Source organism: Anser cygnoides, chromosome 5, assembly GCF_040182565.1.
Source record: "Anser cygnoides isolate HZ-2024a breed goose chromosome 5, Taihu_goose_T2T_genome, whole genome shotgun sequence".
Lineage (NCBI taxonomy): Eukaryota > Metazoa > Chordata > Aves > Anseriformes > Anatidae > Anser > Anser cygnoides.
The window spans coordinates 63,508,014-63,734,267 of NC_089877.1; the positions used below are offsets into that span (position 1 = coordinate 63,508,014).

General features: G+C 52.7%; 9 protein-coding genes and 2 long non-coding RNA genes across 28 annotated transcripts; 5 read left to right on the forward strand and 6 right to left on the reverse strand.

The window, feature by feature from the left end:
- Positions 1-13,215: 13,215 nt before the first annotated feature.
- On the forward strand, positions 13,216-60,592 carry FERMT2 (FERM domain containing kindlin 2). Of its 4 annotated transcripts, XM_048066132.2 has the most exons (16): positions 13,216-13,495; positions 29,120-29,353; positions 42,623-42,757; positions 46,943-46,975; positions 47,442-47,667; positions 47,841-47,943; positions 48,294-48,401; positions 49,236-49,370; positions 51,262-51,311; positions 52,757-52,881; positions 54,096-54,202; positions 54,502-54,723; positions 56,665-56,685; positions 57,209-57,333; positions 57,717-57,858; positions 59,232-60,592. In XM_048066132.2, exons 1-16 carry the CDS (start codon positions 13,339-13,341, stop codon positions 59,403-59,405), a joined length of 2,097 nt encoding a protein of 698 aa, XP_047922089.2. In that variant the 5' UTR covers positions 13,216-13,338; the 3' UTR covers positions 59,406-60,592. The 4 variants fall into 4 exon arrangements, with proteins under 4 accessions (XP_047922089.2, XP_047922090.2, XP_047922091.2 ...); XM_048066133.2 differs by lacking the exon at positions 56,665-56,685; XM_048066134.2 differs by lacking the exon at positions 46,943-46,975 and having other exon boundaries at positions 13,217-13,495.
- Positions 31,035-36,230, reverse strand: LOC136791010 (uncharacterized). The gene is made up of 2 exons (XR_010832070.1): positions 35,699-36,230; positions 31,035-35,182 (listed from the first exon to the last, which is right to left on the reverse strand). It is a non-coding gene; the product is annotated as an uncharacterized lncRNA (long non-coding RNA).
- Positions 60,593-63,020: 2,428 nt separating the features above from the next.
- On the forward strand, positions 63,021-65,020 carry LOC136791009 (uncharacterized). The gene is made up of 3 exons (XR_010832069.1): positions 63,021-63,169; positions 64,084-64,282; positions 64,886-65,020. It is a non-coding gene; the product is annotated as an uncharacterized lncRNA (long non-coding RNA).
- A 4,928-nt stretch (positions 65,021-69,948) lies between these two features.
- On the forward strand, positions 69,949-77,469 carry GNPNAT1 (glucosamine-phosphate N-acetyltransferase 1). Of its 2 annotated transcripts, none has more exons than XM_066998637.1 (6): positions 69,949-70,065; positions 72,328-72,515; positions 73,207-73,269; positions 73,928-74,055; positions 74,565-74,626; positions 75,955-77,469. In XM_066998637.1, exons 2-6 carry the CDS (start codon positions 72,344-72,346, stop codon positions 76,100-76,102), a joined length of 573 nt encoding a protein of 190 aa, XP_066854738.1. In that variant the 5' UTR covers positions 69,949-70,065; positions 72,328-72,343; the 3' UTR covers positions 76,103-77,469. The 2 variants fall into 2 exon arrangements, with proteins under 2 accessions (XP_066854738.1, XP_013049348.1); XM_013193894.3 differs by lacking the exon at positions 69,949-70,065 and adding an exon at positions 70,566-70,703.
- A 3,598-nt stretch (positions 77,470-81,067) lies between these two features.
- Positions 81,068-98,422, reverse strand: STYX (serine/threonine/tyrosine interacting protein). Of its 2 annotated transcripts, none has more exons than XM_048066136.2 (11): positions 98,172-98,422; positions 88,739-88,771; positions 87,750-87,803; positions 86,550-86,647; positions 85,796-85,856; positions 84,437-84,473; positions 83,864-83,903; positions 83,715-83,765; positions 83,028-83,100; positions 81,980-82,073; positions 81,068-81,575 (listed from the first exon to the last, which is right to left on the reverse strand). In XM_048066136.2, the coding sequence occupies exons 1-11, from the start codon at positions 98,226-98,228 to the stop codon at positions 81,502-81,504; spliced, it is 672 nt and encodes a 223-aa protein (XP_047922093.1). In that variant the 5' UTR covers positions 98,229-98,422; the 3' UTR covers positions 81,068-81,501. The 2 variants fall into 2 exon arrangements, with proteins under 2 accessions (XP_047922093.1, XP_013049337.1); XM_013193883.3 differs by lacking the exon at positions 98,172-98,422 and adding an exon at positions 91,274-96,969.
- Positions 98,423-100,393: 1,971 nt separating this feature from the next.
- Positions 100,394-113,358, reverse strand: PSMC6 (proteasome 26S subunit, ATPase 6). Its single transcript, XM_048066233.2, is given in 15 exon segments — positions 100,394-100,886; positions 101,998-102,069; positions 104,035-104,079; positions 104,082-104,114; positions 104,206-104,326; positions 105,361-105,422; positions 105,775-105,898; positions 105,994-106,055; positions 106,486-106,573; positions 107,506-107,620; positions 108,072-108,139; positions 111,870-111,922; positions 112,127-112,166; positions 112,521-112,600; positions 113,144-113,358. Coding segments are annotated over 15 exon segments (1,209 nt in total). The 5' UTR covers positions 113,271-113,358; the 3' UTR covers positions 100,394-100,767.
- Positions 113,359-113,508: 150 nt separating this feature from the next.
- Positions 113,509-136,092, forward strand: ERO1A (endoplasmic reticulum oxidoreductase 1 alpha). 6 transcript variants are annotated; one of them, XM_066998635.1, is made up of 16 exons: positions 113,509-113,547; positions 121,890-122,009; positions 123,392-123,475; positions 125,391-125,429; positions 125,758-125,834; positions 126,461-126,534; positions 127,020-127,140; positions 127,515-127,552; positions 128,760-128,771; positions 129,592-129,618; positions 129,820-129,912; positions 131,811-132,057; positions 132,795-132,864; positions 133,238-133,324; positions 133,905-134,038; positions 135,738-136,092. In XM_066998635.1, the coding sequence occupies exons 1-16, from the start codon at positions 113,524-113,526 to the stop codon at positions 135,796-135,798; spliced, it is 1,308 nt and encodes a 435-aa protein (XP_066854736.1). In that variant the 5' UTR covers positions 113,509-113,523; the 3' UTR covers positions 135,799-136,092. The 6 variants fall into 6 exon arrangements, with proteins under 6 accessions (XP_066854736.1, XP_047922132.1, XP_066854733.1 ...); XM_048066175.2 differs by lacking the exon at positions 113,509-113,547 and adding an exon at positions 115,830-115,986; XM_066998633.1 differs by lacking the exon at positions 113,509-113,547 and adding an exon at positions 120,526-120,624.
- Positions 136,093-137,914: 1,822 nt separating this feature from the next.
- Positions 137,915-151,316, reverse strand: GPR137C (G protein-coupled receptor 137C). The gene is made up of 7 exons (XM_066998636.1): positions 150,851-151,316; positions 145,036-145,079; positions 144,034-144,262; positions 142,009-142,158; positions 141,361-141,483; positions 141,111-141,226; positions 137,915-140,382 (listed from the first exon to the last, which is right to left on the reverse strand). Exons 1-7 carry the CDS (start codon positions 151,199-151,201, stop codon positions 140,211-140,213), a joined length of 1,185 nt encoding a protein of 394 aa, XP_066854737.1. The 5' UTR covers positions 151,202-151,316; the 3' UTR covers positions 137,915-140,210.
- A 346-nt stretch (positions 151,317-151,662) lies between these two features.
- On the forward strand, positions 151,663-193,930 carry TXNDC16 (thioredoxin domain containing 16). Of its 7 annotated transcripts, none has more exons than XM_066998626.1 (21): positions 151,663-151,685; positions 157,534-157,737; positions 158,518-158,600; positions 159,697-159,770; positions 160,489-160,563; positions 160,903-161,024; positions 161,545-161,635; positions 163,192-163,348; positions 164,591-164,757; positions 165,749-165,809; positions 167,199-167,334; positions 168,255-168,401; positions 168,849-168,908; positions 173,671-173,733; positions 176,958-177,126; positions 177,784-177,920; positions 183,371-183,455; positions 187,988-188,150; positions 188,741-188,901; positions 190,596-190,786; positions 192,187-193,930. In XM_066998626.1, exons 2-21 carry the CDS (start codon positions 157,569-157,571, stop codon positions 192,474-192,476), a joined length of 2,601 nt encoding a protein of 866 aa, XP_066854727.1. In that variant the 5' UTR covers positions 151,663-151,685; positions 157,534-157,568; the 3' UTR covers positions 192,477-193,930. The 7 variants fall into 7 exon arrangements, with proteins under 7 accessions (XP_066854727.1, XP_066854726.1, XP_066854729.1 ...); XM_066998625.1 differs by lacking the exon at positions 151,663-151,685 and adding an exon at positions 151,692-152,074; XM_066998628.1 differs by lacking the exon at positions 151,663-151,685 and adding an exon at positions 151,692-152,074 and having other exon boundaries at positions 188,012-188,150.
- An 11,029-nt stretch (positions 193,931-204,959) lies between these two features.
- On the reverse strand, positions 204,960-209,186 carry LOC106044017 (prostaglandin E2 receptor EP2 subtype). 2 transcript variants are annotated; one of them, XM_048066278.2, is made up of 3 exons: positions 208,276-209,186; positions 207,318-207,561; positions 204,960-206,506 (listed from the first exon to the last, which is right to left on the reverse strand). In XM_048066278.2, exons 1-3 carry the CDS (start codon positions 209,125-209,127, stop codon positions 205,884-205,886), a joined length of 1,719 nt encoding a protein of 572 aa, XP_047922235.2. In that variant the 5' UTR covers positions 209,128-209,186; the 3' UTR covers positions 204,960-205,883. The 2 variants fall into 2 exon arrangements, with proteins under 2 accessions (XP_047922235.2, XP_013049272.2); XM_013193818.3 differs by lacking the exon at positions 207,318-207,561 and having other exon boundaries at positions 206,128-206,506; positions 208,276-209,184.
- A 3,165-nt stretch (positions 209,187-212,351) lies between these two features.
- On the reverse strand, positions 212,352-216,466 carry LOC125183063 (prostaglandin D2 receptor-like). Its single transcript, XM_066998638.1, has 2 exons — positions 215,554-216,466; positions 212,352-214,183 (listed from the first exon to the last, which is right to left on the reverse strand). Exons 1-2 carry the CDS (start codon positions 216,385-216,387, stop codon positions 213,917-213,919), a joined length of 1,101 nt encoding a protein of 366 aa, XP_066854739.1. The 5' UTR covers positions 216,388-216,466; the 3' UTR covers positions 212,352-213,916.
- Between the last annotated feature and the right edge of the window lie 9,788 nt (positions 216,467-226,254).

Sequence of the window (226,254 nt, forward strand, 5' to 3'; positions counted from 1 at the left end):
CCAAGTGTCTTACGAATCCAGATTTCTCCTCTGACACAGCACCAGTAACGTGGCAGACCACCTCAAGCGGCCCGTGTGGTCCTGGCCGTGCTCCATCCCCGCCAGCCAGGTCCCAGCCCTGCTGAAACAAAGAGCTGCCCTCGGGTTTGGTGACGTTGGGATCCTGTTCCGAGTCCCAGTACCTGTTCCTGGGTGAGTGCCTAACATCGCGTTAGGTGGAGCAATAAACATCTCCGGCACGTCGGCTGCCCACGTGGGCGCATTTCCCACTGAGGATCCCTGAAAATGGCAAAAATCTCTGCGAGATGAAGATGAGCCCTCTGAAACACGCGAAAATGTTTTGTCTTTCCACCTTTTATCCCTGGGCTAAAGGGCCAGACGAGGAGCACGCACGTTTCCAGCCTAAAACTGCCAGCGTCCTCTTGTGCTAACTTCCCAGAATATTAAATACTGGGGGACCTATCAGAAATGATTTTCACAACTGCAATTATTTTTAACTGATGCTTGTGTTTAAAAATAACCTTGAAAGTACTTTCAGCCTTGCTAGACGTGCTTTCGGGACGGAAATGGTTAGACCTAGCTGCAAAGGAGGACGGGTCACTTTCAAAACAAACACTGCTCATCTCCCTGCTGCCGTCTTACCGGAGCGCACCGAGGGAAGGAGGGGGGGGGGTTGTTTTGTGGCGGTTGCAGAAAAAAAGAGGGCAGAGATGTTCCCTCTGAAGATGCTTGCTCTGCTGTCACAGAAGAAACCTGCCACCTCCTCGTGCCGGGGACGGACCCGCCTGCAGCCGGCGGTGGGAGGCAGGCGGGAGAAGCAGCAGGCAGGAGCGGCAGCGATGAAATCAAGGCAGGGCTTGGCAGCAGTCTGATGCCTATCAGCCGGCACGTGCTGAACACGTCGCAGCTTGATGCTCCCGGCAGGAGCTGTGGGCGCAAGGCGGAGGGAAGGGAGCTGCTGAGCCACCCGACCAGGGGGGGCTCGGTCCCAGGTCTGGAGCAGGCACCCTGCGGGGTCCCCAGGGACCCTAAGCATCCTTCTCAGCCCCTCCTGATGGTTACGGGTGCACTGCCCCTTCCCAAGGGGAGCAGTGGGGCTGCCATCCTGCCCTAGCAGCACACAAGCGTCTCTTCCTTCACCAGAGCTGCATAAATTGGGACGCTGATGGCTGAAGCAGGGAGGGACCGCTGCGTCCCGCCAGCTTCCCACCCGGCACCGCGGGGCTGCTTTCTAGGGATCGCTTCCCTTCCCTTCCCAAGTCGCTGGGCTGACCGCGAGTCGCGCTTTTGACATCTGCATCCACGAGGGCTTGGGAAAGAAGCGCTGAGGGCTCGCCGCCCCGCGCTGCCCTCCCTGCGGTGAGGTTTGGTTCCGAGCGGCCTGAGCCAAGTGGCAGTGCCTGAAAACATCTGCAGGCGCAGTCCTGTTATTCCCATATTCTGCAGCGCTTCCTATTCTTTTGATTAGCTTCAGGGCAGCATCCAGCTGCCCAAGGAAAAGCAAGAGTGTAAGGATGTTGCAGCGAGCGTTTTGCCAATTTTTTTGCTGCGTGTCGTCATCACGATGGCATCCGCAGCCTTCTTGGATTTACGATTTACAGTGACGCGTTCGTAGCCTTCTGTGGAATACTTCTGGGGGAAGCAGGAGCTCTGGCTGCAAGCTGTGTCTGGGTAAAGCGCTGAGGTCCTCGCGAGTTGAGCCGGCAGTATCTGGAAAAAGCATGTGAGGGTAAACGTAACGCGGGTAAATGTCCTCCGTGCGCTATGTACGCAGGCACAGCGCACTTGTTTCCCCACAGTGGAAGCCGTGTTTTAAAGCAGGGCTTTAAAATGAGCCTGAAAGCGTCTGCAAAATCATTTTACTCCCTCCAAACAATTTAGTTAATGAACCTGCTAAATCGGTTCCCGTCGGCTCTCCCTGCAGATACCCCTCCTGAACGAGATTTTCCTTTAGATTTGGATCAAACCCGATGGTTGAGTCATCATTTTGCTTTCTGGCTCGGCTGCCGGAGCGGGAGTGTTGTTCACAATCTTGGCTGTTGCCATATGCTTTTTTCATCAAGTCAAAGGGTGCAACTCGCTGTTTGCTTCCCCCCCTCCACTGACTCACTCCCCAAATATGCTTCTGGTTTAGGATGCCTTGGGACTTCTTCCTGACATAAGGTTTTGCGTTTTGCAGTTGGATTTGCCTCCGTGAGACCCCAAATCCCCCAACCCTGGCGGGGACGGGGTCGAGGAAGGCAGGGGACATGCTACGGGGTGGCAGGTTGGCCACCTGCACGTCACCTCCCGCTGTGCCTGGCAGCTCTCCTGCTTGCCCAGGAGCTCGTGGTCCCCCCTGATGTCCAGCTGGGCACTTCGCACCCTGCCGGTGGTGAATTTGGCATTTTGCCTGTTCACCTGATCCAGAGGGAAAGCTCCCCGAGGCAGCCTCCTGCTGTCCCAGGAGCTCTCAGTTCTATCCCCTTCACTGCTGACACCAAATTCCCTTGGAGAAGGTGGGTCAGGAGCATGGGGTCGTGTCCGAGCCCCAGAGCCCGGCGCCCTGAGCACTGGGGAGTCCCCAGCGCTGGGATGAGCAGGAGGAAACAGCTCCCCGGAAAGCAAACCGTAAATCACCCAGATGATGCTTCCTGAACCTGACCTCACCAAAATCAGGCTCGTAGCACCTGCGAGCACGGGACGGGGTTTCTGACAGCCGGCCGGGGGCTTTTTTTCCATTACTTGTGTCGCAGCCGTGTCCAGCAGGCCCTGCTCTGGCCACCTCACTGTGTGGGGCTGTAGGTGTACCTCCTGTCCTCACCCCCCCAGAGCCCGAAAATCCCAGGGCTCGAGGGAGAGGCCAGGCAGAACAGCTCGCCTGCTTTTCAGCCGAGGAGCTGAGATGCCAAGAGTTAAGCGGCTGGCCCAAAGCCAGAGCGCTTGGAAACGGGCCCATATCTTCCTTGTATTAGCTGGGACATGACCGTGGAGCATGCCTTGCCCTGCTGGAAATGTCACCCACGTTCTCTGGAACAGCTATTCTGCAGGGAAGCATCTCCCTCTCCTTTTTATTTCCCCCCAAACGGCCCTGCCTGGCAGGACAAGCCCCATCTGTTTGGCTTTCTGGGATGGAGCAGAGCAGCGCCGCGCCAGCCTTTGCGCTGGCCTTTTGAGCATTTCTCCTTTCCTAGAGCTTCGCCTGGAAAGTGAACTCCAGGCTGACCCAGGCAGGGAGCTCTCCCAGCTCCTGTGGCTCTGTGACTCTCTGCCCCCGGGCCGTTTGGGCACAGAAGGTGGCGGTCCTGTGCCAGCTGAGATGCGAGCCCTGCTCCCAGGACCCAGGATCTCACAGGAAGGGATCCTGGGATCCCCCCGTCTCCATTTGACGGGGGGCTCCGTGTCCGTGTTGGGTCCCTTCTGGGGAGGACACCTCATTTATGGCCACCCCTCCGCAGGCTGGTCGTCCACATGGTGCTGGCAACCTGTCCTTTGAAATCCTGCCGTGGCTCCTGCAAGGCACTGCCTCCTTTCCATGGGATTTGCTGAACTTTGGGTTCTTGCTGTGATTTTCCTTTTTCCTTGTTCTTTCCAGTGCTGCTATCACTATTCTTCCTGGCCGGGCGCTGTCATCCTTCCGTGTCATCATTCGGGAGGTGAGGGCAGGCAGCGGTGCTTCCCTGCAGGGAACCGATGTTGCAGCGACCTGCCTGCTCAGCCGGCAGCATCCCCAGCACCCCAAATAAATGGGAATGATGTGAGCAGACCCTGGCTGCACCACAGCCCTGGAGGGAGGCAAGGGGCCTCTGTGCTTGGAAAAAAATCAATCCTCTGGCAGCCAGATCTCCTGGACTCAGCCTTTAAGGAAAAAAAAAAAAAAAATCTCCCAGAGGAGCTGATGGAGCCCGACGCTTGTGTTATTTAAAAATGAGCAGTATAAAGGGCTAGAGGCTGCAAGCCCGGGATAAACAGCATTGGCTTCACAGGACCTCGGTTAAAACCCCTCAGGGAGGAAAAGCACAGCAGACAGCCAAAATAGGTCTCTCCTCCTCTCCATTTCCGTGTTTCTGTGTAGATGGGAAAACAAGCGAGGTCCTGGGAATATCTTGTTGCCCCTGCGCATCCCGGCACGCCGCTGCAGCGCTTCCATCCGGGCACGGGGCAGCGCCACTGCTTCTGCTCGTCCCCTGCCCAGGCTGTGGGGCCGGGTTTGGGACCTGCCCGTCCCTGCCCGAGCAGCCACCAGTGATGGGGATGGGGATGGAGCAGCTGAGCGGGGATTTGGGCTCTTAAATGTAGGTGGCGTTTCCCAACTGCAGCTGGTGCTTGGTGCGGAGAGCCCTGGGGAGCCAGAGGAGGGATAAGTGCTTTCCTGGGCTGTTTTGGGGCACCTCTGTGCCGCAGTCCTACTTGAAACCATGATGTCCATCACAGGGGAACCCCAACCCCGGCCACTTCTCTGCCGGGACACCTCTCACCCGACGGCATTGTGCTCTTCTCCTTCCCGACAGCTTCCCCGCAGCCTGCTGAGCCACCTTCAGAGCCTGACCTGATTTTCTGGTGGCTTTTTTTTTTTTTTTTTTTTTTTTTTTCCTTTTTCCAGGACCCAGCTGGCTTCTGCCCTTTCCTGCAGTGACCACGCTTGACTCTGCACCGAGATCTTCGCCTGCTGTGCGAGAGCTGCAGGTCTCACCGGGCCTCTCCGTTCCCCGGGGGAGCAGCAGATGCATGACACGGCCACCCGCCTGCCCTCACCACCCATCCCATCGGCATCGCCCTGCCACGCCTCGGGGGTGTTTTTTTTTTAGCAGCGCCGTGCTCTCCATCCTGAGGTCACAAGGGTTTGTGCTGCCTCCTCAGCGCTGGATTCAGCACGGAGGTTTGCCTGTGAGGGGCATGGTTTTGAGCTTGTCTTTGGAGAGGACAAAGCTGTTGCTCTTTCGGGAGCTTGGACGGCAGCCCCAGCATCCTCCTATTTCAGCTGGGAGCCACCGGGAGGGTTTACTGGTCTGAAAAGGGGCTGGGGTGGGAGAGCCCCATCAGCACAGAGCTGCTGCCTGGGCCAGGCTAAACGCCTGGTTTCTGGCTTGGCTTTAAAAACCTCTGATGACGGTGATGCCCCCCACCCCCTTCAGTCCTTCACCCCCCATACACGAAACAGACTCCCCTAGGAGCTCACCTGAATCTTTCTCTGGGCGCTTTCCCCTCTCTTTTTGCCTCTCCGTTGTGGAAAAGGGAACCGAGCATCTCCTCCCTCCTTCTTTAGGTAAACCCTCTTTTATCTGCCTGAAGATATTATCGAGGCTCTCTTTCTCTGGGCCAAACAGCCTGAATTCCTCCAACCCTTGGTCCTCTTCCCATCTCAGCACGACCACCGACGAGCCAGCAGCACCGGTCCCCCCGTGTCCCAGATTCACAGAGCTGTGGGGTTGTGCCAGAAACCTCATGGAAGCACAGTCCCTCCACGGCGCCCTAGGTGAAGGAAATGGGGTTTGCCCCTGGACCTCCTCTCCCCACGTCTATGCACCACCGTGCACCTTCTAGGAGCTCGCAGACCGCCGTAATTTCAAGTTTTGGGGTGTTTTGGTGGGTTCCCTGCGACTCCCCCCCATGCCTGGTACCGCTGAGCGCCCCCCGCTGCTCCCTGCGGAGCTGCCGGCGCTTGGGATGCGCTGCCCGGAGGTGAAGTTCATCCCGCCCGGCTGATTCAATAACGCCCACCTTATTAAACCGCCCCGACCTGCTCTGTCTCTATTTTTCCAGCGCTAACTGCAATACCGCCCCGTTCGCTGCTGACCTTTCTGGCGAGGACCGAAGCCAGCAAGCACAAAGCCACCCAGCTGCCTCGGCATCACCCAGCCCTGGAGCTTGCTGCGGCCACACCGGGCACCTGGGGTGGCCAGGAGGCAAGTGGAAGGTCCCCACAATAATCCTCTTTAAAAGGTGTGTTGGTTTTCTATTCGATTCCCTGCGAAAGGAAGCAGTTTGGGGTTACTGTTATCCCGATCTAGCACCTGTGTTATTTTCTACTGTTATTTCTGTTATTCCAAATCCTCCCAGCCCTGGATGCCTCCAGCCGCAGTTTTCCTCTCTGTAAAATGGGAGAAATCCCTGCGGCTTCCTTGCCTGCGGTGTTTGTGCCCAGATTTGCCCAGGGAATTTCGGCACCCCGTGCCCGGGGAGGCTCTTCCCAACCACCCCAAACCCACCAGCATGCGCTCGGTTAAAAACCAGGCAGGAGGGCAGTTTGGGGGACGCTGGGGGTGCCCAAGCGAAGCAGTCGCACGGGACGATGCTGGCTTGCTCCCCCTGCACCCAGAGCGTGGGTCTGGGCGCAAATTTGGGTGATTCCTGCAGGGCGAAGCCGCACGATGGCTCCGTCAGCCGACCCCTCTGCGGCACAAGCGCCCCGGTGCTCGCACGGCGCCTGTGTCTTTGCTCACGCGCCTGTTATCAGCCCCGATTTCGCAGCTCCGTGACGTGCGTGCTGATAAAAGCACTCGGTCGGGAGCTTTTTGTTCTCCAGCAGCGCGGGAGCAAGGGCGGCCAAACCCCGTCGGATCCGTCCTCGGCGCCCTCCTTCCTCCGCCAGCCTTCGCAGCCGGCTTTGCAGAGCTTCCCGGCCAGGGGTGGGATTTATGGGGAGGGTGTGATTTATAGGACGGGTGGGATTTATGGGCCTGCTGCTCTGCTTGTTTGGCCTTTGGGGCTTTGCAGCGCTGGGGAACTCCCTGCTCCCTGCGCCGCTGCGGCACGGCTGGCTCCGAGGCCTTAATTCCTCAGGCTTTGAATGATTTGGGGCTCGGGTGATGGATGTTTGCTCTCAGCATCAGCAGGGGGTCTGGGTTTCCCTACCCGCCTGCCCCAGGCTGCCGCTGTTCCCCCAGGTGATGGGAGAGGAAGCATAAACCCATCTCCAGAGCATCCTTCTGGGGCTGCAGGGTGGGGACCGGGACACTGGCACAAGGCAGGCTGGAGCTGCAGCCAGCACCGAGCATCCCGGTACTGGACAGAGGAGGTGGGTGGCCCAGGCTGCGGTTTCTGCAATGGGAAAATCATCCCCGTGAATCCCCATCCTCGCATCTCTGGAGCACCACCAGACAGCCACTTCCCAGGGCTGGATTTGCTGCCCTAGTTCACGATTTGGGGATTTTCGCAGTGCCACGGGGTCAAACTGTGCCCTGGGAAGCTCATTGCAAAATTTGCACGGGGCTGGGGGGATTCGAGCGAAGAAAAACCAATGTGGTGAAAGCCCAGAATGGGGCAGGAGACGGGGCAGGAGATGGGGCTGCTCTTGCCGGGCTTTGTCCCTGGCTCCCATCGATTCCCACCCGCTCCAGAGCGCATCCGTCCAGGTGGGGACGGTCGGGCACATCTCAGGGATGCCCCGGCTGTGGATCCCCAAACACAGAATAACAGGACAGGGCTTGGCCTCGCTGCTCCCTGCACCCACGGAGGGAAAACCCACGGGCAGAGAGCCAGCCTCCCCGGACCGTTGGGGAGGGGAGAGCCGGGGCCGCAGAGATAAGGGGAAGCGCCGGGGCAGGGCGCACACGGTGCCGCCGGCTGCGGGGCTGCAGCTTGCACACACCGGGCAGGGTGTGGGGTGGCTTTTCCCGCAGCCCCGCTTCCCGTCACAGCAGCTGCCCTGAAAGGCCCCGAAAAGCAGCTGGGAATAATCGGTGGTGTGATTCGGGGATTTTTATTTTTTTTTTTCCCCCGCTGCGTCCCAGTAAATCACGTCCAAGCAGGCGCTTTCCACTCCAAGCTTTCCGCTCTCTGGGCAGCTCTGGAGATGATGGTGTGGGAGCCATCGGATGAATTATTTTGGGATTTTCATTTGTTCTTGACCAGCGGCGAGGACCAGATGCTGGGTGTTTCTGCTGGCACCCCAGAGTCGCCGGCTCCGGGGCTGCTGAGGGAGCCTTGCGTGACATTTGGGTTTGCTCGGAGCCTCAGCTCCCCCAGATAAATTCAGCCTCCCAGCCAGTACTTTGTACAGCCCAATGAATAGGAGGCCTTCTGGAGGTGGAGAAAAGCCAGAACGGGAGTGACAAAGGCTCCAAAAATCTGACGGACAATAGAAAGCGGTTTAATGTGTTATATAGTATGGGAGAGGAGGGGGGGAGAGATGTTTGGACATTTGGGCTGGAGTCACCCCTTCTCTTGGGCAAGTGCAAATCAGTGAAGCACCCCGTGAAGTCACTTTTAGCCAAAATCTCTACAAACTGATTGATTTCGGGGTCTTCCTCATCAAAACACAGGATCTTCCACCAAAAAGTTTCTAACAAAATGATTTACACCGACCACCTGCAAAGTTACAGCACCTTGCAAAGAATCTGGAGGATAACGCCGGCTGAAATTTGGTGCAAATTTCAAATTTTGGCAGGGAAAGGTACGTTTGCTGGAAAAGTTGCAAAATTTGGCAACGGCCAGGCGGGAGGCCTTTCGTCCAGTGGCCCACCTGGTATAGGAGCCCCTAATAAAGAGGTGCAGGCTGGGCTCTGACCACGGGCAAGGCAGAGGAATATCCGTGATGAGAGCGGGGTCCTGGGCATAGCGGTTGCGAGACTGAGGAGCTGGGGGACATTTTTCAGCCCTGGGGTGAATTAACTTCGGGGAGAATTTACCGGGATTTACCCAAATTCTCCACCACGTGGATCCAAGCCGACAGCTCCCTCTGGCTAAGGCAGATGTCCAGGGGTGGCTCCGGGACCTTTCAGGGACACCCGGCATCCGAGGACCCTGATTTGGGGCACGTTGCCTCCTTTCTGGGAACCTCACGCCGTGGGGGCCGCTCCCGGCAGCTGGAACATCGGAAGGACACGGCCGTGTGATAGAAAAAGCCCAGAAGATAAACGGCGGCAGAGGGATTAATGTCAACAGGAAACTAAAGCCTGACACGGGTCGGGGAAGGAGAGCCCGGGGGGTTGTTTGTTGTGCGGAGCTGATTGCGGAGGACGAGGCTGGGAAGAAAAACCTCCCAGGCTGCGGCTTCGGCAGCTTGGGTGTCTCCAGTTCCCAGAAAGAAAGAGAAGATCGAGTGGATGAAGAGCCCTGCAGCGGGTTTTTGGTCCTGCGGTGTGCGTGTAATGGGCTCGGGGGCACGGCGTGATGCTAGGCACACGCAGCACGGAGCGGAGCTGCAGCTTGGTAGCTGCAGGGTGATGAACCCTTGGTTCAGCTTATCAAGGGAGGAGGTGGCTCGCTCGGCGTCTCTTATCGGCGAGTAGCTATCTCTTGCAAGCCAGGATTTATTCCAGCCTCGGGGGGATGGCTTGTAACCTTTGGGCATGAAGGACCGCGCCGGATGGCTGTGACAGTCTCAGCTCTTGCTCCCCAGCTTCGTCCCACGTGTTCTTGGCCACCAGGAGGGCAGCTCTTGCCGTCTGTAGGGATGCCCACCGTGGCACCAGGATCCTTTCCCCAAAATCCCTGGCTGCATTTCCCTTGGAAGAAGAATTGGCCCGTGCTGAAGACATCCGAGGACCTGAGCCTGCAGACCTGCCCGTCCCTCCTGGCCCTCGCGCCCTGGGAAGAGATGCGATGCTGCCTCGTGTGTTCGGCCCTGGGCACCACATCCTCCTTCACCAAGGAGGAGACGAACTCCTGGGGATTTTTCTGACTGCTTTCATTCGGGACCAAACAATTTGGGGCTGAGATGATGAGCCTGGCGGAAGGCTGTGCATGAGCAAAGCAGCAGGATTGCACCAGTGGAGTTGTGTCCTCAGGGATGTAAGGAAATACTGTTGTACTGCTGGTAGCAAGCCATGGGGATGCTTAATTGTCTTTGCAAGGTCACCAGAGGGAATTATTACAGTCTGGAAAGACTGAACCTCCATTCTCAAGTGCTTCTTCCATTCCTTTAAACTCAAAACTTGTCCATCCTTTTATTACAGGGATGCTGAATAACCCGGTGCATGCAGCAGGTGGTTGCACCTCTGCTCCGTTCCTACGAGGCGAAGCCGTGGCACAACTCCATTACTCGGCATGTATTTTTTTCAGAAAAAGGAAAAAGTCACATGGACATTTCCGAAATGTCAGAGTCAGGGAAGAATGAATGTGGCCGGGAATAAACAAGGAAGCGGAGTTACCAGCACATTTCCTCTGCCAGGAGCGTGACCTTCCCTCTGCTAGGAAATGGTCATTTGTGAAAAGCGAACCTTGGCCGTGTCCTGAGGGCGCTGGGAGCCGCAAGGAGATGGAGACACGCGGGGAAAACCGCACAGATGGTTCGGACAGCTCTCGCCAGCAGAGAAACAGGGGCACGAGGAGAGATTTTTGCTGCTCAGCCCTGCCTGCCTGTGGGCCCGTGGCTTGCTCTTGCCTGGGATTTTATTTCTTGTAGCACATCCTTCCAAGCCTTGCTCCAAGCCCACGGCTCTACAAGAAGGTGCTGAGTAAGGGCACGGTGGGCACAGTGCAGCATGGAGCGGCACCAGTGGGGGCACAGCGCCGGGGAGGTGCTGGAGCCGCAGAAAGCACCAGGGAAAATCAGGCTTCTGCATTTCTCCTTTCTGGGGTTTTCTTTTTAAACTTTGCCCCTCGTTCAGGAAGAAGCTGGGGATGGGGAGTACGAGGACCTGGGCAAGCTTTTGGGGTGACGGGGCCGAGTGTCTTCTGCCCGGCCGCGCTGCGCCGCGGGAGGAAATGGGTTTGTCTTCACACTTGGCTTCGGGGAATTTCTCTGCTCCCGTGCCTGGATCCTGCTGCTTTTCCTGCTCCCTACACCCAGCCAAGGCACCCAAATACACGGGGCACATTTCGGTCGCCCTGGAGAAAGCCAGTCTGACCGGCTCACACACAGCCCCGAAGCTGCAAGGTATTAAAGCGAGCCAGCTTCGACACTCGCGCATAGTTAAAAATTAAAATAATCAGTAAAAAAAAAAAAAAGCAAACAAAAACAGAGCAAAAAGGAGCCTAATAAAGGCAGGGAAGGAGCGGCTCGGCTCCACCGCCGGTATCTCGGAGCTGCCCCGCTGTTGAGTCATTTCACGGGAACAGCATCCCGCTTTCGGGGAGCGGAGGCCGAAGGGGCAGCGGGCTGGGAGCCGCGCGCGGGCAGGTCTGGTGGGCATCATCCCTGCCCCGGCGGCGCGGCCGTGCGCTGCGGCACCTTATTTGGCTATTGCTGCTGCTCGTAGGGAGCGCACAGCTCCTGCAAACAGTGGGAAGAGCCCCGGGATGCTTGGCTGCCTCTGACGCAAGAGCCTCCGCGGGTGCATTTTTGACCTTGCTTCGCGGCTCGGCCGAGCATTGGCGACGAGGCCGCCCGCCTCCGCGCACACCCCCGCTGCGGGTGGGAAGGGGAGCCCCGGGGACGGCGTCCCCCTGCCACCGAGGCTGGGGAAATAAACTCCGGGAAGGGTTTTTGGGGGCAGGAGGAACCAGTGCAGTCAGCTGGACCGAAACAATGCGGCTTCACCGGGGCCGTGTTGCATTGCATCAGCTGGGGAGCTCGGCCAAAACGCCGGAGCGGAGAGTAACCCTTTCTATTTATTGCCCTATTGTCTGACAGAGGAGTAACGCCGAGATACGAGCCGGGCTGTTACGGGATGGCTTTGCCCTGCCTTCCCAGGCCGTCCCCGTGCAGAGTGTGCTCAGCTTCCAGGCTCAGGGGGAAGAAATGGGGTTACGCTGGCAGGGACCGAGGCCCTGGGAGGATTTTGGGGGGAGGCCACCGTTACCCAAGTCCCCTCCAGCAGCATCGGCCACGTTAGCCTAAATCCTCCATGCTCTTTGTGCGCGAAACCTGGCCCAGGAAAGCCTTTATTAAGGCTTATAGGAAAGCAGAGGAGCAACCCTTGATAAACACCTCCACGAAAACAGCAGAAGGGGGGAAGCTGGGGAGCCCCCATCCTCCCCGCCACGCCGCTTTCGTGCCCACCACCACGACAAAGCCCCGGCTGCCGTTCGTGGCGTGGGACGCGGGAGCGGCACGCGTGGAAATTGAGGGCAGAGGCCGCAGCGAGGGGCTGGGGCCAGCGGGACGGGGCTGCCCAGCGCCCACCGCGGGACGCATCCTGCCCACCGCGGGCCTCGCGTCCCCGCTCCTCCCGCGCCGCCACCTTCTCAGGAAGCCCGGCTGCCGTGGCGGGACGTACGTATCATTGGGTGGAGAGCCACAGGAAGCGGATAATCACTTTTTTTTTTAATTTTTTTTTCTGCATTCGTGCCGGCTCGGGCTCTCCTTCGCCACCCACAGCTCCCATCCCCGAGGCTCGCTGGGGATGGAGGGAGGCAGCGGGGCAGCGGGCACGGCGCGGGCCGAAGGCTGCGACGCCAAGGTAGGGCTCGGCACGGGGCGAGGCGGTTCGGTGCCGGCCGGCTCTGCTGCGGGGCTGGGGGCTTGGAAAAGCGGGGAAACCCCCGGGGTTGGGCTGGCGGTGGGGTGCGCTTGGAGGGGCCTGCTGAGCAGCCGTGCCGTGCCATGCCGAGCTGTGCCATGCCGTGCCGTGCCATGCCGTGCCATGCTGTGCCATGCTGTGCCATGTCGTGCCGTGCCGTGCCATGCCATGCCATGCCGTGCTGTGCCATGCCGTGCCGTGCTGCCATGCCATGCCGTGCCGTGCCATGCCATGCCGTGCCATGCCATGCCGTGTGCCATGCCATGCCGTGCCATGCCATGCCATGCCGTGCCTGTGCCATGCCATGCCATGCCGTGCTGCCATGCCATGCCATGCCATGCCGTGCCATGCCATGCCGTGCCATGCTGTGCCATGCCATGCCATGCCGTGCCATGCCATGCCATGCCATGTGCCGTGCCATGCCATGCCATGCCTGTGCCATGTGCCGTGCCATGCCATGCCATGCCGTGCCATGCCATGCCATGCCATGCCGTGCTGTGCCATGCCATGCCATGCCGTGCCGTGCCATGCCGTGCCATGCCATGCCATGCCATGCCATGCCGTGCCGTGCCATGCCGAGCTGTGCCGTGCCATGCCGGGCCGTGCTGTGCCATGCCGTGATCCACGCCGTGCCGAGCCGATCCGAGCCGATCCGAGCCGTGCCGAGTCCCGGATGTTGGAGCGGGGCCCCCCCCGCGCTCTGTCCTTCGCTTCCATAAAAGGCCAAGGGGCCCGGCAGCGCGGGGCGCGTTTTTCCTTTAATTATTATCCCCCTCCCCCTCCTCCTCCTCCTCCTCCTCCTCCTCCTCCTCCTCCCGCCCCTCTCCCCCTGCCCGCCCCTTCTCCTCCCGGGCGGCCCCGCGGGCAGAGCGGCTCGGGCGCCCCCCCCCTCCCCGTCCCCCCCCCCCTCCTCCCCGCGCCCCCGGCTCCCTCCCAGCCGAGCCGAGCGGAGCCGAGCGGAGCCGTGCCGGGGGCTGAGCGGGGCTGGCTGGCGGCGCAGGAGGCCGGGGCCATGGCGCTGGACGGGATCCGCATGCCGGACGGCTGCTACGCGGACGGGACGTGGGAGCTGAGCGTCCATGTCACCGACCTGGGCCGCGATGTCACCCTGCGGGTCACCGGCGAGATCCACATCGGCGGCGTCATGCTGCGCCTCGTCGAGAAGCTCGGTGAGTGTCGTGTCCGTCCCCCCCCCCCCCCCGGCCGCCGGCCTCGGGCAGGGCTGGGCGCCGGCACACGGCTGCTTGTAGCCAGCACCCTGCCCCAGCGCCCAGCACCCTGCCCCAGCGCCCAGCACCCTGCCCCAGCTCCTAGGACTCAGCCACGGTGCTGTGCTTCGGCACCCAGCACCCTGCCCATACCCAGCACCCTGCCCGTGTCCGGCACCCAGCGCCCTGCTTGTGTCCAGCACCCCGTGCCCCAGCGCCCCAGCACCCTGCCCCAGCGCCCAGCACCCTGCCCCAGCGCCCAGGACTCTGCCACAGTGCTGTGCCCAGCACCCAGTGCCCAGCACCCAGCCTGTGCCCCAGCACCCAGCACCCAGCTCTACAGTGCTGTGCTTCAGCACCCAGTGCCCAGCACCCTGCCTGTACACCCAGCACCCTGCCCCAGCACCCAGCCTACATCCAGCACCCCAATACCCAGCCTATATCCAGCACCCAGCACCCTGCCTATGCCTAGCACCCAGCCTACATCCAGCACCCCTCCTACATCCAGCACCCAGCACCTAGCCTATATCCAATGCCCAGCACCCTGCCTATACCCGGCACCCTGTCTGTGCCCAGTGCCCAGCACCCTGCCTATGTCCAGCACCCGATACCCTGCCCACACCTAGCATCCTGCCCCAGCACCCTGTCCTAGCATCAGCTTAAGCACCCAGCACCCTGTCCCGGCATACCTTGAGCACCCAGCACCCTGCCCCCTGGTTGAGCACCCAGCACCCCCTGTCCCGGCATAGCCTCTGCTTAAGCACCCAGCACCCTGCCCCACGACTCCGCTTGAGCACCCAGCACCCTGTCCCAGCCCTCCGAGTGCCCCGGGGTGCCCCTCTCCCCAGACACCCCTCTGAGCACCACCCAGCCCCCTGGGGCCCCGAGGGGTGCCCGGCAGCACCCACGCTCTGCACCCACTTCGGGCCAGAAGCAGCCGAACCGTTCCGCCCCCGGGGCCGGTGCTTTGAGCTGCTCTGCAAAGGGGACTTTGCGTGGGGCCGGGAGACATCGTCATTTATGGGTGGGTTTTGTGCGAGTGCGCCTTCTCCGGCTGACAAAAAAAGATTTAATTCGGAAAGCCAGCACAGAGCGGAGCTGGGCAGCGCGTTTGCACGGTCAGCACTGGAAGGGCTGGCCCTGCTCCACGCGCGGTGCCGTTTTTGGGCGAGGAAAGCGCCTTTGAGCTGATTTGGGGCTGCCTGGCTTTTGGGGCCAACAAGGGGGGCCGGGAGCCCCGCGGTGTCCGGTGGCCTTGAGCTCGCACCTGGACAAAGAGCCCGTTTGTCTGGGGCATGTGAAAACCGGCATCTGAAGGCGGTGGGGCCGGCCGGCTGCGAGCTTTTGTGCGCTCTCCGTGGGCGCCTTCGCGGCCCGGCGTCCCCAAAAGCCACTTGGTGCTGTCCCCAACCCGCGGTCCGGGGACGGCCTCGTAGCGGCTCCTCTTTGTATCGGCTCCTTATGGCTTGCCTGTGTTTACCCAGCAGCGTTGTTCGGGCTGATTACCGTAATTGCTCAAATAAAATATTAATTTCGAGTTGCCGGCGCATGCCTGTGGCTGTGGGAGTAGCAGCGCTGTCAGCTGCGCCTGCAGGTCCTGCTTACATGCGAAGCGTTTGCGTGGCTTTAAAAACACCATCTTACACCGTGCTCGGGCTCCGATTTATCAATTATCTGTAGCTAAAGGAAGCAAGAGACAGACATAAGTACGCTCGTTTGAAAAGGAAGCAAACCTTCGCATCAAAGGGTCTTGAGCTCGAGACAGCCTTGACTCAGAAAACTCATTTATTTTTGTTATTTTTATGCCGGAGCTGCAGAAAGATCCGCCGAAGCTGGGCTGAGCACACGGGGAAGCACAAAAAAAAAAAAAAAAAAGTCAATGGCTTTCTAGAAATGGTAAAAATCGGCCCCCGGATGGATAAGCGCTGCCCCCCTGGGCTCTGCTGCTCGGGGCTGACGTCGCACTGAGGGGACGCCTGGCGCGCGGGGGCTCGGCGCGTGCGGGGGGACGAAGCCCAGCGAGGGCTTAAATTAGCTCCTGACGCAAGGCGTCCCCCCGCGAAGAGCTCGCCAGGCTCCTCTCCTCCCGTTAAATTAGGCATTGTATTATGGGGAAGGAATGCTGGCCCTCGGCCCCGCGCGGGAGCTGTGCATTCGGCTGTCGTGGTGCTCGGGGCCCGCGGACGCTCAGGCTGCCCCTTCCCTCTCTCCTCGCCTTCCCTGCATGTGGTCGCCTCCCTTCCCTCCTCGTTATTTGCACTGCCGTGCTTTGAAGGCCAGCCGCTTGATCGGGGTCGTTCCCGGGGAGCAGGATGGACGCTGTCCCCTCGCCCTCCTGCGCCCTTTCGCCTCCAGATGCGTTCACCCTGCATCTTTCCCATGTCAGACCCCTCTCCCTGCGCTTTCAACCCATCCCTCGCTCCCCGCTGCTGCTCTTTTATTTTTTTTTAGCGGCTCCCAGCATTGAAAAAGTTGTTTTCCAAAGGTCCTAGTTTTCACCCTTTGAGTTTTAGGGAAACGTCCTAAAAGCGATGTTTCCCGTAGCTCTGGGATCCCCCCCTGGCAGATGGGTGGGGGATCGGTGCCGTGGGCATGGCTTCGCCTGCTCCGTCCTCTTGCCCAGGTTGTGGGGTAGGGCAAGATGATTTGGGGGAGTTTTGCTGAAATTTAGGGCGTCGCTGGGGATCGTGAGCAGATTGGCCCTGCTGTAGGGTGCTGGCAGAAGTGTAGGGTGGTGGCTTTAAGCGTCGGGTGTCAGTGACTCCTGTGCATTCAGTCCTTGCCAGCACAGAGCCTGCAATTTGGGGAGTTTACAATTAAAACCTATCCCTAATGCAGATTGGAAAAACCCCAAGCAGCAGACAGGGATCTGGTTACTCAAGTGAATTGCAGTGACCTGCTCGCTCCCTGTTATTTATCACCCTGCCGGATTAAGCCACTTGGTTAATTGAGATGTACCATGTGTTTCGCAGAGTCGACCTCTGAAAAATAGGCAAAAACTGCTGAGGCTTTAAGAGCAGTAGGATTTAATTGGTCACCTATAAAGGTACGGGGTAAAATCCCGGTTACGGTGTAGGGAGCGTGCTATTAATCCTGTCCGTGCCATTGTAATGTGCAGTGCATCTCAAGCTGGGCCGGATTATTGTTATTATTATTGTTATTATCATCGTTATTGTTGTTATTATATATTTATACTTAATAAGGTTTTAAGAGCTGGCTTCACTCTAGACTTTTCCAGTTTCGCAGAAGACATTTGGTTAATTGTGAAGTACGAAGCAACCTGTTTCTCCTTGCTTAAAATCACAAGCAAGGCTGCGTCCTGGGGCGCGGGGCCGGCTCCGCGCTGGAAACCCGTGGTGCTCACCCAGGGGTTTTTAGGAATCCTGCCACTATTGACTTACAAACAAAAAACGCGGCTTAAAATCACTGCGAGTGGAGGAAGGAAGGAAGTGAGCAGAGGTTATTGTTGTTGTCAACTCGAGGCTGTTTTAAACATACCCGACCAAAAACTTGCCTTTTTTTTTTTTTTTTTTGGAATGGGCCTGGGAGGAGCTTTCTGGGACGTACTGCAGAAGGGGGATGGCGTTCGGTGGGTGCCGCGGGAGTAAAAGACGAGCTGAAGGAAACAAGGAGGGGGGACAAACAACATCTGGCAGATGAACGGCTGAAGGCAGGTGACCTAAACGTGCACCGATCGGATGCCAAAGCCTAGGGACGAAGCTGCACAGCACCGTGGGGACCTGCAGAGGGGACCGCCTGGGACCCCTCGGCTCGATGCGGGCACAGGACCCATGGCAGAGCAAGCCCCTGCCCCGACAGAGCACCTGACAGCAGCGGTGGCAGCCTCCAAGTCCGTGTTTTTTTGGCAAAGCGGGTCTCTGGTGATGGCCTGGGGATCTGTGCCAGGCTCTCTGCCCCCTCCGGCAGCCCTGCTGTCCCGTTCTCCGGGTGCGTCGCCGCGGAGGGCCGGCTCTCACCTGAACGCGGGGGCTGGCAGAGGAGCTGGCACGTGCGAATTTTGGGTTTTTTTGTTGCTGGCATAGCACACTGAGCTCTTTCTTCCGCTGGCTTCAGCCTGCAGATGTGTCTGGGATCCATCAGGAGCCCAGGGGCTCTGTTCCCAATCGAATGGGCTCTGCCCGAATTACCTCGCCAATGAATTCAGCCCCCGCTCTGTAGGAAGACTGAATGAAAATGTTAGCGCTCGCCACGGAAGGACTCTTCCTTAATGGAACCCTTACGGGGCTATGAATAAAACGCCGAGGAAGTGCAGCATCATCGATTCCGAGTTCCGTGCCTGAGGTTTTGCAGCGCTTACAAACGCGCCGAGCCCTGGTGAGACCTGCTGTGGAAATCGTTTGCCTTGAAATGGGCTCTCTGAAAGAGCTCAAGGCTGTGTAAAAAAAAAAAAAAAAAAAATACAGAGTGCCTGCACCGTGCTGTTCTGCTGTGGACATGAGGCAGGGTGAGCCTGCGGGGCTGTCCTGCAGGTGCCTTGCTCCTTTTGCCTTGCAATCCTCCAAGGAGCCATAGGCGAGGGCTGTAGGTGGGCACGTTCACCCTGCTGCTAAAGGAGGTGAGAGGAGCGGCTGGAGGCCAACGAGAATAAAGGAAAGGGTTTTATTGTAGGCACGCTTTCCAAAAAAAACTGATCTGATCATCCGTGCCTGGTGCCTGCAGCGTGGCCAGGGCGTTTCTCAGCCGTGCCGCGAGGATGAGGGCTGAGCATCTTCATCCGCAAGGGCTGCGGATGGATGCTCGTCTGGCCGTCAGCTGTCGGTCGAGGCGAGGAGGAAGCTCTGCTTCAAAACCAGTGCTCAAATCATCCCTCTCTCGCTTTTCAAGTGCGTGGTGTTTGCAGGGGGCTGTGAGTCCTGGTTAGCACGCCGGGAGGCTTGCGAGGGGGTGATGGTGGTGGTGGTGGTGTGATGGTGGTGGTGGTCACCGCCGAGGGCAGCTCGTGCTGGGCAAGGGTTGCTCCTCGAGTGCCCAGCACCAGCCACCTTCTGGGGAATGTCGTCCCGGGCTTCTCAGCAGCTGGGAGGGGACGTGGTGGGAGGCTGGCGCAGAGCAGCTCCAGCAACGGGCCGTGCCCAGCAGGGATGCTCCCGCTCCAGCAGCATCTTCAAGGAGACCTCTGGAGCTGCTGGCCCTGCTTTTTTCACATCTCTACGTGATTAATATCTTCGCTATCGACCTATGCCGAGTCCTCCTCCCTCGGGTAACACATTTTTCCTGGCATGTAAGTGAGATATGGAAGCGGCCGTTAAGGCAGCCCGTTAATCAGAGGCCACGCGCGTTGCTCCGTGTGGGGCAGGCTCCTTGCTTTGCATCCAGCTTCTGACTCCAGGAAGCTTCTACGTAGGCACACAACAAAATCGCAGGATCGGGGCTCAAATAATGTCCTCTTTGTTAGCGCGAGCGGAATATTCATCTGCGCTGCCAGCGAGCGGAGGAATTCGGGGCGGGGGTAGGTAAAAGCCGCACACAGCTCCGAGCCGCGGTCACGGCGATTAGCGTTTCTGCCCCGAGTGGCGACGGCTCTAGGGATGCCAAAAACAAAAAATCTATTTTTTGCAGTAATTTCCTCTCTCGTGTGTTTGTTCTTCGTCCAAATAGCGGCGCGTAAAAGCAAGCAAGAAGCCCGCGTGGAGAAGCAGCCGTCCTCCACCTGGGGCCGCGGCGGAAAATTCCCGCAGCTCCCCGCTGGCTCGCGCTGTGCCGGTGATGCCGGGGGGGGGCTTTTCCCCTTCCAGACCCCCGCTCGGGCTGGGAAGAGCCCGGCCTTGGGATACGGAGCCCAGTCGGAGGGGGAAGCGGCGGCGGCGTTCCCGCGGTGCCAGGGCTTGTCCGACCACAGACAGGAAATTGTTGGGTTCGCCGCTCAGACCCAGCCCAAATCAGCAGCTTCCTCTCCGTACTTTGTCAGGTTTCGCTTTGACGTAACGCGGGGGGAAGCTGGCGAGGGGAGCTGCTCGAAGCGCTGACGTCGGATGGAGCTGGAATGAGAGCACTGGCACATCCGTGCACTTCCCTTTTAGTTTTGTTTCTTGTTTTGGTTTGTTTTTTTGTTTTTTTTTCTTGCCGCGGCCATCCTTTCCTTTTCCCCACCCTCGTCCATCAGGGCTTATAATGCGGCCTCGCGTTTCGCGTCTGGCCGAGTCTCCCTCAGCTGCATACAAAAAAGAGAATAAATTGCGCTCAGAGCAGTCCAACGTTTCAATCAGAAGCTGACTGCCTCCGTGCATTCCCCCAGCAGGGATTTCTGGATCCGTCCCCCCTTGGAGACATGACAAGAAGCAAACCAGGAACCTCAATTCGCTAAACGTGCGCTTGTCTTCGAAGTGTGCGCCCTGGCAAAGCAGGGCCTCGTGTGGGGCCAGACAAAGGGCAAGGAGTGATGCTGAAGTCGGGGAATGGGCCGGTTTTTAGGGGATGGTGCCTGGCAGAAAGGATTATGGCTGGTGCCTGCGGCCCCAGCACAACGAGGGCAGGGATCCGTGCTCTGAAATGCAGCCTTGCCACCCAGCGCCCCTGCAAGAGCAACTTTCCGCGGCGCGGCGCGTGCCGAAATGCACGTGGGGATTCGCGGCGTAACCTGCGACCGCGGCGGGTTTTAACCCTTGTTCTCTGGGTACGGGAGGGGAGAAGAGGTGTGCGGGCAGCGACGTGAACTCCTGGGTGTGGGGAGTGTTTGCCAAGTTGGGAAAGAGCAGAGGGAGTGTTTGCGCTGCAAACTTCGGCCGTTTCAACACCGCCGATTGCACAGCCGCCGCGAGCCCGTGTTCTGTGCCTTTGGGGGATTTATTTTTTGGTGGTGGCTTTTCTTACAGACGAGGCAAAGGAAGGAGATTTACAGCGCTCGCAGAGCTCTTGGCACACCGAGTTTATCCCAGGTCCAAGCCTGGACGTGCTTTGGGGGAAAAGTCTCGTTCTGCTCGGATGCCCCCCCTCCTGCCGCCCGGGAAGGAGAAGCGTTTCTTGCTCTCCTTCTGAGATGTGGCTGATAGCTCAGGAGGGGCAGAGGAGCAAAACCAAAAGGTCTCAGCCGGCGGGACTCAGTCCTGAGCGTTCTCACTGGCTTTCAGGGTTTTTTGTTTGTTACATTTGGAAAAACACCCCAAATTCCTGCTTGACGGGGAAATGAGGAACGTGAGCCGCGTTGCAGTAACGTCGCTTTCTTGGCCAGGCTTGGTTCTTGCACGTGACCCTGGTTTGGGTTATCCAGGCTGGAGCTTCCATGGGGGAGAACTGCTGGGAAAGGGGGAGAAAGTGCTCGGCAAGCCGGAGGAAAGCTTTTTCGACTTCTTCTTTGTTCCGGAGAACCGTGCCGCTCAGCTTCTCTCGCGTTCGCCCCGTTTGCGGCGCGTTTGCAGCAGGTCCGAGTGCGGGTGGCACCTCGTGGCCCTTCAAATATTAACCCGTGCCTGGGAGCGGTGCGCTGCCGAAAGCGACTTCTCTCCAGATTCAGCTGGCTCCAGCGCCCCGCAGCCCTCCAGGTCCTTGGAAAACAGGGCTGAAAGCGGGCAGCAGGTCCAGAGCAATATTTGGAGGGCTGCAGGCACACGAGCGGTTGCATAAACCTTCATTTTTTTACAGCCTTGGATGGCTTTTAGCTTGCGAAACAGCCAGACGGCAACCTGAACTTCATCTTGCCAATTATTACATTTTAAATCTCCGACCAGCCAATTATCTGGGCTGTCTCGCTGGTTGTTTTCTTTTATTTCCCCCTCCTCCCTGCAGATATATGTGCTTTTGGAAGGCTTAATCGCCGAAGCTCCAAATTCAATTAGAAAGTCTGCGCTTTCCAAAATCGCCTGGGAAGAGCGATGTCGCCGTCTCGCCGAGCTTCCCGTCCTCGCCGGTAACGCGCAGAGCTTTGCTGGGAGCAGCCAGACCCCAGGGCGAGCGACCTGGTGGCTTTTGTGCCTTCCAGGTGGCCAGCAGGAGCCACGGGCTCGAGGGCTGGGAGCCCTTGAGAAGGCTGCAGCGTGGAAATAAAGAAGACATACAGTATTTCCGATTTATTAGATTATCCGTAATATTTCTGCAGAATTTATTACACTCGTTTCTGAACTCCTGTTGATTAGATTATGCATAATATTTCTGCAGATGTTATTACACATACTTCTGCAGAAGTTATTGTGAATAATGGCACAACGACTTCTGCAGAAATAAATAATAATAATAATAATAATAATAATAAATAAAGGTGGGGTTTCTTCCATCGCTCTGCCGCGCACCCCAGGCACGGCAGCGGTTGCACAGCTCGCTTTGCAGACGAAGCTGTTATCACCGAATAACCGGCGCTGAGCATCGTAGCGGGGCTGAGCCTCCAAACACGGCGTAGGGAACTGAGGCTGCCTGCTCAGCCCGCCTTTATCTGCCCCTTGCATGCGTCCCGTGCAACGTCCTCTGGCTCGGGTACCAAGCACGGGTGTCATTCCTGTTTTTCTGGCAGGAATTGCACCTCGGGGGCTGAGTCAGGATTGCGCACCGCTGGCATCGTCGCCCCCCAACCCCGGGCGCTGGTCCCTTTGTGTCCCCGCAGGGAGCTGGAGGCTCCCTGCCGAAGCGGTTTTCCTTCCTTCCGCTGCCGCTCTTGTTTCCGTGCGATGCTTCCTATTTTGTGCTGGGTGAATCATGTAAACCCTAATCGAGTTTGCTCCCATTTCTCGTGGTTCCATCCGCCGCGGAGAGCAGGCGGCGAAAGCCGCCTCTGGTGGCGTGCATGGCGAGGGGGGTGCAACGGAGGGGCTAAATCAGGATGCGAAGACCCTGTTAAAATATATTTTAAAACAAAAATCCGCCCTTGCTTTCCTGCGTTTCCTCCCCGAGAAAAAATGAGCAATCCAAACTGCTGCTGGTGCTGGCGCAGGGGATTTAAGGGAGCCTGCAGGACGCACGTGCGCCCGGTGTGGGGTGCCTGGGGGTGCTGGGGGTCACGCTCAGCTTTCCTGTGGGGGTCTCCTGGCGTTCCCCCGGGGTTAGCATTGCTGCTAAACTAGGGCCAGCAAGTTCAGACTGGGCTGGGTATGGCTGCACAGAGCAGGAGAGAGAAACCCACAGACCTCCCTGCCGCAGCAAACGCTGAGAAATAAAACGGGTTTTATTTTACGTGCCCGTACGCGTAATAAATTTATGCGTAAAAACACAATGGAAGTGTTCGCCTCGGGGGCAGGTGCCGTATGCTGGGCTCAGAGCTTGCGGGGCCGTCAGCCTGGGCTTTATGCGTCTTGTGGGATGGCCCCAAATGCTGCAGAGGTGAGGAGGGCGTCGCTGCCGCCGCTGCAGGTGAGCAGCGAGGGAGATCGCTGCCGCTGGGGCCGGAGGAGGAGGGATCCGGGCGCTAGCAGTGCAAGTGCCGTGGCATCTTAATGAATTAAATTTCCAAGTGCTAGTTGAGTAATCCTATTACCGCTGAAAAGAGCTTCCTTCCTAGAGTTTACTTTAGAGCAGAGGCGACTTTCACGCTCGTCGGCAGTCGTCCTGCTGGCCGGGGCTGCGCGCGGTCGCCTTGGGGTGCTGGCGGGGGCTCAGGGGTGTGCCAGGGACAAGGGCTCAGAGCTTTGGCCCCATGATTTTGCCAAACCACTTGGCAGAGAGCACGCCGCGTGCCCCTTTTTCTTTGTGGGCCACCGAACAGTGCCGAGCACCGAGAAACCTAACATCTCGTGGGTGCTTCACCAGGAGGTGCTGAGCTTTTGGGCAGCAGGAGGATCGACAGCTGCATTTTTTTTTTGTCAACTCGTCGGTGCGTCAGTCAGCATACACCGTGTCGAGGTGTGGGCTTGCCCCTGTAGCCCTGACTTACAAACCCGATGGAAGGACGCTTCTGTTTCCAGCATCAGAGCAAAGCGCTCCCTTATTAGCGGAGTACAGCCAATAATTACTCGGAGCGAGGATGCGTTGAAGGGCTGCGCTCCGCATCGCATCCTCATGTGCTTGTTGTCCTTTGCAGGGTTTTTTTGCACCTTTTTTCAGTGCTTTTGCATAGCTATCTGCAACCGAGCAGTGTGCTCTGACATCTGGATCTTGCACGGCTGTTTTTTTTCCCTTACGTGTTTTTTTTTTTTTTAACAAGTCAGGCTATTTTTCATGCAAGAAATGTTTTCCTTAAATTTAAATTCCAGCACAGGTCTGCGCTGGTTTTGACACCTCCGTGGGTGTGCTCAGGTGATATTTGTGCTCCCGAAGACAGGCAGGATAGCATAGCAGGGGTGGTGGCTGCCCGTGGGGGTAAACGTGGGAGAATTCAAGGTACCGCTTTGCTGCTCTGCCTTCGCCTGCAGGTAAAAGCCCTTTCGCAAGTGGTGGCTGCAGAGTAGCTGATGCACAGTGATTTTTTCATAGCTGGCATCAAATGCACACGGGGCATCTGATTAAAACCCCCATTAAATCTCATGAGTACCAAGAGCATCAGATTGTCTTGTCTGCAGCTTTATTACAGCAGGCTGATAATGATTTTTATAGGCTATTTGTCTCTCTGTGCTTCAAAGTGTAATTTTTCAAGTGTCATGCTCAAAGGGCAGAAGGATTTTTTTTATCCTTTTCCATTTAAAATCCCAGTTTAAATCCCAGCTTACGCTTCCAAAACCCCAAAACACTCAAAACTGTACCAACAAATGGATTGCGCCCGAGACAGTGACCCTGTCACCCAGCAAAAACCATCAGCGCTTCTGTTTGACCCGAGACGAACGGCAGCAGCGCAGTTCGTGCATATTTCTTCCATGATCGTCTCCGAAGGAGTGGCTTTGGCATGCTGGAAGGAATCTGGGTGTTCAGAGGTCAGCGCGAGCAGCGACGCGGCGGTGTCATGTCCCACCCCATAGGGAACGATATGGGTTATATACATATATATATACACATAGCTGTACCCATATATATATATATTTACCAAGAGAGTGTGCATGTAATTATAGATGGGTGAATATGGTGTATGTATATATACACACCTATATAAACATATAATGTATATATGGATAAATATACATGTATGTATGTATACATGGATAAATGTATCTGTATGTATGTGTATATATATATATATGCACAGTGTCTATGCAAGTCTATATACCTGGAATCCTTGCATTTACCCATATATATATATATATTTACCCATATATATATATTTACCCATATAGATATATATATATGCACAGTGTGCATGCCTATATACCTGGAATCTCTGCATTTACCCGTATATATATATATTTACCCATATATATCTATTTACCTATATATATATATATATGAACAGTGTGCATGCCTATATACCTGGAATCTCTGCATTTACCCATATATATATATATATATTTACCCATATATATATATTTACCCATATATGTATATATATGCAGTGTGCATGCCTATATACCTAGAATCTCTGCATTTACCCATATATATATATATGGGTATACATATATATGAGTAAATATATATATATATGGGTGTATATATATTTATATGGGTAAATATATATATATGGGTGTACATATATATATATGGGTAAATAAATAAATAAATAAATAAATGGGTAAATGCAGAGATTCCAGGTGTAGATATGCACAGACACTGAGCAAATAACGTTGTGACCGGGAGAGCTGCCACTGGCTGGAGCTGACCCCTGGTAGTGCTCATGGCTGCAAAACCCTTCTTATTCTTCATCCCCTGCCACCTCTGCCCTGCTCCGTGCACCGGAGCAGCCCATAAAGTGCATAAAGTATGCTCAGACATCGGAGCAGTGCGAGGGCAGGCTTCTTGCCAGCGCCTGCACACCTTGTTGGCACACGTCCTTTGACAGCACATGGAAAACCAACCGAAGCCACCGCAGAAAGCGATTATTTTTCTTCTCCCCTCTTCTACTGTTGTTATTTTTTCACTCACAGTTTTAAATCTCTCCCTTTTTCGCCTGCTTTGGAGCATTTCTGTATTTCCCCCGGCGCAGCAGCCAGGCAGTGCCTTATGCATCCCCTGCAGCCGGCTCACCCGGCAGCCCCGGGCTCCTCTGCAGGAATTCTTCGTCCCCACGGGGGCATGGTCCCAGCCCTGGAGAGCCTCTGGCCGCTCCCTGCCGCTTGCGAGCGCCAGGCTGCCGCCTTATCAGCCGCTGCTCGAGCCCAAAGGTGCTCCAGTCCCCCGGCTGCCTCTCGAGCCGTCTGCTGCCGGCCGCTGGCGTTCCACGGGCGGTGTCCGCATTCGTGGTGTTCTCAATGAGGTGTATAGTGCACGTTAAGCTTAAAAAAAAAAAAAACAACACGAAAAAACTAACTGTCATCTGTCTTCTTGCATCCGTATGAAAGCATTCTTCTCCTTGAAAAGCCTGAAAGTTGTTTTCCGCGGTGGATTACCAAGCACAAAAACCACTTTTGCGAGTGGAAGTGCCCGGGTTGTGATTTGGTTTCAGTCCCCGCACCATATCTTATGTATATAACATTTAATGTATATATACATTCTTATGTATATAACATATATTGTGTATACACACAGCTATATACGTTTTATATGTGTGTGGAGATACGACATCCATATACATGCAGATATGTCTGTGTGTATATATGAAATAAATGTGTCCCTGTATGTTTTATATGCGTAATATGTCAAAATATTGATCATTATATTTATATTGATGTATTTTATATCAGCGTGGATATGCGTACGTACACATATGGATACAGGCAGGATTCGTGCTCAGAGGACTTGAGTCTGTTGCTCTAAAAGTCGTCGCTTATAATTAAAAAATAATTAAAAAATGAGCGGGAGCCTCCGTTTTGGCTGCGGCCACGGCACGCGTGTGTGTGCAAGGCTGGAGCGCGAGGCGGAGTCCTGCGGGCGGACCCACGCGAGCTGCACGGCTTCATTTCCTTCTCGCGTCTGTGAAAGCAAACAAACAAACCCCAAATTGCACCAAACAGGCTGGCAGCCCTTCCCTGCCCACCTCCTCTTTTTAATAATTCCCAACCCAGATCTCAGCCCTGCGGGGCTTGGCCAACTGTAGGGAGGAGGAGGAGAGGAGGAGGCACCTCTCCTCCTCCCGGAGCGTGACGAAGGTCCTGCCCGGGCTCCTGGCTCACAGGAGGAGGGCTCCCTCCTCAACGGGGGATATCCCAAAATAACGAGGCAAAGGCGGTGTTTATGTAACACCGGGGTCTTGTATACTACTGCGAGTAAGTCATAAGCTCGCGGGGAGCCTGCCAAGGAGCGCTCAGGCTTCTGGAGCAGGGAGGTTGGGCTAGGTGATCTTTAAAAGGCCCTTCCAACCCAGACCATGCTATGAAGTCAGGCGTTGGTAAACCTCCCGGCATCCTACCTGCCCAGGGTCCTTCGTTATTTCGCACTACACCAAAATGTGGCTTCGTTACGAAGTGCTTAAATGGTGATTGTGCGTGCATGCACCCGTCTGTGCAACAGCGCCTGCAGAATTAAAAAGGACTTCTCGCGCGTCTCGATGAAGAGTTATTTTCTGCTCCCTGAAGCCTGGATGTGAAATCAGCAGTAGCTTTGGGAATAAAAATCTGCAAATGTAATCGCGCCGGACGAGCAGGTGCGGTGCGACTGTGGCAAGGCGCCGGCGTGAATTTAACACTTGGGATATTGAAGGTTAAAAGCAGGTTGTAGAGCAGCCCTTCCCCTCGTATCGGATGTCTGGTCCTCGCAGAGGTCTCTGCAGCTGTCTGGGTGATTAGGGATGCCTCTCGCACGTGCAGGACGGCCTGAGCTGCTTTTTAGGGTGAGCAGCAAAGATGCCCAGCGCTGGCTCCCAGGGTTTTGCTGCCCGAAACGTCCTCAGCATCCCTCTTGGCACAGCTCTGGGAGGCCAATGTGAAGACGGGCTCTTCTTTCTGCAAGAAAAGACGGGCTCATCATTTCTGCTGCTCTCCCTACCAGCGCTGCCATCGGGCTGGTGCTCTCCAGAGGTCTGCCCAGGCTCTCGGCTCGCTCTTCGCCCATGGGAAGCATCCATCCCGTGGCTGTTGGTGTGCAAGGGCTGAGCCGAAATCCCCAGCCTCGTCATAAAACCCCGACAAATCAGTAACTCATGAGCTGGGGCCCTGCTGAATGCTTGTAAACCTTTGCTCAGGTGGCAGCAGGGGGCTGGCGTTCCCCAGCCCACGGACACTGCTGCTAAACATTCACCAGCTCTTCTGTGCACAACGGCCCCAGGGGCACTCAGCAACCTCCGGGCATAGCCAGCATCTCACTGGTAATTTGTTAATTGCTCTTGGGCCGGAGGAGGATGCTGTGTGTGCTCACGCCATGGCCTGAGAGGTTAACCTGCAGCCTAAACCCAAATCCCCTCCTGTTAGGCACAAGTTAGAGATTCAAAACACTTTTTTTTTTATCCTCCCCCAGGCTTCCCGTGCCAACCTGCTCAGCTTCCAGCAGGGCAGAAGTTGGACTTCATTACCAAAGTCCATTGTAATGATTTCTCGGATTTTTCTGAGAGTAGCCAAAGCTTGTGCAAGTTTGCATGCTTTTCTATATTTGGTTTTGTTTAATTTGATTGTACAAGGCTGTTGAAAAGTCTAGCCGAACATTTCCACTTTCTGGCTCCGTGACCGTGCCATCTTACCAGGATTTACACGGAAAAAGCTTCTGCTTCAAATCCCACGCAGGTTTTTCTCAATGATCTCACAGTCCAGATCCCGTTGTGACTTTATTTTCTGCTCCGTGAGTCCTGGATATGAAATTAGCAGTAGCTTCGGGAATAAAAATCTGCAAATAAAACAAATCCTCTGCGCTTAGTGTGCCCATAACTTTGTCCTTGCAAAATGCAGCTGCCCCCTTCTTGCCTTCCTCCTGCCCCAGCGGGTGCTGATGTGCCTTCTGCCACTGTGCCATGGCATGGGGGAAGATGTCCTTCGTGGGGTGGCATCGCGCACGTGGCTAGCTCCAAAATCCCACTATTGCCTTCGGGCTTTGGCGGAGCGGCGTGGGATGCCTGCGAGGCAGTTCCCATCTGCGGTCAGCACTCGTGCTCCTCCCCACTGGCACGGCACCGTTGGTGCCTGGGCAGTTTTCGGAGATGCTCTGTGGGACAGGCAAGGGGAGAGCGCGGCGCAGGATGGGTGTTAGTGGGAGAGGGGAAAATATCACATAGGGGCTGGGAAAATCCGTCCCGGGGACAGTGCTGGGTTGTTAACGAGCCCCTTGGTGTCCCAGCCACCAGGCTAGGTGATCCATGGATCTGTCGTGCGTTTTTCCTGCTTTTTCCCTCCTCTCTGTCCCATTTCTGGGTTAATGCTGTGGCAGTGCGCAGGGACCCCGTTGCCCGAGCAAGCCCCCGTTGTGCTAAATTCTGCGTGAGCAGAAAGAGCCTCCTTTGTTCAGCAGGGCTGGCAGCAACAGCCAGAGGTGAGGGCTCGCCAAAACGATTCAGACCCCTCGGTACACCCCTTAGAAAAGCGAGGCACTCATCTCCGAGGTGGCTTCTGGGTGCTATTGAGCGCAGCAATTACTTCTGTCTGGTGGCGTTTCGGGTCGATAGGCGCGTCTCGGTTGACGCCTCTGAATTTCTGCTTTGATGTCTTTTGAGGGTTCGTTCTGGTCCCGGTTTTAACTGGCGAAATGGGGTCTTTGTTGCAGATGTCAAGAAGGACTGGTCGGATCACGCGCTGTGGTGGGAAAAGAAGAAGACGTGGCTCCTGAAAACTCACTGGACGCTGGACAAGTACGGGATCCAGGCTGACGCCAAGCTGCAGTTCACGCCGCAGCACAAGCTGCTCCGCCTGCAGCTGCCCAACATGAAGTACGTGAAGGTGAAGGTCAACTTCTCGGACAGGGTCTTCAAGGCGGTTTCCGACATCTGCAAAACCTTCAGTAAGTAACGGGCCGCTTGGTTCAGCTTCCCCCTCTCTTCCCATACACGTGCGTCTCCGTGAGCTCATCGAGTCGCTGCCGATTTCCACCTTCAAGCCCCAAACACCCGGGAATCGACACCTGGGTGTCTGCCCTTCCTGCCTTTCAGATCTCATCTTTCCTGGGTAAATACTTAGGTAAAAAAGCACGCTGCAGACACAGCCGATGGAGAGATGCGGCGCTGAACACTCTTCATAACCAGGCTGTGCTCGGCTTTGCAGGCGGCAGGGCGGCAGCAGCCCCGCTCTGTGTTTAAGCCATTGCTGTTGGGTCCTAATTTTTTTTTTTTTTTCTGCAAATTTATGCGCTAGATGACAAACAAGCCCTGCAATAGGAAATCTTCCAGATGCATGGGTTCTTTTCCAGAGGAAAATCGTATTAGAGGTTAAGTGATGATGCTCCGCTATAAAACTGTCTGGTGGAGGGAAGGGACCGATTCTTCCTCCTTCCTCCCCGACTCCTCCTTCCACTTCTTCCCTCGGTAAATTTCCCTTCAAATGCGCAGTGCTCGCCCAAGGCTGCTGCCTCCGGGCATCTCCTTTTACCCATTTTCCCAGGTTTCTTATACCCCCCAAAACCTGGGCGCAATCTTTCAGCCCGGAGGGACCGAACGATGTTCTCGCTGCCACCCACTTCTCCTCCGCGCGAGGGGCAGCCTCCCCTCCCAAAGGATGCGACGCGAGCCGAGCCCTGCCATAGTAAAATCTATTTCTGCTCTCCAAAAGCGACTCTGGTTACTCTTGGCTGACCCAGTTATTTCACGGAGCAGGAAGCGGCCGGCTGGAAGCGAGCTGTTACGACATGGCCCCCTTGCATCCGCGGCTAAGCCGATATATATAGCCGATGATGGAGCTTGATAGGGCTCTCCGCTGCTCCTTTCCTGTTTTGTTTTTGGGGGTTTCCTTTTGATAAATATTGGGAAAATTCTCCTTAAAATAGAAAAGCCTTAGCCAGCGTGATTTCCGAGTGGATTTAGCGTCCTCCCCCATCTTCCATTGCCATTTTCAGTACCTTGAAGACAGAGGAGTCACAGGCGTCTGCTTTGCCGCTGCTGAATCTTTATAGCAGTGAGTCACGTCAGGAAATTCTGGTAGAGTTAATCACGTAACGAGGGAGCTCGCGCTGCCGCCGCAGAGCAGTCAGAACCTTAAATGGGCCTGCAGCAGCTATTTATTTAACTCCGGGACTCTCAGCGTATTTATGAGCAAACCGACAGGATAATGCTAATATTTAAAGATGTGCAAGGGGGGGGAAAGCTGCTCGGAGGGCTGCAGCTGGGCAGTGATAAGAGCTCTTTGCAGCAGGCAGGAGCGGCACATCTGTCGCAGGCGTTTCTGAGTTTTCTGCGGTGGCATCCAAAGCGCTGGGCTAAACGTGCCTGCTGGGGGGGAAGGAGCAAAAGCAGGATTTGGCTGGAAACCCCCTTCCTCTTTCCATGCCTTACACCAGCCCGAGCCGTTTGACGATGGATGGAGACTACGAGGCTGAATACAGCGATTAAATCTTGTTTAGCCCTTCTCGTGGTGTTTACTGGAAGCCAGATGTTCGGCAGAGCTGCAGGGGAAACGGCCACATTCGGCGTGGGGAAACGGGGCTGGGACTGGAGGCTCTTCCCTGCTCCATGGAGGTACACGGATGCCTCTATATCCATATATAATATAGTTTCATAGCTGGATAGTTCATATATATAACTTTTAACTTATGTATCAGATATATATATATATGTATATATATATATATATATGTTTATATGCGTATAGGAACCAAAATCCTTCCCCCTTTCCTTTTTCTCCAGCACATCCCTCTCTTGGGGTCTTGCAGACCCTGCTATAGCGCCTGTTTTCCTCTCTATTCCCCCCCACTTGTGTTTATTCTGCCCTGTTTCTCTCCATTACCTTTCTCCTGCCCCCCCCAGCATCTGTGCAGGGAGCACCAACACCAACGGTGCTCATTGCCTCCCCAAGGAAAACTGAGCAGATATTTCAAGGTAGAAGGGGAAAGAGGTAATCCCCGCTCTAACAGCACAACTCTTTCCTCTAAAAATCCCTTGATTTCTAAAATTACAGTCCATTGTGGCCTGAACCAGTGTCCAGCAGAGAGAATTGTGTTTGGGAACTGCTCACATTTCAGCTCTGTTTGCTGCCTTTGCCCCCAGAGCATTTAATTACATACTTCAGTAATTTTAACATATGGCATGATTAAGGAGTAATTAATCCTTAAATGTAAGTAATTCCTCATGTCACCAGGGCTCTAGCTGGTTACATCTATAAAATACCCTACAGGCAAGCAGGATCACACTTGGGTGTATTATTTGCATTGCGCCTTTTCTTATATTCACTTTAAATTATAGAATGTGACAAGCTTTAGGGTTAACAACCAGAAAGCTTAGCAATTCCTGGAAGAAGATTCCCCGTGCGGTCCTGTTCGTTGTGCATGTGTTTTCCAGCCGGTGGGCAGCTGTTCTCTTGGGATCCTGAGGGCTGCACGTTGGGATGTAGAGATGTCTGAGCTCTGCGGGGAGAAAGCCTGGGCTGGAGGATGCTGCAGCCGGGGAGCATCCTCTGGCTGGAGCGGGGTGGCCCGAGAAATGATATTTCTTCTGCAGAGGTGTGGCACGTGCAGTGCTGCAGCCCTACGTGAAGGTTTTGCAACAGCATGGGTTCTGCAATTTGTGTAAAATGAGGGAGGGATGGGGAAGGAGGGAGGCTGCCGTCCCCTAAGGCAGCTCAGAGTTTCTGCCTGCTGCGAAAGGCTCTTCGGTCTTGGAAGTGGCTTTTCGCCAAGTGGTGCCTGAGACTTCGTATTTCTGTCAGGGGCTGAATTTCCTGCAGAAGGGGAACGGGGAATTCACGTTAGAGCAATAGCAGATGAGGAATGCTGCTTGAGCTCTGTGGAGGGAAATTGCGAGTCAGAGCATCCTCTGACGGGACCGCATTACCAAACCAGGGCAGCTCTGCTGCCCTCAGACCTGCTGCTTTTTGGACCTGCCGGCGAGGTTGCTGCCGTTCTGCATCTCTCTTAATTAAAACGAGGTGTCATTATTGCAATCCAGCCGTGACAGGTTTCCATCCCCAGCAGGGCTGTAGCAGAGGCTATCGTCTCCTTGAGCACAGCAGCCAGGCATGTCATGTCACCCTTGGGATTTCTTCCTGAAGTCTGTAATCTCGTGCAGATGGAAATTATTGCGGAGAGCAGCCCTCGCCGCTGCTGTGCCGGGGCTCTCCTGGGGCAGCCCAGAGGGGGATGTGGGAAGATGCTGGAGCCTCTCGCACATCCCCCCCCCCGGTGCTTATGGAGGTCGTGTGAAGCTGGAAAAGGCTCCCCCATTCCCAATGGCTGGGCTGCAGCCCCTCGATTCCCACAGCAGCCGGTGGGGAGGGTCAGCCTGCGGGGCGGGGGGCGACGGAGGATGGAGGCAGGAGAAGCGGAGCGGGGCGGAGGATGGAGCGGGCAGCCCTGGCCCGAAGGCTGGCCCTGGCTGCATGCCCGGGCAGCGGGAGGACAAGCTTTGATCTGCTATTAAAGACCACAGAAAGAGAAAGTAAAACTTCCCTTTTTTTTGTTCAGGGACTGCCAGAGGTGCCGCGGGGACGAGCAGGGTGCTGCGGGCTGGGGACGTGGTGCCGCTTACGGGTGTCCCACGTGTCCCCCTCCCGTTTGTCCTGCTTGGGAGATTTTCCTGCCCGGCAGACAGCTTGTCAAATATACAAATACGATTCGACGTGGCCGCAGTTCAGCACTCGATTGGTGTGGGTGGGAATATCTCCACCGGAGGTCTGGGGAGGTGGGGGATGCGGCTGAACGCACAGAGCTGGCTGTGCCAGCGTGTAACGCACAGCCGTGTCACGGCTCCTGCTTGACTGGTCATCCTGCAGAACTACACGCAGAGAAATCCTCCCCTCCTCCCCAGCTTCGTGTGATCGCAGGGCGGAGGATGCTTCGCGTCTGCTCCTGCCATCGCGCCGCTTCCTTGCAGGCTCCCCTTGCTGCTGCTGCAGCTCCCCGTAGGTTTTTTTCCGTGCACACTGGGAGCAGCGATGGACTGCAGGCAGGATACGCTGCTGCTGGCAGGGCACGTGGGAGAGGAAAAGCAAACAGAGCCCGAAGTGTGAAGGTTTTTTTCCCATGCTTTTGCGTTTCCTGCCCCAGCAGTGCTGCTTCTCTCAGGGAAGTAGCGTGTGTCCTGGGAGCCCCAGGACGAGAGAAAGTTGCTGCGTGCCGAGATGGTGGCTGGTGGGAGCGCTGGGAGGAGGACGGGTGCCCGAGCCGGGAGGATGCTGCCCTGGGAGGAAGGGCTGCTCCGTACGGATCTCCAAAACGCGTTACTGCTCCCTCCCTTGTCCCCCCTGAGGCTGTGCAGGACCCAAAGAAGTTCCTCCGGGTCGTCTTTTCCCGCTGAGGCATCTCCCCCAGCTCCTCCGTCCTCATCCTCGGGGAGCTTCGTGAGAATTAATCGCCTGGTTTGGAAACCAAGTCCATGGAGCACCTGTGTTAAGCAGCAGCGGTTCCCCTGCCTGCACCCATTCTGGGTCCGATCCTCAGGGACACCAAAAAGTCGGAAGCCCTCTTGCTCCAGGAAGGGTCACCCAGTCCTGGGGAGCTCATGGGGCCGAGGATGGGGCTGGGGAGTCCCCGCTTCTTCCCCTCGCCTCTCCCTGCCCCAAAATAGCAGAAGAACATGACTGACGGGAAGGCGATAGCTGATCCTCCTCGCTTCTCCTCCAGCCACCGAGTGCAACCCGAGACGAGGTGGCGGTGGCATTTGGGAGCTGCGTGATGCAAGCCCGAGCGAGGCGACACCGTCCGGCAGTCTAGACGCTGAATATGACCCTACCTTTTTTTTTTTTTTTTTTTTTCCCCTCTCTTTATAAATGGTCTCTCCTCCAGTACAGAATGTCCTCTGCCTTCTGAAGTATTTGTAATATTTCCACGCCCTCAGTTGCCAAAAAAACTTCTATAAAAAGCTGCTATTTCTGCAAAACTGAAACCCGCTGGTGCTCCTAGATGCACAGCATTCCCAGGGCTTCGCCCGGCTTCGTTAGCATGCCGAGCAGCAGCCCGGCACGGCTGGGTGCAGCTGGAGTTAAACGCAGAAAGGCCTTGGAGCAGAGCATGGGACATGGGGACAGTCACTCCTCACCCTTGTAAAATTGCCCCCCGTTGCAAATAGTGAGGGTGCAGCCCCGTTCTCCCCCCATGGCAGGACGTGCCCTGCTGCCACCCGCTCTGCCTCCTGCCATTTGCACCCAGAAATATTCCTTTAGGTTCCTCTTTGCTGGTAGAGTGCCTTCAATCTCCTCTTTAAACCTTTTTATCTTCCCTCACGCCCTGCCGCATAACAAAGCAGTGCTTCTCCTAAAATGCTGGGGCTGAAATGGTAAATTCATGGTCCTGGTAAATGCATGTGAGCGTTTGAGGGGTGGCACCGGCTCTCCCCTGGTGCGGTCTGGGGATGCTCAGCAGCACCACGAGGATGCTTGGAGGCATCACGCATGTCCCAGCGCAGAGACAGAGCCGGCCGAGCAGCGAGGCAGGGTTTGCTGCCTTCTGCTACCACGAGCAGAGGTTTGGCAGTAGCGCAGCTATTTCTAAATATGTCTAGGGGATGGGTGTGGAAGGAAATCTTACCATTTAGAGAGTCTGCCAAATTGCAATGTACTCAGCTTTTTAAATTGGGAGGCCCGAGTGTGCCGCTGCCAACTTCTTCATTTCGCTCTTTTCCTCTTTTATTGCTTTCCTATACTCGTCCACAGCTGTTGTGTAGGATCCAGACGAACACCAGAAACTGGACTGTAAGAGAAGTAACGAGATGGAATCGCAAAGTGACTGAAATGGAAAAAAGTATTCCCCTTTCCTCCCCCCCTCGCCGTCCCCATTCTGCCTGTCGAGTAACATCACTTCGTATGTCACTGCGTGAGTCAGTGAATTTTTTCATCCTTACTCTTCTGTTGACAGAGACCCTTTAAATAGCCTTCCATCCTGAAGACATTAGGAGGTGCTGGCAGACCCGGTCCCGCCACCTTCCCTAGGATTATTCTCCCTCTGATGGCTCTTTATGGCCCGATGCAGAGGCTATAAGTGGATTTATTCTCTTGTTTGTGGCACTTAATCTAATGAGTTTAATTCGACTTCAGCTGCAGTTCAGAAACTTCAGGGAAAGGCTCGAAGTGCCGTCTGGGCTCTAAAAGGCATCTGGTTAACTGGAGCCTGGGGATTCCGTCCCACTCGTGGAAAAAAACATCAAAACATTCAGCGTTTGGCTCCTCCTGTCTCTCCGACGGCCCTTTTTATTAGCCTTGTGCTTACGGTTGGCTCCGTCGCTGCTCTCTGCCTCCTCCTCCTCCTCCTCGTGGGTCCCCCCCGCCCGATGCCGCCTGATTTTGGCTCCGGGTACCGCTCACACAGCGTCTGCAAGAAGTGCCCTCAACTCTGCAAACCCCTCTGACAGCTTGAGAGACCATTTTTCGGGTGGCTTTGCAGATCGCTGCCCTGGCAGCGAGTCGCTAATCCAGTGGGCGCTTGGGTTTTCCGCAGGGAATTTGGGAAGGCAAAGCCCGTGCCGGGGTCAGCCCCGGTTTGGACAGTGCCCGTGACACTTGTCGGGCATCTCAGGAGGCTTCGCAGGATGTCCTGACAGAGCTCCTTGCCTGGGGCAGCAGGCGCAGAACTTGGCTTTTACCCAAATAAATATTTAAGCAGCCGGGCAGCTGAAGAACCCATAATAAAATGTTCTGAATGCGCGTGGGTATACAAACCCAGCAAAGTGCTGAGGACCTGCTCCGCCGTCAGCTGGGGTACCGCCTCCGGTACAACTGGGCTCTTATCTCCAGGCGTTCCCAAAGCTATGTGCTTTTTTTTTTTTTTTTTTTTGCCTTAGGTTTGTTTTGCAGACTTTATCTTGAATGAGTTTATGTTAAAGATAAGGCAGTGATACCTAGGTCTGTCAGCTTACGCCTCGAAACAGAATTTGCTGATTCAAAAAAAAAAATCGTAGTCTTAGGTTTGAAATGGGAAAGGAACGGGTTTTGAGGTCTCATTTTTCTAAGAATCATCATGTTGAAGTGCAAAGGCTGTAATTTTTATGAGTCATTGGTTCAAGACATTGGTGATCCAGTGCAGAAATAACCCACTTCAAAACACATTTCCTAGCTGAGGGTAACTGGATGAGCATTAAAGAGAGGATTTCCCCTAAATGCTGTCTGTGCTACCAGTAAAATTATGGAGTTTTCAATGCTTCAAGAGCTAGGCTAACCAGCTTGCCGGCCTTTTAAGGCAGCCAGAAATGGGGTAGAAAAATGAATGGCAACTTCTTCAGAGAGTTATTTTTCGTAAAATATCAAAACTGGATATTGAAAGTAGTGTGCTTTCCCGTACTTTTAAATTTTGGACAAGTCGATACGTCCTCAGACACCGCTTCCAGTGGATGATGCCATGTTGTGGATGTGGTCGGTACAAGAAAACCACAGATCTGATCTCTCATCATGACAAGAACACGTCCCTTAGAGCTCTCACATCGTCACTTGGTGTCCCCTGACCCCTCGGTGTGCTGCTTCGCCGCCTGCGGGACAATCAGGGTGGTTTGAACCTTCAGTGGGGACAAAGCAGCAAAATCCCCCCTTCTTTCATGCCAAAACCCATGGGTTTTGATTCTGTCTCTACATTCCCAACTCCTTTCCCATGGCTGGGGCCAGGGCCAGCCGCGACGCACCTTGGTGTTAAAGATGCAGCAGCCGCGTGATTCAGCCCAAAAGAGCGTAAATTTTGAATTTTACAGCCTGCAGGACAGCTATTTTTCTTCAAAGCCAGTTTTCTGGGCGCAGTCAGTCCAGTGTCCTGTGGAGAAGGAGGATTTCATCCCAGCTCTGCTGCTCGTCTCTGGGTGGGAGATAAATGGGTACAGCTGGGCCGGGTGAGCTGTGCATGGGCTGGAACAGAAATGAGGGATTACACGGGAAGGAAAGGCCAAGGGTTTGTCTGCAGCGAGACACAGCACAGGCACAGACACGCTCTTGCAAGCAAACGGGAAAGGAGATGCTGCAGGGAGCAGAATGCCTTTGTCCAACAGTTGGGGAAATTTATCCTGGAGGCTGAAAAGCCGCCTTCCCCATCACGTTTCTGAGATGCCTGCTATGAAAATCACATGCGTGTGCTCCCCTCACCCGAGGGCATTTCCCTTTCTCGGTAAAACCCAATGGGTTCAACGGGCCCCTTCTGCTGGGGGGGCTGCAGAAATGGTTCCCACTCGGATCTGGCTGAGAAGAGGTTTCTGAAGCAGGTTTTGGTGGCACTGCCCCTCCATACAAGCATCCTGGTGGCTGCCACCAGCCGTGCCGGGGCTCGCGGCAGGAGGAGGAGTAGCTGGGTTTCCACGCGCTTGCACAATAAATAGAAATAAAATGCTAAATGGATCATTTACAGTAATTTCTCGTAGATGTTGCCAATGCCATCTGTCTTGTGTGTACAGACAAGGAGTCTCTCTTTAAACAAACACAGGCCCGGAGGATGACAACAAAAGCATAAATTGAAGAGCGAGCTCACAGCGCATCAGGAGGTTGCTGCTGCAACCCACCCGCTTCTGCTCGGAGGTGACCTTTGGCAGGAGCAGCCTGGTGTCAGCCGAAAAACGGGGAGGAGATGTTAACGGAGGCCTTCGCGTTTGGGTTTGGGGCTGGAACTGAACCTGGGAAGATGTTTTACCCCAGAGGACAGCTCCAGCGAATGGCCATCTCCAGGCGCAGCGTGACTTACCGAACAGCACAAACCTGTATCAAGGACTTGAGATTTCTCACTCCGCTTTTGTACTTTAAAGACGTCTCTCTTGCTTTTATGGCCAGAAGAGAGGGGCTGGGGCTCTGAGCAGCTCCTCGTCCTAGTTTCCAATTAACTGGAGCACTACCATCTGCAAGCCCTTACACCCCGGACAGCCTCTGCTTTAGCTACAGTAACTAAACAGCATGTTTGCCAAGCTCGTCTCTATTCAAAACACGCTTGAAGAGCCTTTGTAAACTTATTAATCATAAGCAGTGTCAAGCATTTTTTTCACCAGTAGTTTACTGAAAGATTGAAAAGCGCAGCCAGAAAATGTGCAAAGTTGCTTTTCACTTTTTCTCTGATTCGGGGGTAGGAACTGGAGACACGCAGACAGTGGTGTTCGCTTGCCTCTTGTGTGCTTGTAGCACGGCAGGGCTCATTTTTATTCCCCCTGCAACCCAAATTTCTGCAGTTGGCTTCAGTGGGGTTCTGAAGGCTCTGAAAGGCCGGTTTGTCCAGCAACCAGCTCTTGGGGTGAAACTTGTGGTTTTTCACTTGAAAAAGTGCTCAGCGGCGGAGGAGCAGCAGTGCTCTTGCATGGCAAGGATGCTGCTGCGCTGTGCCCCGCGGCGATGCACGGCTTTGAAGCAGCTGCCGAAAACTTGCAGCATCCTTTGTAATCCGAAGATAGCGTCATGAACAACTGAGAAACTATAAAAAGTCGCTTTGAAATCAGATGGTCAAGCGTTGGGCCGTCTCCAGCAGATTGCTCTCAGGAGCCGAGCTTGGCCTGGAGCCCTTCTCTTGGCCTCTTTGAATGGTTTCAGCTGAGCGGCAGCATCAGTTGCTAATGCACCATAAATAAACAGCAGAGTATAAACCTTGCTAGCAAAATACCAGGGGAACTCCTCATTTTAGGCTCTGCTGCATGTTGTCCCATGCTCATGATCCTGGTTATCCCAGCAGATTTTTTCTTAATGAGATAAGCTGGAGGCAAGAAGAGTGAATCAGAAGAGCTGTCTGTATTCGCGCTCCGGGTATTTATTGCTAGAAATGGTCAAAAAGTAGTGTTGAGCGGAGGTGAAACTAGCTGTTGTGGGGAGGGAGCTCAGCATGATGGACAGTGTTTGTGTAGTAATAATAAATCAGTGTGCACTTTAATTAATTAAAGCTGTGTCAGAGGGTGGTTTGGGGTGGGAGACCCACAGTATGGAAGATGGGTAAATCCAGAGGTGCTGGATAAGGAGACACCAGGACAGAGGCATCTGTCTTTGCATGTCACCTAAAATCACATCCCCCCGATGTGGCAGGCACAGCCAGGTTGTTAGTTGTGCCCCAGGGGAGAAGCAGAGGTTGTTGTACAAACAGCACCGCAGGCTGGGCGTTGTGGTGCCCTTTGTGGGATGGGATAGCCCATGCTGTGGCCCCATGGAGCTCACGGTGTCTGCAAGCAGGGAAACAAAGTCCAGGGACGGGACACAGCCTGCCAGGGAAGTCGTGCTGTAATAAATTTAAAAAAATAAAGTAATTTTTGGAATGTGCTATTTATAATGGCAGCCGTACCCTGGCAAATGTGGAAACTGCATCATGTCCAGCTGTGTGATTTAGCGGCGCTGCACCTATGTAGGCTGCTGGGTCCTGCTCCATCCCGAGTGCTCCAGCTGGGGATGCTCCAGGGATGTGCCCTGTGCCTGAGCACCCAACGGGAGCGTGGGCTTGGAGAGAAACAGGCTGGGGATTGCTCACAAGAAAAGCCAGATGTGTCTGTCCGCCTGGGGATGGTGGGAATCGTGTCTGATAGAGGCAGATCTGGTTTCTTGGCTCATGGTGTGTCGCTGGGTTGGGGCAGAGCCTGCTCGCAGCCTGGTGTTCTCATCCGTCGTTTCTCACAGGGAAAGAGGCTGGGGTAGGAAACATCTGCTGCATCACGGAGCAGCACAGATGTGTCCTCTTCAGGTCACATGCTGGCCACCGAATTCCAGGTTTAATGGTATCCCTGTGGCTGGGACCAGACAGCAAACACCCACTGCTGCCGGCGTGGTCACCACATGCGTTGGGTAAAATGCTGACTGTGTAATCCCTCATGGTTTGGGTGATTACCGGTTGTCCTGCTCAGCATCCCTTCTGGTGGGGAAGTGCAGCCTGCTCCGACTCTGTGCATCCTCTCCTCCCTGGTGGACGAGCCCTCGCGCCCTCCTGGCCATGCCAAATGAAAGCAGCAAGTTTCTCCCCAGGCAGTCCGATAGGAATCGTAACGTGTACAGCTGCAAGCTTCAGTGTGCAGCTGAGATGGGAATTGTGGTCACTTTCCTTAAAGCGTCAAGGATTCACAGCTTCGCACATTTCTGTGCATTTTGGGGGAAAACAGCTGGAGACCACCAAGGGGCTTGAGCAGGGACAGCCAGCTGCAGGGGCAGCTCCAAAGCTCTTCCTTGCAGGCTCAGGTGTGACCAGAATCTCCTTTTTTTTCTAATTTGAGCAGTACTTCAGAGCTTGCAGATCTTTTTGCAATCTTTCATCATTGCAATGAAAAGGCTTTGTGCCCAAGTGAATGCCAGGACAGTTCCTACCTATCGATCTATGTGGAGCAGAGAGGAGATGGAGCCCTGCTCCCCGCTTGGGGTCCCCGTGCCAGCAGGGACCTCTGGACACCCTCCAGAGGGTTTCTCCTGAGGGTTTCTTTGGTCTCTGCTTTCCCGGAAAGCTGCTTCCCACTTGGAAGTGGATGCATGAAGTGTGACACCCCAAAATACCTTTGCCTGGATATGATCACCCCAAGCCCCCAGAACAGCAAGAGCCCAGTGATGGAAACCAAATGTGTGGCTCTTTAATTGGCCAAGCTGGAGTTTACGTGACAAGAATTGATTCCTGGGGAGGATTTTGTTACCCAGTCACCCAAATCGTGTAATCCCTTTTTCCTACATATTTTTATGTGTTTCTCATTTTCATTAGTCATGCAGATTGTGCGCTTTGTAGAAGCAAACCATGATACTGCCATGGCTTGAAGCACTGATGCACTTCGATGCTCTTCATTTTCAGTTACGTGGTTTTAGAATTATTCCGTCTGGTTTGGGGCAGGGAAGTGGGAGAAGCTGGAGTCCCCCTGGCAGGGCCCCCTGCCCCCAGCCCCATCCAGCCTGGCCTGGGGCACCCCCAGGGATGGGGCAGCCACAGCTCCTCGGGGCAGCCTGCGCCAGGGCCTCACTGCCCTCTGAGGGAAGAATTTCTTCCTCATATCTAATCTAAATCTACCCTCTTTTAGTTTAAAACCATCACTATCACTACATGCCCTTGTAAAAAGTATCCCCCCCAGCTTTCCTGCAGCCCCTTCAGGCCCTGGCAGGCTGCTACGAGGTCTCCCCGGGGCCTTCCCTTCTCCAGGCCGAACACCCCCAGCTCCCTCAGCCTGTCCCCGCAGCAGAGGGGCTCCAGCCTCTGAGCATCCTCGGGGCCTTCTCTGGACTTGCTCTAGTATGTCCGTGTTCTTCTTGTGCTGGGGGCCTAGAGCTGGGTGCAGGGCTCCAGGTGGGGCCTCACGAGAGCAGAGCAGAGGGGGACAGTCCCCTCCCTCGCCCTGCTGCCACGCTGCTGCTGGTGCAGCTCAGGACACGGGCGGCTTTCTGGGCTGCAAGCACACATTGCCGGCTGGTGGCGAGCTTCTCATCAACCAACACGCTCAGGTCCTTCTCCCAAGGGCTGCTCTCAATCCATTCCCTGCCCAGCCTGTGTTTGTGCTTGGGATGGCCCTGGCCCAGCTGCAGGACCTTGCATTTGGCCTTGTTGAACCCCATGAGGTTCGCACAGGCCCACCCCTCAGGCCTGTCCAGGTCCCTCTGGATGGCAGCCCTTCCCTCCAGCACCACACAGCGTGTTGTCATCAATGAACATGCTGAGGGTGCGCTTGATCCTACTGTCCGTGTCATTAAGAAAGACATTAAACAGTACTGGTCCCCATACAGACCTATGAGGGACACCACTTGTCACTGCTCTCCACCTGGACGTCGAGCTGTTTGCTGCGACCTTCTGGATGCGGCCATCCAGCCAATTCCTTGTCCACCAAATAGTCCACCCGTCAAATCCACATCTCTCCAGTTTAGAGACAAGGATGTTGTGCAGGAAAGACAAGGATGTTGTGTGTGACATTTCTAGTCTGATAACTAAGTAATTGGCTTGACTCTTGTGTTGCTGCTGTGGATGGGAGTGAACCTGGCCCGTCACCTAGGTGCCTGAATAGAGGGGTTAAATATGTATAAAGAAAGATAAAAAAATAGATAGTTAAGGTATAAGCTGCTGGTGCAAGGAAAGTGGTTTGTTTTGTACAGACTGGGTCTCAACTTCACTTCTGTCCATTGCAAAGCAGGAAAATCAGCCAAGAGATTGCAAGTCACTGGGTGTTATTCCTAAAGGATTTTCTTTTTCTTTTTTTTTTTTCCCATTTTTCCATCCTGCCTTTGTTAAAGAGGTCTGTTTTTTCCCCAGACATCAGGCATCCAGAAGAGCTCTCCCTTTTGAGGAAACCCAGAGATCCATCAAAGAAAAAAAAGAAGAAGCTGGATGATCAATGTGAAGACGAAGCCTTTGAGCTGGAGGGCCCGCTGATCACGCCGGGGTCGGGTGAGTCTGGGTTTGCTTTGTGGTGATGCGCTTATGGGGAGCAGAGTGGGAGGAAGCAGCCAGGTAATAAAATGGGAGTGCATGCGGGGAAAAAATGTATGGCAGTATTGATCTGACCAAATTCCTTAAGGTCTGTGCAAGAAATGGACCCCGAATTATTTCCATAAGTTATCCAGGGCTGCTGCACGCGGTCGTGACGGCGCAGATGAACGCCTGGGGCTGTGAGGTGTGCAGGGGAGCAGAACAACGCCAGGCTTTATAAAATAATAAAGAAACACATAAAATAAAAAAGAAAGTGTGACCACTTGAGCATGCAGATTGTGTTACTGAAATGTTTTCTTACCCTATTAAGAAAGAAGTTAAATGGAAAACCATTCCTAACTTCAAATTCCAGGTGCGTTTTAGGCAACACCGCTGCTTTAAACCTTATTTATAGCCCACCAGAAATAGTCGTTTTATTAATTGCATTAGTGCTCCCTAATGCTAAGGGCGTGGCTATAGGTGGTAACGCTAAAAGAAAGCTCTCATTGTCGGGGGTTTCTTGCTGCTGCGGGAGTTTGCCAGTGTGGCTCACAGAGCACCGCTAACGAAGCAGCACTGCTAACGGAGCAGCACCGCTTGCCGCAAGCAGCAAATCAATGCCAGGAGTGTTTGCAAGCAGAGAGGTGTTCTGGCTCTGCTCCGCAGAGGCTGGAGGCTGGGGCTGGAAGGATGAAGGCGGTCAAGTGGGAGCACTTTAACCCTAATGGACTCGCGGAGACAGCCGCAGCGATGCGTGCTGGCGGGCGGGCGAGACGCGTCTGGCTGCCAGCGCTCCTGGATTTAAATCCAGCGACAAGAGGGAAGCAGGGCAGCATTAATGTTAAAAAACAAACAACCTTGGGATTCAGTAAATTTGTATTAATTGCTCTTGAATTAACCAAAGTACAAGTGAAGGTCACAGCAGCGTGCTCAGTGGTGCTCTGCAGGCACGGTGCTCACCCCTGCATGCCTGCGGGCAGCTTCGCACGGGGCACGGGCACAGGGGAGGGCTGGCATCTCCCCTTTTCGGCAACCAACTTGGGGGGGCAGCTGTGGGTCTGCATCCCTTGTGGGATGGAGGGGCCCGGGGCTCCTGCACGAGCTTCCCAGCTGCTCAGCACCACCCTGGGCACTTCTGGAGGGTGGGCTGCAGAAGCCCCTTGGGAGCTTTGCAGCAAGAGAAAAATACTCCTTTTCTTCTTCTGTTCTCACTCTTTCTCTTCTAAGTGACTTAATAATACTTCTGGACTAGTCCTCATCCACTCCTGGCTAGAGGAGCTTTCCCTGCATCTTTCAAAGCTCCGGCCAATTTTCATTTTCATTTGGCATTTCCATCAGGAGAGGTAGTCATCAGCCTTTCCGAAAGGCAACGTTCGCAGAGAGCATCTCTGTTAGATTAATAGGAAATACTTGGCTTGCTTTGTGGGAAACGTATGCAAAAGACATTTTTTAATTTAAATTATTTATTACTCTTTCAGTGAGTCACTTTGAACTATCTTACAGTTTTTTCTTTCCTGCACTACTTCTGTGAATGAAAGGACTTTTGCTGCAGGTTTGATTACTGCAGCTACCTGCAACGTTTAGGTCCTGTTAGTTAGACGTCATGTTTTTAATCTGAATTAATTGTTGCTGCTGTTGTTCCAACATCAGTTTGTGCCCTGAATGCTTATGTGAAATGAGTTAACATTTCTGGATCTGCTTGTTTCAGTGCATATAGATTTAATGGGCATTTTTTTGTCACTGAGGACCCCACATCTGGCAATGCAACCAATTTAAACCTCTGTAGGCAGAGCTGTCAGTATACCTGCAGTAAGTATTGCCCAACACTTTCCACTGAAATTCTTGTTTTCACTTGTTTATGAGTTAGCCAAGCTTATAGCTATTTAAGCTGAAACTTTCCGTGACATTGCCTGCCACAGGCAAATTTTTTAAGGAAAACTTCTGAAATGTTTCTGAACGACTTCAGTGGCCTTCTCAGAAGGTGATATGGAGAACATCCACGGGGAAGCTTTGCTCCTCTGTGCTCTGGAGCAGAGACTCGAACAGAGGGGAGCAGGGCTTGCACGTGCATGGATGTCCATGTGAACATCTGCCCGATTTGGGGCAAGAAGTGGGTTTTCCTTTCCTTGCTCCATGTTCAGCCCTGTCCACGTGAGGCTGGCACAATGCAAGGGCTGACGGATGGAGGCAAGGAGAAGCCGCTGCCTTCTCCTTGAAAGCGTGAAGCTCAAAGGGGGATATTCCCATCCTGCCGTGATTCCTGCAGCATTTTTGCTCAGCCTCAGTTTCCAGCTCTGTCCCAGTGGCAGGTTCCCACGCTGCTTCCCAGTCCCCAGGCTTTTGGTCAGAACATGAATCCCAACCAGGGTGCCAGCCGACCCAGCAGCAGCATTAAAAAGCATCCCAAAGGTTTTCTTGTTCGATGGCGCCTGCCAGCTTTCACTTACATTTTCCATCCTACCAGACAGTTAATAACTTAACAAAGGCCAGTTCCGTGTATAACCCCCTCAAAACGGCGTGAAGTTGGTTCACTGACGTCGATTGTGTTATCTTCCAGATGTCGTATCACGTAGCTCGATTCCAGATCGGACCGGATTGCTGGGCCCAGATGTATCCCTCTAATTCAGTTCAGTCCTAAATATTGTGGGAAAACTCTCGATCGAATCCTGCAGCGTTACAAAGTGTTTGGAATACTTTTTTAATATTCTCTGAAGTTTTTTAATATACTTCAGAACAGCTGGGGATGTGGAAGACATTTCATCGTGAGGAGACAGATGAAGCTATCTGGAGCTGGGTTTCCAAAATGCAGAACCACGCATGGAAGAGCTGGGGGGTTGCACATCTTCCCGATAGGATGGATTCAAACCAGTCTTGTGGCTCATCTTTCTGTAATTTCTTGCACATTCAAGGAGCTAGTGCTCTTCTAAGGTATATTTTGGGCGCATTGTATCACACATCTGAGCAAGCTGGAATGGGAAACGTGATTTCGAAAGGACACAATCCTTTCCCAAAGAGCCAAGTATTGGTCTTCCTAAATAGTGGTGCACAGATTTATTCCCGGCAAATGATGTTGAGCTCATTGCCTGATTTTTATACGCAGTGGAATCACTGCCATTAGGATACACTTGTTAAACCTCCTTTACTTTCAAAATTTGGATTTTATACTCTTAGCATAAAAATCAATGCTCCCATGAGATAAGTAGGGACTCATTAGCTGTCAGCTAATATGGGATACGAGATGCCAAGTTAGGTCGGATTTCTTCTCTTCGTAATTTGTAATTTTAAAAGTGATTTTTTTTTACCTGTACAAGCTGTAAAACTTCACCTAGGATTAATGCATGCCTTGTGATCAGTCCTGCACCGAATAGCACCACTCGCTCAGCACATTAATATCAAATAGGCCATCTAAGCAAGCTTTTCTGTCCACAAAAATGCCATGTTTCCGTGCCTGGCCAGTTCTTGTAACATGAGCAAAAGAGCGTGGAGTCACTTGGGTTACTTTGCCTGCCGAGTCAGCTGGCACTGCTGCAAATGCTCAGAAAAATAGTGCTTTTGATGAAAGTTGTGTGCAAAGAGACGGGCGAGCTTCTGGGCAGCTTTGCAAGTGTTTCACGTGTCGGGGAAAAAACAGGTTTACAGTTTGTTGGCTACTGAGGGCGTGCAGCGGGGCAGCAGCGGGAGAGCACGCATCTTGCGGCTGCATCGCTGGAGGAGCCTCCCCGGCAGTAAATCAGGGTGAAAACATGGCAGTTTCGGGTCTGTGTTGAGAAGTGGCAATTGCCAAAACCACAGAATCACCTCGGTTGGAAAAGACCTTCAAGATCATCAAGTCCAACCGTTAACCTGACCGATCGCAGCAGTTTGATGCGTTGCTTGCAGGAAGCTCAGAAAATCCACATCTTGAGTGTCCCGCTCGAAACCATTTGGCAAGAAAGACAATTTTGCAAACTCACCTGAAACGCCTCCCTGATTTTAAGCGAAATCACTTTAACTAGGGGAGTCTCAGCCAGAGGCCGGCTCTGCACTGGGGTTTGGGTGGTTAAACCTCACGTGTGCTATTCAGACCTCTTGCAAACATTTGTATTTTCAGCTCCGCTCCTTCCCAGCCCTCCCGGTGACTTTCTCTCGCCTTCTCACTTCCCTCCTTTCTTTCCCTCTCCATAGGCACCGATATTCTTTACATCGGCCCCGTCAAAGGTGAGCTCCACCTCCTTAGGACTTTTGTGCTCTGCCTCTGGTCTCTCTGGCCGTGCCCTTAGTTTATTTTCCTGCTCCTCTAAAACCTTTGACTTCCAAAATCTTTAAGCGACAGGTAATGCCGGTAAGTGGGGGGCCGCTCGTGTCCCAGCTCAGGGGCAGGCGCCAGCTCCCGAGGCTGGCGGCCTGGGAGACCTGAGGGTTTTCCCATGGATTCAGCCTGGAATGGCTTTTCCATCAGTTTTGCTCTTGGAGAAGAGCTGAGAGAGAGAGAGAGAGTGAGAGATTGGGACAGCTTGTCATGGGAAAACAAGCAGCGCAGTGTTTTCCTACTGCGGAAAAAAATGGTCAAAGAAAAAGGGAAGTTTTCTCATCCGCTGGCTTCGTTTTTGTGTCTGAACTGGCTTTGTACGGAGCAGGGTTTGGCCGCAAGCTAACTCCCGGCGTTTCTTCCTCTCGCTGGTAGGAAACATATATTCGAGCCCGGGACTGTACAGCAAAACCATGACGCCAACCTACGACGCTCACGACGGCAGCCCCCTGTCACCCACGTCCACCTGGTTCGGTGACAGCGCCTTGTCGGAGGGGAACCCGGGCATCCTGGCCGTCAGCCAGCCCGTCACCTCCCCAGAGTCCCTCGCAAAAATGTACAAGCCACAGGCGCTTCTCGATAAAGCCAAAATCAACCAAGGGTGAGTTCAGGATTTGTTTTTCTTCTCTCTTCTATTTTTTTTTTCCTTAAAAAAAGGGCTTCCTTAAAAAAAAAAAAAAAAGATATATGTGGTTTTAAATTGCATTCTTGAAAGCGTTGTCGCGAGTTCGCCGGAGCTCTTCGTGTGTGTTATCCCTTGTTGACAATTTACAGATGGCTGGATTCGTCCCGATCTCTTATGGAGCAAGAGGTGAAAGAAAACGAGGCTTTGCTGCTCCGGTTCAAGTACTACAGCTTTTTTGACCTGAATCCAAAGGTACAGAGTTATTAATTTCATTTGCGCCTTGCAGGTGAATGTTTTGGGCGAAGGATGCCTGTGTCTCTGACGTGCATTTGTGCTGGTAAATCCTCCATCACTTCAAAAATTGGTGGTGCGTGCATCAAGCCTGGGTGTGCGCACTGCCACGTCCCGGGCTGCCACAGGGCATCGCTCGAGGTGCCCTAAGGGATGCTTTGGTGGGTGGCCATGGGGCTTTCCAGTGCTGGATTGACGCGAGCCTTGAAAAAGGTTAATTGGATGGTCTTTGCTTGTGCCGGGAGCGTGGGAGATGGCGGGTCGTGCTGCAGCACATGTTTCACCGCCGCACCATTTCTCGCTGTGCGCAGTACGACGCGATCAGGATCAACCAGCTGTACGAGCAGTCCAAGTGGGCCATCCTGCTGGAGGAGATCGAGTGCACGGAGGAGGAGATGATGATGTTCGCAGCGCTGCAGGTATGAGATGGCCCCGGACACTTGTGGTTTTGGGTGATGTGGATTTTGTGGCTCTGCAGACATCTCCACTGATGCGCTGGTGGGAGGTTGGGCTTCTCATGCTCGTTTCCCATCTCCTAATACTCACTTGAGCTTATTGGGCAATTTAAATGTTTTCTGCTTATTACTTCTCATGAAGAAGAACCTAGTCCTCTTTCACCAAACATGTTTATGTCTGCCTTAACTTTTAGTTTTACCCTTTGTGAAAAACCCCAGTAAGGACACTAGGTTACTGAACTGTGCGTTCCTGGCACGCTGCCCCCTGAACAGCTGGTGATAATCTGTGGGTTTCCCAGAACTATTTATTTATCTGTTTTATGAAATACTTGGTGTTATTTGGCATAAATACTACACCTGCTATTGACTTCTGTGGGATGGATGGCAGGCCATTTACTATGTGTGGTCTGGCGCTCCTTGTTGCAGTAGGATGCAAAAACATCCCCAACAGGAGCAAGAGTCTGCTCTTAGGGCCCCTCCCAGGAAGAAAATAGTGAGAACAGAAATGTGAGGACTCTGTTTAACCCTCTGAGCAGTCCAGAGGGGGTTGTGCATGGTCCTTAGAGGGAGATTTTGCAGACTTTTTGGTTTTCCGTGGTAAAAACAGCTGCAGTGCAAGAGGGTGTAAAGTATGTGTGCATGAGCACACCCGCACGTTGCATTAGCTCAGCAGCATAACCATCGTCCTGTCACAAACATGGGCTGTGCCATTAAAGCAAAAGCTTTTTGCCGTGGCCAGTCCAAGGTTTCAAGGTCGCAGGAGCACCTTTGTTCACGGGGCTGTGCCTTGCCTTTCAGTACCACATCAATAAGCTGTCCATCATGTCGTCGGAAAACCACCTGAACAACAGCGACAAGGAGGTGGATGAGGTGGATGCTGCGCTCTCTGACCTAGAAATTACTTTGGAAGGTGGCAAAACGTCAACGATTCTGGTAAGGGCTACAGCTGGGGGTGTGGTGGCGTGGAGCCTTATATGTCCCCTCCTCGCCTCTCACCAAGCAGGAATGCTTTTTTTCCATGCATCCAACCAGTTTTATTTCCTTCCTCTCCCTTTTTTTTTTCTATTTCTGCTCTTGTTGAAAAAAAAAAATTACCATGGTGGAGCAATGCAGAACACAGAGCCCAATAATATTTTTCATTAAACTGGTGTTTTTTGAAATAGAGCTAGGTGGTTTTGGTGGCAGGGGACTCCAGGCAGTGTCCAGTGTGGGGCCAGCATGGAGCTGGTAAAAGCTCTTTGAGCATGGGCACGTGTTGAACCCAAGGCTGCATTTAAGCCATCTGTTTTGGGGGTGTTTCCAGTTAATTTAATTGGCATTGCCACAGGAATTGAGTGCATTAACACTTTTTTCCTACAAAGATTGGAAGTCCAAACTGTGTTGGAGAATTTCTGGAAGAGCCAGGATCTTACTGAGCCCCCTGCACCAAGCCACCTTCCCACTCAAATAATGGAAAACTCAAATAAAACTCATTTGGTTTCTGTTCTCGCAGCTGACTTTCCCAAATTCCTCATACTGAGGTTTCTCTTCCACTGTTTTCTAGTTCACGACAAAGTTTTACAATATCTGAAACAGCTGCCGTGATTTTCAGAAATAGCTTATGCTTTTGAAACCCTGTTTTTATTAGACTGGATTTTAGCCTGGAGTGGGCTGTGTCTGTATTTCAGAGGGTTCCTTTCTTTCTGAGACATTGTTTTAACACTGGCTTCCCACCTTCAAAGTTGCAAGGCCCGAAAATTAATTTGCAGAAAAAGGACGAGGTCCAGTCAGGCTTTGTCGGCACAGCCCCACTTTTCCCACGACATTTGTCCATTCTCCAGCACTTTTGGACATTTGAGTTTCGTTTAAATTCTGAACCTCTCAAAACCTAAAAACCCTGAAATTTTCCAATCTTACAGTTCATGTAATTTTTTAAGCGTTTACAAAGGGTCTTTTGAAGTTAACATCCACACCTAGCCTGCAGATATTTGCAATGTTAACCGCTGCTGCTCATTCTAGTCTTCCCCCAGGGAGAGCACCATCACTTAGATGCAACAGAAATAGGGACCAGTTGTTAGAGCCAAGATATCTTTTATAATTTCCTTGCAAAGCAGATTTGAAGTGCAGTGCTAAGGAGCAGTCCCTGCCAAACAGGAGTGAAGAAGACAATGATTCATCAAAAAATATCCGTCCCTTTCTGTACCGGTTGCTAACAGTAGCCATTTCCAGAGGCATTCGAGTAATTGAATACGGATAATGGGCAATTAGTGGATTGTTTGTTTAGATTCTGCATTTTTTTCCCCATGGTATCTATAAACAGCATTGCTCATTGCAGACAGAAAGTAAACTGTCTTGCTGCTGGAAGCTGCTGTAGCACTGTTTGCTTTCTTTGTCATTCGAAAACCCTTTAGCTGGAGCTCGTGGGAATTGAAAATGCCACCCTCTGTATTCTACTCATCCAAAATACACAGGTACACCAAGATAAACTCAATATGGAAAAACTAGGGAGGCAAAAAAAGCCTTCCTAGACTCTCAGGAAGCCCTTCCACAGTCCTCCAGGGTAGTGCAAAAGCAGCATCTTTTGTTTGTAGTGTAAGGAAATCTTAAAGGAAGAGAAAAATCCCTGCACAAGCACGAGCCAGTGTGACAGTCAGTGACCTGGCTGGGAACTGGCTCCGCAGGACACAGGCAGCAGGAATTCCTTAAAAAATATAAAAGATTGTCCTCTGGTTTCCAAAAAGCACTTGTGCAGTAGATTTTCTCTGTGTGCTTCCCCACCGCGGGGCCCCCACCTACCTGGGCTCTGCTGCGGCAGGTGACTGAAGGGGATCATTTTTATTTTCAGGGTGACATCACTTCCATCCCGGAGCTCGCCGACTACATTAAAGTATTCAAGTAAGTACTGATGGGAAGAGGTGCTTGGGAGGCGTAAGAGCAGTGAATAATTAATGGGCCTGACGCCTAATGCCCGTTTCTTCCCCCTCCTGACTTGAGATTTCACCGCACACCGCTGTGTTATGGTGCATGAAAAAACCACTGAGCTGTTTTACCGCAGCTCACAGCATCTGGGCACCCTCGCTATTAAAACCTTTTACTTCTTCATCCGGCACTTGGCACAGTCACTGGGTATTTCGCGCTGTCCCCAGCCAACCCATTTGATCCCGAAGCTGATCACTTCTTAAATATCAAACCCAATGCAGCCACCCCGGCAGGTGCGCTCAGGATTTATGGGCTTTGTTAATTTTGCTGTAACTTGGGTGCTGGTGCGTGGAAACTGGGAACGGCAGCAGCTGGACCCTGGCTAGCACTTTGGCAGCCACGGTTGCCTTTTGCAGTCCACTGCCTGCTGCAGCACAGGTGACGGGGAACGGTTTGGAGACGGTGAATAAACCTGATGAGATTTCACAGAGTAGGAACAGGAGCAGAAGAAAAGCGGTGGCAGCGAAATAGCTCCCTAACAAGCCTTTATTTCATAATCGTGTGGTTCTGGAGCCAGAAGCTGCTACTTGCGTGCTGAAAAGCACTTTTCTTCCTCTGCGGACGTGTGGTAATGAGGCTGGTCCCGCTCTCCAGGCTTGCGTCTGCTCCAACTGGGGCAAAGTTTCAAGGCTGGAGCCTGCGCCATGCTTCGGAGTGGGTGGTTTTTTTCCCCTTAAAGCAAACCATCAGACAAAAACCTCCTTGTTTCCTTTGATGTGCTTATTTGCCAATAAAATCAGGCACAACTCAAATTGCTAATTGCTCACAAATTGGAGCACCAGTGGTCAGGAGAAAAGATGGAACCGCAAGAAGATGCTGGTTCCCTCCTCCTGTTGGGTGCAAACTTCAAACCCTGAGAATTGCAATTTGAGTCCAAAAGACACCATAAAGGCACCAGCGGACAGTCTGGGAGTGGGGCATCTCACCTCTGCTGCCTGCACATTTTGCCAGCCTAACTTCTGCATCTGCTTCGTGGCAAGTGGCCACTTGCAGCCCGATTGCTGCTGTCCCTTGAGGACAGGGAGCGGGAGTGAAATCTATTTTGGATGTGCCTCTTGTCGTGCTTCATCAGGGAGGAGCTGCATATATTCACTATTATGTGTATGTGTTGTGTGTATACATCCCCGTGTGTCCTTGGTGGTGCTGCAGAGACTCTAGGGACAGCACGTGGTGGTGCAGCTCCCCGGCAGGGGCTGTCCTGGGGTTGGACATCCCCCAGGCTGCTGGCAGCAGCTTTTCACGGGTGACACGAGTTTCCCAGTGCAGCAGCTGGCCTAGGAGCTGAGCAGTCCCTTGAACCAAACCCCATCGCCTGGCGAGCCGCGGATTTGCACAGTAATGTCCATCAACCTGTCTGGCAGGCCCAAGAAGCTGACACTGAAAGGTTACAAGCCATATTGGTGCACCTTCAAAGATACCTCCATCTCCTGCTACAAGAGCAAAGAGGAAGCCAACGGGACACCTGCCCACCAGATGAACTTGAGAGGTAAGAGCAGCATACGCACGCTTGCAAGGAATTCCGGTAATTGTCTGCCACTGCTGCATCTTGGCTTTCCACTCGTTTGTGTTCCTGGCATGCCATCCTAGGGCTAGATAAATACATATGTGAAGGAAAGAGGGTGACTGGGTTTGATATTGTGCTATAGACTTAGATGTCTAGCAAGTGTGTGGTCCACAGGCCCGTCAGAAAGTGCTGCCACCTCCTCAGTAGCACGGCTGTTGGGCATTCCCCACTCTGACCAGCCCATTTTTCGGCTGGAGAGCAAAGCCAAGCAGGTTTATGTGAGCCCAAGGAGACAGTGTCCCAGTTTCCTTTTCATCACAGCTATTCAAAACTGCTGAACCAACTCCAACAGCAAAGAATGGGCCTGAGCACACTGAGCTGCAGAGAGCAGACCGTGCTCTCCTTCTGCTCCTGGAATATTTTTTTCTTCCTCTCCCTGGCACTGATTGTGGGCAGCCTCGCTCAGGTGCTCCCCACAAGCCTTGCACACCAGGTTTCACATTCCTCTGGCTGCCTGCTGTTATGTCGAGTCAAACATCCCTCCTCCGAGAGCGACCAAACTTCAGAAAGGTTATTTTTTTAACCACACAGACAAATTTTGCGATGCCAAATGACTTCAGGCTGCAGCCCTGAGAATCCCAGCCTGCAGTACATTTAGGGAGCTTTTGGCATATTTTCCTTGGCCGTCCCAATTCACCACCCCCGTGCTGGCACAATGGCTCGTAGCCCTTTGCAGACACCGAAAACGTGATGCTCACGCTCACCACTAAAGATCGCAGTGAGCCCAGCCAGAATAGTGACAAAGGGCTCAGGATCCAGCTAGCCACCTCTTCCTGCACTTCCATGAAAATTTAGGGGTCACGTAGTGTTTGCAGGCTGTTGGGTCCATTCCCAAGGCCAGGGAAGGTTTGGGAGATGAGTCCAATGGGCAGGTGTTAGCCTCAGCCTCATTGCTTTCAAACCAGCTCTTGCTTGCTTCCCTCTTTTTCCCTCCACTTGGAAAAAGAGCCATCTGTCAGGGGTTTTGTCCCTGCGACATGGAGCGCTTGTCCCGTAGGAGATCTGCTGCAAGACCTGTGAAGCCGTTTGCCAGAGTTTAGCTGGAGTGCTTTGCCTTTTCTTCTCCTTTTTTTTCCTCCCCCTTGCTGAAGCGCACGTCTTTACACGCACGTTGAACGTTGGCTCCCTCGTTGCAGGATGTGAAGTCACCCCCGACGTGAACATCTCCGGTCAGAAGTTCAACATCAAACTCCTGATCCCCGTTGCGGAGGGAATGAACGAAATCTGGCTTCGCTGTGACAACGTAAGTCCGTCGGCTCGCCCCGCGTGGCGTGGGCCATTTAGCTGCTGCTAATTAAAACAAACAAAACCCCAGAGCACGCTTGCGTGCGGAAGTATTCGGTGCTGATATTACAAGCAGCCTGAATTGGGAGTGCCGCATCTCCTCCACTTGGTTTTGTCCCTCCGTCCGTGTCGCGGCGGGGTTCTGTCCGTCTGTGGCTGCGCACCAGGCTCCCCAAAAAGGACACTGGGTGTTCCGGCAGGCGGGGGACGGTGCCAGCTCCCCCTGCTGATGGTGCACGGGTCTCGTTTGGGCTGCAGGAGAGGCAGTACGCCAGCTGGATGGCCGCCTGCCGCCTCGCCTCCAAGGGCAAGACGATGGCGGACAGCTCGTACAGCATGGAGGTGCAGAACATCCTCTCCTTCCTGAAGATGCAGCACCTCAACCCGGACCCGCAGCTGATCCCGGAGCAGATCACGACCGACATCAACCCCGAGTGCCTGGTGTCTCCTCGCTACCTGAAGAAGTACAAGAACAAGCAGGTAGGTGCCGGCCGCCTCGCCGCAGCCTCGGTACGCACCGGGCTCCGCACGCGCCCGCTTCGGCAGGAGCCGGCGGTTAACGCTGCGTGTTTGGACACCGCCTTTGGGTTGGATGCACACGGTTACTAAAACGAGCGCCCACTGAAGTCCGCGGACCCGGCAGCAGGGAATGGCACCCACCACCATCGTTACGCTGATAGGTGACGTGCACGCAAGCAGCCTGGGCTGTGGGGAAGCAATCAGTGTTGGTTCCTCTTGGAGCTGTTTTCACCCCGCGCGCGGCGCTGCAGGAGGGTGCTGGAGCAAAATCCAGCAAAGTCGGGTCCAGCAGCGAGACCAAATCCCGGTGCTGGGATCAGAAGTTTGCACAGAGCGGGCGCGGGAAGCCTCAGGATGAGCGGAGTTGCAGTTGCTTGCAGTGCTTTGTACAGACTTGGCTGTAACGTGGTTTGCATTTTTCTCTCTTCGCTTTTCCACTACTTCAAAATGCCAGTCTTTGAAACATTGCTTCATTTTAAATTGCTGTGACTTGCGCTTGAACTCCACACTATATTCAGTCCGTGCATGACAGAGCTGAACTGTTTTGTGGTAGAAATAAATGCATGGCATTCTGAAAGACATTATATTTCAGTTCAGCAGCAGAAATAAGGAAGGCATTGCTCCGTGGCCTTTCGGTGACTTAATGGTTCGGCTGCAGCTCCGCAGCCCGTGCTGTATCCGACCTCTCAAAACCAAGAAGAAGGCTACAACTCAGAGAAGCAGGAAAAATATAACTTTTTATTGGCACAGCACGATGATTTCCTGGCAGTGGAGTTATATTTTATATAGCCCTTATTATTCTTCTGAATAAGCCTTTATATCCACTTGGATGGAGGAGAGGCTGCATAAATATCCAGTTTTAACATATATAATACCTTCTAGGCTTGAACTCGGTAAAATGGAGGCACCTGGAAAAATATTAGCCCGCAGAACTTGCTTACCGTGCAGGTATCCTCGCTATGGAAATAACCCCTGTCGAACCGTGGGGACGAGCAGGAGCCCTTGCCTGGCTCAGCACCCCGTGGGCATCAGCCGAATGTGGCCAGGGGCAGAGTTTGCAGCCTCAGAGGCTGTTTGCTGGGAGTGGCTGGGAGGGACAGACAGAAGGAAGGACAGAGGGAGGAGGGAATGCAAGGAATTTGGCTGTGAGGGTCCCCCCGTGCCCCGGCACAGGGGAGGAGGAGGACGTGCAAAATGGGAGCTGGCAATGGGTCTCGCAAGATGATTTTAAGACGCAGCAGCCCCAAACCCGCTCAGGGGTTGTTTTTCTCCACGTGCCGCTGCAGCAGTGTAGGCTTGGCAGGTTGGGTTTGAGGAGTGCCAAATACTAAAAGCAAAAAAAAAAAAAAAAAGAAAGGAAGAAGAAAGTAAAAAAAAACATTTGCATTCAGGGCTCTCAGCTGCACGAGCTGGGAATTGGCAGGGGTTTGATGTCCCTGCCTTGTCCCCAGGCAGCGCCTGGCTCTGCTGGTGGCATCCCGCAGCCGCTTCTTACCCCAGCAGCATCTCCATCATTTCTCTGCGTATCTCAGATAAAAGCAGCTATTGAGCTCAAGGCCTTTTCCGTGCAAATAAATAGAGTTGAGTTTGCACAGAGGCAGGGAGAGGAGTGGGAGAGCAGGAATTCTCCGATCAAAACCATTTCCACGAGAAGCCGGCACCGCACCGGCACGAGGGGCGAATCTGCTCGCTTGTCCCCTCTCCGCGCTTGCGTTCACCTTGGCTGCTTTTCTGCCTACGAAATTGTGCATGGTTTGGTTTTTTTTTTTTATTTTGGCTTGAACTTTGGTTTGCAGATAATTTGCTCTTTTTCTTTGCTTTGTTGCCATATTTCTGATCGCTTTTTTTCTTTCTGCCTCCTTTTCTTTTTTTTTTTTTTTTTTTTTGCCTTGCCATCTACAGCCAGGCTATGTAAGAGACTTGGTAAGTGACAGCAACAATAAAATTAAGTTAAAAAACTTAAAATAGTCTAGACCCCCCTTTGGTTGTGAGAGCAGCAGTGAAAAAAACTAACAAAACCCATCCTCCCTGAGAAACTCTAGCCCCGTTTGTTTTTTGTAATGGTCCCCAGTGATTTATGCTGCGAAAGTAGAAACCTTACACCAGAAATTTGCCCTGCCGTTTGCTCACATCCTGCGTCTTAAACTAAATGAGTCTGAGTGCTCTCTGCCTTCAGACAGGTCAGAGCTCTATTTGCTTTCTGTGTCTGGAGACACTAAGCAAAAGCAGCTCCATCAGCCGTGGTCCCGCTCTTTGAGCAGCAATAGCTGAAATACGTCCTCGGGGTAGAAATTGTCGTTTATCTGCACTGCTGATAACGGCGCTGACCTGCACCGTTCCCAGCGCCGGCCGAGCTGTGCCTGCTGGCGTGGCCACGGCGAGGGGGGTGCCGGAGGCGCCGCTCACGAGCCCTGTGCCTAACGCCGCCGTGTCTCACCGCACCCAGATCACGGCCCGCATCCTGGAGGCCCACCAGAACGTCGCCCAGATGAGCCTCATCGAGGCAAAGATGCGGTTTATCCAAGCGTGGCAATCGCTGCCCGAATTTGGCATCACGCACTTCATCGCAAGGTCAGTGGGCATGCTGGGCAGAGCAGGGTGTGTGCCATGAATAAACACACGGCGTGTGTGCCATCTGAGCATTTTCCTGGGATTGGGAATGACATCCTTGGGTTAAATCCATCATCTGGTCAGAATGAAGCCATAGCTCTCCAAGGAGAGGGGATTTGCACGTACTTTTTAGGACCTGCAAATGCACCCCTTCTTTCACACCTCTCCGGTGGCACATCCTGGGCTGTGAAGTTGCACCGGAACCGAAATTAAAAGCACTAATCGCATTGACTGTGTCGGTGTTAATCACGTCGATTTATATTTTAGAAGTTAACTGGGTTGCTGGATTTAACACGTTTAGCTCCGCGTTAGCTCGCAGTTGCTAATCCCTCGCCGTGCCGCAGGTTCCAGGGGGGCAAGAAGGAGGAGCTGATCGGCATCGCCTACAACCGGCTGATACGGATGGACGCCAGCACGGGCGACGCCGTCAAAACGTGGCGGTTCAGCAACATGAAGCAGTGGAACGTGAACTGGGAGATTAAAATGGTAAGAGGGCAGATCCCAGCTGTGCACCTCGTGCCCTGCGCCCAGACGTGTGCGCCGCAGGGTTGCAGGGCCCTCTGCTCGGTGTTTTACGCACGTAGGCCACTTCCCCGCTTACGTGGAGAAGACATTGCTGTCAGTTTTTGCACATCAGCTTTTAAAAAGTCAGATTTTTGTTGCTGTTTTCCAAAGCGTGGCTTCTGGGAGGCGGTTTGCTGGCACGAGGCTGGCTGGAAGGTCACGGTGCACTGCTGGAAACAGGCAGAGCGATAACACGTTTTACTAAAGCTTTCAGCCCCTTTTTCTGGAGGTAGCTCTGGAGTGGCGTCCTTCTGTGTTCACATAAAACAGTTTCTCCCCACCTCCACCCTCTGGAGATCCATCAGAGTCTGTCTGAGCTGCTGGTGGAGCCAAGTGTGACCCTTAAAAACGAGGAAAGAATTCAACCTTTAACTAAGCCGGTTACACACTTAACGCGTAGCAGTTTTGGCCTGGTCTCTCCGAACACCCACTCAAGGGCAGTGAAACAGAATCAGACTTCAGGACTGAGCTTCAGGCGCGATCCTAACCAGTAACAGCAATGTGCTGAGCCTTTATCCATATTAAAACCCATTTACTTGCGGCTCAGCTCAGACTTTCCTGTAACTAATGCAAAGCAAGAGCAGGCACTTCACTGAGCTCCAAAATAGTTTTTTTTTTTTCCAAATGGCTACGTTTGGGTGCACAAACTGTGTTCTTTCCCAGCGCAGCACCCGGCGAAGGCTTCCAGTGTGAAGGCTCTTCCCGCATGCTTCAGGGCACGTTGAGAGCCGCTGGCAGAATTATTCAGGCTCGGGGTCTTTGTTTGGACCCAGTTTGCAAACCCCTGTACCCGAATTGCCCAGATCTTCTTTTTCTGCCAGGAAAACCCCGGCATTGCCCCTGCAGAGCTGTTGGCGTCGGGGGGACAAAAAATTCTTGAGCATCGGGATGGGCAGGCTGTGCAGTCACTCTGAAGCGAGCTCCCCAACCCCGTAAAACATTCCTATAGCAAAACTTTAGCGTATAAATCCACAATACACTCGCAGGGGAACCGGGAAACAAATCGCAGCCCTTATTAACAGTCCCGTGTCCAGCCTCTGCTTCTCGTAAAGCGCAGGGTGCGCACGCACAGGCTCAGCGCCGAGAGGCACGAACACGCTCTCTAACGGTCTCTGAGGCAAAGGAGGCTTGCTCCTTCCCAGCAAGAGGCTTTTCTGCCCCCAAAAATTTTAGCAATAATGCTTGCAGCACAGTTTATGTAGCTGGGTTTCTCTCGGGCAGCACAAACGGTTCATGGGGAAGGGACGCGGCGGGGATGCGCGCGGTGCCCCTCACGCCGTGGTTCCCTGCCCTAGGTGACGGTGGAGTTTGCGGATGACGTCCGGGTGTCCTTCATCTGCACGGAGGTGGATTGCAAGGTGGTGCACGAGTTCATCGGCGGCTACATCTTCCTGTCGACGCGAGCGAAGGACCAGAACGAGAGCTTAGACGAGGAGATGTTCTACAAACTGACCAGCGGCTGGGTGTGAGGCCCACGTACTGTACGCCGAGAGGAAACCCCGTGGCCATATTAATATTTAACTTTAAAAAGCTGTCATTTGAAATATGCTGCTTAATAAAGTAAGCTTGAAATGTATCTTTTTTTTTTTTTTTATCATGAAAATTTTTGCATTACCAGACCAGTTAATCTGTGTGCACTAATGAGCACTTCTGTTAATTTGCTGTAACGAGACCGTGCCTGGGCCAGGTGATGCCGCCTGCCCCCTTTAGATACCGAACGTGCCGGCAGATCGGGATCAGATTTGACTGACCTTAAATAGCCAAATTTCTAACTCTAAGCCATCTTCTTTGAAAGCCATCCAGGGCTTTAACTATATGAAGTCTATTTATCATGTTTAATGCATGAGTGTTTTATTTCTTTTTTTTTTTGTGTTCTTGTTTTTGGTTTTGTTTTTTTTTTTATTATTTTGTAAATTTGACCTGTTCGGAAGTTGTCCTACCCATAAGTAGAATTTCGATCTCTCCTTTCACACTACATGCACCAGGACTGCTGCAGGTGCCTGACATTATTTTGGAGATAGCTGCGTGTGGCCTTGAAGACGACCTTCTGTTAGTCTGTTATAGCTTGGTTTATTTGTTAACTTTCCTTTTGATAATCATTTATATTGTCTTTTTTTTTTTTATTTTTACACCATATTGTATTATGACACTTTTAGTATTCACCAGCATAGCCACTGTTCTGCCTATGATATGCAAACTTTTTCATTACCATATGAAGTAAAGGTCTATGAAGTATAGATTTTGTGTAACTAATGTAAAAACACAAATTTTATAAAATTGTACAGTTGTTTTTTTTTTTTTAACTACTCTCACAAGCCAGCTAGAATATCGCATAGATCTGGTGTATCAGCATTAACTGTAGTATGCCTGTAAGGGATAAGGGGAGTAACCTAAGGGGGGCGGGATGGGGGGGAACAAACAAAAAACCAACAAACCCACCAGTTTCAGCCCAGTTTTTACCTAAGTTAAGTACGCCCTCGGAGCTGGGCCAGGAGACCCTCAGCGCCGGGCCCCGGGCAGGGGATGCGTTAGCGGCAGCAGGTGGCCCGCTCCTCCTGATGCCAGGAATAACCAGTGTTGCGTTCCCGTAGTCTGCGGTTTCAAGACTATGTATAAATGCATTTTATTTTAAATAAAAGTCAAATCTTTTATTTAACCGCTGCCGTTGCTGGGTTCTGTGGTTGTGCTGCGCCCCCAAAGCCCTTCTCCCTCCCCTGGGGCTCCTCCTGCCCCTAGTTTGAAGGCTGAGGATGTGACCGGGGGGTGATTTAGGGGATGTGACAGGGGTGACTGAGGGACCACCAGGCTGTGCAGCGGCCTCGGGGCCACCCTAAAACACCCCGAGAGAGGGACAGGGACCCTTTGGGAAGGGCACAATCCAGCTCACGGGTTCAGGTTCTCTTTTCCAACGCAGCAGAGCTGCTGATGGGGCAGGATGGGGACGAGAAAGCAATGCCAGCCCTGGGCGAGGACGCACGCAATGCCCGCGGCATCTCCCCCGGGTTTGCTCGCTGCAGGCGGGGAGGAAGCCAGGCATTTCGCCATCGCTGCTGCATTGCTGCACCTCCCCTCCAGTTCATGCATTCCCCTCCAGTTCGTGCGCTCTCCCACTGGTTTTGCTGGAGCTGCACCCCCAGGAGCTCGCACCCCACCGGCTGCCCGCGGGTCGATGCACGTGGGCCGCGGCGAGGGCTGGGAGGTGGGGACGGCGAGCCAAAAAAAAAAAATCCCCCTCTACAAGAGGGACGAGGTTGTGCTGGAGGGGAGGGGAGGTGGGGGAAGGCGCATCTGTCCCCATGTCCGTCCCCATGTCCCTCCGTGCAGCTGGGGGAGGCGGAGGGCGCGGAGGGCGCAGGAAACGGTGCGGAGGCTGCGGGGGGAGGTCGGCGCTGGGGCGTGGGAAGGCCGAGGCCGCTCTCCTGCCCCCAGGGATGGGGGACGCCAGGAGCCCCACAGGCTCTGGGGGAGGCTGAGGGGGGGGGCCTGGGTTTTCGAGGCTGCCTCTCCCTTCCCCTCGGATGAAAAACTGCAGCTTAAAATGAGCTGTCGGAGTGGGGCGGGGGGGGGGGGGGGAATAACTGAGCTGCAGTTTACCTCGAAGTCCGGAGAAGCAGCAGATAAATTGTGGCACGAGGCTAGTAAGTGCTGGGGCTGCCTGGCACCGATGGGGCCGGATCGGGCACGAGGTGAGGAGGGAGAAGGAAGCAGTTAGAGGAGCAGAGGGAGCGCGTTGTGGGGTGGTTGGGGAGGGTGATGGGGGGAGGCGATGCTCGAGTCCAGGGACAGGCAGCAGCCAGTGGGGCAAGGACAAGGAGGGCCAAGGCTGTTTGCTCTTCTGTAGGCATCAAACATCGCTGGGGGGGTGATGCTGAGTCAAAGGGAACCAACTGAGGAGGATGTGGTGGGTTTGGGGTGTTTTGAGTCACCTCTGGGTGCCCCTGGCCCAGCCCCAGCCCAGCAGGGCCCCCCCAAGCAGGGTGCCCAGCCCCACGGCCAGGCTCCTTCCTTGGCTGGTACGAAGACCAAGGGGATTTGGGCACACCGAGGCACCCAGACCCCGGCTCCTGCTGTCCGTACAGCGCCGGTGCTGGATTTCTTGTGCTGACGTGGTGAAATCCGGCTGCGGATGGCCCTTTGGGGCCAACAAAAGAGAAAAACCAAACCAAAAGTCACAGCGAGAAACCCAGCGTGGGGGTGCCTCAGCCCTGACTCAGCTTCAGGCAGGGCTCGCCGCGGGCAGCCAGAAACCAGTGCATGACCTGGGGAAAACGATCGCCACCGACTGTTTTCTGGCAGACTCCATAGGAAGGCACGTTCAGAGCCACCAGGGCTGCTGAAAGCCTGGTTTAACCAAAGGGAGCAGCAGAGGTGGAAAAAAAAATGGGATTACACCAGCACTCCGGGGCCGGGGTGCAGGCAGGGCCAGGGGATGCTGCTCCCTGCCACCGGTGGTGATTGACGGGGGGAAAGGAAAAGAAATGAGAGAAAAAGGAAAAGACCCATACGGCTTGGTAAGCCCCCCCTCCTGCATCCCCTCCTGCCCCCCGACCCATCCTAACTCAATTCGGGCTGCCCTGATCCGTGCCCATCCTCACGCAGCTCAAAAACCTTCCTGCAAGCCCGTGCCTTGATTATATCTGATTGCTTTAAGTACCATGAAAGCGCCGCGCGCTTTTATTTGCGGCACCGAGGCACTAACGAGATAAAAGACCTATAAATATCTGCTGGATGTTAGGCATTAAAAAAAAAAAAAAGGTGTCTCCTTGCTTACATCTTTTCCAGTAAGTGCCAGCATAATGTGGTCTGGGCTCGCTCCTGCTCCTGTTCCCAGTGGCATCCCTTTGAAAGGCCTGAAAGCAGACGTCCCCTGGAAGCTGCTCCTCAGCATCTCCTGAGCTCCCCGACCGGTGCTCAGGGCTCCTGCTGGGGAAATGCTGACGGGAAACGCTGGTTTAGGAAGAATTTGAAACAAAAGCACACCCAATTCACCCCAAAACACTTGCATCCACTCAGCGGTTGGCTCTGCAGTTTATCTGACCCGTGCAAAAAGCTGCGGCGCTTCCACTTTAGGGTTTTTTGTTTGTTTGTTTTTTTAGCTTGACACAGGGACATCAAAACATTTCCCAAGCCCAATGGGCTTGGAAATGCCAACCCCCTATCTTAAAGCGACTCAAATATGTGGGAACCCGCCAGAGAGCGAAATTACCCAGAAAGTTTTGCCTTTGTCCTGCAGGTAAGACACAACTCTGAAGGTTTCCATCCGTCTGGGGGGTGCTGAGCTTGGCAGAGCAGGGCCCGGTACCTTAACACCCCCCAGCCCTGCAGCCCGAACACCCATCTCTTGTAAAACAGCGACAAAATCGCACCCCAAAACCCCTGCCCCATCCCGTGCCACCGGGCGGGCTGCTGGGGAGCTCCAGCACGAGCCTCCCACCCCACCCCGGGTGCGAAAGCGGCAGCTTCAGCAAATGCAGGATTCGCTCCGGGTTTGCTTTTGGCTTTTTTTTTTTTTTTTTTTTTTGGCTTTTGGTCAGCAGATGGTCAGCCCCTAACGAGCGGGCTGCGGTTTTATTTCCTGCCTGGGAACGGGGGCCGTGAGATAAACGAGGAGCTGGGTCACAAACTCGACTCACGGCGGTGCCGGCTGGGAACCGCTCCCCTTTGTCCCCAGCCGGGGGAATTCCTCGCTCCCCGCAGATTTGCACCCGAGCACGGAGCTGCTGTGCGCTGCCAGGCACCTCGAGGCTGGTGCTTTGGGTTTTGGGGTGCATTTGCTTTGGGTTTTGGGGTGCGTTTGCTCTGGGTTTTGGGGTGCGTTTGCTCCAAGCCCAGCACCGCCTGCTTCCACCAGACTCGACGGCAAACGGCCCCGCCGCAGGGCTGCTGCTCCTTTCTCTCCCAAACGTTTTTCCCCTTCCCAGAAACAGGAGGAGCGGATGGGAACACGCCTGGGACCGAGGGGAAGTGACGGCGGGGAGGGAGACGGGTGGGAGACCTCCAGCAGCGCCGAGGGGACGGGTCCCGGAGGGGCCCTGGGAGCGGGGACATCGCTGGCGGGGTCCCTTGCCCGGGACCAAAAAGTGATTTTAATATTTTTCTTCTCTGCAGAATTAACAAAATATGTATATATATATATATTTTTCATAGCTCTAAGCAGCCCCCCAGCCCTGCAGCTCTCCATCACCCCGAGCCTGGCCCCGATCCGCCGGAGCCCGGCGCTGCCTGGGACATCCCACAACCCGCCAGCCCTCCACGGCCAGGTCAATCCCAGCCCCTCCGCGAATTAATCCCGAGCTCAAAAATAGCCCCGCAGGATTTCCTGCCTCCCCTCCCGCCGCGCCACAAGGTAAGAGGAAGGGGGAGGACCTCGGAAAGCAGGACCAAGGGCAGAAGCGTTGCATTGTTCGGCCCCCGCGTTATCGCTGCCCTTTCGGTCTGAGCGACCTCCGTCCCTGGCACGTCCCGGCCTTCCTGCCCACCAGGGTGTCACTGGGCTTCATTAAGTTCATTAAAGTCATTAAACACATGGGAAGCAGATCCTCCTGAGGTTTGGTCAGAGCTAACACGAGCTGGGAAGCGCCTCGCATCTCGCCCAGTCCTAGGACTGATCCCGCCGGATTTGGGGCTGGTTTGGAGCCAGGCAGCATCCCTGCCCCGCGCACTTGGAGGGGGGGGCTTCTTTTGGGGGGAAAATTTGGGAAATTCCCACACCCCCCCCAGCTGCATCCAGCTGAACCGCAGCATGGAAGGGATGGAGGATGTGAATACACCCGGGTGTGGGTGGGAGGGTGGAAGGACGGAGGGATGGAGGGGCAGGGATGCAGGGATGGAGGGATGGAGGGAAGGATGGAGGGATGGAGGGAAGGAGGGGAGGGATGGAGGGAAGGATGGAGGGATGGAGGGAAGGAAGGAGGGATGAAGGGGCATTTCTTCCTCCCGTCCTTCCCAGGCCGCCACACGTGCCAGCCGCAGCCCCGACCCATCCTGTGCCCATCAGCTCTGGGCATCGGCCGCCGTTGGTTTGTTCTCCACAGCCTCGCAACTCCGCGGAGCCGAGGAGCGGCGGTTTCGGCGTCTGTTTAACAACCCGGCTCTTATCATCGCTCGCACAGCGCAGCCCGGGCGGAAGAAAAAGCGTTTCCACCGCGGTGGGTAAACAGAGAGAGAGCCTGCCGAGCTGCCCGGGGGCCGGGCAGGACCCCACTGCCCGCGGCAGGATGGAGCCCCCTGCCCCAGAGCAGCCTGGCTGTGCTGCAGCACACGTAGGGAATCCACAGGGGAAAATGTCAATCTCTGAATTCAATCAAGGTCTTACACACAAAACCCTTAGGAAGTACAGGGTGGGTCTTCTTAACTCCCCCACCGATGGGATGGTGGGTGAGGTGGCACGGTCACTAGACAAATGCCACGTTGGCTCCGACAGATTATGTTTGGTAGAAGGGACAAGGGGAAAAGCTCTAATTTATTCCCTAATCCACCCAAATAAATTGGCTTATCAAAGCCACAGCGTGCTTATTTCGTGCAGGAGGGCTGGGGAGAGCTGTCCTGGGGCGTGCCCTGCCTGCGGCGGATGGGAAGGTGAGCCCCCACCCGCGGGGACTGGAAATGTCCAGGCTCAGGGCTCTCTGGGAAGAGCAGCACCGTTTGGGCTGCGTTCCCCGTTTCTCAGCTTGGGGCCGGATCCGTGCCTGACCCCACGAGTCCGACCCAAACCCCGGCTCCAGCCCCGGGGGCTGTTGGAGTCCGAGCTGGGATGTCCGAGAAGTAACGAGGGGCGATGCTGGTAGGCTCGGGGGGGGGGGATCTTCCGTGCAAGAAAATTAAATAAATAAATAAATAAATAAATAAATAAATAAATGAATGAATGAATAAATAAATAATAAATGTGCTCCTGGGCCGTGGTCAGGAGGCAGGAGAAAAGCCGAAGGAGCCGATCGCAGGCTCCTAACAGCCTCTGCAGAGGGCAGGCTGGGGGTGCAAGAGCCGCCCTCGGCTCCCCTCCGAAAGCGACGGCCGGGGCAGGGGGTGCCGCGCACCTGTGCTCCCTGACACTTCCCTTTCTCCCCCCCCCGGCTGCTAAACGATACTCGGCTTCTTGGCTCCAGGTCGGATAATTATTCCCAGCGAGGTAGACGTGTTCCAGACGCACTCCTCCTTCCATGACTGCGCTAATGTTATCATAAGCCCCGAAGAAATACCATTTCCCAAGTTCCAGGCGGCCATCTGGACCGCGGCAGAGCTCCGCGGAGGGCTGCCAGCTTTCCCCTACGACTTTATTAAGTTCTAGCAGGTATTTCGTTTATCGCTACCCACCCACGGGCAATGTTTGGGGAGACGAGGCAGCACCTCCCTTTCCTCTGGAGTTAAAGGTGCCGGGTCCTTTGTGAAAGCCGGGCGCCCGGAGCTGTTTCGGGCAGCCCTCCTGCAGGCAGCACCTCCAGCGCTCGGGATTTAGCCGTGGGTGGATTTAGCCTGATCTGCGAGAGGGTAAAAAGAACCAGAGCAGCCTGTCCCTAGGTAGACCGAGCCCCGAGCGTGTTTCCAAAACAGAACGTAAACAATTTTATTGTGGCAAGGATTTATTCGTTCTTGCTGCATTGTGTCATATGGCAAAATGAAAGGGGAGCGCGTTTTTCTCTCCTCATAAAGCAGGGCGTGTTTCGGACTCAGACATTTACATCAAGCAAGTGCATGGCTCCTTTCCCGTCTCTCCGACCGTCTTGCGGTCACGAATTTGCAATTTCCTTGCCTTGTAATCGCCCTGTTCCAGCGCTGGCAGACGCGGAGCAGCCAGAGGATATCACTTTGCTCTTTTCTTTTGCTCCGAAACAAAATCCGCCGCGGTGGAACCGGCGGGGACGAGCGCGCTTGCGACACGAGTGGAAACGCTTTATTTCAGCTTTTTGCAACCAAATCCTGGCTTCGGCGGTCCCGTGGAGATTTATCTGCTGGCTGCTGTGAATCCTCGCTGACCTGAATCACTTGACCTTTGGAAAGCCACCGTGGGTCTTACAGATGTCTCTAGAAGTGGGAGCTTCTCCGCGGCCACTTCCCATCACCGTGCTAAGAAACGAGGCCTGTTTTGTGCGGGGACCCTCCGGGGTGTTCACAGAGCAGCTGAGCCCTTCCCCAGACACTCACTTATTCTTCAGAAAGCCTTTAAGAGCATCACCGTCTCCTTCCGATGTGGCTAAAATCAGAGAAAGGGCTTCAAGCTCGCTGCATAAGGAGAGAGGGGCACTGAAAACCAGCTGCCCTGCCTGAGGGGTGGGCACAGGGTCTGCCAGGGGGGGTTACGGGCCCTGGGAGGGTGTGAAGAGCAAACCTTTGCGAGAGGTTAATCCCCGAGTGCCAGCAGCCTTTCCCTAAAACATTGCTGGAATGGAAGAGGCTTTTGGAGGCGCTGAGGTTGGGTTAAAACCCCGCTGCTTCCATCGGGGGGGGGGGGGGGGGTTTCTTCACTCACTGCTTGTAAACCCAGCCGAAGAGGGTCTGTTCCCCCCTCCACCAGCAGCCTGGCAAATTCCCCTTCCCTCGGGGAGGTTTTTCCATCCAGATCGTTTCCCTGCTCTGGTTCAGGCCCATGCCGCTACAAAAATCCGCACGTGAAAAAGGTTTCTGTCCTCAAGCCAAGCTGAAGTCAGCACCTGTGGCTGTAAATAGGACAGGGCCGGTCTCCGGGACTAATAAAAGAGGAGTTTTAAACAAACTGAAGGCTTTTTTCCCCATTCAGAGCCGTTATGCTGCGGCACTCTGGGAGCTCTGGAGGTCAGGAGCTGAGGCACATGCACGGAGAGCGGCGTTCGGCTATTAAATACCAGGGGCCAGATGAACATCCTGGGTCAGGATGTCCCCGCGCTGCTGATTGCCGGAAACTGGGAGGATGTGTCTGGAGAAGGCTTGTCCAAAATCTCTGTTCCTGCGCGGGTCCCGGCCATCTGCGCCGAGCCCCGCTGGGGAGAGCTGGGCTGACCCCATGTGGTCGTTCTCACAGAGCTGTTAGGGCACAATTTCATTTTTTAAAAGCCTGGATTTGTCACAGCTACCTGGGTAAAATGCAAAACCTCCCTCACACCTGTAAATCTTTCCCCTGGAGAAAAGGCGTCGCGGAGGGAGTTAAGCTAAACCCCCTTCTGCCATTTTTCACTCGATGGAACTCATCCACACTCACAGCGACGCTGTTTTAACCCGTAAAGCCGTGATTCTCAGTTTCTTTTTGCACGTGGAATTGGGATAAGCTGCTCATTTCTTCGCACGGATGGGACCTTTCCAGCCCTCCTTCTCCCTCAGACAAAAGGAAATGGAAAAGGAGCGGGGGGGGGAAGCTCACGCCCAGTTCGTGCTTTCCCCTTGCAGCAGAAGGCTCGCAGTCACGGTGATTCACGCGCAGCGCCCAGGCTCGCATCGTCCCCAGACTTTGGGTGTGCCTGAGCCCGGGGAGGTCGGCGTGTGATCCGGTCACTGGGGCCGAAGAAGTAAAAACCAAATAGTGTCGATCGTTTCCGCGGTAACCGAGTGATTCATGCTGAGGGTGAAGTATCAGGGGGAAGAAACATGGAAAATGAAAATCATGTCTCGGGAGCACGTTGTGTAATTATTTTGCTCAGCAAACCTCCCGCCCCGTGCTACGTACACGCCTTGACCTCAGCTATTTATAAAGCAGCATCTCCAGTTGATCTCTCTTCTAACATTTTCTTTATTGGAAGGGAAAGGAAAATATCACTCATTTATGCCCCCACCAGACTTTGAAAGCTGAGCAAGCCCATCCCAGCACTGGACAGCAGGTTTTGCTCAAGGGAAGTAACAGAGCCTCCTCCAAAATCAAACCCCCAGAGGAGAAAAAAAAGACCAAAGCAGTCAACATTTTCACGATGAAAGCTGCCACCACCTGCAAATCCTCATGTGAAAGGGAAACCTTTGTACAGCGCTTTCATCTGAGGCACCCCTCCACAGGTACCGTGAGGCCCTCCTGAGCCGAGGGAGCCCTGCAAAGTCACCAGCAGCTTCCTGGAGGAATTCTGGAGGCCAGACCCCAGTGAAAACGCCGGGAAATGTGTGCAGAGCAACCAGCAGTACTGTGAGAACCGCCTCGTGGTTTGCTGCTGTGCTGCGATAAGCGCCGTATGGATCCTTACTGACCTCACGTGGCCCGGGCCTTGGTCTTACACATCCCCTACTGGAAAATCTTGAAGTTAGCCACGACAAATACCAAAATCTTGATGGGAAAGGCAGCTGCCTGACTGAAACCACCGGGCTGTAACGAGAAAGCAGGCAGGGAGAAGGTGCGACGCGGAAAGCGCTGAGCGGTCTCAGGGGAAGCAGGCGGTGCTCACTTTTATAGAAGCACAGAACGGTTTGGGTTGGAAGGGGCCTCAAAGAGCACCCAGATCCAACCCCTCTGACACGGGCAGGATGCCACCCACCAGCCCAGGCTGCCCCCAGCCCCATCCAGCCTGGCCCCGGACACCCCCAGGGATGGGGCACCCACAGCTCCTCTGGGCAGCCTGCGCCAGTGCCTCACTGCCCTCAGAGTGAAGAATTCCTTCCTAATATCTAATCCAAACCTCCCCTCCTTCAGTTTAAAGCCATTCCCCTTTACCCTGTCAGTATCCCCCTGATGTCCATGTTTAAAGCCATTCCTGCATGCTTTTTTCCAACCCCCTTTTTAACACCTTCCTGCCAGACCTCCCCCAGAGTCACCTCAGTGCCTACTTCCCACCCTCCCAAACCCTGTCAGGCGAGCAGAGACCCCCCAAAACCCCCCTATAGGCGCTGCTACGCCGCCCTGTGACCCTAACCCAGCCCCTTCCCCTCAGGGCCGCCCCCTTCCCCTCAGCGCCTCCCCCCCCCCCCCATCCCCTCAGCGCCGCCGCCATTTTGCCCGCCCCCCCCCCGAGGCGGGAGCGCTGCGCGAGGGGCGGGGCCTCGCCCACGGAAGGGGGCGTGGCCACGAGCCGCGAGGGGCGGCGCGATGATTCGTCAGCGAGAGGGAGGGGAGGGCGGGGGAAGGGCCGGAGCCGGGCGGCGATTGGCTGCGCGCCGCCGCGCGTGCGCGCCGGGCCCCGCCCCGCTGCCACGTCCGTGAGGCGCTAAGCCGGCGGTTGGCGCCGGGGCCGCGTGCGCGGGGCGGTGAGTGAGGGGCGGGGGGGGGTCCTGAGGGAGCTCTGAGGTGTTCTGAGGGGGCTTGGGGGGGGTCCTGGGGGGCTCTGAGGGGTCCTGAGGGGGCTCTGAGGGGGCTCTGAGGTGTTCTGAGGGGGCTTGGGGGGGTCCTGAGGGGGCTCTGAGGGGTTCTAAGGGGGCTTGGGGGGTCCTGAGGGGGCTCTGAGGGGTTCTAAGGGGGCTTGGGGGGCCCTGACGGGATCCTGAGGGGGCCCTGGGGATCCTGAGGGGGCCCTGACGGGATCCTGAGGGGGCCCTGACGGGATCCTGAGGGGGCCCTGACGGGATCCTGAGGGGGCCCTGACGGGATCCTGAGGGGGCCCTGACGGGATCCTGAGGGGGCCCTGACGGGATCCTGAGGGGGCCCTGACGGGATCCTGAGGGGGCCCTGACGGGATCCTGAGGGGGCCCTGACGGGATCCTGAGGGGGCCCTGACGGGATCCTGAGGGGGCCCTGACGGGATCCTGAGGGGGCCCTGACGGGACCGCGACAGCAGCCGAGAGGCCCCCCTGCCGACCGCCCCCCCTCCCCGTTGGGCTCCCTGCCCCGCGGAGCCTTCCCCTCAGCGCCCCGGCCTGCCTGCCGTCGTCTGGGAGCGTAACACGGGGTGAGAGGGGCTGCTTCGGTGCCGTAAGTGCGTGGTTTCGTCTTAAAGTTACGTGTTAGAGTGAGGTGGGAGTGCGGTCGGTGTATGCCAGAGGGCGGCATAAACCGAGGTGTCTTTATGCCTGTATTTTCATTAAGGACCTCTTTCAGTTGGTTCTCCAAAGCCGCCCTTCAGTCTTGGGGCTTCCAAGCTGTAGTTGTGCTGAGTTGGCCGTGCTGTGTCTTATTTTGAGAAGTAGTCATCGTTAACAGCAAAAAAAAAAGTGTATTTAATTCGAACCACGTGAAAGTGTGTGACTACTGCATCTTTTATGGTGCAGCGAAGTGAATCTGAAGATGTATAAAGGCCTTCTAAGAAGCGCTACGGAGCTGGTGAAGGGCCTGGAGCACAAGTCCTGTGAGGAGCAGCTGAGGGAACTGGGGGTGTTTAGTCAGGAGGCTGAGGGGAGACCTTATTGCTCTCTACAACTACCTGAAAGGAAGGTGTGGGGAGCTGGGGGTCGGCCTCTTCTCACAGGTAACTAGTGATAGGACTAGAGGGAATGGCCTCAAGCTGTGCTGGGGGAGGTTCAGGTGGGAAATGAGGAGACATTTCTTCTCAGAAAGAGCGGTCAGGCGTTGGGACGGGTTGCCCAGGGAGGTGGTGGAGTCACCGTCCCTGGGGGTGTTCAAGGAGAGGTTGGACGTGGTGCTTGGGGACATGGTTTGGTGGTGACATTGGTGGTAGGGGGATGGTTGGACCAGATGGTCTTGGAGGGCTTTTCCAATCTTTATGATTCTAGGAATTTCCCATGATAGGTTCTGTTCGTACCAGGAACCTTACCGGGTATTCCTGTTGTAAAGAAATTATTTGCTGTATGGTCAATAAAATGTCCCTTTACTTCCTTGTATCCCAAATTCTAAATCGTGCAACTCCCAGATCCCTCGGTAATCGTTAACAGGTGTCTCACCACGGTCCTGGCAGTTCTGCGTTTCACCTGTTAAGGGGCAGTGAGGCACTACGCTTTACAGCTGAGATAGCATTAGATTTAATAAATAGAGCAAACAAGGCTGCGCAAGAAACGTTATATGGGCTGTAAGCATGTGTGCAGGCTGTTGTATCATCCGTGTTTCCACAGGTGTGGTGCGGTGGCTCTTGGCCAAGATCCTACGTGTTTGTGGGATGGGTTGGAAACAAAGCACTAGTCCTGCCAGCCGCTGCCAATGGGAAGAAAACTTGCGCACGTGTTCATTTCTGTGCTTGGTGAACAATATGTCAGCAAGGGTTCTTCATAGTGCAGGAGCTTTCCTTTTCAGAGGGCTGTAGAGGCTAAACGTCCAGGTTAACCTCTTATCTTTCTTTTTTCCTCTCTGCGAGGAAGAACCTTCCTGGCTGAACACGAAAGGGCTGTTTGTGTTGACTTTTAGCTCTGCGTCAATGTGCGTGCACTTTGTTTAACCCAGCGTCCCAGTACTCTGAAGGTCAAATACCTTCAGTTGCAGATAAGTGGAGAGCAGTTTGGGTTTCATTCACTTTTCTTTACCTCCCTGGGGAACGGCACGACACAATCTGGAGAAATTGCATCTTTAGGGATTAAAACAGTAGAAAAGCAGAATGTTCCTTACCCGCGTGCTTTCTGTTTCAGAATACCTCTCGCAGCCATGATGCCTGTTGCAACCGTGATGCCTGATGACACGCCGATGTTTGACCCGAGTATTCTTCACGAGCTTGACTGGAGCGAGAACACGACGACGTTTTCTCCTGCTATTTCTCCGTTGGAGCCAGGAGATGGCCTAGTAATGAGACCGCTTTGCACGGCTGATGTAAATCGAGGTAGAATCCTATTTCATGATCATCACAAACAAAAGCTGGGTGCTGCACTAGCTAATACGTATTCCTCCGTTCTCTCTCAGTAGATTAGGATTACCTGTTTTACATGATCTGAGTTATTTATTTTTATCAGTAAGGTGTTAGAGCACTTGGCACCTTGGATAGCTGCTGTGTTGGTGACCCCCAGAACTGGTTTTACTGTTCTAATGGCCTTAAAAACAATCGTAAAATTCAAGTCGAGTCTTTCAAAATAATCCACAGCTTCCTATTCACCGCAGCTTTAGAGGGGGAGTAGAATTGTTCGTGTTATTCCCCTCAATATAAAAGTAACGTGAACCAGCACGCTGCTCTTAGCGTATGTAGACTTCTTCACACCTGTAACAGGAGGAGAAGGTTGTTCTGAACAGACAGCTAACTATTGCCTAATTTCAGCCTCAGCCTTTTCTTGCTTAAATGTCTGCATCTTTTCTTCTGCACTCAAGCTGCAGTTTGCTGCTGATGCGTTAGCTGATCCTGCATTGCTTACGGTCTGTTTGATTTTAAGCTTACAGTCTATAATATGCGGAGTGCAGGCCTTTACACACAGCTGAATTAGATGATGCCGCAGGGATGTTAACAAACGGCCATGTCAGGTTTTTTTTTGTGTGTCTCTGTCCCTCAGTGAGTCTCTATTTTTTCCCCTTTTATAAAACAGGCTTTTTCAAGGTTCTGGGTCAGCTGACTGAAACGGGAGTTGTGAGCCCAGAGCAGTTTATCAGTGAGTATATCATCGTTTCTTGGCATTTCCACGGAGCTTGCTGGGAACCAGAAGATGCTGACAGCAAATCCACCTGGGTGTGAGGTTCCTGACTGCCTGATTCCAGAGTGATTTATTAGTTCAAGTCCCCTGAGGCAGACTTTGGCACCCAGCTTTGGATTCAGCTGCAGCTATCCCAAAGGGCTTCTTGGCTGGGATATGCTTAGGTTGTGTCCTCGCTTTTGAGACCGAGCTTTAGCTTCCTGGCAGAAGGGAACGCTTGATGATGGCTTGTTTGGGATGAATTATTGCAAGCACCAGTAGTGAAGCTGAGGCTTGCCTTTGAAGCTCAGAACATCGCTGAGCTGTGTTTCACGAGTTTGAGATGTAAGAAAACTTACAGGAGGGACTGCTGCCTTCGTCATAGCTCCCATCTGCCGAGGTGCTGGGGAAGGAAGGTGTTCTTAGCAGCTGGGGAAATGGCATTTACCTTGATACCTGCTTTTTCCTGGTTCCACCTCTGGGTTGGTCCAGCTGGAGCTTTCAGGTTCTGATGTTTTGGGCATGCCTCCTCTGTGATCCTGGATTCTGTGATCTGCATTCAAATCTGATGCAAGCGTTAGACTTCACAGCAATTTAATCCAAGGCTAACGGTGACTGTTCTTCTCTGCTCCCACAGAAACCTTTGAGCACATGAAGAGATCTGGAGATTACTACGTTACTGTCGTGGAAGATACAAATCTCGGGCAGATCGTTGCTACAGCAACGCTGGTTATAGAACATAAGTTCACTCACTCCTGTGCAAAGGTATATCCTCTTCCTGCAGCTGTAGTGAGGAAAAAAGACCCTGTCCCCAGAATACGCGCACGTTATTTTTATGGTGTTAAATTGAAGTACCTTCTGCTGAGTCAGTGACAAAGGCATTTTAAAAGCATCCCCCATCCTCGGGTGCTCAGCTAAGTAGTAAAAGGAAGCTTTGGCTTTTCTTAAGGAAAAAGAACAATTTGATGCCTGTCCTGTTCTCCCTCCCAGTGAGCTCTTCAGCCAGTCAGGCCGGGTTCTGATGGAGCAGATGGCTGCGGATCTCGCTGCTGGGGAGTCCCAGCTAGGTGTAAACAGGGAGTTAAAGGGGTACAAATCCCTCAGCAGGGGAGAGGTGGTGGTGGGACCCCTGCACCTGCTGGGTGCTGGAAGGGGCGTTGTGAATGCCTCGCCTGCTGGAGGGATTGTATCCAAGCAGGCAGAAATGCAAGTGCGGAGCAGGGAAACGACACATCAGTGTGCTGCTCGACTAACGCTTCTCTGCGTTTTCACAGAGAGGAAGGATAGAAGACGTAGTAGTAAGCGGGGAGTGCAGAGGAAAGCAGCTTGGTAAGCTGTAAGTATCTTATCTTTTATGTCTGTCTTTGCAATTCAACGCCAGGCAGGGCCACAAGCTCCTATCGAGTTGGTTTCTGTTGGTTTTCTTAACACACTGATGAGTGCCAGCAAACAAGTTACCTGTAGTGGTGATGAGCTGTCTGTGCAGGAACCTTCTCTGAGAAGAGAAAAGTTTGCAGCTGCAGTCAGTGTGGCAGGACGGGAGGTAGCTGTTGTTTGAAGTTAGCCCATCCCTTTCTGGGTGGTGGGGATAATGTGTAGTTATTGCTCCCAGGTTGCCATCTGGCTGTCCTTTGCCCTCTCCAGACGATACAGTGCTCGATTAAACTGCAACAGAATCACTCACCAGATCTCAGAGCAGGATTTTAGTTCTGCGGGTTAGCGGGGCAGGTTCTCTGCAGCCAGACACCTTACAAGATTTTAGCCAAAAGCTATCACAAGCTGGCAGAGTGCAGGCGGAGGTTCTTACAAGCTGTAACATAAAATTGTCTGGTAGACTCTGGCATGTTGTTCTTTTTTCTTGGGGTAGCAACCATCCCGTGTACTGAAGGAGAATGCAGAGTCTGTAAAACCTGAGCGTTGCAGGTGTGAGGCTGGGGAAGGGCTGCGCGGTGGTTAGTGGGTGTTTGCGAGGGACTTCAGAACTGGCTGTGAAATTGGTGGGACTACCAAACGTTTCCAGTGGGAAAATCAATGAAGCTGGTGAAAGGTCTGGAGAACGAGTCCTGTGGGGAGCAGCTGAGGGAGCTGGGGTTGTTCAGCCTGGAGAAGAGGAGGTCCAGGGGAGACTTTCATCGTGCTCTACGGTTACCTTAAAGGAGGCTGTAGCAAGGTGGGGATCGGTCTCTTCTCCCAGTCACCAAGTGATGAGAGGAAATGGCCCTGAGTTGCACCAGGGGAGGTTTAGGTTGGATGTTAGGAAAAATTTCTTCACCAAAAGGGTTGTGAACTCTTGGAACCACCTGCCCAGGAAGCGTTGAGTCACCGTCCCTGGGGGTCTTCAAAAAAAAACGTGTAGGTGTAGAGCTTAGGGACGTGGTGTAGTGGTGGACTTGGCAGTTAAAGGCTGGACCAGGTGATCTTAGAGGGCTTTTCCAACCTGAATGAGTCTATCAGTTGATACCCGAAATGGAGTACTAGTTTCTACAGAAGATAATACAGGATCAAAGATGAAATGCACTAGAAACACTTGAATTGGTCTTTATTATGTTAAACTTACTTCCCCCAGCACTTCTTTTTAAAAATGATTGATAACTTTAGCTAATTTCACATTGGCCCTGTGCTCAGGGCCACTTCCTTTAACTGCTGTTTTTCTGTCTCTTTCAGATTAACATCCACTCTTACACTACTAAGTAAGAGACTGAACTGTTACAAAATCACGCTTGAGTGTCTGCCAAAAAATGTGGCTTTCTATAAGAAGTTTGGCTACTCGGTATCTGAAGAAAACTACATGTTTCAACGGTTCTTTAATTAAGAACTTCTAGTGATTTTTTTTTTTGTAAAGACTGCTGGTGGAGGAGCTTGTGCTACAAACCGTTCTAATAATGGAAAATTTATATAGTTTATTGCTGCAAATATAATGATCCCTATAAATACTGAACATCAAATGTGTAAATCTTGCAAAAAAAGGCAACTTACTGACAATTTAGAAGGGTTCTCTGGGTTAGCTCTTAGAACTAATTTTTACTACTGTTCAGTCGAAGTGAAGCTCTTTTGTTCTAGCTGAGTTACAAAGGACTCTTGTTAAAGGGATGGTTTTTAACCAAAGGAATATATTTTTATCTCAAATTTTTTCTCGCATCGTATTTTTCTAAAGGTTTGCGCTTCTTTTCTTGGTAGCCAAAGTACAGCTCGTGGGGTCGTGCTCCGGTCTGTACTTCACTGAAGAATGATGTAGCGTGGGCAGGGAGGCTTCTCGTACGCAGAGTTAGCGATACAGGATGGGAATTTGTTCTTTCCGTGAAACCTCACTTAAGTGCTGTTGACGTTAGCGTACCTAAAGTTTTATAGGCACTATTTTCTGAATCTGAATTTGTTACCATTAGTGCAGGTAGGGGGGAGCCCTTACGGGCTCTGATAAAGCTGATGGTGAGTCTAAATAGTTTTTAGTGCAGGGGCCCTGCGCTTTAGCTGATAACTTGATTTGTTTTCAGGATAATTATGTTCTCTGACAAACAAACCCAGGGTTTGTGACAGGGCAAAGGAAACTGGAATGCCTGACAGGCAGAATACGCCCCACCCTTAGCGGGGCTTCTGCTAGCACTCAGCGGGAATGTTAACGCCTGCCTCTAAGAAGGCAGTAACGCGTTCAGCTTCACCAAATACATCCGACCACCTTGCTGTACTTGAACTCTGCAGGGCCGCTTCGGCCGTGGTTTTGCCGGTAACCACTTCTGCCTACTGTTGCAACCCAGCACGGAAATCCCAGGTCCTGGTCCCGAGGGGTTGCTGCTGCTGCTTAGAGCATCCCTCTTGCTGTAAGATTGGATAAACGATTTTTTAGCACTTTTGCCCCCCGGTGGCAAGCAAATAACGTACAAAGCCCTGACTTCAACAGTAGCGTTTTGTGCGAAGGGAGTGACAAATCCCACGTCCATGAATAGGGCATTATGAATACACGAAGGTTCTGCAGAACAGCCGGTCTTGTTTGTGAGCGGGTAGGCCTTACAAAACGTTCTTTCGTTGTGGTGTGGAGAGCTCCTTCAAGCCGTGGTGCGGGGTTCTATTTAATGTTCCTGATGGTACTCCACTCAATATAGTGTTCCCTCGATAATGTCTGTTTTATTTATTATTTTTTAAAAATCTTTGTTTAAGCTGAATAAATTAAGACTGCCAACTGTATCTCTTCTGTTTCTGATTTTGCTGTCCTGCTACCTTTTATTCTGCTTTTCCATAAACCGAAAAACTGTTTGTGGGACTCCATATTGGCTTTAAGCATACCTGACGTACAGTTTCGTCCCTACAAGCGTGACTTCTATGAAGCAAGTCTTGAAAGGAAGTCCTCAGCTCATCCTGGCGGTGCAGCCTTTGCCCCCAGCCACCTGTCCTGAAACCAGAGGTAGGCATCTGAGCTGCGATGGCTCGCAGAGGCAGCCACAACCCCAGCTTCTCACAGGTTTTAGCAGTTTGGAATTTCCAGTAGTTCAAACAGGATTGTGAGTTCTCTGATTCTACACCACCTAAATAGCTCCAGGCCCTCGTTAAGAGTTAATGAAAAGGATCAGTGCAAGCGAGGAGCAGGTGATTGTAAGACAAATGAGCTGGGCTGAAGACTCGGTTTTGTGGCTGCGTGACAATGCTTTCAGGTGGGAAGAATTCAGCTCATCAGCATGGCCTTAGCAGGGAAGGTTGCTTTGTTCTGTACCACAGGCGATGTTCTCAACCCTGTCAGACTGCCCCATGGAAAGGGTAGCAGGTAGAGAAGCTGTGCTGGGTGAGGAAAGGTACTGTCACCTCCGGAGTCACACCTGCTTAACTGCGAGGCTGTCGGGAATCCCTCTGGAGGAAGAGTGAATGGTTTTTTACCTGAGGAAAGGTGAATGGTTTTTACGTGAGTGGGCCCTTCACAAGCAGAGGCCCTAGAATCGCTCAGAGGACACCTACCCCAAGCACGCCGCCAACCCTGGAGGAGCGGGAATGGCTCTGCGTGGTGCTGGCAGATGCTGTTAGCGCTGATACCAGCCCAGGTGGGGACTTAGGAGGGGCACTGTGGTTTCAGGCATGCCTCAGCCAGCTGGCAGAACACCTCGTACATGCAGGTACCTGCATTTTAAGCTGTCAGCTCACAGGAACTGGAAAATACCACAACGAGTAACAGCAACAGGTGGTGGTCAAACACATCACACATCTTCTGACCTGCAGAAGCCCTGTTAATTTATCTACAACAGAGTTGGCTCCCCAGGAATGGTAAGACCTACCCAGAGAACAAAGGAACCATGGATTTTTGTCAGAAATCAAACAGGGAACTGTCTTCTAGTAACCTGGAGCTAACTCCCAGCTTCTCTGGAGGTTTAATCATCCTTGGGGTTTCAGCCCCTGGTTTACACCTCTCAAGAAGCAATTTCCAGCTCCTTCACTCAGCTCACCCTAAGCTGGAAAGGGAACTTTGTACCTTGACATGCAGTTGTTGATTCCCCAGAGACCATGGTACTGCAACTTTCCCTCGGAATCTGGGGAAGGAAAAAAATTCAGCCTGTAGGGGTACCCTAAAGCCCCAGGGAGGGACCCTTGCTGCTAATTGCTACCTCTGGTTTAACCTCAGGAAGCAAATTGTAATTGAAATACATGCTAGCAGTAAGCTAAACAAAACACAAGAAATGACAGCCTTAAATAAAAGGCTGAATAATAGCACATAAGAGGAAACCTAATCTCAGGCTCCCTTAGGATCTGAGAGGCTGTTATCTGCAGGGCAGCAGACCAGAATGACTCTAAGAAGTCATCAGCAGGGGGTAATGGGATTAAAAAAAAATAGATTGGTGAAAAATCCTTAGTCATGAAGGCTGTTGGTTTGTGAAACTGTCTCCTCAGGGAGCCACCAGGACCCGGTGAGGTAACAGACCCAGACTATGCATGAACAAGCCTCTCTGGCAAGCGGTAGTTAGATGAATCAAGTATCCTTCTGTCTGTGTTTCATCTCTGCCCTTTCCCAAGGGTTCCCAGAGGAGCTGAACTAGGAAGCAGTTTTAAGCAGAAGTTCTGGTTCCCACCCTTGTCTCATCAGCAGCTCGCAGGCGGCAGCAGTCAGCGAGCTGTACGAAGGAGGCAGCCCCGAACTCCACGCTACAGCCAGGTGGTAGTGTTGTGGGGTAAGGGGTGAGGCATCTGGGGATTTATTTATTTCCCACCAGCCTCAGAAGCCGCCTTTTAGAGTCAGTTAACAAAAACCCCACAACTGCAGAACAAGCACCGCGTGCTGGGCTGAGCTGTCAGAGGACAGCAATAAAGGGAAAGTGCTGCTGAACCTTGGCTCAGCTCCGCTGAAGCTGTGAGCCCTCCTCGTGCACGGCCCTCCAGGGCCTTCACATTCCACATGAGAGGATGAGGCTTTGTAGCCTCATAATCCGAGCGTCCTGGCTCAACTAAAAGCCTTGACTTCCTGCAGGAGGGTTTCCTCAGGTGTCACCAACATCTAGCAGCGCGCTTTAATCCAGTCAGTAGTTTTCAAACCACAACCTGCTGTTTGTAACAGGTCTCTAGCCCTGACAGGGGAAGAGCTCAGGCTTGCTCTGGAGGGACTGTCCCTCCGCAAGCCGCCCGGGGAGCTGCAAGAGAAGGCAGAGGCTCGGTGACTAAGCCAAGATCAATAAATCACAGGCGTGGTCAGTGTGCCTTGAATACACAAAGTAAGGCAGAAGTCCTCCTATGAAGTAAACAAGCTCTTAGTCCTCAGCAAAAGGCAGCCTCTGAAGAGATCCTCACAGTACAAAGCAACTTCGCCCTTCAGATTCCTGCAGGCTGCTCCTCCTGAGGCTGACAGAGCACACTGGCCTTCAGCGTGCAGCTCTATCAGAGTACAGGGAAGGAAGCTGGATGCTCAGATCCCCAAACGCCTTTCACATTGGTTAAACTGTCGAGCCCACCCATTCACTGTTAAAATATAGCCTAATGACAAGATTTCCCAGATACACCAGTTCTGACAGCTTTGACATTTGCTCTGTCAACACGCTGCTCTAAAGGAGCCGTCATTCCTTTCGTATCTTTTATGCAACAGACCAATTGGCAAATAAAGCAGAAGTGTAGAACCGAGACTGCACTTCCATTGTGAGTAGCTATCAGAGCTTCTGAGAAGGTGGAAGAGTTAAAGCTGCACGAACTGCCTTAGCAACTCCCAGGCTGAGAAGTTTAAAGCACCCATAAATGCGTGGTCTTAATCATCTCTAATGATTTAGAAGAGCCATGGTGAATCCTTTCGGTCTTGATACCGCTACGGCCAGTGCTTCAGGCACCAGTTTTCAAATACCATCCAAATTTTTACCTTAAATGATGCAACTGTTGTCTTACTCTAGGAACTACTTCAATGCCACTCCGAACATGCACTATTCTAGTAGACAACTCAACCACACCGGTTGTTCAGCTTCTTAAACAAGTGATTTAACAAGCAGCTGCTTAATGCTAGCTGAAGGAATTCAGTCTTGATGTGTGTAAAGTCGGTAGCTGCCTTTTGTATTTAATAAAACAGTCATGTGCTAAGTTATCAGTACTCTGGTAAAGTAAATTAACTTGCATAAAGCAAGTAGAGATTTTTCAGAACAGTTTTCTCTTAAGTTGGCCTCAGTGTCAGTCTCAAAATAAGTCAGTATATAATGAAATTTTATAACAAAGTAAAGAATTAATACTGAATAGATCACTGCTGTTGCTCAGTTGCCAACAGTAGCATATAGTGTGGCTTGTAAAGCTCATTTCTACGAGCATGACCATAACATAGTGAGAACAAAGTGAGTTTTAGCAAATTTTTTCTTTACTAAAGTCTCTTGTTATAAATTACACAAATAACTTTATAAACAAATCCCCCCCCAGCTTGCATTTTGTTTAAAGTAATAACTTTATATCATACAAATAAAGAAATTTCAAGTATGAAAAGTGCATTATTGCAATAATACCTCTTTGCAAGTCCAAAAATCTTGGTTTAGAATAAAACTGTAAAGTGTAAAAAAGGAGTAAAACAATCAGTGCCATCTATTCATTCAAGAAGTCCGACATCTTAAAAATGATGCTTAGTGTGTTGCAGAGGCAGATTTGCATCTGAAAGCAACATGTAATTGAAAAGAAGCTATGTGTGTGTTCATCGTTTTGCATTATGAATTTTTTTTTCCCCTAGTTTTCTTCACCTTTCTTGGCAGGAATTCACAATACAAACAGTGCTGTCCTCAGGTATCATCCATTCTGTGCTGCTGCCACTTGCATGGTACCAAGTTCTTCGTCCTCTTCGTGCATTCGCTTTAAACTTCCTACAAAAAGGAAAAAAAAAAAAAGATAAATATCAGCTGTAATAATACCCATCTGTGAGCAGGGCTATAGGACAGTTGTCACTGTTTTATTGGAGGAAGTGGACCCTTAAAAGGGGCCAACATTCAGTTTCTGGGACAGGCAGTTGCTTATAGCACTCTTCTTCCCTTGCTTTTCGCCACAACAAAGATAAATTTCCTAGAACCCGCTATTTTTGGGCTCTCTTTACACCGCCCCCATACTTCATTTTTCTGTTTGAACAGAGCTTGCACATCAACTGCAGCCATCTCCTTCCCAAAAGCCTGAGATTGACTGCTGCTGGGGGCTTGCTTAGGGTGTGAGACAGTCACCCACACAACACCAGGCTAAGCAGGTGGCACCAAACACAACAGAAGAGGCTTCTGACCTGTAGTACCAGGTGGAACAGAGAGGGATCTCTCCAGCTGCAGTGGTGACATCATCTGGATGGTCAATTTTGCTAGATAGATGGCTTCATATTCCTGGGGGAAAAAAAAAATACATACTGCTATAAATTTGGCATAATGCTTTGTAAAGAGGAGAAGGACTAACTCAGAGTTCAGGACACATCAGAGCGTTATTTTACAGCAAGGCAGAGATTTTAGAGCGTTGACACGAACAACAAAAACCATCAGGAAGGCAGAGCAAAAGAAAACATACAGGATGACGAGAAATGGCTTTAAGAAAGAGAGAACTGTCATCAGAAGAAATTCCCTGAGAACGTTTAGAGAACTTCTTGTTCCCAGCAGGCAATTCAGACAGCAGAAGCAAACCAAACTGAGAATATAGCAACTTCAGAGATTTGTTACGAGGACAAACCACGCAAGAACTTCAAGTTGTGTTCCACTGACCCATCACGCCTCTGTTACTATACAGCAACTCCTCACTAGGAATTACTTAAAAAAACCACACACACACTCAGGAGACATTTAGTCATCCTGCTGCCAGCCACTTAAGCAACAGAGATACTGCAAATACGCTTCACCACACCACCCTGATGTTTGCTGACCATGCACCCAGCAGACTCCTGGAATATGATAAAGCAATTTCATGACATTTAAGGTTTGCTGCTTCATACCTGTGAACTTCATCGTCTATGAATGCAAGCGTCAGGAAGCATCACAGATGTGTGCTACAATACCTGCATTGCACTTTCCTTAGCCACCGACTAAACTGTTTCAGAGCCTCTTGATCACTACACAAAACAGAATTTTCTTATTTCTCCCATTCCTGGATTTGCTTTGTCTGAAGCTTATGTCTAATGAATTAGGATACCCACTCATCTTCCTCCCAGGCTCTGCTATAACTTCTGACATTTACTTGAAGCATATTTTTACAGTAAATGCTAAACCTAAATAGAAACAATGGCTTTGGAACAAGATGATTCATCAAATGGGTTTTGAGCTATGACCAGTAAGAAAAGAACAAAACATCACCTGAAGTTGGTGGACAAATCCAGCATTAGGATTAATACAGAATCTTCTTTCTTGAACATAAGTAAATGCATCCCTTAACAAGAGAAGGAGATAGAAAATACTTCAGTGGAAAATAGACCGTGACAAAACCATCTGTGATTTCACGAGCAGTTCTTCAGGTTCTATAGTTCTTAGAAAATATACAACCTTCTCAGAATCGGTTTGTGTAATTGAAATTTGTCTGTGCAAAATAGGAGGCAGTAGTTGCAGCATGCTCTTTGCCCACCCCCACACCTCCAGTCTTCTTGCTGGCCTGTTTTCAACATGCTGCTTAAAACAGCCTCTTGGGGCCTCTTCTATAAGGTCTTACAGTGAGGCATCAATCTACGTAGGCTGGCATCCTGTTCCCATTAACAGCAGGTACTTACTTCTTCACAAAATGCTGAAAACAAACCTGCAGTGGAAAGGAATGGAATAATCTGCCTCACCTGAAGCCTTCGCTCAGTCTCAGTGGGTGACAACTGGCTTATGTGACAGTACAGGACTGCTCACGTTCCCTCCAAAATTATTATTCATTTACACTACTTGAATTAAAACAGCAATACCTACAGATATATCGGACTTACCTCTAGGTAAGCACTCTTACTGCCTTTTGAAAGGAATCATTAACTACATGACTGTGCAGTACTGTCCATGCTCTGTTCTTACCTGTACTTCACCCCAAATGTTTCCATTATGTATGCAATAACTAAGGCAGCACTGAAATAAAAGACAAAAATAAAAATCAGTAGAATATATTCCAATATATTCTAAAAATATTTTTAAAAAAATAATAAGCAGGACGGATAGTTTCCTACCTTCTAGAAATCCCTGCGTTTCCATGGACAAGAACTTTTCCTGAGGAGGACAAAAACCAAAACCATACTTGTATTAACTGAGGAAAATTCTGTGACATGTAGTTTTTCCTTGTTATGAAAAACTACACAGCAGTAAGGTACATCCTAAGAACAACATGTGCATTTTAATTCACTCTAGATTACTAACTAGACTGTCCATTACTGCCCCAGGGATGCAGAAGCATAAATTTTCCTCTTCTGGGGATTTTGAGTAACAAGATCTCCATTCCAGGACTACAACGCAGATTTTAAGGCCCTACATTAGGGAAGAGACAAAACTCGTTCTCACACAAAACACACTTGTGTTTAAAGTGAAAAACAGATACATTAAGAAGTTTGTTTTCTATTTGGAGGCAAGAGGAAAAAAACACTTTACTCTGCGTTTGTATAATTCAGTTCAAGTTGAACACAATTAGCCTCCCAAATTCAAGAAAACCTCATACTTAGGAGCACATTATACACACCACTAAGCTAGCTATAAAGCTTTAACAGCAATGTATTAGTAATTGAAAGGAAAAGCAAATCTGATTTTACCTCCACTTTGTAAACTTCCATCAATAAATTCTTTAGTCTAAAAAGAGAAAAAAATTACAAGACTGAAACATTCAGATTATTGTAAGCGTTACTATTACTTGCATTAAAATATTGTGGAACTTTTTTATCAGTCTTTCTACACAACAACAACAACTCACTCTGTACAGACTTCAAAGCGTCTGGCTGAAGTGATCGTCTTTTTTTTTTTTTTGTACTTTTTACTATCCATAAAATGGTCAGTGAAACTTAATGTGAAGCCAGGTGCAAAAATGCTTTAAGATCCATTGTGTGTGCTGTTTACATTCATTATGTGACATGTTGTGCCACTATAACAAAAAAGCAACTTCCCTCTTTGCTTAACAGTTCAGGGGCAGGAAAAAACACATGCGTCAGCAGAAGTATGGCCTGGATCACACTACTGATGCCCGTGACTTCTGAGAAGTTCTCCAATCATATTTTCAGTAAAAAACAGTAGGTCTAATCAGTCTATAAGGGGAGGCATGATCTAGTGAGGTCTGTGAAATACTGCCAGGCTGAAACAGTTGATTAGATGAAAGGCAAAAGCTAGATAATTTATTGTGGAGAAAACTCCAATCAGCCTCTTAAAAATACGCCAATAGAAATATTAAGATGTCAGTAACTCAGATTTGCAAAGGATGCTTTGGTCAAATGGCATTATGCTTTAGAAAAGCTGCAAGCCATCAGTTAATTTGCCTTCTGCAAAAACGTGACCACCTCTGCTATATGCAGTGAAGCCAGAACAGCTTTTTTTTTTTTTTTCCTCCTTTGAGTGGGGGAAGGAACAAAATGCTTTTGCTCTGTTACAAACTAACCTAAAATAAAGATACAAAAATCACAGAACAAACCTTTAGTTTTGAGCTTTTTCCAGATTTGACTGTGTCATGTGTACTGTTTAGTTTCCAGTTACCTTTTAACTCCTCTGCATGAACATCTTTCGAGATGCTGTAAAACTGAGCTACGCCAACTAGTTACCATGTTCTGTTTAATTTACATCTCTCGTATCAAATACTAAAATAAATTCTTTGGCGATAAAAAAGCTTCCCTGCAGGCTAAGGGTTTCCAAAATAAATATTACTCTCACATAACCTGCCTTCTTTTGGGACCATAATATGATACAGCTCTTGCAATTCTGCCTCTGTTTCTATGCTTGTAAGAATGAGTTAATCACCCTTACTACAGTGGCAATAAAAAGGTCACTTCAGAGTTCTCAACCCTGCCGCCTGCCTAGGAAAGTGCCTCAGGTTGGGCTTCCCACACCTGGAACCATGCATCTGTTAATTCATAAGAATCTTACTGGACAACTCCATTCCCAACCCATTCACGTTAACCAATACTTACCATAGGGAAAAATCGTATTATATTCTCAACCGGATTATCTGCAATATCCAGGACTAAATACCTGCAACAAGAACAGTTGCCATGAGTACGCAGTAACGCTTACAGCTGACTCAGCCCTGCGACAACGCTCCAACCTGCAGAAGGAAGCCGACACTACCCACGTGGCTTTACTCTCCGGTCCGAGCTCCGGAACTACTCCGAGCAAGCAGCCTTCTGAGCTGTCCTTACAAGGAAGCAAATGAGGAACCTTCTCCAACATCCCCAGAGAAAATCACCCCGGGGGGCGGAAGAAATTCAGAAATGCTGTGCTACCAACGACAGAGCTGTGTTTGAAAGCAGCACACTGTGCGCTCACATCCTCGCCATCAGTATGTGAATACGGGCCAGCATCCTTTTCTGGGGCTCTCTATGCAGCTTTTTCAGAGGTACACATTTTCTGATCAAGTTACCTCAAGTGTTTTATCGACAGCAGAGACTACTCAGAACTAACAACCTCATAACTCAAGACAGTTACTGGACACGAACAGATACTTTTCATTTGTGGATTTGCTTACGTCTGGAGTTTAGCACGATGAAGAAACTCCACAGCTTGGATTTCAGAGTCTTTGAGAAATGTGATAAGGTGTAGAAATAGTTTTTACAATGTAAAAATAACCAGAAAGAACGCACAAAAAAGATCTCATTACTACAGAGTAATGTGTTTAAAAGTAAGTCTTACTTGTTTACAGTTCTGCACATTATGCTCATTTCTCACCTAAACAGCTGTTGGAAGTTTGGTTTAATAAAGTTTGCTTCAATGTTTTGCCGTATGCATATTACATGGGTGATTCCATGTTTCTGAAGTATAGGTAGCTGCAGAAAAAGAAAAACAGATTTTTAAAAACCGAGTCCATCGATTACACAGTCATTTAAAAGAGAAGCTATACTTAAATACGCAATGAGTTACATCAAGTACCTGAGGAAAATCAGAGCTGGCTTTCTAATGTTCAAAGCACAGTGTGAAAAATTCTCTTTCAAAAAAGCAAAAACACAACCATTAGGATTTGTAAGAAAAAAAGCATTCCAATGATGGAAGTAAGAGGCAAGAAAGGCGTTCAAAAACTTGTTTGATTGTGCCCACCTTTCAGTTCTCCTGAAATTGCAAGTGTGCATATGCTATAGCAATTTCCAGCTAGCATTGCTTCTTGCAGACCACTTCTTGCAGCCAGACCACTGAAGGTAAGAGCAGTTAGACCACAGTGCAAGCTGGCAGATAACAAGCTTTGGTTTTGCTTCTACAATCAAGTCAAGCACTGCTACATACTTTATTTTGCTGTGTAAGTTTCCAATTCTGATCTGTGTTGCAACACTTCAGTAAAGGAAACTGATTGCCTGATCAGCAATGTGCGAGTCTGATTTTTTTAATAACTTCTTAGAAAAATTATTTTAAAGCTTAACTATAAAACTCAATTTTTAATATACAAAACACAGACACACGTTCACCACAATTAACTAACACGTAAGTCACTTCAAACCTGGAGTTTTCTCTGGTTTGCAAGGCATAGGTAAAGCTGGCCAGCAGAAATTAAGAACTTGCACGTGTGTGTACGCATGCATGCACAACTTGAAGCCATGTGAAAAATCAATCAGGGCTCTTTTTCACTTTTTTCAAGATTGTTAAAGAAAAGGCAGTTTTTGCAAGTGCCAACTGCCCCAGCACATGGCTGCAGATTCTCTCTGGAAAGAGGGAGGCATCGATACCAGCCCCTGATTATCCTCCAGGTTTAAGAAACCACCCCATAAAGGCATGATGCACTTCTTCTGCCCAGCAGGAAAGATGTCAGAGGATTGTACAAAATGTTGCAACCAAATTTATACCTACGTGGATACAGACGTACACTTGAACAACACATTGCCACAGTAAAAAAGCAGCACAGCAAAGTTTCCTTACGAGACACTCTTCTGAAAATCATACCTTGCTTTTCATAGCTGAAGAATACGGGCCTAAAAATAACCCGGGTAAAATTTCCTAGGGGGGCAGAAAAACAGACAGTTAATATGAACCCCAAATTATCTGAAATAACACGCTGCATTCGACCCCACAGGAACAAATAACTCACACGTCCGTGAGACGTTATCAAGTGCTGTTTAAAACAGGCCAAGGGAACAAAATAAAAGCCGCACGACCTTTGTGCAGGAGATCTTGTTCTGGAACTGGAATTTCGTCCTTTGTTTAGGCTAAGTTCCAGGTTGACTGATACCTCTCACCCAGCCCCGGATCGAACGTGGGCTTTGAGGGAACTCTGCGTTTGTACATAATTGTGTCTCCAACTTAATTCCTAAGCACTCTCATGGAAAATATACAGGCATATCAGGCCTCTAGCTTTGTCTCAGTGGTAGAAAAAAGCTAATTTTAACCAGTTATCTCCTCCCCAGTAAAGACATGAAGGTCTTGTACAAAGATTTGGCTGACGCGGCAGGAAACTTTTAATTGTCCTGAAGTCCTACCTACATGAGAACAGCTACTCCCAAGGGGATTTAAGTTAAAAAGCAGAGCTCCAATAATGTTTTCAGTAACCATCTCCTAAAAACATTCATTTGGGGGGATTCTGAAGGAGATTATTTTTGTTTTCCTGCACTTGCACAACGGAGACCCAAAACCCACCTTCACACTAAGCCAGCAGCCCTCTCCCCCTGCCACTGAACCCCTTGCTACCTGTAGTCCCCGATGGAACAAGATGCCATCACTGGAACCACGTTAATCATTACGCCAGGGATGTCTGAGAGATATTAAACCTCTGTCCTTCCCCCACCGGAGCAGCACATCTCTCCCAGGGTGCTGCCTGATACTTTACCCTAAGGACTGATTTTAATACCAGCTTTTTTTGTAAGGCTTTTTTCCCCCCCCCCCTATAGAAAGCACTGTGGGTTTTGACTCAAACGGAAAATGAAAGCGCGTCATACCTGCATCTCTCTCCTCATGGGATAGGTCCAATCCTTAAAAATAAAATAAAAATAGTTATATAAGCATGCAGAAGGGAAAACAAATCCAGGCAGAGGCCTATCCGCGCACATTATATAAAAGAATAAAGTCTGTTTTCTGTATGTGTATGAGCTAACTTCTACCTCTCCAGGCGGACACCGGTGACACTCGGGGACAAGGCACATCACTCTTCTGAGAGCGAACGTGCAGAAAAACTCAAGCACCCGACGTCATCAGCGAGGACGCCTGTGCAGGAGAGCCGGCGTGGTGTATATCCACTGCTCGGCTTTCTGCTTTGAAACGTCTCGAGAGAGGGGAGGCAGAAGGAGGGGGGAAGAAAAAAGGGAAAAGCTTCGGGACATTCTGTATTAGCCACAGAGGCAAAAGAGTCCTTTGATTGTTACGTTCCTGCAGCCCTGAACAAGCAGGCAGAAGGAAGGAGGCACAGCAGCAGCTCCGTTAAAACCCAGACCATCTCACTGCCTCTATTCAAAGCAACTTAGCTCTGAATATTCAGGATTTAGCTTTAACAACCCCAGGAAGTCGTGTTCTGCATCACTACAGCACGCCATAAAGAAACAGATTCCCACTTTTCCCCATGCGAGGCCGTTACACCGGGAAGGATCCTCGCACAACATCCACGTGCCGGTGCTGGGCCGCACGAAGGTGATGCCCAGCCGTCCATCGGCAGCCGGCACACGGCCGCCTCCTGCAGGATCCCGACCCACAGGGCTCGCTGCCCCCGCTCGCTCTCACCCCCTCGGTCTCTCCAACCCTTCCGGAGGACGTGGCAGGCCCGGCGTTTTCAGCCCTTGCTCCGTTTGACAGAACAGCCAAAGCTAAACCGAACGAATCCTTCGGCAGAGCCTCCGTGCCTGTCCTCGCTCCCCTACAGCTCCCGCTGGGCTGTCAGCGGGCTCTTTCTCGCTGCCCCGCAGTACGAGGGAGCCGTGTGAGATCCCAGCTACCAGAAAGAAGAGGGGAAGTTTCCGGACGTAGCAAACCTAACAGACCGCTCGCCTGTATTTACGGAACTCGGTCGGTTGCTCCACGCACGCCGGCAGCTAAGGAAAAGCTTCGCCGCGTGCCGCTCCTGTCGACGTCCTGGTCTCCTCGGAGCTACCACGAAGTTCAGCTCCGAGTATCCCACCCCTGCGGCGAGGTCTCGAGGGCATCGAGAAAGCTCCAAGCCCTCAACCCATGGCTTTGCCCACCTCAGCACCCACAGCTGCGCCGGAAGCACCGATTTCACAGTCAGCCCCCTTTTTAGAAGGGCACGCAAGAAAAAGTCAGTGCTTCCCCTGGCCACACGCGCAGGGAGGCTTTTGCTAGCTCTTGGTAGGGAATTAGAAAGGATTTTAGTGTCAGGGAAGTCATCCTGGAAGCCACTTGGATTGAATCTGGGGCAGAGTTTCTGAGAAAGCAAACAAACATTAAGCCACTCAAAACAATTCCCTGAATACTACGTAAAATGGTAGTACAAACCGGGACACAAAACCACGCTGAAATGGTCTCTGTTAAAGACAGAGGGCCAGCTACGTTGTTTTTGTGTGTTCCAGCTGTAATAATAAAAGCTCCTGATAGCAGAACGTAGAAACCCCGTAACAAAGGGATGATCTTTAAGGAACTGTATCCTTTGAAGGCTGACCCAAGCAAGTTTTAGCGTAATCCCACTGCCTCACTGCATATACAAAAGCGTAATTTATTCCCCAAAATGCAAGGAAGTCCTGGTTTTGTCCAAGTATAAAAACAACATCATGAGGAATAATGTCTGAAGAGCTTAAGTTACACTCCAGGAGCCCTAAGTGGGCTTACTACTCTATTTATATACTTGGGGAATTTAGGAGTCTTAGTCTGGAGCGTCATGAAAACACAAATTCATCAGTACTTTGGTCAAGGGGACTTAACGTGTTAAAAATATTCCTCTGAAACGCATCTGAGGCAGGAAATTGGGTTAGTCACAAAAGCTGTAAGCTGCGCACAATAAGTAGGCAAGAATTTAGCAGTACGTAGTCCAAAGGAAAACAAAACCCAAAGGGCAACAGATGCCACAGATGTTCAGAACACAAAAACAAGGCACTACTAGCTCCAGACATCTGGGCTTTTTGGAAAACACTGGCGGCTAAAGGTACAGTTTGCAACGGGTTTTAGTCTGCGAAATAAATATCTGAAAGATGCCATCGCAGACTGTATGTTTTTGTTACGCAAGGGCACAAACGAAGAGCGATTCTGCTGATTGCCTGACGTCCCTTACAGGCTTTGAAAATTAACAACGCAAGATTATTCAAACGGCATGCAAAAGGCCATTAAAAGTCTATCAGAGTAGCAAGCAGAGGTCTCATTTTAAGGAGTTCATTCGTTAACCGTGTTCTCCGCGCTGCAGCGCCCCGAAGGCAAACAACAACAACTGGAAGTTTCCCTTTATCAGACCGAAGGGATCTTTGATACTTGGAAGACAAAATAGAGAGAGGGAATGAAAATAAGGTAACATGAAGCTTTACAGAGGAGCCACTCACCTCTGACGGGTCTGCCCAAGCTAGGCTGTGAGGGACAGGTTGAAGAGATGCCTCTTGTGTTTTTTCGGGGTGCTCACAGCACTGACCTGCTCGTGTGTTCAGGCAAACGAAACGGTGGGGGCTACTGCGGCACTTCGTACTGCCTCCGTATGGAGCGACGAGCAAGAGAAAAGGGGATGAAGCACGTTTCAAAGCCCTCCCTTCCCCACCTACAGCCAATCCCTAGCTGGAATAAATTCAAGATACGAACAAACAGGGAAGATTTTGCCTTGCTGCAGACAGCTTCCCCGTAACCACCATCTAAAATACACCAACAAGAGTTACTTTGCCAAGAGTTGTGTTATTGATGTGTTTTGGCATAGCTGTACCTTCTTTGGAAGAACACTTTCATGGAAAAAGGAGTTGACAGGACACTGATGTGTTCAAATGCGTGCACGTGTGGATTTTTTCCCTGCAAGAGTGACCTTGGCTAGGACTCCCGTAACATGAATTTTCAAATTAATTTAGCAGCTCTGATGTTGAGCCTTGTCCATGCTCGAGATGTGCAAGGAAACTGCGTGGTTTTAAACGCAGCTCCACAACTCGCCACATGCAGCCTGTGCATGCCTCACCAGAAGCAGGCGGTGAAATGGATACCCAACGTGGCATCACTTTGTAGCTTACTAACTGGTTAGAAGACCCCCCTAATTTTCACATATACAACATATATCTAAAAACTTTCCTGACTACTCTGGGATTCTGACCCCCCTTTCCGATACTCAAGCAGCTCTTTCACCGTTAACAGCATTGCGTACCTCTCTGTACAGATTCCTCATCATAATCCACCGCAGCAAGGCTTACGATTGTTTGTTCCTCACGTACATCAAGAACCTAGGGCTGTCAGGATCCTCTTGCCTACGTTTGTTTCCACGTCTCATGGTATCTTCATATAAGCTATAAAACTCAAAGTGTCTCCTCCCAACCTGGTACAACGTTCCTCCAGTTTGTGAAATTAAAGCTGAAGACAAACGATCCGGCAACGACAGCCCCACGTCCTGCTGAGCTGCTTCGATTCCTTTATCTGCTCTGACCGAGTGATCTCTTGGCTACAATCTCGTACCGCTCTCTACAGGAAAAGAAGATTACTGCTGAACAGCAGCACAGCAGAGCAGCCAGAAGATACGATCGTTTGAACTGCCAACACTGCTGCTGCTCCCCCTGGCAGCCTGCAGCTTGGGTCGTGGATGGGTCCAATCCCCTACCTCAGCGGTCACCCTGACACAAAAAGCTTCATGCTTAATTCTGCGGAAGCGTGAAGTTCAATCTGCACTACAAAATGATATCCCATCCCGTTTGAAGGTAGGATAGACAACTCTCTGAGAAACCTCCCATCTGATACAGCCCAACAAAGCGGGTGGTTCGGTTTCCACCCATACCAGGCTCCTTACAGCTCCGTCACAGCCGCCCCTCAGTGCTGCAGTAACTCATCTTCCATCTCACTCTGAGATCGTAATTCACAGCTTCTCCAACTCCCCTCCCAAACGCTTTGCTTTTCCATTACAACGTCCTCGGTCCACTCTCCGGAACACTTTACCTTTTTACGTTTAAAAAGCAGAGCTATGTCAGGTGGGAAAGCCTGACTGGGTGGCAGCTGGGAAGCTGGTAACACCCCAATCCTCCGGCTCTCCCTGGCTCCTGTATTCCATTTTCTTCTAGGACTGTTTTCACAGGCCGACAGCTCGCTGCAGCTCTTCAAGGCTGAGGTTTTGTCCTTTTGCGCTTTCCAAACCGGACTCCCCTTCCACTTCGACCCTTCCTTTCCTAGCTGGTTACTAGGAAGCCCGGGAACGCGTTCACTGAAGGCCTGTGCAAAAATAAAGCTAGCCACACCAACGGACTTTGTAAGGTGCGAAGAAGCAGAATAAACTATTACCAAAAGAAACCACAAAATGTTAAAGCAGTAACAGAACAGACTCATTTGCAATGCTTCAGCAAGAAAATAGATAAAGTCCTGAAAGCATATTCAAGAAAAACATCTGAATATTAATGAAGCCTACCGTATTTATTGGCACGAAGCACTTTACCCTAAGGGACTCAAAATTAGCTAAAGCCACAAATGAAATCAAAGGCTGTGTCTTCAGTTCTGGTCATGCTTCACGATCTCGGACACAGTTATTCTGGTTAGAAACCTAAAAAAGTATATATTTTTTTCCCAGATGAAAATATAGTGCAAATATATAAATACGGGAAATTAAACCCACTCTTTCTGCTCACAGAAGCCACGTTCACACTCCTACCAAGATGGGGGTAGGGCTAAGGACGGGCTTTGCCACTCTGTTAACGCAACAGATCGCCTGGCTGAAGGCGAGGGCACTGCCAGCCGACGGTCACCACGCTCAGGGAGCTGACACGGCCCCCAAAATCATCTATTTCTACATGAGGTCCAGGCTCCGGGTCCCCACGGGAGGGACACAGGGGTGACAAGGCCGGCTGGCAGGACGGGCACAGCCACTTTTCGGCACGGCCAGCTGACGGACGGGCTTCGGTGCCATGGCCAAGGAGCCCCGGGTGGCCAGGGCTGGGACACCGCACCCAGCGACGTTTGGGGGATGTTTGTAAGCGGGAGCTGGCCCACGGGAAGTCCTCATCGTACAAACGCCGGGGCTTTTGAAGACACAAGGAAATACAAAAGCAGGAAGGCGGGGAGAAAAAACAATCGCGGGCAGGAATGAGAGAGCGCACAGAGGAAGGAAGAAGAGCACAACAGGAAAATAAAGGCTACGCCGGCAAAGAGGAACGTGAGCCACAAAAAGGACAAAATGTAAACTCGGGAGACTAAATGGTAAGCAGAAACATAATACAGAGGAGAAACATCAGTTTCTTTTTTGTCCCATCCTGTACCTTTGGGCCAAGAGACCTCCACAAGCCTGCTGAACACCGGTTTCGGTGCCCACGATGAGCAGCACCAGCATCTCCTAACGCGTGGCGCCCCAGCCAAGGGGCAGGGCCGCTACAGTCTTTGCTTTTGTTGTTGCTAGCTTTGATTTATTTGTTTTGAAATTTGATTTAAATCGTGGACTTGCACAGACTCAAACCCGTCAGCTCCTCTACATTCCCCAGCAAGACTACTCCGCGTTTAAGTTTCCTTTGCTCTGTTACGGGGGCAGGTAGGATATATACGCTAACACGGGCTTCCTACTTGTTTTAAGGAGTGCGTAGACGAGGAAAATCGTTGGGTTTTGTTAAGGGGGTTATCTGGGTTTCCTGCCAAAGGTAAAAATTTAAGATATTTGTTCCACCTTTAGATGGCCTGCACTACCCACGGTTAAAAAGCAGTCAGATATAAACTAGTGTTTCAGACTAAATATAGCTGACATGAAGCGAACGTTTCTCTAAGAAGTCATGTGCTATGAGAGCTCATTTTTGCACGCATAATAAAAAGGCAAGTTCGACTACTTAGCCAATAGGCTGATAATTCTACGACAAAAAACACAGTCCTAAAAAAAAAAAATCTACATGGATCATGAATAGTAGTTTACTCAGCCTGCCCACAAGCAAACATGCCGACGTTTTAACAAATAATTGAACTGGCAGTCGGTGCCGTGTTCCTGTCGCACACATCTCACCCCTATCATTTTTGGTTTAAGATTTCAAGGGATAACAATAGCCACTAAATTCCCTACCTATCCCAGTCCTTATTTACCACCTTTCGAAGCATGCTAAGGTGTCTCAGTACTAATACGCCAGCATGCACTGCTGCCAACCTCTTTTGAAGGGTCCCTAGCTGTACATTTTTATACTGGGAGAAAAGGACCAGCATTTCCGAAATTTGAGAAAGTTTTAGACCCCAGCTTGGAAAGCACGCCGGTTTTAGAAAAAGGCACATAAATAAATCTAAGCCTAAGCGGTTTCCATGCTATGTTCAATCAGCATTACTCATCGGGCTTCGACATATTCACTATCAGCACCCTATAAAACAACGCACGCTATTTACAGACATTCACAGCAATTACCAGAAAACCCCGGCAAGAACGAGGAGTTACAGTTTCAGTAACCAAACAATAAAGCTGGAACTACTCAAGCGGCATAAGGACGCGTAAAAAGGAGTTCGGCTTGTAACATGGGCTTGCCAGTGCGAGACGGAAGCTGGCGTAGCCCAGGCTTCGTTAGCTCACGCTGCAGACCCGGACAATTAGCCAGGCTGTAGGCAGCACGCAAGGGCCAGAGGAAGCGCTCCAAAGCGGCGCTGACACACGCTTGCACCGACGCGTGGCAGACGCTTGTCTGTGCTTGACCCGCCACGAACACGGTTTCGCCACCAGGACGAGCCTTAAACACGCACCAGGTACAGGAACAAGAGTGACACCCATCGCCAGGAGTGCTCCGAACACGCTTCGGGTCCATCCGTTCCTGAGATGTTATCAGGGGAGGAATGCAAAGGAGGCATGCACGGCTCTCCAGCAGGCAAATACCGCCAGCAAGTCTCAACGCGGCACTTCACAACCTCCACCAGGTACTCTTAGACGGGGTCAGTAGTTCCAAAATTCAGCAGGTTTTAATGCTATGTGTGGATTAGGGGCGTTGCAAACCATCCACAGGCCGAGATATCTATTTATCTAGAACATATTCCTGCTGAAGTCAATCCAGCGGCAGGCTGTTGCCACCCTCCCCAGCCGAGAGCCTTGCCCACTCTTACCCTTCCTCGTACCAGCACCACGGCGTGAAGCTGGGCGGTCAACCAGCCGGGCTCACAAATTGGCTTTTTTTGTTTTAAGCCGTCCCACAGTTGCTGGTGTCAGTCAGGAGAAGGGAGCTGGCAGCTGGACCATGTTAAAATGACCAGTTGTACGTGCTTGTGAGCAGTCCACATCGGGACTTAAACCAGGCGTTCCCCGAGTTCTCCCTCCACGGCCCCTTCTCCAACCAACGCCTTATAATCAAACCCACCACGACAACCCCACACCGCACACAACCCTCTTCCTAAAAAAGCATATTAGAGGGAATCCTCATTAAAAAACCTCCTGACAGCAAATACAAGGGCTGATCTTCAGCTCTGCATGAATTTGGAGACAGAATGGCTTCAGTTTCCTGAGATTGCTTTTCCAAAGCATCTTCTCGAGGATCGGGCTGAGGGCCCACGGCTGCAGCCTCTCACCCTTTGCTCAGTAAGTTAGAGGTACGAGAGCTTAGACATTCGCACAGCGGCTGCGACTCTTCTGCTTCCCCAAACACTCAGGGATAGAGTCAGACACAAATGTGAAGCCTTGAGCATGTAAAGCATATGGTTTTTAAATATAGTCCCTGAAACTCTCCACTACAGACCTGCGGCATTTGAAGTTTTAACATTATATACATTGTACTATCGAGAGAAAAATAAGGAATCAAGAAAGAAACAAAACCCACTTTGTGAAGGACGCTGTCTTACAACTCACCTTGCTCAGCTAAGAGTTGCAAGGCTAGCAGTGACCTCTGTTTTTAAAACTATTTTAGCCACGCGCTCCTTTTTAGCTATTCGAGTTAGAAGCAGGCTCAAAAAGTCATCTCATCCAGCCTAATTTACTTAACCATCTCCAGAAGCAACCTTAGACAATGGGATTGGTTTCTCCAGAAAGAAAAGATATTTAAAAACAAACAAATTACAAGCCTCGCAGGGTTGCGTACGATTCGCGTTCAGATACGAAGCGATTACAACTTTCTGAAAACAGCCGAGGTGATTCGTAAACACTTGCAGAGCCCTGAAGTGGAGAGGGCACTAAATCACGGCAACAAAAGCAAGAGAAGAAAGCAGGTACCTGGAATCCTGGAGCTACTCTTCCCACAATAAAAGCATTCAACAACAGCTCCGTTGACACAGCAATAAACTGCGCTGTGTCTTGTCTAACGAGCTGGCGTTCGCGAAACGCGGGGCAACCCGTAGAGCCGCGAGGAGCTCGGACACCACCAGCTCGCCGCACGGAGGCGGTGACATTTTGTACAGAGTTCTTGATGCCACCAAAGCGGCACGCTCGGGGCTGCCCGTGGCACACGAAGACACGCCAGCAGCACCCGGGGGCAGCAAGATGAAGCTCCGCCAAGCCCCGAAATCAGACACCGGCCCGACGGGGCTCCTCCGACACCACACGGCTCAGCCTTGGCAGATATTGCCACCTGCCTCGACCGGCTGACGCGTCCCGTGGCAGAAATGCCTCCCCAGAGCGCCAAGTGGCTTCTGGAGAGCCTCGGAGCCAAGTGCTGGGAAGGGGACGGGCAGGTGGGGCTCGCTGGTGTGGAGGCGAGGAGTTCGTTGGGGTCTTGGGCGCAGGCGGAGGGGCGAGGGAGGACACCAGAGGCTGTGAGGGGATGGTTGTGAGGGGACCCCGGGGTCTGTGAGGGGACCCGGGGGCTGTGAGGGGACCCCGGGGGCTGTGAGGGGACCCGGGGGCTGTGAGGGGACCCCGGGGGCTGTGAGGGGACCCCGGGGGCTGTGAGGGGACCGTTGTGAGGGGAACCCGGGGGTTGTGAGGGGAACCCGGGGGTTGTGAGGGGACCGTTGTGAGGGGACGCTGGGTGTCGTGAGGGGACACCGGGGGCTGTGAGGGGATCACTGTGAGGGGATACTAAGGGCTGTGAGGGGACCATTGTAAGGGGACACGGGGCTGGGCAAGGACACGGAGCCTCCCAGCGGCGGCCACCGGGGCCTGCGGGCAGGGCTGGGTGCAGGGACCCCGCGGGGCCGTGAGGCCGGGACCCCTGCGGGGACCGGGGGAAGGGAGCATGGAGAGCCGGGCAGGGCCGTGGCGGCGGGGAGCGGGGCCCCACGGCCAGCCGTGAAGGAGGGAGCGGCCCCGTCCGGCGCCCCCCGGGGGCTCCCCTCAGGCCCCGGGGTGCCCCCCCCCTACCTCGCCCCGCTCCGTCGGGCGGAGGCGCCCAGGCCGCCTACCTCGGAGTCCTCTTTGGCCTGCGGCAGCGCGGGGAAGGCCGGCTTGGCGAGCTCCATGGCCGGCCGGGCGCTCTCCGGGCGGGGCCGGGGCCGGGGCCGGGGCCGGGCGGCTATTTGGGCAGCGGGCCGGCGGGGGGAGGCTCGGCGGCGGCGGCGGCGGCGGGGGGCGGCGGAGGCGGCGGCGCGCTCAGCCGCTCTCGCCCGGCCGCCATGCTGCTGCTGCTGCTGCCGCCTCTTCCCTCCTCCTCCTCCTCCTCCTCCTCCTCTTCTCCTCCTCCTCCTCCTCGTCCTCCTCTCCGCCTCCTCCTCCTCCTCCTCCTCCCCCCTGCCTCCGCCCCGCCCCGGCACAACGGCCGCCCGCTCCCCTCAGGGCTCCCCCTCAGGGCTCTCCCCTCAGGGCTCCCCTCACGCCCGCCGAAGTTTCCCCGAGCCCAGCCCGTTGCCGGCCCTCGCCTCGCCGCTTCCATTTTGGGGAGAAGTCCCCCCCTTGGTTTGGGCCTGCCGGGCTCCGCAGGCTGGCAGAAAGGCCGAAAAGATGGGGTAGGGCTTCGTGCCGGCCCGCCGCCCTGCCGACAAACCCCCCCCGGCTCTGGTGGCAGCCAAGAAAAAGGCAGAGCCCCGCAGTATGCCCGCTTCGTCCACAGGCACACACACTTGGGTGGCAGGCAGAGGCACTTTTTGCCCCAGCCAGGGATGGTCCTGGGCCAGGAGCCTGGCCCCACGCTCCGCTGGACCCCGTCACCCCAAACTGTCCAAATGTTTTGCTCGTTGGCTCATCTCCCCCTTGAGAAACCTTTGACAATCGTGTTTGAGCAACGGCTCTGCAATTTCCTTTTAGCGAGAGATCAAAAATGAACTCAAAAGTGAAGGGCAGCACAGCAGGAAAAGTGTGGTTCATAGCTCTGGCCAGCACCTAGAATAGGAACAAGGAGGGATATTTGGGACATTACCACCTGGACTTCAAAAATATAACCATTTCTGGTACTTCACAAAACTGTTCTGTCATTTTACCCTTCTCCAAGGTAATGTAGGAAGCTCAGCTCAATTTTTGCATCACCACAGTGCTCAGAGATTGACTTTGACTACCCAGGTGTAGCACCCATACCCAGCAGCGCTGTCTGAGCTGCACTCAAATGTGTGGTATGGAAAACTATGATTGAAATTTGCATCTTATACTCCTGACACAATCACATTAGGAAGCTTTCATATGAACCAGAGTTACTACAGCCATTAGCTGTAAATGTGAAAATAGCGCCCGTTCTGCTGCAGCTGTTCTATGCCTTCCCCTGCCTCTGTTTTGTCTCATAGTGATAGGGAATGAAATATAATGCTGGTTGTTAAAACTGCCAGGGAAATGCTGCTCAGTGGTGCCTTTCCCAGTAAGTCTAGAGTTAATTTAATGTACTTGTCTGACAGCTGAGCATGCCCAAAGTAATCCAATTAGAATAACGAGAAGTAGCCAGAAGTCCAGTCTAGTACCCTTACTGTTCCAGTCTAACACTTCAGTAAATTCCACGGCACAGTAAGTCAATCTCCACACACACCCTCTGAGGGGAACTGATCAGAAAACAGAAATAATACATAGTGACAGATGGCTTTAAGAACAGGTTAGCCACCACATTTTTATTTCTGTTTGAATGATTACTCAAACAGCTGCAGCAGAAAGTTCCCAAGGAGCACAAAGCCAAGCCCACAGAAGGCCAAATTCCAGCCTTGTAAGATGCATAGCAAAGCCGTGCTCAGAGCTCCAGGAGCATTAGATATGGCACTCCACATGTGTAAAGCAGCACAGGTTCCAAGTATATCAGAAAGTTCCTGGCTGTATGAAGTAACTGAAAGGGGAACTTGGAGAGGAAATCCAGCTCAGATTCTCCACTTCCACTTAGATACTTTTGTCAGTAAACTGGTATTTAGCATTAGACTTACCCTAGCATAAGGGAAGACAGCAAACATTTTAAGACTTCTTCAGTTCTTGCACTCTGAGCAATAACTAAATGCTAACTCGGCTAAATCCTCTTTCCTGACTTCAGGAGCGAAGGAGTAAACACCAATTTTCTCTCCTTTGTCCCAAGGGGGAAAAAAAAAAAAAAAGCACCTCATTTTGGTATGTAAGGTACAAGATTTGAATACAAAGCACTACACCATAGAAAAGTTACTCTGCAAAAACTGAAGACACGTGATTTAACTCTCTCCAAGAGAGTTACAGAGAAGGTACACTGGGGTAAGCCAATTTAAACAAGTTTTATTCAACTGTTCGATGAAAGGAAATTTACTGATATAAAAAAAAAAAAACAACCAAGAATTGAACTGACTTTCCTGAAGATTGCTAACTCATCCAGGCACATTTATAAAGTCACACCATAATTGCTATGAGAACACATCTCCACGCATTTTACTTAACCTGGGCTGTAATGAATATTGTATTTCAGAATTGTACAGAAAATATTTCTGTAGCCAACTTGCAACTAGTGTTACCAAACTACTAGCTACATGTTATACAAACACCTTATGATAACAATCAAGAGGTACATTATTTCTCTTCTTAGACATTAACCCAGTATGTCCCCCGCAGTCAATCATGAATTATATGGTTAACTTAAACAGGTTTGTAGTCGAGCTTGGACTCCAGCTTCTTAGAATCGGCCACTTTTCTAACAGCTTTCATGAAGTCTTCCTGAACTACAAAGTCATGATCGGCGCGGATCGCAAACATACCTGCGAAGAATAATTCAACAGCAAGGGTAAGTTGGTGCTCCTTTCAGTACAGAAAGACAGTACATGAAGTCTCACTCAAATTTAAGTGGAAAGGATCCAAGCTGCATTATCTGCACAGACTGTTACATGCAGCTTTTGTAAAGTTGGGAAGAGGATTAAACTATAGCAAAGTCACTGAAGTGATCACTAAAAGGTACAGCCCACTTTAAACGACTAACTGTGTAACTCAGCTTTCCAATGTAGGCAAACCTTAAGTGTACGATAAATTTATGAAGTGGAAAAAACAAATATTATAAACTCTCCCAACACCCAGGTATTGAAAGACCTGGATGCTCTGCAAAATGGAGAAAAATGGGTACTACCAGTGTTTCTGGCATGAACCTCATTCTTATGAGATAATGACATATATCATGATACTTGGCTGGTAAAAGTGGTTAAAACCACTCAGACACGCTATGGCCTTTCCCCCCCCCCCCCTCCATTGTGTTGAACTTGAACTACAGAGAACGTTTATACCGTGCATGTCACAGGATGGTGCCTACACCCACATAATTCTGTGTGGATCCAGCTTGTGTATGGCAGGGGATATTAGTGAGTATATTGCCGTGTCACTGCACCGCTACTGCTCCTGACTGCCAGCAGGTCTGCACATGCTAGCTGAACCGTCTGTATGCCTAGCTGGTTTACCGACAGACTTTGTAAGATACTTGTCTGAAACCTTAGAGGAAAGATGTAAAAAAAATCAAGTTCTTCGTGACTGTATAGGTCACAAGGAAACTTGGAAGAAAAGATATTTTGTTCAAGTTATTCCATCAAGCTTCAGGGCATATCGCCACGCTGCTGCTTACGCTTCACAGTCTAGACACATGACATGCTGTGAAGTAAGCAACTGCTTTGGCATGTTGCTACTGATGAGATGTTAGCATTGCCGTTAAGTGCTGTCCATCCCTTAAGAAAGGGGTACAAGAAGTGAGCAGTGTGCAAGGACCATATTCCAGCAGAATATTTCTGAGCACCTGGTTTTAATCCATTGACAGAAGCACGTGAGAAACAGCTCAAATGTTCAGCATTAATCAAACAAGTCCATCAAAATTAATAATTAAGAGAATACCTGCTTCGGTACAGACATTTCTCAAGTCTGCTCCATTAAAGCCATCAGAAAGCTTCACAATTGCTTCATAATCTATCCACAAAACACAAGTGCCAATTAGAAATAAATTCACATTTCCCCTTACGGATACCACCGAAATATGTGCCCAGCTAACAAAGGAACGCTTTACTTTGATTTCAGTGCAAATAGGTAGCTGACTACCAGACTGATAAATTAAATCAGCTGAAATAATCAGCTGTATTCTCCCTTTCATTAACAATGAAAGGTACCTCAGCCAAAAGCTCATGTTATGGAGTTAAATCCCAAAGTTACTAATTTGAGGTTACAAGCATTGACATAAAATGCAAGAAAACATACATCAAGGAAACGTTATCATCATTTAAATGATGTAAAAAGCAAAACAAAACAGAGAACTTAAATGAAAGTGATCATCTCAGTCCCTTTCTTATTATAACTGCATCTCTAAAAGGCATTAAACGCCTTGACATAGTAAGCCTGGTTATAGTTTCTGTAATGAGTTTCTAAAACAGACTGTTGAGCCTTCAGTGCTGCACATTAAAAAAAGCCATTTTGCAAGGCTTCACATTAAAAAGTCAAGAATTTTCTGCAGAACTTTTCAGAACAGTTTACCTGACGGATGAAATTCAAAACCTTTGAACTGAAAGCTTTTATCTTAGAATCCAAAAAGACTAGAAATTCTTTATTTGTTAATTCCATGTAGCACACTGTCCCTATAAACAAGGAAACCGGAAAGTGGTGGGGAGGAGTGAAAGGGGACTAAAGCCACATCAAAAGCTGCAAAGTTTGGTAAGTTTAGTCTTCAGCAGACACCAGTACTAGAGCAGGAGAACCTCATGCTGGAACCTGGAGCAGGTCATTATCTTAGGATTTTAATGCAGCTCACACCTCATTTTGCTCATTTGGGACTTCCTTCCAGGATATCACAGCTGAGCATCACAGCCTTCCCACGTCACATTCAGCAGTTTAGCCAGTAGCCCATCTTACATCTCACTTCGTTAAGGATATAAAGGAACGCTCCTACCCTGCTTCCATTCCAGTGCCCAAAGATGCAGAGAAAGAATGAAGTACCTTACCTCAGGTTCACGATTTGCCTTGGAGCATCTTCTGTATCTTCAGCTACAGTCTGATGCACATTTAAACCAACACTGCTGCTAAGAAAGGCAATCCTCATCCCTCTCACCCTCCCCCAGCTCATTCCTGCTCCTGAGCCACCCTCTCTATTGAGCTGCAGCTGTTTATGCAGCCAGATGGTGAACGAGATCAGTTCCACCACCCAGATCATGCTGCCTGGCTGCATGAATAGCTCATGTCAGCAAAAAGGCGGGGGCGGAGTGGGGGGCAGCACAGGGCTGGGAACAGGCAGGCAGGGTCTGCAGAGCCATACCGAAATAAAAGGCAGCCAGCGTTGTTTAAAGTCAAATCACAGTTACAGCTTTCTTGAGGAAGGCTCTGAAGCTTTCACCATAAGAAAAAGACTTTGGTTAGCTTAGAGTAGCACGAACCTTCCCTGTTTTATCTGACAAATACCTCTCCCCTCGGGAGAAGGCTCTCTACAAACAATAACCAGCAAAGACAAGCTTGGTTTCAGATAACAAGGTTTTCGTTATGCCATCTCCACACTCCGAGGTTAAGTTTCTCTATGACTTAAAAATTCTTTCTTGTTCTCAGACTCCTGCAGGAAGACTTTTTTTTTGGCTAAGGGAAATGCTGTTTGCTCGCATTAAGCTATTCCCCCATAAAAAGGAAACTAACTGATGAGAATCATGCCCATTTGCTGGTTTACAGCTGCGCTCCAAGGCACATTTTCAACACATGCAGTTATCTTTTGCAAAGGGAGGCTTAGCAACAACTCAATCAGGATTTTTTTTTTTTTTTTTTTAAGTAGAATTCTGAGAGGGGGAAGTTTTGTTGCCATTGTAAGGACAGGAATCCCAAGTGTGTCAGAGTCAGTGTAACAACCCTCTTCACACTTTAAAAAAAAAACAAAGTAGAATATCCAGGCAGTTTTCTACTTACCTATTTCACCATGTTTAGTGATAGGACCTGCGTGAATCTTCAAATATCTAATCTGGCTTGTTCGTTTGGTAGGTCAATATCTGGAAAGAATTATAGCTTTAATGAAAGCAGCACAGCTCACACATCCTCCTCTAACATCCTCCTTCCAGTCACTGTGCTGAAGTAACTCACGGATCTTTCTATCCAGCCTTCCAGGCCGCAGAAGCGCAGGATCCAGCGTGTCTGGTCTATTGGTAGCCATGATCATTTTAACTCTGTGCAGAGTATCAAATCCATCCATCTGATTCAACAGCTAGTAGGAAAGAGAAGTTTGGTTTTAGAGCACGCTAGGGGGTTTTGGCTTATTTACTGCACTTTAATTTCTGCATATGTACTTCCACCAAGTTAATAAACGTGGTGCGGATAAATTAGAAAAAAATGCTACAAGCCTTCTAAAAGAAGGCCACAGCTCCCCGCGTATTCTATAAGCAATAAAGGAAAGCTTAAAAGAGCCACTGAAAATGCTTCATTCAGAGAAAAAGATATCGAACAAAGCGGAGCTCAAATGTGAAAGACTTGGCTAAAACAATAAGGCAATGAAAACAGCGCAAGTACTAAAGGACCCAGTGGCTGGCTGAGACATTCTGAGTGCAATGCTCTAAGTCCAGGACATTCAAATTAGACTTGGAGAACAGCCTCTAGAATACTAATACACATATGAAGACATTTCATTGTGACGATCCAAAGTACTTGTTCTTCGATCACAATGATTTAATTCTTTATGTGAGGCAGACACATTCTTTTGAACTGGACAAACTGTTTGCAAACACAGGCCAATGAAGTCTCTCGCTAGCTTCAGAATTCTTAATTGTCACCGGGGTTTTAAAAATTCTCTTCACACAGCCAGGTTTACCACAGCACTTGGTACAGAAAGAAACAAACAATGCTCCTAGATTCAGGAATCAAACTGTACAAGCTCAAATATTTTGTAAAGTAAGTGTCTTTGGGAATAAGAGACAAGCTCTCCTTTTCCTCTTTAAGAGGAAGCCCTCGAAACAATAAAAAAAGAATGCAGTACGCAGAATCGTATTGAAGCAAGAAGAAAAATACCCTGAACTATTTTAGCAATTTTAAAGATTCTTTCAATTAGTCTCCAAGTTGGATTCACAGCTGAGTTATGAGGATGTGCAACTGCCTTTTGCCAAAGCAGCATCTAGATCAGTTTAGCTTAAGGTATTAACTCAGGAAAAGTTCTACCAAGCCAGCTCCCAGTGTAACAATTCACACCTGTGTTATAACTCCATCTTAAATAGCACCGTACAGTGTGCGGTCAGTTCAGGCACTCACCTCCATCAGCGTCCTCTGAATTTCTCTGTCAGCTGAGGTGCCTTCAGAAAAACGGCGGCCACCTGCAGCATACCAAACCCGTCAGTTACAATACTTTACTTCTGCCTCCGCATAACGCTATGTCTGAAGACAATCAGGTACCCCTTTTAATGGGGGGAGAGGGAAAGGAGGGAAGAGTTGCTTAAACACATTTTGAAATGCAGTTTCATATAGTTGGAAAAATGTAAGCCACATATGAACCGTTATGGTTCTAAGCTAGCTGTCATAGCTCCAGAAGTTGAACCACTTTGCCCTGTTATGTTTCCTCTTAAAAAAATAGCATGTAAGTATGTTTTTTCACAAGACAGACAGTAACTCTAGAACTGATTTGTGCTAAAAAGAGCCTCTAGCCATCCTCCAGACCATTAGCCTTACCAATAGCGTCTATCTCATCCATGAAGATGATACACGGCTGATGATCTCTGGCATAGTTGAACATCTCTCTGATCAGTCGAGCACTTTCACCGATGTACTTATCCACTATTGAACTTGACACCACCTTTTGAAAGACAAAAGAAACATGAGTGAAGAGACTGGAGAGCAAACAGACAAAGCACGTGTGCACACGTGTGTGCAGAAGTAAGGTTACGCTACCTTTAGAAAGTTGCAGTCAAGCTGGCTAGCGACAGCTCTGGCCAAAAGTGTTTTCCCTGTACCTGTACAGACAAGAGACCAAAGACGTTTAGCTATTAACCCAACGTTACGTTAGCAACTTTAAAACAAAGAAAAAAGGCTATTGCAACCAAGCACGACCACTAAGCTTTCATTTCCCTTTGATTCTATGAGAACTTCAGTTCTTATCTGTCTGAAAGGTCTGTCAGGGGCTTGCTGTGGGATGGGGGGAGCTGCACTGCCACCCTTACGTTCCTTTTATACTCCGAAATCCACTGAAAGGACACAGCACCTCAGTGCTCTGGCCACCCTCCGAATTTTCTCCTGATGTGCTCCTGCCCCCAGAGGCAGCACACAGAGGACACTGCACCGGTAATCACCCGAGCGGTTAACAAGTCTGAACGTCACCCTTACGCCTCACCTCAGCGAGTGGGAACCACAGGAGGTAAGAGATAGCAACAGTGAATCACTCACCAGGGGGGCCGTAGAGCAGGCAGCCTTTTGGAGGTATAATTCCCACACGCTGGAACAGTTCTGGGTTTGTAAGCGGCAATTCTATTACCTGTGAAGAGACAGAAAAACAGTGACTTTGTTTCAGTTTTAAAAATAGAGGAGTGATCTCAGGAAGTTAATGGAACGCTTGCCAGCCTGTTTTCTAGAGAGCTGTATTCTTCGCTATCTGTGCGGCATATTTTTGGATGAGAAACGGATGAGTAAGAAAGCACCTGATTGCTCTAACTGATCAATCCACAGTCCTGCCCTTGTTGTGCAGACCTCACTTCTGCTATGCCTTGTTTCTCTCGGTGCTCATTCAAACCATGTTTTCCCACTATCATAATCCAACTTCCCAAAGCAATTCTAGCAGTTTCTGCGCAGAATTAGTTTGGTTTGTTGGCTGTCTAACCTAACTATGCCCTCTCACTTGACTTTATAGCGCTCCCTTAGCTTAAAGGGTCTCGCATCCTTCAAACCCCCTTTTTAGAAGATTTTCTTCATTTTAATTTCAATCCAAGCTCCCGTAACAGCAGAGATGAGTTATAACCGGCTTGAGAACTGGGATGTGGTGTTTAGAATAATCCTTCTCTGCTACTGTAAGGTGTGTGCACAGCACACAAACAGTCTCTGTTATAGTCAGATGGCTCACAGCAGCATGAGCGAGTCTTCAAACACCCACATTCCTTGCTCAGCCTGCAGCACTGATGCCCAAACTAACAGGATTACTTCAGTGTGAGCGCACCAGCATCCTGGATCGCATTGCTGTTTGCCATAAACACAATTGCAAAGCTGAAAAACATTTAAAAAAAACACTTCACAAGTTATCTTCTAGCATAGAAAAAAGTTAATGAAACACACAAAGCACTCGTCTGATAGGATCCTCTAACAGCCTCTCTCATGATAGCTTAGGATAAACATCAATAAAACATTTAAACACTAAAAAAAACTTCACTCAGAACACATCCCGCTATTTGGAAACTGTTTTGAGATAGCAAATACCTCTCGCAGCTCTCTGATTTGTTCTGACAGCCCTCCAATCTCAGAATACGAAACATCCCCTGGGTCTTCATGAGACATATTATACACCAGTGGATCCACTTCCCTTGGCAAGTATCTGGAATAAAAAAAATTAAGAGCATGCATATTTAATTGTGCAGACGTATACAGTTAGTGCAATAAATCCTAGAGCAAGTATGAAAATTATTTATTCTCCTTTCACCTTAAGAAGGAAACAAACATCTGCTAAAAAATAAACAGAGCAAAATTTTAAAAGCCTTACTGAAACAAAAGCTCAAACAAAAACTGAAACAAAAGCTCAAAAAGCTGCTGAAATATCTGAGCTGTAAATGATTTTTTTTTAAATGAGCAGCCAACTGCTTTTAAAGCCAGTTGACAGATACTTGACTTTCCACAAAAGAACTGTCCTCACTTAAGCACCATTTTACAGAACATATTTACAAAATATTACATAACTGATTATTCAAACTTTTGTGTAACCTATTCAGATCAGTGTTCTTCCCCCTTTACACGGTAAGCAGAACAGCAGCTGGAGAGCAGAAACCTACCTCATAATAGTCAGAGTGGTCATATCCAGAGCAACTCTCGTCCCCGGCTTCAGCTTACTTTTGTCAAGCTAGTGACAAAGAAGGTATTTCTGTTAGAACCACGTTTCAAAACGACATTTGGTTTTAGCCAAGATGTTTACTGTAGCTTGTAGGCTCTGCTCAATCGCACACAAGAAGAAACAAGGCTGCTAAGCTACATGCCAGGCAGCGGCTCTAGTAAACACTGCTTGTCCCTCGCCACCATTTTTGGGAATGCTTAAACTGGGAAAAAGCTGGCCTGCTATTCCATGGGAACACCAAAGTGAGCCAGGAGCTCACCAACGAACCTGGAGGTTTCCAGGATGACAGAAAAGCTAAAACAGGCCAGAGGAAGTATTTTTTCACGCTGAAAGAGATCTTGAACAACAGGTCATTAACTCACTTCTGCTACTTTTGAAAATAGTTTTCTAGACCATAATTCATATATATACTTTGGTTTTTAGCTACTGTCAGCCTGACAGTGAGAGATCTAGCTGAGAGATCTAACCCTCTGCTCAGCATGGGATGGAACCAGCTGTTTCAGAACCAGCAAGCAATCCTTTAAGGACACAAGGAGCAGCCTGTCCATTTGAGTCTCAACTTGCCACCGGTCTAGTCAACAGTTCTCTCATTCCTGGCCTGTCAGAAAGGGTGCATAGATGTTCCTGACCTATTTTCTTCCAGCCTTTCATCGTTTGTTAATTTCACATATCCAGTTATCTCTCATCTTCAAAGTCAGCTGTTCCAGTTGTCATTTTTTCTTTTTGCTGTCATTTACCTCAGACGCCCTACTCACCTGCCTCAGAAGTTTGTCTGCCTACTCCACTTTTTTATTAAAAAAAAAGAAAGTTTGATATTTACAGTCCTATTCCAGGACTCCGTCCTACCTGCTGGCAATTTCTGCTGGGTTTAAAAAGTAATAATTTTTATTTCTCACCTTGCTGTTAAGAAACCTGCTCTAGGACAGCAGTCGCTCGTCTCATACAACAGAGACTTGAACAGCAACAATCATAAAAAAAATACCTTGTCACTGATTTGTTTCAAAAGGTACTCAATCTACATTTGATGAATATAAAACCTGTTTTTTCTGAGCTTTACTAACGTGGCATCTGAGCAACACAGATTTCTACAACTGTTTGCGAGCAGTGCCTGAAGCTTTCCATCTCCCCCACTGGGAGATTTATAAGGTCCCTTGCCAACAAGGGTTATTTAGTCTCTAGCAGTGTTTCGGATCAAGCCATCACTCGAGTCACTGGTAAGACCCACTTTCCAGCTGCCTAACCTTTAGAAATATGTAGAAGCTTGTATTTCTATCAGATTCAACACTGCTCGATAGATTTAAGCTATTCTGTGCCGAGAAGACAAAAAGAAACCAATTGACCTTGAATTCCTTGGGAAGTGCACTTGGATAGGGAAGTAATTTTGTTTTAATGAAGCTCTGTGGCTCCCCTCTCTCAGCAGCTCAGCCCAGCCGCAAGGACCTGGATCAAACACTAGCTCTTGGAGGCTGCAAAACACCGTGCAAAGTTACTTGCCTTGATATTTTGGCATTTTGAAAACAATCATGGATATGTTTTTTTTTTTTTTTTACGCTTCTTCCTGTCAAAGCTAGGATCTTTTAAGATCAAAGAGCGCTTTTTGTTCCAGAATAAACTCCAGAGTACATGCTGCAAGGCCAGACCCATCCAAGACCAATTTATTCCTTAGCATTTATCTCTGTTCCAACAAAGAAACCCAAGACTAACTCGTCAAGCTTATCACGTGCTTCAGAGTGAAATTAAGTGTATCTGTGTCCCAGAAAAGTATTTTATTCCTGTGAAAGAAAATAATGAGTTTGTGCCATAACATATTGAAAGGGTTGAAGCTTACAAGTATGCACTTAAAGAGCACTTCAACACTAGCAATTACCGCAGATGTTTTATGCAAGCAGAACCATACCACATCCATATGCTTGAGAAAAATCATAGATAAATGGATTTATACTACATCAACTACCACACCTACTGACATCCCCTTTTCCCAAATTGTTTGTTTCTAGGAGGAGAAAACAACCATCGTTACTGAAAAAAATACAATACAATCTACTGACAGAGTCAACACTAGGGGAAAATACTTCCTGCAGGAGTTTTGTTCACTGTTTGCTGCTAAGTTTTGCTAACTGTGGGCCTTCGCCTGAAATTCCTGACAGATAGACCCCCCCCCCCTTCCCAACAACAACAACAACCTTTTTAAGCTCTTCCAAGTATAACAATCTCCCCAGTCTGCCACTTCCTGGTTGCCTCAACCTCTCCCCCAGCTACCACAACTCCATTACAGATGAATCATCAAAATAGAGGTGGTTAACTCGTACGTTAGAGTTCTAGTATGCTGTACTTCAAATTAACTTCCAGGTGCCAAGCTTAAATTAATTCAGAGAAACAGGGTATTGCAAAGAATTTGCAAACACATTTTCTTTCAGCAGAAATAGTTAAGAGTTGAAAATTCCGTAACGAAGATCAGCTTCTCTTCAGAAAGACAAGCCAACTATAGCACCAATACTATATCGGTGTACCTTTTACTGAAAAAAAAAAACACCTCTATTCTTCACTATTTATGTAATATGCTAGAACATGCTATGGTACAATCATGAGATTTTAAGATTGCAACTGCAGTTACCTTCCCCTTCAGTAAATAAATCAGTTTGAGATGAACTGAGAGGTCACAGCCGTTAAAAGAACCTACGCTTATCTGCGCAGTAAAACAGCGAAACAAAACGCTGCTGCTTTCTCAGGATACACAATCCTTTCCCGCTGTCATTCTTCTCTACTCAGAAGACACCTTACAGCCTCAGGTTTCATTCATATACAGGAACAAAGACGAATATGCCAGTCAGGGATGAGTCTAGCAAAATCCAATCAGAGATTCCCTTCTACCCACAACGACTCTGCAGTTGCCGAATACTTTCGCCAAGAACTGTGGTTCCCAAGCAATAGATAGCTTGGGTAAGGAACTGCTGATCTACAGGGTTTTAATTTCTGTAAGTGGGTCGCGTTCAATGCTCAATTAACCAAACAGCAGCTCTTAAGCCACGTCTGCAATGTATCACTTACACTTTTGTACAGAAACAGAAAGTAAAGAGTACCTCTAAACTGGTTCTTGCTGACTGTACCAGAAGACGGGTTATTTTGTAAGCACGGTTCTGTATTAAGTTGGGTACCTTTTATAAAATTTCACGTAGCTAAAAAAAGGGGTTGTCCTGCAAACTAGAAGCACTGAGGCTTTTTTTTTTTTTAAGAAAAAAGTCATTAAATACAAATAAAAAGCCCTGATAACGTGTTCAGAACAGAGGTCTTGCCTGCAATCGTTATTTACGGAAGTGGACTGCAAAAGCATTATAAAACGATAGCTAAACATACAGTTATGCAATATTATATCTAAACCTTAGCGTAACAGCAACGGTCCTGTGCAGTGTTTTCAGAGTGGCAAGGGAGTCCTTACACAGTTTGATGGCACGATGATTAATTTTCAGAGTTCAAGCCCAGACAGAAAGACAGAGCTTCACAACAATGGAAAGGATAAACACATGCAAGGTTCCAGGAATGTTTTGGACTGCTTTGCGTCTACAAGGAAATTATGCTGCTACAAGCTAGGAAGGGAGAAAGCAAACAGATCCCTTTATAAAGTAGCCACATACAGCTCAAAGAAAACACTTAAGCCCATTAAGAACAGGATTTATCCAAAGCAATGCTAATATTCGAGACCAAAACAAACTCTTTAAGAATAATCACATAAATCAGCTACCTGACGGCGACAGCCAACCACGTATCTTGGGCCGTTTGTAGCCTTCACAATGACTAGAGAGAGAAGATGAAAGAAAGAGTCAGGTTTACTTGAGGCACTGCTCTGAATTATGCTTCTGAACTATCTGACATATTTTTCTGCCAATGCTCACATGACTGATACGCTTATTTTTCATTCTACCAAATCTTTAGATAAATTTTTAACTGCGTAAGATTATTTTCAGGAGTTCAAAGACTGAAACAGCCCAGTGTACTTACATTTCTCTTCTGTTAGCTGTTTAAGCACCTCACCAACAATCTGCAAAGGAATAAACGTTACATCAGCCTACAGATAAATTAGTCTTGTCAAACAGTATTTATCGTGTGTTTCAGAACATGGAAGATGGCTGTTGACTTGTAAATTCTTTCTCCTGCTTCAAGTCAATAGTTTTACTTCTTTAAGACATCTCTGTTAACCAAGATAAACACAGAAAACTTCTCTAACCCACGCGCTTGGGATGTCTGTATGCAGTAAGGCCTCTCTTTCTGTTAGCTGTACTATTCCCACCTGCTTTTTCTTCTTACCAGAAGGGGACTTGACAACCGCTACTTCTAGACAAGTTCTCCATCAGCCACCCCCACAGGCTGCTATGACCCCATTCCTCCCACATACCTGCCCGACGCTCTGCAATGCCTTGAGATCGTTTTCCGACTTCTCATATTGCTTGGTGAGCTCCTTCAGCTGCTCCCTCACTAGAAAAGGAAAGAAACACCAGATTTGGGCAAGTTTGAATCTAACGGGAACTTGGCACCAGGCCCTTTCCCCTCCCACAGCAGAAGGGCAGCAGGCGGGAGCTCTGTGCGCCCAGCAAGCCATCCCGCCGCGAGCACAGGAACCCCTGCTCAACACAGCAGAGCATGGCAGTATTAAAAAAAAAAAAAGAGAAGGTTTTTTGGGGATCAAAAACCCCACGTGGCATTTAAAACGTGGATTTTGAAAGCAGCTGGGCGCTGAGGAGGACCGGGGAGGCGACGTCCCCCCGTGCCGTGCCCTGCTGAGGCGGCACCTCAGCGCTGCGCTGGGTTCCGGGCCCCTCACCACGAGCAGCACCCGGAGAGGCCCCGGGAGGCGCCCGGGGCAGGGCCGTGAGGCGGCCGCGGGGGCTGGGCCCTCCGCGCGGGGCCGGAGCAGGCCCGTGACGAAGCGCAGAGGCGACGGCGGCACCGCCGGGGCCGGGAGGCTCCTCACGGGTCCCTCCCCCGGGTAGCGGGGGCCCTCCGGCGGCCGCCACTCACGCTCCTTGAGGCGCCCGTCGATCTCCTTGTGCTCCAGCAGCTTCTTGCGGTAGTCCTGCAGCGCCTTGTCCCGCGGGTCCGCCATGATGAGCAGCCGCCGCTCATAGGGAATGCCGGGAAGGGCCATGGCCGCGGGGGGCGGGGCCTCGGCCACGCCCCGCTTCGCGCCTCGGCCCCGCCCCCTTCGCCCCTAGGCCCCGCCCCCTTCGCGCCTCGGCCCCGCCCCCCGCCGCTCCCAGCGCCCTCTGGCGGCGCGGAGGGGTGCGGGGGAGCGCGGCGCGCTGCTCACGCATGCGCGGAGCGGTGGGGGGGGGGGAGAAAGGGAGGGGCAACGCGACGTGCGTGCCCTCACTGAGGCGGCGGCGGGCGGGGTTGTGCGCATGTATACGTGTATATACGTGCGTGTATGTGCATATACATATATATATGTATGTGTATATATGCGTATGTACGTGTATATATGTGTGTGTATGGGTATACATCATATATATGTATATATATGTGTGTATATTTGTATATATGCGCATATAAGTGTATATATGCGTGCGTATGTATATATGCGTATATATGTATGTGTATACATGTGCATTTATGTGTATATATATGCATATGTGTATACAGGTGTGTATATATGTGTATATAAGCACATACATGTGTACATGTGCATATGCATGTATATGTGTATGTGTATACCAGTATATACATGTATAAGTGTGTACATGCATATATAGGTGTATACAGGTGTGTATATGTGTAGAGACGGATGTATACCTGTATATTTGTGTATATAGATGTGCATATATACATATATATGTGCATATATATGTATATGTATATATACATACATGTGTATATATGTGTATATATGTGTATATATGTGTATATATGTGTTTATGGGGGGATCCTGGGTGGCTCCTACCGCCACAACACCTGCCTGAGCTCAGGGGTTGTTCGTAGGGACAAGGAAGGGGACACTGCCTGTGAGGGCTCTGTCCTGAGGCAGCACCAGGCCTCGGCCTCCTCAGGAGCCCCCTGGCAGCTCCCACCTGCCTCACCTGGCCACAATCGCCCATCGAAGGCGGTTTTACCCTGTCTCTGGGACCCTCGGGGTCTTTGAAGGTGTTGAGGAAAAGATCAGAGAACGGGCTCAGGTTGGAAGGGACCTTAAAGACCACCCAGTTCCAACCCCCTGCCACAGGCAGGGATGCCACCCCCTAGACCAGGTTGCCCAGGGCCCCATCCAACTTGGTCTTGAACACCCCCAGAGATGGGGCATCCACAGCTTCTCTGGGCAGCCTGTGCCAGTGCTTCACCACCCTCTGAGTGAAGAACTTCCTCCTAACCTCTAATCTAAATCTCCCCTCTTTTAGTATAAAACCATTCCCCTTTGTCCTGTCATTATCTGATCAAGCAAAAAGCCCCTCTCCATCTTTTTTTATAAGCCCCCTTTAAGTATTGAAAAGCTAAAATGAGGTCACCCCGGAGCCTTCTCTTCTCCAGGCTGAACATCCCGAGCTCTCTCAACCTTTCTTCGTAGGAGAAGGGCTTCAGCCCCTTGATCATTTTCATGGCCTCCTCTGGACCCTCTCCAACAGCCCCACATCCTTCTTGTGCTGGGGGCCCCAGACCTGGACGCGGTACTCCAGGTGGGGCCTCGCAAGGTGCAAGATTATTTCATCAAGATACTAGATTATTCACAGTTTAATTGTAAATCCAGTTAATGAGCGTGGACGTAATGCTGACTGGCGTAAGTTTATAGATTAAGGAGCAGCTAAGGCCTGTAGAAACAGGAGAACCCGGATGTGTTTTTTCCGCAGCTGAAACTGGGACAAGAACTTCTGTGAGGAAACCAGGCAAGAAAGGAAGCTGCTGTAGCTGTCCCTTGGCCTCTGCCTTGCACGCCCTCACTTCCCCGTGAAGGTGGAGAGGGCTGGGAAAAGGAGTCACCATTACGGGCACCTGGGGCACGGCCCTGCTCTGTGCCCCACAGAGAGCCCCGGGGCAGGACATCGAGGCCCTGGAGCATGTCCAGAGAAGGGCTACGGAGCTGCTGAAGGGCCTGCAGCGCAAGTCCTGTGAGGAGCAGCTGAGGGAGCTGGGGGTGTTTGGTCTGGGGAAGAGGAGGCTTAGGGGAAACCTTACTGCTCTCTGCAGCTGCCTGAAAGGAAGCTGTGGGGAGCTGGGGGTCGGCCTCTTCTCGCAGATAACTAGTGATAGGACTAGAGGGAATGGCCTCAAGCTGTGCCAGGGGAGGTTCAGGTTGGACATGAGGAGACATTTCTTCTCAGAAAGAGCAGTCAGGCGTTGGGACGGGTTGCCCAGGGAGGTGGTGGCGTCACCGTCCCTGGGGGTGTTGAAGGAAAGGTTGGACGTGGTGCTTGGGGACGTGGTTTGGTGGTGACATTGGTGGTAGGGGGATGGTTGGACCAGATGATCTTGGAGGGCTTTTCCAACCTTGGTGACTCTGTGAGTCTGTGACTCTGGCTGGGGACATGGGCACAACCCCAGCCCCATCCAGCCTGGCCTCGGGCACTGCCAGGGACGGGGCACCCCCAGCTCCCCCGATCAATCTGCAAGAACGCCTCAGCGTGAAGAATTTCCTCCTTCTCACCAAACCCGGACATCTGATCTAAAAAAAAAAAAAGGCGGCACCCGGCGGCGGGCACGTCCCCCGGGGCGGAGCGGGGCAGGGCCGCGGCTTCTTCAGCCCCCGCCGGCCGCGGCGTCGCCGTGAGATGGCGGCGGGCGCCGGGCTGCTGAGGGCGCTGGGCCTCGCTGCCCTGCTGCTGCCCGCCGTGCCCCGCGGGCCGCCCGGCGCTGCGGAGCGCCGCTGCTTCTGCCAGGTGGGCCGGGACCCTCGCTTTGGGGGTGTCCGGAGTGAAGGGGGGGGGGCCGCTCCGTGTGCCTGCTGCCTTGCGGGGTCCCCTCCTCGGCACCGCCGGGGGGGGTGGTGCTGCAGCACGGGGGTCGCGTCTTTCTTGGCGACCCGGGTGCCCCCCGGGGGGTGTTTGGGGGTTTCGTGGTGCTGAGGTGGCTGGGAGCTGCCTCATCCTTTCTCCTGTGGGTCTGCGTTACCATCCCTGTGCTATCCGGGCTGTGGCAGGGTGTGCCAGCATCTGCCCAGGGTTCAGCATCTGCCCAGGGTTCAGCATCTGCCCAGGGTGAATTCTCCTCGCTGATGCGCCGCTGCGTGGCCCGGTGTGTCTTCTGTGCCTTCTGCTGCTGTGTGGTAACGGGAGTTACCACAGGGTTGGGTGTTCCTCACCGTGAGACCACACCAGGCAGCTGGACTTGCGGGTGCGGGTGTTGTGCAGGCGCCTCTCGGCTTAATTTTGCGTGAGGACGTTTGCGTGATGGACGAGCAAAAGCGGTGCGGCGTGCTTAGTGCTTTATTGTTGTTCTCCTTTAAAAACTGGAGCTGTAAAGTCTACTATTGTAAAGTCTGCTCTTACTGTATTCAAGTTCCAGGGCTTAAACGTGAGTCAGAAGTGGAGGGTGGCAAAAGACAACGTGCAGTTGTGCGCTTGGCTTTGGCTGCTGGGTGGTTCTTGACACTTCAATTTCATGTGTAAATGGCAGGTTAAAATCTGCTGATAGAGCACTGAAATGTGTGCTTTTCAGTCCTTTATCTCTGTAGGGCTTTTGCTCGTTGTGTTTCCTGTTTAACAGAGAGGCTTGTCTCGTAAGGATCGAAGTCTGAGTCAGACTGCGGTGTGGCAGGAGAAGCCCAAGCCACTGAAGGAGCTGGCACTGGCGTGTTAAAGGCTCACAGGCTTTTTTCCTTGGGTAGGAAGCACTGGCAGTGTTTGTTGTACTCCACCGGTTTGTTGCAGCACCCTTCTCGTTTACGGAGTAGCACACGCTTTGGTTTAAGCTCTCAGTACGAGTGTTGACAACTTTTCCTGTTGCCTTCGGGAAGCGTGTCACATAGGGCAGAATGTTTCAGCCTTACTAGCCGCTTAACCTATTGAAAACACCCCCAAGGGCTGTCTTGTTTTTGTTTTTTTTTTAAATAACTTGCTGATCATGTACAGCACAGGGCTGGTGGTTTTTATCCACCACCAAATAAAATACAGGGTGAACCTTAAATGGTTCTACCTTTCTTTGTTTGTATGCTTGAAGGCAAGGGTAGAGCATCTGGTTTCCTCCTGCGGACCATCTCTTGCCTCCTCCTGGGCTGTCAGATTAAGAAACCTTGATGAGGGGTACGTAGAAGAGCTTTGACTTGTCTTTCAGCCCTTGTTGGGCGCTTGGCAAGGGCTGCTTTTGAGTGCTCCTGCTCTAGCAGTATTTCGGGTGCTGGCAGAAGTGGGTCGTAATTCTGGAACAAGCGTTGCACTCCTCCATCGTGGAGTTCGGCGATGTTAAGAGCAACGCTAACGTGCTTTTTTTTAAGAAGAGCTTCAGTTCTTCATTTACTCATGTTGCTAACCAGTCCTGAAACTTTCATTACAAACACCCAGCTGCTGTTAAAAACACCGAGGTTTCACACACTGTTCCTGCTTTCTGCTCTCATTAGCACCGATTAACTCTTGGTGGGAATTCCCTCAATCTTCAGCCAGCTTATCCCTCACCCGGCTCGACGTGTTCCCTGCTGCATCGATGCTTTAGTCAGCCGTGAATCAATTCTCCGTATTCCTAGTAATTATTGCTCATTCGCTGTTTACAGACTGACGTAGCCGTGCTCAGGCTGTGCTGCAGGTGCTTAGCAGACCGGGTTTTTGATCGTGATCTGTCAGTTTGTGGTCTGGCAGAGGACAGGCTTCCTTCGGGGGTGTTTCTGTGGTCAGCGGGCTGTCATTAGGGGTGCGTGTGGGCACCGAGAGCTGCCTCCTCGTTACCTGAACGGATTTTCAAGCCACTTCTGCGTTCTTGTTAAATTGGTGCTCACCCACGAGCCTTCGGGGCAGGAGTTTGTACCTGGCACCCTTCTGATCCCTGTGGGGCGGCTGGGAGGCAGCTGCCCAGAGTGCAGGACCTGCAGATCCTTCTTTGCCAAGAGGGGCTTGCAGGTGTCGCTTGGGGGCTTCTGTGGTTTAATGTCCCTCTGAGGCTCCCGTGTGAGATTTGCTCCCTTCTTTTTTGGGTGAAAGATGGGGTGACAGCGAGGAAGCTCCTGCGGAGGCAGCAGGGTGTTGACTTGCCATCGTGCTGGGACTGGTTTGGCTTGGAAAAGGCAGCTGCCAGTGGAGCTGGTATGGGTTAAAAGCAGCTCCTCTTCTCACCCGCAGCGGCTTTCCCTTCCCTGTGCTCTGTTCTAGCCACAAGTGGGAGATGCAAAAAAGATTTTGCCCGCTTCCCTGCCCAGCTGCGCAATAGATGGTGGCGTACGGGTTGGGGAGAGAGCTTACAGCAAGTGAAGTAAGCCCTGAATCCGCAGCTCAGCTGCGTTTCTGTGGCACTGAGGGAACCAGAAAGAGGTGAGGAGACAAGAACCAGAGGCGCAGAGGGAGCGGACTGGCAGGATCCCAGGACGGAGGCGAAGGAAGATGAAGCCAAGGCCAAGCCCGAGGATTAAGCAGAGTCCACGTGCGGCGCTTTCCGTGCTGTGTTGCACACCCGAGGCGGGCACAGCAGCGGTGAGGGATCGTGGAGGGCCAGCCGAACGCCTTCCTCGCTGCTTACTCAGCAGCCGGAGCCCTTGGTGTGCGCGTCTGTCCCGGCGGCTCCGTCACATCTCCTCCCGGGGACAAACCCAGCCCTGCCCCTCGTCTCCTGCCAGGCTCCGCCGCCCCGTCCGGGTGGAGCGAAACCCGTGGCTGAGCTCAGGGCTTCACGGGTGCCAGCCAGCGCGTGGCACGTGTTTGCTGCTCGATCGATTTCTGCCTGTCCCTTTCACCCTGCGTGCAAGAGGGGAGGTCTGGGGCGAAGAACGTGCCCTGCCACACAGGCTGGTGCTGCCCCCGAGGTGGCTTGGTGCTCTCACAGCACCAGTGGGGCTCTGGTCCTGGCCCCGGGGCAGACCGGGCTCTCGGTGGTCCCTCTGTCCTCCTGCGCGTGAGGTTTGGTAGGTTGGGCATGTACAGGCCGTGCTGTCAGGCCCTGCTGAGCTTTCCTTTAGGCTCTCGGGGGCAGAGCAGGAAGGTAAGGAAAGGTACGTGGAGGCTAAAGGAATCACCCGCTTCCGCGCGGGCTGACTGTGAGCCTGGGAGGAGGGAGCTTTCCCTCTGACTCGGGCAGAGCTTGGGTTTTCCCCAGTGCTTCCCCCTTGCCTGTGCTACCTGTGCAGGCAGGGGTTTGGTGGTGGCGTCTGATCATCCCGCTACGCCGAGCAGCAGATAGCTGGAGATCTCCAAAGGTGCCCCCGATCCGCTCCTGAGCATACTGAGAGCATTCGCAGGGCTTCACCCTCAGTGAGGATGGTTTGGTTCTGGTCGCTAGACCTTAGCCAAGTCAGCCCTGGTGCAACCAGCACGTGCCGCCCCTTTCAGCGAGGGCGTGCTGGGTGCTCGAATGTCGCCTCTTCGAGGGAGGCGATCCCCTCGCAGTGACGGATGTGTGACGTGGCCGCGGGGAGCAGCTGGAGACCCTGCAGAGGTCTCTTTGGAGGCCACTTTTAGGCCGGCTGAAGCGTGACCCAAGCTGCCTTCCTCAAAGGCTGTCAGGCTTCCAGGAAACACAGAGACGTGTGGCTTTTTTTGTTTTGGTTGCTTGCTCGTCTTCGTTTTGAAACGGCTTTGAGTTGGGTAACCGGGTTAGCAAATGGGTGCCGTTTTTTTTACGGGAGCGATTTGGGCTACTGGAAAGTTTAATTGCTGTGCTGTTCATCTTCAGCCTCACTGCCTTGCAAAACACCCGGCAGAATACAGCACCTGCGTGGGGCTGAGGCGCTGGGCAGCGCGAACGCGAGAAGCAGAGGCGAGCCTCCAAATCGCGGTGCCTCGGCACAAACCTTCTGCTCAGGTGGAGAAGGGCATGGCGGCACACGCATGGATTTCCCTTCGCTCCCCCTCCAAGCAGGGTGGCTTAATCTGAAATAACAGTGAGTTTTGTTGGGGGGAAAATAAAAGCTCAGCTTCCCAAACACCGAGTCCCGCAAAGGAGCAGGAAGAAACCTACAGGCACCTTTAAGGTGCTGTGTGTTTAACCCAGGCTGTTGTTTTTTCCCCCCCCTCCCTTTTTTGTGTGCTCTGAAGGGCGAGTGCTCGACTTCTGCCTTCCTTCCTGGAAGGAGGGCCGGGAGCTTCATTGCTGCGGCACTAATCATCGTCGGGGCTTTGCCAAAGTCGGTGTGCACCTCGTACGGGGTTATCTGGGCTCTCCGGGCGTGCCTCAGGCCCTGTGCTTCACGTTTCTCACGTCGCTCTCTTTCCTCTGCACGTGATCGTTTATTTCGCCCTTATTCCTTGGAGGCTCTCTTGAGGCTTGTATTTCCTTTCCCAGCTCTGGCTGCCAAGATGCTTGGGACTTTGTCGGTGTCTTTCCTGCGAGAGGAGCGCTGCCTGCTTCTGTTCGCTACCCCTCGGCTGGTTGAGCGCTTAGTAAGGAACGGGGGAACCCCTTATAAACACCTTGGGTCTTGTGCATCCCCCAGTCTGTGTTTTTGGACTCCCCTGGGGAGTTTTTATGCTGCAGCTCGACGCTGCGCTCTCTGACGCTTCACAGGAGCTGCATCCAGGCTTATTCTGCTCGTCCCTGCTTCCAGCTCGCTTTCGAGCGAGGAGGGAGATGGCAGAGATCAGGCAAACCCCCCTGGAACAGCGTAGTGTGGGGTACTTTGTTTTTGTGCTGGCTGCTACCAGGGTTTTTTGTAAGCTGCTGGGACAGAAGCAGCGACAGGATTTCTCATCGCGAACATCCCACACTTCACAAATCAACGATACCCATTTAAAACAACCGCCGTGGTCTTAAAACCCCCAGTTTATCTGATACGGGCGGACGGCAGCCTGCCCCGCGGTGTATCGCGGCGTCGGCATCCAGGAAAAATCCCCGGCGTGCCGCTGAGAGGCAACGAGCGGGGCGCTCGCTTCTTGGCCGCGGTGATTTCCCCCGAGTACGTGCCAGAGGGTGGCAGGGGAAGCAAAGCTCCTCCTGCCTTGTGCAACGTTCTCATCCAGACGATAATCTACGTGTCAGAAAGCCATAGCTGAATAATTTGGGTGTTTTTTTTTTTCTCTCCGGGGCTTACACGCTGCTTGTTGAGCTGTTCGGGGTGATGCAAGAAGTATTGGCTTCCTGCGTCAGATTTATGGCAGGTGTTTTCCTGCCAAGTAGCTTTCAGGGGCAAGGGGGGAGCCTGGTTCTGATTAAATCCAGCAGGGACTTTGTGTTGAGTGCCTTAATCTTTGGCGATGTTGTTGATAAATCCAGCAAGCCGGTGTCTTGCTGGATTTGGTCATGATAAAAAAAAAAAACTCTGATCTGTGTGACTGTATTTGGTGTGTGGTCAACGGCAGTGGGGGTTTTCCTGCATGTGACACAGCCTGGTTGAATGTCTGCCATCTCTGCTCTCTAACAAGAGTGTCTGATGCCAATTAATCTGTCATCAGTAAATGTTAACGTACCTGCGTGTGTTAGGGGAAAAATATTTCTAAATAAGCTGCTTGTCCCCAGGTGCCGATCCTAAAGGATGCATCAGAAGGAATCCTCTGCCAATTCAGCGCAGTCAGGGTTTAATGTCGTTTAATTCTGGTTGGACTTAACTGGATGGCTCACTGATAAAAGGGAAGCAAACTCTGGATTGTTTTATTGTCGGCGGTCTTAAACAGTACTGACTGACTTGTTCCTCCTCCTCCGTGTCCAACAGGTTACTGGTCACATAGATGATTGCACCTGTGACGTAGAAACCATCGATGCCTTCAACAACTACAAGCTTTTTCCTAGACTGAACGAACTTCTGGAGAGTGACTATTTTAGATACTATAAAGTAAGTTTCTCACGCAAGAAATGCATCAATATTTCTCATTCGTTTGTGTGCTTTTTTTTTTTTAAACTTAAATTCTGTGAAAGTTACTGCTGATGTTAAAATCAGATACCCCGTTTCAATCTTGATCTTCACGAATGCAGTCAGCAAGTCTGACTCTCCTGTTATCAGGAGAATCTTAATGTGATACAACTTTCATATACAATAAGTTGCATGACTTTAGAGATATTTTCATGTGCATTTCGCCCTCTAAAGGCCTTTAGTAGACCAATGAAATGCATTATTTTGTTGGATTAAGGCTCAAACATGTTAATGACTGGGGATCTAAATTGCAAAATGAGGATATTCTTCATGTCTTCCTATTAACATGGAAAGCCTGGTTTAGTTACCAAACAGATTAATTGACTGCTGTTACTGCAGGACCATTGTTATTAGATAGGTTCTACTCACATTCAGTGAGACTGCGTCTATATGACCAAACGTGGTTTTTTTGGGTGTGGCTGGGTTATGGGGCAGAATTTTACCTGCTGAATATAGATATTAAACAACTGTTTCCATTTAAAAAAAAAAAAAATATTCACTCTACTGTGCAAACAGTTTAAGAAGTTCCCAACTTCACTGCCCCGCAGATTAGAACAGGTCCGTGTAAAATCACCAGCACAGAGCTGCCTCTCCCTGCTTCCCCCCATCTCCCTCCCTTCCCCAAGCTTCCTGGTGGAAGCACCAGAAATAATACGGTAAGGGTGAAAAGCACAGCCTGTGCTGGTAACAAGGACATGAGCGATGGCAAACAATCCAGTAAACACCACGGAATTATTTGCCCAGAAGTCTTGCACACCGACAGGCCCCGAGCACAGGTGACTTGCCAGCAGAAGACCTGCACGCTGGCCACAGGAGGATGACAGCAAGGCTCCAGCACATCCTCGTCCTACTCCTCTAACAGGGAGGCACGCTATAGTCATATGATGCCCGAAACAAGGAGACAAAATCAATGGGTAGCAAACTTCCCTAAGGTTCACCAAGGATGAAGTGAGCAACGTTCTGAGGCCAAAGATTCCTCCCAGGAAATAGCTTGCCACTGCTCAACAAGAGCATCAGGGTGTGGTTAGGAATCGGTGGCCCGTGTTTCTTGTCTTTGTTGCTACGAACAGCCTTGGCCAGACTGCGTGGGCTCACGCATCTTGTATGAGAGACAAGTGAATGTGCGTGATAAACCGAAATCAAGTCCTTGTTTAAAACGAGTGACACCTTCTGTTGCCACTCGCGCTGTAGCACTTGGCCTTGCACTAGGTTTTGTTGTCAGAAGCCTTGCAGTGAGACACCAAAGATACGAGTTGGTGAGCCGCGGTGTGGAGGGGATGTGTAACGGGTTATGTTCTTTGTAGGTAAACCTAAAGAAACCTTGTCCTTTTTGGAATGACAACAGCCACTGTGGAATAAGAGACTGTGCTGTAAAACCCTGCCCAACCGTAAGTAAAGAATCCATCCACTTCACTCTTTTCTGTATTTTGTGGGCCAAGAGGAAAAAGCAGGTGGATGCCTTCTTCTACTGGTTATTGCAGCTAGAGCAAAACTGTGGCTCTGGTGGAGCTTTCTTAGGTGCCGTACTGCTGGGATCTGTGAAGAAAGGCTGAAATGCTAACTTTGGAAAGCTTAAATAAAAGCTAGACTACTTACACCTGACCTTCCATGAACAGAAAAACTTGTCCTAGCCTCTTATTTTGGGTATTAACAAAATGATCTGGGGACAAATCCTCTGTTACACTGTGAAGTGCCAGGATATTCACCCTGTTAGCCTATGAGCTATGCTGTGACTTGCTGTTTTGCCTGACAAATTCAGCTGGGACCTTTCCAGCAGTCTCTATACATGAAATGGCTCTTCCAGAGTCCTCTCTTCCCAGTAGAAAAGCAGACCTCCTTACCGCTGCATCCTGGACAGGAGGGTTTTGTTCACTGAGCTAGAAGAAAGCCTCTTGACTGCAGGTGTCTGCCTGAAAAGAAGGGGAAGAGAAAGCGAATGAATCACAGCGTGGTTGCCGGGTTGATAGACGTGGTGGAGATGCCGCCCAGCCTGGCTTTGTGGGTTGGCACCCAGCAGCAGGCTCTCGCAATCTCATTCCGGGATCTCCAGAGCAGTTTGTGTGCTCGTGGTGCGCAGGGGTGTGCCGTGCTGGTGGGACGGCGGAAGGCCAGCAGTGCTCTCGATGGAGGAGGCCCCCTGATCCTGTTTGCATGCACTTACCCAATCATTGTAGCTTATTTTTGTGTACAATTTAAAGTATAACGTGGTGAAGCAGATGTCTGTCCCACTTACCTGGTAACTCTGTGAAACCTGACGTAGTGTAGCTGTTGGCTTGGCTGAAAAAAATACCTGAGGTGATATGACACCTTGAAATCTGGTGTAGGTATGTGTGTGAACATAATTTGTTGTATAAATTCTGATATGGATATTAAATTCATTCATCTTATTCTCCTCTCCCATGGACTACCCCTCAAATAAGTCTCCTTTGCTTTGTCTTGAAAAAGCACCTACCGTGGAACAAAATGGGATGATTTTTTTTCTTTTCCTTATTAAAGTAACCCTAAATTTTGCTGAAATTCTTTTTAAGTAAAAAAAAAAAATTAGTAATGATGATGACCAATGTGAAAGATCATTACAATTACATTAATATTACCTAGAAGTTCTTATTCTAACACTTCACTGTGGTTTTGATTGTTTTGACCTGGGTCCATTTCATTCTGAAAGCAACAATGAAAAAAGCTCTTACGCATTGCTTAATTTTTCTTTGCCTGTGCTACTTGCCATCGTAGTATTTTCAAACTGTACCCTCACAGAGAAACTTTGCCCTGCAATGCTCGTGGTGGTTTTATTGCCTTCCTACTGGTGGAGGAAACAGAAGTTGAGAAGAACTTGGGGGCTGCTTGTCTTGTGCGTGCTGCTCGGGTTGTGTGGGGCTGGGAATAAAGCGCTTACCTGGTAGTGGGTAGAAGGGAGGTGTTTGCAACTCCCAGCCCCAACGTGGGTCAATATCTGAAGAGAAGCATCGGGGCGTCACCCAAAAACGGGATGCCAGACAGCAGCTCCTCTGAAGGTTATGTTGGATTCCTCAGCCTTGTGCTTGGTTGAGCAAAACGTAACCTGGTGTAGTACCCATGAAAGGCTGCTGACCTTCTGAGAAGAGGAGCGTTGTGAAAAATCAGAATAAAACCCCAAGAATATTGCTTAATTTTAGTCTGTGGAGGAGCCAGAAGCTGTCTAAGTTGTAAGCTAATCTGGATGCATTGAATACCTGTCAAGTTCTAGCCACCTTCCTCAGCTTTTTTGAACAGACTGAAAGGCTACATCAGCCTCACATGCAGCACATGCTCAACTTTGTCTTTCAGGATGAAGTTCCTGATGGGATCAGATCTGCAAGTTACAAGGTAGGCTGGTCTGTATGCACACAACGATGCTGCTTATGGTGCTTCCAGGGGCAGTTTAGGAGGGCAGTTTAGGAGACTTCTGCAAGACCCCAGGTACAGTTAAGCACAAAATGTTCCTATGGCAGTGTCAGAATCTGCGATGAGTCCCTGCAACAATCATCACAATTGCATCAGCCTCTGAATACTTGCAGACATCCTGTGGAAATAGAGGGTGGAATGAATCATGAAGACGTTTCTGATGCTTAAACTATTAGTGCGTTAGAGGCAAGATTATAACATCAGAAAAACTGTGTTTTAATCATTCCTACTCCTTTCCTCTTCAACCCAGTACTCAGAAGAAGCCCATAACCGTGCTGAAGAATGTGAAGAGGCCAACAGACTTGGAGCTGTTGATGAATCTTTGAGGTTTGATGACTTTTTGATCATAGAATGGTTTGGGTTGGCAGGGACCTTAAAGATCATCTAATTCCACCCCCTGCAGGGGCAGGAACACCTCCCCCTAAATCAGGCTGCCCCCAGCCCCATCCAGCCTGGTCTTGGGCACTGCCAGGGATGGGGCAGCCACAGCTCCTCTGGGCAGCCTGTTCCAGTGCCTGTCCACCCTCTGAATAAAGAATTTCTTCCAAATATCTAATCTTAACCTACCCTCTTTCAGTTAAAAGCCATCACCCCTTGTCCTATCGCCACACCCCCTGACACAGAGCCCCTCCCCAGCTGCCCTGCAGCCCCTTCAGGCCCTGCCAGGCCGCTGTGAGGTCTCCCCGGAGCCTTCCCTTCTCCAGGCCGAACACCCCCAGCTCCCTCAGCCTGTCCCCACAGCAGAGGGGCTCCAGCCCCTTGATCATCACTGTGGCTTCCTCTTGAATTGTTCTAATACTTCCATGTCCTTGTGCTGGGGGCCCAGAGCTGAACACAGGGCTCAGTGTGGGGTCTCACGAGAGCCCCCACCTGGATTTTCCCCAGTCCTTATTTGTCTTGAAGGAACCCTTCTACTGATGCTCTTTCTGATGGTCTTTCTCCTTTCTTTGCAGTAAGGAAACCCAGCGGGCGATGCTCCAGTGGACACGGCACGATGACTCTTCAGACAGCTTCTGCGAAGCTGACGGTATGTGGACCCGTTTGGTCTGACAAGTCTTGTAACAAGATTTAAGCAGTTCAAGTTCTCTGCAGAACTGTCAGGCCAACGTGTAGTGTTTCAGCAAGCCTGTATGCTATTTCTTCTCTCTTCTTCTCCTTCCCTCTCTCCTGCCCTCAGTGTCTTGAAAACACGAGGCAAATATTTCTGAAAAGCTTCATTGTTGGTCAGGGTCTCACAGGGTTTGGCAAGTTGGCACTTGGGTGGAGCACGCTCAGAGTTTGCTTTGCCATCTGTGGTCTTGCACGCTGGTAGTTCTGAAGGCCGGAGCGCTGCACCCTGCTGTGATGGGTTGATGCACAGCAAATGCTGTGCACCTGCCTGTTTGGAGAGGGATGAGCTGGTCTGTGTGCTGGCAAGACCATTCAGTGTGCGAAGGGGTGGCTGGTTTAGCCTTGGAAGATGTAATTTTCCTTCAGGAGCTTTTGTCACTGACCCAGCACTCTGCTTCACAGACATCCACTCTCCTGACGCAGAGTACGTGGATTTACTCCTGAATCCTGAGCGCTACACTGGCTACAAAGGACCAGATGCCTGGAAGATCTGGAACAGCATTTATGAAGAAAACTGCTTCAAGTAGGTGCTTTGGGACACAGGTGCCCCAGGTCATCAGGCACTGGGTGCTGACTTGTGTGGAGGGGCTGCATGTGCTACAACTGCTCCGTTAATCCCTGTCTTCCTGTCTTTGCTGCACTGCTTGTGCACTGCAGGCATCGGAGCAGGGGACAAGCCATGTGGCTGCCCCATGAACCCCTGTTGGTTCTTTTGTTCTGAAGAAAAGCCAGAGAAAGACATGTTTCCCTCTACCCCTTTCCTGTTGGAGCAAAACTAAAGCACAGGAAGATTTGGGATCTCCTTAGGCTATCTGACTGCAGAGAAGTAGTTTCTTCTGTGTTTCTGCACAGCAAGCAGACAGCCACAAATTTACTTTCTAATTTCTTTTCTCTTAGGCCTCAGAATGTAAAAAGACCTTTGGCACCTGGTAGAGGTGAGTCGTGTATTCATCTTGCTAGGTGGATTGGTAGTGTGCTGATCGGAGCTACAGAAGCAGCAAATGCTATGTGAGCTACTTCTCCTGAATGATAAATACGTTACAGCTCTTGATCAAGTCTAGAATTCCCTGGCTAATTCAAGGGCACCTGGAAGGATGGCTGTCTAGCATCCATCACGGAGAAAAAGCCTGATTCTGCATTCCTGGAAGAAATGTGGGTTTTGGAGAGGCTGGGAACAGGACTGAACGCTGGGTGGTTCTTTGGTCCCTGGTTTCTGTACTCAGCAATGCAGCATCCTTTCATCCATCAGGGACTGAAAAAAGACCCTGGCAGGGTTCCTCTGTGGAATCCATTTAGTAAGAGAAACTCTGCCTTAGAAACTAAGACTAAAATATGTAAATTAAAGTAGGGAAGGGTTTCAGGAGCATACCAAGGGCTTCTTGCCCAAGGTTGCTAAGGCTCCATGTCTCCTGATGCCCCATCTTGCCCAGACATCTAGAACATCATCAGCCTCTCCCCTCCTTTTTTTGACCTGAACACCACTCCTGCAGTATCCTCTGGGGTGATTATTGGATTTTTTCCTCACCTGTGTAGGTGCTTTGTCCAATCCTTGACCCTTGTGCAAAGGAGTGATGTTTTAAGCACAGCACTGGTGAAGGAACGTGCAGTGCCCTTTACAATGTTAGTTAAAATGTTAGTGCTTCCCTTGATGACTTCTGTTGTGTGGGGCACGATATAAATGAAAGTAACACGGGTACCTTGAGCACAGAGGGAAGGATTGCTGTCCTGCAGGTGAGGAAGCAAGGCAACATGAAAACAGGACCTGGCCTGATACCTGTCAGAGCTGATGCAAGTGACTAGTGGACTGAAGGAAGCAGTGATGGGGTCTTTGAGTAGCCTGCCAGAGGTCGTACAGGAGACCGTTTTGCAGTCTGTGCCTCAACTGTGTACTTCCTCTGCAAATGCTGATCCTTCCTGCGTTGGTTGGGTTATTCAGGAGCATTGCTCATCTGGTGCCTTCACTGCTACAGTTTGAGAGGATGTTCTGCGTGTTTGGAGCATTTATAAACCTCCCTGGGAAGGCACATTCTCTTGTCAGAGCAGATTAAGAGTCTTAATGATTGTGCTTTGGGGTTTAGCTTTGGTCGTGTGTAACTTATCTCCTCTCTTCTCTCCCTGCACCACTCACGCTTTTCTCATCAGGAGATGATGGAGGTGAGTGGCACTCTGTTTGTTTGTTTTTTGCTAATAACAGAAGTAAATGTGGAGTCGTTATCATGCTGTCATGAGCTGTACCATTAGGTAACGTACCTGGTTAGCAGAACCATTATTCAGGTAAAATCAGGAGCTGTCCAAAATCCCATGTTTGGGACTGGACCCTGGAGCTATTTGCTCCCTGCAGCATGGGGCCTGTGTATGTGACATCTTTCCTGTCTCCAAACTATTTCCAAATTGTTTTTGTTCTCCAGATTATTCTCAAGCAAGTGGCAGGGATTAACGTGAAGCACTGGTTTATGTGATTGTACACACTTAGTTGCACTCTTTCTAATAAAAACAACCCTCTCCTTACCCTCACCAGAAAAGAATAGCAACCTGTGGCCCTTGCTTCCCACTAGGTCATGGTGTTCTGCATTGCTTTTGCCTCCCACCAGCTGAGATAGGTGGGAAAGACCATGTGTTTTGTTCATCTGGTGCCACCACACTGTGTTAGAGGCATCACTCAGAGGGGTGGGGAGGAAAGTTTTTGTGTTCTTCTAACACCCCTCTTCCTGCTTCTGCGCACTGGAATGAGCAGAGTTCCTCTGGGGTCTGGCCCAGAGGTGGTTTTAGGGCAGCAGGTTTGGCCAGGGGGACAGCCCTCCCTGGCTGCAGAGGGGAGGGTACAGCCCTGTCCTGTTAATCTTGCTGTCATATCATCCTGCTGTCCTCTGAAAGCTGTGTCCAGAGGAGTAGTGTAAAACACGACATTTGTTAAAGCCCTCCTGCTGCTGCAAGGTGCCTCAAACTGATGTGCTCATTTTCCTTTTGTTTCCAGGGCATATGTTTTACAAGTGGCTGAAAGGTAATCCTTTTTCTGATAATCCTTCTTCCTAATTTTCCTAAGCTTGGTTGCTTTTCTTGGGATGAATGCGAAATGGCCGGGGAGGGGGGTGGGAACTGCTTGCCAGTCTCAGGTTGGGTTAGATTTCTGTCTGGCAGCCAGGAGAGAAAAATTCAATGTACGGTATGCTTTCAGTATCTTAAAATGTCTATTTCTTTTCAGGCGTCTGCATAGAGAAACGTGCTTTCTACAAACTCATTTCTGGTCTCCACGCAAGCATCAACATTCATTTGAGCGCCAGGTACCTCTTACAAGGTAACTGCCACTTTCTGCCTTAGCTCTTCTGTGTCAGCTCTAAATTGACACTGGCGTACGCTTCTGTGGCTCAGCTAAACACTACTTGCAGCCCATTCCAGCAGGGTTCAGGCCTACTTCTGTGCTCTCCTTTTCTCTCCCTCGGCACACGGCTTGTGTAACAAAATCAGGAATGCAGTTACCGCATGCCTTCAGGTCTGAAAATGGCCGGACTGTGTGTTCTGTGCCGAGACTTCCAGCACGTATGCCTTTTATTCTTCCTCCAAGGTTATTTTGGAGTGGGTTTCTAATTGCATATCAAGGCTGTCTCTTGCTAGCCTGTTTTTATGGCAGTCAGTTTAGCAACAGTCTCACCTAGACTGTGAAATGCTTGGCTGTGCTTTTCCAAGACTCTCGAGCCATTTCCATTTTTTTTGCATGCCTTTGTCCACGAGTAAGTATCTGAAGGATCTAAATTTCAGTGCTGAGGCTGGAAATCTAGGGTGATGTGAAAACATGATTTACGTGTCTCACATGGCCAAGGAATGTGGCATGTTGTTCATGCAGTGTGGGATGCAGGCTCTGACTGAATTCCCGAAGGATTTAATCACAGTTTACCATAGCATCTGTAGACCAAGTCTACCAGCTTTATTCTACTAAAGCTTACAAAAATCAAGTACAGAAGATTGTGATAGCTGTTAGAATTTGGATAACTAATTTCATTTTAAGTAAGTAGTCATATTTAAATGTCTACAGCCTACAAACACCTCACCTTGTTGTATGCTAGACAGTGTTAGAGCTGAGAGGGTAATGAGAAACATCAAAGGCAAGAGACGAGTTGGAACTCTGCAGGGAAGATTAGGAAAACAAGGTGGCTACAGAGAGCAAAGTAAGTGTCTTTGGCTTGTGTAGAAAGGGCTAGTTGCTGTTGGTGAAAGGCTACAGAAGATCTCTGCTCTGAGGAGGTGGTCCTTGGCTCGGCTTGAATCCTTGCAGAGATTCCCATCTGCAGGCGCCGTGATCTTGCAGAGAGCCTGCCTCAGCTCAGAGTTAGGGAAGTCCTTTCCTGCTACCCTGGTTATCAGTGATTTAGAAGATCCTCTGAAGTTTCTCTCCCCTTTTATATTTCTTCTCATTTTTACACATCAGCAACTGTACTTTATCTTACTTCCACTACATACTCTATATAATCTTACGCACACCACAGGACAGGCAAACAGAAACATTCTTTGTGTGAGCTCGACAATAGGAAATAGAGATCAATCTCCTCTGATCCTTGGTTACTTTTTTCCTTTCACGTTTCCACAGCAGAAGGAATGTTCTTAAGGTTTCTGGGCTCATTAGGGAGCCTTTCAGCCTGACTCCCCTGCTGTTTCCCAGCGCAACATGATCAGGAGGCCTCCGCTGTCTGCCTCTGCAGATGCTTGGAGCAAAGCAGGGAGACTGCTTCCGAGTTCTGCAGCAAGTTGGTGGCTTTTGAGGGCAGGAATGAAGGAAAGAAGGGACCTTCACAGATTGTCCTGTACAGCCGTCCTGTCCTCTCCACGTGCAGACAAATGTGGAACTAACTCCAGCTTACGCAGAACTGCTTTCAAAAACAGTCAACTTAAATGTCAAGAAGCTCAACTGACTTGATTCTGCTTAAAATGAACAGCCTCTGTTTTTAGCTTTCACTCATAAGCCTGGTACCTGTTTTAAACCAATTGGCTAAAATCTGCAGGAGTTCTGCATTTGTTAGGGTTTGCTTAAAAGCATGTCTCTTCAGTCTTGAGCAGTTGGGGCTAGTGGAAGGGCTGTGACTGTTACACAGCTTGGATCTCCTTGGTTAGCGATGTATTTCACCATGTTCTCGGGACAGTGGGAAGCAGTGTACTAGAACCATACCCATCCACCTCATCTCTTTGTTTTTTTGCTCTCAGATACATGGTCAGAGAAGAAATGGGGCCCCAATGTTACAGAGTTCCAGCAGAGATTTGATGAAGTCCTCACCAGAGGGGAAGGCCCCAGAAGACTCAAGAACCTGTATTTTCTCTACCTGATAGAGCTACGGGCTCTGTCCAAAGTGTTGCCATTCTTTGAGCGCCCGGGTTTCCAGCTGTACACAGGGAACAAAAGTCGTGACGCAGAAATCAAAAACCTGTTGCTGGAAATTCTCCATCTGGCCAAGTAATTACACTCAGTACCTGGGGAGAATGGCTCTTTCAACCCTGGCATCTCTTAGCCTTTCACTTAAAGCGCCTAGAAAGGCAGGTTCTGGGTTCTTTCTTGTAGTGGGATAGCATGATTTGGGTAGTATTGTTGGGATTGTGTGGGTATCTGCATTCAAATAGCAAAACAGGCTAATGAAGCCCACAGTTTAATAGCCCAGGCAGCCTTTTTGGTTTAGCAGAATGGAATTTAATAACCACCTACGTGTCAGCCCTGAAATTGGCTACCTGTTTGAGTCATCTGTGGAATACCAGTCCTGGCTTCATGTTTTTGTCTAGAAAAAAATCCTAAGCATGTTGGTAATAGAGGTTTGGACAGAGGTTTGAGTACAAGGTATGGAAGATACCAGAACCAGATGGAATGGGTGTCTCCTAACATGATTGATGTTTGAATTTCTCTCTTCACACTCCCGTGCCTTCAGTGCTTACGTCTGTTAGAAAACAGACTACAATTGCTTAGAAACCACAGAGCAATCGCTGAAAATGTCTCCAAGGTGAGATGCAAGTTAAAAATTGAAAGCCTCCAGGAGATTTAAGAAACAAACAGCTTGCACTTAAAATACATCTAGAGATGTTCAGCGTCTTAACACCTATCGGTTTCACTCTCATACCTAACCAGATACTTCTGTGAACCTGGATTTAAGTCATACAAACAAGCTATAGGGAGATAAAAACTCTTTTTTCATTCTATTTCAGGTCTTTTCCACTGCATTTTGATGAAAACTCATTCTTTGCAGGGAATAAAAAGGAAGCTGCTAAGCTAAAGGTAAACTAAAGGTCGTCCAGCCCTTCCCTTTGGGGCACTTTCTCCCTAAACAGTATTTCATGTGTGTGTGTCTGGAATAATGCTAGATCTGAACGGGACTCTGCTATGCTTAAGGTGTTGGATCAGGTATTTCCAGTTCATTTTGGTTTTCTGGGTGGTTTGGTACTCGTTGGAAGCTACGAGTTGTAGGGTGTACCTTAAGGAGAGCAGTCTGAGGATTCCACTTCAGGAAGCATTTTAAGCTAAGTTTGGTGAGACGTAGTTGGTAGAGTCCAGAATTAATACATTGTTGGATTTGAATTAATGAATTAATACATGGAAGAAGCCCTAACTCACATGTAAATGGGATCAACTTAAATGTCTTTTCCCCTAGGAGGAATTCAGGCTACACTTCAAGAACATTACCAGGATAATGGACTGTGTTGGCTGCTTCAAATGTCGCCTCTGGGGGAAGTTGCAGGTAAGCTTTGTCAGCAGTCTGGGGCATGTCTGGAAGCACCTCGCTTGGTGGGACTCCGGTGCTCAAATGCAGCTCTTAGATACCCATCAGCTCCCAGATACAGATCGGGGCTGCTTTTTTTTACCAGGGTCCAGCCAGCAGGAAGCAGTGTGCTGCTGATTCCAGCTCGCTGGGCCTGACAGGAGCTGTGTGTTGCCTTTGCAGCTGAAAACCAGGTTAACCGCAGCTGAAAACCAGGTTAACCTGCTGCAGCTGAGAGTCTGGGAGAGTGGAGGGGGTGCGTAGAGCCTCTGGCAAACAAGGAGGGGTTCAGCAAGATCCGCGCTGAACTTTGTGTGGTCAAACCTAGACAGGAAGCCTCTGTTGGGCAGCTCTGCTATCAAAATAATTCTGAATAAACAAAGCGTCCTGGCTCTGTTCTGCTTCCTTCTCTTAACCGTGTTAAGTGTAATCTAAGTCTTGCCCTGTGAAGTTGATGTCAACAGGAACCTTTGCAAACATGAAGGGAAGTAGAGCTGAACTCGTGAGTCAGGCTCTGGATATCTCCCCTGTATTAAATGATCTTGTTTGTCGTGCACAGACGCAAGGCTTGGGCACAGTGCTGAAGATCCTGTTTTCTGAAAACCTGATAGGAAAGATACCTGAAAGCGGTCCCTCCTATGGATTCCAGCTGACAAGACAAGAAATTGTTGCACTATTTAATGCTTTTGGAAGGTTAGTGTGAGAATTTTTCTCCAGTCTTACATGTGCTGCTGTGTTACATCCCATTTAAGCTTAACAGTTGACTTTCATCACTAATATTGGTGTTAATTCCTGTTCTGATCATACTTTCTCATCAAGAAGCTCTCAAAGGTCAGAGGATGCTCATGTGGAAGTGCAACAGGTAGAACGATTTAAAACAATTTAGTTATTTCTGTAAGGAATTCAAGGAAGTGTTTAAGATACAAAGAACGTGGTATTTTTTAAGAAACTGTGTGACTCCGTCCTGTGAGCACACTGTCCCAGACAAAGGTTGCTGCTCTTACCTGTTCTTTGTCTGCTTCAGACTCTCCTTCAAGCACCGAACTCCCACCAGTTTGTTCCCAGGTCTGTTCGCAATTGTTGCGTTTGTCAGGAAGCCATCAGTGCAGCCCTTGTGGAGAGCTGGGGTTGGTTTTTGGCAGAAGAGGGAGAAGAGAACAAGGCCTCGAGGAGAGAGGGGAGGTTGCAAGACGCTTTGGTCATACATTACTGCTTAGTGGTGTTGACAGACCTGGAGTTTCTGGCAAACAGGTTTTTAAAGGATTCCTCAGTTAATGTGGCTGCCAATACTAAAGCTCAGTGGTCCTGATCATGTCTCATTTCAAGCCCACTGAATTGTCTCTTCTGCAGCGTGAATCAGCAGCAACGGGGAGCCCCTAATGTGTATCAGTCAAATCTGGAAAACCCCCAAATACCCTTATCCAGGGATATTATGGTCCCCTCTCCCTGCCCAAGTTCCCTCCTGAGCACAGCTGCTGTGCTCTCCTTAGATGAGAGGAGCCGGGATTCGTTCTGCCTTTGTATTGCCATGTTGGCACAGCCTCTGGAAAAGTCTGCATGCAGGAGACCTCCAGACCCTCTGAAAGTCTGTTTTCGGAGGAAGCTGAGGGCTGGCAGGCAAAGAGCCTTTTTCTTTCTTCCCCTTCCCCCTCTGCTGCCCCGCTAAAACTCTTCTCTGTACGTTCTCTGCTGTGTGAAAAGCCTGAAGCCAGGCAGTTTTTCTCTCAGCTCTGACTCCGACCTCACATCCTACCTATGTGGATTAGAAGAGCCTTTTAAAGCAGACCTGCATCTTTTTGTTTAGAAGTGATTTGGATTATTCAAAATATTCAAAACCTTCTTAAAAGAGGGGGCACTGTTGGCTGGGGAAGGCAGACCTTCTCTTTAAGGAAGAGAAAGTCGTGGGCCTTATCCTCTGAGTTCAATCCAGCATTTACTGATGCTGATGCTCCAGGGGGAAAATGCATTCAGCAAGAAAATGAGGTAGGTGATTGGAAAAAAAAAAAAAGCCCTCCGAAGAAACAAGCTTATACCACAAGGAGACTCAGCAACCTGCCTGCACAGCTGGTAATATTATGGTCTGTTTCTTGACCTCTAGTTAATGGGTTTGTCTGATCACTGCTAAGCTCTCTGTAACATCCTGTTCCACTGCGTCTCTCAGTAACAGAACCGTAGCAGTAACAGCACGTCTGTTTGCTTTAAAAAGAGCCTGCAAAATTAGTTAAGAGCCTGGCTCACCCAGAACCTAATTTAGCTGAATTTCTGAATTCTCTCTTCCCAAGAGCTGCTTGAAGGTTTTCTTGACGGTGGTCCCTTTTTTTGATTTATTATTTTTTTAATTATGATGCATATGTTGCTCTCATGTTTTTCCTCTTGCTTTCCTTGCACACAGGGTTTCAACGAGCGTTAGAGAATTGGAAAACTTCAGGAACATCTTAAGGAATATGCAATGAATTCACTAGAGAAAGAGACAAATTTTATTGTTCATGTTCTGGGTTCTTCAAAAACAGACAAATGCCATAATTCCATTACACCCCTGACCACTGCCAGGCGAAGACTGCTTGCTGGGCCTCCTGTTCCAAAACTGATTGTCTGTAAGCTGCTGATGCCAAATCTTCTGTACAGAAAAAAAAAAAAGATACTGTTTTGTATAAAAGTGGGGACTACATGTAAAGTTTATTTTATATATTGGGAGATCGTTCTGAATAATTCCTTTAAATATTGCTGAATAAATTTGGGGAAAATTCCTAGTCTGTTCCATGGTTCTTCAGCCACCGTGTTGGAAGAAGGGTGTCCACCCTCCAGTGTTGTTCGTGGCCCCAGCATTTGTTACCGATGTGCCTTGACTCACACCTAAATTCCCTGCAGGTTACTGCCAGCCCGATAGTGGCGTCCTTGTGTTCCCCACAACGAATGACTGGGTTTGGACAGAGCGAGGTGAGTCCCTGCAGCAGGCCTGACCTGCTGCTTGGTGTCCCGTGGGGTTCTGCGTCCTCCCGGGCTGAGCAGATGGTATTTCGGGGTAGTGCTGCAGGGGGAGCAGTGCTCCTTGCGCTGTGCTAAGGGTGCTGGGAGCTGGAGCACACAGCAGCCTTACACCGAGGGAAGCCTGCAGCTCGCCGTTTGGCCAGCCTGGGCCCTCCATCTTGGGGTAAAACTGGGGGAGAAACAGCCCAGGCCCCTCTCCTGCCACGTGAGAAGTACAAAGTGCACCCTTAAAAAGGTGGCTGAGGGTTTTGTTCCCTTACAGGAAAGGAGAGGGTGGGCATGCAGTGAGCCAAATGCAGGGCAAGCACAGCCCCCCCTCCCCAGCTCTGCTGCCAGCACCCAGAGCTGTGACAGCAACCGGGGCTTTGGTAGGGGAGCCAGGGCCTGAGGGTGCCCGCTGCTCTCTTAGTTAGGACAAGGGGCTCCAAAAGTCAGCCCACCCCTGCAACCCCCTAAGCCAGGTGCTGCCAGAAGCCAAATTACGGCCTCTCTCCTGCAGCAAGCGCCGGCACCCTTTGGCTTTCCTCTCTCCCCCCCCCCAGCCCAGTTTGCCCTGATTCATCTCATGCTGTGAGCTGGGCAAGGCCAAAAAGGGAAAGGATGCACCCGCTGTACAGCTGCTGCTCCTCAGAGGCTGGGGCGAAACTGAATTTTGCCACTCCAAGGACAAGAAGCTGGGGACGTAGGGCAGAGCTGCTGCCACAGAGCAGAGAGCGGATCCTCCCTCCCATCCTTGGCTGCAGTAAGGGGCAAGGCCCCCCGGCCCTATTGCCAGCCTGGTCCCACAGCCCTGTGCTTCATGGAAGGGTTAAGGAGAGGCTGGGGGTTGGTGCTACCCAAGAACAAAACACACGTGCAAGGGGGCGAGGTGGCCCCAGCCATGATTTTTGCCCCCCAAAACGGGGTGCGGAGGCAGGCAGTGCTGTGCACAGATGCAGCCTCTGCGCGGGTGAAGCTGCTGCTATCTGCAGCGAGCCCAAGGTCACGCTGATAAACCCGTGCCGGGGTGTAAGGAAATGGAGCCCAGAGCTGCTGGGCTGAGGTTTTCGCCTCCTCCCCAGCTCAGCACCACCTCGATGGGTCGCAGGTGGGGAGAGGAGCCTGAGAACCCGTGGGAATGCTGCACAGGCACCTCCTGCCTGGCCAGAGGCAGCTTTAGGGAGTTACCGATGATTTTTGTGGGGGAGCAGGCAGAGGTCCCCGTGTCCCGCGCTGGCACGGCCACCGCAGCCCCTCAGCTGGGCAGGGCGGGCTGCAGGATGCCCCCCCGGGGCTGGCCTGGCTGGGCCATGCCACCAGCAAAACTCGGCCGGGCCTCTGGCAACGCAGAAACTTGGTCTTTTTTTTTTTTATTTCAACATCGTAGTGCTTGGTTACAGTTTAGTGAAGGACAAATAGGTACATTCATTGGCCGCAGCTTCCTGTTGCAGCCAGCAGCTGCCTGACTGCAAAGCCAACACACTGTTAAACCAGACCGAAGAGAGAAAGAAAGAAAGAAAGAAAGAAAAAAAGTTTAATGAAAGGCAACTACGCATTAAAAAAGTCATTGTACTTCTCAGCTATAAATTACTTCGGTAAAACACAAGCCCGGCCCCACGGGGAGCAGTCAGAGCTTTGAAATTAACGGCCACCCATACAAACGAGGAAAACCAAAACACTTTTTTGCCAGTCACTCACGAGTACATCAGCAAGGCGACTCACTGCCCCGACCTGCGCTCCTAATGCCAGGAAGATCATGGTGGTGGTGTGTGCTTCAGTGCAATACGAACAATGAGCCTGTAGCCCTTTAATTTTTATTTCTTTCTTTTTTTTTGTTTTTTTTTTTTTGCACTACGCTCCCTTCCCTCCAAAGAAAAAAAAACTTAAAGTGCTCCTAGTGCTTTGGAATTTAAGCAAGAACAGGGGCCGCTAGCGTCGTTTGCTGTCTTTGGTGACTTATGGGAGAAGGAAGAAGGGCAACACGCGGCGGCTGGGGCCTTCCTTAGCTCCGCCATAAGTCGAGCAGCCACGGATGGAGCTCTCTGGTTCAAGTACCACAGCAAGAGGGCTGTGCCGTGGCTCCTAATCCCAAAGCCCTCCCCAAAAACCAGCTGAGGTTGCTCCTTTCCTGGGCCAGCACGAGTGGAGCAGGTCAGCACGGAGGCCTCCCCCCCAGGCCAGCACGGGGACCACGCCAAGGGGCCGGGTGTGCTCGGGGTGACAAGCGGCAGCGAGCTGGGTGCAAGCGAGGGGGGTGACAGGGGGTGACACGGGGTGACCAGGCCGCACCAGCGAGGGCAGGGCCTGCGAGGAGAGGCCAGGGCTGCCCCCGCTGCTTGGGGCTTCTCGCACAGGCTGCTGTGTGGGGCCCCGCCGGCACCCAGCTCGGTGCTGGTGTCCCACAGCCCCAGCCAGGCCGCGCCGCGCGGCTCCACGCGTGCAAGGCCTTGGCCCTGTAAGGGTCTCCCAGGGGCGGGTGTGTTTGAGCAGCAGGGGCAGCTCCAGTTCACGTTTTCACGAGGGGGTCAGAGCAGCTGCCAGCCCCGGACCAGCGCTTCCATCTGAGCACGTGTCCGGAGCCGCTTCGCTCATCCCACAGGTGGCTCAGGGACGCGCCGGGACTCACATCCAGTCCAAAACATGGAGCCTCGCCTCCCGGAGCCCAACAGAGCTGCAAGCCGGGCCAAAGCTGGCTATTCTGGGCCAAGGGAAGGACAGAGCGGGGCTGAGAGCAGCCTCCTCCCAGCCTGACCCAGCACACCGAGGCCCTGCGGCCACAGCCTGCTCCACAGCACCCCAGGGCAGAGCCAGGAGAGGAGAGGAAGGAGCCCAGGGACCAGATTGCTGCAGCTTCTGCCCCTCCCTGCACAACAGCAGGCCTCCTGCAGCTCCCTGGGGGCTCTGCTGGTTCACATTTGCTCAGGTTAGAAGCCTCGGTTCTCTGCTAAATGCCAGTGAGTAGAGAGGGGGCAGAGGAGCCCCACGAGGGGGGAAGAGGAGGGATCAGGACCACTCTCACCCCCAGCAGGTGGAGCAGCCCTGGTTTCGCGCGCACACTCCGGGCCTGCACATCCTTTTGCTGAGCCAACTCCAAGCTCCCCCAGAACCTCCTCCCCTCCCTCTCACCAGCAGCTCCAGCCCAAAGCCAGCCCTCTTCCTCCGCCACAAGCCAGGGGTCGGTCACATCGCGGCCACCTCACCACCAGAAGGAGCACTCGATCCCACCATCACAGGCCTTCGCTGTGGGTGCGCTTCGAGCCCGCAACCCTAGAGTAGGGCGGAGCAGCAAGCGGGTGCAGGCAGGGCCAGCAGTCGGAGCGAGACCACGCTCAGCAGCCCCCGCAGGGGCCACGCTTCGACACCCGCTGCCCCGGGCCCTGCCCGTAACACTGTTAGCTGAGCTCCACGCTCCCACGTGAGTCAGGATGCAGAGTACTTCACGGAATACATCTTTGCAGGAAGACGGCGCCTCTCCCAGCTACGGATGTGCAATTAAAAGAGTAACTAGAACAGTCTCAGGCCAGGCGCGGTCTGAGCGAGATCCGTTCCTTTCCAAGTGTGCAGATAAAAGTGCAAATATGCATTTGATGTTTCTTTTTCTAGTGAGGAAGCTCTGGTGCATTTAGCTGCCAACATCTTGAGGACCAGACCAAGAAAAAAAAAGCTTCCAGAGGGTTCAGCTTCGCTTTGCTACATGGTACCTTAAAGTCACAGTTCTCTTCTCGCTTACCGCCCGCAGCCGCAGGCTCAGTCCCACTCACGGCTGCGGCAGGTAGTGGAATGTTTGTGTCAATGAGTTAGATGCTTCAGGGGAAGGGGGAGAGGGAAAAACAAAAACCAGGTTACGATCCTATACATGAATGCCACTTCTGGGAGGAAAAGGGGCCCCGCAGCCTCCTCAGTTCTGCGGCGCGGGGTACGAGCTCTGGTGGGCGTTCGCCTCCGAGCCGCCGGCAGCGAAGAGCAAGGGGGCACTGTCTGCAGCAGCCCCGCCGAGCTGGGGACCCGCCGCGTAGCTGTCGTTCCCGGCCAGGGACCCATAGCAGCCGGAGCACTGAGGGGTGGCCGAGCTGGAGGAGAGAGCAAAAAAACAGCCAGGGACTCAGAGATCGATAATTTTGAGTGTTGCCTTCACTGCTAAGCAGCCCAGGGAGGAGTTCTGCCCCCAGCACCGGCCATGGTGCGCGTCTGAAGGGGGAGGTTAGGACAAGCAGATCGGTATCTCCGAGGAAGCTGGCGCAAAGAAAAGGAGCACCAGGCCCTACAGAACTGGTCAAGGAGAGACAGAATTTCTCAGGTCCTCACAAAAAAATAAATGGCCAGGAGGACCTCAGAGCCCCAGGCAGCGAGGCCAGGTTTCCCTTTAGTTTTGCTGGGGACACCAGAGCATCTTCCCCCATCCCAGGTGTTCCTGCGGAGCTTTGTCCCACAGGCCACATCTCTCCCAGGGCTTCACCACCTCACTTTCCAGTAGCAAAAACTCCTCTGGAGGTAATTTAGGAGCCCTTCTCCCCCAGCTGAGGGGAGATCAGCCTTCCTGGATGAGGCCTCCTGTCTGCAACCACTGCACATTTCTACCTGCAAGCAGTGTGATACCCACTTCTAGTCCCTTCTACCTGATAAAAACAGCTCTGAGCTGCAGAAAGGAACACAGCCAAGCTCAGTCAGAAGGCTCTGCCCCATTCACCTTGCCCAAGCTGCCACTTATGCCAGGATTTTTCTTAAAAGTAGCATCCAGGAGCCCTGCTGCTTGCACACCAGACAGCAGCTGTCCCCACATGCCCAGCACAACGCTTACCCTCCTTCTCTGGCCCCAAGCCGTGACAAGTCGTCATCGCTGTCATAGCGCCTCGGATTGTCGAAGAAGTAGGCTCTGGAGCTGTAACTATGACTGTTGACCATTCCTGCTGGAGTCTGCGAAAGAAAAAAAAAGGCCAGGAGTGAGATTTCTGACTGCCTTCCCAGAGGTCTGCCCCCACACACCGGGCACCACGGGCTCCTCCCCCAGACAGGAGGCATTCAAGCCACAGCAGCTTGCCCCGACCTACCAAGTTCTGGCTCAGCCTCTGCGCCCGGAAGAACAGCACCACGAAGGTGGTTGGCACCAGCTCCCAGAGAAAGAGGACCACTCCGAACACGACGTATTCTTCGCTGCTCGCTTCCGCGTGCGCCTGCGGACAGAAGTTAGAGGTCTCTCGATTCCTAGCCATCGGAGCTGGGCACAACTCAGGATAACTGCAAATGCGGTGAGATCCTGATGAAGGCAGGAGTCCCTAACCCAAAAGCTGTGACCCTTACTCAACCGCTGCCATCTCAAGGGAGAGAGAGTTCTCTGCAGGGTGCTCCAGGGCACTGCTAGCTCCCCCAGCCCCCAGCGACTCTCCCCTGCACAGCCATGCCTTATTAAACATCGCTCTTCTGCTCTGCTCGACTTGTTCCTCCTCTCCCCCGAAAGAAGAGTTAGGCTGAAATTGATGAGGGCAACAGAATCCCTCCTGAACAGGAGGACTGAGGAAGATTCAGGCTTGCCCTAGTGGAGAGGACAAGCAGGGCTTCTGAACGCAGAAATCCAGCTTCTCTGGAGATTCGGAGAAACAGACCCCCCCAGGTAACACCCTTCTCCTCTACACGCCCCCCATGGGAGCCCTTTCACTTTGCTCCTAGCTCTGGACCCAGGGGGTAACAGACAAACTTACCTTATCAGAAAGGTTGTCCCAGCCATAATTAAACGGACCAGGAACGCTGTCTGGAGATATGGCCACAGCTACCAGGTTATAGCAAGCCCTTGAGGAATACAGAAGAGCAACCACAGATCCCACAAGAATAGCTTGGCAGACAGACGTTCCCTGGAACAGGAAGGAAAAGCAGTTTTAACGCAGACCTTCCTACAGAGCTTGGATTTCACCCCCATTTAAATACACGAGAAGCTGCGCAGGCAAGAATGACCTAGAACATTCGTACGCTGTTGCTAAAATATTCAGAGCTGGTTAAGAGCTTCCTCGTGTGACGAGTTCACTGGAGTAGCAGAGCCATGCGGCCTCGGAGCTGGAAAGGCTCAAGGCACAGGAACATCCTCAGGATTTTATCGATAGGCAGGGACCTGCTGAGTTGTTTGTCAGCTCCAAACCGGTGGTCCAGAGGTGGCCTCCCACCCACTGCCTTCCTCCGGAAGACCAGCCAACAGCCGCTACGAAAATCTGGCTGCTTTTGCATTCTGAGCAGGCCCGGACTGCAGCAGGAGCGCCCACCTGGCTCGCTCTGCAGCAGCTCAGCGCCCCTCACGCTGAATATAACCTTCGTCTGGAAAAGCAGCCGGGATATTTGGGCTGAAAGTGTTTTTACAGACAAGTTCCTTGATGAGCTTGATGAAGAGCTTAATGAGTTAATTAATGCCCAGAGCCAGTTAGAGCTGGATACCTGGCCTGAGCAAGGATTTGGGCAGGTTGTCAGCTTAGTTACGGCTGCAGCCACAGCTCCTGGATGCTGGGCAGTGGACTGTAGTGCTTTGAGGGGTCCTGCAGATGACCTAAGGAGAAAAGAGACGCCTCCGGCCAACGCAAGGCGGTTCTCTTCATCTAGATCTCTGCAGCATTGCCTGCTGCAAGAAGGCTTGTCACCTCGCTCCTGTTCCTGAGGAGGAAAGCATCCAACAGCCTTCACAAGCCCCACGTCCTGGTTAGCCTCCTTCCAGAGGAAGGCACGGCAGTGCTTTAACCCCCCAGGTTCACCTGACTGAGGACACATGGGGAAGGTGGTCTCTCAGGAGTCCTCCTGACACCTGGAAGGAGGCTCAGAGCACGTGAGGTGAGACGCTGGGAAGGCAGCGGTTCAAAAATACCTGAGCCAGGCAGCTGACCTGCCTCTGCACCTGACTGCTCCCTGATCCTACAGCTCTCCCTGCGGATGCTTCCAGGCCGATCGAGAGACTGCCGCCTGCCCTTCGCGCCAGGCTAGGTGAAATCACTGCCTTTGACAGGAGCGAGGGCTTTTCAGAGGAAGAGGGGCACAGCTCTCAGGTGCATGCTTAAACGCAGCCTGCTGCCCCACTCGGGTGAGGCTGCTGGTGGTTCACCCGCTTCACCTGCTGGAGAAGAGTTAGACATGTTCAGAACATCACCTGTCCCCTCCCGCCTCGGGACAGGGCCTACAGAAGCTTCTCCTCCCATCCAAGATGCTCACCTCAACCAGGACAGGTGAGCACTGCCTCCGGCTTAAACAAGCCAGGCAGCTAACGCTGGACTGCTCGCAGATCCCCTCTGCAGAGCTGCGTTACGCACGTCAGAGCTATTCTGGAGACTTTACAGACTTCACTGGGCTTAGCGGCAATATACTGCAGAAGCTACATCTCTTACTTCTTAGAGAACCCTCTCTTCCAAATGAGAAATTCCAAAATTAAACTAAAAATTCAGTTCCAAAGTTAAACCTCTAAAACTGAAAAGCATAAGCAGCTCCTAAGCCTCCTGTTGTGCCAGGAAAACCGCAGACGTGTTCCCCCAAAGCATGCAGGACACATCATCCCCGTCGCAGGAGCACGCACTTCTGGAGAGAGGAGTCCAAGAGCTGCCACCTTCACACGGGAAGGAATATTTGAAGGAATATTTGAGAGTAGCTCGGCTGCCACCAGGCCGGCATCGCTTCAAGCACTGCATCTCTACGCATACCCAGCTGGGAACCCAGCCGACGGTCGCAGCCCCAGCACGGTTCACGAGGCATTTACCCACCTTGGACTCGAGGTAGACGTTGGCTGAAGACATCTTTCCCAGTTTGCACATGCAGCAAGCCAGTGAGATTGCACAGAGGATGAAGAGGCTGTCGTTGACCAGGGCACGGGCGAGGACCGTCCACCTCAGCTGCTCCTGCGGGACCTCCCCGTGGATCAGCATTGCACAAGTCAGGTTCACAACGAGGAAGAGGAGGCTGGTAAGTACGGAGCCCAGGTACAAGAGGACCCTGGAGAGAAGAAAAACAGAGGTAAGTCAAACGGTTCTGGAGTCATACGTCACAATCCTCCAGCCTCATCAGCAGGGAGGGCCTCCGAGCAAGCAGAACACGAGGCACGCTGCGAAATTTGGGCATTCCAGGGTTTCAGTGGTTGTACTGACGGCCCAAGACTGCAGAGCATTTGTCTCAGCTGCTCTCCTACGGCACGAGCTGTGTAAGTGGTCACGAGTTACAAGACTCGCCTTCCGACAGGCGGGCTCTTATCCTGCAGATTTGAAGCGTTGCTCGAGCTCTGCGTTAACTTCGGCCTGTACGTTCTGAGTCAGCACAGCCACTGCGGCTTCTTTGCTGAAAGCCACTGGAGCCTGCATTTTCCACCGTGGGTTGCCCTGGAAATCAGCCAGGCAGCACCTGGGCTGCCCAAAGGTGTGCCCACAACGGCGTGCCACCTTTTGCTCAAGCTCTCACACATCTCTCTTGGAGGTGGGACAGCTCAAAAGGACCTTGAGAGCTCCTCTGGCTTCCTATCAGCACCTGTACTGGGGTGCCGATGGCACATGGAGGCACGCAGCACACATTTCAGCTTCCTTGGTACCCTCAGAGCTCCCATTCCTGCTCCAAGGAGCAACTCTGACCCTCTGTCAGAGCACAGCTAGGTACAGCATTAGCTCTGTTCAGTTTTTGGGGTCTTTATTCACCTTTATTCATTCTTTATTCACTTTATTAAGCTTTAATTCACCTTAAGCAGCCTCTAAAGGTTACGTTAGAGAAGCACCACTTACTTGTACTTGTTGAATTCAGCTGCACATTTCACTTTGAATATGACCTAGGGGGGAAAAAAATTGCACAGCGTTACTGAACATGACCCGCAGTTCTCCTTTAAGCTTCATAAAGACAGATACAACAGGAGAGCCAGCATCCAGCCGGGTATCTTGAAGGACTACGTCACCTAATAGCACAAAGTCTTGCTCTGCACCCACTCACAGAAGAGATTGGTGCGGTGTTTCCTGCAGGAGCCAGGCCCGAATGCAGGTGTCTGATGGGCAAGGACATTAAGCATCCCCTAGGCGTGGTGTTAAAGACCTTGTCACGTAAGGACTCAGAGGAATATTTGATATATTTCAGGAGCTCAGTCACGCTCGATTTCCCTGTTAGAGAAGGCCTCCTCAGCAAGAGGAACCTTCAGGAAGGCAAATAACTGATCTAAACGCACCCGGTGGCACCGGATTACGGACCTGCAGGCTGTAAGAAAGGCGCAGAGTTCTCGGTTCCTCCACCCTTCAGGTGTCTGTAGGCCACACACACCTGAGAAGTAACTCAGAGGGAGGAAGAGGTGAAAGGCCCAGCTTCCCGAGGGGTGGCACACCCGACGGGGGAGCATTAGTCCGCAGATCACCGTCACCTAGCTCACTCAGAGCACCATGCACTCTGCCCAAAAGGGAATCCGTGCTGCCATCGTTCCCCGGGGACCAGCAGGCTGGAGCTGCAGGTTGCACAGGACCAGCTGCTGCTTCAACGCAAAGGCTCAGGGGCCTCTCAACAACCCGCAGGGCACCGAGCCCAGCCCTGCAACCTCAGCCGCTGGGGTTGAATCAGCCAAAGGAGAGCTCACACGCAGGCAGCCCCACAGCGGGCGAGTTTCCACGTCCTTTTGGGTTGGAGAGGGGCTCCTGCCGAATCCTACGGGGCAGGACTGCAGGATAAGGAAGCGGGGACAGATTGGGAAGGGAGGCACGCTCCCAAGTCACAGGTCAGACGAGCACCGAAGCCCTGCTGCAGCGGGACAGGCGACACGGAGCTCGCTTGTCACAGGCCAGCTCAGCACAGCCACAGCAGGAGCTGGTTGTTGAGCTGCGAAAAAAGCACAGGTGCTGCTGCAGCCCCTGCGGGAAGGACGCCGGAGCTGAGGGTCACATTCAGCCCCGGAGCTCGTGGCCTGAGGACAGGGATCCTGAAGGAACTTGGGAAGACGGAGCCGGCCGGGCAGATCCAGCGGATGCACACTCGTGGGGTCAGCACAAATCCGATCGCTGCACGCAGGTTTGGTTCCACTTCTTCTGCAAGGAATCCTCCTGCACGGAGCCCTCCCTGCCACCTTCCCGGCTGCAGCTGCAGAGGAGGCTCACCCACCCGTCTCTCACAAGGCACCCCTGCTCAGCTGTTCCTCCCGCTGGGATTTCAGCGCCGCGAAGCTTCAGAAGTCAGGCTCCTGCCAGCGGGGTTTCCAGCAACGCCTCAGGATTTGAGGGTTGGCTGTTGCGTTATTGTAGTCTTCAGCATCTGAAATCCTTCCTGCAGGAACCGGACAGCTTCAAACCCTGTGCCAAGCACTCCAAGCAGTCCCTGAAGCCCTCTACCCTTTTCTCCTGGCCTGCACCAGGCAGAAGCACAAGATAATCCACACTTTTCTTAGCCCCCAGCTCTTCAGTCCCGGACCTTCAGGCAGGGAGCGGACGCCACCTGGTTTAGCATTTTCACGGTTATTAAGGCACGGCTCGTCCGGTGACATAGCTCCCCGCTCCCCCACGGGGCTGGGTCAGGAGGCGGTACGGCACCACTCACCTCTGCACTCCCATCCTCGAGGCAACGCTGCAGGGCGCTCAGCCCCCGAGGAGAGCTGGCGGAGAGGGCTCGGCATGAGGGAGACGGCTCAGGAGCTGCCCCGTTCTTCGCAGGAGCAGGAAATCCAGGCCCCTGTCCTCCAGAAGTGCATCACACCCTGCAGCAGCCCCCACACAGTGAGGGGTTACTTCAGCCCAGCTGGGCGGCCAGCAAAGAAGCCCGCAGTTGCCTGCCGAAACCAGCAAACGGAGGTCTCCGCTAGCCCAAGAGCAGCAGGGCTGAGGACAGGCACTCCTCAGCCAGCCTCGTGTAACAGTTCGAGCCTCAGGCATCTTCTGGGGGACGCGTCCCGTCAGCATCTCACGTCAGCTGCAGGTCTGGGAGGAAAGCAAAACTGAGAAGAGCTACAGAGCCGGGGGCCCCGTACGGCCGGAGGCTTTCCTTCCTGAGCAGACGTTTCACAGCAGTGAGCTCCTTCCTCACGCCACCGAGGCCACAAAGCGAACTCGCGGCGGTTACGCGCCCGAAGCGTCAAAATCTTATCCTTGGGAGGAGCGACGGAGATGTCCCAGCCGCTAGGAGCTGGCGGGTGGAAGACCCCGCATCCCACGAGCAGCCCTAAGGACCAGCGTCGGCACCCGCGCGAGCGGGGACCGCGGCCTTAACACCGCCCTGCAGCCGGATCGCAGTGCATCCGCCCGCAGCGGAGCCGGCAGGGGCAGAAACCTGCCGCTTCCTGATGGAATCGGTCTCCCGAGCAGCACCGGGGGTCACCTCCCGGCTGCTGCCGCGGCCGCCTGCTCACCCTGAGCACAGGGACAGGGCGTTTTGAGGCTGTCACCCCTCAGCAGCTGCCCCCCCTCAGGCAGGAGCCACGTACCCAGGGTCTGCCGGGACAAGGGGAGGGGAAGAGTGGGGGCTCCCCCAGTTTTCCCTCCGCAAAGGCAGCACCCTCGGGCGCAGGGCAGCAAGGACAAACGGCTCCCAGGCTGGAAGCTCTCCCCACGCGCGTCCGCTCCAGCGCAATTTGAGCGAGCCAGGATGAAAGAGGCTGATGTCACCCCGCTGACGGAGCACCCCAAGAAACCCAGACAGGTCAAGGGTTACGGAGCAGCCCCGAGCAGGAGCCCTCGCTCACCACTGCCGACTCCCAGGCTGGACGGGGATGCCAAGGAGGGCTTGGAAAGGGTGGGGACGAGGTTGTTGGGGCTGTGTTTACAGGTACCGTCTCCTGACGGCGAGCCGGGGGAAGCAGCAGCTGGCAGGCTCTTGGGAAAGGCGGTGTTACTCGAGCAGACACCTGGCTGGCGGCTGAGGAGCTCTTCCAAGCAGGGCTGGGGCATCCCGGGCATCCTTCTGCCTGCTCAGGGCAGGACTGGGAAGGGAGCCGAGGAATTCCGATCGACCCTGATCTCCAGGTTTCCTGCGGGGAAGCTCACTGTGACAAGCCGAAGCGGAGAGAGACTCTTCCGAGCAAGAGGCGCTACGCCTCCCGATGCTCCAGGTGGAAACGAGCCTGCGACAAAAGGAACTTGAACAGGACAGCCTCACCCCGCAGACAGGAGGAGCGCGAGGCAGCTCCATCAGTTTGAATTTCGGTCCTGGAACAGCGCAAACTCACACGAGCTCTCCAGGGGTGTTTGTTGTTTCCCGAGGCTCTTCCCCCAGCCGGCACCATGTCATCCCCAGCTCGTACGCGGCCCGAGGAGCTCCATAAATCAAGCGAGATCAGCGCAAACAACACAGCACAGGCCGCGTTCTCCCTCCCTGCTTAAGACAGATGCCATTTCTCCAGCATCTCCACAAAGGCGGCACTGTGTGCAGAGACAATCAGCCGTGCCTTCAGCACAAAAGCAGCCTCAGCTTTCATCTGAGGGCATTTTAGACAAGGACAGCAGCCCCAGGGCAGGGACAGCCCAGCGCTCCTCTACAGGTCGCTGCCGGCTGGCCTGCGAGAGCTGGGAACCGCCGGGCCCTCTGAGCACCTTCTGCTTGAAGTCACTTCAGTAGATCTCTAGATCCTGAGCCTCTTCAGCCAGAGGGCTGTGGTTCCACAGCAGCTTCCCACTTTTCCCTAGCTAGTGACAGTGTCTGCTTGCTCCTCCTGTGCTTTAAGACGAGCACTGAACGCATCCAAGCTGGCATCAGCTGGCAGAAAGGTGCTATGTGTCGGTAGCTAAGAGGATGGGTTAGTTCTTTCAGCCTGCTCTCCAAGCAAAGGAAGCCAAATATCCCGACTCGGCACCGTTTCCTTTGTTAAAACGGAAGCCAGAAGAGCACCAAAGGCCCACCTAGGTGGATTTTCTCCAAAGCCCAGCTCTAGCTTTCACCACCGTGAGATCACTCCAACACCACGACGTGCTGGACGCCCATGCTGCCCGGGGCAGCCAAGCGCCAGGCCCTGCTCTGCGGCTAAGCACGCACACCCATTTCAACAAGTCACTTCATCCTTTCCCACTCTGGATTCTGAGCTCTTATTTCCTCAGACAGGATTTCCCTTGGCTCTAGGTCTTCAAGGAGAAAGAAGCAGGGCATACCCAGCCGGAGTCCACCGCAAAACGGACATCACAGGAGGAAGGGAGCCTGCCTGAACGTACTTTGCTTTTCTTTAAAGGGAGCCTTTTAACAAGCCTGCGAGGAGGTAAATCTGCTGACAAGTCCAGTAGCCTCGAGGGAAATGAAATCCAGCCAGTTTGGGGCAATAGAGCTCGGGATCCCCTGCTGAGCTTGCCTTCCAAGGGACACACAAACACCTACCGGCTGGAGCAATCGGTAGGTCAGCTCCCTTCAACATGAAGATGGATTATAGACATTATATCATACACATTACGCAGCATTTGTTATTCTGCCGGCACTTGATGGGCAACGTATCCAACACCAGCAGATTACGCCAGCTTCCAGGTGCTTGTGTCAGGCAGGGAAGCACCCACACAGCTGAACAACCCCACTGCCCCAAGCCTCGGGGGTATCACGTGAGCGCAGACGTCCTAGGGAAAATGAAATCCTAATTCCCACCGGTGACACATCGGAGCGGTTTCGCTGCGTGGTAGCGATTCCTTTGTGAGGCTGGCGAAGAGCTGAGAGCTGCAGAGCGCAGGGTCTGAACAACAACAACGGAGCTGGAAGGAAAAGTGCTGCCTGTTTATGAAACAAGTCCCCAAACCGGGAGGCGAAGGGCTGCTGGCGAGAAACTGGAGCAGAAGCAAAACGTTCAGAGGGGGAAGGGGAGGGAGCGAAGGCTTTGAAGGGTAAATAAAACCAAGTGTGAAGGACTAGGGGAAGGAGGATAAGACACAAAAACGAGCGATGGGAGAAGCCAGGAAAGGAGGAACACGGATCGGCAACAAAAACAAGCGGCTCAGCGCCGTCCCGGCGGCGATCGTCGTGCCGGGAAGGGGCCCGGCTCTGCAGCCCAGGCTGTTACGGGGGAGGCAGAGGGGTCTGGGGGGGGGGTTTTGTGTGGCACCGAGGGGCACGAAAAGGAGCGGGGCTGCTGGCGGCGAGGAGACGGAGGGAGCGCAGCAACAATAGCAGAAGAGGCTCCGGCTGGTGACGTAATGCTTGGCGGCCCTCCAGGCCCCTGCTGCTGCCACTTTCTGGGCCCTTTGCAGGAGGGAAATCAATGAGAAATAAAGAAAAAAAGATAGCAACAACAAAAAAAAGCCTCGTAAAGGACCCGCGGCGCTGCCACCCCCACGGAGGGAGGCGATGGGGGGAGACCCCCGTGGGGAGCGGGGGGCACTCTGTGTGTGTGCGCACCTCAGGGGGCTGCCCCGAGCCCCCTCCCCACTTCACAGCTCAGGGCACGACCCCAAAATCCCCATTTCCCCCCTCAAAATCCCCATTCCCCCCAAAAAATCCCTTTTTTCCCCACAGCTCACTCTGAGGGGGGGGTTTTATGACCCCGGCGCGCTGCTGGGCGCCTCTCCCCCCCTCAAAGCCCCCCCAAACCCCCCTCAAACCCCCCTAAACCCCCCTCAAAACCGTCCCAAACCCCCCTCGGGACCTAAAAATAACGGGCGATTAAAAAATCACCTCAGCGAAGTAGAGCGTGAGGAGGCAGAGGCTGCAGAAGAGCAGGCAGCCGGGCAGGCAGTAGAGCAGCCAGTGGGCGAAGGGCTGCTGGAGGCGGAGGGCCCGGGGGGAGCCCTGCAGGCAGAAGGAGAAGAGCGTGGTCCTGAGGGCGGCCCAGAGGAGGCCGAGGAAGAGGCAGAGGGTGCGGTAGCTCAGCCGCCGCTGCCGGTAGTAGAGCAGCAGCCAGAGCTGCAGGTAGGCGAAGAGGAAGAGGGCGGCGCACAGCGCCGTGTGGACGGCCGTCAGCCCCAGCTCCACGCCGGACGGCACGGCCGGGGCCGGCCCCTCAGCGGGGGCCGCCGGGGGGTTCATAGGGAGCGGGGTGGGGGGGGGAGGCGGCACCGAGCCCGCGGTCGCCGCTCCTCAGCCCCGCACGGGCACCGCCGCCATGAGACGCCGGACAAGAGGCGCCCGCCCTCCCTCCCGCCCCGCCGCCAACCAAGCGCGGCCGGGGGACGAGCGGGTCCTGAGCGCCGGTATTTGAGGGGCTCGCCGCCGGCGGAGCGCGCTCCCCATTGGCTCCGCCGGGAGCCGCCCCCGCCCGCCGCGCCCAGGGGGAGCGGTGATTGGGCGGTGCGGCCCGTCACTCACGAATAGGCCCCGCCCTCCCCCCCTCCGCGGAGGGGGTTCGGCTTCTTTAGGTTGCCGTCGCCGCCCGCCTCGCGGCTGCGCCCCGCCTCGTGGGGGGGAGGGGCTGAGGGGGTTCGCGGCTCTGATTGGTGCGTGCGGGGAGGGGGCGGGGCCGGGGAAGGGGCGGGGCGGAGCCCTTCGCAGCGGCGCGGAGGGTCCTGGCAGGGTGAGGGGGCCCCGTAGGGTCCTGGCAGGGGGAAGGGTCCCCATAGCAACGGGGCTGGGTCCTGGCGGGTTCAGGGGGTCCCCTAGGGTCCTGGCAGGTTGAGGGGACCCCTAAGGTCCTGGAAGGTTGAGGGGGTCCCCTAAGGTTCTGGCAGGTGGAGGGGCGCCCCAGCAGCAGGGCAGCTGGGTGCGCAGGTTGGGCGTCCACCATGGCGGGGGCTTGGGGACGTCGCTCGGAGTCCCCTCCATGTCCTCATCCCCTGCGCCGAGAGCCCTGAGGCTCCGATCCATCACCCGCAGCGCGGTGCTGGGGCACGGGAGCCCTGCCCGCGGGGGGACGAGGGACGGGGGAGCAGCACTGGCAGCAGCGCCTGCACGCTGGGCACCCAGGTAGGTGGCATCGCTGGTAGGTGACATCCCAGGTAGGTGACAGTGACACCCCTGAGCCAGCCCGGAGGCAGCTCAGCGGTAACATCCATCAGCGGTATCGTCCATCGGTGATATCATCCATCGGCGGTATCGTCCATCAGCGGTATCGTCCGTCATCGCGGGGCCAGCTGCCTTGCAGGGGCTTTGGGAGGAAGGTCCTCGGGGACACACGGGGCAAGGATGGCACCGAGTCACGCCGCGGGCTGTTGGCCGTGCGCTGGCATGGAAGAGCTCTCTGCTCCCGCTGGGAGGCTGCAGCGTGTCCTGCCCGCGCCGCTGGGTGCTGGGCTGCCCGGCCAGGTGCCCTCCAGGGTGCTGGGAAGTGGGACCTGAAAGCAAAAATTAAACTCCGGGGAGCGGCTCGAGGTCCCTTTCCGGCAGGAAAAGGGGCACGGCCACGGCAGGGGGGCAGCACAGGCACGTCACAGAAAGCCCAGCGAGACAAAGCACGCCGGACAACAGGCTGGGATTTTATTTAATGTAAACGTTTCCCACCCTGTTGACAACCCGTGAGAAGTCAAAAGGTTCCTTGTGCCAAAAGATGCAGCTCCTGTAGCTCACGATAGCCTCGCCTATGGGCACCCTCGCCCTCTTATTCCTGCCCCATATCTCATACACTCACACCAGGGCCTCCCTCCTCCCCGGGACTCGTGCACACCTGATGTGGGATCCAAAAACCCTGGCGTGCGGGTGGCAGAGCGGGGGAGAGGCAGCAGGGACACTGGGGGAAGTGTCAGTGTGCCGGAGAGGAGCCCCGCTATCTCACGACCTCGTGTGCCAGATGTGCCTCCAGTCACATGAGCTGCGCTGGCGCTGGTCCGCGCGGCGGAGGGATTACACAGCAGCCTGCAGCGTCCCGAAAATGCCGCTAGTGAAAAGCGGGTTTGTCTGCGCACAAAAAGCCTGCGAGCACTTTGCCTTGAAGCAGTGCCTGGGGACAAATACCGGATAAACAGCGCTGTGGTGAGGCTCTGCCTTCCCTCCGAGCACAGCTTCGGGCTCTCAGCATTGTCCCCACGGGGCAGCCTGGCTGGGACGCTTTTTGGTACGTCCAGTGTAGAAATAAACCCCTTTCTGTGGCTGAGGGCTCAACGCCACAGCAACATACGATCGAGGACACCGCTGTAATCAGAACTGGCCGGGGTGGGAACGTCGCCTGGCTTCCCCCTGTCACCGGTTATATGACATGTGCCTCCTCCCCAAGCTGCTGGGGAGAAGGGGCAGGTGGAAACGGGCAGCAGGTATTTCCTTTCCGTGTTTACGGACAAGTGTGGCCCCTTTCCAAAGCGGCGAAGAACCAGCTCAGCACTGTCACCGCTTCAGGGCTGGGGAACGGCGGCTTTTTGACCTTACTCAAATCAGCAAGGGCAAAGAACTTGCCTTCAGAAATTTTGAAGGGAGCTGGCTGATGAGCTCTTTGTTCCAGCAAAACTGTGTAGTGATAATTAACCTTAGACTTGTCAGCTGATTAGGAGAAGGCTGGTGCTGGCCACTTTTTCGAGGGAGGGCAGGGAAGAGAAGCCTGTAGTGAAAAATAATGTAACGCAGTGGAAGATGCGATATTGCTGCACAGCCATAGGATTCCATGAAACCAACGCATAACCTCACCGTGAAAAAAAGACAAAAAGACTGAAATATTGCTTATTGACATCAGCAGTATTTCAACAGTCGTCAGGCATTTCACTTGCAGTTGGCGTGGTCTTTTGATGAATTAAAAACTTGCAGGACAGCCCGGCTCCCACTCAGCAAAGTGGCCGTGGGCTGATGGTTTCCAGATGCACTTCTGTGGGATCCCAAGGGTGCTTTCTGTGACTCTGACGAACCAATTTATCGCCTCCTCGGGAGAAAACAGGCTTGCAGACAGTACACCTGTTGGGACGGTCTCCGTGTTTGGACAAGCTAGCTGCAGGCAAGCTTGCTGCTTTAGGAAAGGCCGGGCAGTCAAGTGTGTCTTGTGGGATTCCTGTGTGATCTGGGGAGCAGGAGGCTGAAACAAAGAGGTTTTCCTGGAGCCAGACTCGATGATCCCTGTGGATCCCTCCCGGCTCAGGATATTCTCTGATTCCGTGAGTTTTCTGGATCCCCTAAAGAAAACCTGTGTGCACAGTCCAAAGTGCAGGACGAGCCCCGGGGCTGGCTGGCCAATGTTACGCTCTCCCTTGCGTTTTTCAGCAGCGTGTGTATTTGTTCTGGGGTATCCAGCCATGCCAGGGAGAGTGCTGGAGGCCAGTTTTGCCTGCTCTAGCTAATGGGTTGAGTCAGCCCTGCGTGGATTTGGAGCTCTTGTGTGTCCCCTCTGCCGGCCGGGTTTGGAGGGCTTTGCGCTGGTTAGCTGCTGCTGGAAGGGCAGGACAGGCAGGCAAGCCTGGCTGCCAGAAACACAAACCTGCTGGGTGCAGAGTGAACGTCCTGCTTCAGCAAAAGGCCGGATCTGTAGCGATCGTCACAGGAAAGGCCGAGGTGGCTCCGTTATGCTTTAGGAGCATATTCCTAGGGAGTAAGAACTTGCTGGCTGGGGGCTCCGCAGCCTGGAAGATACTGGTGCAATGAGATAAAATGAAGATGAAGCAGTGGTGTAATATATTCAGACCAAAAGTGTATTTATATATTTATATTTTTGGTTATTTTTTTTTTCACCTTGTCCGGTGCATCTTAAAAACCACCTCCTATCACCCTCCTTTGAAAGAAATAAGCTGCAGCTTAATAAATATTGTCAGTGAGGGGCTGTGTGAGACAAGGCAGCAGGAACTGTAGGTGGGATCCCGGCGGTGATCAGAGGACCCCAGCCCAAGTTTACGATTCAGGATTCCCAAGCTGAACCCAGGCAGCAGAAATAAGTTACGCCAACGTGAGGTTTTGTGCTCTGTGTCTCTGGTGTATGTGCTCACATTTTAGGTCGTCTGCAGTGGCCTTAACCACCTTACCACGCGGTGTTAATCTTCCCCCGCTGGAAAAGGGGTGACGCAGGAGATGGCCTAAAAGCTGAATATTCTGGCAGAGGCCGAGTGAGGAAGGCTGGGTGACGGTGGTGACTTTTAACACCCAAGTGGAGCCATGGTCGTGTGCTGGGCACTCCTGTACCAGGCCCCTACACAGCCTTAGCATTGCCCCCAGAGGCACTGCGCGGTGCCACTCGAACCTCTGTGAGGTCCGACACCACTGAGCACGAAAAATGGGGCTGGGGAAGCCCTCGGAGGTCTATTCCCTGCCCCAGGCTGCACCAGTGCTATCTAAAACGTTGTTTGGCCAAGCTTTTCTTCATGTTTTCCACAGGGGGGTTCTCCCCTTCCCCAGCAGAGCAGTTCCAGTGCTCCACCATGAAGCCTGGGGTGCTTCGAGGACTGCTTGTCGTCCCCTGGTGCGGTTGGGTCCCTGTTACAGCTGGGTGTGCTCAGACTTGATTTTGGCTGCAATAAAGTGCTCACAGCTCCAGAGTTGTTGGGAAGCCCTTAAACATGGTTTCAGTATGTGTTGGTGGGAAGGCAGAGCAGGCCAGTGACCGCTCCTCCGGGGTGAGGCCTGGCTTTACCAGGGGTTAAGAGAAGATGTGCTCAAGGGCCTTACCAGTGATTTTAGGGACAAAATGGGAGATGGAAGGAGGAGGACGGGCTGGCAGTCAGGATATGAGCAAAGGGGATGGGATCGCTGCCAGATTTCCAGCTGGGCGAGTAGATGGTGTTGTAATACCGAGGCTGAAGGAACAGACAACAGACTGACAACAAATTCTCCTGCCTTGAACAGTGATCGGAGACATGTTTGCAAAGGTTGCCAGCTTGGACATGTTTATGGGGCATGATTCACGAAGAAAATCCCAAATATCCAGGTGCTCCAAGTCTCCCTGGAATATGGGAGATAAGTCTCGCCTCCGGTTCTGTCTCTGTGCCTCCAGGGAGTGCTCCTGAAGCTCCTTTGTACACCTCCGAGACTTGCACATCGCTGTGGAGAGCCAGAGACTGGGGCTGGGAGGAACAGAGGGCTGGAGGGTGGAAAATTCAAGAAGGAGGAGAAGGAGAGGGGTCAGCAGAGGTTGATGTGGCCCAGAGGGAAGCCCCTGGGCAGGAAGGAGTAACGAGGAGGTGAGAGGACACAAATGGGGAAGGGAAGAGCACGTATTTGTGAGCGAACAGCCAGAAAAGTGTGGGATGTGTTTGTGCTGGGGTGGTGGGACAGCGAGGGGCTGTAGTGGGGCAGGTGGGACTGGCTTTGGGAGACGTGTGAGGGGAAGCACAGCAGCCACACGGAGACGTGGAGAGGGCAGAAGGCAGACGCTGGAAAAACTACACGATCCAGGAGGGAGATCAGGGCTGGGAAGGAGTTGGAGCTGTGCTTTAACCTGCTGGCACCCTCCTCCGGGTACGACGCTGGGAAGTATTTGCATCGCTGTGGGCTGCGCCTCTGGCCTTGCCTCCGTGGTTGGGAGCTCTCCCTTCTGACCCAGGCTGGTTCCAACGTGCCAGGGCTGAGTTGAGTTTTCCATCCCGCTGCAGCCAAGTCTGTCGTTCACTAAACATCCCCCCGTCTTCTCGATCTCGGTCCCCTCTGCAAGCCAGATGAACAGATGGGAGAGCCAAAGGACCAGAAAAGCCTGTCTCTTCCCAAAGTGGGAAAGGAGAGAACGGGAGACTTCCAGATGAAAAGGTTTCATTGCTTCCTCAGCGTTGTCTTTGTTCCTGTGTGCTGCTGAGGCCTCATCCAAACACCTCATGTACATGGCAGGGAGAGAAGGGAGCCTGCGAAGGCTGAACGTGCCTGGCTTTCCCTAGCTGCCAGCTCTTGGAGCAAGGCAGGGGGACTTTGCCTGTTTTGTTTTCGAGCCTTTGAGTTTGGGCTCGTAACGGAGCAGCGATAACAAGCTGACAGCATCTGCCACGGTGCTGGGGGGAATGACAGTCCATGTACACAGGGGCATTTGTTAAGGAAAACAGCTGCAGCTCGTAATGCAAAGCAAACATGTTCTCGGTGGCTTGAATTCCGGCTTTGTCTCGTTGTTGACCAGGGATGTTGTTGACCAGCCCTGCTGCAGCGCTCTCAGCAGCAGAGATGGGTACCTGAAGGGCAGGCTGCAGAAGAACCTGGTTTCAAACAGGGGAGTTAAATGACAAAAAGATGTTTTCTCGTCTTTGTTTGACTCAAAAGGGGAAAAAAAAAAAGGGGGTGGGAAGAAAAACAGCCCTAAATTGAAAGCACAGAGGGTACGTGCGCTTGCAGATACCACTCAGGGGAAAGGGAATGGCCTTTGCTGTCATTTTCATGGTTGTGTGAATCACCTACTGTTCGAGTAGCTAGTTCGTGATGTCCTCAAGGTGTTTGTGTAGCTGTCACATCTGTAAATTAGTCATGCTGCACCTACCTAAACAGAAAACACTCGTATATATGTGGTTTTTTTTGTTATTCCTCTGGTTTTTTGTTTGTTTTTGCAGTTGTGGCTCTCCCGTGCCTGTAACCGATAGTAACCATGCCAGCCCAGAAGGACAGATGGTTTCCTTCCTTCTCTTTCCTGCTCTTCTGCGCTTCCTTCATTCCCATGCTGGGAAGTACAAGTGTGCTACAGGAGTTGAGCCCCCAGGAGTATTTCAGTAGCTTGCAAGCTGGCAGGGCATCCCTGGCTTATTTCAGCCATAACGGTATGTATTCAACAGCATGCACTTACATCAGCTGGGTTTTCAGGAGAGGCTCTTGTTGGGGTGTGTGTGAAAGTGGAATAACGAAGAGACAATTCCTGAGTATTTTAAACCCAAAGCTGTTTTGAAGAGCTGGTCAAGCTCGGCTGGCAAATTGGGGTTTGCATAGCTCCTGAGTGCTCCTGGCAGACAGAGTGTCTTGGGGTGGCATCTGTCCTGGTTGTGTCCCTAGACACTCTGCTTCAAGCCTCTTCATTAATTTTCCAGATGCCCTGTAAGGAGCTACCCCCTGAAAGGTGCCGTGTTTCTTTTCCACAGGACCTCCCAGCGTAATTACAAGGAGATCCGTCACCTTGCCTTCCTTGTTCTGCTCCTCCATGACCCCCGGGCATGGTTTCTCAGAGACCTGGATGTGGGCTGAGAAACCCAACGCAGCTCCCCCGTGAACACTGAGGGGCTGGGTGTGTTGGGAAGGAAGGTGGGGAGCTATCAACAAAAAAGCTATGGTGGCTTTAGTGAAGGGGGGGGACAGAAATCCAGCTGGATTCAGGGATCATCCGTACGATACAGCTACACTGATGCCCGCCCTCCCCCTTGTCACAGGTAGCTCAGGCAAACACGGGCAGACGGTGACCCCTCAGCCTCAGGGCAGGGAATTACTCCCAGCAAGGCTAGCAGGGCCTGGCCTGGGGAGAAAAGGTGTCGTTCTGCTCTCCTGCTGCCTTGTCTGCAAAAGGAAGGGATTGAAACCAGCTTTTTTTTTTTTTTTTTTTTCTGTTTTAGTTTCTCCTGGTGCCCAGCCCTTCTTGGAACAGATTGAGAACTCGGTCGAGGCTCTGCAGGACTATGGCATTTCAGTGGTGAAGGTAAATGAGAACAAGGAGTGGGGCAGGGTATTTCTGCAGGGCTGACTGTGGGGTGGACAGAGATTGTCCCTACCGACCTCGGTGATGGACAGCAGCGGGACCCCGCAGGAAAGTGGGTGCTGGCTGCACAGGGCATCCCATTTTTTCCCTTGCCCTGGCTTGTGGGTAACTACACCACACTGCTATGAAACAAAAGCATCACACCTGCTTGTGGGTTGTGTCACACCTTCTGCCTGTGGGATTGGGTAGATTCCTCTGTCCAGGGAAGACTTAATGTTGTCCACACTTCAAACAGAGCTTTGGTTTGCATTCGTGGGTTTAGGAGACATTTAACTTCTCATATTTTTCTTGAAAATTGGCCTTTTTAGTGGGAAACCTCATGTGCCAGGCTTGGCTGGCTGATCTAATCTGACTTCCCAAACAGCTGCATATGGTTTGTGGTGTTGGTTGTTGATGTGTGCCCCTGAACATGGTACAAGGAAGGAGATGATCCCCACTGTGTTGCGCTAAAGAGCATCAGCCTGCTGCTTCACTCAGGGCATGGAACTTGCCTGACTCCATCTCGCCTTGTGCACTGGGAGGGAAGAGGCTCAGACTGTGAAGAATGTTGGAGGGGGTCAGGTCACTTCTTTTCAATACAGTGCAATAAATGCTAAATAGGACGTGTTATTTTATTTTTTTTTTGGCTGAATTTTTCTGCAGATTTAGGTGAGCAAATTACAAATCCATGCAAGTGCAATTAGATTTTATAAGAAGTGCTTATGTATGTATGTGTGTGTGTGTGTGTTTCAATTCCTCCAGACGCAGACTGAGTTCAGTAAGCAAGCAGTGGTCTGTCACTTTGAATATGCTTGGCAGATCACAAGATCTTTTAATCCTGTCTGACCCAAATTGAGGCAGGCTGAGCTGGGGAACTGAAATACCAACTCCAGTCCTCAGCACTGCACTCTGTTCATCTCACTGTGTGATTGTGCTTTCTCTCCCAGCAGTTTTGGAAAGGCTAGCACTTATATTCTGGAATGGGAGAATGCTGTGGTACCATATGTTTATAGATGTTTGTAGAGCTAAATGTCCACTAAATACTTTCAATGTCCAGGTTAACTGTCCCAAAGAGGACGTCTCAAGATACTGTGGAAAAGAAAATGCATTAAGAAAAGCCTACCTGTTCAGGTAAGGGGGGGCTTTCTGGGCACCCCGCTGTAATTGCTTTCAAGTACAAAGGTTTGGAGGAAATGCTGTCAGGGAGCAGAGATACCTGCATAGGAAGCACGGGGCCATGAGGACAGCAGTGGCATACAGAATTTATCAAAAAGTACTCCAAAAAGGTTCCACACATGCAAAGTAGGTGCCTTGTCCTCAGCGTGAAAACTCCTGTCCTGCCCCACGTTCCTTTTTATCAGCACAGAGCTGTTCTGCTACATGAAACCATCAAAGACATCCTCAGTCAGTGTTCTGACCCTCTGAGCTCCCACCACCAGTTCCTCAGGACTACAGTCAGTGCACTAAGTTCTGGATCTACTCCTAGAAAGAAACACTCTTTGGTGCCCTTCTTATTGTTGTGGTTGGCTCACCTACCATAGATGGGAAGGTTTAACTCTTGGTCTCTGCATGGACTGTCAGTTGGAAGCTTTTCCACGTATCAGGTAGAGGGCATTTTCAAAACTAACGTGCTCTGTTCTCATTGATTATAGTACAGGACAGAGGAGGATATCACTGCTATCAGGGAGACCCTGCTAGTCCTAGGAACTCCCCAAGTTCAGTCCTGACATTTTCCTTCCAGCCATACCTGCCAGCAGACACCTGGAGATACTACGCGGTAGAAATGAATTTACTATGTGTGGCTAATCTTTCACGGTTTCTTTGGTGATATTTTTACTTCTCTCCCCAGAGGGAACATGCTGATCAGAGAATTTCCTACTGATGCCTTGTTTGATGTGAACTCCATCGTTGCTAATGTTCTGTTGTAAGTACAGACCAGATCCATCTCTGTGAAATCATTTATTTTCCGTTTTCACTTGTCGATAGAAAGTTTTGCGTAAATATAAACTGCACATGTTCCAGAGGCTGTTTTCAGCCAAGCAGAAGGCTGCTTCTCTCTTTGGTATGGTTTGACCCTGCTAAATCTATGCCCTGGACGTGACTCACCAAGCACACATCTGGGCAGCTGTATTTGGCTGTGAATCTTGCATCTGCCAGCAAGAAGCTGGAGTTTTACCTTTGTTTTTTTTTTCCATCGTGATTATGTGGCTGCAAATTCTCTCTTAAAAGAAAGCAGTTGCTAATGAGTTTTCTGTCTTCTCAGTGCCCTGCTCTTTAATGAAGTTAAATACGTTGAAACACTGACGGATCTTCAGAACATAGAAAATGCACTGAAAGGGAGGTCGAACATGGTCTTCGTGTATGTACCAGCTACTGGAACAGCAGGTATTAACACTCAGCTTTTCTTTTGTGCTCCCTTCCAGAGCCTTTTTTTTACTAATGCGGAAGGGAGCTCATTTTATGACTCAGAATCCTGCAAATGGAGAATTGAAGAAATGTGAAAGGGCCACCCAAACTTGAGCTCCCCACCTCTGTCTTGCCTTGTTGCCAAATGAATCATTTTGACCAAGACGGTTTTGCTGGGAGCACACAAGCTTTCAGAGATGGAGTGGACAGAGAAAGCAAGCCAGTGGTTGCTGCCTTAATAAATAAACCCCTTGGCAGATCTGTACTACAGATATGTAGCAGAATGCATTCACTTGCCCCACCTTTGTGTTTACCGGAGATCAGCAATTGGGTTCAGCCCCAGTGACTCAGTTACCTCCATAGCATGTCTTCAGCCAGTTGTGGAGTTTTACTGAGAGTTCCTGAAAGCTTCAGGCTTGATGCTTGTGGTTGGGAAGGATGAAGGGGGAGATCTGGACTGAGCTGCATCAGTGAATTAGTCACGCTTTTCTCTTTCCAGAGCACAGAGCTGTGATGGAAGTGGCTTTTGTCTACGGGACTGTCCACCAGTTTGTTCTGACAACTGAGGCAACACTGTTGAAAGACACCGGGTATGTCCACACACACACACAAATGCACACACTCCAGGTATATCTGCTCCCTTGCACTGCTCTTTTGGTTTCTCAGGTTCCCAGGTAAAATCTATCGTTGGCATCCTTGCTAGCTTGCATGGGAGAAAAATCACTTTCACTAAAAGTGAACCTTGTAGCCTGCATTTAAAGCATCCAAATGTTGCCAGGCCTGTAATGCACTGGGCTCACTGCTGGCTTCATGCTGAGCTAGAGAACAGATGATTTCCAGTGAAAGATCACCTTGGGGTCCTCCAGGGTATTTAGGAATCTCCTTTCCGACCAGCTGGCAGTGTTGACCTTTCTCAGCCCCCTTGGATGTCAACAAGCTCAGGACCTGCATATGCATTTTGCATCTCAAGGTAAAAGACTCCACCCTAGGATGGTATTAGGTTGACAGCCAAGGTGGACAGTGAGATCTGTTTTGCTTTTTCCAAAACCACTGCTGCTTTTGTTCCTGGATTTGGACTAGCCATTGTTGACGGATTTTAAAGGGGATTGTTGGGATTTAAAAGGGGAAGAGCCCAATGTCTCCCTTCCCTAGCTGACTGACCGAATCTCAGCCATGGGTTCCCTGGAGCTTTGCAGAACAAATCCATCTGGCACTGTGGCTGAGGTCACACTAGAGTTGCTGCAGGATGGGCAGAGAGGAAGGTGGGAATATCGGATAGCATGCTGCATCTTCAGATAACATGCTGTATCTTCAGCAGGGCGTTTATACAGCAATATGCTTGCTTCCACATCCTGTTTTTGCAGATCGTGACCAGGGATCGCGATTTGTGTCTGCCACTAGATGGCACGATTGTCATTTGGACAGGAGATGGCTTCATCCTGCGTAAAGCTGAGAGGGCACCAGCAGTCAGGCTTTGGGGTCTTAACACAACACCCTCTCTTTATGATTTTTCTCAGAGAAATCATAAAGCCCTTTACAAAAAAAGGTGATCCCTATGTTGGAGATGGTGTAATGGATGCACGGGAAAAAGAATGTGACCTCCCAAAGTTGACCCGCAGCCTAACACCAGTGATGGTATCAGAACCAGAAACCACTACTAGCCAAGGAACCATCCAGGGAACTTGATGTCACTTCTTCCTTTGTCATAGATAAAACCAATGCTGTTCAAAAGGTGAAATATTCCTTACATAGTACGTAAGATGTCATCGGTGAGGTAAAAGACATGAGTAAGCCTATATTTCAGCTGTCCTCCTCATGCCAGGGTCCCCACTGAACTGGCAAGGCTGGTCCCGATGAGAAAAGCGTGTTTGTGTCCTTTTTGAGCTAAGCCAACTGTTCTGTAGTTGAGGTCATTTGTACCTGGTGAGCCAGGGTCACTATTAGAAAGTGAGCATAATTGTGAAAGGTGCCTGGCCACAACTCTACCTGTTACTAGTAGAGCTCTCAAAGTCCCATGTGCCAGTCACACCCCGAATTGGGAGATCATCTGTAAAGCATGGCAGCAAAAACCGGCAGTCTGTCAGGGTATTTTTAAACCCTTTGATGGATCTCTAGCTCAGCGTGAGTTTTGTTTTCTCTCTCCCAGCAGCGATGAGCCTGATGCATCATCTGCCCGGCTGTTGTTCTGCCACTGCCAGCAGGCCACGGACGTGGCGCAGCCCTGCAGGAAGACACCCCTGGAGCAGGACCTGACCGTGCTAAACATCCACAGACACCTCAAGCTCATGGGGGCTCCTCTTGTGGTACGATGGGGAAAGAGAAACGATGCACCGCGCTCGGGCTGCGCAGTGTGAGGGCAGCTGGGGCAGATGTGGGGATGAGGGAGGTGTGAGCAGAGGACAAGGCAGAGAATGAGAATCTGCCCCTTCCCTGTGAAGTTAGTGGCAAAGCGCCCAGGTTGGGTTCAAGCAAAGAACAGGTCTGAGACTGTGAGTAACACTCCATTAGACTGCTGAGCTTTCGTGGACCTCCTTTTCACGGGGCTCAGGGCCAATGTGTGGTCCTGTGGTTGTACATAAGCACAATGAGTGGGAATGTGCTTCATTCAAAATGGGGTGGAGGTGCCTCTTTGACTTTGTTGGGACTTATGGGCTCCCCACAGGGGGCTCAGCACCTCAGGGAGACAGGATTCACGCCCTGGTGGGGCACAGGAGACAGGAGGCTCCTTCTACCTTTTCCCACTGGGCAGAGGAGGCCTCCAGTTCCCACTGGTGACAGCTCTGCCCAGCAGAAATGATGGGCAGAGGAGCTGGGAAGTCCCTACGTCAGCCAGCCTCCTGGAGTAGGCCCGTGGAGGGAAGCACTTTGTTAGGCAGCTCTGTGCTGTCATGAAACAACATGTCAGAGACGCGAAGGGAAAGGATGCCAGCTCTTGTGTGTGGCAGTCAAGGCTTCCAAATTGCCCCAAGGCACGGCTGTCAGATAAATAGAAATTAATGGAAATTTGACATCAGGAGTTGCCAGGTCACAAAGAACATGAATGTTAAAGCCCAGATTTTCAACAGGGACGGTCATGAAAGGTCGGAACAGTTTAACCAGGGTTGCAGGGGTTCTGCTTCAGTGGATGTTTTAGAATCAGGGAGGAGGCTTTTTCTGGAAGGTGTCCTTATTTCAGTGGCTGGGGAGAACACGATGGCTTGGGCTGTGCGGGAGATCAGCCTGCCAGGTTACCTATTGGCCTTAGAAACTGCAGGCTATGAACCATCTCCTAGGCTCCAAATTTCAATGAGGAAGTTGTTCCAAGCTTTTAATCTCACTTTCCAGCAATTTTTTGAAGTGATGGTGATCTGGTGGTTGGTTTTCCAGCTGTTTTCCTCAGAAAATGAGGCTTCTGTGCCTCCCTTTCCAATTACTTTTGAGCCTGTTGAGCAATTTCAAAAATGATTTCAATGAAGTTCCATTGAAATAGGCAGCTGGGTGGAAAAGAGCTGAAATATGTCAAATATGTGGAGATGTGCTGCAGTATAACCGTGTGTCTTTTCCAGACAGAGGTTGCTGAGGACCCAGAGAAGGTTTCCACTGTTCACTTACAGCTTGGGCTGCCACTTGTGTTCATCCTCAGCCAGAAAGAGACCTACGAGGCAGACAGGAGAACAGCAGAGTTTTTGGCCTGGCAGCTCTTGGGGAAAGCAGGAGTCGCCCTTTTGTCCAGGTATTTGCTTCCCTGTGTTTGGGGAATTCTCCTTGGTTTTTTTTTGTGGTGTTTCTGAGCTCGGTTACCCCACAGCAAGGACAATGGGATCACAGTCAGTGGGCTTACTCGGATTTGTGTGAGAAGCAATAAGACTATGTTACATGTGGTGAGAGGATTTGAGGTTTGAGGGTATGATTCTCCAGTATCAGTTAAGTTTGCTTTCAGACTCTAGCTGGAAGTGTAGAAATACTTGAGTCTCTTGCTGATTTAGAAGTAGAAGAATAGTCAGACTGACAGAAATTTCAGAAAGAAAACTTGGGAAGCACAGACCAAGATCACAAAGATCAGAAGACCAAAGACCACAGATCTGTTGAGGGCTTATTTGCCCATCTGCGCAGGTGATGTTTGATCTGGAGCCGGGAGAGTGGGCAGCCCGTGACAAGTCAGGATCTCACATTCCTGAGTGGCTGCCCCCTCCTATAGTTTGTGTGTCAGCGGGTGATGCAGCAGCTGTGGGCTGGGACCTTGATGTGGCATGTCTGCTCTGTGCCCATGCTGCTGGCAGCAGTGCAAGTGGAAGGAGATGGAGGAAGGATGGGTGTGGGCTGCTTTCTTCCGGCTTTCTGCCATCGTGGTCTCTCCTTGCACAGAGGCACCTCTTGGCTGCATTCACTGTGAGCCAAAATCCACCGTCAGAGCAGCTGCACCGGGATGTGGCTACCAGTGTGTGAGCGCAGACATGAATCATAGAAAGGGAATTCAAAGCCCTTGTGAAATAAGCACAGATTGTGTCAGTCCCACCAGGTCACTTGGGACTGACAGCTCTTCACCGCTGATTTAATTCACGTGGGCTGGGCTCCCAGGTAAAGGTACTGCGGGGCCCCGAAGCACGGCTCTGTGAGGACGTGGTGCTGCTCAGAGAGGGGCGATTGCCAGCCGGGCAGGCTGAACAGAGCAGGTGACTTCGCACATCATCACACCATCTAACATTCACTTTGTATTTTGGAAGGGACCTCGTGGATTTGAATGTTCTGCTCCGGTCAAACGTCGCTCTCAAGACACCAGATGAGGTTCGATGTTGGATTTCTTTATTGTACAACTCTTATTTCACTATCTGGATGTGGTTCTCCTGAGAGGGTGTTAGGGTGTTGCTTGCCTCTGTTGTGATTTGACAACCTTCCCAAAAGCTCAAGGGAACATAGTCTTTCCATAGCTCTGTGCACGTATTTGGAGCTGCCTGAGCTTGGTAGTGCAGAGCAATTGTGCCTGCCTATAGGAGATAAAAGGAAGTGTTTATTTTGGGCTCTAATCGTAGGGTGATATCTCCATTGCACAATAAAGCAATGCAAGGTTGTGAACTATCCAAGGTAGGAGTCCAAGTGTAAATTCCCAGAAGATTTGGACTTCTAAAGGCCCTTGGCCCAGTAGGAAAGGAGTTCAAAAGATGGAAGGGGAAATGAGCATGAAACTAAGAGCCAGAAAGCAAACAAGCAAAGGTCTGTGCCGAACTGATGTAACCAAATGCCTCTGGCAGTGATCTGGGAGAAGGGCAGAGCCTGAGATAAATGAGGCTGATCAAGATGAGCTAAACTCTGGAGGGGCCTGACCCAGCTTGTGAGGCAACAAATGCCAGGGAACACACATTGCCCCAAATTGCTTGAACTGTCACATTTGAGATTGGAAAGAAACAGGATCAGACCTGAATCTGAGTGTCCCCCGAGGGCTTCCCCCGGCCTGGTGAGAGATGTGCACGTTGTGTTTCTTCTCTTAGAGCCAACGGGAGGTGCCAGCAGTTTGTCATTTCTCTCAGTTCGTTATAAAATGCATTTTCTCTGAAGTGCCTCTTGCTGAGACAGTGCCAGAACTGGTTTTAAGCTGACAAGGTCTCATTTCTGAGAAATACACTTTGCTTTCCATTGGTTGGCAGTCCATTACACTTGGGAGCACTCTTCTTTGTTGAGCTACATGAGATAAAAGATCTTCTGTGCCATTTTCCCAGGCTGTGATGGGCTGCTCTGACCTAGCCTGACCTATCTAGGGGCTAGGAAGCAGAGTGGACCATGTACCTGTAGCTCAGCTCTCACATTCACTGTTCGGCCTCTGGGCTTTCTCTCACAGTAGAAGATCCATGTTAAGATGTTGGGAGGTGGAGCAGGTGTCCACTTTCACCATTCCAGCTACAGACGCAGAATCCCACATAGCCACAATTTTGGTTTCTGAAAACCAAACGTCAGTCTGGAGTGAAATAAGCTCATGTGCAGGTGAAACTGCGCCAAAGAAACACGTCCCAGGATCTCCCCTGTTTGGCAGCTTTAGGAATCTGTTGACATACCCCAAAAATAATGGGCTAGGTGGGAGGGAATTTTAAATTCCCTCCCCGCCAGAACTCCCCATCAGCCTTGAGTTTGGTTTGTAGCTAGAACAGACCCAGGGTGATGTTCTGCTCCTATTTTCCTTAGGGAGTGCCGATCAAATACCTGGTTTTGGAAGACACTGATGAAGTTATAACCCTGGTGGAAGATAAGAGCAAGGTCGAACAAATCCAGGAGGATGAGGATGAGGAAGATGAGGATGAAAAAGAGAATGACAATCAAGGTGTGTAACTAAACACTGAGAAGCTGATTGTCATCAGGTAGGACATGCAGTCAGCATCTCCTAGACATATGTTAAAGTGTTAAAGAATGCTCTTGCAAATCGAAGGCAAACTATCCCTTTGGAGGGTGCAAAGCGGACAGAGACAGGCTCTTTTCAGTGATGCCCAGTACCAAGGCAAGAGATAACGGGCACAAACTGGAACACGTGAGGTTCCCTCTGAACATCAGGAAGCACTTCTGTACTGTGCGGGTGATGGAGCACTGGGAAACGTTGCCCGGAGAAGTTGTGGAGTCTCCTTCTTGGAGATCTTCAAAAGCCACTTGGACATGGTCATGGGCACCCTTCTCTGGGTGTTCCTGCTTGAGCAGTGAGGATGGACCCAGGGGTCCCTGCCAACCTCAACAACTCTGTGATTCTGTGGTTATCCCAGTCACACAATGGCTGTACAAAGTAGCTCTTTAATTCTCTGCAGATCCCTGGAGTTTCATGACAGACAGCTGTAATTTTTAGGGCAAACTCCATGGAAAAAAATCAGCAGCTGTTATAGTAACGGTTGCAGAGATGCTGCATGAGGGAGGGGCTCCTTCTGCTTGAATATGTCCAGCTTCAGGGGGGCAAGGTGCTTAAAGTGCACCCGACACTGTTTCCTCTTCAAGCATCAGAAGAAATGCCTCAGAATTATCTGTCCCTTTGGAAAGGTCTGAGACATGTTTTTGTAAGAGCTGTTCCAGACTTGCTTTCTCCAGGGAGAAAACACTGGCCCCTACAATGCTTTCTTGAAAACATTTGTTTTCTACACTAGATTGTTTTTGTTTAGCAGAATTATTAAAATGTTCTAATGGGGTTGCAGATGGGCGTGTAGTTCCCTGTGCCTTGTGTGTGCATACTTTTCTTCACGCACGGATGTTGGCCCCTTGCAGACGTTCAGGATGATCAGGTGGTGGAAGCGGTTTCCAGGGACAAGAAGCGAGAGCTGCCCTTGGAGCAGATCCTTACCCTGACGGAAGAGACCTTTCACTCTGCCATGCTGAAAGCTGCCCAGACGGTGGTGCTATTTTATGCCAGCTGTGAGTATGAAATGTGGACTGGCAGTCGCTTTGCTAGCTTGCACACTTTCCATAGAGTGGTGATCCCATAGGCAAGTTTAAATCATAAATATATGCTGCATCCTGTCCCATGTACCCTCACCCACTGGTAGCAATCAGATTAAATTACTTCCTCTCATTGACTGGTAATGTGTGAAGACAGAGTATCTCTCAGTATAAAATACATCAGTGGTTTTCCACTTTACTTTGACAGGGGCTGAATGCGGGACAAGAGGGGAAATGAGTGTGGTGGACTCATGGGATAGCCTAGGAAACCCAGTCACTGGCTGCTGCAGAAAAATAAAGTCCAGTTTTCTTTATTTCATTCAGTCTTTCAGAGCTTGAAGCACCTTAGGATGCCAAAAATCGTAATGTAACATTGTCAGTCACCTATATGTAACCTGGGGCTTTGTCTCTTCTGTGTTTCAGGGGAGGCAGTGTCTCTGGCAGTGCTACAGTCTTACGCAGAGGTGGCTGATCACCTGAAAGGTAAGGTGCCACAGGTCTAAGTGCTTGTACAGCTGATTTTCATCTTCCCTGGCGGTATGAACCAGAAGACTGGGAAGATACTGGTGGTATCTCAGTCCCTCACCCAGAATATACTCATTTTTAGTTCCCAAACTTTTAAGGAAGGCATATCCACATTAAGTTGTTTAGGAAGAGAATTTGTTTCTGAATTAGGGATTTTTGCAGTCCCTTTGTGCCTGTCCAAAGTCATGGGACTGGCAGTACAACCTTACACAGTCACCTTGTGCTTTTGGTGTAAATTTGTACACACCAGCTGCCCAAACTGCCTTTCAGCTGAGATCGTGTTGTTGATGGGCACGGTGATTGCACGATAAATGCCCAATATCATGAGGAGACAGGACAGAACATCAGAAGCAGTGGGTGACGCAGCATGGGCTTTGGAGGTGGAGGGACAAACAGCAGGCACCCTAGCCTGCATCCCAAAAACGGGATCCTGTTGGTGCCCCTCAGCACTGTGTCCTGTACAGAACAAGAAGACGCACTGCACGCTGCACAGCATGAGGCTTGAGAGCCAGATCAATGTATGGGGGGCCACGTCAGGTCTCCTGCACTTGGAAGGCACCACATGGGCACTTGATCTGGAGCAGAGCAGTAACTGGGCCAGGCTTTGGTAGAAGGCATAACAGACAGGTGTGGGCAGGCCCAGATCCAGAGGGGGAGCAGGATGGTGTCAGAGAAAGAATTTAAAGCAATGATGCCTTCAGGGCCTGTAGACGGGCTTAATTACATGGGAAGTCTCACAGGCAGCCACAAATCCCATAAATAATACATGACAGCGAAGAATCAGTAACATTTAAAGACAACGCACTTCAGGTAGTCTGCTAATAAAGACAGGAGGGATTGGTGCTTCAGGAGTGTGGTATTTCCTGAGCAGTGTTAAGCGCCAGTTCAGCTTCATTCAGGGCTTCAGCACTACACCCCTCTATGGTCAATGGAGAGAGGTGGGTTCTTCTGCTCTATCAGGCTTATATGGACTGAATCTCTCCTAAAGATGCCTGTTTCTCCCCCTGACTTACATGGTTATGCCGATGTAACTTCATCCCCAACTCATTTCAGCACAGTGAGGAAATCCAGTAGATTTAGATCGGAGCTGTTCTGGCATTCCTGGAGGTAGCTGGTGCCTTCTGTGTGTTTTCATTCTTCATCAAGGCTTATTTCTCATTGTAGTGAAGGCGCTCCCCTGGGACTGAGCACCTTGTCCTGCAAACTGCAAGCAGGATTCAAGCTGAGTTCTCAGTAGAGGGAAAATGTATAGAGTGTGCAGAGGACCCAGGCGGTTTTCTGGGAAGCGGATGCACTGGGAGTTGCTTACAAGACACCATCCTGGGAACACTGAGGACAGTGCTGTGGTTTGGATGAAAACAGTTCTGCATTCATAGTTTTCCTGGCACCTTTGATCTGAACTGACATCCCGGGAATAAACAGGAAAGGTCAGGGAGGGTTATCATTTTTAGAGAGGTTGTGGTTATTGATTCTTTGGGGTTTCTTTTAGACTGTACAGCTGTTAGACCAGCTAAAGTAGCAAGCTGGGAGAGTCAGTGGATGAAACCCTGCCTCTTCCTGAGCCAGTGATCAAAACTTGGCTGACTGTGTGAGGCTAAGCTTTCACCATGTGTTTCTTTAATAATTTGATAACAATCTCAGTACGTGGACGCAGCCATAGGCAGATTCTCAACAGAGATTATGAACTGATTGAGGTCAGGGCCTTTCCTCTGTGATCACTGAGGTCCCACTGAAGAATCCCAGGCCAAATTTGAATCATGAAATGACTCCCGTCTGTTTTTCCTGCTGTAGCCTTGGAGAGGATGGAGAATGGCTACTTTTGTGGAGCTGGAGAGAAATGTAGTGAGTTTCCTGCAAGATACATCTTGATCTCTGCTGCTGGGGAAGACTTAATCACAGGCAGGTCTGTCAGGGGAGCTGTAAGACCTAGAAGGATGGAGGTCCCCAGGTTCTCTGTTATGGCCAGGACGAGGGTGTCTCAGGCCTGGTAATTAGGGTGGGCTAGAGTCAAGAGGTTCAAGACACCAAAGGTTATAGCAGATCAGGCTGAGAGCATGAGCCGTATCAATTGTGAATGTTCTAGTCCAGGGGGCATGGCTTAAACTGAGTTTCCAGATGAAAATCAGTGAATCTGTGAACTCCCAAGTAGGAGTTATTGTCAGGGGATCCAGAGCAAGGCTTGGCAGTAGGAACTGAGTGAAGCAGGGCTGGGCAAGTAGCTGGGAAAGTAAACCGGTGCAAGGGGCAGAAGTCTGGATCAGGAAGAAGAGCTTGAGCTATGCAAGACTTAAAACATGGATTATGTCTTTGGTGCAGTCTGTCAGCTCCCCCAAAAGTGCTGGTATTCCTGTGTCTGCTGTTTGAGGTGGAGCTAACTTCATAAGTGTCCAGAAGCCAAGATCTGCTGTCTGAGGCATGAGTCACACATGCTAAAAGCACGTTTGGAGATGCAATACAGGTCCCACTCGATGCCAACTTTCCGCGCAAAATGGCAGTGAGAATAGGCCCTATGAGATATAGCACAAGAGAATGGAGGAGGCTGGAAACTGGGATAACCCCATGAATCACCCAGTAACAGATGATCAGCAGCAGATCATCACCAGATGAAGTTTAAGTGGCCCCCCAAAGTGGTTTCCCTTTGTTAAGAGATCCAGTCTAAAAGGAGATCAAGAGAATCGTCTTGGTCTTGCTTAACAGAGCACGTCTTCTGCTCTTGCAGCAAGAGCATGAGGTTCTCTCTGCCGTGGGGGCTAACTGCAGCTCTTGTTTTCTTATATAAGATGTGAATTTATGGAAGCGGCACCCCTAGGACAGGAAGAGAGGTTGTGAAGGTGAGACAGTGTTGTTGCATTTCTTAGGTGTGTCAGTGGACTGTTTTGAAAAGTCCAAGATGGGAGAAACCAATATGAAGGAAGAGCAATATAATGAAAAACTGAGCTGAAAAACAATTCTGTTTCCCTCTTCTATGCTCGTGGAGTCTTCTTGACCAATGACTTTCAAAGACAAGGGTCTGAAGTTGTAGTTCAAAGGTATGGACATAACCTAACAACGTAAAAACGCAGAATCATGCAGCACGTATTCATAGAACCACAGAATATCCTGAGTTGGAAGGGACCCATGAGAATCATCACGTCCAACTCCTGGCTCCACACAGGACCACCCGAAAAGCAAACCCTATGTCTGACAGCGGTGTCCAAATGCTTCTTGAACTCCGGCAGCTCGGTGCCCACTGCCCTGGGCGGCCTGTCCCAGTGCCCAACCACCTCTGGGTGCAGAACCTTTCCCTAACCCCCAGCCTGACCCTCCCCTGTCCCAGCTCCATGCCGTTCCCTCGGGTCCTGTCGCTGTCCCCAGAGAGCAGAGCTCAGCGCCTGCCCCTCCGCTCCCCTCGTGAGGGAGCTGCAGGCCGCCATGAGGCCTCCCCTCGGCCTGCTCTGCTCTGGGCTGAACAAACCAGGGGAACTCGGCCCCTCCTCATACGTCTTGTCCTCCAGACCCTTCACCATCTTTGTAGCCCTCCTTTGGACACTCTCTCTTCATGGAACCTGGATCTGAAGCAAGGATTTAGGAGTCCATTATGGAGCTAGGCCCCCAGGCTGGAAAAGTCTAACATGGAGGAAACATCAGTATATGAAATGAGGGAAGGAGTGAGTAGAAACCAGATCCCCTGTGGTACGGGGGGACGTGGAAGTCTCTGCAGTAGCTGGCAATAAAGAGGACTGGAGGAAAGTTGCCAGATTGTGTGTATTATCTATGAGCTACTTACAGAGAAATCGTAACACTCAGGCAGCTTGTGGCTGGCTGCTGCCTGCTTGTCTCATAGCGTAGTATGGTGGCGAGTTTGGAAACGCTGTCTGTACCTTGACATAAGGGTTCAGTTAGACTTTCTGTGTTGTGGAGAGGATGGGAAGGCAATAAGGGCCTAGTTATCCTGACTCTGCTTCCATACCCAAAGCTGTGGGGTAGCCTGAGCGGGTCGCTCTCGCCCTGGGTCTGCCAGAACACCATACAGCTTTGTTATCACACACATTGCATTTGTAACACAACAGCTGATGGTCTGTGAGATTCCCTCATATGCTTTTCTGCAGTGGTGCTGTCCCGGTGGTCGTTTCCCATTCTGTGCTGGATTCCTCCTCTTGAAGTGCAGCACTTGACACATAACATTTCTTTTTCATCTCGTAACCTTTGGGCCAGCTCGCCATGTCAGCTGTTGGTAATGCCAGTCCTGCCCTCCAAAGGATTAGCTGCTTAAAGGATTCTTGATTTTTTTTGCATAACTTGCAGGGTTCCCTGTAGCCTTCAATGATTTGTCTTGTTCTGGTTTTAGAAGACCCCTAGGACAGAGTTTCTCTCTATTTCCAGTTTTAGTAGCACCTAAAATCACAGAACAGAAGGATCTTATATTTCTCTTTCAACTTTCTTCCCATCCAGCAGCTCAACAGTGACCACAAGTGACAACTTTTGCTGACTCAACTCCTGAAACTGCTTTGTGTTCAGTAATTAGTAACATGGTGCAGCTTGGCATGGTAGAGTGATCATCCTGTACAAAGTGTTCCTCGGGCCAACCAGGGCTTCCTTGGAGATCTTGGTCACTTTTGGTACATAATCCCCCAAGGTGGTATCCAAATACTTAAACTCACATTTTGTGGATATTTAGAGCAGCCTTGCAGCTCAGTTTTAACAAGACGTCAAAGCCTTGTTTCCATGTCATTTGTTTCAGAGTTGGGCAAGACACAAGATTATGTGGTAACAGATGATGAGAACCAGCCCTACCGGATCAGAGGTGTGAAATAAATCCAGGGGCACGCTTTCAATATGAGATGTTATTACACAGCCTGGAGAATGACACAAACCATTTTTGCTCTCTTGGAGTGTTTTGGCAACACTGGACTGTCTGAGTGGAATTGCAGACCCTTAGATTAGTGCCGCTACTTGCTTTTTCTGCACATACATTTGACACAAGGCAGAACAGCAGTGAACTCACGTGAAAGAGCTGCAAAGCAGAACCTAAAATAAAGGCTGTGTAAAATGGACCAGTGGGAGCTCAAGGACAGAGGGATATGGGATGGGAAAACATGCAAAGGTCACCTGTGCCTTTACCCTTGTCTTTGGGGTGCCTTGCCAATCCCTGGCAAATAAATGTCTGTGAGCCCGTGACTAAAACCCTTCCATAGCCATTCTGGCTAAGACTCAGTTATGCTTGTTTCTCAGAAGCTTATTTTAATACTTGGTCAAACCTCCCTGCCTGCGAATGGACTGCTGCTTGTCCTTTACCAGCTGGCAATAGAGAGCGATTTCACTGTCACCTCTGGAACAGATTTTGCATGTTGTTGGATTTTATTGTTTCCTTCTTCTAGTAAGATTTTGACTGAAAGAAACACACCTTCTCCTCAGGGGACATCTTCCAAACTTCTCTCTTCCCCAGATTTTGTTTCACCTGCTTGCATCTTTCAAAAAACGTTTTTCCCAACCTGCATGAAGGCTTGATGGGCTCTGCAAAGGTCTCACCAGGACAAAATAGAAGAACAACATTTTCCTCCCATGTCTTGCAAATGCTGTTGAGAGTTCATCCCAGAATGAGCTTTGGCCTTATCCACAGCACTGATGGTATCTGTGCATCCTGTTTCTCATTAAAGAATATTACTTTTATTTAGACTTCAGATCTCTTTCTGCCCCTCTGAGCTTGGGATCATCTGAAGGTTGGATGTCTGTGCTTTATTCTGTCAGGCTTTTAGTAAAAATAGTGATCAGAATCTAACCCAGAAAGGGCAGAGAAGAAAGCTTGGCTGTTTTAATCTACTGTACTCTTGAGAAATCGTCATCATCTGCCCTTACCCTGGTTTCTGAAGGACAGAACACTTTGTGATAATCTGTGTGTACTTGCCTCAACGTTTCATCCCATCTTTCCCATGTAACTGTTGAATCTTGTTCAAACAAATTTACCGAAGGCATAAAGATCTCCGAGATACTGAATTCCTGCAATGGGCATGGACAATGTATGGCCTGAGGACTGTACACAACCCTGCTGTCGTTGGTCAAGCCCGCATTTAAATAAGAGACAGGTTAGGCAAGGCCGACAGCCAAGAGGTGGTGGCTAGTGAAGCCAGTGACAGTTCACCTGCCAGCCGGTCAGCACATGCTTAGCAGTGGACTAGCAGCAGCCTGTGCTGGTTTTCACCCAGCCTGCAGATGAAAGGAAGGCTGATAAAGGCACGCTGAAGTTACATGCAGTGTCTTGGGCTCCCGGAAAGTATGCAGGAAACCAACATTCATTTGTTTCACTGTTTATGAACCCCTTGAGCTTATCACTTCGGTGTGGCCCATAAAAAGCTTTTTTATTACTTGTCCTTGGAATCAAAATTGGACTGACTGCTCTGTAATTCCCAAGAGCTCTTCCTTTCCCACTTCCTTACTTGTGAGGCCTGGGTCTCTTTCTTAAGGCCCTAAAAGTACTTGCTAATGGCTTGGAGATGAGCAACTTGCATAGGTACAAGAGGGTGAATGCCATCAGACTGCCAGACTGAGTTACATTTATTTTGTTTATGTGACCTTTAACTGCTCTTTGTGTATTTAGCACCATGTTAAGTGAAAAAGCCTTGAATGACAGAATGACAGACTGGCTGAGGTTGGCAGGGTCCCCTGGATCCATCTGACCCAACCCTTGCTCCAGCAGGGCCACCCAGAGCAGGCTGCCCAGGGCCACGTCCGGGTGGCTTGTGAAGATCTCCAAGGAGGGAGCAACCTGTTCTATTGCTGGGGCAACCTGTTCTATTGCTCAGTCACTCACAAGGTAGAGAAGTGCTTCCTGATGTTCAAAGGGAACCTTCTGTGCTCCAGTTTATGCCCATTGCCTCTTGCCCTGGCCCTGGGCACCACTGAAAGGAGCCTGGCTCTGTCCTCTTTGCACCCTCCCATCAGGTATGTATAGACATTGAGGAGATCCCCCCGAGCCTCCTCTTTTCCAGGCTGAACAGTCCCAGCTCTCTCAACCTTTTCTCATAAGAGAGATGCTCCAATCCCTTCATCATTTTTATGCCCCTTTGGTGGACTCTTCCCAACATACCCAGGTCTCTCTTGTACTGGGGGGTCCAGAACTGGACCCAGCACTCCAAGTACGGCCTCACCAGTGCTGGGTAGAGGGGGAGCACCACTTCTCTTGACCTGCTGACAGTACTTTGCCTAATACAGTCCAAAATGCCATTTGTCTTAGCAGCAGGGGCAAAGTGCTGTTCACATTCAACTTGTTCGCTGGGACCCCTGGGTCCTTTTCTGCAGAGCTGCCTTCTAGCTGGGTGGCCCCCAGTATGTCTTGGTGCCTGGGGGTGTTGCCCTCCAGGTGCAGGATACATCACCTCCCTCCACGCCAAGCTTTTTCTTCCCTCTTTTCTGTAAGCAAGGGCCTGCATGGTTTCTTTGTCTTGGCCTCATTCCTAAAGTATTTCCAGCACCTTTCCTTACTGCCTTATATGCTCCTGGATGTTTGCCCCAGGGTTTCATTGCAGCCAGATGTGAATGTCTCTGGGAATTTCTTTCTGAGAAGCGTAACCTACCACTTCCCTGAGTTTGTTCTCTCCGTGGTCTGTTGTTTAAATCAGTTTACACCTGCTGGGATATTTAACACAGGCTGGAAATAGTTACTGTTATATTCGAAGCTGTAATGCATATCCATGAATGGTTTCAAGAAGGAGATAGCCTAGACTCAAAGGGATTGTTTATTTTGGGATTGGATTTTGACATCCTGCCCACACAAAGCAGCTTTTGACTCTGGGAATGTTCTAGCAACTTGTCAGTGGCAGCCCACCTGGACTTGCACCATGTGCATACCTTGTGTTAGGATCCAGCCCTGTAGGATGCACACCAAAGTAAACAGAAGTTCTAGCAGCACTGAAACAAATCTATGCAATAATATCCAAAGAAGCTCACATAGCTCCCTTTTTCAATCATTTCACTCTTTCTTTTTTCTTTTTTTTTTGATACTAATTATAATGTATTTGTTTTCTGTTCCAGGAGTTCAGGGGGTTTTGCTCTCTCGGGTAAACTGCTGGGACTGGCCTGGTGTTTGCACGACAGAGAATGTCACCCAGTTTCCTACCATAAAGATTTACAAGAAGGGAGAGCAACCGTTAATGTACAACGGCATGTTGGGAACTGAAGAACTGACCAGCTTCATCATGTTGTAAGTGCCTGTTAATGGGTCCCCACACAGTAGGACTGGCACATCTACTAGATGATCTGGATACTTTAGGGCCTGTGTCATGGAATGCCTTTCTGGAAAAGTAATGTCAGATCTGGTGGTAGACCTGATTTAGAAATTAGCTTAAGAACTTTCTGTGCTTTTTTTTTTTTTGTCAAAAACATCTATTTTTAAACAATATATCCATCTGTTGTCACCGTCCCTCTCTGGAATTCATTCTGTTATTTTTAACGTGGGTCTCAGTCCAGGAAAACCCTTTGGGTGTGGACCTAAGGTGATGATGTTGGTGGCAAAGCCCACTGTGGTTTTATTGGAGGCAGAGCCAACCCATTACCCTAAACCAAGAGAACTCTGCGGTTTAGCTGAGGGGTGTCAGCCTGTCCCACGTGCAGAAAAGATCTCAGAAAAGCCAGTTTGGCTTAGGGCTATTCTTTTCCCTATAACCGCTTCCAGTACCTTTTGGTGACTAGGCATTGCCATTCCTTCCCAGAGGCAACTGATTTTTGTCTATGGTGAGGTGTAATGGTTGTCAGGTTGGGTCGGGGCATTGTTGTTACGAGGATTTAGGTTGCCCTTTTGTCTCTTCATCCCAAAAGTGAAGAAGAAGGCAGCCCGTGTTGGTTCTCTTCCTTTCCATAGGAGCCGAGTTTCCTGCCCTCTGAAGCTGATGACGATTGATGAAGCAGAAGGGTACTTAAGAGGAGAGCTTCCATCTGAGCTGTCGTCCTATCACCACACTTCAGTTCTAGGAGTATTTAGCACAGCCATGAGTAAAGGTTAGTGTGGTATTTATGGGTTAAGCACTCAATTTAATTCCTCACTGGAGATGGTTGATGCCAGATGCTTGGAAGTTCCTCCATGTTTCGTTTTCTCTCAGTGACCAACCGTGTTTGCTCACATCAAAGCCTGCCTGGCACCACGTTTCTTACCTTTTGCAAGTAGATTTCAGGTAGTTCCACATGTGGGACTTACGGTTTGAACCCTGACTCAAAGGACATTCAGCGGTTAGCTAGCAACTGTGGACATTTTTATTATACCCACTGTGGTAGCATCTGATAACCCTGATGGGTATTGGAGACATTGTGCTTAGAAAGTACAAAAAAACAATTTCTTGGGTGACCCAGGGCTGCATGACCACCCATACAAAGAAGTTTTTGCAAATGTCCAATCTGAACTTACCAAGCCACAATTTGTGCCTGTTGTCCCTGTTTTATCTCCTGCCCCTTACTTGCCATGAAGAGTTTGTCTCTGTCCTCTTCATAAGCCCCCTTCAAAGTAGTTGCAGGCTGCTATCAGATCTCCTCGCAGCCTCTGACTGAGCCCAAATCCATCAGTACTCCACATACAACATGTCACAGCATACTGTTTTGTAAAGAAATCCCTTTCCACTATTGGATCAACAGTTATCTTGCTCCTCATGCAAATGTGGAAGTTCCAGTCCTTCCAACCAACACACAATCTGAAATCTTAAAAAAAAAAAAACAAAAAAAAAACAATACCAGCTAACTCTGGGAGTTACTGCAGTAAAAAAGGGAGATTTTTTCTGATATTGGTGAAGATCAAAATTTCAGAGTATTTTTCATTTTGAAGCTTCATTGTGCCTGTAAACATGTTAAATGCAAATAAAACTACTTTCTTGCAAGAGGAAGTCCATGGGAATCTAATATGCTCAGAGGTAAGAACAAAATAAAATGTCAGGAACCAACCAGCAAACATCTGGGCTGTGCTCACAGAGCCAGCTAACGTGCCTCGCTTCTTCTGGAGGGCCTGTACCTAAGTGTGTTAAATATAGGAGAAAATCTTGTTGATCTCAAAAAATCTTTAGACCATTTTTTCCTAGTTTTCATCAATTGAGCTCCAAAATCTTCCCTGTATCCCACATATTCCACTCTCTGTAGTAATGGAGCCTGCTTTAGCCCAGATGACAGGATCTCAGATAGTATAGGGGCTGGTTCTCTGCAGGGAACCTGCTTGGATGCAGCTGGACTTGCGAGCTGAGGCTGTTTCCTGAACAGAAGAAGTTCATTTCCTTCTAGACCTGCTCTGTCTGTGGAAACGAGAGTCTTGGAGGCTTCCAGACAGCTCTGTGTGGAGCCCGCAAGATTGCCTGTTCCCTTAGGGCATGCTCCATCTGCAATCTGGAATGGCATCCGCAGTCTGGGTAACTCAGCCACAGATGCCAGGGGAGATGAAATACGCGATGCTTTGGCAGTGTGTAACCTGAGGGAGATTTGAGTGTCATGCAGAATAATCTGAGGGAACAGAAAACAGGAGCCAGTGGTTCTGGCACCAAACCCAGGCCTGGAGTCAGGGAAACCACATAGCTGTCCTTATCAGCCCGCAGACTTCTCTGGAATTTCCAATTATTTTCTCATGGCAAGAATTCCTGCTCTTACCTGAACCAGCAACGTGCCATGTCATTGTCCTCCCTGGTTAACTGAAACAGAGCAACGGGATGTCCAGTTAAATAAAGCCCTGTTCTTTTTCCAGCACTTAATGTGAGAACTATATTAAGAAACCATTAAGTGGGTCTAAGCTAAAAGAGGTTTGTCAGAAAAATCATAATGAAAATTTATTACAAAGAGGTACACAGTATTGCTAGGGCAATGAACGAGCGTTTTCCTGGAAACTAGAGGAATTTGTAGGAGAGGAGCTTGTTTGCTACTCAGAAGAGTACTTGGAAGCAAAACAGTGTCCTAAAATGTGCAGCAATTGTTTAAAAATACACCTGTGTTCCGTGCAGCTCTGGTAACATCGCAGGGCTTGCCAGCATCAGTGTAAACCAAGCAATAAACATTAGCTGATTGTCCTCTGTGTGTCCTCCAGCACTTTGGAAACAGGTAGGCTGCTTCTGATTTCTGCTGCACATTTTGATTATGCCTGGGGCTTTGTGCGCAGACTGCTCGCTTAAACAGAAACTCGTGATCACACTTACGCGTGGGCAGAACAAAGAAAGGACCAGCATGACCCTTGTCTTGTCTCCAGCATGGCTGTAGTAGACATTAAGGAAGAGGATATAAGACACGTTCAGAAGGATTTCTTTCCCTGGCAACATGGAACCTGCCTCTAATAATCAGCAACTTAAGGTCTTCCTTAGTCTAGAAATCTCCACCTTGCTTTGTATCTAATAGCTGCTGGTGGCATAATCTGAATCTTTACTTGGTATCCAGAGTATGCCATGGCAGTGACGTTAGTCCTTGGAGGATTGTATGCGTGGCTGTGTATTTCCTGTTCTCTGCTAACTGGTGCACAAGCGTTTTGTTGGCTGCTGGGTATCGTGTTAGTAGAAATGGTGAATAATTGATCCTGATTCACTTTATTTGAGATCTTGCGTTGTCTAAGCCATCCTTTGTCACTCAGCAGAAGCAGTCAGACACAGTTAACAGCAGCAAAAGTAGAAAAGCAGCTTAGCTGAAGCAGCTTCAAACTTTCACTCAGTACAAATCAAAATACACACTATGTAATCTACAGTCAAAGAGTTTTCAGGAGAATAAAACATTCTCCATTTACAACAATTGGAGTTTTCTGGAAGTCTGCAGTTAGCAGCAAGTTCTCTCACGCTTGGTTTGAGACCCCTGTCTTTACCATGCCCTGTGCTTGACACTGTTTACCTACTAATGCATACTCTTAGGTATGTAACTTTTCCATGCTCATGGAACTTTTCTCCTATTGTAGCAAAAATTTTCAGCAGTATTTTAATTTACAAGCCAGCTGGGTGGCGCCTTGGGCTGGAAGAAGCCACACAAAGATGCTGCAAGTACTGCTGGAGAGCATGATTTCATGACATGCCTTTTGCTGTTGCTACAGGAATGAGGGACTCAAATCCTGCCTCTGAAAGCTGCAGGAACTACAGACTCTTCGTCCTCCAGCAGTTTTCTTTCTTGTTGTTCCAAAATCCCGCTTTGAAGCTGTGCTTGTGCAATTCATGGGAGCTGTCATAAAAGGCAGCTGGGATTCCAGCTCGAGGCACATGCTGCAGTGAGTGACCAGTTCTGCGGGGAAATAAAACAGTGTTCTCAGGGGGATTGGTTTTCTAGGAATTACTTAAATAGCTTATTTGGAAGCACTTTGGATCTGTAGTGGAACTGTGTGAATTTAGGGATTTCTTGCACAGAGCTAAGAATGTTGCTGTGAGCTGTGTGTAACTCTGGATACGTCACAGATAGCCCCCAAAACGCTGAAAAATTTGGAAGTGTGCTAGGAGAGAAGTGCGAAGTGGAATTTGATGGGGAGGAAAGGTCCCGGTGCAAACGAGCCTGATGAAATAAGCAAGCCTGGATTGTGCCGAATGTTGTCCTGATTTAGGAGAGAATTCCTGCAGCCAGGGCCTCTCCAGGGCAGCACTTGAGCACATGCTTACGTCTCAAGTAGAGTGTTTAAAGTTAAATGCCTGTGGAAGTGCTCTCCTGAGGAAGTTTGGATTTAAGCCTGCTCCTTCCATGTCAGGCTGGGTTCCTTAGTGCCTTATAGCACGGGGTGTGCTCACGATCTTCCTCATGGCCTTCTCTTGGGAAGCTGGACCACCAACAAGTTTCCAAAGGATTTCTTGCTGAAGCTCACGGTATTCCTTACTGGCTGGCCATGTGGCTTGTTTTTGTCTCAGCACTGATAAAAACAAGGGACGGAAGAAAAACTGAATCTGGAAACCGGTGTCAGACCCATCCCGTGGTATTTTCTCTGCATCACAAGATGAACTGGCCAACCTGTCTCACAAGCTTCGTGACACATGCCTTGTTTTTTGCAATGTCTGAGCTCCCAGTGAGCCACTCCTTTTAGGATCCGAGCTTCCATTTGGAAAGGAAAATGGTGTGAAGGAAAGCTCGTAGTCCCTGTGGTTCCAAGGGATCACAATGGAAAATACGGCCTCGAGTGTTGCAGGAAAGCCAGAGGCAAAGAACCAAAAAGTGACCAGTTTGAGCCAGCTTCGGTTTATTGAGGTCTGAGTCACCGGTCCCAAGTGCTTGGGTTGGCCAGTTGTGATACGGTGGTGTATGTTATGAGGAACACTAAACAGGATCTGAATGGTATTTTTATTTGGATCAAGAAGCAATGTGGCTGTATCTGAATCGCAACCTTAACTCTTGGGCAAACCTGACTTCTCTAAACTTCTCTAGGTGGTTTCTCACTCTCCTTAAGTCGAAAGAGCCTTTTTTCATTGTCTTCAGTTGCCTGGTATACAAAGAGTGGGAGAGCTGAGAAGTGCTGTGTTTTCAGGCTACTTCGGGCAGCAGCATTTTTATCTCTGATCTCTAACTGCTAGGCTGGTATTTTACAAGCTCACGCACTATGGCTTGCGTGTTCTTACAAAGTTTGTCTCTTCCATGGAGTTGCCTAAAAGTTGAGGATGTTTTTTAGTTGCCTAAAAGTTGAGGATGTTTTTTAGTTGCCTGAAAGCGAGGATGTTTTTTAAAGGCATCAAACAGCTCTGGAGCCAGCTTCCTTTTGGGGCTGTGCTCTCAATCTCTCAGCGTGGATAGATTCGGCTGTGGTGGACTAAGGGAGACCCAGTCCGTACTTTTTCATCCTCTGCCTGAGCTCACTGTCTGCGTAAGCCGAGTTGCAGACCCCAGCAGCCTCTGCGTATGGATTTGTGCTAGGACGCTGCTCTCTGAACTGTGATAGCAGAGGTGCTGTACTCTCTCTGCAGCTGCAAAAAGCAGTAGAAGGCACTGTGTCTTCAGGGTAGTTAGCCTTTTGACCCTTGATGCCTGTAGCAGACCCTCCTGTTGGGAGGAGCTGGATAAGGCCAGAAGACACTTTGGAAGAGGTTGGTTTATCTGCTGGGCACTTAACACTACTCCCGTTCAGTCATCATCCGTCATTTCCAAAAGGTCACGGAGATTTATGCGATTTCTGTTTAGCCTTGTAATTGGCCTCCTGTTTCTAAGAACACTTATGGTCTTTAAGTCCTTAAGGGCATTTCACTTTCCATCATGTCTGTGTCGTGCAGATCCTGGAAACTCAGCGCTGGTGGCTAAAGAGCAGACACTGTTCTCACACTAGGAACTCTTTGCCTCTGATCCTTCCAGTTGCTGCCAGCTCCTCCCTCACGTAGCCTGTGGCCATGAGGTGCATCCATTTCTCATCAGCCACTAATCATATTTTTGTTCACAACTGACAATTTGCTGTGGGAGGGTGTTATATATGCAGATGCGGTGATTTGGTTTCCAGAAGGAAGCTGCCACTTCTCCATTGTTTATTTATGTATCTTTGTCTTTTTTTACAGCCAAGGAAGCTTTCATAGAGGCAGGAAGCATCTTAAGTGGGCACGTGACAATGGGGATGTATTTTGAAGACGATGCCTTGGCTTTGTAAGTTGTTTGCCTTTTTCTTTGGTGAGAATTCAAATTGGCCTGCACTTAGCAAAAGCTACTGCCTAAGCTGAGCGTTTATCAGCAGCCCCAAAGAGCTACAAGTGACGTGGTTCTGTAGCAGGATTGGTCAGGACTCTGCCAAGGGGACATGTAGCTGTGATTCTGCCACTGATTTATAGCCCGTCCAAAGGCAACCTAATTAACCCCATTGTAATGAACAGTCCCTTCCTGTTGTTCAGCTCACTATAGGTATTTTCAGTCCTGCCAGTCCCCCATGTGTTTGTTGGGTTCCCCATAAAAAAGGGCCCAAACGTATGGGGAAAAAACAGGCTGCAAAAATGGTACCTTCTAGCTAGGATCAGTGTGCAAAAAAAGAAAAAAAGAGTTCTGCCCTTCTATTTTCACTGAGAAGAAATGAAGACTTGTGATTCTTCTGCCTCTTTCTGCATTCCCTTCGCTTTCTCTTTCCCTCTTCCCTCTCCTGGTGCTGCAAAAGTGCGTGCTGAAGTTGGGGTGGGTGGGGAGGGAAGCACAGGAGGGTTGCTGCAAAGCCAGAGATGTAAATTTTAAGTTTTGCTCTGGTGGTTGCCCCCAGTTGCCACTGGCAGCCAAAAGAGAGTCAGTGTGCTACTTGGGACTGCTGGCAGGCTTTATGCCAAGGAGTCCTCGGCTAGTGGTGGAGGGGGGATTGTGTCTGGGTGCTGGGACATGGTTTGGAAGCCCTTACATAAATGCTGGCTTTCCGTGGAGCTGCCTTGGTGTCCAGTAGCCTGCCTGCCTGTAGCACTGTAAAAGGCATTAAACTCCTTTGGTCTCATCCAGCTTCCCGGTGGACATTCACATCTGGCTGCAAGAGGTTTGCAGCTGCCAATGCCAGGAAAGAATCCACCTCTGTCACTTCTAAAGTTTATATTGCAGTGGACTTTTTTTTTTCTTGAAAAATGTGACCACCCATTTCCCTCCCCTCGGCAAGAGCCAGGCATTCCCACCGTTTCCAAGCATGGCTTTGGGCAGGTGTACCCTCTTCCTGGAGGAAAAGTGCTGGAAAAACACAGCAGCCTTCCTCCAGCAAGTATGGTAAAGGCGAAGGCAAAGCTTTCTCGTTCAGTTCCTGATCGATTGAGAGCATAAATAGAGGCCCTACCTTTAAGCCAAATTGGAGCTAATAGGATATGGGCATGTGTCAGTGAATACACTTAGCTGTGTCATTAATGCTCACTCCACCAACTGGCAAAGTTGTTTGGATTAGATTGTGAGAGATGCTTCGGTGCTTATAAATGCAGGTAGATCCAGAAGAGATCTTCGACTTGTCCTGACATCACATTTCCATCAGGAATTGGCCATCAGGGCAGCGTTAAAAATCCCTGAAGGTCCTTGCCCTGTTTTCCAGGTGTGGGTTTTAACAGCCAGTAATGTAGCAGCGAATTTTCTTCATTAGTTTTTTACAGATGTGCTGCATCACGTGCATCGTGTGTTTGATGAGATATGGACATTTTTGTGATGCGCATGGAAAATAAAAATGTAAATATGTTGGCAGTACGTCTCTAGTAACTAAAGCGTGCTCAAAGCACCCACCGTGGTCAGGTATTAGAAGTGAGGCACTGCTAGGCCTGTTCAACCCTGGGGTAGTGGCAGGAGCTGAAGTCACAGCCAGCAGCATCAGGGTGAAAAACCTGCGCCCAGGAGCTGAAAGATCTTCTTCTTTCTTCCCTAATGATCTCTGCCCAGCTGATAGGAGGAGAAAAGCGAAGGAAGGCAGGAGGGTCTTGAAAAACAAAAAGACACCGATAGAAAAAGCCTGTGTTCTGTCAGCAGTGACACATGCAAGAATATACCACCGTCCTCCTGCTCCAGCCACAGCCTGGAGTGTGCTCCTATTTCGTTGGAATAGTTAATACAGTTTATATTGATATTAATTCTGCCAAGTTTGGATTTTGGCTGTGGAAGGTGTTTTTAGCTGTGATTTGTGGGTGAAGCTACTGTAGATGGTCATCTTCTCAACTGTAAGTAGAAAGTAAACACTTACAGGAATTCCTTATGCAAGAGCCAGGCTCACTTCCCTTCTTTAAAGAAGAAAAGCTACTTTTTTTTCGCTAGGCTCTCACGAAGGAAATGTTTGTGGCTCCCCAGTCACAGAAAGCTGAGTCCTGCTCACATTTCTCTCTTCCCAGACAAAAAGGCATGCAGAATGCACCAAGAATGTTCTCAGCAAAACTGTTTGCTCAGCAAACACCTGATCAGTTGGTAACAAATGAAAAAAAAAACATAAAAAAACACTAAGGAAGAAATGCTTTGAATGAAGTCATTCTTTATTTCTCACATATTTAGATGTCATAGATTCCTGCCAAGTATTTGTTTGCAGATGTTTTTGATTTAAATGTAAGGCTCATATTACCCATCTAATACCCCTGCTGTGTAAATAGAAAGCTGTCACAGGCAACAATGCAACCACTTGATATGTATTGGTCGCATTACCAGTGAGATAAGACGTGATTGCTTTGTAGACTTTATCGATTGGATGGATAATTTGTTGGTTTTCTGGCAGTATTTAGGAAACTTCCTTACGAAAGGCAGCTGAACAACTTGATCTGTTGAGACATAGGGAACAAGAGTCTTTGTCTCCTCTTTAGAAGTGATCGAGCCAGAGAGACACTTTAAGACCTGGGGGAGCTTGAGAAGCTCAAACTTCCAGAATGTCTAAGGTTTTACCGTTCTCCAACAACAGCAAATACAGGTTAATTTGAAAAACAACAGGCAGGAAAGTTAGCGACCTTTGTAATAGACCAGAGGATTCCCAGCCATAAGCAGGGATGTGAAATAACTTACTTGACTGGAGGAGCTCTGGAGCCTAGGCAGAAAGGAGAAAGCATAGCTCAGGACTGGATTTACAACTATTTTTGGAAGAGAGAAGGATGTGTAAGATACAGCCCTGGCTTTTGGTGAGCTGTGAGAAGGCCAGAGCTGTCTGGCCTTCTTGTCGATGTCAAAATATGATGGGAGTTAAGAAATTGCAGTGCTTCCGTGATCTGTAGAAAACTGGGTTGTTTCTGGTGGGAAAAAAAAAAAAAAGAAGTGTTGAAATGGCCATAAAACCAAAGGTTTTCCAGAATGCAGAGCTTAACAAAGCAGAGGATACTCCACAACGAAACTGAAAAGGCTCTGAGAAATCCAAGAATGGGGTAGCAAGGAATTCACAACATTTGAAAGTCTCAGGAAAGTACAAGGTCGTCATTGCTGCTCTTTGTCAAGATACCAGTGCAGATCGTGGGTGACCCTTAGAAATTTGCAGTGGCAAATTTCCAGACAAGTAAGTGCTGTGATGGGGAATGGGAGAGGCCTGCATTTGAGCTGAACATCGTGGAAATGTGTTGTCTGCAGTCACCTTCACTTTGTTTGTCATTGTGACCCAAAACAACAAACACCGAGGTCTTTAAAGCAAATTTGAACATATCTCTATCCCATTCAGAACTGCTAAAATAGGTGTCCAAGCTGGATTTGCCTGGGCAAACCACAGAGGGGAATGCAATTGGTTGTAACGTGACTTTTCTATGAGCGTTCCTTCATTAAAAATTACTGTTCTGCTGTAGGATGAACCTGTGTTGCACCTTTTTCATATGGAAAAAAGAAAAGGCAGATTACCTTTGAAAAGGAAATCAAACGCATGCTACCTGACAACTGCCACAGCCCGAAAAGTTCCGATACCTCTCTCACGTGGGCTCACTTCCTCAGTAGTTTTAGTGCCTCAGTCTCTGAAAAATTACCACCAGCCTTCGAAAAATAAACTACAGACAGCCCCCAGAGCAGTCGAGGCGGCTTACTTCCTCAGTTTCGCCCTTGCTCTGGGCAGTGACATCTGGAACCCCCAGGGCTGAAGTTCCTCAAACTTCCAGAAAATTGCTCACCCGTCTTGGTGTGGTCTGTGTCCTTTCATTGCCCAGACTTCTCCTATTTTTTGCTCTTTCCACCTGCTCAGCTTTTCTTTAAATACTCTTGAACCCTTTTACCAGAAGAGCATTGGGGAACAAGGAATGGGCTGGTTTCTATGCTAAGAGCAAGTTCAGAGGCTGTGCGTGTTGCTGTAACGTAGTGCTGGACTTCAGCAACGCTGCACATGTCCACTGAGACAAAAATCAGCACGTGGAGCCCAGTTCCTGTAGGCTGGTGTCCATCAGGTGCAGCCTCAGGCCTCTGTTTGCTATGGCTTGGGAGATGCTGTAAAGTGCTGCGTGGATATTTGCACACCTTAGGTGTGAAAATGAAAGGTAAACGCCGGCAAATCCTTTAGACTGTGGTGGATTTTTCACTGTTATTTCCTGTCGGCTCACATTGGGACTGTGCAGGGACTTGGAGAGGGAACGATGGAAAATGTGGCGTGCAGGGAGGCAGTTAGGGGCAGCTCAGGACCCTTTCCTCCTGCAGGTGGTCTGCACGGCAGGGTTTCCAGCACCACTTCCCCAGCACCACTTTTAACCGTGAGGATGCCAGCTCTGCGTGCAGCAGGTTTGGTGTGCGCTAAATCCCGTGCCCAGTTCTTGTTGCGGTCGCTTTTTCAGGTCCCGTAAGTACGCAGTGTCTCCCCCAGCCCTCCTCCTTGCCAGGAGCGGAGATCGGAGCGTGGAAGGCATCGCTTTGTCCAAAGAGAGCGCTCAGGACATCGTGCAGATGATCAGATACAGATTGCTGGACACGTTTGTAAGTAAAAAAAAAAAAAAACTGTTTTTTTTTTCCATTGCGGTCATTTTCAGAAGCTCTGATTATGGCATGGAGCTGCGCAGAATAAATATGTTTGCTCGTTATTTCTATCGTGCTGAGTTACATTTGTATGTGTGCTTTATGACTTGGACCAGACAGCCTGGACAAGAATCTGTTGTTTGGAGCGTGGTCTCATGGGGCGAGACCTGGGAGTCTCTCAGCTGGCTTCTGCTCACAGTCCCAGCCCCACTGTTGTGGCCTTGGCTTGGCCTCCTGCAGGGCCTGCTCCCTGCCTCTTGCGCATGAGTTTCAGAAGCTGTGTGGAGCTGGGCTGAGCCTGCCTTGCTTCTCTGCTCACCCCCCTTCATCTCAAAGTGTGCCGCTCCTCCTTCACGCTTGGGCTGGGTGTTAGACGTTTCCAAAGTGCACCCAAGACCCATCGTCCATACTCGGTTTTGAGCTTCCTGCATTCAACGTGGACCCTACAGCCTTGCTTAGCCCCTGCCTCGCTCATGTAAGAACAAAAAGCCCAATTTTGTCTTGCTCTCTCCTCCCTCTAAACCCCAACTTCTTGTTTTGATGTCTTGCAGCCAGAAATCACCGTGCAAAATCTGCCTCACTACTTGCAGCTCAGGAAGCCCTTCCTCATCTTGTTTAGCGATGGTGACATCGGTCAGCTGGAAAGCAAGGAAATGCTGAAGCTGGCAAAAGGGATACCCCAGCAAGCGTTTGTACCTTGCTGGTTGAACTTGTGAGTATGCAGAAACCTCTTTGTTTCTTTCCATTAAATTGCTCTTAGCATTTCGGGGCAAGAAAATAAAATGAGTCCGCAATTTCTCAAAACATTATCTATCTGGTAATGTGGTTATTTGGTCTGAAATCATCATGGGTTGGGAGGCCAAATCATTTAGCAATGATTCAGTATGTATTCTGGGCAGCTGCAAAATTGCACAAAAAAGTTAAATTAGTAAAACCTTAATTGATTGCAGAAATAATTGTCAGTAGAATAAAATGTTCTGAAAGATACAGCATGGTAGTTTGACCCTGGCACTGAAGTTATTTGTATTTTTTTTTTTACATGTGGGAGAAAAAAGTAAATTTGCCCTCCTGGAGTGTCTTAAAGCAATCATTCCATCAGCAATTAGAGGGAAATGCAGCAGGGCAATTAGTGATTGCCGACCATAGGAAAAAAAAAAGTTTCCAGAAGAAGGGACACCCAGAAGAAGCCCTATAAGACAACCTTAAAAATATTGAAGAAACAAAATGAATCCAGGAGCTAAGAAATAAAAAGTTGTAGAAGAAGGGATTTTTTTTTTAATCCCCTCCTCCTGTGTGCATTTTCAGTTTTTAGCCTCTGTTTGTTTTGCCCAAGCCCAGAGACACCTCACTGTCTTAATCATAACGTGCTTTGAAGTCTGGGAAGTGCCTAGCAGCGTGGGCTGAAGTTTTGCTAAAGGGAAATGCACATGTTTTCAAAGAGAGGACGATTTGTGTGCCAGTAATGCGCAAGAAATGAGAGCCCCTGGAACTTCCCCACCTACGCATCTGCCTCTGTTCGCCTTTACTGAGAAAGAAAAGGCTGTCCTTTGTCAGGGCAAGAGTGTTTCCACATGAGGCAGAATATGACCATTGGCTTGTAAAGAGTAACACAGTCCTAGAAAGAGGATCTCATTCCCATGGTGAGAGCCAGCTCAGACCCCGTGCACCACTGAGCCTCAAAATAGTGCCTGAAGGCCTCGTCATCTCCGTGTCCTTGCTGTCCCTCCGTCTCAGTCAGATGTCCTCTTGTGGCTCTCTGGCACTTGGGGAAGTTGCCGTTCCGACTCCTCACCGCTGCCTGCTGACCGTAGGAAACCGCCCTGTTGCTGCCAAGGGACTGGGTTGCGTGAGCACACCCCTCTGCGTTACCTCCTGCCCTTGCTTGCAGGGCGGTGACAGCAGCCAGGCTGCAGGGAGCTGGGAGTTCTCCCCCCAAATTGCACTACAGGGGCTCTGCAGGGAGCTGGGAGTTCTCCCCCCAAATTGCACTACAGGGGCTCTGCAGGGAGCTGGGAGTTCTCCCCCCAAATTGCACTACAGGGGCTCACCACGGTGGGGGCCGCTGTGTCATTTCTGTCTCTCCTGTTCTTCGAAACCTCTGGTGGAGCAAATTTCACGCCTTCCTACAGGATTTATCCCAGCGGTTCGCTGCTCCTCCTGCTAGAGGATTTCCTCACGCATCTCCTCCTGCTGTCCGCTATCTCCCCGTTAGACCCTAATGGCTTGCTTAAGTCACTGAGCTTATAAATATTGCTGGGAGCTTCTACAGCTGTCCCGTAGGTAAAACTGTGTTCGTGTGCCTTGCTGGATGTGGCCCAAGGGCTTCGGCACTTCCTTGATTCTTGGTCATGTTCTGTTTGCTGCCAAACTGCTGCTGAGCGAGTCGAAATCTCTTCCTCTCACCAGGAAGAACACTCCAGTGGGCCACGGGGTCCTGAAGGCATACTTTGCCACCGTGCCTTCGTTGCCTGTTCTCGTCTGGGTGAACCTTCATGCCGGGGGTCAAGTGTTCAAGTTCCCACCAGAGCAGTCTGTCACCGAAACAAACATCTTGTCTTGGCTGGAGAAGCTGAAGGCAGGACTGGAGATTCCCAGCAGTAAGTGGACGAGCGTTTGAAACGTTCCTAAGTGTGCACTCTTAGCTCTGGTCTGTTTATGAGAAGATGCTCCGTGCAATAAATTGTCTGTCCTGGAATTTAATGATGGAAAAACTAGCTATTCTAGTTTGAGTTGGAGCAGTACAAATAGTCCGGCCAGAACAGAATACCCATACTCACGAGTTTGCTTCGGGACTGTTTAATGTTCAGAGCCAAGCATGAATAGTTCTGAATCGACATCTCTTCCCTGTAATAATCCCCAAAGCTGGCTGTGCTCTCCGCTTGCTGAGGACAGATTTGCTGAAACAGTGCTTGCTATTAAAAAGTCTCCTGGCTCCTAGTTGTCAGGGTAAGAAACAGCTGCTCTTTAGGCACCTTCCAACATTATTTTTTTGGTCAGGTGAGTATAAGGAAGCTGGTGTTTTGCTGTGGTCTTTGGGACATAAAGGGTTGGCAAGCTTTTCACCGAGTCCCTCCTGCCTTGATCAGCTGCTGAAGATTTGAGGAAAGGCAAATGTGCCTTCCTAAAGCGTTACACGTAGCCGTAGTGTGCCACGGGAGGGGTTGGGAATAACTGGCTGACAGCCTGCTTCAGGCTCCCGAAAGGCAATGGGGATTTTGATCCGTGATGAATTTCAAAATGAGCCTTTCAAAGCGATTGTTTCCAAACGCCAGCACCAGCCTGGATGGGTAGGACGTGTGTAGGATGTCTCAGTACCCAAAGCCATCACTGCTGACCCAGCAAGGGCTGCTGCCACGCCGTCACCCAGCCGTCTCCCCCACCTCTTTCCATCTCCGCTGCTAAAGGCTGCACATTTAGGTCTCCAGTTAGGGACCATCCCTCAGCCTTCAGGGTATCAGAGGGGTGTGCTGATGGTTGGGCAGCACGGCCAAGGGCTGTGCCAGCCATCACAGCCTCCCTTCTCAAGCTTTTAAGCACTATGAACTGTGCGATCAGCCTTAAAAGCATAAATTAAAGAGCATCCTCACTTAGTGGTACTGCTTCCTCTCTGCAGAGACAGCAGTCTCCCTCCGTGCCTAATGACATTTCAGTAATGCACTCATTAACATAGCTATTTGAGGCCCGTCCACTGCTGGAGAGGCACAGAGTGTTGCTGCTCGTCAGCTTCACAGTTTGGAGCTCTGAGGACGTAGGAGCAGGCCGTTGTGGAGAGGAGCCCTTGGCCAGCTCCAGTAGATGTTAATGCATCTGCGGTCGGTTTGGTTTGAGTGTCAGTGTTAGCCGTGGAGATAAAAGTGATCTTTTAAAAAAGATCTTTAATTTTGCATTCACTGGAAGCACGGAAAAGCTATACTTGGTCTGAAATGGAAATAATCTGCAAAGCGGGTCACATCACAGCCTCTTAACTCATTAACAAGCGGCTGCATTCACTTCTCAGGTACCTTGTCTGAGGAAGACTGGAAACCACCTCTTCCTGCTTACGATTTCCTCCAAATGATGGACACCACAGCGCCCGAATTCACCCTCCGTGCCTCCTACCGCCACGGGGACGGGCAGGAGCAGCAGCAGCCAGAAGGCTCTGAAGAGAAGGCCACAGTGCGAGAGGAGACGCCTGAGGAAGCTGGGGTGAAGGCAGAGAAAGTCCAGTCCCCTGGGAGGGACCTGCGTGGGACAGCCCCGAGGCTGGCAGGGAGGGAAAAGCAGGCCAAGAGACACAGTGAGCTGTGAGAGCGAAGGGCTACGGGACAATGCCCAGAAAAAACTCTTCTCACTTTCTCAGCCCTCGGTGAGCCTTTGCAACACAGAGGGAGAAGGGAGTTTGGCTGTAAATTGGTGGCGAGGGGATAAAACAGCCCCCGAGTTTCAGTTTAAGTTCCCCGTGGCGCTGCGTTGGTAGTTCTGTGGAACCTGGTGTTTCTCACACCAGAAATGTGTCCGTACAACCTCCTGGGTGCTGTCCGCATCGCATTTCACGGCAAATCACGGGAGCAGAGCTGCATGGAGGCGGCTGCCGAGGAGTTCTGCCCGCCTGGTAATTAACGGAGCGGCAGGGTGAGCTCACCGTGCACGCGGAGCGCTCGCCTCCCCAACAAATCGTGCCAGAAAAGTTGAATCAGCACAGCCCTTCTGTACGGTTTCTGTATATCTCACCAAGATGCTCTGGTTACCCTGGGCAGGAAGAGTGAGTGATTCCGGGAGAAAGAGCACTTCTCTCCCCTTGGTTCCAGCAGAGGCTCGGCAGATCTGTCGGCGAGCTCTGCCCTCGGTAAGCAGTTCGGTCTGCCCTGTGACTACGCAGAGGCGCGAGGGCAAACGTTCCACTCACCCCAAATCTGCAGTGTTTAAACTGACACACAGCTGTTTACACCTGAGTCGGGAACTGAATTCATTAGCGCGCATCCTCGGGGGTAACAGCGGTATCTGGCTAAGGTGGCTTTATTGTGAAGGCCAGAACTCGGCTCATCACAGCAGCTGTGAGTACCCAGCACAAATATTTGCCAGCAAAGCCCAAGGGTGGGCAGATCGGGCGATGGCTTTTCTCAGTGCTGGCATTTTCTTGGTTGCAAGCCCAGGGGGTTATTTACAGCCTCTGCTATTTTTCTGTGGTCTCAGTAACAGCAGTGAGGTTGGTGCCTTCTGAGGCAAGGACGGTGCGGGGAATGAGGTGTGTGGGAAGGCCAGCAGTACAGAAACGAGGGGAGAGAGATGAGGGGCAGGGCTGGCGGTGCTGGGGAGAGGCTGTTCCAGCGTGCGACAGAGCCGCTCCACGTCCTTCTGGTGAGGACTGGGAGATTCAGGGCCCGGGGAAGTGGCGTTCCAGCCCTTGCTTGTTTCCTCAAGACAGCAGAAGGTCCGTCATTCCATGCTGCGAGACATCTTGGGGTGCGAGCTGGGGAGAAGCGCGGTGTGGTCAGAGGGAAGCTCTGTCTAATCCCACTGATGGCCACGACAATCTTCTTCCCACTGCCTTTAACCTGCTCTGTTCCACAGCACTGCCGAGGTGTGCCGGGAGGGTCGGATCTTCCTCCTTACGGCTCTGAAGTTCCTGGTGAGGGGGGAAAAAATGGTGTTAAGGAACCACCGAGAGCATTGTGAAGTCTCTCTCTCCCGTCCTGCAAGCAGCCTGCGTGGTTGGGAGTATTTTGAAATGCCGAGAAATAAACCATTACTCTTGTGCTCTCCTTGAAGCCCTTAATTGGAGCAGGCCGTTTTTGGACTTACTGACCGGGCTCGGGGCCAAAATATATGTATTTAAAGTACCAAACTGCAGTATGCAGAACGGAGTCTGCCGTGCAGCAGAACTTTCCCAGGGGGAAGGGGGAGGTCGGCGAGTTCTCCTCCGTGAGTTCCTGCCGTTCCTCGGCAGCAAGCAGCCGTCCCACCGCGCTCCGCGAGCGGTACGGGGGGCATTTCCACCGCTGCCCCCAGTGACACCACTGCTGCTCTCCCTCCTGCTGCATCACTCTCCCGCTTCGGGCAGGCAAAGTACGATATCTGGGCTTATCCCTCGGTCTCAAATAAACCCTTATCTCCGGTTTAATCACTCGGCGTTCGTCTTGGTGGCGAGCGCTGCGGTGCGTGGAGCGCCTGACGTCCCGGATCAGCGTGCCCAGGGTGGAAGCGCGCTTCCAGGAAGGCTCCTTCAGCCTCTGCGTGCCTACGGCAGGAGGATCCCTTACTTCAGCAGATTTTGTGCAATCCGAGGAGTCTTCCCGGCTCCCCGCTGCTCTTGGCAGCGCGTTAATTTTTTTTTTATTGCGGACCTTAGCCACGCGGTGTCTGGGCAGGAGCCTGTCACTAGGGGTCAGTGCCACATCTCGGTTATGGCTGGAAAAATTGCTGCCTTTGAGGGTGCTGCTCAGTTCTTCCTGGAGAATTGCCATCGAAGCCGTGGGGGTTCAGGAATCGGATATCTTGGGGGGGGGGGTGCGGGTGGCTGAGGGCCTGCTTGCTGCCGGGGGCGGTGGCTGTAGAAAGCCTAAGAGCCGGGGAGTCGCAGCGCTACGGGGTTCAGCGCCCACGTCGCCAGTGGGGTCCCTAAACCCCGAGCCTCCCAGCAGGGGTTTGGAAGCGCCGGGAACCCTGAAAGAAACCGGCAGGTCCCTGTGGTGACGCGGGGAAGGGAAGGGACGTGCTGCTAGCATCGAGCTGGCCGGCCGCTGCGTCTGATGGAGCTGCTGACCCCAAGCACGGGTGTGGGGCAGGGTCCTGCACCCCATCGGGTTGCACGGGCCTGGCTCCGAGCTTGTTTGTTTCTTTAAAAACAAAATGTCTTTTCCATTGTGCGGCGCTAACAGGCACTTGGAGCGTGGAGGCAATCTATGGAGGCATATATGTGCCAGGATACGTACATACGGGGAGAAAATGTTCCGAGTCCTGGGAGCAGTTTGATTGTGGTCTGCATCCTCCAGCACTCCCGGTCGCTGGCAGAAGCAGCCCTGTATTATGTTATTTTTAATAGCGATGGCCCTGGGGAAAGACCAACACGGAAAGAAGTGCTCAGCAAAGCCCAGTGTGTGTTTATGGACGGGAGTGAGAAGAGAGCCCGAGGAAGAAGAGCTCTGCAGTCCCGGGGGCGGCTGCGAGGCACAGAGTGAGCCCCACCAGGCTGGAGAGGAGGAATTCAGAGCGGTGGAAGGAAGCCAGCGATCGCTGCAGGATGGCGTGCATATCTACAGCTTCTTTGCGTCCCGGCACATGCTGATAGGCAGGAGAAGCACAATCACAGTGAACGTTGATGCTATCAGCTCCCTTTTCAACCATTTCACATTAAAACGTGTCTGTCTGGACAAACCGCAGGTCTCTTGTCTCCGAAGATGATGCTAGCGAGGTGCACAATGAGCTGATGAGCCGATAGGTTTCCTGATAGATTGTATTGATGGAAAGTATTGACATTTTGGGGGTTTATATCACGCCCTTCTTTTGATTGTACTGCAGCACTAAAAGTCAGAGGTGGACATATCAAGTACTTCGGTTCTTTGGAAGTCTTTCAGGGGGGGTTCGGATGTCAGTCGTTGAACAGAAGACAAGATGATGGTACAAAATAATGGATTACGTGGTTGTGCCTGAGAGCAAAGCAGTTTAGCTCTCTGTCCCAGACAATATGAAGCGCTCCATGCGCCGTGAGCTGCCTGCAGAGCCATCACCATCGCCTGGGAAGGAGCAGGGTGCTTGCTAGAGGGCCTGAGGGATCATTTAGGGTACGCACTGGGTTTTCCGTGTTTAAGGAGATGTAAGAGTAACTACTACAGAGGGCCCTGGTGCATGGCTTGGCCGAGGGGCGGCAGACCGAAGCACTTGCAGGCCCCGGGACTCAGCAGTTCTCAGCCCATCCCTGTCCCCGTGCCCCACACCGCCCTTTAAGCCCCGCTCCCTGCGGCTGCACACCAGGAATACAGCTGTAGGCTGGTTAAAGCCAGCGGAAGGAGGCTTGCGGGGAGAGGATGGGGCACGGGAAGGACACGTGCTGGCGTGCGGGCGGCTGCCAGCTCTGCCAGGATGTGAACCAGGACAAGAGCCGGGGGGCTGGCTTGCGGTGCTTGCGCTCAGCGGTTCCTGGTGCCGCGGGGACGCAGCGTCTGGCAGGGCTGGGGGAAGGAGGAAGAGGAGGAGGAGGGTGGCAGGCCTTCCTCCTGGCACTGACGGAGCCACAGCCGAGTGAGAGGTACCAGCTGAGCTCACCTCCTGCTGAGGCTGTCTCAAACCACCCAGGTCCCGAGGGGCACCGAGGTCCCCGGTTTTAAAAGGGTGACCCCCCCAAGCATCGCGGCACCCGGGGCTGCGATCCCAGTGGCCTTGGCACTGCTGAAGGGGACGGGAGACAGGGAGGAGCTGGCGTGGTGTCGGCGCGGCTGGGGATGGCAGAGGAGCTGTGCTTGCGTACGGCTGGGGAAGGGAGGGCACGGGGGCAGGATGGAGCTGGGCTGAGAGATAACGGGCGGCCGTGGGGCGGGCTGGGTTTCCTTCTTGCCAGCGTGTCCGCCTGGCACTTCCACCGCTAAAAATACGGCTGTGCTCCTGGTGCTGGCCGGGGGAGAGCTGCGGGCAGGTAGGAGCGGCACCCGAAGCCGTGGTTCCTCGCAGGGTGGCCGCCGTGCCCGGGGGGGGGGTGAAGCCCGAGGAAGGGGAGACCAAGCTGGAGGAGCAGGACCCAGAAGGGGCCATCCAGTGGGAACCCCTCCGGGGTGAATTTCCCCCTGGATCAGCCCGGCTCGGGGGAGCCCTGAGGGTTGTGCAGGGCTGGGAGTGGAGGTGGCACGTCCCCGGCGCCACGTCGCTGCCTTCATTGTTCATTGTTCCAGCGCGGGGACAGGAGGCGATAAGGGAGGAGAGGGCACCGCTGCGGTTCCTGCTCCTCGACGGGTTATTTCCCCGCTTGCCTGACCTCTCCTTAGGTAAACTGAGTGCTTCGCCTCCCTTGGAGTTTACTTTGCTCTCCCGCGCTCGTCGGCGCAGCACGGGGCCCTTGGACAACAGCACGGCTCTATTAATAGCTCGTGGGGTTGCCAAATCCCTCCTGGGTGTTGAAAGAGCGGCTGCAATACGGTGATTCAGCCCCGGGTGGTGGGACATGGGCGGCTTCCCCGCGGGGCCGTGCTGGGAAGGGTCCCCACATCCCAGCCCGGAGGGACACGGCCAGCTCCCCGGCACGGAGCAGAGGTGGGGAAGGGCCTTTGCTCCCTTGGCTTGCTTGCAACACAAACAGTTGTATCATGAAACCAGGGCTTGTTCCTCTCTGCTGGCTGGCGCCCAAGCTCCTGGGCTGGGCTCGCCAGGCTCGTTCTGCACATGCACCTGTAAAAAAAACCAAGATCCCCCGGTGGGGACGGAGCCACGGATGAGCCACGGCAGCTCCTTGCACGCGGAGCTGGAGAAGGGATTGCAAACCGCGACGCCCTGGCCCGGTTTTGCTCCACGAGCAGCCCTGCCAGGAGGAGAGCGGAGGCAGAGCCTCGCTGCGCGCCGCACACGGCACCTCCTCGGGTCCCTTTTTGGGTTTTAGGTCCTGGGGTCTTGTCTCCAGCAGCCGGGCTCGCTGGGAGTGACCCTGCTGGGGAATGGGAGCTTCGGAGGGCGGGGTGAGCCCCGAGAGATGCTCTGGGTGACTCTGGGTGAGCGGGGCCAGGCGCTAACACCAAGGCAAATATTTAGCGAGGCAGTTAGTGCCCAAAAATAACTGTAAGTGTTTTCAGGAGCAAAGCCAGCGCGGTATCCATGGGCCTCCCAGCGCGGGGCAGCTCCCAGCCCCGGGCACGGAGGTAGGGGAGGGACACGGCCAGCACCTGGCCACTCATTGCACGTGGGGTCTGAGTCCTCCCAGCGGTGGCGAGGAGCCGGCCCCCGCCGAGCTGGGGGGCTCAGCACACCCTGCTCAGGGCAGCCCGCCGAGAAGCATCCTTCAGTGCCCGGGGGCTGGGGCCGAGCATCCCCATGGGCTGGTGTCTGTGCTGCTTTGGGCGTAAGGGGGGAAAAGCTCCGGGAGGCAGCAGATCCCCTGCTGCACGCATCCGCCCGGGGGCTGGAAATGGCTCTGGCTCCTCCGGCAAAGCCCCTGCGTGCTCCAGAGCCGTGCCTGCAGCAGGCACCCACGGCATCTGGCTCCGGTTCGCTGGCGGCGATGGTGTGCGCAGAGCCCCAGCCCAGCCTTTTCCTCACCCTCCCCACGGCCCTACGTTTCCCCCCCCCCCTGCTCAAAAACCCCTCTTCTCTCCCCAGGCCACCGCTGGTTTCTCCAGGAGGGCCAAGAAACCCAACCCAGCTCGCCGAGCGTGGGCACCAGCTCCGGTAACACCCCGGGGTGCGACCGACCGCGGCTCAACCCGCGGGTTCTTAGGGAGGAGAGTGGCAAACGCCAGCTCGCAGCCCTCTCGTGCCCCAACCCGCAGCGGATCTGGCACCTGGGGGGCTCCGAGGCCAGCCAAGGACCCCCTGGGGACAGACCCCACAAGGGCTCCAGGTCCCCTGCTCTTCTCCTGGGGTCGGGGAGGAGGCAGCAGCGAGCGCAGCGACCTTTGAAGAAACAAGCCGAGGTCATTTTCTTCCCTGCGCGTCTCAGATTTACCCCAGGGGGTGTCTTGCTGGATGACGCCCTCCGTGCAATTTTGGGGTGGAAAACCCAGAAGTGTGACCGTGACAGCAAAGCCCAGGTTCCACGCAGGGAAAGCCGCCAGAAACCCGAGGATCCTTTTATCCTCGCCCCGTGGTTTGTGCCGGGGGATGAGTCAGGAGCTGGGGTTGGGAAGGGCTTCACAACCCAGCAAGCTCCCGATGGCCAAGCTTCACCGATTCCCCGGCCGGGCACATCCAGAAGAGACAGAGAAATGGAGCCAGCTGGCTCCTCTTCCCCCTGTGTTCACGCAGCGGAGAGCACCCCGAGGACCCCCCGCCGCTCCCCCTGTCCCCAGCGAGGCCACTTCCAGCCTCCCGGTGGCACTGGCAGAGCCACTGCCCTCCGCACCCAGCTGCACGGGTTTTCCCAAAAAATGCCCTGCGAGGGTCCTAAAAAAAATGCCCTGCGAGGGTCCGAAACCTGCTGCAAGGATGAGGACCTCGCAATGACCCCCCAGAAGGATGAGGGCTCCAGGACCCCTTTCTAAAGACAGGAGCCCCCCCTGAAATCCTCACTTCCCCTCCGCCAGGACAGGGACCCCACAGGGACCTCCTGGAGGTCTGGGTGCGCTCTGTGAGGGTGAAGACCCCGAAGGGACCCCACAGGGACCTGCTGGGAGAGCGGGGTGGGGATGGCTGCGTTAGAAAAATGCACCGAGTGCCAAGTCCCAGGGTAAAACTGAGGCTGTGACATTCCCCAGCGGCCTCCCCGCTCCTGGTGGAGCTGTGCCCTCCAGCACCACACGGCCCCATCCTGCTCCAGTGGCCCCCAGCTCCCAGCAGGGCTCTGGCAAGGCCGAGCAGGGGCAGAAAGCAGTAAAATGTGACCCAAAAAACGCTCTGAGTGCTGCACTGCAAAGGCAGGCCCCAAAACAAACACACACGCGTGAAAAAAATCCTTCCCGGCTTAGCCTGCCCTCCTAAAAACACGGAATGACTTCGGAAAAGTGTGAGAAAAGAGGAGCTGCTCCCCCCGACAGGGGAAAAGCAGCAAAGGAGCAACAGGGTGGCCAGAGCCGTGTCCCCATCGGCCCTACCAGGGCTTGGGGTCACGGTTCCTGGGGCTTTGCAATGCCTGAGAAGGGCTGAGCTCCCTCAGAAAGGGGCTGGATGATGAACGTGTGCCTGAAAACCCCTCATGGAAGGGATGCACCTCGCCAGGGCGCTTCAGCGCCCCGAATAAAAGAGAGTCAACTTCGGGTCGAAGCGAGATCATCAGTTACAAACTTTGCAGCTCTTCACGACCCATGCTAACAACCAACCCCACCGAGAAAAGAACCGAAAACCACCCCCGGCCGTGGTGGCACGGCTGGGGACAGCCCCGGGGGCTGCGGGGACGGCGGTGGCCGGGGGCCCGGTGCCCGTGCCGGGAATGCCGGGACCGGAGCAGCTCCATCCCCGGGGCCGTCTGAGAGCCGTCACGGCCGCAAACGGGCCTTTCCCATCCCCGATCGGATGGAAGAGGCATTTAGGGGAGGAAATAGCAGCTGCTCGTGACAAATAAACGTTCCCTCGTGTATACATCCACTCGGCACGACAAAGTCCATCGCTCCCCGGTCTCTGTGTGGCCGGAGCTCTGGTAGCACTGCGGATAAACACGGGGAAAACCAAAGAGCTCGGGAACGGCCCCGTGTAAACACAGCCCTTGGCTCTTTTTTTAACTCTGCTCAAAACTCTGCCTGCTTTGAAATCTCACATCTGGCCCGGCCACCGCCAGCCCTCCTGCCCGTGGGAAGAGAAAAAAAAAAATCTCGCGTGCCCTCTCAGCATCACCTGGGGGTGTCGAGCTCCGGGGAAATGGCATCCGCAGGGGTTTTGCTCCGCCCTGCCATTGTGGTGCTTTGTACCCAGCACCGTTCCCGGGCTGCAAATCCCGTGCAGAGCAAGGCGGGCAGAAAAAAAAATATATATATATTATATATATATAAATTCAGCAGCCAGGAAGGGCTTGCTGGGAAAAGCGCGGCTGGAGGTTGCGTGTGATGGGGGCTGTTTACAGCAGCTGGTGGGAGCGATAAATCTGCAGATGCTCAGCGTGAGTAACTGCTCCGGGAGCCTGCAGGGCCGGGGATGGGAAGGGGATGGGATGGGGATGGGATGGGGGGAGTGTGGGGCTTGGCTGGGTTCCCTCGCGTGGCGAGCAGCACCCTCGGGCTCTGCGCCCAGAGCAGGAGGCCCCCCAGCCCCGGCACGCAGGTGGTTTCCCTGTTCGTGGCCGCAGCAGCCCCAGCCTTTATTCTTTTTCTGGAGATTCCCGAACTGACAGTGGGGCCGCAGCACCGGGGAAGATTTGCTGCCATAGCACGGAGAAGTGCGGAGTCCTGCTGGGTCTCCTGCTCAGCACCCCCTCGGCCCCACCGTCAGCGCTGTGCCCCGTGGCTTGGCGTGGTGACCACCGAAAGGCATCGCTCGCAAAGCAGAGAAACAAACCTCTTTTTTTTTTTCTTTCTTTTTTCTATTTTTAGGGGTTTTTCTTTCAGCCACAAACTGGCAGCTTCTGCAGCTGAACCGCAGCGAAACCAGGCCAGGTGGGAGCTGCTCTCGGGGACCCAGACTACCCAAATTTGCGGTCTGCCCGGCCCTGTCTGCTCTGCACGTGGCTGGCTCTGAAATCCCGGGACCTTTGCCCTCCTCCTCGCACGGGCCCAGCTCTTGAGGCTGCTAACGGGGGTAAAAAGCTGATAAAAGGGGGTTGGTTTGCAGGAGAGATAGCAGCAGGCAGCGTGTGGGGCAGGGCGGGAGCGATACGGCACGCTCAGCCGTGGGTCGTAGCTTATAAAAGATGCGGCCAGATGCTTGACATGGCTCTGACACTGTTTAGTCTCCTGGTTTGGAGGACTCGGATTGCTTTGGGAAATGCGGCTCGGCTGCTTTTCCCCGCGGACCGCGTGGCTGGGGTGGACGCGGATGTTTCCATGATTCAGAGGAACCCACTTCAAAAACCGAGCAGCCCGGCACGTGAAGCCCTCGCGGCTCCCCGGGGCGCTCACACGTCAGGCTGCGGGGCAGGGACCGGGCGGTCACCTCCCTCCCGACCCCCCCTGTGGGGGCTTTGCCATCACAGCAGGTTATATGGGCACAGGGGAAAGCCCTTGGTAATTTTTGGCTTTGATAATTTGGCTTTGATGGTTTTTTTCGCGGGGTGGCACACCTCCAGTCCGTGGGTCGCTGCTCCGCGGGTACCGAATCCCTCCCGCCAGCATCCGTGGCGCTGGCGGAGCCCTCACGGCCAAATTTCCCTGCTTGGGGAAAAAGTGATCCGTCTTCACTCCGCACGCAGCGGTCGTACGGGGAGAGGAAGCTGGGAAAACACAACCCTGCGTGCCTCAGCTGGATGCTCTTAGCGGGGACGACTTTCTCCGGGGGCGAGCGCCGGGGCGGCGGGGGCTCGCCGTGCGCACGCAGCCCCGGAGCAAACAAACAAGCGGCGGCCTTGGAGGGTTTGCTCTCGTGCCGGGCGGCGGCGGCTGTATTTTTAGCTCCCTGCCCTCGCAGGGTTCACACAAATGTCCCCCTTGTGCTTTCAAGCAGCCGGAGATCCTCTTGCCAAGCCCGCCGGGTGTCCCCGCGGTTCGCTTTCCCAGCGCGGAGCATCCCCGCCATGTGCCCCCCCCCCCCCCCGGGGCCGCCGGCTGAGCTGTGCCTCTGCCTGCCGTGTTCCTCCCTCCTGCATAGGAGCCGTGGCCAGGTACGGGTGGGACAGGGAGCCCAGAGGAGCAAAATCCCCCAATAAGCCAAAAGGCAGCACTGCTGGAGGTGCTGGGGGGGGGGACCTCGACCGCTGCGGGGCTGCACAGAGCCACCAAAATCCATGAAAATGAAAATAAACATAAATATCATTCATACATTGCAAAAAAAAAAGCTGAAAATATGGCCGCTGAGAAGTAATCCCGCTCGCGTCCTTGCTGTTCCCAAGGTCTTGTAGACCTCCTGCGATGGGCTGGATCGGGGATTTGTTGCTCCAGGCTCTGGCTGTGAGGCTGCGATGCTTGGGGTGCCCCGGCTGCTCCGGGGAAGGGGTGATGCCCCTGCTAAGTGGGTTCCGGGTAAAATGCAGCCTGAGCCCTGCCCTGGGGATGCTGGAGGAGGAGGGTGCTAACAAGTGACTCGGAAAACCCAGGAAAATGGGTTGCAGAGGGGCTGGAAGCGTTTCTTGTTAGCGCACGGGGACGCAGAGAGCTGAGAACAGCTCCGGCCAGCCGGGCTCGCTGCCCCTGCCACGTTCCCACCCCCCCCCCCGAGCCTTGTCCCCTTCTGCCAAGCCCCCAGAGAGGGACGTGGGGCTCCGGAGGAGCTGCTGGAGCCCTGGGAAGGACGAGGCTCAGCCAGGAGCCCAAAGCAGCCAAGAAGCGGAGGGCTCGCTCGCTGCCAGCGCTCGGATCGCCCGGCCCCGCGGCTCTCCGAAGGAGATATTCCAAAACAAGTCGGAAGCCAAGGGAAAATGAGCAAGCGAGAGGGAAACTCCCCTCCCGTCTTCCCTGCTGCTGGAGAAAAAGCCCAGTGTCCCCGAATCGCGGCACGGCGAGGCGCAGGGCCCCGCTCCCCTTGCGGGGGGACAGCCCAGGGGCGAGGCAGAGCCGGGCAGGGCTCGCTGCAGCCCTAGGGGGGCTCTGCGGGGGCACCGAGCGGGTCCCCGTCCCCTCCCCGGCTCGGAAATGAGAAATCGTCGAGGGAAGGGCACAGGCAGCGAGGCGACGCTTGGGCACACTGCGTTTAAGCGGAGCAGATGCCGGCTGAGATGACGAGAGTCGAATTAATTTGGCCGCTGTAATGGCTCCTTCATGACGCTAATAAAAGCGGCGTTTTCTGCAGGCTCGTGGCTCAGGACACACCAATCTGGGGCTCTCCTGGGCCCTGCAGAGCTCTAATTTGGGCGCTTTTCTGGTCTGGCAGAGGACCCGGCAGCTTTCCTCCAGCTCTGGGGGTGACCCTGCGTGCCCAGACACCGGGGCACAAGCCGAGGGACATCGCTGATCGCTGCCGGGCTGGTGCCGGGGGACGGGAGCTGGAAGTCACCTCCCAGCCCCGCGCTTCCTGCTGGGGAAGCCACAAAGCTCCCAAAAAACGAGCGGGCAGCAATTAGTGGTCAGCAGCCGGGCTGGTGGCTGGCAGAGCCCAGCCTGCGGCGAGAATGGGACGTGTCCCGTCCCGTCCCGTCCCGTCCCGTCCCGTCTGTCCCCACGGATAACCCTGGGAACCTGTGGTCTCGTCCCCCCGCTACCGCACGCCTCAGGGGGGATGCAGCCCCCCCAGCCCCTGCAAAGCTTTGGGTTTTTCCATCCTTCACATGCCCGGCAGCTTTTCCTGCTGCTTTGGGATTAAGCAACCGGTCCCGAAATTCCAGCGTGAGCGACCGTGTCACGACCAGCCGGGCAAACCAGCACGAGGACTCGCGGCCGTTCCCAGAGGGTTTCGGCTCCTCCTCAAGGCCCCCCACCCTGGGACACCGGGGGCTGTGCCGAGCCCCCCGGCCCTGCCCTTTGCTGCGGCTGTGGGCACGGGTGGGGAAAAATATGGGGGGGGGGGCAACACGTGTGGGCAGCGGGGAGAAGCCTCGTGAATCCGGAAACCCAGGGCTTTAATTAGCTAATTGCACGAGCGAGGAGCCAGCGCATGGAGCTAGCAGCTGGGGGACGGGCAGCCCGTGCTCACCCCCCCCAAAACCCCCCCCCCAAATCCCCCCCCCCCAGCCGCAGGAGCCGCCAGCAACCCATCTGCGGGCCTTGAGCAATAGCATCCCCACGCCTGACATCTGCCCACACGCATTTCGGAGGCCAGTAAACTTCCTGTGGATATTGGCTGGCTGACAGACGTGACATAGATCCTGCCCTTTTTTTAGCCGTTGCGTTGGGCGTTTTGTTTCTTTTTTTTTTTTTTTTTTTTCCTGGTGTTTTGATAACAGGTAGGAGCCTTGTCAGCCCCTCTCCCTGGCTTTGGGACCCAGGCGCCTGGGTGACGGTGAGACTCCCCACACCCCGGGTTGTTCTCCCTGTTTGGGGGGGATGCGGGCACGTCTCCCCTCTCAGCCCCTCTCTTCCCCCGTACCGGAGGGGGGGGGGGGTTGCGGCCTCAGCACAAACTCACCACCACGACGCAGCCGGCTCCTCGGGATGCCATTTATTACGGGAGGGTTTTCGCACGGCCGACACGGACGAAAGCTCCGAATCTTTGCGCGTTTGGGCTTTTTGAGCGGAGCTGCAGCTCTCGGGCAGGCAAGGCGCTCCACCTGCAGTAGCACGAAGACGCCACGGCCGGGGGATGCTGCAGCTCCCCAGCGGCAGCGGGACAAGCACGAGGACAAGCCCGGCGGCGGCTCGGAGGGTGGCGGTGCCACCGGGCAGGCCGGGTCCCCCCTTGGGGAAGGCAGCGGGGGTCTGGTGCTCCTTGCCCTGGTGGGACCCACGAGGATGAGCCCTCCTCCTTCACACCAACCCCAAACCCATCGGTGGCATCGCCCTGGGCATGGGCGAGATGCGTGGCTGCGACCAAAACCTCCTGCTCCGAGCCAGGCTCTGTATTGCCGCAGGACAAAGAAAGCTCCTTGCAAAATGGGAGCTGGGAGAGGCCCCGCGGTTCCCTATGCCATGGCAGCACACAGAAAGGCCAAAGCTCAGTTTCTTTCTGCCCGGCGCGCCCTCGGACACGCTGGGCTGGCACCGACCGGAGCCTAAAATTGCTGGGAGCTGGGGGGGGGGGGGGGGACAAATAGACACGGACACACAGAGCTACACCCCATAAAGTGCTTTTCCTTGGGCAAGCAGGCTGCCAGACAAAGGGGAAAGAAAGAAGAGGGGCAAAAGCTTCTTCCTCCCCTGCATAGCAGCTGCCTCCTCTCCTGCCTGGTCCCCGGGTGCCTGCGGCCAGGGCTGAGCCAGCCGCCCCTACAGGACCCGCGCCTCCACGAGCAGACCCCGGGGACACGGCTTGGGAGGACATTGGCAGAAGGCACACGGGCTGTGCCCCATTTCCCCAGCAGTCCCATCCCGGGGGATGCGGGTGGAAGGGGCAGGAGGTGGCTGGAGATGCTCAAAGCCCCATAAACGGCCCCTTTGGCCAGCCCGCTGCCATGCACGCGGCGGCTGCGGTGTCCCAGCAAGTCACCCCACGATTCAGCCCCTCTCTGATGTGTCCGAATGCGGCGTGCATCCATCGCAGGGCAGGAATGGCCCTGTCTCGTGGCAGTGGTGACATCCAGGTGCTCCGGTCCCATCCCACAGCGAGCGCTTTCTGCCCTGTGGGACACTGCACCGGCTTCGCGCAGCTCCCCGGACACGCGGCGGCACCGGGCGCAGCCCCGTCCCACCCTACAGCGGGGACGTCTCTCAGGGGCCATAAAACTTCAGTAACACCTGCGAGGGCTGCACCGCACCCCAGCCAGCCCAGCCTGGCAACGTCTCCTGGCGGATCTACTGCCCGCTGGGGTCCAGCCTCGTCTCCAGTTTCGTCTTTGCGGGGGACGGGGTGTGCACGTCCTGGCTGCCGGGGGACAGCTGGCAGCACAGCACCGAGCGCAGGACCCGCAGCACCGGCGGCCGCAGGATGGCGAAGACCCAAGGGTCGAGGATGGGGTTGATGGAGAGGAACCTCAGCGCCAGGAGATCCCAGTCGTAGTTCTTGCCCTTGCTGAACTTGTTCATGTAGGCGCAGACCTGCAAAAGAACAACGGGGGGGGGGAAATAACGCCGGGCCTGCTCTCCCGGGGGCCACGTACAGCGCGCTTTCTGCTTCCACCGGCTTAAACGAATTTCCTGCAAATGAGAGCCAGGTCTGCGCCCAGCGAGGCTTCGCCGAGCCCAAATGCAATTAAGCCGGCGGCTGGTTAAGGGCGCGGCGAGCGGTGCGCAGGTCTCGCCGGGAGAACCTGCGGCTGCACGGGATGGGTAAAGGCACGGGACGCATCGGGTGCGGGGCGCTGGGCCGCCCCGGTGCGGTGCTTCCTGGCGTGTGCCGACTCATAGCGGCTTACGGGGCTTCCTGGAAGGGTGACTCAGCACGCCTTACTCACCCCATCGCCACCCCCTCGCTCCCACGCCGCGGGGATGCTCAGATGGGGACCCGGGGGCACGGGGGGGGGGGGGTGCGAGCGTCCCCGCTGCGCCCGGGGTCCGCCGGGTACCGCTCGGGGACGGCAGCGCTTGCCGGCCTGCCCCCGGCTCGGGGATTTTTTTTGGGGGGGGAAGGGTTCGTGGCTCTGTGGGCTGGCAGCGTCTGGGTTCGCGTGCTGCTCCTCGGAGGGTGGGTGCTGTGGGCCAGAGGAGAAAGTGTCACGCCCGGGAGGCAGCGTTTGGCGGCTCCGTTTGAGACGATGCCAAAGCGCTGCCCAAACGCAAAGCCACGTGGGAGCCGGGCAATGGGAAAGGAAAAGCCGCCGCGTTTCGGGACACGGCTAAGAGCTGCCACCACGGGGCCCATGGGATCCCCATCAGCGGCACTTTCCCACCCCGCCTGTCCTGAGCAGACCCGGCCAAAGGGTCCCGCTGCCTAACGACCGCGGCATCCAGAGCTGGGCTCCTCCAGGCCGCCGGGAGAGCCGCCCGGCACGCGTGGGCCCATTGACGGGAGCTCTCAGGATGTTGAGTCTGGTTCCTGGGATGCTTGCGAGCTCCCGGACATCGCCGCTTTGTCTTTTCTCTCTCTTAAAACCCAGACAGCCTGGCTTGGCTACAGGCTGCGGTCGTTTTCTCTTCCCTCGGGACTCTTCCTTCTGTGAGCGCAAAAGGGAAGGTAGCGTCCATTTAAGTCCACGAGCACAAAATTAGTGCTGGCAGCACGCCCGACCTTAGTGGGGCTCGCTTCTAATGGGAACTGAACAACGGCAAAGGAGCCTCCCATCGCCGCAGGGCTCGCGTACACGGCAAGGCTCCGCGCCTCCCGAGCCGCGGCCGGAGGTGATGGGGAGCACGCGATGCCGCCGGCGGTGAGACGCAGCCCGGAGGGGTGAACAGCAGCCCCCAGGTGAGGAGAGCACAGGGCACTGCGCCTACACGGCCCCGGTACGCGCTGCTTGCCTCCCAGCCCAGCCCAGCGGGGTTTCCTCCATCCCCATCCCCACTTTTCCGTGTCTCGCTCCTCGCCCTGCCACCGCTTGCACCTCCGCGGCGAGCGCACGTGGCCCTTGGGGACGGTGGCCCCAGGGGACATCAGCGTGCCTGGGACACGCGGTGCCACCCCCGCCTGGCCTCGAAGCCTCTGTGGGAGGGGATGGTGGCTGCAGCACTGGGGGTGTGCGGGAGAATCCCTCGTTCCCCGCGAGCATCGTGAATCGCCCGCGGTTTGCGGCAGACCCAAGGTCTCCCGAGCTTTGGGAAGGAGCTCGAATTTTGGGCAGTGGAGGGAGAGGGGAGCCTCACAACAGGAGAGAGAGAAGTAGGGATGCTGGGGAGGGGACTCGGCCCCTGGGAGAGGCCGTGGCACTCACCGTGAAGGGCAGCGAGCAGATGACGAAGGTGATGGTCATGATGGCGAGGAGCAGGAGGTGGTCGATCTCCTCGGCCATGGAGAACATGCACCGCCCGCCGCCCCCCGCCGCCCGGGGCTGCTCCGGCGTGGCCAGCCGGCGGGTCTTCTGCCCCCGGCGGTGCATGCGGGCCAGGTTGCTGATGACGCTGAGGTTGCAGAGCAGCACCGAGAGGATGAGGAGCAGGAGCAGGGTGGCGTAGAGCAGCGAGAAGGTGACGTGCATCCCGGCCGCCTCCGCGCCGCCGGCGTGCCGCCCGTCGTCCAGGTACATCTGGATGAAGCACCAGGTGCCGGGGCAGTACTGCACGTAGCGCCCGAAGCCCACCAGCGGCAGGGAGCAGAAGGCGGCGGCGAAGGTGTAGATGGCGGGCAGGGCCACCGAGCCCGTGCGGGGGCTGAGGAAGCGCTCGTAGAAGTAGGGCCGCCCCAGCGCCAGGCAGCGCTCCAGCGCCATGGCGAAGAGGATGAGCATGGTGGCGAGGCCGAAGAAGCTCATGGCGAAGCCGAAGTAGAGGCAGATGTGCCCACCCCGCGCCAGGGCGGTCAGCGTGAGGTTGCGGTGGTAGGAGGCCAGCACGAAGGGGCTGACCGAGCAGGTGCCCAGCAGGTCGGTGACCACCAGGGCCAGCACCAGGACGTGGAAGAGGGAAGGAGGGCGGGCGCGGGGGGGCCGGCGGCAGCGCAGCAGCAGCCCCAGGGCCAGCAGGTTGCCCAGGAGCCCCGCCGAGAACATCAGGGCGCTCACCAGCGGCCGGGCCCCGGCCACCAGCGCCTCGCCGCGCTCGCACGGCTCCCGGCCCGTCCCGTTCATCGCCGCCGCCCGAATGCGCCTCCGCCGCCCGACCGCACCCCCCGGCCCCCCCCCGCCCCGCTTCGGCCCCGCGGCGCCGCCCCCCCTCCCGGGCCGCCCCGCCCCGGGGCCGGGCCCCAGCCCCGGGGATGCTCCGGGAGTCCCCGGGGGTGCTTTGGGAGCGCCCCCCCCCCCCCCCTCCCCGGGTTGGGGTGCCCGGGTGGCCAAGGGGCGCGCGGGGGCGCGGGGGGTGCCCCCTCTTTCCTACCGAACTGCTGCTCGCCCTGGGGACCCCCCCAGCTGGGGGGGAGCCCAGAGGGGCAGGGGGAAGCCCCCAGCCCTCAGCCTGCCCCGGGGGGGCTCGGCCAGCCCAAGCAGCAGCCCCGGGAAACCTCCCGGTGCCGGTGCCCGCTGGGCGCGCGGGCTGGCGCAGGGAGCCCGGCCGCTGCGTTGCATTTCCCCCGGCACGACCCCGACCCTCTCCCCACTTCGCCCCTTCCCTCGGCCACCGGGCACGGACCCAGCTCAGGCAGGACGCGGGGGCACCCCTTTACCCGTGCCCTAACGGGGGCCTGTCCCCACTCGTGCCCCCCCCCCAAAAAAAAACCCCGTTGAGACACGGCGGCGTTGCTCGGCTCCGGCGTGGGCACGCCGCGCGCTGCCACGCTCGCCTTTTTCACCGTTGCTTTTGTAAAACTCCCTTTGGCAACAGGAAACTTCGTAAAGGAAACACGATCGAAGGCGAGCTCCAGCGGCGGGGTGAGACGCGGTTTGCGACAGCACCTTCGCTTCCGACGCGTGGCTCCCGTTCCTCGGGCTGCTTCTGCTGCTCGCGCGGCCGGAGAGGCTCCTTCGGCGAGCCGTCACCTCCCGGTGACAGGCCACCGCAGCCCTCCACGGCCCCGTGGCTGAGTGCGAGGGATGTGATGGAGGGAAAGAGGTTTTTTTTGTGCCTGTGGGACAGGAAAATGCCCGTCCCGGGACCTCCGCAGCCCCCTGTGGGGCTGATCCCGCTGAGCACCGATGCCCACGGACACGTCCGATGTCGGGAGATGTCCCCCCAGCTTCCCAGGCTGCTGAGGGCTGGATGCGACCCTGCCACGCTCAGCCCCTCCCAAAAAAGCCCACAAAAAGCAGATTAAAACAGTGGCCGGGGCCTAATCCTGGCCTGGTCGGTGTAAGCGGCCCGGGGAGGCTGCGGCGTGCGCCTTACGAGCAGAAGCCCTCCCGCGGGGTGGCTGCCCCGGGGCTCTTGCCAGCCTCCCACTCCTCTCTGGTGTTCGCTATCGCAGCTCAGGAAGGGCTTTTGGCAGGTTCTGGAGCTCATTTTCCTGGCAGCTAATGGAGCCTTAAATACCCATCTGGGGCTTCGGGCTTCTCAACCGACAGTTGCCTCTGAGGGGACGTTTTTGCAGTAATAGGAAAATTGCTGGGCTTTTTTGTTTTTTCCCTCCCTGTTCTGAGCTCAAAACCAGGAACGTGCCACTTGGTACGATCTGTCCATTTCTTGGGAAGTGTTTGTTTTCCCCCTTCTGCTTCCATGTTTATCTCCACGTGTCTCGCGCCTAACAAGGAGCATATGTCTCCCCGAGGGTCGCTGGCATCATTTTCCCCTAAGAGGAGATTTATGGGGGCTGTCCCACTCGGAGAAGAGCTCCGGGCTTGGGGGAGCACTGCGTGAATGTCACGTAAACCCTGGGGCCGGGAGGACGCAGCCCCTGGGGTGCTCTGCCCCGGGACCGTGCTCCATCCGCAGCGGGTTGTTAAATCAGGAGACCCGCGCGGGTGGGTTTCGAGCCTTTTAAATCAAAAGCCCGTCTGTTTAGAAAACCCAGACACTGTTTTCCTTCCAAAGAAAATCCAGACGTTTTCCCAAAGCATTCCCAGCCCCGGCGCTTCTCTGGTGCACCAGTGCTGGAAGCAGCCTGGCTCAGCAGCTGCTCGAAAGCCGGGCTGAGCACCAGCGGGGCAGGTACGTGTCCCTGGGCCCTGGGGAGCGCCAGCACCTGGGTGCACGGGTTAAAAAAAAAAATGCAAACCGCTCACTGGCTCGCGGTGTCGTACAGCCCGCGGGCTGAGCGCCCTGGCTCGGGTGCCTGGCAGCCGCGGCGCTGCAGCCTGCCCAGGCACGCGGCTTCCGACTTCGGGAAGGGCTTAAAAATGCAAGCAGACAATAAAAAAAGGGCCCCGTGCAAGAACTAGGCATGTTGCTGGGAAATGAGCTTTCTGCGAAGCTGCGCCTGGATTTCACGAGCTGAAAAAAAAAAAAATAAATAAATAAAAAATAAATCAGCTGTGCTCAATTTATGTCCGGGCCACAGGGTTAGGTGACGCTGGGGACGTTGACACCAGAGACACCCTGATCGCAGGAGGGGGCAGCTGGCGGTGCCGGAGGGTTGTGTGCAGCTCCAAAAGGAGCATCGCTGGCTCGAGCCACTGCAGCACCTCCTGCTCGCCTCCATTAAGCACCGGATCCGTCCCTTTGCGCCTCGCTGGCACTGCGGCACCCCGGTGCAAAGGGGCCCACCGGGAATTGCTGAGCACCAGTGGGCAGGAGCAGGACAGGCTCAGCCCTGCAACCCTCACCCCTGCAGCCAGCCCCGAGCGTCTTTGCTTTATCGGGACCTGTAGAACCGAACGGCAGGTCTCAGGGATTTATTTATTTATTTTCGGCGCTCGGTCGTGGGAAAGGGCGCTGGGTTTTGACTCCTGAAGCCCCCAGCCGGGCAAGGGCACGCCTCGGGGCACAAAGCAGCGGGGCTGCCGAAGGGGTGGGCTGGAGGGGAGAGCGCAGCCCCCTCCTTGCAGCTTGCCTTGCTCTGCCCCGCTGAGAGCCCAGCCCTGGCTGGGGACGTGCTGCCATCTCTGGAGAAGACAGCAGCACGGCAGCCCCACGGCCCCAAAACGCAGCTGAGTTTCAGATCCCAGTGGTGTGAGGCTTGGCCAGCAGCTGCTGGGGTTCCCCCGCTGTGAGCAGGGACGGGCACCCACAAAAAGCGCCACCGAAGCCAGGAGAGCACACTGAAGTCTCCAGGATCCCCCAGGGAACCCGAGCAGGGAGCAGGGAGCCTCCAGGGATGGGGTCGGGGAGGCAGGGGCAGGGGTTGGGGTCACCCCACCGCCCCGCGAGCCCCCCCAAAACGGGGACATTTCCTTCCTCCGGTGACGAGCGCACGGACGAGCCAGGCAGCGCGGCGCACGCACGCATCACCTAGGGGCTCGGATGGAGTCTGCATCCACGCACCTTAATAAAAACCCTGATTTATTTTAATTTAATTGCTCTCGTTTCGCACTGAGCACAGTCCCAGGTTCTACAGACACGCGGTCAGCACCCGGCTCACAGCACCAGCTCGCAGCCTGCTTCGGCACGCTCTCCGGGAGCGAATCCTGGTGGCGGCACGGCTCGTGCCAGCCCGCTCCCCCCGTCCCGAGCGGTGCGCGGAGCCACACGGCGGGGGCGATGCCAGCCCAGGGGCCGGCAGGAAGGTTTTGCAGAGCTGCTATCCCAGCCGGTGTCCATCCTGCTGCAGAGATCAGTCCGGTGAAAGCCGTGGCGCTGCCTCGGTGCCGCTCCTGAGCACGCAGGGTCCCACGTGCGCCATCTCCGAGTCGGGAACGTCCGAGGAATAGGACACCGATACGCGGACCAACGCTCAGTTCAGTCCTTTTTCTGCAGAAAACCCCGCTGCGGGGCACAGACCGGGGAACCTGCAGGGCCGGGGGTGCCACCTCCAGCAGCGCGCCGCCAGCCTGCCCTTCCCTCCCGCCGGCGGAGCCTGGCGGGTCCCAGAGCCGGAGCACAAGCGATCAGGTCACCTCCAAAAAGCCCCAAGCTATATTTACCCGAGTTGCTTCCTTCAAAAGGAAAATCAGTTTGACAACAAGAGTAAATACCGCGTGAGAACTGGCAGGAACACGGCTACACCTTGCAAGGCTTGGCTAAAGAGAGGGAGAGAAGTATTTGCCCTGTCTCCTCCAAGGACGCTAAGCAGACGGGGACTCGGGTTATCGTATTTTTTTTTTTTTGTCCTAAATGGTCACTCGAGGCAGATGTTAAACAAGCCCCAGTTAATACACGTGGTTGAGGGGAAATGGAGCTTTCATTAAAACGATCTGCTGCTCGCATGCTTGCACCGCTAGGTTATACATCCTGGGCTCTGCTTTTCCTCTCGCTTGCCGCTCTTATTAAGAACGGGTATCGTCATAAATACCGCGTTAAAATAATTACGGCAGGACCGGCAGCCTCCCACGGCACAGCTGGGCGCAAGCGATTCTCCAGAGCAGAGCCACCGCGGGGAAATCACAAGCCCTGAGCCGAGGAGGGGCCGGGGAGCTGCCCCCCGTCCTCCTCCCCGGGGCACCCCGAGGCACCCCGGGGACAGCGCGGGGGCTGTGGCCGGCCCCGGGGACAACCCCGCCGGCTCTCCGGGCATCGTGTGCGGGATGAGGAGATGGAGCAGGGCCCCAAACCACTTTTATTCGAGGGGGGAGGCATGAGTCTCTCCATCCTGTGTGGTCCTGCTGCCTGCCAAAGCGCTGCCCCGGCACCCCGCACCAAACTCCTCGTGCCCCCCCGGAGCCGTGCGCTCCCCAAACTCTGCACCGAGCGCTGCGATATCCGCAGATCCCCGGGAGCAACCCCCCCCCCCGGCCCCGGTTCCTCCCGCGGGTGGCACGCATCCCCGGGGACAGAACAGGGCAGGAACGCCGTGCGGCCCGCCCTGCCGTCACCAACCGGGCACCGTCCCCGCGCTGCTCGGGGCCGAAGGCTCGCTCCTCATCTTCACCAGCTCCCGCGGCCCCGCCGCGCTCAGGGGAAGACGAGCTGCGGGGCGTCCGTCCTGCGCCAGCCCAGCGGGCAAAACCGGCCGTCCCCCTCCGGCCCCGGTCCCTTTAGGGTGGCCCTGCGGGAGCCGAGGCGGCGGCAGAGCCTGCGGACGAACATGCGGAAGACGGAGGTGCGGAAGATGATGAAGACCCAGGGGTCGACGATGGAGTTGACGGAGAGGAAGCGCAGGGCGCTGAGGTCGGCGTTCTCGTTGAAATCGGCCGCGAATGCCCCCATGTACGCCCGGATCTGTCCAAAAGAGGCGGCTTCAGCAAGGCTCCGGCCCCCCGGGGCGCTGTGAGGTTGGGGGGGGGGCAACGAGGGTTCCCACCCTACCCACCTGCGGGACCCCCAGCCCCAGGGAGGATTTGGGGGAGGATTTCAGGGAGGATTTTCCCCAGGTCCAGAGATCCAGTGCGGTTCAAAGGGACCCAGCGCCTCCGGGATGGGACGGGGGGGGGGGGGATTCGGGGGGGGGGGCTACTGAAGGGTGTAACGCAGTGCGCCGACCTCCCTGGGAGCGCGCAGGGTGCGGGGAGATGGTTCAAGGGGTTAAAGCAGTGAAGCGACCCCCCCGCACCTCTGGGACGAGGCGGTGGTGATGGGGGGGGGGTACGAAAAGGGAACTGAAGCACTGACCCGACTGCCCACGGAGCGGGTGGGGGGGTTAATTAAAGGGATTAAGACAATGACCAGAGACCCCTGACACCTCCGGGATGGGGTGGCGGTGATGGGGGGGTTAATTAAAGGGATTAAAACAATGACCCAAGCCCCCTGACAACTCCAGAATGGGGGGGGGGGTGATGGGGGGGGGGGGGGGAGGTTCATTAAAGGAATTAAAGCAATGACCCGAGCCCCCTGACCCCTCTGGGATGGGGGGGTGGTGATGGGGGGGGTAATTAAAGGGCTTAAGGCAATGACCCGAGACCCCTGACACCTCCAGGATGGGGTGGCGGTGATGGGGGGTTAATTAAAGGGATTAAAACAATGACCCAAGCCCCCTGACAACTCCAGAATGGGGGGGGGGGTGATGTGGGGGGGTTATTCAAAGGGATTAAGGCAATGACCCGAGCCCCCTGAAACCTCTGGAATGGGGTGGTGATGATGGGGGGGGGGGGTTAATTAAAGGGATTAAAGCAATAACCTGAGCCCCCCCGCCACCTCCAGGATGGGTCGGTGGCGATGGGGGTGTCATTCCAGGGAGGTCATAGCGATCACCAGACCCATGGGGGGGGTGGGGGATACTTGGGGGGGGGGGCAAAGCAATGACCCGACCCCCCCGACACCTCTGGCGCAGGGCGGTGGCGATGGGGGCGTTATTCCACGGGGGTTAAAGCAAGGAGCTGCCAACCCCTGGGTGCTGCCGGCGGGTGTTTTGGGGGGGGGGGGGGGGGGGGGGGGGTAAACGCAATAACCCACCCCCCCCCCGGACGGGGCGATGGTTAAGGGGGGGCTATTCCAAGGCGGGGGGGGGGGCAAAGCAATAAGCTGACCCTGGGGGGTAGGGTGGTGGGGAGGGGGGGGCACTTGGAGGGGACACAAAGCAACCCGAGGGCGGATTTCACCGCGGGGGGGGGCGGTCAACAACGAGCCTGGAGGAGGGGGGGGGTTGTACTCACGATGAGCGGCAGCGAGCAGACGGTGAAGAGCACGGTCATGAGCCCCAGCAGGACGAGGTGGTCGAGCTCCTCCATGCGGGGGGGGGCGGCGGCGGCCGGGGAGGGGGCGGCGGCCCCGCGGGGGGGCTGCCTGCGGGCCATGCCGTAGAGGTGCCGCATGCTGCTCACGTTGCAGGCGCCGATGGCCAGCACCAGCACCCCCATCAGGCTGGCGTAGAGCACGGGGAAGCCGAGCTGGCCGGCCCCCCCGCCGGCCATGCGGATGAAGCACCAGGTGCCGGGGCAGTACTGCATGGGGACCCCGAAACCCAGCAGCGGGAGCGCGCAGAAGAGCGCGCACAGCCCCGCCGCCGCCGGGGCCAGCGCCGCCCCCAGCCGTCGGGTGAGGTGCCGCCGGTAGAAGTACGGGTGGCCCAGCGACAGCCAGCACTCCAGGGCCATGGCGAGCAGCAGCAGGGTCGGGGCCAGCCCGAAGAAAGCCATGAGGAAGGCGAAGAGCTGGCACAGGGCTCCCGGCTCGCCCTCGGCCCGCCCGCCGGGCGAGCCCAGCTCGCTCAGGCTCCGGTTGTAAGCGTAAGCGGCCAGCACCATGGGGCTGAGCAGGCACTTGCCCAGCAGGTCGGTGACCGCCAGCCCGCTCACCAGCACGTAGAAGGCGGACACCCTCGGCGGGCGACCGCCGGGCGAGCGGGAGCGCCGTCGGTGCTGGCCCAGCAGCAGCAGGGCGAGCACGTTGCCCAAAAGGCCGGCCCCGAACAGCACCGAGCTGGGCACCGCCGACTGCCCGCTCTCGATGAAGCGGCTGCCCCGGCACCGGTAGCCCTCGCTCGCCATCGGGCTGCCGCCCTCGCCTTCCTCCTCCTCCCTCCTCCTCCTCCTCTTCCTCGCCGCCGACTGGCCCGGCCCCGGCGCGGGGAGGGAGGCCCCGGGGGTGGGGGGGGGGGGGCGGCGCGGAGAGGCTTCGGGGCGGCCCCCGGGGCGGCTCCTGCACGGCTGCTGCCCGCCCCGGGGCTGGGGGGGGGGCACGGCGGGGAGACGGGGGGGTGGGGAAGGGGGGGGGCCTGCTGGGGGGGTGGGGAGGGGTCGGGGGGTGAGCTGCTGGGGGGGTGGGGGGGTGGGGAAGTTGGGGGGAGAGCTGCTGGGGGGGCTGAGGGGGGGGAAGGGGTCGGGGATGAGCTCCTGGGGGGGCTGAGGGGTGGAGGGGGTGAGCTTCTGGGGGTCTGGTGGGGTGGGAAGGGGTCGGGGATGAGCTCCCTGAGGGGGAGGCTGAGCTTCTGGGTGGCTGAGGGGGTGAGAAGGGGTCGGGGTTGAGCTTCCTGGAGGTGTGGGTGTTGAGGGAGAGCTTCTAGGAGGGCTGAGGGGGTGGGAAGGGGTCAGGGATGAGCTCCTGGGGGGGCTGAGGGGGTGAGGGGTGAGCTTCTTGGGGGGTCTGAAGGGGTGGGAAGGGTTCAGGGTTGAGCTTCTGGGGGGGCTGGAGGGGTGGGAAGGGGTCGGGGATATGCTCCTGGGGGGGGTTGAGGGGGAGGGGGGGGAGCTTCTGGGTGGCTGAGGGGGTGAGAAGGGGTCGGGGATGAGCTCCTGGGGGGGCTGAGGGGGTGAGGGGTGGAGGGGTTGAGCTCCTGGGGGGGCTGGAGGTGTGGGTAAGTGCGGGGACAAGCTTCTGGGGGGGCTGAGGGGGTGGGAAGGGGTCAAGGATGAGCTTCTGGGGGGGCTGGAGGTGTGGGTGGTGGGGGGGTGAGCTTCTGGGGGGCTGAAGGTGAGGGTAGGGGTCGGGGGTGAGCTTCTGGGGGGGCTGGAGGCGTGGGTAAGTTGGGGGGAGAGCTTCTAGGGGGGCTGAGGGGGGGGAAGGGGTCAGGGATGAGCTTCTGGGGGTCTGAGGGGGTGGGTAGGGGTCAGTAATGAGCCACTAGGGGGGTGGGAAGGGGTCGGGGATGAGCTACTGGGGGGGCTGGGGGTGTGGGTAGGGGCTGGAGATGAGCTCCTGGGGGAGGTTAGGGATGTGGGTAGGGGTCAGGGATGAGCCCCTTGAGGGTCCCGGGGCAGGGGACAGGGGCTGAGCCCCCAGGGGATCACGGACTGTGGGCCCCTGGGGTGATCAGGGCTGTGCCCCCGGTGCAGGGGTAGGTAACGGGGTCGGGACCAAGTCCTTGGAGGGGACTATGGGGTAGGGGGCTGGTGTCGGGCCCAGCTGCTGCACCGGTGTAAAGCAGGCCAGGAATGGGCAGAGTTCCCCACGAGGCCGTTCACTGCAGGGCTCTGCCCCCCAGCGCTCCTGCCTGCCCCCCATCGCTCCTACTGCCCCCACAGTGCTCCTACAGCACCCCACAGCTCCTACAGCACCCCGTGTGCCTGCCACGGCGTGGGACTACCGCTGAGCCCCCCCCGTGCAGGGTCCCAGCCCCTCCGTGCCCGCGGCAGAGCCCGGCCGTGGCAGGAGCAAGCTTCGGGCGAAGCCCCCAGCGCCTCTTGCAGGAAGAGCAGCGGCCCCTCCGGCCGCAGCAGCGCCGCTGCCTAGCGCATACCGCAGCTCGCAGGATACATGTGATGATGAATAAGCACGAAACCACGGCCGTCTGCTTTCGGGGCCCCTTTTTGCTGCTCTAGACGAGCGTACGAGAAGCGCAGGAAAGTATCAAGATGACAGGAGGGGTGGGAAAGGCGCTCGGTGCCCGGCCCAGACGCCTGCGCTGGCACGCGTTAGCGGTGGGCTGGGTTTCTCGGGCACATCCAGCCACCTCCGGCAGGGAGGGCGCCGAGAGTTTGTTCCCAGGAAGACGTGAAGGTAAGCCTCGCCGCCGCCGCTCGGCGTTCTCGCACGTGTGGGCGTTGAAGTGCTGCCCTCGCTAGGGCTAAACGCAAACGGGGCGAGTGTTTCCGCCCCGGGGACCCGGGGAGAAGAAACGCAGCCTGCGTGGGGGCGGCCACCGCGATGACGTCCTCCTCGTGGGCACGTCGAGAAGAAGAAACACGCCGCCTTCTTCAGTGCCCCGATTGTCAGCTCCTTTCGGGTGCAGAGCGTCGCCGTGGGGCTCCACGTGGAGCCTTGTGGCGCTGCGGAGCACGGCGCCGACTTTTTGGTGGCAGCCCCCCGCCCGGAGCCCTCCGCGGTGCCGCAGCCCGGGGTGCCCAGCCCACGCGTCGCTTTTCGTGGCCGTCCTGGTGGCCCCGCTCCTTGTCCTCGCTCCTGGCAGAACCGTGCCGTTTTGTGCTGAAAGCCCACCCCGGCGAGCTGCAGCCATCCGCAGGAGCTGCCTCGCAAGGTGAAGCCCGCGGGCGTTACGGGGTGCTGGCACCCGTCAGCCCTGCGCTGCCCCGGGGACACCCTGGGAAGGGCACGGCACCGCCGGGAGCACGCTGCTCGGATGGAAAAGAGGCCCAAGTGTCACCGCTGGGGAGTTCCTCGCCAGGCTGGGCAAGGCCAGAAGGCCAAATTCAGCAGAAATTTGTCGCCCGGGGGAGAGGAGGAGGAACCTCGACAAAAGTCAGCCCTTTTTTGGAGCGGGTGCCGTCCCCGGGTGCACCGGCACTGGAGGGCTGGCTGGGAACCCTGAAGGACGTGGGGACGCTTGTTCGCGTCCCAAAACCGCCCGAAGTGGCAGGGCGATGGGGACTGAGATGGCTTTTGGGGACGACCTCCTGGTCCAGCCTTGCCCCCAGGGCACAGGAGGTGGCCACCCGGGCCGCGTTTCTTCCCGTCCTGGCTCCTTTCCTCGCTCCGGGCAGGCCTGGCGCTGAGCGTGGCCGAGCACGGGCGCTGCCTTCCAGCCTGCTGCGGGGTCAGGGCGGGTGTCCGGTCGGCCGCACAACCGCAGACTCATCTCCCTCCTTTCCCTGCCCCAGGGGAGAAAGCGGCGTGGGCAGCCAGATGCTCCCGCTCCCCGTTTAGCTCTCCGCTTGGCGTGGTTTGTGTAAACTGCAGCTATTTGGGGGAAAATGATTTTGAGAAGGGCTCGTCACCGCCGATGACGAATCTCCCCTGTTCGTCACGGTTCCGACGTGACCCTCTTCTCGCCGCTCGCATTCCTGGCGGAGAGAGGGGGAAGGAAAGAAGAAGAAAAAAAAAAAAAAAAGAAAGAAAGAAAAAAAAAAAAAGGATCAAAACAACCCAAAGCGGAAGAAAAAGCAGCACGCCGCAAAACCCAGAAGACAAATGAGGAGCTGGAAAAACGTGAAGCATCTGGGAGGAATTTCAGGTTTTGTTTCCAAAACTCTCGCTGACCCCGCGCGGCTTTTCCCCGCCGCCCGGGTGGTGCTGAGCGGGCGCCTGCCCCGCCGGGTCGCTGCCAGCCCCGGCTTTCCGCGAAGGAAGCCCGGCGGAGCCGTGTCCCCCCCACCAGAGATTTCTCACCCTCTCCCAGCTCCGCGCTCGCTTTGGAAGTGTTTTTATCGGTATCCGAATAACCTAATTTAGAGCCCGTTAGACGGGGAGGGTTTTGGCAGGCGGCGAGGGACGCGGCTGGCCGGGAGCGGCCGCGTTGGCAGCGCTCGCTGGATGCTCGCATCCTGAGCAAACAAGGCTGGGAGGGTCCTACGGGGGAGAGCCAGCCTCCCGCCTGCCAGGAGCACGAAATCGGGGGCGGCGATGCCCCGAGATTTCCCTCCTGGGGCTCTCCATGCTGCGATGATGCACCGAGGGTCTCGGCCGCGCCCGGACACCCCGCTTCCAACCGGCTGGTGAAGGCGCCTCGAGCAGCCCAGCTCCGGGCGGTTCCCGTCGTCCCTTCTTCTGGAAGAGCGGAGGTGTCCCCAGGAGGGGTTTTTGGGGGACCCCGGGTGTCCCCAGAAGTGGCCTCGGGGCGCAGGGAACGCACCCCCTGCTCTGAGCCAGCGGTGAGCCATGCGGAGAAGCGCCGCTGATTGCTTCCAGCTGCGTTATCGCAGCGCCCTTGGAAAACAGCCCCAGCAGGGTGATGGGGGGCTGCGGGGGATCGGGGTCAGGATGCGGCCCTGCCCCGCTCCGGGTGGGCAGTGTGGGGCCACGAGGAGCTGGGGGGGGGGGGAGTGGCACGGACCCCATTGCACAAGCCCAGAAAGGCTGCGGCAAGGGCAGGGCGAGGGGCGCCTGGCGTGGGGTGGGGGGGACAGAGCAGGGAGGGCTGGGGGGAAATCGGGGTTGGGGATAGGGGAGGGGGATAGGGGTCAGGGACAGGGGACAGCAATAGGGGTTGGGGATAGGGGTTGGGGACAGGGAACAGCAATAGGGGTTGGGATGGGGGTTGGGGACGGGGTCGGGGACAGGGGTCGGGGACAGGGGACAGTAATAGGGATCAGGGATAGGGTTTGGGGACAGCAGTAGGGGTTGGGAATGGGGTTGGGGACAGGGGACAGTAATAGAGGTCAGGGATAGCAATGGGGTTGGGGATAGAGGACAGTGATAGGGGTTGGGGATAGGGGTTGGGAACAGGGAGAGGGGTTGGGGATGGGGATGGGGTTGGGGACAGGGGACAGTAATAGGGGTCAGGGATAGGGTTTGGGGACAGCAGTAGGGGTTGGGAATGGGGTTGGGGACAGGGGACAGTAATAGGGGTCAGGGATAGCAATGGGGTTGGGGATAGAGGACAGTGATAGGGGTTGGGGATAGGGGTTGGGAACAGGGAGAGGGGTTGGGGGTGGGGATGGGGTTGGGGACAGGGGACAGTAATAGGGGTCAGGGATAGCAATGGGGTCGGGGATAGGGACAGCAATATGGGTTGGGGATAGGGGTTGGGGACAGCAGCAGGGGTTGGATATGGCCATAGGGGTCAGGGGTTGGGGTCGGGGATAGGGCTGAGCCTGGGGGGAGGCAGAGTGCGTGTGCACGTGTGCGTGTGCGTGTGCGTGTGCGTGTGTGTGTGTGTGTGTGTGTGTGTGTGCCCGCGTGCCCGTGTGCCTGCCCGCGCTGTCCCGTGCCGGGCGCGAGGCTGCGCCGGGGGCGGGCGGGCACCGGGGGGCAGCAGCGAGCCCCGAGCGGCCCCGGCACCGCCCGGCCGGCCGCGGGCCTCCGCCTGCCTTCTTTTTTCTTTTTTTCTTTTTCTTTTTCTTTTTCTTTTTCTTTTTCTTTTTCTTTTTCTTTTTCTTTTTCTTTTTCTTTTTCTTTTTCTTTTTCTTTTTCTTTTTCTTTTTCTTTTTCTTTTTCTTTTTCTTTTTCTCTTTTCTTTTTCTTTTTCTTTTTCTTTTTCTTTTTCTTTTTCTTTTTCTTTTCCTTTTTCCTCTTCCCTCTTCCCTCTTCCCTCTTCCCTCTTCCCTCTTCCCTCTTTTTTTCTTTTTTCTTTTTTTCTTTCCCTTTTTCCCTTTTCCCCCTTTTTCTTTGTTTTCTTTTTTTCTTTTTCTTTTTTCTTTTTCTGTTTTTCTGTTTTTCTGTTTTTGTTTTTTTTATTATTATTATTTTCCTTCCCCTTTTCCTTTTTCCTTTTTCCTTTTTTCTTTTTCCTTTTTTCTTTTTCCTTTTTCCTTTTCCTTTTCCCTTTTTCCCTTTTTCCCTTTTTCCCTTTTCCCTTTTTTCCCCCTTTCCCTTTTTCCTTTTTTCCTTTTTTCCTTTTTCCTTTTCCTTTTCCTTTTCCTTTTCCTTTTCCTTTTCCTTTTCCTTTTCCTTTTCCTTTTCCCTTTTTCCCTTTTTCCCTTTTCCCTTTTTCCCCCCCCTTTTTCCTTTTTCCTTTTTTCCTTTTTCCTTTTCCTTTTCCTTTTCCTTTTCCTTTTTCCTTTTTCCTTTTTTCCCTTTTTCCTTTTTCCTTTTTTTTCCTTTTTCCTTTTCCTTTTTTTTCCTTTTTTCCTTTTTCCTTTTTTCCTTTTTTCCTTTTTCCTTTTTTCCCTTTTATCTTTTCTTTTTCTTTTGTCTTTTGTCTTTCACTTTTTCTTCCTTTTCTTTTTCCCTTTTTCCCTATTCATCATTTTTCCCTTTTTTTTTTCCATTTTTCCTTTTTCTTTTTTTTCCTTTTTCCTTTTCCGTTTTCCTTTTCCTTTTTCCTTTTCCTTTTTCCTTTTCCTTTTTCCTTTTCCTTTTTCCTTCTTCCTTTTCCTTTTTCCTTTTTTCCTTTTTTCCTTTTTTCTTTTTTCTTTTATCTTTTATATTTTTTCTTTTGTCTTTTTTCTTTCACTTCTTTTTCTTCATCTTTTCTTCATCTTCATCTTTTCTTTGTCCTTCTATTCATCATCTCCTTTCCCTTTCCCTTTCCCTTTCCCTTTCCCTTTCCCTTTCCCTTTCCCTTTCCCTTTCCCTTTCCCTTTCCCTTTCCCTTTCCCTTTCCCTTTCCCTTTTCCATATTTTACTCCTTCTCTTTATTTCCTTTAATTTAATCTCACTTCATTTTTCTACACAGGCTGTCTCCGCCACGCACGTGCCCCAGGCTCGGGCACAGGACGGTGACTCCCTCCCTTCAGCAGAGCAGGACATTGTCACCTTGCTCCTCTCACGTCCGTTCTGGGGACAGCTTTGTGTCCCCAAAGCCGAGACTTTCTTCACCGCGTCTCACCTGTCCGTGCAAAGCAAGGGCTGAGCTGCCCTGGCCGTGCCTGGAGCCCTGCCAGCACTTCAGGCTGCCCTAAAATTACCCCTTTTCTTTCTTTTTCCCCCAAAATTTGGGCTGCTTCCCACCAGACCCAGAGAGCCGAGCTCAGTCCGGCGGCCAGGAAAGGGTTTTTATTTTGCTTGGAGCCCGCCCCGGCTGCTGCAGGGGGGTGAGGATGCATCTCCCCAGGAGGTACATCCACCACTGATCTATTCTGCAGCTGCAGCTCCTCCGGCACGCCGCGGTTTGGGTTACAAGAGCAAAAAACCCTCCGCTCTTGCCTAAGCCTCGCGTTTCCTCTTTTTGTGCGGGGGCCCAGCCTTGGCCACGGGCGCACCCCAGCTGTCGCGGGGGAGGGACCCCAGTCTCTGGGGATGGGGGTACCCAAAGCTCCCCAAAATCCCAAGCACAGCACGGCCCGTGGGGCTGGGAATGGGTTGGGAGGAGCGGGCGGCTCCCCAAATGTGCTGCCCATGTGTTTCCCCATTTCGCGTTGAATTTTCGGATAGCCCGAGCGCTCTGTCCCCAGCCAGCCCCCAAATCCCTTTGGGCGTGAAACTCTCCCGGGGTCCGCAGCGGTCTTCAATTTAAAGAGCGAATCCTAAAAGCTGTGCCTCTGGCCCACCGCTGCGTGCCGGGGGACACCGAGGGACATCGGGGGACATCAGGGGACGGTCCCCCTGCTCCCAGCTCCTCAGGACGGAGGCTGGCGGCAGAGCCCGAGCCAGGAAAATGTGGCTAAAAGCGTCTTTGCTCGCAGAGGCTGTCAGGGGGAAGACAAAGGCAGGAAGCTGCTCCGCTGCACGAAAGGAGGCTAATTGCGGGGATTAGTCACCCGGAGCATCTGGGGGTCAGCGCCGGAGTGCCGAGGAGGTGACAAAATGGGTTGGAGAGGGGTTTTGGGGGAGCCCTTAGCTCTGTTTGGGCACGGAGCAGGGGTGGCCCCATCTGTGACGGTGCTGCCTGGCAAGCCCCTGGGTCCCGGCTGCAAGGCTGCTGGCAAAAGGAAGGTCCTAGGGACACGTAACTCGTATGGCAGGCTGAATTCTGCAGGGGACTCTCAATTCAGGGTGTAAGCGCCCCGCAGCAGTGCCCCAAAGCTGCATCAGCACAGCCTGGAGCCTGTCTGGGGCCGAATCCTGCAGGATGGGGAAAAAAAAAATAACGAGTGTTTCTCTTTGCGAGGAAAATGCAGGAGCCCTGGAAACGCAGGGCACGGCCACGCCAACCACAACGAGTTTTATCCTTTTCCTTATCCCACTCCGTCCTCAGAAGCCGCACATGCTCCCACCCCAGCGAATATCGACCTCGAACCCATCCGGGCTGCCCTGCCTGGCAGCTCGAGCCCCTCTGCCAGGGATTTGGCTGGAGACGGGACCAAACGAGGATGTGGGGGATCCCTGGGGGCTGCGGCAGAGCCATCGCTCAGCGCCAGGCGCGGGGGGCTCAGCACGCTCATCCGGCAGCTGCTGGAGCGAAGGCAGCCTCGCGCCGGCGCTGGGAGAGAGGAAGGAAGGAAGGAAGGAGAGCCCCAGAGATTAAAATAAAAGCAAACCTTTTTTTTTTTACCTTTACGCCTTAAAATACTTTGTAAAACCCGGAGCGATGGCTGGGCTGGGGCCGTGGATGCCTCAGGAAGTTTTTCGGCGTCTGCGCCCCCCCGGTCCCCGGGGTGCTGGGCGTGCTGGGCGCCTGCCAGAGCAGCGCCTGGGTTGCTTCTCCTCTCCACTCCTTCCTGCACTCCTGCTCCAGCTGAGTAGCCCAGGGTAGAGAAACCCTCCTTATTTTTTCCCGTAAAAAACCTTATTTTCCCATAGCACGGCCCCGCTGGGGCTCCGACGCCCCGTCTGCCCGGGACAGCCTCCCTCCCTGCGAGCGCATTCGGTGCCCTGAGCGGAAATAATATCTCCGCGTGGGCTTCACCCTGCCTGTGGAAATGAGCCAGGGGGTGGACGCCTCCGGTGCCTCATCCCGTGCTCGTGCCAGGAGTGTGGGGTGCAAGGGGGTGGTTTGGGACTGCCGGGCACCCCGCGCCGCCCCCTCCCCAGCCCCGCCAGCCCCAGCGCGCGAGCAGGTTGTGAGCTACCTGCGGGTCCACGCTGCTGGGGACGGGCGTCCCGTGGGGCAGGCGGAGAAGGAGGGGAGTCACGAGGCCAGGCCGACTCCGAGAAGCGAGCCCGAAGTCGAGGAGAGCCGTTCCCAAAAATGGGAATGCCGAGAGCCGGCTCCTTCGCTGCTGCAGACCTGCCCCGGCCGGGTGCTGCCCTCCTGCCCCGCGCCGCGTTGGCGCAGATCGAGGAGGGATGGCAGGCTGGTGCTGCTGCAGGTGGGGAGCAGCCCCCCGCCCCCACGGGGGTCTCCAGGGGAGGGACGCGCGGGTGCCCGAAGCTCTCCTGGGTTTTCCCCCGCTCCTGTTCGCTCGGATCAAAGCAAAACCTCTCCCCGCCAGCCCGGCCTCGTCCCGAGCGGGTGCCAGGGCACAGAGAGGGGACGTGCAGCATCGAAGGCTCTGCGGGGACCAGGGATGTCCCCCGCCACTGCCTCTGCGCTCACCCAGCCCGTGTGGATTCTCTGGTGTCCCGTAAGGGTTGTGCTCGAGCTCAACCTGTGCTCACCTGTGCAGGCCAGAGGGGAGCTCGCGGCATCTCCTGCTTCTGGCCGGCCCTACAGCCCGGGGCTCCGCAGAGATGCTGCTGTTGGAGGTGGCTGAAGTTACCCAGCAGATCCTCGTTATGAAGGAGGGGGATAGACAAGCAGGCAGCACGTCTCCGTCTGTTTCTCAGGAGGTCAAAAAGCCTCGCGCATGCTGATCCAGGGAGCTCAGGCCTCCTTCTGAGTCAGCCCCTGCCCTACGAAGCACTTTGCTAGCAGCACCAGGAGGATGTTTATGGCGGTCATCTGTCGTCCCCCGTCCAACAAATCGTCCCTACCTGGGCCTGGATTCCTGCTGCCAGGAGAAGGAATGCTCGGAGGGCACCGCCGCGGTGAGCTGCTAGCCCGGCGGGGTCCTGCTGGCCGAAACGCCCAAATTCGGGCTCCCTGCCCCAACCCTCGCCCCCAGCCCGAGCACCCCCTGGCTCCGTGCCGCAGCCCCCAGCCCTGTCCTGTGTGGGCAGCACCCCTGGGGCTGCCGGGAGTGGGTTTTTTTTTCCCCAGCTGCCCCAGGAGAGGCGCGTTTCCTGCTCACCTCCGCGCGGCCGCGGTCCTCGGAGGGCTG

What these genes read in the sequence shown, in the direction of transcription:
- FERMT2 (XM_048066132.2), top strand. Translation starts at nt 13,339, where the DNA reads ATGGCGCTGGACGGGATCCGCATGCCGGACGGCTGCTACGCGGACGGG. An exon ending in GACTACATTAAAGTATTCAA is followed by an intron (nt 51,312 to 52,756) that starts GTAAGTACTGAT and finishes CCTGTCTGGCAG; the next exon opens with GCCCAAGAAGCTGACACTGA. An exon ending in TCTGGCTTCGCTGTGACAAC is followed by an intron (nt 54,203 to 54,501) that starts GTAAGTCCGTCG and finishes TTTGGGCTGCAG; the next exon opens with GAGAGGCAGTACGCCAGCTG.
- GNPNAT1 (XM_066998637.1), top strand. Translation starts at nt 72,344, where the DNA reads ATGATGCCTGTTGCAACCGTGATGCCTGATGACACGCCGATGTTTGAC. An exon ending in CACGGCTGATGTAAATCGAG is followed by an intron (nt 72,516 to 73,206) that starts GTAGAATCCTAT and finishes TTTATAAAACAG; the next exon opens with GCTTTTTCAAGGTTCTGGGT. An exon ending in GAGCCCAGAGCAGTTTATCA is followed by an intron (nt 73,270 to 73,927) that starts GTGAGTATATCA and finishes CTGCTCCCACAG; the next exon opens with AAACCTTTGAGCACATGAAG.
- STYX (XM_048066136.2), bottom strand. Translation starts at nt 98,228, where the DNA reads ATGGAGCTCGCCAAGCCGGCCTTCCCCGCGCTGCCGCAGGCCAAAGAG. An exon ending in TGGAAGTTTACAAAGTGGAG is followed by an intron (nt 83,904 to 84,436) that starts GTAAAATCAGAT and finishes TGTCCTCCTCAG; the next exon opens with GAAAAGTTCTTGTCCATGGA. An exon ending in GATTTGTCCACCAACTTCAG is followed by an intron (nt 82,074 to 83,027) that starts GTGATGTTTTGT and finishes TTTTTCCCCCAG; the next exon opens with GAATATGAAGCCATCTATCT.
- ERO1A (XM_048066175.2), top strand. Translation starts at nt 115,879, where the DNA reads ATGGCGGCGGGCGCCGGGCTGCTGAGGGCGCTGGGCCTCGCTGCCCTG. An exon ending in AGCGCCGCTGCTTCTGCCAG is followed by an intron (nt 115,987 to 121,889) that starts GTGGGCCGGGAC and finishes CGTGTCCAACAG; the next exon opens with GTTACTGGTCACATAGATGA. An exon ending in ACTATTTTAGATACTATAAA is followed by an intron (nt 122,010 to 123,391) that starts GTAAGTTTCTCA and finishes TGTTCTTTGTAG; the next exon opens with GTAAACCTAAAGAAACCTTG.
- GPR137C (XM_066998636.1), bottom strand. Translation starts at nt 151,201, where the DNA reads ATGAACCCCCCGGCGGCCCCCGCTGAGGGGCCGGCCCCGGCCGTGCCG. An exon ending in TCACGCTCTACTTCGCTGAG is followed by an intron (nt 145,080 to 150,850) that starts GTGATTTTTTAA and finishes TTTCCCCCCTAG; the next exon opens with GTCATATTCAAAGTGAAATG. An exon ending in GGGACAACCTTTCTGATAAG is followed by an intron (nt 141,484 to 142,008) that starts GTAAGTTTGTCT and finishes TTCTGTCCGCAG; the next exon opens with GCGCACGCGGAAGCGAGCAG.
- TXNDC16 (XM_066998626.1), top strand. Translation starts at nt 157,569, where the DNA reads ATGCCAGCCCAGAAGGACAGATGGTTTCCTTCCTTCTCTTTCCTGCTC. An exon ending in GGAGTCGCCCTTTTGTCCAG is followed by an intron (nt 164,758 to 165,748) that starts GTATTTGCTTCC and finishes GTATTTTGGAAG; the next exon opens with GGACCTCGTGGATTTGAATG. An exon ending in AGGACTGGAGATTCCCAGCA is followed by an intron (nt 190,787 to 192,186) that starts GTAAGTGGACGA and finishes TTCACTTCTCAG; the next exon opens with GTACCTTGTCTGAGGAAGAC.
- LOC106044017 (XM_048066278.2), bottom strand. Translation starts at nt 209,127, where the DNA reads ATGAACGGGACGGGCCGGGAGCCGTGCGAGCGCGGCGAGGCGCTGGTG. An exon ending in TCTGCTCGCTGCCCTTCACG is followed by an intron (nt 207,562 to 208,275) that starts GTGAGTGCCACG and finishes TTGCGCTCACAG; the next exon opens with AAGGAAGAGTCCCGAGGGAA. An exon ending in CAGCGGGACCCTTTGGCCGG is followed by an intron (nt 206,507 to 207,317) that starts GTCTGCTCAGGA and finishes GTTCTTTTGCAG; the next exon opens with GTCTGCGCCTACATGAACAA.
- LOC125183063 (XM_066998638.1), bottom strand. Translation starts at nt 216,387, where the DNA reads ATGGCGAGCGAGGGCTACCGGTGCCGGGGCAGCCGCTTCATCGAGAGC. An exon ending in TCTGCTCGCTGCCGCTCATC is followed by an intron (nt 214,184 to 215,553) that starts GTGAGTACAACC and finishes TCTTTTGGACAG; the next exon opens with ATCCGGGCGTACATGGGGGC.